Here is a 288,358-nt window from a genome sequence, read left to right as displayed (position 1 = left end):
AGCATACCTTTTTCATGATTTAATGTGTCAGTTTTGCTCTTTTCAGCTGCACAGGCTCATAGTTGTGAAACTGGATAACTGAATATGCAGTAGAAAGCTTTGATTCTGAAAATTGCTCTCATGCTTCATCTTTTGATACCATGACTTTCTTTACTGTTATTTGCTATGGTATCTGGATGCCTTAAGAAATGTGGAGTGTCTCAAACATCAGTAGGTCAAAGTTCCTTCATATTCTTTTCTGTGATAAAAGGAAAAACTGTGTACTATCTATTGATCATGCACACCGAAAATTTACCATGAATTAATTTTATTGAAAGTGGATCTGCTTTGCATTGTGTACTATGCATCTTTGTGAGGCTATTTTGTGAAAGTGTGTGTACCTCTGCAGGAATTAAGATGCCTATTGTAGAAGCATGAGGTGTGGTAGAGTTTCCTAATGAACCCAAGCTATAAGGAATGGGTCTTTCTAGATTGGCAATGGTGAGCATTAACACTGTAGACTTTCAAGACTGATATCCTGGAGTACTAATTGTTATCCAGTGAATGGCAATGAAGGTTAAGTAATGCAAGGTCATTGCTGTGTTCTTTTTCGTTTAGGAAAGCTGATTTTAAAAGGTCATTCTGTCCTGCTTTGTGCGACAAGATGGAGGACTTCATTTTGTAATGGCTGTGACATCTAACTTAGCCAGAATACCGGGAATTGAAAATGTTTTCTCATGAGCTCTTGTAGACTTATAAGCATAACTTTGAACTTGCATTCTGGTGATGTGGTTAAACGAATTGGTACTAGTGGAAAACTTCAGTTTTTAGTGTCTCTTAGTGAAATGTCATTTATGTATACATTTGATATTGGACTAAAGGAAAACCTTTCAAAACTTCTTGCCTCCCTCTCTATGTGTTCTGGTCCAACAGCATTTTGGTCAGGGTAATGTAGGAACTTTTCTCAGATCATGTGCATGGACCACTTTGACAGTTTGAAGGGAAATAAAGGAACGACCTTTCAAGCTATGTCATTAAAACCCACACAGCAGTTCACTGAAAACAAAATATAGAGTGCATACAGCTGCCAGGCTCTACAGAGTTGTTACAAACTTAGAGAAGTTTTTATGATAAAGTCAAATTTCTCTACCAGATATCCTGGCCTTCATTCATGTTGACTCAGAAACACGATAAAATGTAATTAACTTTTATAAAGAAATACCCTATTTTTCTGTAGTCTTATTTTTCTAATAAATTTCAATGAAAAACATTGTTAAAATCAGTTTAAGGTAGCATTTCTTTCCAAACAAAGAAAACTGAGCAAAATTAATAACTTAGAATCTTTATAAATGAGAACTGCTGGCTACCTTGACTTAGTAAATAATTTTTTAAAGATCACATTTGCAGTGCTCATGCAAAAATTTTGAAAAAAAAAATATGAATGGTATTTAGATGCCAATCTTGTTGTAAGACCATATTTTTCAGCTTGGATTGCAATTCCAATTTCTTTATTTAGTGGAACTCAGTTTTCTCTCCTTATAAAAGCCACTGTAAACTGAATTAAATTCCATGCCTTTCAGCCTTTTATAGCTCCTTGATATCATAGAATCATAGAACGGTTTGGGTTGGAAGGGACCTTAAAGAACATCTAGTTTCAACCCCCCTGCCATGGGCAGGGACACCTTCCACTAGACCAGGTTGCTCAAAGCCCCGTCCAACCTGGCCTTGAACACTGCCAGGTGGGGCAGCCACAGCTTCTCTGGGCGACCTGTTCAGTGCCTCACCACCCTCACAGTAAAGAATTTCTTCCTTATATCTAATCTAAATCTCCCCTCTTTCAGTTTAAAACTGTTACTCCTCATCCTACCACTGCATTCCCTGTTAAAAAGTCCCTCCCCACCTTTCCTGTAGCCCCCTTTAGTTTCTGGAAGGTTGCTATAAGGTCTCCCCAGAGTCTTCTCTTTTCCAGGCTGAACAACCCCAACTCTCTCAGCCTGTCCTCATAAGGGAAGAGCCCCAGCCCCCTGATCATCTTCATGGTCTCCTCTGGACCTGCTCAAGCAGCTCCATGTCCTCCTTATTTTGGGGGCCCCAGAGCTAGACACAGGACTCCACGTGGGGTCTCACGACAGCAGAGTAGAGGAGAAGAATCTCCTCCCTCGACCTGCTGGCCGCACTTCTCCTGATGCAGCCCAGGACACAGTTGGTTTTCTGGGCTGCAAGAGCACGTTGCTGGTTCACAGTCAATTTTCCATCCACTACTACCCCCAAGTCCTTCTCCACAGGGCTGCTCTCAACACACTCATTGCTCAGCCTGTATTTGTACTTCGGATTGACTCGACCCATGTGCAGGACCTTGCACTTGGCCTTGTTGAACTTCATGAGGTTTTTCATGAATATGAATTAATTCTCTCCTGCTGTGTAATGAGGATGCATAATCAAAGGCTAGGGAAGCTGCCTGGATTCTTGAAGAACTATTCTTGCCCTAACTTTACCATACTTTGAAATGTTTGCCAGGATGTCCCTTTGCTGTTTTCCCTCTTTGTCTTCCGAAAGAAAAACTGTCAAATATTCCTAAAAAGAAACCCCATGACACCTTTTTCCCTAAAATTCCTTGTTAAATCTGGATCTGGGTGAAGTTGTCTTTCTTTCTGACAGTTTTCCCTTCAGAAGTTCAGTATGGACTAGAAAGGACATGCTATTTGCAGATATGTAGTCTTTACAGAAATGCTAAAAATGTGGCAGAAATTAAGAGTTGCATAAGTGAAAAAACTGTCTCCCTTGGGGCATTCAGGTTCTAGCTAAAAGTCAGTGGGTGCTATACCTACAGAAGAATTAAGGAGAAAAAGAAAATCTTATACTACAGTCATGCTCTGGACTTGAGTTGAAAGGGACCACTCTAAATGAAATTGCAAAGTCAGTCTTCTACAGAGAATTGCCACTGCTTCTTGATATGCCTTTTATACGTAAAATGTCTCATTTTCTGATGTAGACTTGTATATATAAATATATGACTCGGTGGTAGGTAGTGGTGAGTAAAAAGTGGTATCTGGACTTGCACGAAGTTAAGGGCTGGTCTCTGACTTCAAGGAAGCAGCTTGTACTTGGGCTTTTTGTTTAGGAATTTAAGAACAAAAACTCCCTCTTTTTGCCCTACACTTCTTTCAGCTGTCCCTTCCCAAATTTAGATGATTTGACATTCCAAGTTTAGTTCATATCTGAACGACTGAAGCAATATTAGTTTCTTAATTACTTTAAGTAGCAATGCTCAAACATGGCTATTATTATGGAACTAGAAATGTATGTATGTTGAACATTGTTTTTTTCTGACACTTTTTGAGGTACAAAAATTTTGCAGGAACACAGCTAATCTCAAAGGGCCTGGAAAAACCCCAAACACTAGAATTAGGAAAATAATATTCTGAGGATCTCTGTGTTCTCGGCCACTGTTTCTGAAATGGACTCATATCTGAAGCCCAGGCAACTATAGAGCAAGTGTATACTAGAGAAGTGCTACTCAAAGCAGGGTAATAACCTAATGGAGTAACCAATTTGCTAGACAGACACAGAGGCAGATTTTGAGTGGCTTGTTGTCGTCTTCTTTATCCCTACTGTTATGCTAATAATCAGGGTAATATGTTGCATATGTGCTAGATGTGTTCCTGTTTCCTGCTGACTTCAGAAGTCAGCAGGTCTCAAACATTGTGCCAGTGGCTCCCAGGGAGTTGCAACTGGTACAGTTAACCAGCATTTCCCAAGTTTCTTGGTTGCCTGCTGCATTAATTTTCAGCATTCTTCTGACAAGTAGTTTATTTAGTGTGGAGTCGTAGCGTTAAGACAATAAGTCAGCTATAAACTTCAGCTCCCCGAGTGAGGACCAAGAGGAACAAAATATGAGCTAGCTCCTGTGAGAGCACACTTTTTCTAAGGAAGTGTATTTTTGTTGTTTGATTTTGGGGAAGAGGAAGGGGAAGATCCAAGGATCAGACATACCAGAGTTAGTAGTAAAATATAACTTCAATCATGGCTTACAACAATTTAAAGGTATTTCCATTACAATCTCCACCCCTGGACCCTTTGGGGCAGTTTATAGGGTTTAACATTGCAATGAACTCCTCCCTTTACTCCTAGCCTGGCTAGCAACAAGGCATTCCTGCTATAGTAATTCCCATAACATGCAACTCAAATCCTGGGTTACAATTTAATGGTATTTCCATTACAGTCTCCACCCCCGGTCCCTTTGGACTGGACTGGGTTTAACATTACAGTGAACTCCTCCTCTTGCCCCTGCTCTGGTTTGGACTTATCCACAAACTGCAGTCCCTTAAGGTTGAACCTTCTCTGAGTGAAGCCTTATCTATGAGCCACAGTCTCTCCAAGGGTGTACCTGCTGTGCCTTACCCACAGCCACGGTTGCTTTGAGGTGTGCCTGTTCCAGTGTGGCCTTATCCCTGGGTCACAATGCCTTCCGAGATACACTTGCTCCAGCCTGGCCTCACCCACATTCACAGTCCCTTCAGGAGTGAACATGCTCCAACATGGCCTTGCCCATGGCTGCAGTCCCTCCAGGAGTCTACCTGCTCTGTCGTGGGCTTATCCATGGCCACACACTTTGAGATGCTCCAGCATGACCTCATGCACCACAACTGATGCTTCAAGGTGTACCTACTGCAGCATGGATTTATCCCCAGCCACAGATGTTTTGAGGTGTAATTTCTCTAGCATTGACTTACCCTTGGGCCACAGTCCCTTCAGGGGTGTGTCTGCTACAGCAGACATAAACATGGCCACAGACGCTTTGAGATATACCTGCTCTGGCATGGACTTATCCACAGCCAGAGATGCTTTGTGGTGTCCTGTTCCCACATAGACTCATCCACAGGTCACAGTCCCTTTGACTCGAGTTCACACTGGAGTTCCAGCTTGTCCAGTACAGCAGCGGTGCCCTGGACATCTGCCAGGCCAGGTGCATCGCCATTGCTGTTGTCAGAATGTTTCCAGGCACAGCAGAGTAAGACAATAAGCAATACAGCAAGCAGCGAAAGCAAAAATCCCCAATAACAAGTACTAGACTTTAATATACAGTGAGGCAAGCAAGCCCCGTGGCAAGCACAGAAACCTGCCAATTATAGCTAAACAGCAATAACAACTATAAATTCGACCTAGCACATTCCCATCAAATCTGTTGTTATCTCAAACCCTTCAAGACCCACACTGGGCACCAAAAAGACTGTTGTGGTTTAACACCAACTGGCAACTAAGCCCCACACAGCCACCCACTCCCTTCTGGTGGGATGGGGAACAGATAGAAGGGCAAAAGTGAGCAAACTCGTGAGTTGAGATCAAGACAGTTTAATAGGTAAAGCCAAACACATGTACACAAGCAAAGCAAAACAAGGAATTCTTTCACCCCTTCCCATCGGCAGGCAGGTGCTCAGCCATCTCCAGGAAAGCCGGGCTCCATCATGTGTAATGGTGACTTGGGAAGAAAAACACCATCACACTGAATGTGTCCCGTTCCCCGCTTCCTTCTTCTTCCCCCAACTTTATATGCTAAGCATGATGTCATATGGTGTGGGATATCCCTGGGGTCAGTTGGGGTCAGCTGTCCTGTCTGTGTTCCCTCCCAGCTTCTTGTGCACCCCCAGCCCACTCACTGGTGGGATGGGGTGAGAGGCAGAAAAGGCCTTGACTCTATGTAAGCACTGCTCAGCAATAACAAAAAACATCCCTCTGTTATCAACACCGTTTTCAGCACCAATCCAAAACACAGCCTCATAGTAGCTACTGTGAAGAAAATTAACTCTATCACAGCCAAAACCAGCTGCTTAAACACAGAAAGCAAAACCAGCAAGAAAAAGCTGTTTTCTTGTCTCCTCTCTGTTCTCAATGTTATTCATTCCAGTGCATTTTCATCACTGATAAAGGTATGCAAACTTACTGCTGGAGGCAACACTTTTAGCATGAATGCTACACATTGATTTTTCTCCCCTGGCCTGTTTGAAATCAGAATTAGCACATCAGGATATCAATAGAGTGAATGGTGCCACCTGATGCAAGGGCATTTACAAGTTATCCTGTGACCAGTGGGTTGGGAAGGTTTTGGGGGTAGGTACAACTCAATCACAGCTGTTATTTTGAATTGACAGTCTTGTTGGATTGACCGCATGTATGAATAGATGCGCTAGCTAAAGCAGTGTGAAAATCACATCATGACAATATTGGTTGAAACCACTATAAAAATCGAACTCAACTGTTGATGGGAATCTGTTTTTCAGTCATGTGGTTGAGAGGCTATTAGTGTTTTAAAATTTTGTATGCAAGTGTTTGTGGCAGTAATTCTGAGAAGACTGATGCTGGGAACACAAACTTTGGCATGTGACTTATCATCAGTAGTAACAACATTATATTTTCTTGTGTATTGCCAGAGTTCCTATAAATGTTGACTATGTCAGATGCTCAAATCAGATGCTCACAGTTTTGCCTTTCTGTGCGTACATGTGGTATATACATATGCACACCTGCGGTTTGAGTACACATGTATGCATGCATGCGTACTTTACATGTAAATTCCAACTACCCAAGGGAATTAAGTAACCATAAATATGAAGAATTTCCTGGCTATGAACCATTCACCTAACTCCAACGAGCAGAAATCAGAGCTCAGTGAGCAGAGACTGGAGCTGCACAACCATGAATTACAATGAAACTTGCACAGAACCTCTACATATCAGTCTGCAAGAATTTACATAACTTGAGCTTGAGCCAAGGCATGCCAGGTCTCTGATGAACACAGCACAAACCTGAACTTTGGACTGTAAAACTACATTGTTGGTGACTTATTTTATTAAATGTTTCTAGTCTGGATGAGTACAAGGTAAAGTCTGTGCTGCAGTGCACTCTCCTGTGCACCATATCGGAGTGTGCAGCTGAACAGCTCCTCAGTGAGGTCTGTAAACATATTCAGCCCTGGGGCCAAAAATTTGGTGATAATATTTGTATCTGGACAATCTTTTGCCTTTGTTTTTCTCAGGCTTTTGAAAGATCATACTCACTGTCATCTGTACTTACTGAAATTTGTGTCTAAGGTTGAAAAGTATAAGGATGTGCATGAGGTTTAATCATTGAGTTATGCACCTTATTGTTACGGCATGCAGTGAGCATTTACCATCGGATTGGATTAACTAGTAAGAAAAGATAGCCTTCTCAACATCTACTGAGATTTGGTGCAAGGTTTTCTTCTCTTTCAAACTTTATTTCCAAAATAAGCAACTCATCCATATTTTTGTCAGTCTTTTCAGAGGTTTTTTTTTAATGTATGAGAGATTAAATTGGGCAAAGTGGAACTTGTAAAGAAATTTCACACTAGTTACCATCTGTATGCAGCTATAATTACAACTTGATATTTCTCACATGTTGATTTAGAATGCGGCAGACTATGGTCTTCTTTCCAATAATTTATCTTCTTTGATACTAAAATGACTTCTGAAAATGGTCAGGAACTGTTTTTGTAGATATCTTTAGTAGAGGTGTTTTCAGATCTGATTATCTTCAGTGAGTGGAATGTTAAAGCTGAAAGAACCCTTTCAGTCTTAAAAAGGTTGCTCTCTAATAGTTTTATTATTTACAGCTGTACACATGCTGAGTGTAGTTGACTTGTTAGTGTGGTGGAGCTTTGAAAGAGGAGTTGTAAGCTGACACAGAGGTGTGTGATTCTTTCTTGTATTGGAATGACAATAGAGTGTTTTGTTTCCTACGAGGACAAACGGTAGATGAGTATGGTTAACCTGCAGTATATAATCCAGCCACTGCTGCTAACAGAGTCAACAGTGGATGTACAGCTTGCTGAGACCTGAAAGAATAAATATCTGAAAAGGAAATGGTGTTAAACCCTGTTTTCTCTATTTTTATACACTCTAAATGACAATAATAAAAATAAGCCTTTGTATCAATGCTAGCTAGTTACATATAGTTCAAACAGGCAAGCAAAGTTTAATGGGAAATTTGTAGTGGCTTAGGAATATGCTCAGTTGGTACCTTTTTTAACCTGCCTACAATGTAAGAAATCTGTACAGAATCTACTTTAAAAGTCAAAAAAGCATCCCTTAGGAACATGGATAATCATTTCTGAACCCCTTGGGATATTAAAAATCGTTCAGTTTATCTATAGTACGTGGTTCATGATTTTCAGTTACATAAAAAGAAATTAATATATCAGTATACTGTAGAAGATTTTATTAGTTCAGATTCCTGATTTATTTAGGTTTTTTGAGGACATCATATTGCAGGGTGGGGATGCAATTCATACACTGAAACTGGTGAAATTTTAGATTCAGTATAGGTCACTTTTGATTAATCTGTCCATTTGACCCTCTTGTGTAGAATTCTTTTCTTCATCTGTTGTCTGTGACCTGTTCCTGTCACTTAATTTCACTATTCACTTTACCTTGCAGATATCGAGAAGTATTTGCTTCTCCACTCCTGTTTTACATCTTCACTCCTGAGGGCTGCAGTTGTGTTCTGAACTCTCTTTTATGTTAAAATTTGCTTAGTATCATTGGTTTTACACCACTGTAGCTAACTGTTGCAGACATCTCAGTGTGTGGAGTTATTCTAAACAGTCCCTACATATTTTGATCATGTAATAGTAGTCACAAGTCATGTGTTTTAGTTGCACTAGAATGAGATGTAGGTCACTAAATACTTGATCCGAAGCTGAAAGAAGTCAGTGGAAACACTGTTGGCTCTGTAGAAATCTGGAAAAAAGTCCTAGGAATAAATGTTCGGGAACAAACTCTAAACCAAAAAAAAACCCCCCAACCTTTTTCTCAAATTTATGTGACTGATTTTAATTTTGAAAATACAAAAAATAACATGCTTTGGGGTACTCAGTCTGTATTGCAGAGCTCTCAAACAGTGTAAAATGAAATTCGGATAATCTTGATGTTTATTGTAGTTGGTGCTGACCAGGCACAGGATTTCTCTTTGGAAGTGTAATCCTGTTAGCTTCAAGCTATTCTGCTCTAAATTCTTTGATGTCATTAGGATTTTATCGTAGTGATTACCTATGTATTAACAATGACAAATGTCCAAGATTCCAGCTATTTGTGCATCTTTTAAGAATGCAAGAAAATTTTTAGGAACAACTGTTATACATGCCAGGCTTTGACTGGAGAAGTGTTATGAAAGGTAACACACTTTAGTTTGATATTTGTCTGACATCTTGATCTGGGAGATTTTTTTGAATTTAAGCATGAGTAGCCTTTCTTATTTCTCATTGTTGGAGCAATATGTACATTTTGCATGTATTGAATTGTTTACTAAAGTAATTGTTTGGTGGCACATTTGTATTGCAGTGTTAATGCCACATTAGTTTAAAAACATTCATTCAAAATTTAACATATCTGGTATTTCTAAACTTTCAAGTCATTATCTTTTTCTTTATTGCTCCATAAATAAATAACTATGAAAGTTATCTGAGATAGTAAAATTTTGCAATTTTCTGTTTAATGGTTAGATGGACTGAAATTACTTTCTCTTGCAAGATAGTTGAAACTGTATTTTTTTACCCATTTTAGGTGTTGAATAGGAACTACTAAAAACCTAAATGGATTGATAACAGATTAATCAAAATCCTGAGAATACAGTTAGAGGGGAAAAAAGTATTTCTGTCAGTAAGTCTCATGATGGCATTTCTGTGAGAGACTGAAATGTCAAATGATTGTTTCAAAGTTTGCTTGTGTGTGTGCTTTGAGTCACAGGGTGGTGTCAGTAATGCCTTGACCATTCATCAAGGACCAGACGTGGCCTTAGTAATTAATCTAAGGAATATCACCCAAGGAAGTAGGAGCATATCGAAGGATGCACCCCCCACTCCCTTGCAGTTGCGTTGTCAGCCTCCTTAGAGTCTCAAGAGGTGGACTGAGTGAAACCAGGTGTTCCTCATCAAGCACAAGGACTGCTGATCACCGGACACTGTGTAAGCCCGATACTTTGTGGCTCTATTGTATTGCTAATGACTTTGCGCCTTCGCCATTGAACTGATAAGAGGTGAGCGTTTCTGCCCCAGAAGCCCTATGATTGCTCAAGAAGCATAAAGTCAGCAAAAACCTGTGGAAATGGAGGAAAAGACTGAAGGTCTGCAGATATGCTAATTAGCTGATAAAACGAGCTTAAAAGGCGATAGAGAACTTTGCTTGGTGTGCACCCACCACCGAAGAACTGAAGACTGAGGAGCAACGGGACGTCGCTGGATCCATGGTGGTGACTATTCTTGCTACTCTCTCCCATATGCTTGTTTGATTTCCGTCTTTTCCTTCCATTCTGTCCTATTGCTACCCCTCTTCACTTTCAATAACAAGAACTGTTTTGGGTGTACAGCATTTGACCTTGTTTGTGTCTTAATCTCACTCTTGGGATCATATTGAAACCTTCCCCGACACTGGATCAGGACAATTTCACAAATTACAATTAAAGGTACTAACACTCTGAAACGCTCCTAAAGCTCACTAGTGAAAAAAATAATTCCAGCAGTTTCAACATTAAACACCCCTCCCCCCCCCAAAAAAAATAAAAATTCCATAATAACTAAAGCAACCTAAAAGCAATATTTCACTGTGAAGCATTTGGAAGGTCACAAGATTCAACTGAAACAGATCACAGTGGTGGAAGCTCTTGGATGGATTATTCCTGGGCTACAGCATGCTTGAGGAAGATCCTAGCTTCCATTTACCAAGTTTTCTTTTTCTCTGCAAACTTTGCTCAGTAGAATTGCATGGCTTTGCTGAACTTAAAACTTCTCAGTACGGAAAGGAGGGAATTCCTACAACTTTCTTCATGAAACTTTAATAAAATTTCAGGTAGGACTGACCATTCAGCTTGTTTTGTTTTGTTTTCTTTCTCTGCTCCATGGGTCAGACAATTGATCAGCCTAGCCCAGCCTGTGCCAGCGGCAACAGACTGATGCTATTTTGGGAAAGCACACCAGCTGGACTGCTTCTTACTGTCCTCCCCACTACTTTTACTGTACTCCCCACCTCCTCCCAGCTGTAATGATCTTATTGGAGGTGTTGGGGGGTGGGATACAGTGGAGAAGAAACAGTAGAAGTGACAGATGCAGCTGTCTAGTGTTCATTCAAAAATTTTACTCCTTTGTAGTAGAACAAAAATTAGTTTTTTAACACACAGTGGTGCAAAACAGTCTTTCAGTTCACCCTCACAATCTCTATTACCTCTCATTTATACACTTTTTTAGCTGAACATGTTGCTCTGACTTTACGGCAAAAATGCTAGACCTTTTGGTTAATCCTTACACAAAATATTCCTCTAAAACAACTTGGATAAAAGCGATGCAAGAAGAGAAGTGTAATATTCAAACAGCTCAGATCCCTGCCAAAAAAAAAAAAAAAAAAAAAATTCTGTGCCAAACTTTCAAGGTTCCCAAGTTTGTGCCAAGAAAATTCCAGAAAACTAGATTTTCGCCTTTGGCCAAGACCTAAATCCTCCTTGACAGGCTGAGCAGTAGGTTTTCTGAATTGCACTAGGACCCTGTCCAGATTCACTGATAAGGACGAGAAAGCTTCTCTCTAGATAGGCTATGGTGACATAGCTAGAAAAGCTGTCTGCCTCTTGTCAGAAGACTGTCTGATCTGAATGAAGTTCTAGAACAGTCTTTGGCCAAGAGGAGGGCCCTACGGTCGCATTGTTAGAGTGCTGCATTTGCTTTAGTTTCAAAAAAATGTTTGGAGATCACGTCCCTACTGGAAATTAGTGGGTTTCCCAGGACTTCATAGACTTGTGCCCTAACTACTGCCAATAAAAAAAAACAAACCCACCCCAGAAAGCCACCAAACCACAAACCAACCCCAAATGATAAACCACAGTAGAATAATTTTTTTTTTTTTTTGGTAACGTAAATTTAGATGTTATGTGCTATTTCTAATGCTTTGGTAACATTAAATAAACATATCTACATTGAGATATGACTGAAGTGTGTCCAAATGCCCTTACTAAGGTGCTTCGGAAATTAGGAGGTACTACTATCTCTTGGTCAGCAAGCAAGAATAATTTCTTCAGAGACAGTGTGTTTTCAGACAATAGATTTGGATCCTTATGCAGAAATAGGTATTAGCTAAAGCCTAAACTGGATTATAGTTACTTTTGGTGAAGTAATACCAAGTCTTTGCTAGAAGGTTTTTAATGCTTCAGTTACCCTGCTTCAATTAAATTTTTTTTTCTAATGCTGATTATGTACTAAACAAGGATCCAGGATTTGTCCTCTCACTTTCTCAGTGCTAAGTAGAACTCAACTGTATTCCTCTCTCAAGGACTGTGAGGACTTGATGGAAGAATTTGGCAGTAGAATACTGCCTCTCCATTTGATGTTTGTGTTTCTACATTTTTATGAAAGATTATACTATCAAGTATACAAAAAAAATTAAGCCCATATTACAAGTCTTGTCCCCTTGGCCCTAAATATATCCCTTAAGTCCCAGTAACGTGAGTGTGAATGAAGAAAACCATTTATTCTCTCCAATGCTTATCTTGTACATGCTTAGTAATATGATATTTAGTTGAAATCTGAAACTCATAAGCAGTATTCATTCATCTCATTTGATAAGATTTTTAGCAAACTGCCTTCTGGCAGATACTCTGTAGCAGCTTTTTGAAGGAAAAAAATGCATCAGATAGGTTTCAACTTCAGGTCCTGCTCTAGGACTGATGGATAATGTCAAGGGAACTTGGAAGGAGTTACACAGTAATGTTCACGACCATCAGACAGAATACTTTGTCATCAATCTCAGTCAAGTGAGAAAGGGTTGTTATTTTAATGCTATAGAAACATTTTTAATAGGATGGGGTTTTATACATCAAAGTTTTATTTACCAGTAATATAATGATACATATTAGGGAAACAATTTGCTTTAAAATATTCTTAGAAACTCCAGTCTAGAACTTGCTTGCTTAAATGTGTATCTTTTCAATGACTTTGAGCTTGTTCATCCTCCAGGTTTTGTCTTAAGACCAACTGATAACCAGTTTTTTTCTCACACAAAGTTCAGACTGGACTAATTCTGTAGAAACAGAGTCTTGTGTATTTGAACTTTGTTGGCAAATTTTCCGAGAGGTGATACATTATCTGATTTGCAAGCATGGCAAAAATGGTGTGGCAATTTCAAAAACTGTTTATTATACAGAATAAAGAAATAAACAATTTTAGAAGTTAGACCCCTTTTTCATTACTGTTGTCTGTGCTCTTCTTATGTAGACTAGGAATAAATTTTTTTTGAAAATCACTCCAACTAGGTTTTTTTTGTGCACTGCATGGAAATAATAGGAAACATTTGTTGTAGTGGAAATCATCTGCCCGGCTTTCCAAGCAGTGCTATTTATCTGTGTCTTATTACATGTCACCTGCAGAGGTTTGCACACTGAGTGAGATGCTGATTAACTTTATGCTGCCTTACACGTGTCCCGATCCAATGTCGGGGCAGGTTTCGATACGATCCCAAGAGCGAGATTAAGACACAAACGAAGTCAAATGCCGTATACCCAAAACAGGTTTTTTTATTATTAAAGAAGTGAAGAGGGGTAGCGATAGGACAGAATGGAAGGAAAAGGCAGAAATAAAGCAAGGATGCGGGATAGGGCTGCAAGAATAGTCACCACCATGGATCCAGCGACGTCCCGTTGGTCCTCAGTCTTCAGTTCTTCGGTGGTGGGCGCACACGGATCAAGCTTCAATGGTAGATGCACACAGAGAAAATTTTCTGCTGTCTTTTTAAGTTCATCGTATCGGCTGATTAACATATCTGCTCGCCTTTAGGTTTTTTTTCCTCTGGTCCAACAGGTTTTGTTGCATCTGGCTTCAGGGCAGGAACCTTTGCCTCTTGTCAGTTCATTAGCCATGCATGTATGGGGTCTGGCCTACACAGTAGGGCCACAAACGGCTACAGGATGGGGCCAGCTCAGCACACCTCTGCCCCTTTGAGGCTTATCTATGGAGTCTGACAATGCAACTGCAAAGAAGTGGGGGGGTGCATCTTTCCATACACTCCCGCTTCTCTTGGCGACATCCCCCAGACCAATTCACAGGCCACAGCAGCTTCTCTTGGAGGTTTGCACAGACACAAGCAAGCTTTGAGACAGTCATAGGACATTTCAGTCTCTCACAACAAGATAGTTGGATCTGTAGTTACATGTGTGCGCACTGTACCCTCATGGTGTCTGTGATTGAACTTAGCATATATTGTTGAAAGTTTTCTGGAAGACTTTTATTTCTGGATGCTCAAGTAGTCGGAGAAGAAAGATAATTTTCCTCCTAAAGTAGATGTTTATGTTTAGTCAGTGAGCTTTCCTGTGCATTACCTTCCAAACTAAAGGGGAAATAATGTGCCTCTTCCAGCTGCTCTAAACCTGCACCTAATCACATGGAAATTCAAGCTCCAGCACTCTCCATTATACCTGTAACATGGACATACAGGGAACCTTCATATTAACGCTGTAGGCAGCCTGCATAAAGATCAGCTGTGCTGAAGGCCTATGGTATCATAGAATCAACTATGTCTCTAGAATATATTACATTCCCAAAAAGGCAAAGGGAAGACAAATCTTCCCTTTCTGAATGTAAGTGCTGGTTTGCCTCTTTCAGTGCCCTTGCTTTGGAATTTTTCATGGGTGGATTTCTCCTTTGTTTTGTTTTGGTTTGGTTTGGTTTGGTTTTTTTTTTTATTAATGCATTTAAAGCAACATATTTTGTTTTTGCAAATGTTTAATTATATGTAATCTTGCTTCTTGGAAAGTTGACTTGCATGAGTGAATGTGTTGTAATTTCTTGGAATTTGAAGCTACTGCTTCAGTGTTCATCCAAAGCTCTTTTTTTTTGTCTTCTGTGACATGTATTCTGTGATGCCTGACTGGTGAAAAGTTTAATCTTCTTGATGAACTGTTTTTTTAGACAATATGGGGCTTTGTATTATGACTGAGACTGTAGTCAGTGGCTGGAGGTTTGCAAAAAGAGTTTATTTATTTGTCTCTGTTATCTGGAATTTGCCTGTTCTTGCAATCAAACAGATGAGTAAAATAGAGTTGTGTGGAATATAGATGATGAATAGCTATTTTGTTCTGACCAATAATCTAATGGAAGACTGTCATGCATCATTCTGGTAAGCCTCCAGCTGATTTTATTTACAACTGCCTGCAATTCAGACAGAAAATATTGCTCAGTTAGATAAAAAATTAATTTTTAATTAATTTTTCATTGCTGTCTTGCAGAATTGGTATCTTTGTCTGATGGGTATCTGGAAGTGCCCCCTGTTTACACATATGATACCATGAGATCTTGTTACTGAATTCATCACAGTTGCATCCAAAGAAGATGTGGTATATATCCATTCTCCTCTAAGAAGTGATTGTTGACAGCCTACTGTTCTCTGTATTCTTCCTGTGCACTGGACTGAGATTTTTTCATTTCATGCATCATCATTCACAGCTTGCTGGAGTAATTCCATAAAGTCAGTACATATCCTTAATACACACAAACAGAAGAGGGAACAATATATTTTTGTTGTTGTTTTGAAAGCTGGACACATTTGCATAGATTTAATTTTCCTTTTCACCTGGTGAATTCTATGGAGGGGGTAAAAAAACACCCTAACCCCTAGTTATTTTAGAATACTTGTAAGCTTGGAGTCCATTACTAATTTGTTACAGAGTTTGTTTTTCTGTATGCTTTTTGTCGCTTCAGTTAATACAGAAAACAATCCTGATTTAAAAAGAGAGGCATTGCTTAGTCTGGCTGAAATCACCTTGATAGTGCTTCACCTGTTGTTAGAGTTAAGGCATTTAAATAATTACTTGTGACATAAACATATTGGTTTTGATCTAGATGTGCGGATGGACTTACAGGTTCATATTCTGCTACATAGCCTTGTCTATAATGCATGACTAAGGGCGAGAAACCGGTTCATTGCTCTAAGAGTTTTCTAGTGTGGGGATGTCCTCAGCTGGTGAGGAGTGACTATAACTGAGCATCAGGGATGTAGGGTGGGAAACTGCTGTTCTATGGGCTTGACCTTAGTAGGCCTTTTACTACCTGGTATAGTTTAAAACACCAAAATTACCCTAAACTGTATGAGCCAATATCAAGTTGGCTTTTTAAACCTTTGTGGTGGGAAGTATGTTTGTTCCTGTAGTTGAGGTATGCTGCATGCTGCTCATGCTCCAGGCTGTAGCTGAAAACCTTTGGCAGCAAAGTTGAACTGAGGATCTCCCGTTGCTGATTTTCCTTTCTGTCCCTTCCCTGGTCTCTGTCTACTTGTTTGTGTCTTTGTGATACCCCATCAGTTGTGGAGCCATACTGAGAACCTGGCATGAATGAAGAAATAGTATGCTGTGGCAGGGATGGCAAACAGAAAAATTGACTCCTTGAACTGCCTGTATTGCTACATGTTTCTGAAACCTCAGTACCACTGGTTGGAAGATTTGGAAATACAATGACCAGTGTTTTGTCAGGAGTAGAGATGGACATGTTGGTCCTTTTAATTTGTTATAGGTGTACAAGGATATGCATCCACTTCTGTAAAAGATAGCTGAAAACTGTCATGAATTTTATACAGAATAGAAAGTGTCAGGGTTGAACTGGGGCTGAACTGCATGATCTGGAGACTGATAAAATAAACATGTGATTTAGGTGCTGATTAAAAATGAATGTGTTTATGAGGAAAAACAATAGGAAGTTCTAAGGCAGATAGAGTAATGGGGAGTTAACAGCATCAGTGTCATGTTTTAAAACAAGATGGAAAAGAAGGTGGCTGTTTTGGGGCTCATTGCTGACTGTAAGAGGCACAGTATTAAGAAAAATCCTGATGTTTTGAGTTTTCCTTTGACTAGGGAAAAATGACCTGATATATTCTTTATGAATACAACAACTACATCAAAATTACAGCATCCGATTGGTCTTTCTGATTGGTTATCTTAAAAAAAGTTTTGTTTGGATTTTGGTTTTGTTTTCTCATCTGTTTCCAAAAGTTGGATGTTATTTTTTTAGAAACAATATTTCATGCATTCAGCTTTTCAGGTTAACCTGATTCAATGGTTAATATTGCTCACTTAGGATAGGCATGATTACTTGTGGCAACTGAGCTCTGGTTTCTGTAAGTCATATTTTCCTGTAGATTTTTTTGTAGAAAATTACTGCGCTGTGCCTTTGAGGCTGCATCCAAAAAGATAATATATGATCTAAGTAAGCTATGTTATTTCACATTCATATCTCCGTAGATTTCTAGGGAATGATTAATATGTGTTTGCAGTACCTGTAGTATCTCCAGTTTGAGCAAACATTTCCTGCATGTACATCAAGCAAAAGCTCCAAGGATCCATCCCTGGATGGTAGGGTTTGTTAAAGGTCACGTGGCAGCTCATGGTGTTAAGGACTTTTAATAGAAAGAGTTGCTCACCCAAGACTGAATTCTGCATTGGATCATGTGGCAAGTAGTGCTAGAAATGACTGTTTGTGAGTAAACCTCAGACCCTGTGTGCTGTATAGAAAGTGTCCAAGGTGATGTGTGAGTGATGACTGGTTACAGCTGTACCTGTGCAGGTGTGACTTGCATGACATTTGTGTCACATCCCATGGAAAGGGATCATTCTAAGTCAAGGCACGTTCTGTGTGGTTTGAGGTTTTAGAAATAATAGAGAATTTCCACATTTTTAACTGAGTGAGTTTAGTCTCAGCCTTTTTTCTAAGCTCAAGTGTAAAGGGAAATCTAAATATGTATTGTTGTTGCTGTTTCTGACTGTATCTATACTGTGTGTTGACATTCTGAGCTGTCCACAAATATTTTTCTAAGAGAAGAAATTAAATCCTTTTTTTCCAGTTTCAGCAATATTGCTTGACTAATGTGACATGTACAGATTGGAGTCTGCTCACTTCAGCAATACAGCATTGCAAGAAATAGTCATGTACTGTTTCGGATACTTTTTAAGAAGCTCAGTGTTTTGTGATGGAGAATAGTCTGAGAAAATGTTAAAGCAAACCAAGAGTAGGGACCAAAAATATACCAAGAATTGCAGGCATGGCCTTTCCTCAGTACTAACAATTCCTCACTAGCTCCCCAGCTAAAAACTCCCAGTATCTGACAGTGTGTGGCAGGATACTGCCAGTGAAGGGGATGGGCCCAGAGCAAGGTGCTCTATGCTAAGGCAGTGCTGTGGGAAGAGACAGTAGCATGTGGCCATTGAAAGTAACAATATATCTTTAAGAAAGATAGAGCTTGAAGATGCTGGATCTCATAATTTTTCAACATCTGCTAGTTTGCATATGTGGCCAATACTGATGGAGAAGTTTAAACTCAAGCATTAGTCCTTTCTTTCTTTTTTCTCTTTTGTAAGATAATTTGATCTCTGCTGTGGACAGACTTTGAGATGAGAATGTGGGACCTGGTATCTCGCTAGGGAAACCAAGTTGCAGTGCCTATAAGCAACCTCCCAGACTGTCACTTTCCAGCCTTGGGCAAGACCAGGATCCTGATCTCTGAGACATACTTAGTAGATATAATTGAAACCAATTAAAGATTTGCCTGAGAAGTAATGATGACTACGTTTCCTAAAGGTTGCAAATGAATAGAAGTATTGCTTATACTATCTTTATTTTTATTTAAGCCATCATGTTTTAGGTCAGGAGTACCTGCTAGAGACCTGAAACATTGTGAAATGAAATATGCCTTGTCTCTCCTTCCTTAGAAGATGAACTACTTCCATAAAAATCCCAGCTCATGGCTGGAAACAGTATTTGAACTTATCCTATAGCAGAAAGATCTTTTTCTTAGTGATAGTAGAAAGTTTATATTACACTAATAAAATGTGATTTTAAAAACTAGATATTGTATTTCACAAGTTCAAACTCTAACATGCCAAAATTAGTTCTATAACGCCAAATCTTAGGTAGCTAGAACTTTATTTTGTTATCTAAGCTTCAATTCACTTAACAGTCACAACACAATTTGACTTTTAGTTTCCATGAGGAAAAAATAGAGGTGAAATATTTGTGTAACATTTTTAAATATTGAAAAGATCTCATTAGTTCTACTTTCAAGGATGATCAGGTTGTGTTAGTAGGCATAGGATCAGGCTCAAGGAAATGAAACCAAGTACCATAGTTAAATTACGGTGAGAAATTATCCCTCTCAGAATGTTTCTTCTCTTTTTTTGGACATACAGTTTTTTCCAAGTGTGAGCATGAATAAAATATAAAATCATCAGAGGAATGCAACATAGTAAAAATCTGTAACTAAACTCCGAGTACTTTAATCAGTACTGTATAATAGAAATAATTTAATAACAGTTTATGTTCAGTTATAATGAGATATGCACACAAAACAAGGTAGATTAAACCTCAAAATCCAAATTCTGATCTTAATTAACACCAACATAAATCTACAGTAAATTCTCTGAACACAATATTATACCAGGATCACTGAAAATAAATTGGGGTGTCAATGTACCACAAAATACTGTGCTCTTCTCGCTCATTTAACACAGCTCCATTCATATAATAATGTAAAGCTAATTGTCCAACACTAAGTTAACACATTATGTTGGTCTGTAGCTGTTAATTGACAGAACACGGCTTTTGAGTCATTCGGAAGTACACTGTATTTTAAGTTCACAAGGAATTTAGGATGTATTAAATTAAAGATAACATCACACATAAGTCATTAGAGTGACAACTTAATTCCCTATTCTTAAATACCTGGTTTAGCAGTACAGTTCACTGTTGCCAACTACATAAACAGTTCTCATGCATCAAGTGATAACTACAACCCTTCTCCCCCCTGGCTGCAAGGGCAGCTCCTGCAGGAAGTGCTTGGAGGGTGGGTGGCTGGGCAGTTGCCAGCTGAGCCACTCTGGATTAAAATATAGAAACCTATCTCCTCTGTCCTACCTCCCCCACAGGTAACTGGCGCTCCTAGATAAAAATTTGACAAATCATTAGGGTGTCAAAACAAGCAGCATAAATTTAGAATAATTATGTTACATTTGTAAAATTCAGCTGCTACATTTTATGGGTAAGAGCAACTTACAATTTCTTTGCAATGTCTTTGCAGAGTCATAACAGTGCAGCTGTCAAAAGCCTAGTAAGACTATTATTTGGATGAAAATCCCTTGTTGTAAATCTTTTCTCCAGTGTTACCAGAGTTTTTCAACACTCAGTGGTTATAAGGCACCTCATTATCATAACGGCACAATGATACAAATGCTATTGTGTTTAGAATATGTGATAAATATGATTGTTGCATCTTACAAAAAAGAAGATATTTGTGTAATTTTAAAGTATCATTAGGATATCAGACATACCATAATTCTTACTTTTATTATCATAAGCTAATAACAATCTAGAGAGACAGAAATTGCTATGTCAGATATGTCTTAGTATCTGATCCAGTGATGAGAAGACTTTAGGCCCACATGGAATGTCTTGCGTTGAAAGGGTGAACCTCTGTTGCAAAGTCAGGATGACACCAGTTCTGACCAATCCTCTTGTGATTTTATAAAAAGAAAGAAGCTTTACAGAAGCTTTTAAAAAAACTGTTTGGAGGTTTGAAGTTGCCCTAGTTGATTGTTAGGAGAGGATGGCACATTCCAACAGCCATGTCTCTGGGTAACTTAGGGCATTTAAGAGTCTCAATTTTTCTCTCCAGTAATTTTTCAGTGGAAACAAAGTTGAAGTGCAAAGGCATATTGTACATCTCCCCCTCGCTCCTCCTTAAACTTCATGTTCTTTGAATAGAAAACAGAGTCTGAATACAGACCAGACATTTAAAAAGAGATAGGGGAGATAAGGGAAAATCAAGACAAAAATTTCCTAACTTGCTTTCATTAGTTTCCCAGCACATGAATCTACATCTCCCAAGCGACATATTCTGTTAAAAATGTATAATGTACATTGGGAAGGGTGGAGTCTTGGCTATGTGTGTTTATCCATTTTCTTATTACTTTTTGCCTTCCTAATGGATCTCAGCCAGTCTGGCAGTTGCCCATGTGCCTGCCTCAGCTGACACCAGGCTGTGGGTTGTCACCCGCTGACCCCCAGCTGCCAGTCCTTTCTGAGTTCTAGCACTCACAGAGCTGAAGCTACAGCCAGGGAGACCATAGCCACAAGGCCACTGGACACAGGACAACAAACCCTGACCAGCTCTGGCCAACACAAGCTCAGACAGCTCTTGGGGCCCTGATTTCCAGGACAATGCAAACCTATGGCCTTCTACTGGCAATGTAAAAAATCATGCTTACAGGGCTACACCAGTCATACTTCTGTTGGGTTTGAGAGAAATGTTGACATTAGCATTAGCAAGGACACATTGAAAATGACAAGAAATTGTCCTGTCTAGCAGCCTAAGTGTGAGAACCTGTGTGCCAGTGAGAAATCAAAACTATCTCCGTTTCAACCAGCCTTACCTCTGATACAGTATTAAGGGACTAACTATAACATGCTCCATTTGGATGTGTTCCTTTAGGACCACTGAGCTGCAGAGAAAATTCAATATGTTTTGGGGCTAAAGCAGGAGACATTCAATAGGTATTTTTTCACATTTGCTGTGGCAGAGACTCTGTGGAAAAAGGCATAAATGTATTTTGTCTTTCTCCTATCTTTCTATAATTGCCCAAGCAAAACTACAAGAACAAACCAACCTTGTGTGTCAGAATGAATGCATTTCAGTATATGAATACAATTTTACATTGACTTATCATCTGGTTTTTAGGTTCAGCAGCCAAACTGAATTGCCCCCACCCAAGCTATGATAGACAACCAGGAAAATATTTGCTTATCTTTTTAGGAAAACAGAGGAAATGATTCCTGGCGCTCCAATTTCCTATACAGGTGTTCTAATTATTAGACTTAGTACTCCCACCTGAAAAAGATAAATGGGTCTTCCTTCAGTCTTTTAAAAGAGGAGAAGGGAATAGGCACCTGGTTTTAGAGGAAATGTAGGTGTGCAGATCTAAGTTAAGAGAGATACTACCTCATACTTCAGAGGTAGGATACTTGCCATAATTCTGTCCTTATTTGCTGGTTATTGAACAAAATACAATGTTTAAGAAGCTCAGCATCTGCAGTGCAGTCAAAAGTGAATTCTGCCATAGCCTTACATTGCTCTCTGCTGAGAGCCTCAGCACCATGTGTTCAGCGTTCTAGATTTTGTTTACATAGCTAATTTTCATCCCTTGTTTTGCAGGCATTTTTTTATTAGATCTAGTGATTAACATCTCTGTCCCATCCTGAAGTTGAGGGACAAAAAAGAATATGTTTGTACTATAGAGGATATATGCATCAGATGTTGTAAAACATTCAGATAATTTGATAAAACAAATAGTTATGGAGGAAAATGGATATTTTTTGGAAATAATAGTCTGAGACTGATCTTGTGACAGCACAGTTAGAACTAATGATATTGATTTTGAAAAGGTATGTTGGTGTTCAGCATGAAGTCCAGTTAGGACCAAGGAAGGTAAGAAACCTATGCTGGCAAATGTGATGGGTACAGAGAGGCATGGTGTTTTCTGACTGAAATAATCCTGAATGAACTTAATCTTTCAGTGCTAGCAGTATTGGCATTTGGTATGCTACAGCTGTAATAGCATGCGCAGAAAATGTAATGTAAATTCAGCGTGACAGTTCTTAGGGTGGCATTAAATAGAAATTAGCAATTTGTAAATGCTCTTTGCAGCGTTTTATCAAAGGAGTAGAAGATGCACAGGACAATAAGTCAAGTTTCAGGAAATGTGTTCCAATTAGACTTTTGGAAATATGATTGTTTTGGTTCATGTGGGAATTGCAAATAAGAGCTACTGGAGCAAGAGGTTCACTGACAATCTGAAACCAAACTATTGTTTTTCTCCCCAAGTATTCAACACACTAAATTTACTTTTATACTAGTATCATATTGTAACTTTGGAAATTAATTTTTAAAAATGTGCTCTTTTAGCTTTACATAAAACTGTCATTTGTGTTTCATGAAGGATTGTTAAAGATCTGTAGAAACAGAGGTTTTAAGGTGCCAATTAAGAGTATTTTTCTTTTTATTGGAAAGATGGGTTTGGAAAAATTAAAATCTGGTCATATCTCTGAAACCTAAATTGTATAACTTTGCTCTGTTTTACATTAAATTCCTTTATGTTAATTGTAAATTGAACAGAAATCAAAAAGAATATAGTGAGATGCTAATTTTTCAATTTATTCAGTCACTTTTTCTCTTTGTTACTTCTTGTGTGCTTATGTTTGTGTTCCCTCTTGTGGATTTTTTTATTTTACCTTTATTTAAACTCAATCTTTTATAGATGAAGATCAATGATGGTTAACCATATTTGACATCTACCTGTAAACTGAAAGAGGAGAAAAAAAACGGTGTGGTTTTATTTTTTTTGGCAGAGAAATGCCACAGATATAGAAATACTTTTTTTCCTGAAGCTCATTATTATATCTTTGGTGTCATTTCAAATAGATGTTAATTTAGCATATTCTAGCCTTTCATAAAGAGGTGAATTAAACAAAGTACATTTCTGGACACTGTTCTTTAGGAAACACATTTAGGAAACTATTTTGTTTTCAACAGAATTTATTTGCAGCCATTGTAAAAAAAAAAAAAAAGCACCGTTGTAAAAAAACCCAAAATCTTTGGTGCCCTTGGAATTCAAATTCTCCTTTGAGTTTAGTCCACTCTTCAAGTCTAGGTTTGAAGATCTCTCCTCTTTTAAATTCTAAATGCTGATTGTAATCCTGAAATAATGGAAGCAGCAGTGGAAATGGACTTATGTGATGTAAAGTGTAGTCATAACAATATTATAAAAGTTCTACTTCAGAAACTTAGTTGCATTATTCATAGACATATATTGTAGATTTTTCACAGATTTCAGGTATTATTAGGTTCTTAAAATCAAACTAGGGATCAAATGAGCAGATTACAACTAAACCAGTGTCGTGGTTTGAACTCAGCCAGTAGCCAATCACCATGTGGCCAGTCCTTTACTTCTCCCCCCCCCCGCTTCCTGGTGAAATAGGGAAGGGACAAAAAAAAGAGAAATTTGTAGGTTGAATAAAAAAAAATATTTAGCAATCGTAACAAAACAACAGTAACAATAGTAAGTCCAAATGGGTAATACACAATGCAGTTGCTCACCAGCCGGTACCCAGCCCGCCCCCAGCAGCGATCCCGACCGCACCAAAAATCCCACTGCGCTGACTAGGAAAGAGAGAGCACCTGTCTCCTTTATATACTGAGCATGACATCACATGATATGGAATACTCCAGTGACCAATCTGGCCCGGCCCTTTAGCTGTGCTCCCTCTCAGCCCAAGGAAAGTTAACTCTATCCTGGCTGAAACCGGGACACCCAAGTTACATTGTAAAGAAAGAACCAACATTTTTGCCTACGCATTTCAGTAATACCTTAAGTAAAATATGGTCTTCACATTATGCTTGAAAGTCCATATACTGATACATTTTCATTAACTGGAAAACAGAGTTGCATGATGGATAACGTGTGAGCTTTTGGAGGTCTAAAACTGATCCATGAAAGAATGCTAGGGTCCTGAATTCATAAGAGGAAATTTGACAGAAATCTGAACAAGCATTCATTTTATTGATGTCATTACTTCAGACTGTGTCCATATACTCACTTAATTGTGCTTATAAAATCTTGTTTCAGTAATCTGTATAAGATGGACAATCTTCTGGAATATTAAGACTCTATGTTGAGATACCTGAGTAAGTTTTGGGGTTTTTTTACTTGCTTGTTTTTGTTATTTCTTATAATAATTCTTAGTCATCCTGCAGTCTAATTGGCATAAAACATTTATGTATAGTGAAATGTTAGCCTCAATTCTTGACTTGGGAGAAAAAACAGTTGAGTTTCCAGTCAGAACTCCAGTGGGAGCTGGAGATGGTGATATTAAGGTATTTGCTCAGTTTTATCAGTCCTTGTAACTTCTCAATTTCATGAATATAAAAATTAATGCCAAAAAAAAGCTACAGATTTTTCTTCTTTTTAGGAATTGTTAATAAGGCTCATGAACTTCCTTTAGTGTCTGATACATTTGGTATATTATTGCTTATGTTACATGTGAGAAAAGACTGCTTGGGATCTGCATATTTAAATTAGAATTCATGAAGCAAAATTCCAGCTGTTCAACGACCCCAAATAATAACAGACGTGGTAAAGCTTTTAGTGTATGCATGTTTAAAACAAAAAACCCCCCCTTAATTTAAATTTTTGAGGTTTTTTCATTATTTTCAATCACACATTTGGAAGTTATTTTTTTCAGTACAGGAGCTGGTTCTACTGTGTTGAATTGCCATTCTCATTTGAGAGAAGGAAGCCTATCTAGCAAACGGTTTTACATCCCTACTTCAGTAACACAGAAATTCTTTTCTAGATCTACTATGAAAAGAGTTTTTAAAGGTGCTTTGGTATAATCCTGGTAGTCTAAGGATGTAGACATGGCAAGAATTGTTGATTGAGGCAATATCTTTTATTAGCAACTGGTACAGTTGGAAAAATTTAAAGTTTTGGGCATGCAAACCCTTCATGGCCATTCTTCAGAGACATACTGTGTTCCCTGGAGAACAATGAAATTAAAGGACTTGGCAAGATATTTTGAAGGTGTCTGAAAGTTTTCAGTATCACCTCAAAGAGGAGATTTTGTTCTCTTTTGCTTTGCTGCAGAAACGCAAAGATGAAAATAATTCATTTTACCCTTCTGGATCATGTTAGACACTCATGGGCAGAGTGTTTGTTTAAGGAAACCCCTAAGTTGTTGAATTTTTTGCATAGGGTAGCATGCTCAGTACTTTCCAAAAGTCCCTCCTGGAGACATCCTTGTAGCAGTTATTCAAATCGTTTTTCCTGAGGGCAGCTAGGATTTCAGTCTTGTCTCTAGCTGGTCTGTTCTCACTGTGTAGATGACTACCTGGAGAGTTTCTGGACCATCCAGGGAATTAAGTGCACTGGGTGTGCACGCAGTCACAGCTCTAATATACAGTTACACAGCTACAACAAAAGAACAAGAATTTCATCCTCTATCTCACTTACAACTTAAATTCAATAGTTCTTGCCCAAGTGGGAAAATTGTTCTCATGTGTCACAGTTAAAAACAAAGCATAGGTACAAAATCAGTTACTTGCTTAAGTACATGAATATACTTTTGCAGTAAAAGAAGATGGATAAGTGAGAAGAGACTGTTTTCCCATTATTTTAAAGTGAGGTTTTAATCTAAGTTATGAAGGTTTCTTCATATTTAAAGGTTATATCGGCTCATTGTGATTTGCTTTTACTTTAAAAAGATGCATATTGGCAAAGGAATTTGCTAGTCAAGTACTTTCAGTTCTTATCTTCTACCATCTGTGATCAACATGACCTTGGTTCTTACCCTTTCCAAATAAAAGCTACAGTTCTTTTACTGAGATTTCTCTCAGTAAAAACTGTGACCATAAAGTAGTTCAGCATTTTTGCTGAATGATAACCTTGAAAACAATAGAGAGCTGAGTGAAAATCAGTCCTCAAGTGTTATACCTGTGTGTAAGAAGTGAGTATCCAAAGCTGAATTTCTGCTTTCTGTGTTTTGGCTTTAGACTTACAATCACCCTCAAATGAACTACTTCTTGTTTTATAAATAAGAGTAATTACTGTACTATAAGTAAACTTGTGATTTGTCACTATTTACTTAAGCTTTGACATTTTAAATTATATTACATTAAATTAATTACATTAAATTACACATACATTCATTACATTACACTAATGTAACTTTCTGATTTTGGGGATCTCAAGTGGACTGCAAAGACAACTAATTAATTTTCATTATTATTTTTGTATGTTTTTAGATCCCTTTTCTATTTAGAATTTTAAAAATTGAAAAAAATGCTTAAAAATACTTCATAGAGTAGTTGGAAAATCTAAAATCTTACTTGCTCCTCAAGGCCTAGTAGTCCTATCCCACTCTCAGCTCTTGATTACTTGCTGTAGAATTAATTTTTTGTAACAATTTGGGGCACTAGAGTAGATAAAGACAGATTTTTCTAATGCATGATTGCTTATCAATAATTGTTAGGGTTATTACATAGAAGGCTCCAGCCATAATAGATCATATTAAAGAAATTCTCATTGAAGACCATAGAAAAATCCACAAAACTAGCAAATTAAAGTTGATAGTGTTCCTGGTACATGAAATACTTGGTAGATTTTTTATTTTGATCTTAATACTTTTTGCATACAAAGGATGATGGATAGAAGAGTGGTTACTGAACGTTTTGAAATCTTGAGCTTCTGTTGTAGTAGACTGATTCTCTCCATATGTATGTACAGGAACAGAGCTATGGATCTCAGTGGATTTTTATGGTTGCAGCTGAGATTTGTCACTAGTAATAAAGATTAGATGGCTTCTGCCTTTGCATAGCATTAATCTCTCATCACTTAGTAGTATGACATTTTATCTTGTGTCATATTAATTCATGTATTTGATCATGTTTGGGATTTGTGCTGTCTTTTAATTCTGCTTATGCAATGCCTTAAATTCATGTGATTCTTGAAAGGTACAGGTTTTTTTGAAATTAATTTTTGCTGCATCTTAATTCTTTTCTGTAAGTTAGCATGTTCTTTCTGATGTGTTCTGACACATTTTCTTCATGTCTGGTAGTAATAGTTCAGTGTGGTATGAGGAGTAGGGACCTGGAGTCTTTGTGTCTTTTTCCTTAAAATATTCAGGTAAGACAAATACATATTTTTACTGCATGGTTTAATATGTGGTTCTTCTAGGACCTCGCAAGGATCTGGCTGTCATTACAGACAGTGGGGTTTCAAAGCTCTGCTGACTTTACCAGAACTCTCTTTATCTTCTTCCTGCCCCTGACACTGCAAAACAAGAGCTTTCAAAGGATTAGTATAATGAAAAGACAATAGATGATACATATTATCACTGCAGATAACTGCTCTTCCAAACCACCCATATTTTCAATATGATTTTTATAGGAACTTCTGAATTATGCTCAGCCAGGACCAAAAACTACTGGTAACATAACTGCTCTTTAATTATCAGAGTGACTTTAAGAATAAGAGCACATTGGAGACGACACTAGGGGTATTTCATCCTAAATGTCAGTGTCTGTGTTAGAGTGCTTGGTATCTCCTTGCAACATCTCACCTATCACTGTATTTTTGCCTAGCTCTGCTCTGCTTTTAATTCTTAGGTACTAAGAGAAAGATATCATAAAAACCCAACTTAGAGATGGTAATAAAATTACCTTATTCATTGCTTTAGGCAGTTACTGAAATTTCTTGAAAATTCTTCAAAAGTAATTCAATAAGATAAATCCCTTATATCTCTTAATATTAAGTCATTTGCTATAATAACAGGCATCTAGTGGTATAAATGATGGGTACAGCCTCTAATGGCTAGATACAGAAGAAAATGATCCTGTATCTGGATTCAGATGATCTTATTGTAGAGTTTAAGAAAAGTTGCAATCTGCTTTCTGCACTGGGTTTTGTAAAACTGAAGTAAATCTGTTAAGGGCATTGTCTCCTGTATGACCGCTTAATAACTGAATTACTCATTTATGCTGTAATAATACATAGTTTTTGTATCTTCAGACAGTAAAACTGGTTCATCCATGCTAGCAACTACACTTTCTCTACATGTAAGGGAATTAAGAAATGACTTAAATTATACCAAAGGGAGACTAGGTGAAAATTATTTTTGGGTGAAAGCTAGCTTTCGTAATACTTGCTAGAATGCTTACCTAGAATGTCCTAAATTGTTTACACTGGAAGGTCAAACTTTTTCAAAAGAAATTTTATAGCACATTAAATTTTAGAGGAGAGTCTTCAAAGACATGTAGGTTCTTTGTGTTGACCTTTTGGAATTCTGTCTTGGATACTTGAGGACTGCCGTGGTATTGCATAAGAGAAGAGGCTGTCTTAAGATGAACTGGAATGACCTATTTCAGATTTCTAACACAGATCAAGTTTAAAGCATGAGAAATAAATTTGGGAAATAGAATGCATGCCAATGCAGTTTAAGTATCATTTGGTCCCAGCAACAGCACTTTTTATAGATGGGTTACTGCTGTCTGCCTTGACTGATCCTCCTCACTGGCCTTGGCTCAGAGAGAATGTAGCATTTAGAGCCCCTTTTAAAGTGGCAGTGATGCTGTCACATGGTGCTGTCAGTATTGTCAATCCAGACCTCTCTGCGTGGCGTAGATGAGAGATAGTTCATAGTTCGGGAGATTATTTCCAGTTTGACCTAAAACTTTATTTAGAGTAAGATGAAGTGCAGCTGACTGCAAGCTAAACTAGTTAATTTATGGCTCCCAGACAGGTTTTTATTCAACATGTTAATAATTTTTAAGATATAATTTATCTTGATCACTAATGAAAGTTTATTGAAGAAAAACAGCAAACATGCTCTGAAAACAAGTGAAAATCTTTGTCTTAATATAGACCTAGAATTAGCTCTGGTTGATTAATTTTTAATACATTACTATATAAAAATTAACTTGTCTGAAGAGGAGTACGTTTCTTTTTATTTTTCCCGTTTCACAGTCACTGCAGCTCAGCAGCTTCCTCTCTGAGTCAGGTTGCCTCCTCAGCTGTGTCCTTTAAAAAGTACTAGATTCTTCCACTAGGAGAACATGAGTGTCAAGACAACGATGTTGATGTGTTGTGGCAGCATTTCCAGATTGAAATCTTTTGGGGTTTTGTCTGTAATGTTTTGGCATCCACACTTCTGTTTAGAATCTGGTGCCTGATTAAAAAAACAACAGCTAGAAAGATTGAACCCAGGTTTTGAACCAACAAATGTTGCCACACCTACACAGATGCAGCTGGGAATATTTTAAACTCCATTTACTTCATTTTAACTGAGCTATCTGAAAATATACATGAATGTAACTGTGCCTGCTGGTGTGTGCTGTTACCTGCATGAGTCTTCCTGTACTGTTGCATGTGTTTTTTTTAATAGTGGGAGCGGTCCCTAATGTCCTGAGACCTGTAAGTGTGTGCAAAAGCTGCTCAGTGAGAAAACACACCGTAGGCTGCCCTTAGCAGCAGCATGTGGTTATGGATTTGGAATGGCAATAATTGCTAAGTTAAGATACACGTTGATCTAGTGAGTACAGATGCATACAAGAAGTTTAAGTAATAGCTACATAGAGTTCAGCTAATGATAGAGGTATACAGAATTTTTCTTTGATATAAGAGATAGAGCAAATGAATTAGTTTAAAAAGGGTTGTTTCAGTTCTGAAAACTACTCCATGAGAAATGTAAAGCAAAAAACTTTATCAAGTACTGCAAAGCGAGGATGCTATTTTTTTTTTTTTAAATTGTGTTTTATGTAGTCAATTTCCTTCAGGATTTTTGTAAATTTATAAAAAGTCAATACTTTTCTAGTTATTTTTTTCCAGCTTTATAGGGAGAAGAAGAGAGAACTTGAGCCCATTCTGTTCCAAAGTTACATTTATAGGGAAGAAGTAACAAGTCTCCCTGCTGAGCCATGATTTACAAGGTAAATAGCAAATGACAAAGATTAAGTGGTGGTTTTCCCTTGTTTGGTGCTTAAGGAAAGAATTAGGGTTACTTCTTTGTTTAACTTGGGCTAAGTATGCCATTCTTACAGTGTATCATTCTGTGAAAATGGTTCAGTTCTCCAGTATGGTCTTCCTGGGAACTAAGTATGTCAGATATTAGTGTTTTAAGCATGATGCTCTTTTTAGTCAAGGGAAATATCTTTTTCCTTGTCTTTTTTCGACTTCAGACTGCAGCTTTTAAAATTCCTCATCAGAAAGATAACCTTGGAGGAGGGGGGAACCTTTCCAGCCTGTCTGACCATATAAGATGCAAATTAAATGTTACATGCTTGATTGCTGCAATATCAAAAGCAAATATTAACATGAAGATGATAATATTGGATTTTATATGTAAGTGAATTATACAGACACCAGATGCAGCAGAAATCCTGAAGTAAAATTCCTTAGGCACAATAAATTGTCAGGTTTTCTCTGTAAAGAAAGCTACTGACATGGAACTAAGAAAAACAGAATAATTCTGGGCATATTGCATGTGCAGACAAAAAGCCAATATGCTGAGCCAGGGCTGCATATTTTTGTTGTTCTCCTTTGGATAACAGCAACCACTGCTTCACCAGCTTGGAGCAGCGTACAGACAGGATTATTACTTTGGGAACACTTCATATGCCAAGGGAATAAAAATCTACTGTGAATTTTCATCAGCAGCAAGAAATAAATTGAGTAATAAGAGCTTTAAATTTAGGGGGCTGGAGACCAAGCCCACAGATGAGGTGCGGTTAAAAGGGAAAGCATGCACAGGTCTGTGGGTAGTCAGGGCTATGGCATCACTGGAATTACAGAACCAAAATAGCTCGCATAGCTGAGCACTCTCTTGGACAACTTCAGGGCACTTTAAGAAAGTCCAGAAAGACTAGAGAGTGGGTTGTGCTATAATGCATGGAGGTAGCAGGTGATAAACTTGTTGATAGCTTATGAGTCAGGATGAGATTTGTAACAAAATATTTCTTCAAATTATAGCACAATTGGGCATTTTCAGGCAATGGTGTCCTTCATACTGACTTGCTTGTGAACAAAGTGGAGCCTGTTGCCTTACTTGTTGAGACTTACTGACTCTCGTGACTTGCACGTGTATGTTACTATCTAGTGGGAATAGAATCTCCAGGTGCTGTACCATCTGTTTGGGAAATATTGCCCTGTACCTGACTTGTAATTTTGCAAATTCAGAGTGATGCTTAGTATTTGGGGATTATTTAGAGAAGCAGAGATGTTTGTAACTGCTAGTGAATATCTCTTCTCTCTAGGAAGAAGGCTTTTTTATTTTGTTTAAACAAAAAATTGCACTGGAAGGTCAAAGACTTTCAGTTCTCTTTTCCTACTGCAGATAAAGAGGAGCCTGTTTCCAGGAAATTATAATCACGAGGGCTTTAGTAAAATTAGTTTGGACCTAACAGTTTACAAGTAATATTACTGTTTTTGTTAACAAATATATTTTCATGTGCAAACTACTCAATATAATCATTAATATATGTTAGTTGAAAACTCTAAATATTCTGTACTTGGGCTGAACAGTAGAGTTGATGAGAAATAGTAGTATTTTGTTTATGCAGGGTGAATAGGAAATGCTGGTGTAGGGTTTTATCTTGTATCTTCTGTACTTTAGCATTTATTTCCCCTGAAGTCTTTATTTTTATATCTATTAGAGGAGTACATGCAGTCTCTCAACAGAGATTGGAACTTTGTTGTATTGAGTACTGCACATGCATACAGTAATAGATTATTATCCTACTCCCATCTAAATGGGCAAGACAGACAAGTCTGGTATTCAGGTAATAGTTCTATCCCATTTGAGTTAGGGACAATGTTGCTCTTTTCTGCACTTTCATCTATAGAAGTCTTTTACTTAAGGCTTAAGTAGAGTTACACAAGGGGTGAGGTGACATTTTAATGGGACAGCAACAAAATTTGGACCTTAATCAATTTTTTTAAGGATTACAGTGGAGATTTGTGGCCAAGCTCAGCACTGAATCCTAACTGACTCAATTTTTGTCTTGAAATTTGAATTCCAAAGCCATCTTTCCTTTGTACTTGAGTCAGTGGTGCTGCATTGTTCTTGAAGGTAATAAGGTGCCAGCTTACTCTTGTTAGAGTAGCTCTGCACCTACATGTCCTAGGACATTTCTCTCAATGTACTTTTGGTTCTACAGGTAATTAAAAATAGGAGACCCCAGAGATTTAACAAATGAGTGGGGTTTTTTTCTTCACCTGGTCCTTTCTTCAGTCAGCTCTGGAAGTAACTGGAGAAGTTGAAATAAACTGTTTCACTGTGTAAGATACTATGGGTAGTTCTTATAAATATATGTAACTTACCTCATTTTGATGCACTTATGGGTACCCATACAATACAGACTGAGCTATGTGATACAGTGAATTATTTATATGTACTATATATATCTTCCATTTTAATATGCTTTTTCATGCCAAAGCTGATACAAGTCTAAAGGCATAAGGCAGTGTTCTTTAGCTGTTCAGCTACCAATAGATCTCAAAGCAAATTGTGTCAGTTCTAGTAAATTGAGTCAGCAACTAGTAAACTAATTTCAGAAATACTAATACCAGTGAACAGCTTACTTTGATCACATTGCCATCAAGCTCTTTTCCACTTCAAGACTTTTAGAAATGTTTAAAAGGCAGTACAGTACACAAGTGTAAAAACATCTTTATGGAAACTCATTAAAACAGTGCATTTCTGTAGCATTTAGTCATCACTACCATTTGTAAAGTTTAATCTCGCATTGATAAATATGCTGTCCCAAATGGTTTGTCTGAATTCTTTATTTTTTTTTACGATCTGAGAGGAACCATATACTAGGTTAATCTTGAATTTCTTAATTGTGCATATTTCCCTAATGCTAATCAAAGTTTTGTCCAAATTAAACCTGAGTAAACATCTCAAGACATATTTTATACAGAACAGATAAGCCAAGAATCAGGCCACATGATGAACACGTGCTTCACAATGTGTTTAGATCTGGTTAAATGTGATTTTTGGTCTTGGCCTTCTGATGCATTTGCAAATTAAATTGCATTTAGAACACCAGTGGAACTAGAATACAACTGGGCAAACAACAGTTTGTTGTTGCTGACAGTTTTTAAAAGATCTTTTTAATTGGGTCAACAGTCCAATGACAACAGCAGGTCATTAATTGTATAAAATACGTTCTGTTCTTATGGTATTTTTTATTCATTGCCACCAAGAACAGGGATAGTGATTTTTCTCTGTGTTATAGAAACATAATGTATGGTCCTTTCTATAAACAAATGCAATCTCGTGAACACTGAATTGCTTATAAATGCATTTTTTTATAGGAGTGTTAAAGCTCTATCTAAATTTTAAAAACTGATGAGATTGAAGCAAGAAAAAGAACTTGCAAAGTCTCAGTGTGAACACCTAAATGTTTTCTTTCTAAAAGTATAGCCTTTAGTTTGTTAGATTTATACTGCACAAGAGCACTGGAACTATTAATGCCAGATGTGATTGGTTTCCAGCTTTTTTCACCTAGAAGTATGATGACATGTTTTATTTTCTTTAATTATGGCACAATTATTTGCCACTCATAGTATTTCTATTATAAATTGAGTTACCCTTTTGGCCTTTTCTGTTACTAATCTGTCTTTTGCCTCTCGAGGTGTGCTTTCCGAAGTCTGAAATACCTAGAATTTATCTGCACCATTATCTTTGCAAATCTGCAAAGTGAAATATGACATCGAAATACCATCAGCAATATCAGACATTTAGCCAAATGCTTTTAACCAATACAAGCTTATGATAGAATGTTGAGATAAGTGCTATATTTCATGAGACAACACAGATTGAATAGATCAATGTAGTAAGCCATTTACAACATTATGCAGAGATATTTTTAGACACTGTGGCTGTGCTTCATCCAAATGTGTCTATCATCTTCTTCCTCTTCCTATTTGAATCCCCTCACTGGCCTATGCATTGCTGTGGTACCATAAACTTTCAAACTCCCATAGAGCTACAGTTTATATATACACTTTAATGTAATGATTCAGATAAATGTAAATACAAATGCAGCTCTAAACTTTTGACTTGCCAGGCAGGACCACTTGAAGTTTTATCTTTCAAAGTACTTATTTTATGTTCCCATTTCAGGCCAAAGAGTAATGGACTAATTAATAATTCATTAAATACTTGGCACAATAAAGGGATTTTATTCCACGTCAGGTTGTTTTAAATAATATCAAGAATCCTGGTACTGATTTTTGAGACAATGCAAAAGCTACAGTATCAGATCATTTTTACATCTCCTTGGAGGGATTGTGAAAGAGTATACTGCACCAGAAAGGCTTTTAATGAGATGTGTCCCTGAAGGGAACAAGTAGATAAGCAAGATGATTTCACTTTTTGTCACAAAATGCAGTGATTTGAGCACAACATTAAGAAAAAAGACCCATTTGAATCAAATGGGAAGACAGCTGAACATCATTTTGGGTTAAATGGTGTATACATTACCAAAGTTTTATTTTGTCACTACTGTATGAACTGATGCGCAAAGAGCAGAAAATAAAAGGATGTGATCTAATATCCAAGGTGCAGAGCTTTCCTGCAATGGTGTAGGCATCCTACTTATTCATGATTTGTAGTAGTCCTCTGAGAACATTAGCAACAACCTTTCAGAACTACTGATTACAGAGGGAGATGCTGTGCATATTAACAGTTGGTCTTTACCCAAGAGAATCTAAGCAGACTGACAAAAGCAAAAAACAGAGCAAGCCAAGGGAAAAATCAAGGCAACTGGTTTTGAGTAGAATGATAAAGATGCACTTGAACTACACCACGTAGATAATGTTGCAATGGAAGAAGAGAATAAAAAGAGAGTCATTTAAAGCACCTCTCACTTAACAGATTAATAGGCTTGGAAATGGGAAAAGTGAGAAGCTAGTAGGTTATGTTCTGTAGGAATCTGCACAGTAAGAGATCTGAATTTTGTCTCTTCATTTTAAGAAACATGCACAATCTTTGTCCCCTGCTTGCTTTATTCCAGTACAGTCTTTCAGAATGGAGTTACACGGTATTTACACTGCTATAACAGAAATTAGTCAAGACCCTCACCGACCTAAATTGCTTCAATGAAAAGTAAGACTACTTTTCTTATTTGAAAATTAATGCAGAAATTTCTATAGTTTTGATTTTAACACTGTTTTTTTCTAATGAAAAGGTAGCCAGTAAAATGTGTTTTTAAAGGCTCATAAATTTATCATTTTACCTAAAGGAAAAAGATTACATTACAGTGTCTGCACTGATCTGGCATGAAATAAAATCTAGGCTTTCCTAACAAAAACATTTTATCATTATTCTCACAACAAAAATTGCTAAGAACCATTGGTTTTAAAACAGTGTTTGAAAACTATGGCACTACACTGCAGTGCTGGAACTATTTAAATTGGGCATTTGGTTACCCGTACGTTTAGCTTATAAATCTTGTCTGCCGCAAGGAGATTTGGAATATTAATCAGTATGAACAGAGTTATGCAAAAAGAAATCAAAATATATTATGGGGTGAGATTAAATGTAATTGAAGTGATGTTTAAGATGCTTGAGAGAATATAGTTTAATTAGGGATTTGCCCTTGTTTTTTACAGTATTAGCTTTAGTCTCACTTCTTAAGGAACATTTGTGACCTAGCGCGCCACCCCCCCCACCCCCCCCCCCCCTTAGTATTCAAGCGTTTTTAGATCCACATAATTTTGGTGGTGCCAGCTGTGTCTTGCCTTCATTTTTTTGGGTGCTGATCTCCAGGCATCTTGATTATGAAATTTAGCCAGGGTAAGTGACCTGATTTTCCCAGCCCTGGAATGAGACCAGCAGGAGCTGATAATCTTGATAATTCCTTCACAGAGGAATAGACACAGTGTCCTCCTTTGCGTGGGCCGAAGGCAGTGCAGCCTTTGGGAGATATATGGAGGAGGACTGTGTCCTCACAGAGGGTTGCTCTCCATCTGTGGTCCTGTCAACACTCTCCATCTGAGAGGTTTTAAAAGACATAATATGTGGAGATGTAATACATTCAGTACAAACAGCTCTCATTCGGTTTTGCATGTGTGCTTTATATGCCTTTAAGGAGTTGTTCAAGAACCCATTGTCTTTTTCCTTTCTGTGAATAACTCTGAATGTAGTGCGATGCCTCATAAAGACATAGGAAAGATGACCAGTACGATGGGAGTGGTATCTCCAAATCCTTTCAGCTAGATGTTGCATCAGCTCCATGTGAGCAGAGGGGACAATTGTGACATATTTGTTATTTAGAAAAAAACAAAAATCTCCATCAGTAGATCAGAAAATATGCATCATTCCTGTGCAATGGGAGAAGAAAAGATAAATAGAAAGCTGCATATATTTTTCATTCCTATACTTTTCGGTGCTATTCATCTTTGCTTTTAACCTTTTATTTACATACCTGGGAGAATATTATGGCAGTGGTTTTTCATGGTGGTAGAAGTGCTTTCTGTTTATTTCTGCAGATTGCTAGCCTTTCTGAATTGTGGCTGAAAGCATTTCCTTCAGCATAGTTCTGCTTATTACTTTCACATCTTGTCAGTGCTGGCTTAAATAATTATTAACTAGGAGAAAGCAGACAGGGCAGTTGTTTAAATTTTTGAATGATCAGTTCCAGGTCATATTAATTATTCTGAAGAGCATTTAACAGCTTAATAAGACAAGGGTTTAACCATAAATGTCATTTTCATTTGTTTGTGTTATTTGAGACTGTTGTAACTGGCTGCTTAATGGTCTGTGTCATGCAGGTGTATTATTAGCTCTCATTGGCACATTTTACTCAGTTGTCATTAATGGCACAGAATGGCTTTCCCATCATTTTCTCTTGGAATCCCAGACAGAGAGCAAGATCAGTGACAGTTTTATCAGCGAGTTAGATTAAGCTGCTCTTTGCCACTCATGAATCAATGTATTTTCATTGCAGACTGGTCTCTGCTCTACATATGTCAGTGCCACTCCACTGTCTCATCTGCCAAATGAATAACAGAGTTCTCATTAAATTAATGCTGTGATTTTTTTTGCACTGCATTACCTGCAATATGTTCAGTTTGCTCTTTTGATTTTACTGAAAAATGGCTCTCACGTACCAAAGAATAAATAACCACAGTTAAATAAGAACTAAAGAAAATAAAATGGTATTTGAGTTATAAAATCAGTCATGGTTCTTGACTGAAAATTCAGCAGTAATTGGGGAGGTTAGAGGCAGTGGAGCACATTATTTCAGCTTCCAGATCTACAGCATGGTCACTTGTCTTTTTATTTGTGCTAAGTAATACAGTAGGGAGGAGGGAAGAAAGAAACAGCTTTTTAGTCAGTCTCCTCTTGGATAAGTCAGCACCTGACAGGTTTATAGTAAGAAAAATCAAGGTATGTCTTATGTATCTAATAGCTTTAAAGGAATGAATTTTCATTTGCTGACTAAAGAAAGCTGAAGCACTTAAGTATTTAACCCAGAGAGAAACAACAATTCTGCTACAATAACTAGAAAATGAAGATGTGTGCTCTTCTTTCATCTTAGATGTGGAGGAGGGCAAGCAGAAGGAGCAGCAACCAGTTTGCAATACTCCAGTCATGGAAATTGGCCAGAAAAGCAGGAAATCCAACCACACAGCCATTCCTCTAGCATGGTAAGCCCCTTCTGGTTTGAAAGTAGTTCCATGTCAATGTTTGTTGACCATTGGTCAAATGTGAGTTATTGCCAGAGGGTTGTACTAAAGGCTATTGCAAACCAGTGTAAAATAAAGTAAAAAGAATATTAAACTGTCAAAGAAGAGACAGGGAAAAAGAATGAGGATGTTCATGCAGGTTTTGGCAGTCAATCAGCATTACCAGTCAACACAGAAGCTGTTAGAAGGTAAGTAAAGTAAGGTGAGCTTGTAAAAAGCATATGGTATGACATGAGGATGAGAGAGTTAGAAGACTAAGTGTTAGAGATGGCTCTGAAAAGAGCAAAGGCTTTTGAAATCAGGTAATTTCCTGAATCACAAATTAATTTAGATGAAAAAGAGCAAACGGAGCCATAAGAATGCAAACCCAGGTTTCTAGAGTTATTCTGGATTTGGGTTTTGTTTAAATTAGGCACATTACTATGTACCATTGATCACGCTGCCACATCTAAAGACTCATGACCTGAGCATCCCTTCAGGTTTTAACTGTTATGTTGTCTCATTCTGACACCACAGCAAAACAGTTCTGTGTATACAGGGCTGCTGTGGCTGGCATTACTAGACAAGGCATCACTAGTGCTGGAAAACTTTAAAAACTCAAACAAAAAGAAATTAATAGTACAAACATCTCCAGTGTAGAGGATATCTCTTATCTGGGGAAGCTGGTGCCTTGCAACATTTGATGGTGTTAAGGATATATATCATCTAGAATTGCTAAAAGGAGCAGGATACAGGAGCATATGCTCTCTCTGAGTAATTTCAGCATTTCTTATGACTTATTCAGAAGTATTTGTGACTAGTTGTTAGGCTAGATGCTTTGCTATTCTGATCAAGATTGGCATTTCTTTACCTTGTTGTACACATTGGAGTTCATTGAAGAACCTACCATTTCAAAAATAAAATAAAACCAATGACAAATGAAGCAACTCCTAAAGAAAATTTGGAAAGCAGTGATTAGTTTTGGAGAGCTCAAAAGAAATAAAAATTTTAGATATTTTCTCACTTTCAGAAAATGAAGGACCATACTTCAAACGCCTTCCTTCGATTTTAAGGGCTACTAATCTTTTTATGCCAGGATCTCTTAAGGGAAGGAGATGAGACCATTTTCTTACCATTCTTTGTAGCAACTAGCAAATACATACATCTGCTTCCTCTTGAAGATGCTTTACTCTGCAGGAGATGAGACACCTGCTGTGCTTCCCAACATAATATGCATCATTGTCAGCTTCCTGCTTTCTGCGCTGCCCCTTTTGTAGGGACATATAACAGAGTCCCATCTCTTCAGTGCCTTTTTCAGTGTCTTTTTCATTTTCTTTTTTCAGTAGTGCTAGAAAATTGTAAAATACGTTGTTATAAATGAAGGAAAATAATTGGAAATAAGAATTCCTCTTTAAAATATGAGGCAAGATACCAACTGGTTCATGCCCTGGAACAGGTTTCCAAGAGAGAATGTGGAATCTTCATCCTTGCAGATTTAAAAAACTTGCCTGAGCAAGGCCTTGAGCAACCTGATCACACTTTGAAGCTGCTTTGAGCAGGCCTTCAAATGTGCCTTCCAACTTAAACTTTCACACTAATTTGAAGCACAAAATCTGGTTACAAAATTTTAAACGATACTTCCTTTCTGTCTTGCTCATTTGCTGAAGTCTTTGTAGAAGCATCTAAGAAATGGAGTTGTCATGTTTAAGCTGTCATTGCACAGGTCTCAGTTAAACAGATGGATGACAAGTAATATGATCAAAGGAACACTTGTTTTCGTGTCTATTAATGGGATCTATAAAACTGTGGAAGAACTTTATGATAATCCTATAATATACATATAACAATACTCGTTTTTCTGCAAGACATATATTAGCATAATTTACATGTATAAAGAAGCAATATAAACTTATATATTATTTGTTTCTATCATAAAATATTTCTCATTTTTCTTTCCTAAGAGACATCTTGCTGTTCACAATTTGTTGCAGAATGCTCTAAACTGTGAGGGTAGATCTTTCCTTTTTAATTCAAAAAGCAGTACCCTTCCTAGAAAGGAATATAGAAAAGTAATACATTTTTTTTGCCGGGAAGATGGAAATTTGTTCCTCATTTTATTCAATACTAATTGGCTTCCAATTGTAGATAATTATATGAACCATATGAAAAAAATATTTTTAAACATGTTGGCATATCAGATGTTAGCTCTGGAGTTTTGTCTGGCATGTCAAGAACTCTGATATTTGGGTCACTTTTTTAAACATCTTTCTAGAGACTTCATATCATTCATTTTGTAATTCCATAAATGTATTCTGTCACACCAGCCTTCTTGTTGGAAATAATATTCTCTTGGTTAATAGAACAAGAAATTACCCTCGAGATATTTATTTTGCTATAAATTTTCTTGGTCAGTAATAATATGCTGACATTTCTGCTGAGAGAACTTGATGAAATCTTGTGGGTTTGACCTATCCTTGAGAAACACTCCTGGGAAAAGCGCACACCACAGCAGAAAATATTGGAGTTCTGGTGTGATGATGTCATGTTAAATTCATTAGAAATACTCAGAAATTGAAATTTTGTTAGCCTCAGAAAAGGATGAAGTATGAACCTCTGTACTAGAGAGGAAAGAGATGAGTGGAAGGGAAAATGAAAAAGTATTTGTTCTTGCCTGTTTTCTGCTCTTCTTGGGCTTATGCTGTCAGTACAGATAGAGAAGACCAGTGAGCTTTCTTGCTTTCTTTCTTTCTGACCCCCATTTTGGATCAACCTAAATCTTCTTTCAATTCAGTTTCTACCAAGTGTTTTATTATGGTTTAACTTTATGGTATTTGTTGTTAGTTTGTCACTCGATTTTCGATTTTAATAATCCCAGCAATTATAATGAGAGCTACAGAGTTCCTAGAAAAAAGCTTTCTTATTCAAACTGTACCTTAGTTGTCCTTCTGTACCTTAGTGCTGTATTCCCAAAATATCAGGTGTATTTAAGTGAGTAAGGTAGGATCTGTCAGTCTAAGCAAAGACATCTGTACATCAAGATCTTTGGGCTTTAGTCTCTGATGCAGATTTTTAATCTTATCCAAAGTTAGAGGTCTAACATAGGTCAACTGGATAGTTTCTGTCCATGAACTATTAGGGAATGATCAGCACAGATAGGTCTCAGGAGTTAGGTGAGGTAGATCCTTCTCCTGCCCTTTACAGATAGGGAACTAAGGTAATGCTTATATGAAGGAACTTGTAAGGATAAGCAGAAACTTGAACCTGAATTGAGCAAATGTGGTTTTAAAATGTTGTCTTGGGGTCAAAACTAGATCCCAAGATGTAACAAAATGGTTCACAGGTTCAGACTCGGTTATGAGAGTCCTGAGCCCTTGTAGGGCTTAGTTTCTGACCTCCTTATTTGAATAGTCCTGTGATACAAGTTCTGCCTCAGTGTCCCAGCCACCAAACTGTTTTTCATTACAGAATGTTCTAGCGTTAGGACTAGCAATTTCTAAAGTAGTGACTTCATTTCAAGTTATCTTTTTAAAGGGGAAATAACTTTTGAAAGCTGAATGAAAGATGGAGAGCTCTCTCTCAGTGACATGGCTGCATCCGGAGCCTTTGTTGAGACTTGCTAGAGAAAGACTTCAAAGTTGAGAAAGGCAAGACCTCATTGCCTTTCCAGGGCTCTGACATCTGGCAGAAGTATTGCACAGAATATCTCTCAGTTGTAAGTTCTATGTGAGAAAGATTGGTTTTGCTTTATTATTTTTTCTTTTAAGAATTTTTACCACCAACAATAAAGTAATACTGTTTCAGAGTACACTATGGAAAAGCATTAAGGTTTTTAACAGACTGAAAACTGGTCTAATTACCAGTTACTATATTACTTGACATGGTTTGGTTTTTCTCTTCAAAGTTTCCAGGTTTGTTTATTCCTTTTTAATGTAGTTAGTACAGTGCTTGAGGAAGGACAGATACAATGCACCAGTTTATTATTCTTTAGCAAATAGATTAAACTCCTTGGCATGCTGTTATTGAGAAGAAATTCATTAATGAGTATTGCTTACATAAAGTAATTTTTTTTTTCCCTTTAAACTTATGGTTGGAAGTAGATTTACTTTTGCTTGAGGCAGTGTCACTGCATTTTAAATCAAACAATACTACTCATTTTTGAAATGCCATGTTCTGTGATTCAAAAAAATTGTTTTAAGATTATATTTAATTAGGACTGACTGTGAATGAAAGACATATCACTATCCAGGTTTGGGACTTTTTTCTTTGTACAATGAGAAGGAGCACATTTTATCTGGTGGCAGCTGGACTTTGCTTTCAATGTGACTAGTGGGCTCTGATTGGCTTCGCAATAAGCATATTTTTGTTTATATCCTGGATTAGGTAACCAAAATTGTTTAAATACAGTGACATGCTATAAAATATATTATTAGCCAATAAACTGCATGTGTTCACCATGCAAATCCAAAACCTATTGCAAATATAGGTTTGCCGATGCAAGTATTTTGGTTAGTAATATGGTCACTTGGTGGTGAAATTAGTTTTGAATATTTTACTCACAACAGTCAGCCTTTTGGAATTAGACTAGAAGACTCAGTTTGATGGGGAATATCAGTTTTTTTAAAGGTAAGGTGCCAAGAAATGTAAATAAGCTTTCCCATGTTAAATAATTTGTTTTCCTTGGGACCAGTGTGTTTTCCTTCTTTTCCTTTCCCTTTTCCCACATTTTTGGTTTACTTTATTTTTCAATATTACATTACATTTCCTATTAGTCTATTTTAAATGAAAGGGAGAAAAGAGGAAAAGGGAAAAAGAACGGCAGCTCAAACAGTGCTTCCCTGCAGTGGGGTAAAAGAAAAGGAAGAATTAAGACTAAGTCATCCCTCCCAACTGTGTTTATCAGTCTCTGTAAAAATCAGCATGTTGATCTTCAGAAAATCTGTCTAATCTTGACATCTACCTAATGTTGCCCCATTGGAAGAGTCAGAAGTTTCATAAGGATTTAATCAAACTAAGCTAAAAATAAGAAAAGAGAGGTAAGCTGGCTGAACTGTGATTTCTTCTCTGTAGCTACTTGCATTCAGGTAGCATACAAACAAAATACTTCATTATTGTATGTCAGAGGCATAGGCTCAGATATTAGAGCTCTTCTTCCAGTAACCTTGTTATAGAAGCTGTGAACTGAAATGAAAGAAAAGGTTAAACATTTCTTTGTATTTTTTTTTAACTGGGCACAGAGCAAAATCAGAAATTTCCAGTAAAAGTTCAGGATTCCATTAGGGAAAAGATGGTTACAGTTTAATTGTTTTTTATTCTTGATGAAAAACCTAAGACAAGGTTTGAAATGATTAAAAAAAAAAAAAAGCCATTGTTGAGTTTTGAAGCCTGCAATAATGCGTTAGTTGCCCTTTCTGAGACCTGGTCTATTGTGCCTTGGCTATCTCCAAGGAGATGTAGACATGGTTCTGCATTTCTTCTTTTTCCTCTGTAAAGCGATGTATCTAATCGTTCTCAAGTGTAAATGAGTAACAATGGCCTGTCCTTTCCTAAGATTTGGAATACTTAACTTTTTCAAATATAAGACAGAAAAAGTACCTAGTGAGACACCCAAGATTGCTGAAATCTTTTAAGAAATGCAACAATTCTACCATTGTGAGTAGTGCTTTTTGAAAATATAACTATGAAACTGTTTGCTACAATACATTTCATGCTGTATTACCGAGACACCTCCCTTGTCATTCCATTTATTAGTTCAGAAATAACCAGTATCTGAAATTCATTTCATGACTACTATTTGCCACCAAGGTATTTAATTCCCTGTGATCGCTACAATTTGTTTGTATGGTATTTTAATTTATATGTTAGTGAAACTTGCTCTTGACGTTAAAGTACTTGAGATTCTCAGTTCTGTTCAGTGCATGATAGTATTTCTCAGAGTCTCTATTCCAATTAGAAAACCACTCTCAATTCTAGGCAGAGGAACACTAAATGATTAAGGGAGCAAAGCATCTTCTGTAGAAAAAAAAGCATTTTTTGATATTGGAACAAACATTTCTGTTAGTTTTTTGCTGTGACACATGCAGCATAGCGTTTTGGTGCTGAGAGACCTGACTAACTCTGTTGTATGAAAATACTAAAGAATTACAGTCAAAGTCTTTCTTCAAACAATAAACAGGAAACTTTATTGCAATAAAAAAACCCCAAACTCATGCCAAAGCTTTACACATTGACTACTTTCTTCTGCTACTTTCAGGATTCATACCATCTTACCTCCAGGAAAGCTGTAAAGATAGAATACTTGATCTCCTCCCTCAAAAACTGCAGCTTGAGGAGAATGTTTTACTTCAGTGCTGATATGTGTTTTAGAGAGTAAAATAGTTCAGTTCAGATGAATACAAATCCTTAATATCCTGTCAATATCCAGCCTCTAAAAGTGGTCCAGCTGAATTTCAGCCGCTTCTGGGCCTCAGGTGCCACAGTTACCTGAAGACATGTGCCAGTTCTCCTCTTACTGGGGGCACTGCATTGTACACTCAATTCTCAGTATATACTACCTGCCTTTGCTGTGTGTCAGGGCTGAAGAAATAAGGTAATGAAGGTGGCACTTGGATTGAAGGAAGGGCAACAGAGACTTTCAATTTTCAGAAAGAGTAAAAAATACCTCTAAGTGAATTTATGGTATATTATGGCATTTATGGTATATTTCATTGGCATCCTGCTAGAAAGAAAAAGCATTATGAAGTAACATCTCCCTGTATGTCTAAGTACTCCTAATTGGATGTACAGTCTCCTGAACTGTGGGCTGTTCACCACTGCTGTTTTGCTAGCTGGAACCTTGGCCTGATAAGTTAGCTACACAGCTGCATTTCTGTGTAACTCCAAATGTTAGCCCCACGAATATCAATCTGTATGTGAAAATCTGTATTCAGATAATATTTTGTCCAGTGGCAGACTCTTGGAAACTCTAATTTAGTTCTGTGGTTGCAAGAAGACATATTCATGAATGTGATCAAATATGTTGGGAACTGAGAAATCCACTGAGCCAAGTCAGACAGACATAGCTATCTGGCACCATTAATTAGACCAACCTTTCAGCAGTATTTCTGACTGTTATACACAAAGCTTTTGGTTATGCAGCTCCTATTTCCTTTTAAGCTGTCTAGAACATTTCCAAACAATAATAATATCTTTCTTTAAGTTATACTTTTTGGATATGACCAAATCTTTTGTCATTGAGGATAACTAGAATTATGCTTTGGCAGTGAACTTGCTGCTTCTTCATCTACAGAGCAACTTGCTAAGAAGTTTGTTGGGACTAGGAAGTACAGGAAAAAGAGAGAAATACAATTTTACCTTTAGGAAATGTTTCTTCAAAGAGACGTCCTTTCATCTCGTCTCTGTGTTTTTCCTGTCCTTCATGGTGTGATACTTAGTTCCAGGGGGATGTAAGTCTTTTTCAGGTAGGTTTTTCTGAGAACTGAATTTGACACATAGTTCTGTTTAGAGAAGGGGCCATGAGACGGCATTTGACATAGTTATGCATGTTGATATAATTTTAATGAAGAAAGGTAAATACTTATTAGCTAGAGAAACATTTTACTCAAACCCAGAATGCTTATTCTTATCCTTTCGTACATAGCACAGGCATGCTATGATAATGTTGAAGGTTTTAAAGATTTGGAACTGGGTACTGAGATACTGTGATGGCATCCATAACTCCTCAGATTTCTGGCCTACAGATTTCTTTGCTTAGTATTTTTCAGTGCTGAGATTTTTACTTCTGAGGGTTTGAGAAAATTCTTTCATCCTTTTTAATTATGCTGGAAAATAAGGATTTCCTGATTTAATGCAGCTGCTTGTTTCAGGAAGCAAAAAAATTTTAAAATGGAACAAACCTTAAGACTAAAGTCTTACTCTGAATAAAATTAGTGAAGATTTAAGAAATTATTCTTAAAATTACATATGACTAAGCACAAACTAAAAGCTGCAGTTCAGAAACCTGTTGGGCTGATTTTAAGATGATTACAGTCTCTACTGCGGTGCCCCATAAATGACTTTAAAAGTCATTCTTTTTCTAGGTATAGAAATAGCAGTCTTCATCTTCTTTGCCTCAGGAAGTTTTCAGAGATCAGGTCTTTTGTGGGGTCTTTTGTCTGTCAGTGGGATAATGTTATATGTAAACAATCCAGATTGGAAAAGAGGCTGGTGCTCATTGTGTTTCACAAACTAAAGGGTTTGGTTCTTATTTCTTTAGTTGTTAGGTGATGTTATCATATGCTAACATTTTATGTGAATACCCCACCTAATCTAGATAGGATCAAAGAACACAGGGCAGTATGGTTACATGACTGCTCCTTGTCACAACGCATATGCAAACAGTGCTTTCCCACAACCTGCAGCAGTCCAGGACTGTGCAAAACAGTCTCTCCATTTCACAGAGCTGTGAGATGGTACAGTAAGGAAAAGGGGCACAAGTAAGGTATTTCCAGGTGCTCCCAGGAGAAGGCTGTTATTGCAGCTGGCAACAGCCATTTTTCTGTGTCTTTTTTGGTTCCTGGCTTCAATCAAGAGCTCCAGCTGAGTGAGCAGCATGAATGCAACACTGTAGTTGCAGCCATCTTCTAGGTACCCTCCTTCCCCTGCCTAGTCAGCAGGATAGAGTGGGGTTTAGCCATGTAAAATAGCCCAGGGAAGTTAGGTATGAGCAGGGGAGCTATTTAGAGGAAGTGTAGGTGAAAGAAAAGTAATCATGGCCCATATTTGTGATATTACATATTCTTGTGAGAGAAACTGAGTAAGAGAAAGAAATCAGTAAGTGCTACCTTACTAAAGGCACCTCAGCATGCACTGCGTCATTACTGCAGAACTGCCCCTCTATCTGTTACCACCAAAAAGACTTCAAATGCACTCTAGCCCTTTTCTTTCTCTTGTATTTTCTGCTGGAGGAATAATATACCAATCAAGTCTCATTTCCTTAATGGTTGTTGTCATTATATCTAATAACTATCACAAAGAGAAGAAATGATTAGTTTTGCATATTGTAGGCTGTTAACATCCTTTGCTTGTCAAATTCTACAATACTACAGACAGGGCTGTCACTCCGTATTAATTTGCCCCTCAGCAAAACAAAGGTACATTCTGTACTAAGTGTAAAGCTAAAGTGACAGAGTCCTTTATGCAACTAAAATAAATACATCCCTGTCACTTTGAAATCAGCAGTGTTCTCTGGCATTATTTTACAGATACTAGTGGAGATTAAAGGAGGAAATGAGAGAGAGCAAGCTCATTGACTTTCCTTGCATATATATGTATCTATACTGATTTTAACCTTGCCCATAAAAGGTCAAGCATAAAATTATTTCCTCAGAGCAGCTGTCTTCAGAGGTTTGAATTAACATAGATGGAGAGTGCCATAGGAAAAAAAGTTCATTTTACCCTAATTGGATTAAGATAAGTCTCACGCATACTGCAAGGGTGAGGTTTCACTAGAGTACAAACTGCTGGCTTGACAAAAAGGGATTAATTTATGTGCCTCTTGTCAGGTTGTTGACTAATAATGTATTGATCGTATCTGTAAGATATGCAGAGTGTCTGTCAGAAAGGAAGACACTCTGGAATTGAAAATTGCTAGCATATCTGACATGATCAAAGCTAGATTAATACTATTAAGTAGCAATAAGTAGGCTGCAGCATATATCAGATCCAGAGTTTTACGTTACATGTCTCGGCACAGACATCATAGCCAGGCATAATACCTAACCTCAGCAATGACTGACTGATTTGCGTAGTTCCTGAAATTTTTTTCCTGCTTTTCTTTTATGTGTTCCAGCAGACATATTGAACTACCACAGTTTAATCCCAGAGGAGCCTGCAGGTGGTATTGTCCTTGCATTGAGGAGTTATTAAATTCTTAAGGTCACCATAAAAAAGGTTCCATTAAATTGAGTTAATAAAAACATTGGGCAAAGGTTTGCTAAGAGTGCAGGTGTCAAAGCCTTGGGAATTAGACTGTCTCTTATAACATCAAGCTAAAGGAATATTTTAAAACACATCACAATATAAAGATTCTAGAAGTGTTGCTTCTGTGAAGTTTTAGCTTGGGTGGGATAGAGACACTTGCTCTTTGCTGAAGGAAATGTCCTATTTAATATTCATAAATTTTCAGAAGGGATGGGCTCTAGCAGTTTTTACTGATGAAAGCTTTAAACTTTCTACAAAGAAATACTAACTCTTCCTTCTGTTGTTGTCTTCACATATGTATGCATAGAGAGACACAAAGATAAATAGGTGTACATAAAAATGTAGATTAGATATATAGATCCATGGGTGATCTGTTAACCCCTGTTTTGTACTTAACGAGGGCAACTGCACCTGCTGTTTTTCCAGTATTACTAAGATATGCTGGATGTTTTTTATTCAATGAAGCTCCTGAAGAAGAGCAGAATTTAAAATCATTTAAAGCTGATTTCTTTAATGGACTCTGGGATGAGGCCTTTGATGAGAAAAATAATAATAAATTTACTTCTCCTATTTAATATGTTATGACTGATGGCTTTTTTTCTTTAAATGTTAGCATAAGATTCCAGCTCCACTGAGGTAAATAGCAAACCCTCCATTTATTTCAGCACAACCCAGATTTCAGCACAAGGAAATGCATGTAGTTTTGCTGAAATATTTTATCATGGCTTTAAAATTAATAGCTGATGCTATTTTCAACTCCAGAATATTAAGATTTGGTGAATTAAAAACTTTACTGCATTTATTGGGCAGCAAATGAAGTAAAAGGAAATTGCTATATTAGCAGTTAATTTAGAACCAATCTCTCTAAGGGTTTAGTTTTGGAATACAGGGTATGCAATAAATTACATATTTAATTATATAAAACAATACATTTCTTTCATGTGCTGAATATGAGTTGTATAGGATAGTTTTTAGTGATCAGTTACTTCTCTAATAAGCATGATAGATTTCCATTTATTTGCAATGTGACTTTTTTTTTTTAATTGAAACAATTTAACAGCTATGTGGGGGGTGTTTTTTTAAGGTCTATTTTGTAAGCTATATTAATTTGTCTGTTTGCTTGTTAGACTTTGAGATATTTTAAATATCAGGTATAAAATTGATAGAAATTCTGCTCATATAGAAGCATCAAATTTCATGCATTCATATGGAGCTTGTTGCAACCTGCAAATGTCAAGCATAGCGACTCTCTATTGTTTAATGAGTGAATACTGTGAGACTTGATGCACAGCGTGTTAATAATGAAAATGGATATAAATAAAACAGTAATAAAGAAAACACAACCCAGAAACGAGTTACAGGTGGAATTCAACCCAATTAGACAGCCTTGATCTGGCAATCCCCGTGACTGCTAAACTCAGAAGAGTTTCCCTAATTTTTCATATATATTTTTAAAAGGATGATTTTTCATCTGGTGTCTGCTTTTTCATGGAAATGTGCCAATTTAGCCCTTGTCCTTAGGTATAACCTCATATTAACTCAGACTGCTTAAGACTGAAATAACATTTTGACATTCTTTCCATATTTCCAGTCACAAGTGCATATATCTCAGAAGTTTCTACAAGTTAAATTCTCTTACTGTATTCAGAAAGCAAAAGTAGCAATTATTAAAGAGAACATATGGCAGGTGCCTTAAAACTCCAGGGTGACACTAAAGCATATGACTTCAGCTCATTATAAGTATTTTCTAGGTTCTTCTTAATTGCTCTAGTAATTAAAATTCACCAAAAATTGTGAAAATGCCAAACAATTAAATAAGACATTCCTAATGTATGTATTGCAATATTGCATGTAATAAAAGGGATGTAGTTTTAAGATTTTGAATTGACTTAATCATCTATGTGGTTACAGGAATCTATTTATTTAATTTTACTTTTCAGTTTTTTACATTTGTTTTTCAATTAAGAAATTATATGTTTGAGCATTCAGGTAAAATGTAAATAAAACTAATGTAACTAAGGCTGTCATTGGAAGCAAGGGTAACGTGCAATAAATGAGAGATTATGTCTATGGAAGTGATGTGAATAGTTAACAGTAATGAGAATTACATCTGTGGTCAATGAAGAGCCTGAAAAAGTTCTGCTGAGATAGTTTAAAAATAAAAGTCTTAAAAGACTTTGGGAGGTCTTATTCAATCTGATATTTCATCCAAACCACTGATGTTAAATAATAACTTCAGAATCAGAGAGTGAGGAGTATATGTTAGAGGCAGAGTTTGAACAGTTTGGGCTGAAATGTGAAGACTGGGTTTATAATAAACAGAGTTATTTTTGTATATGAAATTGGATTCTTAAATGCAAACCTTTAAATGTTTTAGTGGTATTAGAGGTTAGGTAATACCCTTGAGGAAACAGTTATTTAAAAAATATAATCTGAAATGCATGGCAGCATAGCCATTGCAAATTGCCTTTCAAGAGAAGGTTTAGTTATTATGTGTTTAATCAATCCTAGCTGTAAGGAAATTAAGGGAATAGTGTAAACAGAAGAAAACACAGTTCTTTCTTAAAGGCAAAGAGAGAGAATTACAAATAACTGAGCTTTTAAGAGGTTTACAAAAATTTTCCTTTGCGAGAGTTGAGAGGGAAGGAGGGGGAAGTGATTATCTACAAGCAGTATTTTATTACAGCCAAAAAGACCTCTAGCCCTTCAACTGAACAGAAAAATTAAAAAATTACATTATGAAGCTAAACACTCCATCTAGAATGATTGTACATGTAGCCCAGGTAGTGTTTTCTGGGCACCCAGAAAATGAGGAGACTATAATTAGTAATTAGTTGGGAAAAAATGGTGTATCATCTCTGCTTTGTAAAAATGTGTAACTATGTTTTCCAGGGTACTACTGAGCTACTGCAAGGCTGAGACTGTAATTTCACTTTCTCATTTACTGTGTAATTTGTGAGGTTGTGAATGCATTTTCACCTGCATCTTTACCCAATTCAGGGTTTTTACCCCTCTACAGAGAAAAAAATCCTCTTGGGGAGGAACCTAATGAGTAGGGATGAAAACAGATTTTTAGACACCTCTGTGGAGCAGTGGGTGTTCTCCTGGCTCCTCCTTTACTGTCTTCTGCACTTCTTACTCCTGTAGCATTGCTTCCATCCCTGTATATGTATTATTGTCTCCCTACAGTCATTTAGACTCTGATTTTATGCTTCTTCCTTAAACCTGTAGTAACAGACCTTTAACTGATCTTCCACCACATTCTGTAATAGAGAAGTTTGTAATATCTTCTGTATAACATTAGCCTTCTGTAAGATATGACCTGAGTCACTGTGGAATACACACCATGTCTGTGGAAAATAAAGTGTGGAATTGTATAATTTAGAGTGTGTCTTGCAAAGTGTGTATAGTCAGAGACAAGGGAAGGCTGTGGGAGCAGCCACTGTTGTGATGTTTTCTAAAGTGTGCGTGCTCAATTTTGTAAGCTTATGGCTCCTCCAGCCAATGCCACCATGGAGCAGCTGCACGTTTCAGATCTGTGGATCCATAGGTCAGGGTTGTATTGTTCAGCTGGAGAAAAAGATTAGTACTAAGAATACGGTAAAACCACCAGAACTGCACATAGTTTTTCCTGGTTTGCAGATGATGTTACTGCAGTTCCACCTTTCATAAACTCTTGTAAGGGTTTTTTTTTTTTTTCAGATTTTCCTTTTTTTTTTAGAAATGGTGATTATTCAAAGAAGAATGCTAAGGCGAAAACATGTTAAATCTTCAATTATGCTTACAAACTTCTTTACTAGATCATTCAATCAGACTTACAATAAAACACCTGTTTTCTACTTAGTTTAGCAGCTGGACTAAATCTATCATACATACAGCTGCTTATGAGTATGGAATTGCTATCAAGCAAGTCTAGACTTGTTTGTTCATAGCTGCTGAAGGAAAAAAAAGAAAGAGGAAGAAAGCAGGTTGTCCATATGCAAGGTTTCATCCATCTGCTTAGGTTTTTTATGAGACATAAGAGTCTTAGACGACGTCCCTGTTTCCTTCATTTACATCCTCTCGGCACTTACCTTGCATGGTATGTTCCGCACTCTTGCTACCAATTCAAGGAGGAACCCCTCTACCTGTAGGTGGGATTGCACATATGCCACATGAATGGCATTTCTTAATGAGTTTTTGACAGATTACTATGGATCTGTGAGGGGTACAAGTAGAAACTGAGAAGTCTGAGGGAGATCAGAGGTATTTTGTGCTAGATTTACATGAAAGTGGCACTGAGGAAGTTAGTATAGCTTGTATATGCCAGAAATTGAGAACAAGTCAAGGAAAATGTTAATGGCACAGTAAAAATTGTCCTGTACCGTACTATACTATTTTAGCTCAAAAAAGAATGAACAAAAAAAGAACCTGTGGAATACTTTAATTCCAGTCTCATTTCTGTAAGAGTTTTGCTGGAAGATATTTCAACAAAATGGAGAATTGCACTTGATTAATGTATTTTTGCTTCACACAGAATAGAGTAGTATTCAACAGTATGCCTCAACTCTGGGAGCAAAGTGCAGGATTTTTGCAATGACATCTAGGTTTACATATGAATTTGGGTTTGGCCACCATTGTCCACTACCTCAAATCCACTTCAGCATTAGAAGATTGCATTGAAATATTGTCAGAAAAGTCTGTGGGTCTGATTTTGAGTGGTAGTTGGCACTGTTGTTACCTAAAAAGTATAGGTTGTCTCTTACAGATGTTTGCTTAAGGAATGTCTGAGCTTAAAGTAACTAGGGATTTTCAAAGTTACAAAAAACAGAAATAAGGCTAGAGAAGTAGAGAGATATGATTTCGGGTCTTGGGGAGGCTGTTGGTTTAAGTCCAAGTACACATCTTCACTGAAATTCAGTGGGTACAGGCAGTGGCTTAGCTAAGCACGGTTGCCATGTACACTATGAAGAGATGGGTAACACCTTTGCTCATAACTGAGAGCTGCATTTTCATGTTAAGTAAAAAGTAGAATCACTTGTCAGGTAGTGCATACTTGGTGAAGGAAAGGGTTCTTCACTGCCTAAATTACAAATGAGTAAATTTTAGTTAGTATTTCCTCTTGACTTCACTACTGGGGAAAAAGTGTGAAAGAGTACTAATATTTAAGAAAATGAATAAAAATGACTAAGACAATCAAAACAAAAGTATTGTGTGACAGGTGAGTAGTGAGGAGCAGGAGGTGGTAGAATGATGAATGGGAAGAAAAAATAGCTTAAGATAAGATTATAATGGATTTATAACTAAAACTGGAATGATACAAAAGTGAACGACAATCAAAGGACAGATCTATGTGTTCGGAGTATTCTTTCATTCTTTAGCAGCTGACCTGTGATCTGTTTAAAGTCTCCCATTCTTCAGATGGTGAAGAACCTAGACATGATATCTCCTCCTTGTCAGATATCCCTTCTGAAAAGCAAATTAGGAATTGTTAGGATGGAGCATCTAACAATTATGCAGTTTCATTCAGTGATTTGATTCAATGACTTTCTGTAGCAAATGTTTTTGAAGTATCTGCTGGGTGTCACTGGGTAAGCAGACCATGAATAACTACTGAAAGTGGAGGCAAGTGTTCTGCTTCAAGCATAGCAGTATGCATCTATGTTTTGACAAACAAAAAGTGGTTTCAGAAACAGTTTAATCTACACCTAGTTAGTCATAAACCAACAAAAAAACTCAGGTATTAATACTGCGTACTGTGGGGAAGAGTACTGTGAAATTTGAATACCTGATGATTACATGCAAGCTCAAACTTCCACAGGTATATAATAAGTATTATTGCTTTTCTGCAGGCAACTTTAATTTAGAGCACTATTTCATCTAGAGCAGAAATAGCAGATGAGAAATCTGCCCGTCAGTAGATATTCTGAGGAAAACTCTGTAGCAGTAAACCACTGCGAGAACACCAATATAATGAATATCAATAGAACATAAACAATGAACATTCAGTGTTCAGATGTGCCAACGAAAAGACCCAGAGTAAAAGCAGTACCTAGTTATGTTGCCTCTAGAAGTGTGGCTTAGACCTACAGGGAACGTGGGCGATTCTGCTGTTTTGAGCCATACGCTGGGAGGATGAAACCAGGACTTCAGCTGTTCCGGCTGCCAACCAGTTCCCTGTGTGTGCACTTACCTGGGAGTGAGAAGTGCCACAGCGCAGTACTGGTGGTTCTTGTCTATGAACAGTTTAAAAAAAAAATAAGAAAAAAACCAAAAGAGAAAGGAATTAAGATCCTCCTCAGTTTTCTGTGTAGATGTGTACTGCAAACTGTTGTGTTCATATCCCCTTCAATGCCAATCAGCTACACTTACATGTTGTTTATTTAACTCTTTAACTCTTTTTTTCTTCTCTGTGGCTCCTCTGCTGCATCCCAGTGATAGCTGGGATGGTGGTCATTGCAAGTGGCAAAGTCACAGTTTGCATGGATTAAGTTTTAAATTAAATTCAAGCTAATGGCTATGGTTATAAATAATTTTAAATGGATGGATTAATGTAGAAATTGAAGTTTAGAGAAGAAGGAATTAATTTTGTCAGAAAACAGTGTATTTGTTATAATTTTTCAATCAGAAGACTTTTTTACCACAATTGAGGTGTAGATCTTCATTAAAGGTGCTTATGAATGTGCCAGTCAAACTTGACGCCAGTCAGAAATCAAAGTTCTGATGGTTATAGTTTTTCCTTTAGTTTAAAATAAAGATATGTAAACTACTGCCAGGTAACTCAAACGTTAATCTGAGGGATTATTAATGTCTTCCAAAGCAGCATAAATCTTTATTCCTTCATGCATACCTCACTGCTATCCAAATCCATATACAATAATTTTTCTATTGTTCCTAAGTACTCAAGAAACTCATGTGCATTTTTAACCATGTATTCTGTAATTTTACATTTTTATCACATAAATTGTGTCTTAACACTGTGGTACCTTTCTTAGCTGATAAGCGTAACATTCATGCAAGCTCATTACTTTTTTTCTTTTTGTTTTTCTGCAAGGTACTGCTTTCTATATCACCATTAATCACATATATGTGAAAAATCCATTACTTAAAACATTCATTCCTATTTCACATCTCTGTACATGTTTCAAACAAGAGTGTAAATGAATTTCTGAGCAGTGTTTCTGGGGAATCACTGAATTCCCCAAAGTATTCATAGGTATCAACGTTATGAAAAAAAATATAGATTTTTCTGAGTGGTATTAACTTTTGAGCAGTATATGTCATCATGTGCTTGCCCCACAGACTTCAATCTGGATAATAGCTTTTGCTGACTCTGTTTTATGCAGACTGGAATTAAAACCCTCCATGTGGCATACTGGTTTCCCTTTTTGGGGGGAGCTTGTAGAATGTCATACAACAGAATTTAATTGTAACCCAAAATTTGAGTATGGTATATTACTGATAACAGTTTTGAGCACATTTTCACTTAGAAATTGTGAAGTAGGGTGCATAGTTTCTTACTATCCATCTACTTTTCCTTCCCAAGCATTAAATGAGACATTTCCTTTCTTCTGAATAAAGATGATCTAAAATAGGAGAAATGTATTGATAATAATACACTTAATTTTCCTAAATCATGGACAAACACTTCAGCTGATACAGCAGGACATTTGTTAGAGAAGTAGTCCTGAGTTCTCATTCTCTTGGGTTTTCTCTGGTCTTTATTTGGACCACCTCTGAATTTCCATTTCACTCTTTTTTTTGTTGTTTGTTTTTTTGTTTTTGGTTTTTTTTTTTTGTTAATGTTACCCTCTTACAAATGCAAGTAGCGTTAACTTTCTGTAATTGGTTACATTTGTATGTATATGTTTATGGAGAAAGGACTGGCCAAGGTGAGTTTTTCTCGTAGCCTTTGGGTATGCCATGATAGAACCTTGCTCACTTGATTTATGAGTGACGGCTCTCATTACTTTCTTCATCTTGAATATAACTTCCAAATCTTTGGTAGATGCCTCCTGATTGTGTGTATTGTACCGACGTACCTTTCATGAGCTCAGAGTCTCCAGGCTTTTGGTGGTGTGCTTACTACTTCTCTGAGTAATGGCATAATTTCTTTTTCTCTTGCCAGTTCCTTGCTTTTATTTAATACTAAAGACTTTGTTACCAGAACAAGAGATAAGACTTCTTTAAAAATAGTTTTTAGTAGAACTATATTTGCCAAATATGCAAATGTGAAAGGCAGACCTTGATAGATATCTTTCAAGCAAGGAGTAGGATTAACTAAATAGTGGAAGAAATAAATGAAACATGGAACTGTGAACCTTCTGTAATTGCTGGAAAATTCAGTTATATTTATACTCTTTGCTGTGGTCCACGTTTGGCCCATACGTATTAGGAGGACAATGAGGGGAAAACAAATAAACGCCTCTGAACTATGGTGTCAGACAGGTGGGGGCAGTGGGGAACAGTGAGGTTAAATGTAAAAAGTACTGCAGACTCCCCCTCTGTGTCTTCAAGGTTCTTTCACAGTAAGATTTTCTGTTTATTCTAATGGTTCCCTGAGAGCTTATAGCCTTGAAGAAAGTAGTAAATGCCAAAAGTGTCATCAGCAGCCAGCAAGTCTGTCAGATACACTTTACTCATGTCCTAGCCTGTAAAACGTCTAATCTGACACATCCCTTGGCAGTTCTGGATGTCCAGCCTTTTTCCACCCTGTAATTCTGCTTGCTAGGCTTGCTGTACATGGTATTAACACATGCAGGAAAAATGAAATAGTTATTGGAGTGATAAAAGCAGTTGCCTGTGATAACGTAAGAATGGACTTGATGATCCAGGAGATCCTCTTCGCATCCTGTGTTTTCCTTAGTAGATGGGATTCTGGCTTCAGCTTAATATATTCTGAATAACAATCTAACAGTTTAGAAGGTAACAGACTGGCTCCAACTGACTTGTTAAATTAGAGCCTGTGCAAGTATTAGCCATTTCATATGTCCAAGAGCCAAATCCTTCCTTTCTCTACTACATTACTTCTCCCTGCGTGAGCCCAGTCACTGACCCTGCACCTGCATCTGCCTCTCCTCAGTGTTTTCTTTCTCCTTCCACCCCCTAAGCTTGCTTTATTCCTTGACCTTGACCACACAAACAGCAACTGTTTCTAGAACTTCAGCTCTTTGGTTCTTGCAGTCCTACAAACCACCATCAGAACAGGCTCGGGGGCAGGGCAGGCCTTGAAGCTGGATGCCATTCACCACCTCTCTGACTAGCAAGTCCCTCCCTTCTCAGAGTATTTTCAGAGTGTGAGTGTCTCAAATGCAATAAAATTTCTAGTTCTCCACAGGACAGACCAGACCCATCCTCCCTATGGTTGGGGTCACATCTTGCACATTTGAAATTATTTACCTTTTTTTTCTGCTTTGAAACTCTATGTCTTGGATGTAAGAATTTGTCCTAATCTGTGATGGAGATCTGTAGGGAGTCACAGAACAGGATGGAAACTTTGGTACTGCAATGTGGTTGTAAGTGAGCTTCCTTATTCAGAGAAAATTCATTGAAAGCCACATGCTCAGGCCCCAGTCTGGTTGTCAGCCGTGTTACTCAAAGTGTTTCCTTTGGTCTCTAGACAGAGATGCATAAAAAACACTCACAAAAGAGATGAGAAAGCTGCTGGCCCTATAACTGTTCTTCATCTTCTTTAGAACCACCATTTTTATCTCTCTAACTTTTTTTTGAGCTTTGGCAAATTGTACTCTTGTTCCTTTTGTCTTTGTGCAGTGTCCTCATGTGCTTGCCTTAGGCTCATCTTAGATGCTGCTCCGTATGGCTAACGTGTTCTTAATGTATTTTGCCAAGAGAGGGTTCTCCCTTCTAGGTAACTCTTCAAAATACTCCTATTGCAGAAGGTGTGTAGAAAAGTGCTTCATTGCGCTGGGATGCAATCACTTGGACAACTGCAAGGTATAACCACAGGAGCTATGTGGTGAGTTGACCATGACCAGCAGCTAAGACGTCTCCCAGCTTCTCAGTTACCCCACCTTGCCTTCCCCTGCAGCGTGATGGGGGAAGGAATCAGAAAGGCAAAAAATTTGTAGAGTCAAGATATAGATATGTTATAAGAAAAAAACCCACACCAAAAAAAGTGATGCAAAGGCAATCATTCACCACCTTGCACCAGGAGACTTAGTGACACATCATGTAATACATAAACACCAAAATTACAGAAGTGGCACTCCCAGCTCCGGGTTCACTGATGTCTTTTGCTTGTGCATTGTCCCCGAGTTTATAGAATACCTTTTTCACTTTGGCAGAGTAGGGGGGGAAAAAAAACCCTGGGTTTTTTTTAAAAGCTTTTAATAGTTAATGTTTTATGAAGCTTCCCGTACCGTGCTAATGCTGATATTTCTGTCAGCCACTGTTCACAGAAAATGTATCTTTGCCATTATTCTTATCTATGTAAGTGCTTGGTAATGGGGCGGCTAGTGGTTGAACATTCAGGGAAGCTTGTTTAAATATATATTTTATGATTGGGTCTAGGCTGAGTATGAGCCAATGCTGAATTCAGGTGTAATTCCCCTTATTCCTGAAGTTACCTCTTTGTCTTATTAGACTTTGTATTACAAGACTCCTACAGGGCTTCAGCACTGCTTGCTGCTGTTTGATCCATAGGACTTATGTTCAGTAGGTAACAATTTATTTGCGTCTTAAGTAATATACAAAGATACACTGAAAATGTAAGACATGTTAATCCTTTATCTTGTAATTAACTATTTAAAATAGTCAATTAAATAGCCTTTAAATAAATTTATTCTTAAATCAAGCTTGTATTAGGTAGTTAACTTTGGACATTAATATTTGAATAATTTGGCCTAATGAGTTGCTCACAGTTAAACAGTGTCCACACTAAGATTAAATTTGGGGTCTCTGACTGGATCCTTCTACCCATAAGAAGTTGTTGTGTTGTTTTTCTGTTCTAATTCCAATAAAGCTCTAGTAGACAGGCTTAGTTTCAGCAAGTATTAATGTCTATACACTTTATTTTGCTTTGAGGTCTTTTGCAGAATGGTACAGTTTTCAATTAATATAGATTGCCATGGTAGCTTGGAGATCTTTGGAGAATACTACTTTCCCCCTCAAAAATAATAATAATAAAAATGTTTAGCTCTGTGATTCTTGTGTTGCTTTTGTGGAAATGGTATATCTGATAGCCAATAATATTGGTTTTCTAGGGCAGCTGATTAATTAATGCATTTTTTTATTTCAGATTTAATAATAATTTTTATTTTGCTTCTCAACACCGTTGTAAAATCCCAGAAGACCTTTACTGAAACAGGAATGAAACAAGTTAGCAGCTGTTATTAAGAGAACGTGTCTGTTGCTTTTGCAAAATGCCAGAAGTTGATTGCAGACCAACTGGGGAAGACCTATGAGATCCTTCCAGTGTACACAAAAGGAATGAACCTATAATTAAATTACAGTTAAACACAGATGGTTATTTTACAGCAGGTGCTCAACTTTGAAAGAGTATCTCTGGACTATTTTTGTTCCAACATGGTGTTTGGTCCCTGTTGGATTTCTGGCATCATTTTATGGTTAGATAAAAATATTCTGTTGTAATTTTTTTTTTTTTTTTGCCAGGATACAAAGCTGTCAAGTGCTGCTATGTTTTAAAGGAATGTTAGAAGAGAAACATGAAGCAGAGATTAAACACAGCACAGGGAAAAATAAATATTAGATTATAAAAAGGATATCTGCATACCATTTATGAGATCTAGAGGACTTACATGTACAATTAGATCTAGAGCTCAGAATTTGTAGTTATCCAAGGTGAAATTATCACTGCGCAAATATTCTATGCGTATCTTCTAGTTGAATGTTGAAAAAGATTACACTAGAATACTAAATCATTGCAAGGTATATTTCTGTGATTATTTGTGTATAATAGAAACATTTCAAGGACTATGTAGTCTTCATATGTGACCTGTCAGCAAGATGTGAAAAATGCTTCTTAGAAGTGCCTCAGTTCAAATTAGAATCATTCCCTTAGCTATGTGCTGAGATAAACATAATTTTCATGAAAATCAAATTTGATTTCATATTTGATTTAAAATATGACAAAAATCTACCTCACAGATAATGACACGTTCACAATCAAGGGAAAATATGAAAGCTAGTACTGCAGTAACCTTGCCTTTCCGTGAGTATTCAGATTGTGGATGTAGGTTGATACTGAGTGAAGTTTTAGTGAAATTTGTGAATCTATTATTATTATAAGATTGTATATCCAATTAGACTTTAGAAGTTTGGTTTGTCAAGATATTGCCCGAATACCTCAGGTTAATAGTTCAATTTGGGCATATTGATGAATGTCCAGAGGGCATTTGGCTTACTGTAACCAATCAGGTGAGTCCATATAAATAAACCAGTAATAGAGACTTGGGAGCTACAGAATAGTTTTAAGAGCAGCTTGGGTAAGCTTCTCTTATTGTTCAGCTCATGTTTTTAATGTGCACCTCCACCTTCAAGCACAGAGTTAGTTTCTGCAGCCCTGAGGCTGGACAAATCTCATGAGAAGTCCAAAGAATGAGAGGAATTTTGATGCCTTTACCAGCTCAAGTGCTGCTGAAGAAAAGAAGTTCACCTTTACCTGGACAGTAAAGTGGTTCCTTTCTGTAGCTGATGAGGTTACTATTTCTGGATCTCTAAATATCTCCTTTGTAGGAATAATCTGTCTAAATATCTTATTTCCTAAGCTATAGAAATCCACAGAAAGATATTTTATGGTAATATCCCCTTTGACTTATTTGCTTAACTAAGTAATGAAGATGCTAGAATAAGAAAAAACCAATTTGTTGACAGTGGACAGATCATCACTTATAAATGGCCAACCTGTCTCTTCTTTAAAGAAAAAACCAGGAATTTTTAGTATGATCAATTGTGCAAGATGAGGAAAAGTATTCTACTCTAAATCAATGTAATAATTGTCTGAATGTTCCCCATTCATCTCCTCTGCAATTGTTCTTCCTCTTTACCTTAGTGATATCAGTCTTATCTTTGTCTACTACTCTCCCTATTTGTCCTCTCACCCTTCCTTCAAATGTGATACAGCAGTGCAGACCACTCTGCTCCCTAGTGGTGCAGACATAACCTTTTATTTGTACTGACATATCCATTCATCCCATTCTCTATTTGAAAATTTGTTTATTTTTTGTCTGAGATCCTCATTCTTATTCTTATTCTTGCCGTCTCTTTGTCAACATTGACCTTCCTAATATATCTGAAATGTGTTGACTTCATTCTTGGAATATTCTTCATAGATGTGAATGCTTTGCAACTGTGTTGCCCTCCTTTTTCTGCTGCTGCTTTTGAAATAATATTTGTTGTATCCTAGCATACAGTTGTTGGTCCAAACAAGTCAATACTAGGTGGGTACTGTGCATATATGGTAAGAAGCAGTCATCTTGGAGAGTCTGAAAGTATTTCTAGCTAACAAAGCTCATCCACTGCCGTCTCGCTTTCCTCTCCTTTTTCCTTCTCTCCATCTGCTCTCATTTAGAATGGAGAAGTGGAGAAGTACACAGGCACTTTCTGTCTCATTTCCCCATAATGCCCAACTCTTCTTTCATGGTCTTCCTAGACCCTGATCCATCATGTGGCCTCCTCTGCCCCCACATAACTGTACTGGGCTTTCTGCCCCACAAAAGCTGCAACATTCCTCAGACAACTCCAGTGTTGGACCACCACTCCTGGGGGACACCCTTTAGAGGCCCACCTTAGCACTGGCCCCGGCTTTGCTCACTGTCGTAGCTCAAACCCCAGACTGAATTTTAGACAAGACGCACCTGCTCCTCCCAAGACCAAATATTGCTCAGAGGGGAACAGCCTTGGGCCCATTTGGGCTCCAAACTAACTGCAAGTCTGGGCTTCCAACCCTAACCCTCTACAACTGACTTTTAAAACTCTGAAAATATGGAACTTCTCTACATTCTCTTATATGCATGTGCAGTGTTTAGAAAAATCTTGCTTTGCAAATAGAGCAAATCCTGAAATATTTTTAAAATATTTGTCTTTGTGTTTCTCCCTTTAACCAGTTTCTGCAGTGACCAGTGATGTTATTTTAGTTACAACTTAGATTGTTTTCTCTTATCCCCCACTGTCACAAGATGACATTTCTAATAAAACTTAGTTTGTTTACAATTTAAACTGGTAACTTTTAACGACATTCCTTAGTGAGCTTTAATGCTTAGAAGTAACATCTTAAAATTTTGAAAAATATACAAAACCAGAGAAATATCAACTGCATTTTTGTGGATTATGTGTTAAAGGATGTAATTTTTTTTTAATTCTACATCAACATTTCCTAGTTGCTATTTTTAGCACACATCCTTAATTTTTTTTAATCTGATCTGTAACATTGAGCACTGAGATTGGAAATTTCCTTGTTGAAATATGACAATTTTGCTTGAACTTTAATGACATGAGATTCAGTGATTATTTTTGAGATTTAGGATGAGTTGCAGGATTTATTCTGTCAGAGTTATGTGAAAAGAATACAGTGTTTTGAATTAGTATTATACAGTTTTGTCTAGCTGTGCATTGTTTCTACTTGAGATTCACTTTTATGGATTTTAAATTAAAATTTGCTTAACCTTATTGAGGCAAACATTATAGTTTTATCATAGGTCAATACAATAAAATGGAAAATGTAATGGTAGCATGACAGAAAACATATTTATAGCATAATAAAATACAAAGCTTTTTTTTCTTTTTTAAGATCAATTCACATTCTTTGCTAATATTTAATCAGTCATACTGACATAGTGATTTACTTGGCATTACCTCTGAGGCTCTGATTCTTAAATTATTTGTCTTTGAACTCACCGTGACCTATATTCAGTCTTCTGTGGCTGATGAAAATTACTCCTTTACCTTTCACTGCTGATGACTAAACCACCAAGAAAAGAAATATGCGTTGACACTCTTAATAGGCACATTAAGTTCATCTTAAAGGATTAATATACGAGAACTTTTTCATCTTGTATACATAATGTTGCTGTAGCAAAGAGCAGCAATCCAGGTCGCACAGGTATGTATGACTTCTAAGCCTTGTTGTAAGTGCAGCCTGCCACATGCATTTCAGCCATGGTAGCAAGGAGAATAGAGATGCTGGAGTTTGAGGAGTGATCTCCATCTAACAGTGGTCTCTGTGGGAAGCTGTCAGGAACAAAGAGAGCAAACCAAGTGTGTCACAACAGCAGTATGATAGACACAATCCAATTACTGTAATATTATGCAAGATAAATTGAACTGTTAACACTAATTTGGATTCTTGAACTTTCTAGTCTGTTATTTCCCCTTTGTCAATTTGGTTTTTTCCATTTAGCTAACGGACATTATTTCTATTACACGGGAGGACTTTTTTGCTCTCTCTACTTGCTTTTGCTGCCAACTGCTGCATCTCATAGCTGGGAAAGAACAGGTGTGTGAAAAATACTGGTTTTTGCAAATATTAATTTAATCATACATATTTGTATAATTTTAATTAATTACCATATTTCCTGGAATCTCAGGCAGACGTTTTCCACAGATTTAAAAAAATAAACAAACAGAAGTTAAAGCACATTTTGTATCCTGGAGCTGCTTTCCTCTGTTGCTGTTATTGCCATGATCAATGGCATAGTGGTAGTGATGGAGGTAATGTCTGATGAGCTTTTTGATGTGGTAGTGTGTCTTATGCACAGGTGTAACAGCCTGTAATGAGAAATAAAAACCAAGGAAATATAGACACTCTGTTTATCTTCTTACTATTTACAGTGTAAAACATCGCTCTTGTAGAAATCCTAGTTCTTGAAATGGATCTCCTCTCTCCAAAATCTTGGCTCTGCAAATTGCATGCATATGTGTCTCCAAGTCCGCACAATCAGGTTTAGACATGCTGTGATGCACCTGCATCTGCAAATCTTTGTTTTCCCCACCCAAAGAACAGCGTGAAGTCCTGTGTCCTGTTAGCTACCTACCTTGGGGCACCACACGGTTCAGCAATGACAGCTAGTGCATTAGAGGGCCCTTTCACAAAGGCATCTGCTAAACAGTGTAGAGCAGGGACAAGCCTCCAGCAGCCCAGGGAACTGGTTCTTAGTCACAGGAGGTGGTGGGCACCCACTCCGAGTCCTTGCTTACCTGGCAAGAGCTAGAAAAATCTCTATTTAGTGAGATCATCCTGAATGGAGAGAGACTCTAAACCTCTTCCCTCTGAGAGGAAAAAGCCGGGAGTTTTTTGTGGGGTTTGTTTCTGTCTCCAAGACCCACAGACTGATATGAAGATTTGGCCCAAAGGTAGCAAGAAGTGATCAGGAGACAGAAGAGGAATAACTGAAAATCAGTTAACTCTTTAAAGATAAATAAATTTATTGTGAGAGTTAGAGTTCTCAAGACATTGAAACAAGCTGTCTGAAGGCTCTGTACCTGAGTGAAGGAAGAGTGAGAAAAGGTAGCTGCATGGTAAGTGAATGTACTGCCTGCCTACCTATGAGAAAGCCCATGGTACAGCCTCCTCCTCTAGCCTTTCCTCATTTGTCTTATTTAAAATTATTTTACTGTTGATAACTGCATCTCAGGACTAAGCTGCCTTCTCCTCTAAAATGCTCTATCCTAAATTGTCTGTTGTCCTTTAAGCCTGTCTTCTCTTTTTGTGCATTGTTGCCAAGCCTTCCACTTAGAAATTGGACCTTTCTCAGAGAAATTATTTCCTGAGTAATTTTTTAAAGGAACAGTACACATAGCCTCATGGCTCTCAGCTATAGTTAAACAGAAATAATATATACATTAAAGACCAAGCATGTTTCCTCATTGACAAAAATGTTGTCTTCTGGCTGGCATTTGCAGCTAAAAGTCAGAAACTCTCAGCAGATAGATGTTGTCAAAAGTTTTCTCACATAGTTAGATTCTGTTATATTACTAATGCTTATCTACCAATAAGATGCATTTCATGCTCTTCTTAGAAGTAAAGGTATTATGTTTGTCTCCTTTTCCTCTTTATATATACACAATATGAAACTGTAAAGACACCCTACAAGCTGGGACCTCCAACATTTCAGGATGAACCTCTGGGACTGCTATTCTAGAGTAATTTGTAAAAGGTAAAATGGTTTCAGTGCTTTATCGATGAGATGCTTGACAATCTCTGCCTTTGTATCTGACTCTCATGAAATGAACTCACATTATTATTATATTTTCTCCATTGTTGCCTTTAATTAAATTGTAAAGCTGTCGTCTTTGTGTACTTGGCTCCCAGAGGGGGAATTATAGCTAGACAAACTATTACTGACAATATTGTCAGAAGAGAGATGTGGAGATATTATGTTCATGGTAATAATAGAAAGGAATTCCCAAAGCTGACTTTTAATGTGTATGCCATTCCCATTCAGACTGCAGGGCCCATAGCTCAAGTCTTCTTTTGGGTAAAGAGAATGACAGCATGAGTTAATTTGGCCTGATTTCTTAGCAGCACCAAACCTTCTCTAAATCAGCTACACAGGGGGTCTGCAACATTTAGTCTGAGGCCATGGGGGGCCAATACTGAGTGCTGGGCAGGTACACCTACCACCGCTTCTGGTAACTGCTTGTTACCAGAAACAATGCATGTTTTTCATAAGGGAAGAAAACAAAAGTTATCTTTAAAGAAGTGAGCTTTTGCATAAAAAGCAAAACAAAACTTTAGAAATCTAATTTCTTGGTTGTATCCCTAGATTTGGGAAAATTAGACCTAGCTTTGCTATAGTTTTGCTTGTTTACTGGAGATAGGAGTGGTATTTTGGGAGACATTGGGGAACTGAATAAACACTGCCTGTTTAGGATGCTTGTAAGAAAGTTTTTCAGGGTATAATGAGCGTTCTGAGGAAGCAGCGATTTCCAAATGGATTCTGGAAATATATGGAGTTATTTGTATGCAGCATATTGAAATTTAGTTCATGCAAACAGGACAGGAAAAATATCCTCTCCACATCTATGTATTCCTGTGCTCAAAGTCTTGTTTTGGGCAAAAAGGGGAACGCATCAGGTATATGAAGCCAAGAATTTATTGTTTGTTTAATTAAGAGTATGATCAAAATACCACAAACAGTGATTACTAGTTCAGTTACAATGATACTACTATGCACAGCATTATGTTAATTAGATAATTTAGCTACATTTAAAAGTTAGGAGAAAAAAACACCATGAATTATTGAACCTTTTTGCTTTTTGGTGTTATATTCAACCTGCTGCTGCTCTTCCAGGTCCAGAGGCCATCTCGAGATTGCAGCACGTTGTCAGCAGCCTGCAGAGGCCCTGCTGGGAAGGAGACGTTACTGATGGATGTTTCTTCCTTATCCTCTTTGCTGGGAGAATCATGCTGATGTTTACTCTCCTCTCCAAAGGTTTGGTCATTCCTGTGTTTTTCAGAACACGCTATACCTTGTTCTTCATTGGGCTGCAGCTTCACGATCTACCTGGTTTTGCTACATGTATGACACATTTTGAATACACTTTGGCTGCTACATCTCTAAGGCCTCTGCCTCCACCTAAGCTTCTTAACGCTGCAGCTCTATTTTAGTGCCTGAGATAATTCACTGTATGGAGGATAACTTATTATTCTTATCTGTATCACAATTATTCACAGCGTTGTCTATTACTATAACCAGTCATACAAAGCTAAGTAAAACTAAAATGAATTAGGCAATAGCAACCTTCTCATTAGAAGCTTATTGTAAAGCTCTCTGCGAGCCAAGCCCAGGCAAAGCAAGTCTGGCAGTTCTTGAGGCCTCTGTTAGCTAATCACAAAGCCTGTGGCAATAGCATACTGGACGGGCTACATTATAGATCCAAATGTTGAGAGAGGTTTGAATAATTTTGATTCATCACTGTTAATAGTCCTGGGCCCATAGACAAGGTTCAAGAGCAAGGTAGGATTGTCCTGCCTGGGGAAAGCTGTGAGCTGCACCCTGATCGAATGGGACTTTCCTTCCTACCATGCTGCACACAGCAGTCTGCAGAGATGCGTAGCATCAATCGAGAAACTAGCTAGCTGTTTTAAACATAAATCAAATAAAGAGTGAATATGAGCCAATATATATTTTTTAGTACAATGCTTGATATCCCATCAAATAAGAAATTTGTGAATTATCCACATGTAATTCAGTTAGTGGCTTGTGCAGAGAAAAAATGTACTGTATGAGTTAAAAGCTTATTTTTTCTGGAAAATCTCCAATTGTTTGTTTGAGCATCTAGATGGTATTAATATTTTCATTAATGTGGAAATAGTAATTCCCAGCAAAGTTGGGGATAGTGCTGTAACCATATTTAGAAATTGATTCCAGAAGAATTGTCAGGCAAAATAATAGAAAGCTCAGATTGTGTTATCATGGGTAGGTGCCCTAGTGCTTTTAACCAGCTTATATTTACGTGACTAGTTTGATGAATACAAAGAAAACATATTACTCTTTTTTCTTCTTTTGAGATATATTCTAAAAGACATTCACTACCAGATTATTTGTTTTCAAATTAATGTCTGCAGTTAACTCAAAGTTTGTGGGGTGAGAAAATAAAATTAACTTAATTGAGAATTTTCATATGTAAAGAAAAATAATGCACAGATAAGATCCAGCATGCTGTATTTCCAAATCACTACTTCTAAAGCTAAATGAAGCACCTAAATTAGTGCATGAATGGTTATTTAGAAGCCAGTTTCTAGCTGTATTTCATCACTATATTCTACTGTGTAAGAAGCATAGGTTATGAAAACTGTGATTTTTGTAGAATATAGTACATCAATTTCAATTTGCTTTAATTCAGTATTGTAAATCACTCTTTTGTAGCTTAAGTAACAAACTTAAATTAATATTAGAGACTTTTAAAATACATTTACATCAATAGTGATATTTTAGCAATATTATAACTTGCAGCAGCTTTTAATTACTGTGCTTGGGGATGTGTTTGCTTGAATAAAATAGATCTCTATAATATCCATAGTAAGTTGTTTAATACTTGGACTGTTGGTTGAATCACTGATGAGGGGCATAGCATGTTCTCTAAGGTAATTGGTTGATGAATCTGCAGCCTAAATTTATACAATTTGATTAGTTCCACTGGCAGATAATTGGTAATTAGATGGTACACAAAATGTCATTTTCTTCCATGCTTCATCTTTCAATCTTATTTCCCAAATAGCATTTGCTGGAATATAAAATCGTAGGCTAACATGAAAACAGCTTTATATCCTAGATAATGCCATGGAATAGAGAATTTGGATTGACTGCTACAATTTTTTATACTGATGGTAACAATTAATTTATTCCTTTTAAAGAAAATGTGATTTAGGTTTATTTTTCACCATAACATTTTAAAGACAGATCATCTAAAATGCAAACCTTTTATCTTGCAGGAATAAAGCATGCAATGGAGCTGCCTGTGTTGTTTGTCATGTTCAATTTTGTTTTGTTTTGTTTTTTTTTTATTAAAAACTGTTCTCTTTTTAAGGTTTTTGCAATGGATTATTTTGACATATATGACAATCTTATTGAAAGTTTGAGATATCCATTACTGGTTAGTTATAAGACTAATGACTGTAAAATTTGCTTATTAGCAGAGCAGAGCAGTGGTGCATGTCCCATTATTTCAATAGGATAAGGCAGCAGTTTCATTAATTTGGAGACCAACAGTAACTAGACAGTCCAAAAGTTGTCTTTAGACTGTTTAGCTTCTTGATTTCTTACCGAATGCTATCCTAAGCTGTGGCTTCCATTCAAGGATAAAAACCAAGGAAATGAAACATTGCTTAGTAAGGGAAGATGTAAAACCCTACATTCTGATCCTGGCTTCAGAAATGAGTTAGCAAGCAATTCACTCCTGGGGAAAAAAAAAAAAAAAAGGCAGAATTTCAAAATAAATAGGAAATAATCTGATAGAGAAAAGAGTACAGTGAAAGAGTGTGAAAAAAGTTATGTGATTTGGGCTGTACTCAAATTTAAAAGGCAGCAAGGCCCAAGTACAGGGGAAGTTATACTAAGTTCTTGAAATCCCTGGTGTTTCTTTGGCAATGTATACTTGACTAGGTTTATTTAAACTCTTTGCCTCCACTTCACTCATAATTAAATAGCAACAAAGGGAAACAAAGGGTTTGAATCTGCAAGTTCTTGCACTACACATATTCACCTGTGTGCTAACACTTCATAAATCATTACCCCATGAGGATGTTAGTACTCTGAACCCATTTGGAGCAGACATAAATTACTTTGCAAAGTTAAAGTCAGTGGAGAAGCAGGCTATATTAAGCTTATATAATTTTTCTGGTTCAATTACTGTTTGTAGAGTTCAAACTCAGAAGAGCAGAGGAAAAGCTCCTGTAAGAATCTGCACATCTTTATATTGATTGTGTATAAACCTATTTATGAAGGATAATTATTGCCATGAAGATCACAGGGCATCCTGGTCCTCTGTGTCTTTTGCTGGGACAGATCGGAAGTAGCTCTGAGTCACTCTAAGTAGAAGGAATGAAAACCTGGCTGAAGTGAGAAGCAAATCTGCAGCCTAACCTAAAGCAAGGCATAAATGTGTGCAAAAAGAAGCCAAAAGTGTGTGATGTTATCTCCAAAATGAGTGTGTGATTCAAAGCGCTTGCAGTATACATGACATTTAGATTTAAATCTTCCTTGTAGTTTAACGCATAACCTCAATGGATTTTCAATAGTGCTAGTTCCTGTGCACGCTTAGCCAGTGAGGCTTTGCCACCTCAGGGTACCTCCTCTCCTGTCACACACTTCCTCTGCATCCTTTCTGGCACACATCACACCTCTTGTTGAGTCTATTTAGTTCACTAATCTGACACGTGGGTTTCTGCTTGCTCACTGACTCAAGGTTAAATCAGTGTTGGAGTCAGCACTTTGCACAAAGAGAAACTGTTTTGCACAGAATGAAGATGGGGGCCCCAACAGGGGATGGTTCCCACAGAGAAGCAAAGAGAAAGGGGAGACAAAGAGCAGACTCTATTGGGCCTTTTGTTGGAAGGGAGAAGGACAGAGCAGAGAAGTGCTGCTTGATGCTGAGTAATGTCTGAATAAAGTGGAAGCTGACTCCATTGATACTTCTGCAAAGCAAGACCTGGCAAATTTGCATATATACCTGTTGGTATATATGCTGCTCTCAGTCTGGAAGCAGTTGCTGTGTTGCAGCCCCAAGACCCACTGGAGGCACTTACTACTTGGTTTTCTGTTATACACCATCTCCAGCCTGTTTGTGCAGTACAGAGCTTTAGCATCAAGAAACTTAGGAGGAGCACATTGGTGGAATTTGTGCCATCTTTGTGCATAGGGATACAAAGGCCAGGCCATATCAAGTCTGAATGAATACTCTGAAAATCTGTAGAAAGTTTGGATGATCCCAACCTTTTAATAGTGGTTGGGGTTTTTTGTAGAATTCTAATAAAAATGGCCCCAGTTCTGGTGGAAACATTCACCAGCCACGTGAAGTCTAGCAGCCTGCTGAGGCTTCTCAGTCTGTTTCACATACAGCTTGATGCTGAAATGAACATCATCTAAATATCAGCTAAATGGCTTACCTAGCCAATGACTTGCTAAAATTTAAAGCCAAGTACATTTCAGTTTGGGTTATCTTCATACTCAAAGTTGGAAGGTTTCTTAAGTCGTCATAGTGAATAATGACAAGATGATGTAGTTTGTTCAGTGGACATTTAAATGCACTTTTTTACATGTGTTTTAACATTGTGGGTACTAGTACATTGTGTTCATGGTTGGTAGATGATTTTACAAGATGCTCAGTAGTACACACCCACGTATTTGAAAGGAAGATCCAAGCCTTAAACCACTTTTGGCTTGCTAAAATCATCAGAAACTATTGATACAGTGCTTTTTTCTTCTTAGGGTTTTAAGGAAAGAATGAGTATTGCTTGATTGTACTGCTATGCATTAGACTCTCAAAATATGCTCAGTATTAAATAAATTCTTCAACATATTAGTATTTTATTGATTAAAGTCAAAGTTCTGTCCTGCACAGTGTAAAGGACATGGTGTTAAAACATCTGTCAGTCTTTGAATAAAAAATGGATAATATCCAGCAACAAATCTAGTGCACATTTAAATGCCAGGATTTTATTTCATTTAAATAAAAAAAAATGAAATTCACTTCTGCTGCCATTATGGGAATCTTCTAAGAGACTAAATTGATGTGAATCACTAACCTAATTACTGTAATGTCAGAGCTCTGTTTAAATGCACAGGAACTTTTTTTTTCCATGTCTAGCTAGTTCTCTAATAATTACTGAGGTTTGGTGATGCTTCTTGTGTAAGCACTGACCATAAGTTATACTTAGACTAAGTATCTTTGGAAGATAGAGGCAGGGCATCTGACACTCTTCACTTACTGATTCTGCTGTCATTAGCGTGTGTAAAGTCAGTGGCAAGGTGAGAAGAGAGTCAGGGCGAAATCCTTCCCCTCGCTGGGAGGCTGCCAGGGAAGGCAGCCGGCTCTTCACCCGCACCGCAGCCTCTTAGCACGGGTGACATCTGCCGGCACCTGCGAGCAGCCACTAACACGACAGAGCTCCGTGTTTTTTTAATAGTCGAGCTAGTCTTGATCGACAGCTGCCAGATCAAGTGGGAGATAAATTAAAAGAGTCACTGAACAAAGCGGCATGATAGATGCTTGTTAAGTCTTCAGTCATTATCAGACTTCTGTATCCATGTAGATGGGTCTCATGGCAAGTGGGCTCTATAGCAAATTAATATCAATATACCCACGTCTGACCTGTGCACATCAGCCCATCTTCTTTTAATCTCTTCTTTTGAGTACTCAAAATTAGTCATTACTGTGCCTGGCTTATTTTATTAGTCTAAGTTAAGGCATGCATTTTAGTTTAAAAAATTATCTTTATACAAATCTTACCATCACGATGCTACTACATGTTATCCATGGGCTGAAATACACTATCTGTGGAGTTAAAGATACTCTGATTTTATGAGGTGGGATTTTAACTTGAAGGAAAACATAACATTAGTGGTGTTCTTCGAAGAAATAACTTTTCATACAGTTCAAGAGCATTATAAATCTCTTGTATGCATCAGTACTGTCAAGATTATGCATTCAATCTTCAGGTTGACATTGTCTTGCTTTTGGGACTTAAATATTGTGTTACACCGATCACGTTTGTCTCTCTTCATATACAGAAGTTTTTATTAACCTTTGAGTGCTTGACTCTCTACTAATTGTTCATTAAAAGCAGTTTTATATGTTAAGCTATTTAAGGTGGACTGGTTTATATCACCAGCCCTAGTCATGTTTTACAGCAGTAATGTGGAATTTGATTCTTAATAATGTATTTGACCTTTTTCTTTAACTGTAGCTTGCTTTTTCCTTTTATTTCCCTATAGTAATTTTAGGTTCTCATTTGTAGAACCTTCCAACACATAAATTTTAAGTTTGTTGTTCGTTTAAACCAAACAGAATTTTTTGCTACCTAGGAGACTGCACTACTTTGGTTTTCATGTTTTTAAACAATTTTGCCTTTATATACGTTTTAATTTCCTGCTGTTTGTTGTTGGTAGAAGTCTTCTTTAATTATCCTTTTACTGGAAGTTGAATGGAAATTAAGATGGAATTATGGAATTATTTTGTGCTTTGCTCAATTAGTTAAAAGGTTTAGATATGTTCATAGAATTAAGTTTAGTGAAATTTAACAAATTGATGACAAGACTGATTTGTTATGCAGGAGTTATATTGCACAGTTAAAATGCTGAGCTACTCAGATCAGAGTTCCAGAACTAGTCAGAACTAGTATATTTCATCCTCTGAACCTCTTTTTTTAAATTGGATTATTAGAAATGAGAAAAATAAGGTTTGTTCTTTACCTCCTTCTTTTTTTTTTCTTTTTTTTCCCTTGAATAAACTAAGTACTAATTGTACCAGCTAAACCTTCTATACCTCCAGGAGGGAGAGTGTTTTTAATCAAAATTTTCAGGTGTGAAGGTGTTTGCAAGTTTCCAGTTCTCACAACTGTTGCTGAATTTAGGTGGTTTTGAATGCTGGAACATGATTGTAAAAGTACATAAGGTTTCTAGTGTTATATGAATACATTTCAATATAAATACATTCTGTAGAAAAAACCTGAGAATTCTCTATATGCTCAAAAAACAGACATTTATGCTTAGATGCAAAAAGAAACCTAGATGGTGGTGCTTGTAAAAAGTCACGGGTTTATATTATTCTTACAGTTTGAGGAAGCCTGTTTTTTGTTTGTTTGTTTTTATGCATGCTTCATGTTGGCAGAACTATATTGCAACAAGAGTGTGGAAGGAGGTGTTCAGAATAAGTGCAGGGGTTTGGCAGCAAACTAGCTTATCTATACTGACCAAACCAGGCTGGAGAATGAAAGTGTCATACAGGAACAGGTCTTCTGACAAGTGTAGTCCCTGTCCCCTGCTTTCCACTTCTCTGTCCTGCCTCCTGTTAACAAACCTAGTACTAATGTTGCACATCTTTATAAAATGCAGTGGAGTTTTCATAATAGAAAAGCAGAGTCAATATGGATAGATTGAAGGCGGTTGTTCACTTTGCAGTAGAATGATGTTTTTTCTCCTTTTTAGAACTATATGGAGTTATATAAAAATGCAAACACAATGTGCTTATGTATGTTATTCTAACTATACTTTGGGGTACGTTGTTTATAGCAAGTTCATGTTTAGAAAGACTCAGCTTATGTTTGCAAAACAGATGTTATTACATAATATTTCTACACTAGAAGATGGTGTTGGTTGAAAAGGCTAAAGGTTGCAAATTCTTAAATGTAGCTACTCATAAGCTTCTAATTTGCTTCTCTTAATTTTTAACATTACTGTAAGTTACTTGAGGAAGGGTATGGTTTGTTTGGGTGAGTTTAAGTCTTGATAGTTAAAAGACATTATAGCTTTAGAAGGAAGGTTTTGAATATATGTTGGAATCAGGATAATGAGTTTGTATACTTATTTATCCAGTTCTTTTATCACCAAGCAATTTTCAGTGGCACAGCCCAGACTCTGGAAAGTAGCTTTTAAAATAGCTGCATTGCTCATCTTATTCACTGCAATTAACATCTCTCATTCCCAAGATTGCACAAGGCAATTAATTAAATAATTATGGCAGGAGTTATGTAACTTAGAAGTTATAACTTAACGACTAGATAAACAGACGTGACAAGAGTTCGCTATTTTAACAGAAGTTTACAGAAACTTATTAAATGGCTTGTGTTGACTCAGGAGATTTCAGTTTGATGTTAAAATGTACATCAAATTTTAATTTTTTAGGATAGGGGTGTGTGTCTCTAATACAAAGAGTACATTATTACCTTTCCTTCCTGTCAGTCATGCACCTGGATTCTTTCATTTTGTCTTGCTTGTGGTCCTAATAAAGGAGGAGGAGCAAGGGTTGCCATTTCTTTCTTCAACCAGTCCTGCAAGTTGACCAAGCTCATTTACTGTGGTCACACTTTTCATATACAAATGATTCATAGTAAAAGTATCTTTGCAAATGCATAATAGCCAGAAAGACATTCATTGCTCTCCGTGGATTCATGGGTTAATATATATGCTTTGCAACAGAAACAGTAGGCAGCCCATTTTTTAGAATATCATCCCATTCTTCATCTACTTCAGTCTGATTATAAAGGTTAGAAACATCTTTCCTTCTGAATTTGTGTAAGATGACCAGTGTGATTGTCATGTTCGCCAGATAGGTTTATTGTCAAGCTCTTCTCCCTTGGTCATCATAATAGTCATCTTTAACTTCATAAACTGTTTCCTGAGCAATAGGTTTCTTGTAATCTATATAAAGATACATTTTTTCCCCTCCACTGCAATTTTTGCTACCTAATAAATGCATGTCTTCAGGTTGCCTTTGCTAGATCTCTTGGCTTAATCACTCCCAGGGTAAAATCCCGAATGAAACCATGCATTATGAATGCACTATGGAAATAAGCTGTATTTTGAAAAACAGCCCTTTCTTGTTGCCTTAATGTGTCTTAAAATGAACCATAGCTAAGCAGGTTACTTAACAAACCACTATCTTCACAAGCCCAGATCCCTTTTTTGTTACAATTGGGCCACTCAAGCATAAAGGGTTTGATTATGCAGAATAGATATTGTCTTTATGCTCATTGCCATAAATAGAAAAGAGAGGAGAAGCAGTGATGTCTATGACTTTTGCTATTCTTCATGTAGAAAACTATATTTTTGATGAGCCATATCCTTTCACAGAAGCAATGCTCTAACACAATAACATGTTTCAAATGACAGTCAGTGTGGTATAGACCAAATGGATCAACTGCAAATCACAGCTTATATTTTCTAGGTTAGGGAGGGGAGCAAATGGTGGGGGTGGAAGGAGGCAGTACAAAATTCCAGTATGACATCTCAAACCAGGCAAACATTTCAAAACTGAAGCCTGTTTATGCTCTATGACTTACTGTGGGAATCATGGCTGGCTTGATTTCATTCCCCCTCAGGGCCATAGAGAAAGAGTTTACCTCAGTTAGTGTCCTAAACTCTGGTGATGTTCTGTGGGAGGAAGGAGAGGATGAAGAAGGGAGTAAATTGTTTTTGACTGTCTAACAACTGGTAGATTCTATCCTGGAGGAAGTTGCAGTTTTATAAAAAATGAACTTCGAGTACCTCTGAAATATAGGCTAAGTACAGCAGCCAGTAGATTATTACAAAGGTTGTAGACAACATATTCACGTTCTGATTTAAAGTCATGTTAAGGAAACTCTGTTAGCCAGAATATTGAGAGAAAATGTATTTGAAAAGACTCTTTTCTTATTACTAAACTTTTGTACTAGGTAATTAGAGATTATCTCATTTAAATTTTTCATTTTTGCATCTTACCCCTTTGATCCTTTTTCCTTTAAATTATCCTTTTAATTTTTGTGCATGCAAAACTTTACGTGCCCTTAAGCCAAACTGTAATGATTTTTGTTGGAGACGAATCCTGGATCCCCTAGATTTTGGGAAAGTCATGAATTACAACTTGGTTTTGCTCAGCCTGGCATATCACAAGTCACACGGAAGCACATGACTTGCTGTTTCAATCCATGCTGCATGTTCACAGTGCCTGATGCTCTGATGGCAATAGCACACCACTTGGTATCTACCACTGTGGGATCTGGTGTGGCAGCTGCAGCTGGATGCATGTCTGTGGTATATGGTACTCTCCAGAGAATGTGGTCATAAGTATTATAATGGGGTGGTTTACTCTAAATGCATCATATGGTTTGCAGTTACCCTTACTGTTCACTGCCATTACCATAAGCATTTCGAAGCAGTTGAATTTCTGGCAGTGCACAGATGTTACTCAGTAGCAGCATCTTGCTTGTATGATGAGGAGGGTTTTTTGTGTTCTCTTTGAATATATAATTACAATTACATGTGATACAGACATCATATTAATTTAGATATCCTAGTGATTGGTTTGTTATTTCAGGTAAGCAGTTTTCTCATTTACAAAGTCAGGAAAGGACATGGTGTGTCTTTTATGTAAAATGAGTGCAACTGTTGTGACGTCAACTGTGTTTCATCTAATATATTTCATTATTTGGGAGTTTAGAATATCATATCCATATAATATCTGGTAGGTCCACTGGCCTTTGCCCAAATGAATCTCCACTGAGTGGAGGGTATGCTGGTGTCCCAGATCAGTAGGGACGCTGTACTTGCCATTCATGTTCTTTATATTGTTTCCATTGAGTCAATTCAGTATATTGCACTGGGATAAGAAAAATGTTTTTTCCTAAATGTTGCTGCATTCCCCCCTCCAAAAAAAAAAGTTGGTTTGGGGTTTTTTATGACCCCAGGACTTTTTTAAAGTATGAGATTTGTTAGTCTTTGTCTTGACACAAAAGTTATTTTAAACAAACTGAGCTGAGCCTACATACCTTCTCTTCAAGTCAAAATTAGGTAGGGAGTCTTTCCTCGGGGCTCTCAGTGTTTATGCCTCTGACTCTTTGAGTATTTAATGTTCAGGACTCTCCTAGAAAAACTGTGTTTCAGTGCTGAGTGTCATCAAAAGCAAAACTGCAAAAATGTAGTCTGTGTTATGGTGGTTAGAGACTGTCAGAAAATCCTAAATCATTTGTTCCAAAACTACAAACTTGTATTTATTAAGCCGAAGGAAATTAGCTCTTGGTAGGATTTCTCTCTCAAGCTGTTTGAAAAGTCCAGTTTCAGAAAGTCGCTTAGAAATTATCTAACCTGATCTAGACAGTGAAGCTTTTAAGTTATTTTATAATAAATATGAAGTACGGTAGAGGTTTTCTTTCCCTATGTTTCCTTTCCCTCTGCTTAGTGCAGAAAAATGAGTGTAAATCTCAGGTGTGGTCACAGCCCTGGAGTCATATGAAGATTGTAACAGGGAAATCTGAGCCCCACAACTAGTTTATCCTTTGTTATGGATCTGTCCTAACTTCCTTATGAGCTTGCTCATATTTCACTTTCTTCTAACAGGAAGTGTACACCAGGTAAAGTTCACCTTGAGTTACATATACCTGCTATATGAGACTCTCTCTCCCTTCTTTTTGAAGGGAAATTGAGACGTCTTTCAAACAAAACTATATCCACGCATTACAACTCTAGCTGAAGGTGTAATTTGTACCATCCTATTTTAAATTAGGCTTCAGTTTAAAATGAAAGCGTCTTGCTTGCTCTCAAGTGCAGAATGTTTAGGTGAGCAAGATTCCTTTCAGCCTGCATAGAGGGGTGAGCAGATGCAGGGCAGATACCTTTTATGTAGAGGTGTTACTGCACTGTCTCCCTGTGAAAGCATTATTTTAGGCAGTAGCTTTAAAATTTTAGCGGTGGGTGTTGACGGCATTTCTTGCATTTTTAAAAAAGACTGCCAGCCAGCTAATGACATGACAAAGAAACAGCAGCTGCTTAAGGCGTCCTGCTGTTTCAGCAGTTCAGGCTGCTGGGACTGATTTTCTAGGACAGTTTTCAGAGGGACACCCCAGGACATTGTAACAGCTTCTCTTCTTATTAGTTTAGTGCTTTAGAAAGTGAGAAAATGATAGGGTTTCTTTACCCACCCCAAAGTAAGCCTCATATAAACAGGCTCACAGACAAGTCTCCCTACCTGCTGTCTTTGGTACAACACTGTTACTGGCACTTCTGACAGTGACTCTTGCCTTTATGCAGACTGCTGGTAGACCTGTGGCATGGTGGGCAGTGGGGACAGTCGGGACACAAATGTGAAACTGGAATTCTGCAAAACAAGAAAAAACTTTGTTCTGTTAAAGTAGGAAATGTTCTTCTGTCACTGTACATGTTTCAGTCCTCCCATTAGTTATGACTGGAGTGGCAAAGGACAGAAAGACACACTGTATAGTAAAGACCAGTCCTATGGAGAAAGGTGATCAATTAGATGACCCAATTTTACATTGCTAATATCAGTTTTATCAAAATGCAATTCACTGCATTTCTTTCTTACAGAGTAAACAATCAGATCTCAGTGGAGAAAATGGTGCAGCTGGCCCCTGCATGCATACTCATAAAAGAGCCTGGCTCAAGACTGAGAGTATACCAGCTCTAACCCATATAAATTTTGTCTTTCTAAAACCCTTTGGGACTTACATTGTCAGATTTTTTTAAAGTTGTCTTGCTACATAGAGGTGGAGTAAAAATGAAGAAGAAAAGATTTTTCTGGGAGTGTAATTTATTTCCTTTTTTCTTTCCATCTTTCCATTTTTGTGACTGGAATATATTGGTTCCAAATGATATGGCAAATGGTTCAATGTGAGATCTAATTGGAATGTAAGGCAGAATAAATACTTAAAGGTGTGTGCTTTTATTGCTTTAGAGAGGGGGTTTACAGAAAGAGATGGTAACTAGTCAAATTCATGGAAGAAAAATACACTAAGGGGCACAAAGACACAACTTTCTGAGAACTATATTGCTAAAGGATAAGAGAATTTGGACTAAATATCACTACATACTTGCCTTTTCCATAATCAACTTTTGGCCACTATCAGAGAAAGGATACAGGCTATATGGAGCTTTGTTCTAACCCAGCACAGCTGGTTTTATGTTCTTACTTGATTTCATTTTATCACATATGTTGTCAGTAAGATTGTGGACTTTTTCAGAATATATCTCTAAAGAGGTCCTTACAGGAAGATTTTCTTGTTTAAGAATTATTATCATATACAGATAGTCCTTTATTCATTTCCAGGTCTTCAAGAATGGTGGCAACTTATTAAGAATTTTAATCAGAGTAGCATATCGATGACTTTTAAAAAATTCCTGAATAATTTTAATGTATCTTAATAATAGATAGTACTAGTTAATTGCATAGAAGAGGAATCAGATCATGGTACATAAAGGAGCTAGTCTGCTGGATAATTCCATAATCTGTGGTTATAGTTGGGATTTGGGATTAATCATGTGTCTAAGGCAGTTTACATTGTAAAAATTTGAGGGAGAAGTATGGTGCATGATAGAAGAGACTTATTCTGGGATGGATGAACAGAGCCTGAGCTACATCTTACATAGCACAATGTAATGGTATTTGCAAACACAGTACTCTGTTATTTGCCATACCTTCAGATTTCTTCTCACATAATAGTTGCACCAATAAGAAAACACTAAAACACTATCATACAAATTTAGAGCTTAGTATGAACTTGTCTTATAATTTTTTACCCCCCGAAAGTAAGGTGTTCTTACTGAAAAGGTGTGGTATCTTCTTTTCTGACCTCACTGAATTTGATCAGAACTTTTCCTTCCAAGTATAGTCTGTCTTTGAGGAGAAAAAAAAAAAAAAAAAATATAAAGAACTGGCATCACACAGATATTTTAAGTGTTTTTATTTACAGCTTTGAAGGCATAGAGAATTGCTTGCTAAATTTCTAGACAGTACCAAGCTAGGAGGGGATCCAAGCACTTTGTGGAACAGAATTGCAATTCAAAGCATTCTTGACAAAGTGAAAAAAAGGTCTGATATGAAAAGCTATAGTTGATTAAGGAGAATTCAAAGTATTACTCTTAGGGGAGAAAATTCATGTATAAAAGTTAGCGAATGACCCATTAGATAGCAGTATTGCTATCGTAAACCTTGTGCTTTATAAGTCCCGCTTTGTGAATCATAAACCAAACATGAATCGATAATCTTCTGCCATTGCGGAAACAGGTAGGCCTCATTCTGGGATGTGAAAGCAAGAGTGTGTTCAGAAATAGGAGGTAATCCTTCTGCTCCACTCAGTGTTAATAAAGCCTCTGTTGAAGTCCTTCTGCCCCTTTTTGACATGAACTTCAAGAAATGTAGGTACGAACTGGGGAAAATCCAGTGACGCAGAGAAGGAAGGATCCAAAGTCTAGAAAATGTAACTTCTGGAAAAGAAATGGAAGGTTATTGTGGGTGTTAAGAATAGAGAAGAGAGGACATGAGACATGGCAGGTCTTCAAATGCTTTAAAGAAAACTCATGAGAAAAGCAAGAATCTTCTCCCCACTCCCCACCAAGGACTGTTGCAGAAAGTGAGATTTATATAAAGCCTTAATAAAAACTTCCCAAAGGACAGTGGGAGATACACTCTCGTATAGGTTTTATGGAATTCAATGAAATCTCCATCACTAAGGGCTTTTATGAACAAGATATACAATCATCTGCCAAAAATGGGTTAGATATTTTTAATCCTTTGTTGTGGTAGGAGTCTGAGTAGAGGACTGCTTGAAGTCTCTTCCAACTATTTTTTTCTATTATTTTCTGCAAGTATTACCTATACAATAAAAAACCACTTAGGACTAAGCATTTTTCTCTCTGAAAAGGTATAGATTTTCTTTTTATAAACTTTTTGGCAATGATAAAAAAAAAGCATGGATTCCACTATCAAATTTGACGTCCAGTTTGCAAAAATACATGCACCTTGCTGAAGGACAATGCAATTTAGGCTTCTACTATAAACATGCTCTTGTGAATTTTCCCCTTAGTGATATATATGTATTAAAAACTATGCAAAGTAAATATGTTTAATCAGTATTCATAGAATCTTTCCCCAAGGGAAAAGGTACTGATAGGTGCTACCATGCTATGAGTGCTATCCTTGACTTGAGAAGAGGAGCAATAAACAGGTTGAAACGTTTTGTAATGCAGAGTGGAAGAAATACCTTAGCATTTGAACTGATTTAAATATGCTTGAAACTAGCAATTTTGATGCTTAAAAAAAATGCTTCTGTAAATTCGCAGCTACTATTAAGACAGCAAATTCTTGAGCATCTGTGTGAGCAGCAGGGTTTACATCTTCCCATATAAGGAGTTGGGGGGGCAAAAAACAGTGCCCAGAGGCTGAAATTCAGTGCTAGTATAGACCTAGCCAACACTGCAATGCATACTTTACAAGAACTAGAGGCAGGATTAAAATGTCAATTAAAACTGTTAACATTCTTGTCATGGAATGAGTGTGTGGCAGGTCACTTTGTCTGACATTCTTGCAAATGATATGCACTGGGCATAAATACAAGATGTTACAGTCATACTTTTCCACTGCAAACCATTTAAAAGTTTGATGAAAGGAGAAGAAAAGCCAAGTAGACAATATTACCAAATATTCTATGCATCTGCTACAGCTGTTTACTAGGGTCCAAAGGAAGCTATTCAGTTGGAAAATATGCCCTCCAAATTACCAAATACGAGCTTTTCTGTTCAATCATTGTTTTAATGTTTATCACAAAGACTGTGGAAAAACATGGTCTCTCTTTTTGATGTCCTGCTGTCATTTTTGTGCTTTTTCATTGGCATAGATTGGAATATATTTTCAGACTAGCCTGCATGTATGTCTACATGCATATACAGAGGTATAAGAGCCTGTTGGGCACAATGCTTGCTACAGAGCATTTGCCTGAATCTTCAGTGGTTCCAGCATTTTGTTCATTGAGCTGTTTCCAGTGTTGGCAGAAGTTATTCTTGAGGGAAAAATCTAAGCATCAACAAAATGTGTTTCTGGTTAGATAATAAAACCTTGGTGGAGTTGATCAGTTGGCAGTCCTCCAAATCAGAATCTGACATGCACCTGCTTCATTTATTTGTTTTATACAGCTTCTCATTTAACATACTGTAATGTTCAGGGAAAGCAATCAGGTTCTACTAATCAAATTGCTAACGCTTTCTTTATTTAGTTCAAGAAACTGCAGACAGTAATGCCAGGCTGCAGTTACAATACGGGGATTTTCTCCAGAGGATTGGAATATAATTAGAAATATGCCAATTTTTTTCAATAGAAGTTTTCTAAAACAGAAGCCTGTAGGCACTGATGTTTTTTGTGGCTAAAATTGGTCTGTAGGGATGGATGAATATTAAAATACAGCAGAGCTGAAATATTAAAAGACAAATGGACCTACTACAACTTCAGTTTGATCCTTCATGTTTTCACATGGATAAACATTAAAAATATTAAAAACCCACCCCCCAAAATATACACAAAAGTCAGGCTTAAAAACTAAACATGTTGTTTAGACTAGCTTAAAAGACATATTCTCTTCATCTGACATTTCTCCTGAAATCTTATATTGTATAATCTTGTTCTGCCTAGAGGCAAACTTGCATGTTTTTTGGAATCTAGAAGTCCTTATAGTCATTCTATTTGAATCCATTATTGTGTGTGTTGTTATTTGGAGTTGCTTGAATAACAGAATGTTACTAAAGAAAAAATACATGAGCTAAGAAATAATAAATTTCTGATTGTACTGTGTAAGATATATTATTAAAGAAAATAATCAAGCAACAGAGCTTCATAGGATGGCTAATGAATTCATGTAGCATTTATGTTCACTCTTTTGACTCTTCCCAGACTTCTCCAATGAATCTGTCTAGTAATGGCAATGGAAATCATGGCTGAATTCCACTTACTAACAGGGGTTTCAGGTAATAGCTATTATGTATGTAGGCAAGTATGCATAATATATGTGGAAGTACTTATCTGTCTATCATATTCCTAATTGTTATGATAATCTGGGTATATTGTTAAAGATATCCTTTGCTTAAATCTGTGGGTCTTATAAATTTGATTTAATTATCTCTGAAAGTAGCTGAAAAAGTATTCTGTCCTGCTTCAAATTCCAATTGATTTTCCTCTCTAATTAACCTTTGTTCCCTGCTTCATAGTCATACTTTTTAATTGTTTAATTGCTTGTAAGGCAGTGACATTTTTGACTTAGCATTCAACTGTGTCCCAAAATATGTTGTTGAGTTTGGAGCTCAGGGTGGGAATTTGGAAGTGCTTTTCCATGCAGCACTGTTTGAACTGCAGCTGCCTGCCTGCTGACAGGTACGGAAGTCACTGTCAACAAGATTTAAAGCTGCTGTCATGTTTACACAGCCACATAGAAAAGGTTGAGAGAGGATTGTGATTTTGTTGAAATTAAGTACCAACAGTTACTGGACCATAGCATTGTGTATTGGTTATGATTAATGTTTGACATCTGCATCTTTTTGAGATATTTTAACCACTTCCATTGTCAGATAAAAAGTGCACTGCAATATGTTTCTAATCATGAGGTTTTTTTTCAGTGTACTGACATTTCTAGCATTGAGACTGAGCTATTAAAGTCATGAAAGTACTTAGTTCTGAAACCTTGTAAGGATTTTCAAATATGTCTGGGCAGCTGGGAATTACATACTTCAGTCTTTAAAATCCCACTAGACTAAACAAATTTTTAAACTATTAAATACTTTCCCTTGGCTCTCTCTGTGGTTTCTATTTTGATCCTCTGGTAACTGGTGATAAGTACTACCAATTTGGATGTGTTAGAGGAATTTTTTGCCTCTACATAAGAAAATTGCTACCAAAATTGAGAAATGTTTCAAAAACTCAAAGGTTTTCTTGTGGCTATTTTTACTTCTGACAGTTACTGAGATATTCAGAACAAAGATTTGAAAATTTGAATACAATTTTTGACAAAGTTTACATAGATTTTATTAAAAGTTCAAGAATGAAAAAGACGCCACCAGTCTGATTCTGCAGGAAATTTTTATCTTTAGTTCTATTTTTAAAATATGTTGATGTTTTCTGAAATTTGGTGAGATTTCTTTCAAAACCTAGCCCTACATTTGCCATTAATTTTTTTGACAATTAATTTTATCTTGGTGCACGTGTCCAATATGGCCAACTCACCCATGAAAAGTTTAACAGAAGTTTTCATTCAATGAAGTTTAATGACAAATATTAAAACTATTGGGAATGTTCCTTCAAAAAAACATTCCCAAGACACCTCAAAAAAAGAGCATCAGTGCCGAAGAGCACTGGTTCAAAGCTATGGCTGTGTACCTGGACTCCTTCAGGGCCCAGGATAGCACCTTCAGTAATGCAAAGTGTGAGTCAGAGCAGCATGTCCCAAGGTAGCCCAGAAATGCTCTTCTGTGCTCCATTGCACTGTGTAGACATAGCTATTGCTAAAGAAACCAATTTACCCAATACTTTTTTATTTCTCTTTTAAACGAACAAATGTTACAGTAATGTTTTTATGGAGCGGGTTTGATGGATGCTGTGGATGCTGTCCCCATGGTAATTAGTTGGAGAATACGATTAGGTGTGTACATGTAGCTGGATCAAAATGATTAACTGAAAGTTCTGGCAGTCTTTACCCAAAAAAGAATTTATCAAATCAGGATTTCTGGAATATGCTATATTGTGTTGCTAAGGCACTGGTTTGTCAGGGAAACAAAAAACCACCAACCCAACCCTACCACAACTCTTAAGTGCATCTTTCTGATTGAGACTAGCAATATTGATCTGCGCTGAGTAGGCTAATTATATGAGCATCAGACTGACAATGTTTCCTTTCTTGAAACCTTGACAGGTACTAAGAGAAAGAAAGGACCATACAAAGATAACGAAAAGGTAAGCCATACAGAATACAATTTTTAACATCCTGTAAACTGCTTAAGTTATAGAAACACTCAAATTTCTTATACAGGATGTGTATAAGAAAATGCAATTACCACTGCCTAATGAAAGAAGTAATTGCTCTCTACTATTGGTAAAATCATCTTTTTAGGACTACCTGAAGACTGTGAATAGTTAGTATTCTATCATATAGAACCACAGGTTCACAGTTCAAACAACTCAGGCTGATCTTAAACTACATGGAATGACTAATTTACCACCACTAATTTCATCATTTTAATGCCTGGTAGCAAGTAGCAGACGTTCCTTAAAGTAGTTGCCAAAAAGCTTCCTTTGATACTATTTAAATCCTCCTCCTTCAGCTAAGCTATTAATAGCAACTAGGAAATTAGGACTTCATTTAGAAAATTAGGACCTCAACCCTTCATTTTATATCTGTGAGAAGTAGATAAATCTTACACTCTACTTTAGAGATTTCCTATGGAAACAAACACTGGACCTCCATGAGATAATGATCATGTTCTTTTGCCAAGATTTTTCAAATATCTAAAAGTAGGATGGAATTTGGGTAGGAAGCCAAGTAAATATACTCTAGAAGGTTCAGAGCATAATCTATTCAGATGGTGTTTGTTATATTGTTAGGTTTGAAAGTATTAACAGAAACAATTGTTGGTTTTGGTTTTCTCAGATTCTTCAAGAAAATATGTGGGGCCATCAGAAAGGAAGCAGAGGCTTGATAGTCACCATCATTCTGGTTTTTGCACTGAAAGTTTGAGACTTGGTTGTAGCCATTTGTATCTTACTAGATCCTCCGTTATATCCCCTTGTCTCAGGAAGAGTACATGTTTGACTTTCTCCACAGGAGTTTGCTAAACTGCATGTGTATTGCATGGAATATTTTAAAATCTGTCCCTTTCAAACAACAATTAATGTCTTGGATCAGAGGAGGAGAAACTGTCCAGTGTGGCAGTGACCATCACTCACAGTATAACGGTGCTGGTACCTTGCTCTCATGGTAAAAACAGAATAGAAAGAAGATATTTTTCATGTAATTTTGTAACTTTCCCATTTTGTGGTGAATTTGTATTTCTTTGAGTCACTGGGGAAAATATGCCTCGAAACCTGTGCGTCAGTCCTGTGGAGGTAGTTATGTGTAGCAGAGCCACAGTCCTGTGTGCTTAATTGGCTCTGTGACACCTTCTGCTTTTGTTCTTGTGTTCTAAATGGTGCTGGCATCAGCTTTTTGTTGTTGTTTCGTAATGCTAATTGTGTTTGATGATTGCTGCCACATTCACTAAAGGGGGATTGAACATACTTCACTACAATAGCAAGAATGCAGACCCATTTTGCTTTGTCAAAAATGTGTAAACGTCTTATGCCTCTTTGAAATAAAACACAGCTGTTTATATTACCAGGATTGCATTTTTTGACTTTGATGCCCAATCCTGCCTTGAGTTACAATCCTGTGTAGGTGGACGTTGCCCCTACTGACTGCCATTTCAAAATATGACCGGACATTGTAAGCTGTATACTGCAAGTCACGGCCCCTCACAGCTCTGTGTGCCTCAGGCTGCACACTTTAAACATCTTGCTTTGTTTCCCTGTGTTTTCAGCATGCATTGAGGTGACTCTAAATCAAAATGCATATATCTAGATCCCTCTGATATTTAGACTAGTTTGAAATCCAGGTGCAAATTTTGAAATTACTGATTGAAACTGAGATTTTGATCCTGAATATCTATTGATCCAAAATGTGTATTTTAATATATATTTGATGTATCCAAATATACCAAATTTGGATATAATATGAACTTGCGTCTCTGCCAGGACTGTCCATTTCCTTTCTTGTGGGTTTTCTCCTATGGTAAAAACCTCAGACCAAATTAATAGTAAGCCAGAAAATGCTCTCTGTATTTCTCTTCCATTGTTCTCATTTTAATGAAACATCTTGATGCTTGCAGTTTTCTGCTGGATTTTTGAAGAGCTCCCATAAATATTCTATTTTAGTCACCTAGTAAATCTGAAATTTACCTCTGTGCCTTACTATGTGTCATAATCAGTTACGAGGTTAATCAGCTGTAATGACATCACTGTCAATGAGTAATACTTTAAGGTTATATATCTGGAGTTGATGACCTTGCAGTCAAGGCATACACAGGAGACGCATTCAGGCAGGGGGAAAATATGTGTCCTTTTCTGTTTTTGTGATTTTGCTGCTGCTTTGTCTACTTTGCATTAATATTGATTTATATTTCACTCCCCTGTATGTGATATGATACTGATGCTGGAAGACTACACATGGCTTTTACTCTAAGTCATAAAGGATTCTCTTTTAAATTATTAGAAAAATATAAATTATTTGCAATAATTATTTCCACAATGAAGTAATTATAAACCATCCTTCATTTATGTGTCAATAATAATGATACACATTCATTACAATAGTATTAACAATGCTTTGCTTACAGGTTGTTATTTTTTACAGGGTTTTTTTTCTGCAATATGATTTGGGTATGCATGATATGTTGAGAGAGATGTAATCTGAAGGTATGTTGTTGCTTATTAATGTTATGCAAAACATTAAAAACAAAATTAATAATCTGTTTCAGCATTGTTCATAACCTCATGACAAAGACAAAACAGTCTTAGCATGCAAAAGAGTTAGAAGGGCTAGAGGATGTACAAACAGGTAAAATGTGAAAACTGATAAAATAGTTGTGAACCAGCTGTGTGTCTTGGGATACAGACATCAGGGAGCAATGTTAAGCACTTCATCATTCCTGCCCTCCGGTGTCTGATGTTTCTGATTTCTTCTTTATCGATTTCAACTAAAGAATATATAGAAGAGTATAGAGGTGACCCATTTTGTTGACAGATACACGTGTTAGTCTTGTACTCCCAGCAAATAGTTTAGATGTCAGGAATAACGGCTCATAGGTAAGAGATAAACACAATTTCCTGTGATTTTTAAACCTAGTAAATCAGCAGGCAGAAGTTAAATACACGGTCTGCTCTCATACTTGCATTTGTTTGTCTTTTATTCAACAGACAGAAAATTTAACAGGGCACTGGGAATTGTAAAAAAGCAAAAAAAACCCACAAAAAACCCAACCAAGCGACTAACCAACCAACCAAAAAACCCACTAAAAAACCCCTAAATTACTAAAACTATTGAACTTTCATTGCTTTGAGAACATATTCACACAATACCAGTGACAAACTACCCCTCTCAACCTTGTGTGATTTTATAAGCCTGAGCATTTCATAAGTTTGATGTAACTGATGTTCTGCACAATATATGATTATTTTATAAAAATGAAAATTGGGCATAAAATGTTACTGTTTAGATGTGCTGGTACACTTCATCTACTTTTCCTTGGGTCAGATGCTTCCAGGGCTGTGGTGAATTTCAGCCAAGGGCACTAGTAAAGGATTTTCGGCCGCATTACATATGCAGTCAGTATCACATCTTTCCACACTGTGGTTATAAAATGTCATTGGCAGTTATTTGGAGTCTATGTGTAATATTGTCCATCAGGGAAATAATTCTTACATTTGTCTCACATGGTGAAAAAGAATGCCATACAGTGAAGTAAAAATACAGCATCTGAAACAGTGAAGAACTCTTGCACGGTGGTATTAGTATCATTCATTTCAATGCATAAAACAGTCATGCCTTACTTTCACATGGCTTCCATTGTTTATTTACAAAAAATGCTCTTTTCAGGTTAAGTTACAGTTCTGGAAATGCATGAAATCCCCTTTCCTTTATGCTCAGCTAGTCAGTTTTCCAAACTATTTACTAAGGAGGTGTGAACTGTGGAAGATAAAGGAATTCCCAGATTTTTAAGGAAAAAAATCTTGTGTGTTTTTTGTTTTTTTTTTTTAACGCTTGAGTGTGTCCTAGATATTCAGGGTATTTCAGTGTGACCTAGTTCCAGGGCACAAAAACTGTCTTGTTGTATTTTATTCTATGTTAGAAGTGATTGTGAATGAGATCCAAATGATTTACAGCTGGGACTTAGATTTATGCAACAGTGTTGAGATTATGTTTCTGGGATGGGAGATTGTACCTGGTACTTAATAAACTGTACTGAATGCTTTCCACACATCATTCCACAGCCTGACCAGTTGCCATTCCGATCCTTGAAGATCAGACGCTGTTGATACAGGAACATATGCATGAGTTGTGGAAAGTTTAGCTGTTGGCATTTTAAAAAAAGCTGTACATACAGTGCAGTTCCTAAATAATATGAATGAACTGGATTTTCGTATATCTACATACCTTTCAGTGCATGTTCATGTCTTATGCTTTCAGATGGTTAACTGGACTGTTTGTGTGCGTCTACCATGGAATATTCTGTGCAGGTTTATGGCTTGGGTTTTTCCTGTAATCCAAGTGGAAGCATTTGTTATTCCTGAGAGGAAAGGCTTTTCCCTGTGGAAGACAAAAAACCTTTTGGTAAGTCTAGCAGTTTCTAATCTGCCAGAAAGTTGTGATGGGATGCCAGTTGCCCCAGGAAACTTCTCAGTACCTTTATTTGTTGTAGAATTGGAAACAGAATGCAAGTACAGGTTAAAGTTAAGGCCAAAACCTTTATCAGCTCATCAGCATCTCTTCAGCTGAAGACCTAATAAGCAAATGGCTATGAAATTTAGTCTTCTGCTCCCCAAAACTTTTTCTTTTTTAGTTCCCTTAACAGAATACTTACCAAAACATTTGGTGTAATTTTTCCCTGATATAAATTGTTTATAACACAGAAAATAGGTTTTCTATTGATGTAGCATTGTTTGTTTTCATTTAAGTGTATACTGTCCTTTGATTTTGCCTATGTCAATGTAAACTGTAATCTAGAAATTTATTCATGATCTGTAAGACCCTGTATATTCCAGTCTTTACAAAGTTTTCTTGCTAATTTCTGTTGAGACTGGAATGAAAAATTATTACATGCAGAGATCTAAATCTAGAATTATAATTATCTATCTGGTAATTAAAGGGGAAAAAACCATTAGAAGATATTGTAATTTTTTCTGTGATTACAAGCACAATGTCAGCCTGGATATTCTAAGTCAAAGTTATGGAATTACAAAAAAAAAAAAAAAAGTAAAATTAAAAGGTGAAAAAGATTGGAAATACAGCTAGCCAAATAAGTTTAATGGAACCCTCTTCCCTTGTGATTCTTTGACTGAGATAGTTGTGACTTTTTTCTTGTGAGTTAAAGTTTTTTAGAAATAGGGATTTGGGGATATTTATTTCTTTTACATAAAGACTAAGACTAAAAATTTTTATGTTATACTTTGCAAAATAAAAACAAGAAAAGCTTAGATTTGTTACATATAAATAAATCCTTTAATAATCTTTATTTAACATGTGTAACATTTAATTACCAGTACATTCTAAAAAAAAAGGCTGGAAGCCCACATTAAAATATTGAATAAAGATGTAGGTTAAAACTGTGTCTGTTTTTATAAGTCTTTAAATGACACTGCAGGAAACCAAACACCTTCTGCTACTATTGAGCTGCAGTATGTGGGTACAGGTTAATATCACAATATTTTAAAAGACATTAGTCTTTAGTTAACCTTAGTGAACCAGTTAATTAGTGAACTATAGTGGTGTGTACACACAGAAACAAACCAATTAAAACTCCTGGAAAATCTACATGGACCTAAAGGAAAAATCTTATAGGATCTGAAAAAAAACTGTTTCTTTAAGCTTTCTTAAGCAGGGGTAAAAGGTCATTTATACCACTCAGTCTCACATATGCTTAGCAAAAGATTACATTTTGTCCTTAGCTTCTCAATTTCTGGTGGCAAATTCTCATTTATGAACCTAACTATGGTGTAGTTCATAAGCTAATAACCACAGGAAAACTGAAGAAATATTAGTTATTTGTGGACTGTGGCTGATCTAAAAGCCCCGATGATTAAGAATAAGAATGGTGTTTCAGAACCTTTATATCACACTCTTACCATCAAACCTTAGTGGGTTTTTTTTCTCCATGTATGATTGTTTCTCTTGAACCAGAACACCAGAACCTTTCATTAAGGATTTCAATTGCTACCAGGTTTCTGTCTTTACAAAGAAACCAGAGATGCATTAGTTTGCATATGTACACTCAATCTGGTCTTCAGACTGTGCACAGCAAAGTTGGATTAAATGATAAACAATTAGAGCAGGCTTAAAATCATATAGTGTCATTTGAATAATTATTATTATTTGTATTATTGTAGCTCAATTAGATCCTAGAGCACAAACATAAATACATCATTAAAGTGTGATAGATTATTCATAGTAACACTTGCAATGAGAACATTAAAAAGTGACTGGCAGGTTCATGTGATAACAGGTTTAGGGACTAAGTCTTTCTTAAAAACCATTAGCTCCCCAGAAAAGGGATTTAAATTGAGAGACAAGTGAGTTTATGTGTTTAATTGGGCTTTCAAATAATACATCTTCACCTTAGAAACCTTGAGGTGTATGACAAAACTCTCATTTACTTTACTGAAGCTGAGAATTAGCTCTTTGTTCTTAATACCTTGTGTGTCCGTGCCTGACTTATTTTTCATTTTTCTGGGTTTGTTTGTTGATTTTTCACATGCAGTAATTGACTCTGGACACTGATTTTGTATTTTCTTTCTCTTTTCTCACAGGTGCCTTTTCACCCTCATCTTTCTTCCTCATATATGATATAGCTGCTCTGAATATATTTCTTTAGCCTTCCAGTATAAGCATAGAAGGTCCATTTGTAGGGTATGGCACCTAGTTCAATTATAAGAGAATAAAAATTGTAGGAATGAAATGTATGAAAGAACATATATCCCTTCATACTTCATGGAGTGTTCACCGGTTTCTCATAAAGGGTGAAGTCTATTAGGTTTTGAAGAGTTAAGGACAGAATTTTGCTGAAAACTTTTGCTTTTTCCTATTGGCTGCAGATCAACTGTTATGCCCAAAATCAGGTGAATAATGTTAAATATTTTACAACTCCAATAACATGAAGAAATAGTAGATAACTTTTTTTTCAACACATACTTTTCTGCAGGTGCCTTTCTTATTGAAACAGTATTTCATATGCAAGATCCAAATCACCTTGACAAAATCACAGTGCAGCTCAAAACTTTCCATAAGATATAGTTGCTTGATCAAGACATTTGTTGTTTGTTTTTTTCCCATAGTTAAATGTTTGAAGACGTTTCAAGTACCTGTTAGAGAACCAGATGAAAAACACAGAACTGACAATAAGTGAATTATTGAAAGTCTTGCTGTTTAATGGATAATGCTAGCATTTTTCTCCTGGTGTGGTCTGTAGCAGTGGAACTCCAAAAATGTCTTCAAACTCAACTTTGGTATGGATGACAATAAAGACCAAAAATTATTAGTGAATTCTGTGGAATTTTGTATCCCAGACTGTATGACTATGTCTGCATTAGTGACTAACATGACCTCCACAGAGGATATCTGTGTGAACTCCTCTGTTGGCCCATAGAGCTGATAGATGGGGCAGAGAACCTGACATCCACACTGTGTCATTTTGGAGAGTTTTGCTTTGGACTTGCTTAGTCTGTTATCATGAGCTGAATGCCAGTTAGCAGTTGGAGCCCTTTTATCACTTTAGTTTGATCCTCTTCGCAATGTAAAACAAGAGGCAATTTAGAGATGCACTTCAAAAATGCACTCCTGACCCCAATGAAATCCCTAATGTAGGGAACACCCTTATCTAGCAGTTAAAGAAAAGGAATCAGGAAAACAACCTCTCTGGATCTCACTGATGAACACTCAGAAATACCTAAAATCCTGTGGTCTTCGAAGACATAGTTGGGAAAATTATCTGTTGAGAGGGGGACAAGAGAATCATTTTATGTTAGTCTTTACAGGAGAAAATATATAAAATTTCCAAACCAGTAAAAAGGAAATGGAACATAGAGTCAGGGGCTGTTTTGGATGTGGAGAATTAATTTACTTCTTCCAAGGAAATGAAGCTCAATTGTAGTTGCCTTATTCATGGGACATGGGCACTTACCCTGCTAAGTACAGGTTAAGAATAAAAATCCACTAACCAAAAACTTAGCTGGAAAGGAGCTCACATGATGGTGGAAAGGAGGTCCTGTGCTGCTGCAAGATTACTCTTTGTATATTTGTATATTGGAGAAAATACATTGACAGTGTTGGCATGAATAGAATGCCATGGCTCCAAATTTCAGCCCTTTCTTGTCCTGGAGTTAAATTTCGTTGTAGACTGTATTGCATCTAATGATAAGTTGATGGAAGCTGTAAAAATAACTACTGTGAGCTAAGTATCTAAGTCATAGTACTTTCAGGAACTCACCATGGACCAGTCCAATTACATGCTATACTTTCAGCAGCTCTGCAAATAAGCTAAAAATTTAAGACCTTAGAGAATAAAGTAGATTACTTTCTTGTGATCATTTGCATTAAAGAGTTAGTTTCTAAATATCTCTGATCAGGCTGTTTCTCCTAATTGGTACATGTAAAGCATAACATGCCACTTACCCAGCAGGGTCATAGTGGTAATATCCTTGCAATGGCTGGTGAAAATTCCACACAGTGAATACAGTATTCTGATTCTTTTCATGCTTTTTTTGCTCTTTTACGTTTTTTCTTCAGTGGTTATTTCTGGAATGAACATGATTACTGTTCTTTGAGTGCTGCAGCATTCTGCTAGAAAATATACATGTGTTCCCCCAATGAATGATAGTAATACATCTTTGTGTTCAGATACTTTTTCCTGTATTTTACATATATTTGTAATTTTATCTTTGAAGTCTGAGGAATGTTCCTCATTATATTTTGGGTGCCACTGTAGATCAAAGTAATTTCTATATGAACAAGCTTTGAATTTGGCAGTGAGTGAGTGACTGACAATGAACAGAAGAATGTCTTAATTTTTCTTGTGAGAGTTGTGAATAATTTAATCCGGAAGTATTGAAGGGCTTTTTCCTCTCTTTTTTCTTTCCATGCACTACTCTATACCCATCTACTAGATTTTAGCATGTACTTAGGTATTATGGCTTGGAAGTATGAATAAGAATTTTGGAAGTGAGTGCTCTCCGTTGCCATCATTGTTTCCCCTTACAGACACTTTAAGAGCTCCTATGCAGTGATTTAATTGTGCAGCTGATGTTCCTCCTCATGTATCATATTTTACATTTATCCTATTTTTTTTTTTACCCCAATTTATGCAAGCCTTCAGTTTGCAAAGTTGGAATTCTACCACATACTTGCAGTCCTTCCCAACCTCATGCCATCTCAGGTCTGGCAAGTACACACTTAGCTGTTATTAGGATTATTAATGAAAACTTTGGTTTCTGCCAGGTAAGCCTCCTTTGCTTTTGGTAACAAACTATGGAAAAGTAGTTTTAGGCTATGGTTATTCATCCAGTTTTTGCACCTATTTTTTTTCTGGTTTACCTGGCCAGTATGCTTGTCAAGTGCTGATGAGAATGTCAGGTAAGATTCTGTCAAAACTTTCCTAAAATCAGGATTTAAGAGGGTTTATTTCCTGTCTCTTAAACACAGAAGATCCACTAGCCTGTTGGAAAAGGAAAATAAATTGGTTTGACTTTTTTGATGTTGACATATCTATACTGTCTGCATTTTTTCTGTACTACCTTCTAGATGGTGGATAATTTATTGCAGAAATTTTGGGGGAACTGAAGTTAACTGTCTGGCCTATAATTTTTCCTTTACTTCTTCTCTTTCTTGCGTCTTATTTTTTTTAACACAGGCACTCTGTTCTTCCATTTTCCATCTTCTGGCAACATTGCAAGTCCTCAGAAATAACTTTAAAGAACTCAGAAATCACTTTGGCCAATTCTTTAAGTACCCTAGAATAAAACTGAGAATATTCCAATAATCTGGAAACAAGCTGCTTTTCAGACAGCTTCCTACACTGTTTACTTTTAAGGATGCACACCATACTTCAAATTTCATTTCAGCTAACTTTTTAGTACTTAACATTCAAAAAAGCCACAGTTTTTCATATTGTGAAAGTCTGAGGCATTCCTTAGTGGATTTAATTTTACAGCTACATTTGTATGAACATTATAATGACCCATTAGAAGGAAGCAATAAGAAGGAAGACATAAACAAGTTTTCACTCAAGAACTTAGGAGAAAATGAGACTAATAAGTCAGCATTGCATTTTATATGGCTGCAGGAATTTATTTAAAATAGGCAAATTTATACTCTACTTCTAGCTTCTTTACTGATTATTGGTTTTATTTAGTATTTAAACAGTATCTCGCTATTTATAAGGTTTATCTGACCATTAATGCATACCTCTTGACATCTCCAGGACACTTTAATGGAAAGCATCATTGATGCAACTGTTTCCTCAAGGTGTAAAATCTAGAGAAGGGATAAAATGATTAGTCACAGTGACAGAGTGAACATTTGGGAATCACTTTTCTGTGCATATCATTAAAAAATCAATAAGATGAATATATAGAGGCCAGTAGTATTTACTGTAGAAGAACAAGGGAAAATAGAACAGCCATACTTTGCATTACTTAGATTTTGCTCTGTGTTCTAGTCCTCTTGTGTGATGAAACTTTAAAGGGCTGTAATAAAGGTCACCTTTGCTGTTCGGTGTTTGTTCTCCTCATAGTCCTAGTGCACATCCATGCCTCATGCAGAATGACAGTCAGATGACTTAGTTTTAAAATCACAAATTTACCTTCATAGATTGTATTCAGAAAATGAAATTATTCTTTAGCAGCCTGACTTTTGCATCTCAAAAATGTGTTTATTGTACTTTATTTTGGATGACTCTAAGAACATAATTTTCCTGTTCAGTGTTGATGTGTGACTCAACACATACATAAATCTGAAAAAAATATAACAACAAATCTATTAACTTTTCATCCTGCGTTGTATATCGGAGATTTTGATTTGGTAGTTCCTCCCCAAAGGAGAGGCTAGATAATGTGATACATCTGTGGCTAGTGTTATGCCTAAGTAAAACAAGCATATTACAGAGATGGGGAGATTAAATATACCTACTCATACCCAGGTATTTCTATGTTTTGACCAGTGCTTCCAATGCTTGGCTGTATGCTTACAGGAAAAACCCAAGACCTGTATGTGTGACACAGACACGTTCTCTACAGCCATGCAAACCTGCACATACATTTGCCTGTAATTTGATCTGATATATAGTTTTAGTAGTCTTTGATGGAAGATCCCTTTAAGGATACTAATACTGACTAGTCCTGTAAACCAATTGTGCTAACATTTTAGGCTAATGTGTTATTAATAATATCTATAGCTATTGCTTTCTTTGAGGAAACTTCTTGGTTTCACACCAGAATACAGGCACTGATATTGACACTGTCATAGGTAATGAAAGAGCATAGCATGTTAATGTGAGAAAACAGCTAATGTATATGATAAGAATAGAATGTGGTAGAAGAGTCAGTAAAAATGGTTTTTAAATCTAGCTTAAATGGTGAAGGTTGTTTCTGACCAGGAGTAATCAAGTGTCTTCACAATATGGCTGTTTTAAAATTTTTCTAGATTTTGGTGCTGTTTGACAAGATCTTTTATCTCTGTGGAAGAATAAGGTGGATATATACTATGATGCAATGTGCAGAGATCTACTGATACTTTCACTATGACTTCAAAGCCATGTCCATAACTGCCCACTACAGATGCTGTAGGAATAGGCCTACAAGTTCATTAGTAAATCTTATTCTTCTGTCAGATGTAGCATGTACATGAATTGCTTACACTGTAAATCCCATTTTTATTTATCTTCACAATGTTAATGTAATGGGTTTGGATCGTTGGGTTTTTTTCCCCTCCTGCAGTATTTTTGCTACAGCAATATGGGAAGAAAGCTGTTCCAGGTTCTTCTGTCCCAACTGAGGACATGAACTACTAATGGATTCCAAAGGCATCGCTTCTCATGAACTGTTCTGCACTGTTGTGAGTACTGATCTATACTGATAACTTCTGTTTGTGTGTACATTAAGAATTGAAGGATGAAGTTAAAAAGAGGCTGACCAGGAACAGGAAGAGCTTAGTGTCGATTACTGAAGCTCAGCTCACTGTTAACTTCTTTAGCTGTAGCAGCTTTCATTGTGTCTGTACTCCTATTTGCTGTAGAGTGATATTCACAGGAGAGATTCACAGACTCCTTTGGCAGGTATGAGCATTAACTGTGGTGGTATGTGATATTGCTGAAAATGGCAGCTTTTAGCTCTGTGACAGATCCTGCAGCGTTTTTGAAGTGTCTTGCAAACCACTGTCTGGGTCAGGACGCTCTCCTGTCCTGCAGTCACTGTGCCATCAAGATTGTGCTTTAGTTTCCAGTCCTCTCAAAAACTCAGAGGCCTGAATCTAGGTAACAGGAAGGTGCCTACATTAGATTTGCAGTTCTCAACACTAAATGGTCTCCTGAAATAGGTGTCTGTCAGGCGTGGAGCAGTGGGCACTTTTTTTTTCCTCTCCGTTTTCTTTAAAAAATGCTGACGTACCTTTGTGCATCTGGGCCAGCAACAGAACAGCAGTCCTGTACAGATAAGAAAACATTTACTGTCCAAGTATATGGAAATAAATATCTACATGATCTTTAAGAAATACACTTCTAGTCATTAAGCCATCAGTGGTTAATGGGAACCAATAGGGAATGCTTTACTTTTAACTTTACAAACTTACAGAGCCAACAGACCTCCTTGAAGTCGCAAAAAATGTCTTGTAAAAGTGACACAGGCTCAGACCAAATTCTGAAACCTTCATAAATGAAATGTAAAACTTTAAAAGTCTAGATTTCTTTTTAGTTTCTAATGAGAGCTCATCTCATTAAAAATTAACACCTTTTTATTATACCTAATTTACTTATAAATCTTATTGCCACCCATTATCAACTTTCACGGACATCTCAATCAACCTTATGATTAAATCTATTTTATTCAGGCTATTCTTTTCCCACTGATTTTAATTCTACCTTAATGACTTTTTTTTTTTTCTTTGGAAATTCATTCAACTTTGGATACTTTCTCACTGTTTCCTGTGTCATTATTTTCATACCTTTAAACTTGACTATTGTACTTTCCAGCTGGGTCTTTTTATTACAGGTATGCTGTGTTGAGAAAATGTCTCCTAACTGTATAAACTCTTTAGCATCTGTGAATGTTCTTTTGTAAAAAGTTTTTTCTGACCTCTCACAAGAGTTTAAATACAAGTAATGAGAGCTGCATTTTACATTTCACTTCCATGGTTTTTGCTAAGCAAGGGGGGCTTTAACTGTGACTGAGTAACCACTGAATGTCAGCCCTGTCATGTGACAGGGTATTAAACTTGGTAATCCTGACCACGTACAATGACCAGAAGCAAGCAAAAGACTCTATCTATTCCCTAGTGTTCTGGTGTGCCATAAAATTTTTGGAAGTGCATGTTAGAAGATCTCCTATAGAATCTGAAAATGAAGTAATTATTTTACCTGATTGTCTCCTGCTCTCTGACACATCATGTGCACTAAGAGCTGATAATAGACTATATAAAAAAATAAGAAGACAGAGATTTTTAACAAATGTTAGGCCATCTTGCAAATAGAATTCATTCTTATTCAATTCATCATTATTCAATGGGTTCATGCAGCATACTATGTCTCTGTGCTTCCTAGGACAAGTTGTTGCTCATGGTCAGCCAAATGAATTGGTAGGGGCTTCCCCTTGTCCTGTTTACATATTCCACTCTACTTTGTCATGTTCTTGAAAGTGTGAATTTCAGCTTATTTAAATTGAGTTAAGCATTATTTCTTCCAAAAGAAAAGATTGTGCCAATTATTTCTCTTTGTTGCAGTGATATAAAACAGAGTATCTCAGTATATCTCAGTGCATTTCTTCTTATTGCACGGGGTTTCAATATGGAATTTGCCCCACTGAGTGTACTTGCAGGAATATGGAGCACTTCTGCTATTGGCAAGACAAAATCCCAGTAAAGACAAATATCTCGGGTGTTTTCATAGATGTGTGTTCTAAGAAACATCAGTTGTTCCACTAAGAGCTACAACAAAAATAAAGCATAAAGAGGATGGTGTTTTGAGGGGGTTAAGGAAACAATACCAAAATGTGTTGCTCTTAGTTTATTTCCACAAATGCATACTTAATGATATTTTTGTCTTATTTTGCCATAAGTTGGTTTAGTCTTAGGAGCACTTTAGGTAAGTGTTTAAGAATAGGTAGACATTTAGCATATACTTTTGTTTAAACATCCTCCAGAACACCTGAAATTTGACATACAGCCTTTTTTTTAATCCAGTAATGGCTTGGTTTAGCATCTGTATCTTCCAAACTCCTGTCAGTCATGACAAATAGTACAGTTACTTGTTAGTTTAATTTTGTACTGGTTTTGTCTGTACAATAGAAAACTAGCTATATTTTAAAGGGAAATACTATATTATGCCGTCATTCATTCACACTGCTCCCATGGCATGATATTGTTCCTTTATGCTCTGTTGTTAGTCTGCCAACTTGGATGAGATAATAATCAGATAATAATCATAATACAAGTTTTCTGTAAAAAGCCTACAAAACTTGAAGTCTCCGTTGTATGTTATTTGGATAAATAGTTTTAATATTTCTGTCTCTCTCAGCTTGCATGAGCAATATCACATTACTTGAAATTGTGTTTTCCTGCAATGATTCCCATAGGTAAGGATGCTCCGCACTTCAAAATTATTTTGTCCCATTTGGCACAGGTAGATTTTGCTGCAGAAGCTTGTCAAACACATGAAATAATGGAAAATGTTGTTTGGTTTTGTATCCAAAATGTTCCTCAATTCTGTCTCTCTAGATCCTGCCTTACTGCTTCTGACCTTTTCAGACAGAGGATGGCTGAGTCCTGAGTTTATGGATTCCCTATGAGCCTATGTTTGAATAAAAGTGAGATGAGTAGATGTCTTAGTACCTAGTGACATGATAGGATATGTTTCTATTACCATTTCACTTGGAAGTGAAGTAAAATTAAAATGTTTTGAATTTAACAAACATCCCTGCTTAAAATACTTATCATTTGCTGACCCTTGGGTCATCACCATCTAGACTGCTTCAGGCTGCTGCTGCCATTTAATTTATAGACCTTTTTGAGAGTTGCCTCTCTTTTTTTCTAATAACAGAAATTTGTTATTCTTTGGGAGGAACTGAAATTGTTAGTTTTCTCCCCTCTTCTTTTAACTATAAGGTTTATACTTCATCATTCAATTTCTTTTTGAATAAGTCTTCATTCAAATGAGACTTTAGAAAACGTTTTGGTAGCTTTCTTGAGCAGTATTTTTCACCAATATGAATAAAATAAACTAAAGTAGAACTCCCACTATTTTGTTTTCTAGGGAGTAGTCTTTTCTGCTGCACATTTTGAGGGTTATGTAGAAAAACTGATCAGGACAACTCCAGAATGCTGCACATTCAGGAGAATTATGAACTGACTTACACCCATGATAGCTCCCTGTAGTCAAAAGCACTTGAATATTAGAGGTCTCTACCTGAGAGCCCTGGTTGCCAGCCAAACAAAAAAAAAACTTTTAGGTCACTGTGTTGGCATACATTGATTGACTGGATAGAACATCACTAGTTTGCCTTCAAATGCTATGCAAGCTTACTAATAACAAACTGAAGCATTTTAGAAATGGTTTCTAATCTTCTAACAAAACCTACACTGCAAGATTTGCAAATCATATTCCACTGAGACTGCATATTAAAATATATTTAAAATACTGTTCAAATAGAGAGTTTTGAAGCAAAATGAGGTGTCATAATTTAAGCATATTATCCTGAGGCAATTATATGATTTCTAATTTGATAATGGCATACTGTATATACAGTATATCTAGCAGTTACATAAAAAAAAGCTTAGTTGTGTTCATAATAAAGCAGTGACATTGACATTAAATAAGTTCACCGTGATGTTCTAATCATATAATTGGCATTTATTCAGAAACATAATTCTCTGAGATGTCTTGATTGTATTCATTATCACCAGTTAGAGACTTCTTAATGTTTTTATCAGCCTGATTCAAAATGCTAAATTGGAGTACAGATGTTAGAATTTGCTCCTAAATCAGTCTGCAGTTTAATATTTTTGTATTTTAAACATTTCTGAACCTAATTCCTGTCTTGAACCTTGTTCTGAAAACCTGTTGCCATCTGAAGTTATCTGTGTGTCAGCAAAACTAGACGAGCTTATTCATACAATTAAAATAAACCAATCTGAAGCTAGTTTGTTTATAGTACCGTCATTCTCAAATCATTTCAGGTTGGTATGACTATGAATTACTTTACTGCCATGCATACCCTGAGACAGCACCCATCTCTTGATTTACCACTTCAGGAATTGGCTAATGACTCCTCAGGCCTTTAAAAAAACCTTGCTGGAAGAATTTTAAATTAAATATTAGTAGGTAACAGAAAATTAGCAGTAAATGCCTCCTGGTGGCCATACAAATGACAGTGAAAATTAACACTTTACTGCAGACTAAGAAAAGCTGCCTGATATATTTGCTGTTAGTTCTCCCAGTCAGAGCATCTCTACTAGCTAAATATGCATTTACCCTTTGAACTTTGAAGTAAATAATCATTTACCCTTTGAGACATTCTTGACAGACACTAACTACTTTATAACACTGCAGAATTATATTTATCAAGAAGTTATAAATGATTAGATGTGCTTCTTATTGTTGGAAAAGGAAAGGCGATGGTGTAGTTTCTCTCTGGTGTTGGTAAAGTTTTGAAATATTCTGGAGTTATTTTGGACAAAAGGAACAATACAATCATAAAAAACCTACTGAGTGACTTGAGATAAGCCATGAGTTGATCCTGGTGAACCCAATATTAATCATATTAACATTAGCAGAAAGTTATAGGAATCCTTTATTCATTAATGGTATGTTCCCAGTATTGAAGTCAGTAGAAGAAAGTGAAAGGGAAGATAACCTAGATGCACAAACCTGAAAGAATGTCAGGCTGGCCCACACTGGGGCTACTGCTATTACCAAGAATCTGAGACAGGGGAATTCTCTTGTTCCACTTTTGCCTTGCTTAGACTCAGCCTGCATTTTACGTACTAGGAGGCATGGGGAAAAAGCCACATGTCCGCTGGTCATTGCAACTAGTGGTGAGGAGCACTGCAAAAGCAGCAAAACCTGGGATGAGTGCACTAGGGGAGAGAGAAAATAAACCCAAAGCAAAGGTACCTATTCCCTAGGATCCATTATCCTTAGATAATGTGCATGTTTTATGCCTATATTATGTGAGACAAAGGCTCTCTGCTTTTTTGGGTTTGTGTAATGCTTGTCATAACATGTTCACATTCTGGGTTAGTCCTTGGACGAGACCATAAAAAATTATATCATCAAAGAATAGCTGTGGAAGTGCATGCCAGTAGGGTTTATTTTCAGGCGTGAAACACAAATTTCTATACCTTAGAAAATAAATAAATTTCTTCTGTGAATATTAGATACTAATATTGCTAAATAATAACAAAAAATCAAAATACCTATAAGGTATCTTTAAGGTTCAGTGCTTGAGTAGAAGACATCTCCAGCATTATTGATCTCATTCCTCTGCTGACTTTTTTCTTCCCTGCTTATACAAGAAAAATCTAGGAATGAAATTCCCATGGTGGCAACTTCATTTAGTTTGTTCTGATGCATGTATTTATCCCCAATTGAACACAAGTATAATTAAGGAGAAAAGGTTGTTACTTTGCTTGTGTTCATTCTGAAGAGGCTGCTTTTGCTGCATCCTGCTGCATGTTTGCACGAGTCTTTCTTTGGCAGCTATTAGTCTTCCTGTTACTAACTTCTGTCAGTAACTTTCTGTTACTCTGTATTCAGTATGTTGGTGATAAAGCATATTATAACCCACTGAGGTTCAGAGGAAATGTAAAACAGAGATTGCAAATCATGTCATTTAAGAAGAACTTTTCCTAAGTGTACTACAGGTTGGGTGGCAGTTCTGTGTCTTCTTAAGATGTCAAAACTGGAGCCGTTGTCTGTAACAGTTCAGTATCCCAAACTATTGTTGTGGTGACATTTGTTAGTGAGACAATGATATTTTTTCTAAGGAAACTGGTTAGGTAAGTCTATTGCATCAACCATATTAAAGTATTTTGAAAATGTATTCCTTGGGGAGTCCTAGATTCCTTGTTTATGGAGACTTAAAAATCATTCTGTGTGCCAGTGATATATGCCTTTCACCATTTCTGTAAAGAGCACCTGAACTTGGTCAGGTTTTGAATGTTTAAAAATATCTGAGTACTCACAAGACTAGGAAGGATAATCAGATTTAAAAATTGAGTACTGCGAATATTCTTTGCACTGTTGCAATGTTCCAACACTGAGCAGGACTTTCCTTGCTATTAGACCTCTTACTTGTTGAGAACTGTCTGGAGTCTGAGCTCCCAATCTGTGAACACAGGGATTTATTTTCCTCAGTATCACATGATGATGATGCCAGCTTCCAGATAACAGGAAGAAACTGTACTGATACACTTGCTGAGGAGAGAGGGCATGATGTCTGGGAGATGGAGAGCTGTGGGAGAGACTGGGATTACATTTGCCAGAGGGCTGATTGCGTTATTGTGGTGGAGAGACAGAACAGCGCTGGGGATGGGGAGCTGAGGGGAAGAAAAAAGGGAAGACTGTGAGTCAGCAGTTAAAGGAAGACTGAGACTGGGTGTTATAATGGACAGGTTAGATCTGCTCTTGTTTCTCAGAACTAATTCATAATGTGTCTATGCAAGGAAGCTGACCAAGGCTTCATTCCCAGCCTTAATGTGCCTAGTTTCTGATGGTTTAACACTGTAAGCTTAATAATAATCTTATAATTACAAATCAATATAATGAGGGTCAATACATATATATGGACACTAAATATAAATTTCTAGAAGTAATATTGTGAAACAAATGAATTGATATACACTAATGCTGTTCTCTTGAAAGATAATTTATGTATCTAGTGATTCTCTTATATAGTCCCTGTCTGGAGATTAAACCCAAGGGTTTAAGGTATTAATTAATTTTAAATATTTGACTCCATCTATTTATTTAGAGGGTAACCTGGTACCTGTGTCCTATTCATGCCAGAGCTTAGGTATTATTCTTGATTAAAATCTGTCATTTAGAAAACATTCCTGCGCATAGAGTGGCTGTGTCAGGGCTGTGGGTGTTTTGAGACTTGGTGCATCCGGAGCAGATATGTCTCAATATACACCATGTCATTCACCCTTTTTTTCAGGAGTGTTTCTGAGAAAAACAACAAAGTTTTGACTGCTGTCATTTGACTAATGGAGCTACAGTACCAGCATAAGGTCTTTTTTCAACCTTGCTTGTAGAGGTATTTGTGGTGAAGTCACTGGGTGAAATCATGACTGTATTGAGGTCAATAACAGAATTTTAGCATTCACTTCAGCAGGAACTGGAATTCACTCAGTAGATAAACTGCCAGGGCCAGGACCTGTGAGTTTTTCCTGCAGAGGACAGAAATAGGCAAGTGGTTTTTGTCTGTTGGGAGGAGCTGGGAATGAGATAAACATTCAGAGGCTATGCCCAGTCATCTGTTACCATCCACCATGAGCCTGCACACTGTTTTGTTTTGAAGCACATTTTGAATCCATGGTTTTATTATCTTAGGAGATAATTTGAATATAGATATTTTGAAGCTAGATTCTTGTGTAATAAACTTGTCATTACCAGTTTCCCATATTCTGGTTTTTGTGCTTCAGATTCATATTTGTAAAATAGATGTACTACTGGTCATCTGTCAGAGGTGTTATAGCCTTAAGCTAACTGAGAAAAAATGCAGTACATAAAAGAAATCAGGAGATAACACACAAGTGATAAAATTCTCTCAGGCTTGTCTCTAGTGAAGAACTGGTGGAGAAGCTAGTGAAGAATCTAGTGAAGATTGTGGACTTAAATGCAACTAACTTGCATTTGTTTGTGAATTTAAATAATGGAAATTTAATGTATCCAAAAAGGGAGTTTCCAAATTGCTTTGCTACTTTTTTTGCCTTAGAATGAGATTAAGATTGCTTTATGAGATTAAGGTAAAATTACTTTAGATTACATACCCAAATAAACAAACTGAATAACCTGGTACACATGGGAACCTAATGGATACCATTTTTGTTCTGCCAGTGTCAGAAATAAAGTCTTTATAAAAGTGTTTGAAAAGAAATATCATATTAAAGCTTTGATAATTCTGTCCAAAACACATGGAACCATTTCATAAAGCACAGGAACGAAATTCCCAATTTGTGCAGGTTGGGAGCAAAAATATTACTGATTTCATCTACATATGTGAGTGATTTGGACCAGTATCTGTACAGTGAAACCAGTGGCCGTACCATATAAGTTTCAGGGGAGATTACTTCAGACTCCACCTAGTGCTGTCCTGTAACCTGAATGTCAGTGTTTGGAGAGAATTAATTGTTCCCTGGACCACATCTGGTTAAACTACAAGTGAAAGGAGAATCTACTACCTTTCTGTTTCCTCTAAGACCACTCTGTGATGCAAATGCAACTGCATGCTGTCAGGATAAGTGAGTCATCCTTTCCAAAAGTACAGTCTTAGTCTGGATTAAATGCTAACATAATCTTGTCTGCTATTAAGTAGTCTATCCATGTAAGGATTATCCACCTTATTGTCATTGCCAATAGTTTTAGGGTGCTTTTTCCTGTCTATGTTTTTCAAGGAAGAAGGAAATATGAGACTATAAAAGATTAAAAGAGCAGCTGATATTTTTCCTTTCAGGAAGAATGTTGCTATTTTCTGCACATTAAGCGTTTCTTTTGTTGTTTGGGGGGGGCGGGAGGGGGAAGATTTAGTTCCTCAAATTGTTTTAATGGAAACATCTTGAGATGTAAAATATTTAGGTTGAGTCCTCACTTTTTTTTTTTTTTTATGGAAGAGAGGGTTTTCTAGACAGATGACTAGTCACTGAACTGTAGCTATTGATGATATACAAAACATCAGAAGCAAACATTTTTTGATCTTTCTTTCAGTTCTCTTGTTTCAAATTCTCATGGATACAGATTTTCAAGACTTTGAACATTGATTCACATCTGATTGCTAGAGTAAAGTTTCTAAAAATCAAAGACAGAAAGACCACAATGGTTTTCAGTGAAATCCTAGCACTTATTGAAAAGTCTGACTTTACAGTCTGTTAATGCATGGCAGGGGGAGAGGGGGTTATAGTTTGGATTTTACATTATGTGGGAACATTCTGCTTCAGATTTAAAGAAGAAACAAATTATATGACTTCCTAAAAAAATATGGTAGAATATAAAGACCATTCAGTAAAAAGGAATACAAATATCCAAAATAAGCATAAGAATTCACCTTTTTATTTTTGGAATTGTGATTATATGCTCACTGGGGGCTTATTCATTAAAATAGTAATAGCCATTATTTACTCTCTTTCCACAGTGAGAGCAAAATGACCGTACAAAAAGGAACTGCCAAAGTGATAATCCAGCTGTTTCTTGCTGCTTTTACTTTGAGCATTGCAAAATTTGTAGGTACATTAAGCAGTAGGAAAATATTTATAAAGATAGGATTGCATCTTGGGGATAGATGTAAGCATGGGTAAAACCATAAATGAGTAACTTTGTAAGGCCAGGGAAAATGAGAGTCGTAATAAAGCAGAGTGTCTTTGGGAAGGTCTTAGCATAGTTCAAAAAATATTGGGGTTTTTTTTGCCATTGATTGTGCTTTCTTTTGTCCTGTCAGAGCAGAGCCCTGGGAACTGTCTGGGCTTGTGTTGGCCTGAGTTTATGGGGCCTGTTTTCCCATGTCCAGCAGCCTCATGCCCGTGGTCTCTCCAGCTGTAGCTTCAGCTCTGCATGTGCCAGAGCTGGAAAAGGACTGGCAGACCCAGGGGGTCAGTGCATCACAGCCTATGACCTGCAAACACAAGTGAATTGCTAACCAGCTGTGAGAGAATTAAAACCAATGGTCAGATTTAAAAACTAGAATGAAAGGCATTGAGCAGCTAATTCAGAAGATCGGTAGTAGGAAGGACATTGGATTAAATGGAGGGGAAGCAACATTTACTACATTACTTGTTCCCCCAGAGAAACAGCTTTTGACTAAACTTGTTTTAGAAATTTGCGGAACTGTCTTCTAGTCAAGAAATTGAAGTCCTTCCTAGGATAGTGGAGGAGTTAGGAAACAATGTGAGACCTGAAGATTAAGAAAGTCAAAGGGAATAAACTGAATTTCCTGGATATGAAACATGACTATGCCCAAGCAGACGCAGGGTTGTAGCTAAGGATTAGTGAATACAGGGATAAAGGTATGAAGAGCGAAAAGAGGGGAGGAAAATGTAGCAGAGCCATAGTCCATGGAAAGCTGCATAGTTCCAAGTAGCCTTCATTTTCACAGATAAGAAATGTAGCCTATTAATATAAAAAAAATTTATGGGGAAGGAGCCTCCGCAGAATCTGCATTTCTGGAAATCAGTTTCTTTCAGAAAAAATAACAATTGTGTTGTTTGAGTCTATCCCACATGGATGCCTGTAGGAGCACTTCTGATTCTTGAGGTAATATTTCCATTCACAAGCAGAAGAGGCTGGGCAACGTATAGAGTGTACTATGGTTTCTGGGCTTTTTCAAAACCAGCTTCACAGTTAATCTGTGTACCCTGTGTGCTGTATGTAAAAAGTTGATCTTTTAAAATTTAAGCTGTTATTTTTCTAACTATCTGACAACCCACATAAATTCACAACTGCTTTTATGGTGCTTTTCCATTATTTTTTGTTGCTTGCTAATTACTTTTCTTGCCCAATTTCATTTGCAGTTTGAATAAATAAACTGTTTGGTTCTGCCTTCAGGTTGTTGTAGGAATAGTCAATATGCAGCTATAATAAAATCATAAATTTCTTTGAACAGGCAATTTCGAACATATCCTTCCATAGGGTTTTAAAGTTCTATTATTGTAGAAGCAACTTGCTTAGGAGCTGCAAAGTTTCAATGCTAATTTCTGAAGTTTGAAAGAAATTAAAACCATGCATAGCTCTATACACTGTACAGGTAGATTAAATATTTGTGTGGCAAATTAGGTGAAAATGACTCTGTTATGTATTGGAATGTAGAACACTGAACAATTTTATCCCCTTTTTATCTAAATTTAGGAAAGTTTTAGGCCTTGATCAATATGCTGGGAGGAATCAGACTACATGTTTACTGCATAATAGACAAGATTTCATCATTTTTACCCTGGGTAAAATTTTATAAGCTAAATACATCCTTTTCCAAGGTGATACTTTTTTAAGTGCTACTCTAGCTGATCATATAAAATGTCATTATTCCTTTCCCCCCTTCAAACCACCTGAGATTATCTTTGTTACTTGGATGGAATTTGTCTCCAGGCATGCTTAAAAATCTGTAGAAAATAGGAGAATCACTAACTTCCAATAAAATATCTCAGAAATTGCACATTAACATTAAGGACAGGTGAATTCCTTAGAATTAGGACTCATTTTCCCACTTCTGTCAGTGTGGCAACAAGTTAGGTCCTGCTGGGTATGGGGACAGTGAAGGGAGCACAGTGGTGGCACACAAACTTCACTTAGTTATTCTGTTAAAAATGCATAAAATGACTTTGTTTCCTACACAGGTTCAGTTACATGGCAGTTACACTGCTCTCCTGAGATGCCTTTTTCATTTGTAGTTAGATATTTATTATTATTTCTACACTTTTTGGTGACTGTTAACCCAAGTGTTTTAGACTTGATGGGCTTTGCTCCTGCAGCCCAGTGAACTCGTGACTAGCCTTGGAGCATGTATATCCCATTTTCTCAAATACTTTGTTCCCTCTCCGTATCCCTCAAAGCTGTGTAATTAGATCATAGAAAAGAAAATGACAGCTCCAATAGCTTTGCGTGTGTAAGCTTGAAAATAATAAGGCATTAATTTCATTTTGTCTAGCATTTATATCAACACAAACACATTTGCATTTGTAACACAAAGCAGTGGGCATAGATTAGCCATGATTTGGTATATCAAAGCACCAAGAGGCATCGTTACCAGCACTATAAATGCTAAAAATTACTTAAGTATATCTAAATAGTCACAGAGATAATTGCTTTTTAGCTGTCACACAGCTATTTAATATTCTTTAGAGGTCAGTTTCCTAAGCCATATGTATTACTACATTGTGCAAAGGCAGTTTGTAGGAGCTGTGAGTAACAGAAATGTATGAAAGACCTTATAACATATAATTGCTAATAGGCCACTAGTGGCTACTGCCTCAAGAATAAAAATTAGGATGTCTCAGGAAGCGTAATACACATCTGGTTGATGTTCTGTGGATGTAACATGACCTTGATCTCTGGACTGGAAAAAGATCATGGTGGCAAAGAAATTAATTCAGCTTGGTTAGCCTATGTTAGTGGCAATGGATGAGGTAATTTGTCAGGCCACAGCTGAGTTCACTGACTAATATTTCCTTTCTTCCTCCTCTTTCTTCAAAATAACAGAGGGCTAGTAGGATCTTTAGCTGTTGCATCTAGAGGAGATTTATAATCATTGTTGTGTGCTGCTTGTGTAATGTATAAACTTTGGGAATAGTCCAGGTACATACTTTCAATACCTGCCATAAGTAAAATATTTTGGTAAACACTGAATTAATGTATGTTTAATCAGCTTGGGAGGGGTTTTTGAGGTCATGGTGACATCTAGACTTTTTGTATTCAGCCAGAAAATTCCATTTTGTCTCTGTTTTAAGGCAAACACTTAAATGTGTGTTTCTGTTACTTCCGTAGATGTGCCAAATAACCAGCTTCCTACAATATGATGGGCCAAAACTCTTAAAGGTTGAAAGCTTGAATTTGTTGAGATCCCAATGAATGGTGCTGCAGTCTGCAATGTCATATGAGTCCTAGACCTGAGAATACTGTTTTCTATGCTGCTAGCTCATGAATGATGAAAAGATGTAAAATGTGTGTCAGCCTTTTAAACCTGTGTACGGTTAGAGGGAAGCAGGAAGATGAATGGCCTACAGCATGCTTGTAAATTTTGTACATAAATGACTTCTCTGCTGCTATTACATTCCACATCTGGAGGCTGCAAATCCTTGTGGTTGTCCATGCAATCGCAAAATATGGTATGTATCCCAGCTGATGTGTGTCAATGTGTATCATGCCTAGTTTTCCATGAAGGGACTACCTAGGCATCGGAGGATTCAGCTAGATTTCTGCCTTCATTTTCTCTATTATAACGTGCAATAGTTTCTGACTGCAAAAGTTGCAGTAATGCACTTAAGCATCGTGATATACAGGATATTCCAGGTCCCCAAATAGCATTTTTCTTCTCTTCTTTCCAGATAGCAATTTTAAAATAAAACACCAAGGGCAAACTGAAATAACAGGGAAAAAAGTGGTCACACTTTGTTTCCATGCAAAGGTGAATTGTGCAGCTGGTCCACCCATGTATTAGGAAGTATCCAAAGTGCAGACAAAGGATGCAAAATAGAAAGAATGTGCCAGAAGGGCCAGATTTCTGGAATACAATGACTTTTATAATGGGGAGGTCACTCAGGTGCCTAGGGGCTCTAGCAAGCAAGCTCTGGTAGATCTGGTTGGGGCAGAAAAAGAAATTACAGCCCTCACCAGACTGTTCTTTTCCCCCTCTTGCATCTCATATGTATTTAGAGGTATAACTGAAAAATAGTCTGAAGCCATTTTTGGCTGGATGCAGAATTGTTTTCTTATAGGTTGTGACATGGAGAATGGTCTCCACTCAGTAAAATGTTCAAACACAAGGCTAGACACGCAGAAGTAACTTTTACTAGGTCTCCAAGTTCTCAGTGAGATCTAAGTAGCATCTTAGATTTATGGTTATTATTATGTTTATTACGTTTACAGTACTTCCAATAGCAGTTATAAAACCCTGTATAGGCTAAGCAGCAGAATACAGCTCATTTGATTGTCTGTAAGCCTTGGGATGGTACGAGCCTGATACCGTACAAAGGCAAGAAACAGAAAACCTCTCTCAGCCCTCGTGGGAGGGAGACAGATAGCAAGGGGTGAGGTCAAGAGGTTGTCTGAGTTTCACACTTTGCGCATATAACTCAAATACAGCTTGTGTGACTCTTAGTTACTAACACTGCGTATTGGCACAGCCACACTAAACTGGCATGAATTTACTAAGAGTTATGATGGAATAATATTATACTACTGGATACTGAGTTTAATCTTGCTAACTAGCATCAGTTAGGATTTAATAATAATCAGGATTTGGTCAATTCTTCCATTAATAAGTAATGTCAGTTAAAATATTTCTCTGTATTACTTTATGTTATGTGAAATATGACACTCCATTTTATATTAGAGATACTGTTTTCCGTTAATAAATACTTATTAATAGATGTGAAATATCTAGTTTTCTAAATGCAATAATGTTTATTAAATGTAGAGTAAGCACTATAATCAAACACTGTAACCAGTCTAGACCATTAGAATGTAATTATATCATAATGAAGACAGTAATTTATATTCCAGCGTTTACTGTAAATTCTTTAGTGAAACTGACCCTTATAATATAAAATGACTTAATTGTGTGAATAGAGTTACGTCTCTGCTTCAGTTTGTACAGAACTGAAGAACAGTACATTTCTGGAAAAAGATAGGAAAAGAAATTGTCATCAATTCTAGAAAACATATTGACATTGTATGGTTAATGCAAATAATTTCCCATAAGAATCTCTCTTCATAGGTTCATCCATCCTTGAGAAACCCTGAGTAGCTCTTTTAATGTATTAAATTGTTTTAAACCTCCGCAATAAGAGCCATGAAAACAGTACCCTTTATTTAAAAGAAATACTTATTTCACCCCATATGAGGATACTTAATCAGTTGGTCTATTAATCACAGAATCGTAGAATGGTTTTTGTTGGAAGGACCTTAAAGACCATCTAGTTCCAACCCCCCTGCCACAGGCAGGGACACCTTCCACTAGACCAGGTTGCTCAAAGCCCCGTCCAACCTGGCCTTGAACACTGCCAGGGAGGGGGCAGCCACAGCTTCTCTGGGCAACCTGTGCCAGTGTCTCACCACCCTCACAGGAAAGAATTTCTTCCTTAGACTTAATCTAAATCTCCCCTCTTTCAGTTTAAAGCCATTACCCCTCATCCTATCCCTACACTCCCTGATAAAGAGCCCCTCCCCTTCTCTCCTGTAGCCCCCTTTAAGTACTGGAAGGCTGCTATAAGGTCTCCCCGGAGCCTTCTCTTCTCCAGGATGAGCAACCCCAACTCTCTCAGCCTGTGAGATTATTTATTAATTTATTAATTACTTATTAATTTATTTATTAATTATTTGTTAATTAAAGTCAGTCTGCTTTATGAATATTGTAGCTTGTTTTTAACAGTGCCTTTAAACCATGCTCTTATCTTTGCCTATATGATCAGTCCCATTATATTGATTATGACTGAAAGTCAAACACTGGAACTGACAGTTTATTTTATCAATAGTCCTAGATTTAGTTTTCTCTAAACTTGAAGGTTTTCTTCATGTCATGCTTTTCTGTAGTGATTAACACATGAGTTGATTCACCTTCCCACAGGAACATTTTCATTCCTGATAGAATTTGACATTTAAAGTGTAAATCATCCAGCAACAGCATAGGACAAAAACTCTATGAGACAGATTCTTTTAAAAAAATATTAAAAGAAGATGTCACTGAAAGTATAAAATGGTAAAATCGCTCCTGCTTGTGAACTGTGACTAACCCAAGTGGAGTCAGTTTTTCCAGTAGTTGGACTTGAAAATTATTTTGTAATTTAACACTCTCAGGTGTCACTGTTAGATAAAGAATCCTATTCAGCATGCTATAGCGTGTCCCTGGACAGTGTGAAAACCTGAGCCTGATGTAATTCTGATAGGTTAAAGTTCCAGTGCAGAAGCCTGATTCTAATATTTTTTTCCCCTTTGGCTACAAGGCTTAGTAATTATTTCAAGATTTTACGTCTTCTACCTTAGAGGCATATACATTTAAAAATACTGAAGTCAGGTATAAACTCGTTCATAGGTAAAAGTTTAAACCCTCTTGGTTCTGACAGAAGTCATGTTCTCCAAAGCATCATAGCTGGCAATATAAAAAATTAGGATATGTTTTAGAGATTTCTGAAATTACTGTCTTCTTCTAAAGTGAAGAAAAGCCACCTGAGTATATCCATCTACTTTCTGGGAAAGACCTTTTATACCTTGTGAGACTGACAGAAGAACCTGGAAAATGTCGATGTGTATAAGCTGCCTTCGCACTATGCTGGCAGGAGTTGGCGTGTGTCCTAGGAGGGTATAAAAAAGATTATCATGATTAAGAATCAGTGCATTTGCACCTTCCCATTTTGCTGAGGTAACTCCAACAGCACCTGTTCACTCTCACTGTTGAGTGGGGGAAGGTGTAAAAGAAACAAATAAGAAAAATGCTGAAATCAAAACAGCACAGCAATTTCCACAATTGCAACTTACTTTCTGTCTAAGAGCTGATGGTTAATATGATGAAGCCTCCCAGCTGTCCCCTCTGTGGGCAGAGAGATGCTGGTACTTAAGAGAGGAGCCATGCTCACAAAGCTCAACATCAGCGCTTTCTCTTCTGAGGGGCTTAAGTACCAATGCCACAACTGCATATGGTCAAGGGCCAGCAAAACAGTCTCACATTTTGTTCAAAGTGGCTAAATCCACCATAAAAATGAGAGATGGCAAAATATGGAATAAAGATAAGCCTTCCATAAAACAAGACAGCTATAATAGCTTACTGTGTCTATAAGTTTTTTTCTTTTCTTCTGCTTTCCTTTCTCTTCCTCTTTTATGTCTTTTAGTCAATCTTTTGTCCTAGCTGTGTTTCCCTCCAGGCTGTTCCTTTCTGTAATTTTCAATCTTCTTTAATTGTTTCCAGTTTTTCCCCTCTAAAACACTCTCTCAGTCTTTAAGACATTTTAGTATTCCTAATCCAGCTTTTCTTTATCAATTCATCTGTTTAGTTTTTTGTAGGGATGCTCTTTACTTTGGTATTCAAGTGACATTCCAGTGCCATTTTATGCCAGGATTGAGCATAAAATCCCCCCCGAAAGAAGTTTTAAAATTATTGCTAACTTTATTGTAACTACTATTTAGGCAAATATAAAAAAAGAATACTGCTGTGACCATAATGGTTATTTCAGGAAATCTAAATTAGTCTTGGATTTATACTTATATTAAGTATATATATATAACTATATATATATATACTTAGCCTTTTGTATTTAGCAAGTAGACCAACTTCTGTCTTTCTGTAGGATTCTATGGAATTAAACTCCTTCCCCCTACATCAGGGACTTCTCTGTATGGCAGATCAAGAGGTAATTCTGTCCTCTAATTCCATATTCAGTATATATTTGTACATTCTCTTCCGCCTGCTTTTATTTTCCCTGTCCTCTGCATTTTATGGGTATGGACCCTGGAACTTAACTGTTCACAGTGCTGATACATCACTGGGTAGCAAAGTGAAAATAAAAAGCAATTCTAGATTTATACCATCAACCTAAAAGTGGGGTCAGTCATCTGTGATTTTCTAGATGAAAAAAAATCTAGGAAACTGTAGTAAATGGTAAAAATTGAAGTTTTCTTTAATTGTTTATGTTGATAAACATTGCTGACTAAATTATAGGAAAAAGTATTCCTGAAATGTAAAAAAACTGCTAGTTCATATACAAAGCTCTCATTTGCCTAGGCTATGAAAAAAGTAAACCAAACCCCTGCAAACAATATAGATAATTATACTGCAACTGGAAGCCAACCAGGGCACATACCAGGTGGTGGTAGGAGATGTAGAAATATATTATAAATCACTGTCCCTGCATGGATTTGTGAGCTAAAAGCTGGCATAAAAGCTGGTGAGAAGAGAAGATGATGGCTGGGATAGAAAGACACCTTAGTGGTGGAAACTGGATATGTTCAGTTCTTGGCCATCCAGCAGCAGCAGTCATGCTTCTCTCCATGGGGAATCATATTCATGTTTGCATTACTGAAGAGGTGAGAGAGACATGAAAGAGGATAAAGTGGACAGAGACTCCTCTTTTGTAAAGCTACAAGCTATTAGGTATGAGAGAATTTTGAAGATATTTCTCACAGAAATATCACAGATCATGCATCTTTAGTATCACTGCACTGAGAGTTGCTCTAGAAACAATGCAAGGAGATCAGCTTAGAGAGGCCTTGTAACAAGGGCCAGAAACATTTATTTCATGTAGTGGAAAACAAAGATTGAGGGGGATGTAAACTGTGTTATCTAGTCCAATAAGGAAGCAAGATGATGATCTTTAGAATAGTGCCTAGAGCAGATTTTAAAGGATGAGGTTTCAGACATCATGACCACAGACAAGGAGATAACAATGATTCCAGTTGGAGAGGAGAAGGGGTGGACGTGTTAGTTAATAGTCTGGGGAGGGTGGAAAGGTTAATTCCAGAGGGCTTTGGAGGAAGAAGCCTCATGACTTCTATTCAGTCTATGTAGATGAGAGAAAAGCAACAAAAGGTTAAAGTTGAAGTTAAAATTAGAAGTAAAAGCAGCAGAAAGAACTGGTGGTGATGTTGAGCACAATAATTCATGGGGGAAGCTGAAAGGACATAGAGTAGTATTTGACAGAAAAAAAAATCAGTGAACATAAGGCGAGAGTATTCTAAATGCCAGGCAACAGCTATATTTATGTATATCACTGTAATTGAACCATACTCTGATGACACAGTAGCGTTCAAATAAAATTAGCCAGCAGTTGTAGCGATAGACCAGTCTAGACTAGAACTTGCAATATTGATATGTTCCTTGGCATAATATTTATTCAGAAAACATAGAGGTAATATAGATATATAGACATAAATATTTCATTTCATGCTATACCAATTTTTTAAGTAAAAATATGTATTTATACTTCTAAAGTATCTTTCTGCTGTGGTCAAATTTAATTTCTTTCTTCTCTCCTTCATCTATAACGTGTGTAAGTAATATTAAGAATGTCTGTGCATGATAAAGTTTTCACTGTGGAATGTTAATGGCTCTATGTACCTAAGCTCAGAAATGGCATACAGATTTTCCTCATTTTACCTTTTTTTCCTCTTTGCTGCTTGTCAGCTGTTTTCCAGATTGATTTCACTGTGAACAGATAGAAGTTCTAATCTAATATTAAACCACTGCTCCAGGGCTAATTACTACAAAACAGAGTCACAGGCCCAGCTCCTGACAGTGTAAGCTTATCCTTTTGTTTGTATTCACTGGCTCCCAGTCATTCATTGGGCCTCCAGTTCAACTGTAAAAGTATCAAATCATAAAATTTTATGAAATACATTTAAAAATAAACATAGTTGAACATGCCACACATTATTTTTTAGCATAAAACCAAACAGAATTTACTCTGCCATAACAGAAGCACCGTGGTGCCACATTACAAGAGGATTGTGTTCCTTGGGCGAAACTGTTATGAAATGAAGGCCTAGAGCGTGGTGTCTATCATGATGCAGTCCTTCACTAAACACACTGAGATTTGTGTTCTAAATAACAAAACATCATTGAAGCAAAAAGGTATAAAGAACTGACAAAAGCCTACCCACTTTCCCAGTAGGGACAGGGGTTTTGCGTTCCAGTTTCATGCAGCCAGTTTGTATGTCATTTACCTGCTCTGTTCTGAAGACTGTTCACAGGAACAAAGGTATTTCTCCTTCACTTGAGTGTCACTGCTGTTCAGGAGGACACGTAAAACTTGTAAATCTATAAGTCCCATTAATGCAAAAGGGGACTTGCCAGCTGTCTAAAACAGTATATAGGTATATAGTGCTTTCATGAATTGTTGGACTGAAGCATAAATGAGCAGGAAATCAAACTTAAAATTTTTTCCTGAAAGTCTACAATGTGAACGCAGAAGAGGGATGAGGAAGAGCCTGTGCACAATGAAATTTGCTTTTATTTTGAGTTAAAATTCCACAAAGCTTCCACTTTTATTATAAAAAGCCCCTGGTGCTTTGTTGTAAAGAACCTCTTAGCAGGGAAAAGATTAGTATTGTTGGTAACCTACTCTTTCACTGTTGCTTTATGTTCCTTTCACTCTTCTTTCTCTTTCCATCACTTTTATGGGCCCAGGTGTCTTCTTTCCTAGCATAGCTCAGCTTTACCATTGTGTGTGTCATGATGCTCAAAAAAGTAAATAATGCTGTTTTGTACGTAACATATGTAGCCTATGACATTTATGATGAGACAAGTTCTTCACCAATTTTGTTTCAGGTTCGTGTCCCTGATGTGATGAAAGGGAGACAATCCTTCAAGAAAGAAGTGAATGATGAGAAAATAGAAAGAAGGGAAAAATCGGTAAAGGATCAGTAACAGGAGTTTTATACATTTCATAGGATCATAGAATGGTTTGGGTTGGAAGGGACCTTAAAGATCATCTAGCTCCAACCCCCCTGCCATGGGCAGGGACACCTTCCACTAGACCAGGTTGCTCAAAGCCCTGTCCAACCTGGCCTTGAACGCTCCCAGGGAGGGAACATCCACAACCTCTCCAGGCAACCTGTGCCAGTGTCTCACCACCCTCACAGTAAAGAATTTCTTCCTTATATCTAACCTAAATCTAGCCTCTTTCAGTTTAAAGCTATTATCCCTCATCCTATCTCTACACTCCCTGATAAAGAGCCCCTCCCCATCTCTCCTGTAGCCCCCTTTAAGTACTGAAGGGCTGCTATAAGGTTTCCCTGGAGCCTTCTCTTCTCCAGGCTGAACAGCCCCAACTCTCTCAGCCTGTCCTCACAGGGGAGGTGCTCCAGCCCCCTGATCATCTTTGTGGCCTCCTCTGGACCTGCTCGAGCAGCTCCATGTCCTCCTTATGTTGTGGGCTCCAGAGCTGGACACAGGACTCCAGGTGGGGTCTCATGAGAGTGGAGCAGAGCGGGACAATCCCCTCCCTCGACCTGCTGGCCACACTTCTCTTGATGCAGCCTAGGACATGGTTGGATTTCTGGGCTGTGAGCGCACGTTGCTGGCTCATAGTCAGTTTTTCATCCACTACTCCCCCCAAGTCCTTCTCCACAAGGCTGCTCTCAATCCACTTATCACCCAGCCTGTATTTGTTCTTGGGATTGCCTTGACCCATGTGCAGTTGTAGAAAAAAAAAAAATAATTGCCCAGCAGCAAGCAAGCAGAAGGAGTCTTCTATGGGGATGTTGCATAGCAGAATCCATAATATTTTACCTCATCGAGGATTATTTCTTAATTTAGAGTCAGAACTTGCATTTTTTACTTGAGTAGAAGAAGAGAGTAGAGGCAAACCATTACTCACAGCCCCCAGACATGATGCCATCCCACCATTTATGTATGAGGTTAAAGTAAGTAGTCTGGTAGCAAGGCCCCATAATTCTTTTGATTAACAGTCTGGTAGCAAGGCCCCATAATGAGGCTCCTTGACTGCTGACAGTCTGCCAAATGATGTAGTTTACTACATGCATATTGCCTATTCGGAGACCTGGCATGGTTTCATCTGCTGCCTTCCATAAATCTCTTCTGCCAACAGAATGGACCCAGTCACTGGTAGAGCAAATTTCTTTCAGTCCAAAGGCTCTAATTTGCTTCAGGAATTTGTATCTTTGTCTTCTGTCAAAATATACATTGGAAATGTTCTGTGACCCTTTTATCTCCATTTCCAAGCTGTTTGGACTTCTTAGCAGTTCATGTAAATGAGTAGAAATCCAACAAGTCACATCATCTCCAGCAGTGTTAGGGTTATTTGAGTGAGTTTTGGTTTTGCTGAGCAGCAAGAAGACAAAGTTTATGATTACTTCTTGAAGAGATTTTCTCTCTAGAAATGAATGAACAGTTATAGACAAGTATTAAGAAAGATTATGCTGACATTTACTGTTTGATATGAAAATTCTGCTTCTTCTGCCATAGGCACTACGTTTTTCAGAATTACAGAAAGCTGGGCTGGCTGAACTCTGTACCTGGAGCTGTGTTCCAAAATGTTACATGGCCAAGAGTCGCACTGTCCCCTGACTTTCCATGTCTATACTCTCTATATCTTTGCAAACAAGGACTATGTCATTACCAGTGTCTTCTAACTTCTTGGGTATAACCTGCCTCTGCATGTGCAAACTGCACCTATCTGTGGAATATAGAAACCCTGTACACACACGTCTTCTGACTTAGTCTCTCGCACATCTGGTTTTTGTATCAGCAGCATGAAGGCTCAGAGCCAGGACCTTCCAGTAGCAGGGAGCGTGGTACATCAAAGCTTGAAAAAAATGCAGCTTGTCTCTTGTTTTTTGATCCTGTGTGTCAGATACTGGGGACTGACATGGTCTGTGCTCCATAATCTGGGAAGATGAGACCAGGGTTTACACAGGTCCTTCTACAAAATCAGTGTTCCAGAAAGTAGTCTGAAAATATGACTATATGCATCCCTGTCACTCATGACTAGATGCATCTGTAAATATGCCACTCCTTTTTTTTCTGAATCGGGGTCTGCTTGGGTGGTTCTCATGTGGAGTTAACATATAAAGCCTATTGAAGAACAAGAATGGAAATCATTTAAGTGATTTATTTAGGGCTGGTGTCAGTCAGGCACTGACTGTTTATGGCGATACCTACAGCAATTGTTTTTTGCAGACTTAGCCTCCTGTAGCTGAGATTTTTTAATATCTCTAAATCTGCTGTAATCTTTAGTATTAAACAATACAGTTTCTCTTAATGCATTGGCATTTATGCTCATACTTTGGAAAGCAAATATTTGTCTTTCTGAGAACATGTCAAAAAGCCAGCATGTGGAATGATGACAAAGTGCAACCTGGTCCAGTAGACAAAAGCTGAAGGAAAGACTATAAGCCCAGATCAAACATTCAGTCAAACTGCCCCTGATAGACCTATTTTTCTCGCAGTCTCTGGCCAAAGGAGTTCCTAAGCTCCTAGAGCCTGGTGTTCAGGAGAACCTGGTGAGTTTTTCTTCAAATAATGCTATTAAAAAAAACCCCACCAAAACCAACAAAGACATGCTTGGTGGCTCCAGAATATTGTGCACCAATGAGTTTCTTTATTTACTCATGCATTCTGTGTGATAAGTACTTTGGATAGATTTATGTTTGTTGCCTAACAATATAATTTTATGCTCTCTATTATTTTGCTGTAAAAATAATGTAAGACAGTTATATATCATTGTTCTGTTCTATTTATTTAATAGCTTTCTATCATATTTAACTTGGGACATTTCTTTTCCAAACTAAAGCATCCTGTTCTGTTTAATTTCTCCCTCCACAGAAGGTGATCCATTACCTCTAATCATCGTCAGTCTTCATGGTATCTTTTGAATTCTGCTGTATCTTTTTTTGAGGTGAAGCGAACAAGCATGCATGCAGTATTCAAGGTACAGGTAAACCAAGGGATTATGCACTGACCCTAGTGTCAGTTTCTGGCTAGCTCTTTATTTCTTTTTAAACAATTCTTAATCACCATCTTCCCTTTTTTGAGCTAACCTTTTCATTGACTGACCACAATAACATTAAGATTTCTTTTGTGAGTGCTGGCTAATTTAGAAGCCATCAGTGTATCCATGTGATTAAAATTGGGTTTCCTCTATGTACATTACTTTGAATTTATCAGTACTGAATTTTATCTGCCATTTTATCTTTCAGTCACTCTGTATCACAAGATTCTTCTGAGCTCTTTGCAGGTATTGTCTTTAGTGCCTTTGAATAATTTATCCCATCAGCAAACTTTGTTCTGTCATTACTTAGGCCTTTTCTGGATCATTAATAAATATGTTGAGGGACACCAGTTCTCTTACAGATACTTGTAGATCTTCATTGCCAGCCCCCTCCCACCCATTATGAAAAGACACCTTTTGTTACCAGTTAGATATTATTCTGGGGATTTTTCCTTTTACCATAGGAGAATTTACTTGCACTTAAGTCTTTAGTGGTCAAAATTGTAAGCAGCATTTTCAAAATTCCTGTAGACTAAATCAACAAGTTTGTCCTTCATGTGCTTGTGGATTCGCTGAAGAAAATTCTAACTGGTTTGTGAGATACAATTTTTCAGTACAAAAAATATCCTGTCTCTTCTGCATTGTATCATATGTATCAAGGTACCTTCTAACTCAACATATTACTAAAATTTCTGCCTGGCATCACACTAAGGGTGCTGGCACTGATTCTACTGAGGGCACAGCTGAGCCATAAATGCATATTTAGGACCCTGTTCTCAGTTTGTTCTACACTGCCTAGATGTATGTTGGTGTTCATGTGTTCAGCACCTGGAATTTAGTATGTGATAAATTTAATTATTTGACCATACACTGTGGAGAATTGTTCATCAGTTATAAAAGATAACATGTATTTAAGATGAAACCTGACAATAGTTACTTTAGAAAAGTATATCTGCCTTTATAATATCTAATTGAGATTAGCAAATTGGAGATTAGAGATTATTTTATGGATGATAAAGATAAACCAAAAAATACAAAAGTCGGAAAATGAAAATTACTCTCCACTTTCCAGCATTTTTTGATATTTGATGAGAATGTACTATCTAAATGTAGCACATCTAGTCTAGTTCTTTTGACCCAACCTAGCTGAAGAAGCAGGGAACTCAAACTACCCCTAATTTTTCCTGAGTTGTCTTCAGGCATGCTATAGTCCCAAAAGGTTGCATTAACCAAGAAACTAATGACAGCACTGAACTCGGGAAACATACTAATTCATTCTTGTTTCAAAGGCTACATCTAATACTGTTTAAGATTTTTTGTAATTATTTTATCTAAAATTACTTCATATCTTTGTGGTAACTGTTACTTTGGGGTGAATCTCATTCTATAGACATAAGAGGATACAGTTTAACGGAATGCATAGAAGTGATTGAAATCAGATGTTTTATTCAGAATAAACACACTCATGTACACCCAGATAGAGAATATGTTTATGCTAGCAAAAATATATTGAACTACAAATGTTTCCAAAGCAGAAATAAAGGTGAAGTGATAAAATGCAATGTGACTGTAATTTGGTGATATGTAACACTAATATCACTGTAAAATCTAAGACGTAAAACTATCAAATAGTCTCTAGACTTTATCTAAAAAACAGGAAGTTGAGTATATTGTCTTATTTATTTTCATTTTCTAACCTGTCAGGATAGCATGATGGCCTTTCAAAGATGTAGTTCTTGAATGAGAGTCAATATAAACCAAACTGTGTGGGATTATATATCTTTAGCTAAATGGATGCAATATGATACAGATCATTAGCTCTAAACACCTAATCCATTAATCTTTACAACATACATATTGAGGTGGCTGGATGAGAAATGTTATTGAGGGTACAGACCATTTTTAACAGTGATAGAAGAGTAAAATAAGTTAAAAAATGAAGTTCCTGTGAATTCTGTGTGAATTATTTTTTAGTTTAAATAACATTTCCTACGTATACTTCTTCCCACAAATTATTAGTATATGTCACCCTGAAATATGAAATGGGGGTACATTTACTTTGAAGTGCTGGAAAAACATGGAGTGGTGTGTTATTTTCCTTGTGTGTTATACATTATATTGTTCTTTTTATCTTCCCACAAAGAGGACTCATGTAATACAAGGAAACAGTTCGCTGGCATATTACTAACTTCACCTAATCATGGTAAGTTACAGTATGTCATTGCTGTTACCCACAATTCATATTAAGATAAATTTTGTAACCTTCCAAGGCAAGGTAAGCCCTTATTTATAGGCTTCTAAAGCCATATTTCAATTTCACAGATAAAAATTTATTTGGTAACAGAAAACATCCCAGCACTTTAAAATATAGATTTGCAACTGCAGCGTACTGTTAAAATTTAGTACAGCTTTTACATATAAGTACTTCACAGTTGTAGATTATGCTTTCTATTATAAAATACATTTACAGATTACCCTGTGGACTTCACACTCAGTATACCAATTTATTCAGACTTCTTGTCTGGACTGTAAAAGCATTTGTTCCTCTCTAGCTAAGGTTAAATAAATGCAGTGTTAAATACATGAAAGGGAAACTTCTGCTATTAAGGTCAATGAAATAATAGAAAATATTAGACTAAATGAAAACAAGAAGGAGAGAAGATGTAAGATGTGTTCATTTTAATAATGAAAAAAACACTGTAAAATGAAGTCACAAAAAGAGATCATGGTCAAAATATGATTCATGGAGGAAAAAATACTGGCTGCTATGTCAGTTTATTGGAAAACTAACAACTGTATTTGAAATCAATGTTATTATTGTATCTTTTGGTTGAGGTCACATTGTAAGGATCATTTTCAGCAATGGAACTGACAGTTTCTCAGCAGTACTGGAGAGAACAGTGATTGATCCAAAATATATACAATTACTGGCTTTCCAATTGTTCCCAATAAAATACTACCCATACCCATGTGGAGATTTCCTTTGAAACCTTTGAATACTAACAGCTATTGCCTACAGTTATTTTTGGGTACTTCATCATGCAAACATTGGTATAACCATTTCAAATGTCAATGATATTTAAGCTATATGTTTACCTGCTAATGATAGTTGAGTGTTAAGATTTCATAATAAATTTAAGTTTTTACTGTAATTCCATTATATTTGTCCTTATAAACTTAAACGTTTTTGTCAAGGCAAAGATTGAAAATCTAGCTCCTCTTGGTATGGAAATTAGGTAGCCTGGAAAATCTGTCTCCATTTGCCCCACACCATTCACAGCTGCCAAATCTTGACCTTTCAGTATCAGATTTAGCTGTTTGGCTTTTGTTCCCCTCTTCTTCCCTTGGCATGACACCAGCATTTTATTTTATTTATTTATCAAGAAGAATTTCAGCTCCTTTTGCTTTTATTTCTGCTAAAGACTCACAGAGCCGTATTTTCTGCATTTATTCCTTCTATACTTTCCCGCAGGTAACATTGAACTACCTGAATGTTAGAAGGTTTGGTTAATAGACCTAACAGACTTGGCCCGTCTCCTGTCTAAGTATTGTCAACAGTAGTTAAAGGGTGGGAAGAAGGTCAGAAGTAAGAGATGGAAGATGAGTGTGAGGAAAAGAAGAGGGGAGAAGGAAGTTTTATTTTTAATCCATATAATTTCAGTGAGGCACAGTGTCTCACAAATAGCCAGATCAGTTTATCCAGAGGCACTGAATATTGGCACAATGGTGGGAGCAAATATTCCCAATATGCAATACATTTTGAAACTATAGGCCATGTATCACCCAATGCATCTTGAATCTCTATCTCATAATTTTATATGGGACAAGGATTCATGAAATACGTAGTTGCATATAAAGATGGCACAATGCATAACACTAAGTGAAGTTAGAATCTTTTGTAGACAGATACCTGTCTAAACCCTGTTATTTCTCTTCAAACTGCATGTAACTGCAGTTTATCTTTTACATTATTCTTCATAAAGCATGCTGTAAAAGAAAAAGCAATACATATGTCTTAAACTTCAATGGAATTGTTCAAACATAGACAAAACAGCATAAGTAGACTTTCTGGGTTTTGTCCGGGTGCTTTGATACCTCTTTTGTCAAACATTTGGTGCCCATATTAGACAACGCTAAGTCTTATCAGAGTAGCCTTTGCATAATCACTGTATGGCTGCTTTTAAGCATATATTCCTGAACCAGACAAGCACTGAGTACATCTCATTTGTACAAAACCTCTAAAAATTCCTTGCAATTTAAATCCAGGAGAGCAATAATTAAAATAACTGCATGAAAGTTTTTTCAGTGTTGGTTTCTATTTTATTGTATTACCTTTTGTCTCTCATGTTTACAGGCTGTATATTTGCAAAACGAGATCCCTCTTTAATATAGTCTTTGCTTTTCAAAGAACCTATTGGTTTTCCCTTGTGCAAGGGTTTAATAATAACAATAAGAGTGATGGTTAGGATTACAAAAATGTCTTTTCTTCCCTCAAACCATTTCTTCCCAATGGCAGATAGCAGGAAATAATCATTGCACCTAATGGCAAAGAACAGGTAAATCTTCAAACCTTGTGGTTCTATTGTACTCCCTCATATCATCCCCTACTAATATTTAATCCTTTCAAAAATCTTTTGACTGGCTTTTTTTTCTCCTCTGAGCTTCATTTTCCTAACTCTTTTCATGCCTTTTGATACAGTTAAGAAGCTTAAACAGACTTAGGAGCAAAATGCCTGTCTTTTTTTTTTTTTTTTTTTTTTTTAAAAACACAGGAAGTCTTCAGGGTGTCTCTTAAGAAAGCTATTTTCTGAAATTACAGTGATTGTGTCAGCAGTCTGTACAGCCACGTGGCACGGAATTCTTAATGCAAAGTCCATTTTATCTGAAGGAGTCATTGACTTGACTTCATTGGGATTGGGACCAGGCCCATTCCATCCATCACTCCCCACATTTCAACATTTCTTAATTAAATGGAAAAGAAGTGGACCAAGTACCATTGCCATGAAATACTGACTTTCTAGCAAAGATACATAAAAAGCACATCTGTTCAATCCATTACATCTGAGGCTCCCAACAGTGGTATTTGTACCGTACTAGCACATCAAAATGATCTTTCTCAGAGAGTGACCACGAGGCTATTGAGCTGGTCTAGGTGTGTGTGACACACAGGAGAGCTTCTCCCAAGGGAGCCACTGGCTTCCTCTTCATCAGATGAAGAAAATTGTCTGGGCAACAGCTACAAGAAAGAAGAGTTTAAAAAGCTTAATTCCCTTGATTTTGTCTTCAGGCTACAGATTGTTCCATTGCCCAGATTGGGCAATGAATGCTGCCTTCCTCAATGCCTGTAGTTGGCACAGAGCTCTGCTGGGAGGAGCTGCAGCAGGATCTTTTAGGAGTCTCTGATTAACAGCTTCTAAAAAGTGCTGTTCCCCCATGTGTGCTGCATGTTTTTTGTTGAGTTATCCCATGCCCCACACACTTCTGTGACACAAGGAAGCAAGGCAATAATAATAACAACACTAGAAAAAGTTTCAATCTTATAACACAGAATGGTGAAAGAATGACTGTTGAGAGGCAACAGCTATGTCATTTCAAGATTTCCGTTTGCAGTTCAGTCTGAGTTTCTGTCTGACCTTGACCAAACCCAGTTCCTTTGCTTTGTGGCTTCAGAGAAGAATAGAAAATCCCAGAGGTAATCTGCAGATAAAATCTACTAATGAGTATGAGACATTCTTACTATGCAAATAAAAGCCCTAAAAGTGTTAAGATATAAAATATGCTTCCAATAAATACTAATGGAAATGATATTTTTTTTTATTTTTATTACGGTTTACCTGTAATCAGACTCCAAAATGTAGAGAAGGTAGATGCCTGCCTACTCACAAAATGTTTGTTCTTGTTGCGGTTTCATATGTTTCACAGAAGGTCTGAGATAAGGTTTATGTGTAAGTGGTTCTGTAGGATAGTAATGCTTACCAAATTGTCTTGTATTAACAGGTTAATCCTGATAATGCAACTGCAAGCCTATTGCATGGAATTTCTAAATGGTACAGGGGGTCTAGCTACCTGAAATTAGGTGATTTAAACCATAATTGGGCTCCCTATCAAAAATGTTTGGATTTTCAGTATGTTTAGCACCCACAGATCCTACTAAATTAAACTTCATTAACTTCTCTAAAGACACAGTGAGAACACCAACACCAATAACAGAACTAGGGCATTTCTGCCAGCCAATATAGTGTTCACACTATTGATCTCTATTATAGTGAAGGCTATATAAGCAGAAGTTCAGCATACACTGAAGATCTTAAACATAAATAATGGAGAGAAAATGAAATTTGGGGTTGACTGAAGTCAGTGGCTATATTGATCATAATTCAGTTAGGGCTTAATTTAACCCTTTGGGCTCGATTCCCATGTGCATTAAGCATTTACATGTCCTTGGTAGCAAACAATGATTACAAAGTATGAAAACGCTCTTCAAGTTACTAGAATGATGTGAAGTAACCTTAGAAGATAACCAGGTCCCTGTAAGGAAGTTTGGATACGATAAAGCAAAGATAGTGTTCCCTGTGGAAAGTTACTGGTTAAAGTAGTTATATGCCTACTACAGGAGAGTATTCCTGCACCAGAAGCAAAGATGTAGTAGCAGTAAAATGAAAGAGTGGGGGATACTGAATAATAATGTAGAGTAGTAACTGGAAAAGAAATCTGCAATATCCCACAGGAGGATAGTAATCAAAGACAGTTTAAAAAAAATGAACTTGAAGTATCTTTATTTTCACAGCATGCAAAAAGTGAGAAATTAATTTAGGATGACCTGAACACATTTTGCAAAAGGCAACACTAGCAGAGTAGAATACTGATGATTCACAAATGTTATTCATATTTATAATATTCAAGCTGATGAGAAGTTGTCTATGGTATACACACACTATTGGAATATCATTAGTGTTAAAGGGTACAACATTCTAAGATTAAATTTATAGAATGTTCAGACTTTGTGATTTTGTTTTAATATTGCTAATCATAGATCTTTTGAACAAATGTGATTAGTTAGACTGTATGTTACATATTTAAATCACCACTACTCCTCTATTTCACAGTAACTAAGAGCTCTGAGGAATAATAAAATGTGAGTAATGACCCTTTTCATTTCAACAGTGTAAGCAAGAGGTAGAAATGCTCACTGTTTATGAGAAAATTGTGATTGGTGGAATGAATAAATTGTAATTGTTCTGCATTAAGTAAACAAAGGAAAATATCATATATTAATGCACTGTTTTATTACTTATATCAGTCAGATACTCTAATCAACTGCAACAGGAACTGAATGGATTGGCTGCACCCAAAGGTGCTGTTTATTAATTTATCTTAACAAATTATGATGGTGTGTCAAGGTAAACTATGTCGCTTAATATGTTGCATGTCTGTATTGAAATACCAGCAGTGAAAGAGATTTTTTCACTTGCCTTTTTCAAAGTCAGAAGTGTTAAGCTAGTCATGTGTTGTTGCGTTTTATGTTTCCCTCCCTTTTCCCCATGATCCATAGGATAACTGGGTAGGCAGACAAAAATAGCTGCTCACGCACATGTTCTCCCAGACGCTCTCCCTATTTCCATATTCCTTTGCTTCTGCACTAGGATAGTTAAATTCTGTGGAGATTATTTATTGTTTGTTTTATATAGCATTAGTACTTGGAATCCACACCAGAGATTGCTTTTCAAGTGGAGATTACATTACATGTGTATGTGTCTAGATTAGCATTTAAATATGTATTATATATACACATGTGTATTTACACATGCACACATAAATTCATAAGCTAAGAAACTGTTCTTAAAGCTACGGGACAGCCATCTATAAGGGTAGAAAGAAAGGATTAATATCTTTTCATCCATGAGGACCAAAACATGAAACCTTAAATGATTTGCCTAGTGCCTGAAAGTAATTTAGTGTCACAGACAGAAATGTAGCCTAGATCTTGTTCACTCCAGGTCTCAACTGTTTCAGCCTTTTTTTCCTTCCAGTAATATTTCTGATTTGTTTCTCCAGCCTCGTGTACCAGTGGTATCTTAACTTTTAGAAAAAGTCCTTTTGAAGTCAAATATCCAAAATCAGAGTTGATAGAGGAAAGAACAGTTTTACTGGCTTTGACTTGTATTGAACTGATACCAGTTCCCTGATTAAAAGTTACATGACTGAACGACCACTTTGGTGTCTATTTTTTTCACATTTTTCAAGTGTAAACTTTGAATCACTGCATTTGTATTAAATGGGAATTAAATTTGATCCTGAATAGATGAGATCTTTCTGACAAAAATAAGGTGGAAAAATGTGCACGTGTGTAATGTAAATATCATTGCCTTGAATTTTCCTAACAAAATCTAATTTAGTGCCAGATACAAAAATTAGTTTGTAATATTGTCCTTATAGCAAGTCAGAAAAATTGTTGTATTAGCTGTCTTGCTGTTCACAGAGATTGTTACAGGACATTTCTGCAATGCATACAATTTAAAAAGTAGGTGGGAAAAGACACGTCTTATTGATGTTATTATAAGGCGTTAAATGTTCGTTGTAACAGCAGTTAAGGATTTAAAATTAAACAGAATACTCAACAATATATACAAACAATATGCACAATCTGCTAATTAGGAAAAGAAAATGCTGGGAGATTGCATCTGTGAGCCTAGTGGTAGGATCTGCAGAATGTTCACATTGCCACGAAAATTCTGCCACAGACCCTGAATTCTGCCTTGCCTAGCAGTCAGGGCAACTGCTTTTCCCCAAACATATCTGCAGATCTTGTCAAGACCCGTTTCACAGGGTCACTGCCATCACAGCCTGGACCTCCCTGTTTGCCTAAACTGAGCTACTTCTTTCTGCTGTATCCGTGGTAGAAAACAGTGGTAAGCAGTGGTATCCCTGGGCAAGTGATGCTTGGTCAGACATCTTTTCAGATGAATCTTTTCAACTTCAGCTGAAAATAAATAATATGAATGGAAAATAAACAAATATATAAAACAAAGTGACTTGTCTATTGCCGAGTTATATGAGTATCAGTATGCCACTAAACAAAGTGATTAAGGAAAACTAATCCAGAGAATTGCAAGGAAAAGTATGTTCCCAAAACACTTGGCTACTTTTTAAAATTTTGTGCTTCATATGCAAACTGCTACATGCATATTAGTAGAAAATATCATTGATATACCTCACAGCAAAATCCTAAAACTAGCATAAACCAACTCATTTTAGTTATTTCACATTTTGTTCTTGATTTATGTATTCCCTTATTAGAATTTCTATGTTGTCAGTAAAATAGAACACAAATGCTTCAACATAAAATGGAACACATGTTTAGTTACCATAGCCTTGTTTTGCAGAGTGATTCTGGTATTTTTTTAAACCCACAACAGCATGGGGAAAACTGTTAGCTCAAAAGTGTTTCATCTGGGTAATCCACTGCTGGGTAATTCTGATAATAAGCTTCAAGAACTTTGTCAGAAAGGCATCTTTTGTGAAATATATCTAAGAAATCTTAGGAGAGTCTAATCAGAACATGTTAATACTTTATATAAGCTGGTAAAAACTTCCTTGTCTTGACTGTGGAAGTGCCACAAGTAGCAGAAAGAAATGTGGCTATATTTTTTTCTTTCAACAAATAGGTGTATAATTTACAATGGTTGGAAAATTGCCCTGCTTAGAATTACACTTCTCAGAAAAAGAAGAGTTTCAACTTTCACTGAATTGTGGAGTGTATAGAAAATCGTGATGATGGCATTTTGACTACACAGAGAGGAAAGCAGTGGAGAAGAATAATGCAATTGTTTGAAAAGCCTAATAGGTTTGGATTATTGCTTCTCCCTGTTTAATATTTCAGATACATTATTCTTTCAGTTGGTGGACATAATAACAGAATTTCCCTAAAGAATGAATAGGAACTCCATATATCAGGCCAAAGATTCTCAGAGAAATTACTTTTGGTTTAGATGTCTAAGCAAACTGTAGCTGTAGGATTGGGCTTAAAAGCAGGTGATTGCAACAACTAGGCAAATCAGCAGTGCTGAGAGTGACTCAAATGTGCCTGTTTAGTGTGCTCTGAAGTCCACTTCTTTATTGACTCATTTAAAGGGATAGCAGCTCCAAATAGCACTGCATGGCCAAAGCCACCCAGTTTGAAAGTTCCCCTTCTTTTCTTTACATTTTAGGATTAGGGATATGAACACGATCTGTCTGAGGTGAGCTAATCCGGTGTGATGAGAGAGAACATTCTTTAATTGTGATTTAATTAATTGCATTTATGCTTTTAGATGTGGAAATTATTGATGCTTAAAATGAAATCTGAGAATTAATAGGACCTGAAGTATTTTGCTGTATCTATTATTTCTGACAATTCATCACTTTTCCAACTGTGACGACTCAAGTTTACTGCCGTGAATCCTCATCTATCTAACTAGATCATAAATCTTTCAGGGGATATAAACTTGAGCTATGGATCTTGGTCAACATGAAAATATATTTTATTTCTGTGGATCTTTTATATTCATAGATGAATTTACAAAAATTTAGTTGAGGCTCTTGCATCTACAAAATAGAGGATGATCTTTGTTGGGGTTTTTATAGTGCTAACTGTGACATTGGTAGCTTGTGCTATAGACCATTCTTTCCCTGTGATACTTTGACTATACAACTGTTATTAATGTGGGGTAGGTTTAAACTGGATGTCATACTAAATTAAGGTTTAAGATTGAATTAAACCTTAAATTAAATTTTTCTTTTACCAGAGAATGGTCAATATCTGAATGTGAGTAGAAATTAGCTTCAATTTATAATCTAAGTTGTCTGATATTTAAGTGTAATCAAGGCTTCAAGTGATTTGCCAAATTGGCATGAATAACATCTGTTATTTATAATAAAACATACACATATAATAAAACATACACATTTAGAACTTTTTTGTATTGTTTCAATCTTCAGCTACTTTTGCTTCAGATCCAATGCTAGGCCAAAATACTTCGCACAATTTTTCCAAGAAAACTTGATTACAGTTCTCAAGTATTTCAGGAAAGATTGGGATAAATAAAACAAAAACAAAAACAAAACAAAAAAAAGAAAAAAAAAAGAGGTAAACAAAACTACCTACAGCTACTAGTGTTTGTTCCTTTTACTGGCATGTTTTGAAATACATGCATGTTTATTTTTTATATGCTCACATACATACACATGCAGAGAGGTTTTCAGCTTTTACAACATTAAGATTGTTAATATAGCAGGTGTTCAGAATTGTAATAAAAAATGGGTAACTGAGTTGGGAATTAGGGAAAAGAGAAAGAAAATTTTGAGAATGAGGTGAATTGTTCAGTGTCAGCATCTGATGTGAGTGTTATGTTTTACTGTCATGAGACAAGATAACTGTATTATGAGTAGAAGACTGATTTTGTATTTCAATTGAGCTTTCAATATATGAATTCTGTGGACATGTGTTTGAGTTTAATAACCTTCAAATACATGTTCAGATTGAATGACCAAGTCAATTATTTCCTCAAAAGTACTTATTAGGATTGTGATGGAGGCATAAAAATAGCAAAGGAAACATACTCATGAATATGCCACTTGTTTTCAAATTAATTTCTCTCAACCTTGGCAGCATGCTTTTTGTGAAATAATTATTCATATATCTGAGGCGTTCTTGTACTACTACAGCAAATGAACGTTGCAGCACTCTATGTATTTGCTGAATAAATGAGCTTACAATTACAATGCCATCTGAGTCATTGCTGTGTTCTCAAATGTGGTGAATGTATCTTAATTGGGTAGTGAACAAAGGAACCTTCCTGTAATTGTGGTGTTCAGTGCCTTGGTATGTTGTGTTTTCTCCCAGACAGTATTTACCAGAAATAGCTAGGTAATTCTGGTATATATTAATTGTGGGTGAGAAAATGGTAGAGGGGTGGCAGAAGTAGCTTTTATATATTGCTGGACAACCACTGTCATAGGACTAAGGGTTCTTTGTGGAACACCTTACAAAAGCAAATAGCATATTTATCTTTTTTTTTTTTCAAAAGTATTGAGCAGCCATGGTTCCTTTTGTACTGAACTTTGAATTGCACTACTGCTTAAATGGTTTACTTTGTCATCACTCACCTTTTTAATGAGCAACAAGGTAAGGCACTTTGTGGAAAGAAGAAAATGACATGTTCCTTATTAGTGCATGGTCCTTTGTCAGTTACATGAAAGCAAACTATGCTATGTTCAGAAGCACCATTTCTTGTACTGGGTAATTTAGCAAAATTTGTCATTGAGAAAGGCATATTTTGATCATAATGTGTTTCCTTAATGCACTTAATCTGCGTGTCATGAGAACACTTGGCCTTCGCCCCTTCCTTCTACTCTATTAATCTTCTAGTCTTTTTATCTCAGCCCTCACACTGAATAATGCCATAAACTATAAAACCAAAGGATGACACCAAAGAGAAACAAAGAACTATTATTGAGTAAGATAAATGTAGTGCCACTCCTGCTAATTCTAATTTACTTAGAATTTAGTGAGGATTCTTCTGTCACATCATCCATCACAGACAGTCGTTAGGGTAGGAGAGAAGTAAGCAATTAAAAACATGTTCTTCATTTCAGGTATTTTGTGATTTCTTATTCAGTTCAGTTCCATTGACTGTTTCGCTCTTCCTGCCAAGTATAAAACCATTTGTCAATTTTTGAGGTTAAAACTGGTGTCCCTGAAAGGACTTGCGTTGACAACCACTGAGGATGGAGGATAAACATATCTTACTTCTAGAACAGGTGCTGCATTAACAATGACAGTTGAAGCTTCCCCAGGCTGCCCCCTTATCATGTGTTTCCACCTTGACCAGTGGTGTAAACTCTTACTGATGAAATCTAATATTTTGACATTCGGGTCAGTGGACTTTCACATGGCACAGCCCACCTGTAGCATTCCCTGCCTGAAGAAGCTATCAAGTCAAGTGCTGTGCAGGATCTCTAACAGGACTGAAGTATTTTATATGCAGTAAGGACAGTCAGAGCTATGCAAGCTAAGATAATAAGTGTAATCAAATTTCATACTCCAAGGAATACACTGATTGCCTCAAGGATGATGAAAAATTTAACTCTATATCTTCACCGTTCATGCTGCTTCATGCAAGCAGAGCAGATGTAACAGGGCAGAAAGTCCTCTAAGGCATCAGTTGTTGTCCAATTTTTCTGGCAGGGTACCAAATTGTAGACCAGTAGTTCAACAAACTAGAACCTCTAGAAGAGAGAAAATCTTTGATACTATTAAAAAAATGACCATTTGGGGTATGAGAGATATTTTCTAAACTGGAGCAGCTTATGTTAGAAAATGCTTTACTTAGACTTGTGTCTTTGATTTGTCTCACATCGCAATCCTAAATACTGCAATTCCAGTCTTCTAGTTAATATTTTTGCATGTAAATGTGTGTGTAAAGCTGTTGGCATCAACCAAGTATTCCCTGAGTCAAATCCTGGCTTATGCAAACCCTTCATCACACCAGTTAAATCAGGGAGCTAAAGCACTTTACACCAGCTTAACATCTTGCTCTTAATTATCGAATTTCTTTGTTTCTTGATTTGTGTGATAGAAAAACTCTGCAGGTACTTTTGAGCAGGCTGTCGACTCACCCCACATTTTTCTGTTCCTGTAAAGGTGGTGAGGAAGCCTGCTTACCTTACCCCAGCAAGGCTGTTTCATCCCTCTTGGCGTATAAAGTCAATTTGGAAGGTGCAGTGTGTGTAACTGATGTATTTGGCATGCCTTTCGATCAAGATGAGGGTTTAGTTTAGGGGTACCCAATTTCTGACATTTCTTTTAGCCCTAAATAAAGTTGTAAGATAACAGCAAGCTCCTTTGTTAAGAGTATAGGGGGCATTTAATGCAGGATTTTGTGCTTTGAAATGCTATTGTTGAAATCAACTTCCTCCTTTGTAACAGATGTAACCCTGGCTGGTGAAATAAGTGCATTTTGTGAGGGTGCTGAGGGCCCCAGCAGATGTTAATGACCCTGATCAGCCCCACCTGGGCCCTAATTAAACTCAGGCCAGGGGCCTCTACTCCTTTGCAGCAGAGCTGGGGGCAGTTTCTCTAGACCTCCTGGATTTTCCTCTGGATTTCTAAGGTTGTCTTTGGTCCTGATCTGGATCTATGACCCCTGAACCTTGAGGGAGCTTGTCACCATCAATGACCCCTGCAGGTATGGGGGTTGGTGAGGTCCCTGTCCTGCCAGTGTCACCCAGGGTCCCTGCTTGCTCTCCCTTGTGCTGCAGCCCTACTCACAGACCTCTCTTTCATGGTGATCTGAAGATGGTGGAATGAACCCCTTGTACAAGCAGGTATGTGCCTGGTTTCATAATCCAGTTTTCAAAGTCTGGGGTTTGTAATGTTCATTTCTGCCTGATTTATCTTATCAAAAGGTAACCTGAGGCCTCTTGAAGTGATGAGGGAGCAATAATCTCCCTGGGGGAGGATGGGGGTTGAGATCTGTGTTTGTCTAGTTTGGTTTTGTGGGTCTCTGCTGTTCTAAATTGATGTCCTGAAGCATGAAATTTTCTGAAGGACTTTGTGGTTCCTTACTAGTTTGCTTTTTTTCCTAAAAATAACCAGCCTAGATATTTTTTTCATTTGTCTATAAAAGTATGGGTGTTTAGGTGATATGGTCTAGAGAAGAGGTGAAATGGGAGCTAAGATGTCTGGCCTTCCTTACATGTTACTAGATTGAGGATAACTTGTTTAAGTCAGTGATGTTGTACCAGTATAAAAATAGTTTTTAATCAAGAAACTGATAACTGTCTGTTACATTTTTGCACCTGTGTACTCTTGTATTATCTTTGATTAGTCTTCTTTTAAAGTTTGGTCTTTGCTTTGTTAATTCTAAAAGAATATGCATTGTACTAGCGAGAGCATTTGTGGAGGTGTAGATAAAGTCCTTGAAAAGGAAGGTGGTGAAAGGTTAGACTGGGAGATGATATTCAGAGCTCAGAGAAAACTGGGGCAGTCTGTGGGCAGAAGAGGGAGGAGGGAAGCGGTTGATGCTGTGAGGATGGTCATTACTGCCTGATGGCTGCCAGCAGAGGTGAGGATGGAAGAAGTGCTGTAACTGTATACTTGGTGTGAATGCCACAGCAGCTTAAGTCAAGGAAGGTGTCCTGGTAATGGAAATAAATTGTGTGCTGTGGATTTACAGAGGAAAACACAGTGATGGAAGGACAGAGAATAAGATGTTAACTGCACTGGACTGGGAACTGTAACTTGGATATTGAGCTGAAGTGAAAAAGGCAGAAGTAAAATTAGCTGACTTAAGAAGGGGGACATGTACTGCTGAAAGTAAAAAACAGGGAGACTGCCTGTCTATAGAATATAGTAGCTGAAAGGAAATGCAGCTTTCCTGGCTGTGGACCTGTAGCTACCCATCTGAATATCTGAAGAGCTATACATCATGGGTAAAAGTCAGCTCTTCCCTGGTCTTTGCTAGGAGAGATATATCCTGCAGGTATGAAAGTACTAGCTAAAAGATAAATAAGACTGAACCAATTTTAAGGATTAATATTCATAATGCTGTTGTGTACTGCAAGGGTAGCTTTGCTGCTGGTTTTATCATAGTACAAAATGACAGCATGCTGAACCCTTGCTCCCAGTGCTTTTTCTCAGGGCTCCCTGTGTCTCTCATGAGTCAGCTGGTAGGTCTGGGATGCTAGCTTCCGCAATTACATTTGTTGTTTAGATTATCCAGGTGTGACTGGGGGAACAGAAAGAGTTTGCTGGTGCAGCTTCTTTCAGAGTGGTTGCAGCTTGTGCTGGCTGGGCTGCCTTAGATGTGCTGTTAAAATCAGCATCTTATTCTCTGTACTGCACAGCTTCTGTACAGAAAATCAAATCACCTGGGCAGTTGCTGCTGATTTAATAGTATAATTGAGTAGTCTAAGCAGCATTTTAGCAGCTGCTCCAAGAGGCTTTAACCTCAGTGTATACACATTTCCTAGGATTTTGTTTTACAAAGAGAGGGATTATTGTCATATTCATTGTAATCACTCTAAGTACTGTAGGCCGGATTCCTGACTGCCTTCTACCTTCTGCAGTCATTTACAACTGTCTAAAAGAACTATAAAATGTGATGACACTAGAATGGCTGCAATCTTATTACGTTTGCGGAGAGGTAAATGATTGTACATTTTATATGGCAATGGAGAACCAGGCCATGTGCAGAATGAGTAGAAAGTCAGTACAAGTATTAAGTCATTGAGGTGTGAGTGCATGGGTAGAAAAAGGCAGTGGAAGGAAAAAAAGTCAGTGGATACTTTATACTGTAATTCTAAATGAGGTTTCTATTCAAATCTATCTTCATGTCTGCTGTGGTGCTTGGGAGTTGTATTGGTCCTCGAGGCAATCCTTACTCTAGAAAGTGGTCTGAGCTACTTTTTTTTTTTTTGTTTTGCCAGACTGTATTCAGCAGACATCTTCAGCTGTCTGCAGTCTGCCATGCAGGGAGTGGGACAGGTGTTTGGGAACTGGCTGTAGACAGTAATGATTTTAGGTAAACGTAAAGAAGACTCTGAAGCTGGGGTTTGCAACTAAAATGCATCTGAAGCATGCTTAAAAAAAGAAGTGAACATTAGACAGACTTCTGGCAGCATCAAAGATTGGATTAAGCTTGCAGAACCCCAAAATTTGAGCTAGTTATGGCGATACTGCTTCAAGGGCAAAGTTTGAATGGCAGAATTTCTCTGTCCTGAGAGCCAGCTCTCTCCAGACAGAGCAATGTACAAAGAGCACAGACACCTGGAGGTTCAGGCTGTCAGCTGAACCTGAGCTGACAAGACACCCCTTGGCTTGTGATTAAGACAAATCTCCCTTGCCCATGTATATCTGGTTCAACCTCAATGTTCTAGTTGTATTTTCACTCAAGCTGTAAGTAGCTAGATATCCTTACAAGTGCCAGGGAAAAAAAAAGGTTGAGTCATCTCTTAGGGACATCTTATATGTCACTGTCTGTGACTCCACTAGCCCAAAATGTCTCAGTCATAAAATGCCAAACCTTAAATATGACAAATAGTCTCAAATTACATTAACATTTATTAAGGGGAAGGTGGAGAATGCATTTCAGAGATGTAGTAGGAGTTTTAGTTAATTTCCATATGAAAAAATCACTCCATTATTATTATTGTTGATGCCATATTTCCAAGGTTATGCTGTTGTCAAGGCAAAAGGTTCCATATTGCATTTCCAACCAAGCCTGACTGATTAAGGGTGTTGGGAGGAATATGTTTTCCTTCCAGAATCTTAATTAGGTTGACTTTAACTCACGACAGGAGATTCTGCCAGCTGTCAGCTACTGCTTGGATCTCTTACTAATTAAAACTCTGAGGAAGCCTATTAAAGGTGTTCAAAAAGCCAAATCTCCCTTTAAAACATCTCTGGCACTGCAACAAAGAGTGTAAGACAGTGATATTGCAGCATAGATAGCTTGTCTTTTGCTTTCCATCTTGGCAATATGCCAGTTATGCTACCTGGCTATATAGGCTCTTCATTCAAAGCCCTTACCTGTCATCTTCCTGTGAATGGACAAAAAGGAATTCAAGGTGAAATTTTGCTGGTATTCAGTTTCAATATACCTGATATTCAGATTTTCTAAAGCAATGAGTATGGCTCATGCTGAAATACTTCTCTTGAGGTTTAATTTCTGAGGCAGCAACATCCTGTAGTTTGTAAATATTTTGAGCATTGAAACAGGTGATGATATAACTTATAATTAACAGCATTGTTGTGCCATGCTTCATGTTGTTAATTAGATGCTGCAACTGGGGTATATCTGTACTTCAAAGCTTTTCCGGTGTATTTGTTTTGGAGTTAGGTTTAAAAAAAAATCGTCCTTGCATACCTAGGCAATTTTCTAGACCAGCAAAAATTCTAAACAAGGTACAGATATATTGCCAAAAAATTCTTTTTGGCAGTATATTTCTCCACCGAGGATCTGGCAAACTAACTCTAGCATTTGTAGGCTGCCTGCAAAGGCAAAAATTTGCTATTATAGCTGTATGCTATCTTCTCAGGTACAGACAGATAAAAATCTAAGAAGATTTTGCAGAAAGGAAGGAGTTACTGGAACTGAAGAGATTTCAGATGGCAGGGACATTGGATGGGTAGGAGACAGTGTTTAGTTTTCCAGGAGGTCACTGAGTTTAGAACTTCACTCAAATTGTTGTTATTCAGTTCAGACATGGGTTTCTAAGCACGTTGCTGGCTTCTTGGTAAGGAAGTTGGGGGCTATGAGATAGCCTCTAGGTGAAGTTATTCTCAGATGTCTGCTAAGAAAATTAAGTAACCATAATAAGTTCTCCCCCCATGTTCTGGAAGGTGGTATGTGGCAAGACTTCTGATTTGTGGAAGAAAAAGCTTAGAGCTGCTGCCAAGATTTAAGGTAACCTGGGATTACTGAGAAGTGAGATGTAGGATTTGTCCAGAAGTGAAGTTACAGTCCCTCTGACTTCACATAGGACCTTTCTCTGCTCCATATTCTTTCTCCTATTGAAACAGCAATATCTAATTTACTTGTTTTAAGGGGGGGGAGGGGAAGTGCTCTAACAAGGTTATTTGAGCACTCCCAAAGGGATAAACTAGTGTCATGCCTTTCTAGGTAATACTCCCAGTTTATGCAATTCTGTTCTTTGATTTAATAATAGAAACAAGTTTAAGAATGAGATTACAGGTTTTTCTTTTTTTTTTTTTCCTTCCCTTAAGTAATACTGTATTGGAACAAAACCTGCTTGGTATGTGTTTATATTTACACAACAATATTTTTATTTTGTACCTCTCCCTTTCCTCCTCAAAAGGAAAGATCATAGCTTCTGTCTTTGTCATTATAATGAATTATCTAGTTTTCTCATGAATGAAGAAGCACATTTATTTTATAGATGATTCATCTAACTACATTTGGGTTTTTTGTGTTAAAGTTGATTTGAAAACCATATCTTTAATAAAAATGCATTACTGGTAAAAGCTTCACTTGAAAAGCACTAAATACTCATCCATATATTAATTGACTTGTCACCTGAGATACTAATCTAACACTGTAATATAGCTCTGTTAGTGTCTTAACTTAGTGGTGTAGAGTTATTTTTAGGTATTATGTGGGAATCTGGTAACATTTCATTGTGTAAGAAGCAAAATAGGTCATAAAATTATCAGTGCATCCATACAAAGCTCACATGGCAAGTACTCACGTGTGGAGAACTGAGTGGAAAAGTTGGTAGCTCTAGAAATGTGTGCTTACTTTGCATCATTTGAATCTAATTAAAACCTTGTGGTTAGAACCTCAAGATGACCATTGCGTTATCATGATTGAGCATTGCATCTTTCCATATCTGCCAGGGAAAAGTTTGCAATCATGTTTATGTAGATGTCTACATGCACACATGTAAAATTTGTGTTTTTAAATGGGTTGGTGTGAAATCTGAAGTTGTTAACAGATTTCCTCCCTATGTCCAGCTAGAGCTATGTGCCACTTCAGTCCCTTTTGGCAGCATGTTTCCCAGTTTTCACATCAACATAGGTACTGATTTATCTCACTGAAAGATAAGTTGCAGCAAGGATGCTTTACCGTTTGACCTGTGATAGTAATACAAGGTGTTATAAAAAAACCACCACGAGTTGTAAAATTCACCAAGGTGCTCTGATAAGATATAAACTATTTTTTTCCAAGTAATGTGAAGACAAACAACATCAAACTACAGAAGGTATTGATCTCTTTTATAGGTAAACTGTTTTAAGTGATTTAAGCTCTAGACTTTAATCACTGTGTTTTACATAAGTTTGATCTGAGGTGTTACCACTTTGAAGTAACAGCAGCCTCAGAATGTTAACAGGGTGTCAGCTCAAAGCTCTATTCTAAACTTCGTGATCGGTATTTTAAATTGGAAATTTGCTGTTCATCAGAAGGATATCTCTGCTTTCTCTGCCTCTGTGAAAGCCCTGGTGACTTGGGTTACTAAGTGCCCCTGGGAATGGGCCAGGAGCATGTGGGTCAGCAGCTACAGCAGACTCCCTGTCCCAAGCCTGACCCTCCTGGGCATCTGGCCTCCTGTTTGCTCCTGGCCTGTTTCATGGCACTGTCATCTTGGCCCCCCATTGTCTCTGTGATGCCCTCCCTTTGCCCACTGACAACTGAGGATACCTGCTGATCTTCTTGTCAAGGACTTTCTTCCCAGTACTCCTGTGAGGTAAGAAAATTTTTGAGGCATATGTTGGCAGGATGTGGGGTTTACTTACTTGTTCCAGGTATCACAGGCAATAATAAAAAATGCCTGAAGCTCTTGTTTCTGAGATCTGAATGCATGCTCATACACAAGACCACCTTTCCTCTATGGCCTGAAAACTTACTGCTCTTATCTTGAGAGTAATACTTCAAAACTCAAGGTAGTACTAATAAACAGCCTTTTCTAGCTTCCAACATCAGGTAAATAAAAGAAATCAACAGCAAGAAAACCCTTGTGAGAGTAATACCTGGCTCATGAACAAACAACGTCATCCTTACGTTGAATTACATCCACTTGGACTTACAATTCCTTTTTCTGTTTTATGGTCTCTTATGTGAAATGATTATCCCTCCTATTTTAGTGTTTGGCAGGTGAGCATTTATAGATTCTGTGCAAGAATGATTTTCTGGCCACTAAATTCATTTGCTTTATTGTGCGTGTAAGGCACACTAATATGCCAACGAAGAGGACCATTTGGACAAAAATTAATTTGTTAAACATTTTTAATACTTCAAATATAAAAATGTTAAGTGTATAATTCATCTTGATTCATCTGTTCAGGTACAACTCAGCCCTTCAGGTAATTCACCTTGTTGAATCAGAAAAATAAACCCAGTAGTAGTCATCTTGCTTTCTTGAAAACAGTGCACTTACAGGCGATATAGGAGTAATGAAAATCAGAAAGTACCATACAGTGTTTGTATATTGGATAGTCTCGTATTTTAATAACATGTGCCATAAGAACGTGGCATATCAGTTTTATAGGAATGCCTGTGGAGAGTTTACCATTTAGACATTTTCAGTAACATTTTAGCAAAACTATGGAAAAAAAAATGAAGGCCTTTTGTTCTCTTCATAATGCCTTCCTTGACTTTGTCCTGCTCTTGATTCTGCAGTTTAAATTAGTGTACAGATGCCTTAACTTTAAGGGATGCAAAGGGTAAATAGTTTGATTTTTCATTTCTCTTCACTAGCCAGTGTGTCCCACAGCAGGACAGAATGACTCTTCTCTGAAACTTGCAGCATTTTTGGAATATTCTAGAGCTAAAACCGGTTGCCATAAGCATCTCCAAGAACTGGGCTACTAGGCTACATAAACAAGTTTGTGGAGCCCAAGGATGTGCCTTTTTTGTTTTATATTAGGAAAAAAGTTTCTCTGTTCAAGGAGACATTTCAGGAAAAGTCTGTACAGACTACAACAGGAAAACAAATTGCACAAATTGTGTATACAGTATTCGAAGGCATGCTTCTAATTAACCTCTGCAGTTAATATGTTATTCCATTAGTGTAATTATTGATGTTATTGAAGAGATAACAAAGTCCTTTGAGAAGCTGTAATAAACACTGTTCTTCTGTTGAATTATTGCCTAGATGTATCATCGTGCTGCTTTCATTTTTTGAAGAACTGTGCTATAGAAAGGAAGAAAAGAAGGTTAATATACACTAAAATCTTCAAGTCTAAATTTATTTTACTTTTATGTGTGACTACAAAAAACTTTTTGGCTATTTCTTGTAGTATTTGCTTGTATTTAGTATAACTGATTTTTTTTCTTCAAGAGCTTCAGTTTCTGGAAAAATCAAACTAGAGAATGAGCTTCTTTCTTGGCAGCTAACAGGCAAAATGGGAAATGTCAGTATTACTGACTATAAATGGGTTGATGAAGAGTAGGTTGCTGCTTTAACCTTGTTGCCTAGAGAAGCAAGGTACCTATTTGTTACCATTGGTTCTCATTGTAAAGGCATATTTAAGCTGCAAAGTGTAAGAAAGACAAAGTAGGTATTTATGGTCTGTTTAGCTGGTACGCAAGTCTTCAGATGGTACTTCTAATGCTGCTTCCATTTTTGTAAGCCTCCCATGCTAATGTACGTAGGGATCTGCTGATTTTAAATGATGGGGTTCACTATATAAATGTTAAAATCTTGCACGTTTTCCCTATTTCAGTTCTTGCCCCCCATACCTTTGGTGAAGGCCCTGTTAAGCTCTTGCATTAAGCTAGAAAACTAATTGCTTTTTTGCTTAAAATTATTTTCACCCTCTTATTCTATTAAAGGGTAAAAAATACTTGTAAGAAAATCATCAATTCTGATAAAATTGTATGCAGTTGCCAAGTTCACTATTGTGTTTTATTTTGGGGTGAACACAGAAAATCAGGCATGAATAAGACAGAGGTTTCTCTGTCATTTGTACTTTCAGAAGCGATGTGATTCATTTGACAACAGGTGTATCTAGTTTTGCAGATATCTGGAGTTACATTGAAGTGTTATGGGACACATACAGACCTGTTTTGTTTTCTGCCATATCCTTTCTTACTGATCCCCCTGTTAGCTTTTTAGGTCTCTTGTACCTGTGCAGTTAGACAACATCCCTGCTAGCGATTTTAGCCTCTCTGCAGAGATTTCTGCCTATACTTGCCAACTCTTTTCTATCCCCTGCTCTCTCTGCTTTTGCTAAGAGCAGGATGTATTGAACGTGATATTAAGTGCAGAATCACTTTCAAAATTGGGAGTCAGTGCAATAACCCCGGGTATGTTGTCTGGTGGAGGGATCATGCCTAGAATTCCTTGTTTTAGAAACTTAAGCCACTTTTGCCCAAGGAAGAAGTTACTGGGTTCCTGGTTTAAAGGCTTGTAAATTCTTCTGTGCATTGACAAAGGGAAGGGAAAAGAGAACCTCAGCGCAACAACGTGTGTAAGGTATTGCTAGTAGTGTCATAAAACTGATACAGTTTGAGAGGTCAGAAATCCAGAAGGATATATGTCATAGCATCATTATAAGTTCATTGACAATTTTTTCCTGCTCAGATTTAGTCTAGAGGAATGGTAAGAAACTAAGTTTAAAAGCCTATTCTTCCTCCAAACCAAGTCAAACCTAAACTTCAAAAAAATCATTCAAGGGAAAACATTTCAAATAGTCATGCTGATATTAAGTTGCATCTCATGTTGGAATCCTCTATGCCATTAAAAGGGTGAACAGTGAAAAGACAGGGTGTGATTCCATGTTGACACAGGATCACCTGTTACTACTTATTTAACCCAAAGTGAGTATGTGTACATGACGATACTTCTGTTAAAGTAGCCAGAGCTAGGCCGGTTGATGCTTTTTAAACAGGTTTGTGCTGACAGAGAAGTTGATACTTAGCACTTGATAAGTTTGAGTGGCATAGATGATACAGGACTGATTTTAAAATTTTGAGACAAAAGTTCCTATCAGAAATGGGAACTCTTCCAGCAGTATTTTTACTTGTATTTATCATTATTTAACATGAATGTTGTACTCTGGCATGTATTGGTAGTTCTGGGGCTAATATACGTGCTAAAGAAAAAAGTGGTACAGAGAACTCAGCAGCACAAAACCCATTATTTTCAAGGGAAAAGATCAATGCATTGCTCTTCTTTTAAAGAGAAAGCTACAAAAATATTGAGCATTCCTGTATTTATATAGGCATAATTTATCAGTGTTTATACATGAAATCCCAGGTATTAGTCACAATGTTATTCAGCAGCTGCAATCTGAAGGGTCTTAATAGCAACATGTGTGATCAAATGTGTGTAGAAGAGCCCTAAGGCTATTCACTGCTCCAGTCACACCTCCATCTGCTATCCTGTTGTTGCTTCACACCCCATTGCATTTGTGTATTCTGCACCACATCTCCTACTGGAGGGGTGTCTGAGGGATATGTGTGTTATTTCTTCAAAAAGAAGAATCCTAGTCAAGATCCTTGATTGCTGCCACAATAGAAATAAAATTAAAATAATGATAAATTAATTTCTGGCCTAAAATGTTATAGTAAGTAATGCATGGTTAGAAGGTTTTCCGATAGCAGTCTGGTAAAGCTGATTTCTCTCTTGATTTGGAACTAGAAAAATAAATGATTTTATATGTGAACCATTTTGAAGTAAAAACATGGTGGTTTAAACTGTTTTATTTATTCTCTATGTAACTGGTACATATTTAATATCGCAGATATGGTTTTGAGGGGACAAATGATAGCATAAATGAAACGTACGTAAATAATATGGCCAACAGCGCATATTCTTATTTTGAGCATAATGCAATGTACTCTTCAGATGTGCCTAAGAGATGAGAGGGACGAATACTTTTTTGTATTACGAATGCTATAAGGTAAGATGTTACTTAACGCAATATGAGCTCAGTATTGCATTAGAGCCTCTCAATGGGAAATCAAAATCACATCCTATTACTGTGAAATGTGATCTTCTGTTACTTTCTTTTAGCTGGTTAAACCTTCTCTTTAGCAGGATCTGCTGCACTGATGTAAACCTCATGTTTCCCCCTGGAATTCCTGAACATTATGTAGCATTAAGGTCTAATAGCATACACTGCTACTTTGCTCTTGCTGAGCACAAGACAATGTTTTTATTATGTTAACATCTATTTCACTTGCAGAGGCTTTTTTACAGTAAAAAGTTCACTTGGTGCAAGTGAGCAGTGATGATATTCGCAATGTAACACACATTACTGGTTCCTGTGATTGGACGTAGGTCACATTCACCTCTGGTGCAACTCTGCAGCTATATCTGGGATGAATTTGGACCTTAATGAGCATGTGGAAAGATATTGCTAGCATTCACAAAAGGCATTTAGGACTCAGAAATATTCCATGTTAGTCTAAGCTGCTAAAAAATAATGGGGGCTGCGGGGGTGGGGGAGTGGGGGTGTACAAATTGTTGTTCAGCAAAATGTAGCTTGGTTTATTTTTACCGAACTTTTCTTTACCCACCAAGAGTTAACATGAAACACTAATGATTTGTAAATTGCTGACTAAAGTCAAAGTTTCTAAAATGTTTACAGTAAACTCTAGATGCTGCTGCAAAAGTTAATACTGCATAGATTTTTCCTTTAAAGAATCCTTTCTTGATAACTTTCATTTTTATTTAGGTAATGATGAAGGTGGAAAAATCACACTTTCTCTACCAAACTCCTTTGCTGTTTATGCTAGCATTTTTCACTCTGTGTTCTGAATAAAGGCAAACACAGTTTGGCTATTCTAAGATTCTTGTGCTTACTTGTGTCACCGGTGAAATACACACAGAATGAGAAATATGCTTAGATAATTCAACAGAGCCACCAGGTTTGCTAGTGTTTTAAAAGCACATTACAACATTTTACTCCGGGGTAAATGACTGTGCTGAGATCTGATGAAAATGTGAGTTCACGACGCTTTGTATTTTAAACCAGCAACTTGCATGTTTATTTTCTGGTGAATGAATTTAAGACCATTTTCTATTACCCTATTTTTCTGTGGATTAAAAGTGTACACCTGAATAGGTAGCCCAGCTCAGCTGATGTCTTGTGTTCTATAAAGCTGTGGGTAAAGCAATAGTGTATTTGAGCCTGTCAGAGGCAGGTTAATTTAAATTAGGTCTATATAATATATACATTGGCTAAAATTCTTTTTGTGCAGAGACTGAATACTTAAGTTTTGCATAAGTAGCAGCTGAACAAGCCTTATGTTGACCCTTTGCACAGGGATGAACTTTGCCTAAGGAAAAAAGGATGGTAAAATGTCACAAGTGTCACATATTCTGCCTACATTAACTTCACACAGAATGTAGAATCAGAATGTGTTCAATCTGTTCTCTGAGGAGGAGGAAAGGAAAAGGTGCTGAAAGAGTGAAATGAGATTATAAAACAGATATCAGTGCTAAAATGGGAATGTGACCCTTACTCACTTTGCTAAAATGTATGTAAACGTTAAGCAGTGAACAGGTTTAAAGTGTCCATTTATGTCATGTGCAAGCACAATATTTGATAATTAAAGTGCAATGAAAGCAAAAAAATGGGTGGTTGACATTGGACAGACTTGATAAAGCCCATTGCTCATTCTCAGTGACATGAGTGAGACATGTAGTCACTTAAGCCAGACGGTAAATAGACCTTATGAGTATCATCTATACATGACGCTTGTTATTGCCTTGAATGTCTGTAGTGGTTTTGGTACTTACAATTTTGTTTGTCTTAACTTTCCCTCTTTTCCCCACAACTTCTATCTTGTCCCTACTATCCATATAAAACACATCAATATCCATATTTAGAAATAATAATACCAAAGTCACTCTTGATTATTTTCTATGTATTACCATAAATTGTTTTAATTGTATTGTCATGAAAAGAAGATTCATTCAATACCCAACTTGTCATAAAAGCTATAAAAACTCATCCTTTCAGTTATTTTTAAAGCAAGCACCAGAAAGAACTACGGTTGATACCAAAGGTTGCTTCACATTAAAAATATTCCAATGAGCTTAAAAATTCAAGCATTTATCTATTATGGACTTATGGCTGATGAAATGTAGGATAGAAGTCCACATATAAATTTTCATGAGCCGCTTGCAGTGTTCCTCTGGTGGTGTTAGGATGTTCAAGATGCACAAATTATTAGACAGATACCAAGAGAATGGAACAAATAGGGAGACAGCCATGCTCATTAATACACTTCTAATGTATAGTACTATTGAAATAAACCTCTGCAGATCAATACTATTACTGTCCAGTAGAGACATCTTTGTGAAACAATTAAGCAATGTCACTGGCATAAATAATAATAAAGATATTGTGAACAGATAGATCAAGCAAGCAGAAGTTGCTGTCAGGTGCTACTAGGCTGCAGCAGCATGAAAATTCTGTTTTCTCTTAAGAAATCTAGCCTAACAGCATCCTATAACATCCTGGAATTTTTTTTTTAACTTGCCTTCTTTCCCCAAATGTGCAATACAAATGAAATGTTTTTACAGCTATGGCTAAATGCAGCGGGAGCTTTCAGGAAGGGGAAGACAGCAAATCAAAAACATGATTTAATAATGTATTTTAAAAAAAGGGCCAGATCTTACACTTGTTTCATGTTGCACTTGTGCTAAGCTCCATCCCAGTTATGCATTGCAGGTGCAGATCCCAGGCTTATCCATTGCCATACATACAGGCAGCATCATCAGAGCTCAAACTCCTAAATTTTGGGTAGAAATATCATAAGCTTCTATCACTTACGCTTAAAAGTGATTATTTACCAGTAGCAATCCCAATGGTACCATGACTTACTTTTCCAAGCCTTTGGGGGAAGAATAGATAGTAATGAACACTGTTTTTGTATAAAATAAAATTCCATCAGAGGGATGAGTTTCTCTAGTTAATGGCTGTATTAATTTTTCAAAATGTTCATGTTCGTAACTGTGTAAGCTATGCCTTCCTCTCTTGTAGGTATAATTCAGAAAATGATTAACTAAGCCAGCTGGGATCTTGAGTTGTTAAGCTTCAAGAATTGTGGGAGTATTAACATTTTTCCTTGTACAAATATAAATTAGATTTTGAATGCATTTGTCTCCAGAATAGTTAGGTTTTTGCTATCAAAACTTCAGTGCAGTCAGGAATGTCCAATAACTGAGGGCTAGGTTCCTTCAAAATAAAGGTAAAGATGGAAATTCTAGGTAGGTTTTTCCCTTTTCTATTTTATCGGTGGTTAGGAGGTAAAAAGAATTTAGTACCTTTCATTTTATGCATTTGGGCACTTGAACTAATTTTTGGTGCTGATGTTTGAGCTACCACTCAGTTTATACTTTATATTCTCGGATAAAATATTTAAAACAAATTTTCCTCATGTCAGGTGAGAATATCTTGGTTACACAACTAGTTCACTGCTAGGAAAGGTGTGGGGTTTTTTATCTCAAGGTAGGTATCACACATTAGTTATTCTGAGTTAAAGCTCAGACAGGATATGCCATGTTACTTGCACTGCAGCATAAATAGATAAGGTCATCTACAGGTGTGGAGCAGAGTAAGACAAGGTCTATAACAAGTTTCATTGACCGAGAGGGCAGTGAGACATGAGCAGTGAAGACTACGGCAAAATGCAGGGAGCAAGAGGAGGATAAACAAAGCAAGGGAGTTAGTACTAATACACTTCTGGGGGTCAGGTGACAGTGAGAATGAAAGTGATTATTTCAATGCATATTAATTAGCTATGCATGGCAGGGAGAGGGGAAGATCAGTAAGCAGTCCACCTCTTTCAAAAGATACATTGCCATATGGGGCATCAGAATAAGGGAAATGCTGTCTTAAGAACAACATGAACAACACTTGCTTCTAAGAAAGTTCCTAAGACTCCTGACAGCAGAGTAAAGCTTGAAAGTAGGACCTGAATATATTCAAAAAGTAGAGTCTTATCAGCTGACATGATAGGAATTGAAGGTATCTTTTAGAATAAGAATCTTCATGAACTTTAAATTGATTACAAGACTGTAGGGACTGTGGATAGTGATTCATGATTTTGATATACCTGCAGTTGATGGTTGCATTCTGGCACAAAAGAAGATGCTAATTATTTTTATTAAAATTTCTGCTGGTAGTTCAATTTGGAGATGTTCAGCTGAGACTATATGCTTGAGCATATTGTCTTTTTGGTCTTGGTATCTGCAAGCAAATAGAAACAGAGTAAAAGAGCCATGTGAGAGTGTTGCACTATGCGACAGCATCACGCTTTTAAAACTTAGCCCCTTCAGCTCTTCTTGTGTCCCTGCTGTGTATTACTGTCACGGATCTTACATTATCTTCAGAGAAAACCAACCATACGATAACCTCAGCAGCAGTCTTTACAAATTCTTCTCCCATTTGGTAGAAATTTTCAAACAAAGCTCACAGCTTCACCTAATTCTCCCTTTCAGAATGCCACTTTTAAAAAAAATGTTATGCTTGCTTCCTAATTTTTCCCACAGTCAGCATTTGCAAATAGTGTTACTCATTTTTTCTTTAGTGATGAGAGCCAACAAAGGGTTGGAGGATTCATTAGAAGAACAGGCTTTTGCAGCCCTAAGAACAGAAGCTGTCCTGGCGCTAGTTCAAGGCTTAGACAGTACAGGCCCCAAGGTCTAGGAACAATAAATCTTAAAATGTTAGCTTTTCTTTAAAGGAAATAAATCCCTTCTTGTTATTCCTTGTTGTTGATGAAACCTTTATGAATATCACTTAACCATGCAGTGATGAAATCTCTTTGGGTTTTTAAGGCAACATGACCATAAAAGAGATGCTGAGGTGTCTGAATTGCTTCGTGCACCTGTAATTGCAGGCCACGCAGCCTTTGGCATTGGTTGACATAGCTGATGTATTTTATGCTCAGCTGAATTTTTATTTCAGTGAGAAACCGGATGTGTATCAGTCTCTGCTCCAATTAAATCAGCTGCTCTAAGAGCTATGTGTGAGGAAGGTATGATTTGATGTACTTACTGCTTCCCTTTGCTTTAATCCTGTCTCAGTTTGATTTCTGACATGAGGTGCAAGCCATGGTGCAGACTAAAATTGCACCTTGTGAAAAGTATAGACAACAGCACTGTCCTGTTATCTTACAAAGTTTCATATTCTGCTAGGCTATCTTCCATCTTCCAATAAGCAGGGTATGTGAACTTGGAAATGGGGTGAGCGAGACAGCGTTCTAACACAATTGTCCTTTTCCTGGTATTAAAGCTGAGTTTTAGTACCTTTTCTTGACAGTGTGTCTACAACATTGTATCTATTTGACATGATCAGGTAGAAGCTGCTTTACTTTCAAGCCTGTTCTTCTGTCCAAGACATTGTGACATTCATATGTAGCTCTTCCATTTTACTTACTGCATGCTCAATACAGGTGAATTATTGGATTTACCAGTCTCAGTGATGTTTGCTTTTTCTCTATCCTAAAAATAGACTACAGACCAAAAGGAATGTAGTCGGTTCTGCCAGAGCTTCAGGGCAGCTTCTGTGGTGTTTAATAGTAGAAAATGAAAATGCCTTACCTAACTTGGATGGTTGCATACTATGGGGATTAGAGATAAATCAGTATCTGAAGAAACTTATTCATTCTTCCTATTGGAGATAATGATTTTGAGACCAGAAGTGCCTTTCTTTGACAACAGAGAAATTCTCGGCTGGGCCAGGTTAGATATCTTGCTTTTACTGGCTAAAGTTAAATGAGCTGTGTCTCACCCTTGATGCCCAACTTATTGCAGCTCTGGGTAGACACTTTCTCTTAAATACCAAATGTGGAAATGAAGACTCAGGCTTCCGTGAGGTACTTGTGAAAGCATTTTCTCTGTTAATATTAAACACAGATCATCCTAAATTAACCTTCTGAACCTGCTCCCTTGGAGCGCTTCAGATTCTAGTTTTTTTCTTCCTACAGCATGCCTTCTCTCACAGGACATACATTATGTAAGTTTTTGTTGTATATTATACTGGCTTTAGAAAGCAACAGGATTTACACAGATGCTGCTTACTGCCTGGTAGAGCACACACCCATACACGCACACATATATATATGAAAACTAGTATTCAAAGTTTCTGTGCTGAGGTGCACATGACTAAAATTCTTGGCAAAATTGCTACACAGAATTAGGTAAAACACAGTTGGTTTTCTTCTTTAACAAACCTTTTTCTGTGTTGCATATCTTACTTAACTGGTAAGGATTTCACCAGGATGTCTGCTTTATTGGGACATCTCCCAGGAAACCAATTTAGTCTGATGATAGTGAATGACAATGACTGCTGTTTAATTGGGACATTATTAGCCAAAATTCAGCTTGTATGAAAAGTAGTTGGCTGGTGTGGTGAGGTTAAGTAATGTTTAACCAGGTGTTAAATAGGCCTACAGGCCTAAGCTCTCCTCTCTGAAGAGGAAGTAACTGGATTTATTTAATATATTAAATTTGAAGTGGATATTATTTCTACTTGTTATGCTGTTAATACAGGACAGCATAATGCACATGTTTATTTTTTTAAAAGCAGATTTTAAGTGGGCCAGCTGTACCTCTACAGGACAACCTGCAGCCTGAAAATGGTCTGCACTGCACAGTGGCTTTGAATTGTCATTGCTTTTTGACTTTCCCTCAGTGGCACTTGGCATCGTGTTAGGGAAGACAAATTTTAACACGTTTTTGGCACCCTAGGAAAGATGCAGCTGAGAACTGCTAGCAAGCAGTGTTATCCTACCATGGCTGAATAGAGACCCAGGCTGGTTTTGTACTTGAAGGAGGAATACACAGATTAAAAGAGAGTGAGTTGCAGACTGCAATTGGTTGATTCAGCTAGCAGAACTGTCTTAAACAGGTGTCCAGGAGGTTGCTAGCAGCATGACAGGAACCAAGGCACAGCCCCTGAGATGGTACAGACTTAGTTTGGGATGTAGTAGTAATTAATAAATGCAGAAGATCTAAATGAGGTCTCCTGTTTTCTGGTTGAATATATTCCACATTAGTTTAACTGTAAAATAGATGGGAGTCCTCTACCTTACCTCTAGTTGCTGTATCACATAAGAGACTGGGCCTGTACTTGGAGATCACTGATGCCTACCTCTGTTAATGTCAGCTTAACCATTCTTTGTTCTAGCTCTCCAACCATACTTTTCTAACACCACAGTTCTCACCTTTTCACTTTCTTTTCCACTTGAATTCATATGGTATCCCACAATGGAGCAATAAAGGCACATTCCTTTTGCTCCATTCATATTTTGGCCCTGATGTCTTTAATTCTTAAATTCAATTTCTGAAGCAGTTTGTATTTAATCATTAGCATTGGATCATACTAACGTTTCTGCCCCATTAAATCAAGCACTTCTGTTAAGAAAATAGTGTCATTGGTTAGTGGAGCATTTGTTTCATCCCTTCTTCCTCTGCTGTGTCTGGGGATTTGGGGACCCTTTCCCAGTGCTATGTTGCTGTGGTTTAGGTGTGCAGTCCACTTGAACCCCTTGAGTCTTTCCCCTGGGTAACCCCTGGGTAAGGGTACCTGGCCCCCTCCCAGCCCTTCCTGCTACAGGAGGGCTCCACAAGGCAAGAAACAGCCCTTCAAATTGGGAAAACACATTGGGGAGCTGCTCACCACGGCAGTCGCCCAATAGGACATGTCTGAGATGCATTATTACCAGAGAGGGAGGTGTCCCATGTGCCCACATGTTCTGTAGAGACCTCTAAAGTAGGCATCTGTTTCAGGATTATCCACAACTGCGAAGAACTAGACTGTAATACAGTAGGTCTTTTCCAGTCCTATGTTTCTATGAAAATTTGGCTGAATTAAACAGTAGCTAAGAGAATGTGGGGATCCCATGGTCTGAACTCATCTTGTTTCCCCTCTGGAGGAACTTTGGTGCAGTTTTTCCCAATCAGCAAGTCATCTGCTTTTGCAGGAAATGGCAAGTCTGTTACTCCTGACACTTTCAGAAACTGAATCTTGGAGATAGGCTGATTACAATTAACTTCATGCATGCAGTTTTAAAAAGATATGATAGGGCAAAATTCGACTAGCACTTAGAGATAGAGATATGGTGTAGTTGGGAACTGTCAGTGCTAGGTTAACGGTTGGACTAGATGATCTTCAAGGTCCTTTCCAACCTAGATGATTCTGTGATTCTGTAACAGTGAAAGATATTCCGATATCCAGTTCTGGTTTTCAAGAAAAATTTCTGCTTGTGCAGCTTAGTTTCAAGGTCTGTCTCCTTAAAAAACTGTGAAAAGGTGGCATAGAATTTTTTTATAGCAAAACCACTAACTAAAAATTTCAAGCTAAGAATGTTTTTATGGTGTTTGTTTAAAAAAAAACCAAAACACAACACATATACAAAAGCTAATTTTTAAGGTCCAGAGGTACAAAAACTAAATCTGTGTGAAATTTAACACTGACTGCTTCATCTGACTTTTTGTTAGAATAAAGCCTTGCTTTCAGTTCTTCTAGAAAGAAACCCTAATTACAGGGCTCCTACAAGGTGTTTTGGTTAATACAGAGCTGAGTTTACAAGCTTTAATGCTTTCTGATTTGTACTGTTTTCTAATGGGAAGCCTAATTTGGTCCTGTTTTGCTCAATCACATTGATCTATCAGAACAGTAATTTCCTATTTAATTGAATAGATAAGTATAACAAGATACTTTTTTTAGCTATTTACTTTCTGGAATAATGGCATTACCATTGGAATAAAGTAATACTCAAGAAGTGTAAATGAATAAGGATCTGGCCCTAAAGTACTTATTATAACACAAGATTGTATCTGAGTAAGAAGGGCATAAATGTAAAGCTCTATCTACAATGACTAGGTAAAGAGTACTTAAATGTAAAAGCGAGTCTCAAGATCACTTCATCATTCTTGTTGTAGGACCTTACTATTTGAGTTGTGTGTGTTTGTATACAAAAATGGCTATCCAAGTCCTAAAGTTTTGATTGTGCCTCTACTTTTGCAATACTTCCATTTTTATGAATGAATTAAAGATTTATCAGACTAGCAGCAGACTGAAAGATTTAGCTGTTCAGGGCCTTCCCCTGTATTGCTTATGTGGATGTGTCTCAGTGCAAAGGTGGATGAAAATACCATAAAGGAAGAACTAGATGAGCTTGAGGACTGTAATAATGGGATAAAAATTGTAATTCAGTTGTATAAAATGCAAATTCATGTATTTTGAAAGTAACAATAGAGATTTCTGCTCTAAGTGAAGCTCATCAGCTGGAAGTGGCTGAGGGAGGGGAGGACTTTGTGTACTCTTTCATGGAATGACTATCAGGCACTAATGAGACAGAGCCATAAGAGAGAGAAATGTGATCCTTCAGGATGCATCAAAAGATGTTTTCTTCCCAACTGAGAAAAGGAAATATTAATGCTATTGTGGAAAGCAATGTAGTGACATTTCTCAGAAAACCCTACTGCAACTGAACATGAAGGTCTAGTAGTGTGAATGGGGGGCTTGTCATGGAAAAGAGGCTAAAAATGTGCAGCTGTTAGGCCTCTGATGCACTTGTAGATAGTGGGTGCTCTTTCACCTTTTGTTTTGCTTTTCTGGGAAGGGCTATGTAAATTCAGAACAAATGGGTGTTCTGGTAAAGAGTAGCTGTTTAGCTGAGAAATAACTTAAGAGGTTGTTCAGCAGCTTTCCAGTAAGTGCAGTGGGGGTCTACAGACTCTAATTGGTTTGAAAAATAGAGCTGTATCAGTTTGTGAGTGTAATATGGTGAGGTGGTCATGAAGACAAAATGTTACTAGAGCCATGGGATGCTTCAGGAGGAATGAGTATTTGGCAAGTCCTATTGCCCTCAAGGGTGGCAAATCCACCCTTGAGAGGTGAAAAGAGACCTGACTGTCCACACACCCTTGTTTTCATCCAGCTGGTCCTCTCAACACAGCAGAGGTGTCCTGAGAGCCACCAGTCACTGAAAACTGCAATCCCACTCCTGTCTCCCAGCAGTTTCCTTTGTGCTTGTGTAGTCCCACAATAAGCCCCATTTAAGGTGCTAAACTGAAAGACAGTAAAGCCTTAAAAAAGTATGTTTGGGGGAGAGTATTTTCTGCATGGATGATTCACATCTGTGAATGCTCTCATAATTGAGAAAAATGTTGATGTGCAGAGGGTGCATGTTAGAGTATGTGAAGAGGGAGACAGGCCAGAGCCATTAGGCCACCTTCTTTGTTTTCAGTTTAAAAGATGTTCTTAATTCCATTAGTACAAGCTTCCTAGGAAAGTGAGCTTCCTAGTGAGCTGAAGTACCTCTACCTCTTCCCACCCCTCTTTCCCCATTCACACATTTTTCTTCTAATAGTTGCAACTGCATCTTAAAATTCAAGGATAGAGCTTACTCAAAGCTGTTAACACTGGCCCAGGAGAGGGACGTGGTTTAACACACGCTCCTGCCATTAGTGTTTCTTGGTGGCTACTACATTCACAGTAGGTGGTCATGGTGAATCTGACTCTGCAGTATTCTTTGTAAAGATTAATTTTTAACCAGTTCTGATTCTTTTTATACTATTGTAGAGTGATGTTTTCGATATCTTAACCATTACACTAAATTTAGGTTGTTTATCTGTGACTGTGATCACACAAGTGAGGTATTAGATTAGATTTTTATGGATTCTAATACACAGCTTTTACTGGTTGAGCAGGAGTGACAGTAATATAACTTGCAAGAGCACCAATAAATAAATCTTTCAAAACATCCCCATGTATTAGGAAATGTGTGCCAGGTTCTAAGCAAGAGAGAGAATAAATACAAGGTGTGGAGTTGACCATAAAAGGTACTGAATTCTTTCTGAGAGACAATCATTTAGCAATTCTCAGGAGAATATTGGCAACTGATAGGAGTGCAGTTAGAGACAAAGAGAGACAGAAGCATCATTTGGTGGGCAATAATAATGGTGTGTTTATTCATAATTACAGGAAGATCTAGAAATGGGCTAAATAAGAAAACACATGAACAAGCAGGCTTAATGGAAGGAACTAATCCAGCTCCTATTTATTGAGCTATGAGCGTGACAGATTAAGTGCTTGGAAAAGCTCAAATTAGTTTGGCTTCAGGGTAGTGTTAGGCAGTGTTTCAGGTTTAACTTTAAAAAACCCCAAAACTATTCTCAAATACTTCTTATCTTATCTCTTTAAAGATCTTTTTTATCCCAAGTATTTTTAGGTGTATAATAAACGTGTAGTATATCTATAAAATCATGTATATGTATACAGTTATATATAGAACATGTATATGTATTAATTATGTAATAACAAGAGAACTGCATACTTATAGGCGTTGTTGTACATGCTAGTGTCTGCTTCATACCAGAGGGCATTTACAACAATCTCCTTAGAGCTATCCCCCTGCCTAAGACCGACCTTACTCAGGTAACACACACATACTACTTCCTTGCCATGCCTCCATATTTTCATTTTTGTGGGACCCCATAGTAATGTGTCTGTAGCTAGTACAGGCCCCACTGATGTCTCCTCCCCAACTTTCAGCTTCTAGCAAGGCCTCCTATTGTAAACCTGAAACTTTAATAATGAAAGATGTTGAGAAGCATGGATGTGGATCTGCAGACAGCTCCTGCTGGAGGAGGAGGCTGGTGCCACTGCAAGCAGTGCTATGGCCAAGGGCTTCCATTTCCTGTGCTCTTGCCTCTGTTCCCTGGACAGCAGTGACTCAGAAGGATGAAATGGTGGAGGCTTGCAATATCAAAGTACACGCCTGCATTGCTTCAAATGGAGCCCTTTAGGAGAAAAGTTAAACTGGGACACACAACTAGCTGGAGATATGTACATGTGGCCTGTACAGGTGGAGCGCACCTGGAATTTTCCAAATTGTTCCAGTAAAACTGATATATAATGTTCTTCTGGTTATAGCAAAGAGTAAGAGGAAAATCCATAAAACTATGCGCCTGTATGCACTTGTTAGTTCTTACTGAATGATAAAGTTCAGTAACTTAGTGATACTTGTATTGTGCAGTACAGGAGTTGGCACAGTGGTAAGTACTCTATTAAGTCAAATATAATGAGAAGCCTAAGACAGATAATTAATGCCACATCATTTTGGTAAGTTCTTATTTCCTTTTAGTAACAGAAATGCTGGGTGTGGGTGGTTTTTTTTATAGGTGGGAACGTGGTCAGCTTTATTTACAATACAGTTAACAGTATGGCATACTACTGTAACATAACACTTTATAGACATTGTAAATAACATGGTTACAGGAACACTTAAAGTAGTAAAGTCAAGCACTCAAAAGTTAGGAATTACAAGAATTAAGGCTTGCATATTAAGAATAAGCAACAAGTTGCAGACTCATTTGTTGTTGTACTATGGTGTGGTCTCTAACCTCAGTGTTGCCATTAATCTGTGATGTCTCTGCCTTATTCAGTGTGCTACTGGGAAATGCTCACAAGAGTGAGCAGTCTTCAATATTTTACCTCACCCTAACTGTACATAGTATGGCCCCAGCCAGCTCTACTGACCAACAGTCATGTGAAGGCTTCAGAAATCTTTTTGTCTTTATGCATCCTCTGGGAAATGAATGAATGGCATTATCCCCATGTTACAGCCAGAAGGGAGAAACAGAAGAAGTATCTGCTGAACACCGGTACCCAACATGTCTTTATTTTTCAGACAAATAAGAACACTCTTAGAACCATGGAGATGCTTTTATCTATGACTACATTCACATACTTAAATATCAAGTCATCCCTCCAATACCCTGGCTCCTTCATACCAAGTATTTCAAGCACAACATCGTATAAGGCAGAAGTTCTGGGAAATGCATCTTGCATCATGTGACACTTTTTCTCCTTGCCCTTGGCAGCCTCAGTTTTGTGAAAACTATGCTACCTTATCTTTCAGAGGGTTTTGTTGCAAGCTGATTAACTCAGTATAGCAGTCATCTTTTCCTAGAAGATAAGTCGCTATTTAAATGAGTTACATCTGCTTGTCAACTACCTCATATGTCCTAAAATGGATATTACTTGGTTTGAAGTAAAAAAAGTTATAATGTCTGGTGTTGCTCTCTAAAATGCAAATATGGGCAGCTCAAGAGGGAGGCAAAGTGGAAGATGTAGCTGCCTGCCCTAAGAGAGAAATTAGGAGAGAGCAAAAGAAATTTCTCAAACGTATCCATCATTTAGTAGCAATAAGTGTTACCTGAAAACATTGGAAGTTGCTAAGGGAGAGTAATTTGGCTGAATATATTGATTAGGGAGCTTGGAAAGTAGTAGTGGAAAGAGGCAAAAGAAAAACCTTGAATTACCTTTAAAAAGAATAAACTGACTAAGGCTTTGACTTGAAAGTGAAGAATTGAAAGTGAGTTACTGATCTAACATGGGCTTGGTGTCTCTCTTATAACGGAAATAATATTACAAAGACACTGCAAATTCTGATAACCGTCATGTTTCTATCTCCTGCAAAAGAGTACATTTTGTGTAATGCAATCATCTGTTTGAGAGCTCACTGAGGCACCCTACCTCTTTATTTTGTTTTCTGAACTCTAATTTTGTGGTGAAAGAATAAGACTGATTCTTCTACAAGTCTTTCTCATTAGAGATTGCTCAGATGTTCCCTTGTGCAAACGGTGCCAAACTGGAGGTGTTTCTGGTGAAGGAGGTGTAAAGTTTTGATGAGTAGCTTTTGTGTGAGCCTGCCTGCCTGGCTTTCTCTTTGTGAAGACTTTGCATAACTTAAGGTTACTTCTAACATACGTTTTCCATCTGTCACTGTGACAAATGTATTCTAATAGTTCTTGATTTCCCTGTTTTGTGGAGAACTATCATTCTCTACTTATTTGAGGGAGGAGCTTCACTCTTGAAGAGATAATACTTTTTTGAACGAGGCTTTTCTTATTATGGCTCAGTTAATTGACTTTTCTCGTATTGCTTGCAGTTCAGCTGATTGCAGTATTTTGCAATTACAAACTGCTTTATATGGTTTCTTCCAGATCGTATATTGAAAAATGTTTTATTACAATTTATACAAAAACAGATTATGAATTCAAAGGCAGGTGCACAGTTTATGTAAAGCAATTACGTACTTTCTTTGAAATGGAGCACCTGAACACTGCAAAATGAATGAGGTTGACAGTTTGTGTTAGACTGAGTTTGAAGGAGTTCACAGTGTTTTGGAGTGAAGTTTAAAGTTCAAGACAAACTGAAGCTTATTATGTGTTTAATTATGGGAATAATAATGGAATTACATATATAAAGCTAAGATTTCTGATCTTAGCAACTGCAGTAAATAAAGGTATATTTTCCTGTACTATGAACCTTACATCTATGAATCTCAACCCACTTGCAGAGGAGACCGAATTAAAATATACTGCTCTCCAGCTGTATGAAAAGCCTGTGTGCACTCAGCATGTGCTAGTGTGAATCTCTGCCTTCTAGGAAATAGCTTAACTATGGCCACAAAATATCAGGGTGTTTTTCCAAGGAAAACAAAGTGTGTAATAAAGTTGATAGTGCTGGCAAATAGATTTGCTCGTGATGCTCACTGTTGTCCAGGTGTGGTGCCCCTGTTGCAAAAAGGGGTAGTAATAATGTCAGTAAACATCTAATGGCATAGAAATGCAGGAGGAACAAGCCCTGCGGTTTCCACTGGTGAAGAAATTTTGAAAGATCCCGAGTTTTGGCTTGCCTGTGTTATAATTGTGCTTTCTGGTTTTGCCCCCACCTCCCAATCTCTTCACTCTCAAGAATAAAAATCTAGGGAATTACTTTCCCATCGGGACAACGTGATAAGATACTGCCATCTACAGGTGACACATCTCCTCCTGCATTTGTACCGTGCCCAGAAATCTCTTTGGAATTGTTGCTGTGTAGAAACTCTTTCTTTTGAACTCTCAAAGTATGCTTGTTAGAGAGTCCATGGGGAATGCACGTAGCTGCAGAGTATGTTGCAGAATATCTGTTGCATTTGCATGGTGTCTGGGTGCAGGTATTTTGGAAGATACTGAGAATTTAAGCTTATGTCTGAAAACATTTATGCATGTGAAAATCTTTGTGCCCTGAGAAGAAAGCTGGTCACAAGCAGAAAAGCTAAGCATGTATTCAGTGTCTATTCATCGAGGTCTGAGGTTGTTATGGACTTCCCTGATCTACTACTCCCCAACCCCTGTTAAGATCATATGACAAAAAAGCAGAATTCTGATGCATTATTTGACTATTAAGCTTTGAATATGACCATCATTTTTTAATAATAGCCTAAAGTTAACCGTCATATTGAATGCTAAGATTTTTATCAATTCATTGGATGAACAAAAAATCAGGGTGCTAGAAGAGCAGTACTGCTTAATTTAGCATTAGCCTAAAGATTTTGAAACCATCTTAATATTACCATTTCTATGGCTTTTCAAATGTCCTCAGTTTTAAGGTACTTGTTCGCTCAAAGGATTTGAGGGAAGATTTGAAGCCATTAACTCTATATCAGACTCTGTTTCAAGCTTAATTGATTGTTAAGGGATATTACAGAATAGTCATGCTCTAGGAAGTAATGTGCTAGAAATAATCCTCTGAAGAATTGTATGGTTTGATGTACGCTGCTGAAGCAGGAAATGGTGACCTTTTATTAAACAGATGAAAAACCTGAAAAATAAGTTTAACTTGTATAGATTTATTTTGGAAGCAGGATCAAGTATCAACACAAACTGGTTTTGGACTTGTATCTCAAGTGCAGAACAACTTCTTGATTAACTATTGTTGATATTGTTACGATAAATTGCAAGGAGATCTGTACACAGTGATGAGATATTGAGGGTATTGTGTCCCGGTTCAAGAAAGCATTTAAATTCTTACCATCAGGTAGGTCCTTAGGTCTGACTTGAACTTTTCTGAATTGTGGCATGCATGGAAAATACTTTTTACTGCATATGTAAAGCTACTGGAGTAGTATGCAGATCACCATAAACATATGACAGTTAACGTCTTATTGAAGTATACCATCATGCCTTCCATGAACACTGCATTTCACAGAAATGCCACTATTAAAAAACAATAATACAATAAGCAGGTTTTAGCTCTGATTTTCACATATCTGCAAAGCTGTTCTGCCTTGTGCATTTGAATATGGCTTTTCAGGGAAGATAGCTAAAATCTGCAGGTAAAAATGTTTTAAGACACAAGGAATCATGGTGTGTCTTTGCATATTGGACACTTCTAGAATTTTCTTACCTTGTAATCCATCTTGAAAAGACTTGCTTGGTTTTAGTGGTATCAAACACCTGTTTCTAGCCTTAATTGCTCATGATATTTTTAAAAACACTAACTACTCAGAGGCGACCTCCACCTCCTGAAAAAGGCTATTTTAGTGAAATTGTACAATTGAGAAGAAGGATGGAGGGGACATTTTTCAGTTGTTTAAAAATAAATTGTATGTTTGTTGGGAGCTGATTGGGGACTGTGAGTATGTTGGAGAAAGTAACAGCAAAATTAGAATGCTAATCAGGGAACTGATACTCTGTCTATCCAGTCTTCCCTATGGCTCTTTACTCAGTTTTCTCCCCTAAGTACCCTTGTAGCTGTGGAAGCTTTTTCCTTCTCTTTGATAATGTTCATCTTTTTCTTCCCCTTTTCCACTATGCTTAGCCACCTCTTTTCTTTCTGTCATCCTTTCTTTTTCTCTTTCTCTGTTTTTCTTCATTATAGTGATCAGTCTTTCCCTGCCTTTTCATTCTGAATAGCTCAGGACTTCTCAGAAAAACTAACTTGATACCAGGGATTTTCTTGACCAGACACCTATACTAGAAATGTTGTCTTTTTGCCTCATTAGATTTTTATATTGTTTCATCACCACTTAGTTGAATCTTGGACCTTGCTAGATACAGGCTGTGGGAAGAAGCCCATTGTTCATGATTTCAGCATTCTTCATGTCCAGTGGAAATACAGAATCCTTCTAGGGAAACTCCAGTTTACATTCAGCCAATTACTTTCATTTTCTGGAATTTTTATGACTCTTCAGATCTATTACACGAACTGAACTAATTTGGCTGAGACAAGTCCACAACATTCAGTTCAATGCTCCTCATCAGAGTTTGAAACTGGCAAAATCCTGAGCTCTTGAACTTTGCTGAAGCACACTTGTCTCCAGGCAGCGAGAGACACATGGCGAACGAGGTGAACTGAAGGTGAACCCAAGGCAAGGGGAAGCAGGGAAGGGTGAGGCCCAAGAGAGGGGCAGAACTGTGTATGGTGGAAGGGGGGACCAGAAGGAGAAGAAAGATTACCTCATGTGTTGGCAAGTAGAGAACAGAGAGACAGTCTGGAAAGGTGGAGGATGAAGCTGAAGAAATGAGGACTTGGGAAGAGGTACAAGGAGGGGGTAGGAATGTCTAAGGAAGGAGGAGATATCTCCTGGGAGGAGGTCCCAGTAAAATGGATTACCAAGTGCTGATCCAGCATGCTCTTAACTTCAAACATATGAAGTCAATGCATTTAGAGTAAGTGCATTTTAAGTACCTTATTGAATCAGGCAAAGTGTGCAACTCCATGTTTAATTTTAGCCCTTACTTATATTTAGCTCTTCAGTGGGACTTCTGTCAGCTATATGTTTTAAAAAGTTTGCAAAATAATGCATGTGTTTTTGTATGAGAAAAATTCACCCAAAGTAACTTTATTGGCGCAGCACAAGCAAATAGCATACTTGTTTATAAAATTTTGCATTTATCTTTTGGCTATTTGACTTAGCTTATTCACTCATTTGTTACTCTTTGTCCGGAATACCTGCTCTGTTTTGCATTGTGCTGTGATAATATATGGTCTGATCCAAAGCCTACTGAAGCTAGTGAAAAGACTCATTTCTTCATAGCTTTTAGACCAGACCTGTAATATACACAGAGGCCCAGACGAAGAAAGATATCTTTTGAATATCTGCAGCAAGACAGGCACATTATGCAGCTTTAATGTTGTAAAACCCCAAGAACTTTTTTTGCCTTTTTTGTAAATTAGAGCTATTTTTATTGCACCTATAGGTTTGTAAAAGTGCAATTATTCCTTCCACTCTTAAAGGAGAGGTTAGCACTCTCTGAAGTTAACAAGATCACTATGCTAATTAGTCCTTCTGTTATTTCCATTTATAAAGGTCTACATCTTTTTATTGCTATCACTACTGTTGCCTCTAGGGTCATTTTCAGGAACATATTCTGATTCAGGCTACAGATGTGTTATTGAAATGCATATGAAATGGGCCTGCTCTGACAATAGGTATCATGCCAGGATGACAGAACTGGATCTGGTTAAGTTTGCTCCCCAAACTTATGACACTTCCTCAATCACATTTCCAGATCATTACTCTCTATCAAATGTGATAGGAGACTTTCCAAGACAGAAATTTGAGCTAAATGGCCAAACTCAGGAACTTTCAAGAATTTACATCCTTTAGGCTTACTTGCACAATCCTACCCTTAGTTGGTGGGATGAGTGGCAGTGGACACAGAGCTGGGAGTTGGAAATTGTCAGTACAGTTCAGGGAATTCAGTAAGCCCAACACAAACAAACTGTGAGGCTTGCAACTGCGCTTCTGCATCGGTATGCAGCTGCAGAAATCAGTAGGCTAGTTTCCAGAGATGCTGAGTGCAGTACACTTTCCACTTTCATTAGGGAAGAAAAAGTTTCTTGTGAACAAAATACTCAAGATTTGGAGCAGGGCTCTGGATGAGGTAAAACCAAAGATGCAGTAGGAAAATATAGTGAGCTGTACTGGACCCTTCCAGTGCCACTGTGAGGAGTAGCTCTGTCTAGCTCAACACCGAACCTGAATTATGCTTAATATTTTTAATAGTGAGGACAAGTTTTTCTAATGTGTTTTGACATGGGACACCTCAACCCAGTGGGGAGTATAAAGGCTAAAAAAACACCCAAAAACTTAATCTTTATGTGATTTAGTGAAAAAATAAGAACTTGCACTGGTCTTTGGGATGGGAACAAATTTTTCGGGCCAGTTTCTAAGGGTTATCTGTGATCTGAGGTCAGTAGAGAAACTTTGCTGTGATTAAAAGGTGGTTTGGAAAAAAAAAAAGTTGTTGAGTATCAAATTCTTGAGTCCTGCATGCTGGTTAACCCTATAAACTTTGAATTACTTGGGCATATAGGCCTCAAAAATTGATGCTAGGTCTATTTCCCTTCAGCCTATTTTTTATACAGCTTCAGCAAATGTAAAGCAGCTTTCTCCAAGAGCCTAGTATTACTCATTTTTCTTTCCCGGTGATAATTACTAGAGTTGCTAAGAGTTAGCAAGACCTGTGTGCTCTGCTGTGTTTCTATTAGTAAGATGAGAAACGGATACTACAGCAGGAACTCCAGTTGCTTAACTATGGCAACTTCCGACTTGAAGCATCAACTCCCCACCCCAGTTTGAGCTGTTTCAGCCATTTCAGTTTATACTCCAAAAGTCTTACCTTCACCTCTGTATGCCAAGGGCTGTAGGTGACTGCTGCAGGAATTTGGAGGTGTTTCAGCTATTCTTAATTACTTCACTTATTTCCAGTTCTTGCAGAAGAATTTTCTAAGTGTATCAGACAAATGCAGAGTATTTCAGTGTCTTGAGTGCTGCACTGGAAGGGCTAGGTTCATGCTTGATCCCTGACACAGGTCAGATTCTGTAGGTATTTTTCTGTATTTTGCATGTTTGAGATATGGTATGGTTTCTCTTTATCATATTCAGGAAATGCATCTCTCAAGTCGATTACTGTCACTTTTTCTTTCATTCCTGGCTTCTCTGTTTTTCTCTTCTATTGTAAACATTACAGTATATCCTGTCAAAATAGCAATTTATTTTGAGACAGACTCTGTTCTCACAAAAATTTCCATCTGAGAGGGTTGGTGGCTGCTATGTGCTGACTGTTTAGTATTACCAAGTAACAGAGCTAACCTTTATTGTAGTCGGGATACCTATATTTGTAAACCATCCTCAACAGGTAGCCCTGATATACTTTCTTTAATAGGATTTCATCATGTTTTTATGAGCAGCTGAAATAAATTGCTTTAAAAAAAAATGCCGTATTGCATTAAATGGGGTTATGTGCAGTTATCATCTGTCATGTGAAATAATTCACAGTCTCACAAAATGCAAGCTGGGAAGCTACCCCTAGGCATTTTAAGATTTTTTTTTTTTTTTTTTTTCCTTTTTCTTCCTAGCCTTGGAAATACTGGAAATAGCAATTTAAACAGAATCCATAGCCATGTACAATGGTAGTCTGGTACTTTTTTTTTTCTTTAAGTCTGATCTTGCTATCTTTAATATCAGAAAAATATGTTAACTTAGAAGAAGTTTAGTGAATTCTTTTCAAGCTGTTTTTTATGAGGATACCTTAACATTTCTTGGCTTATAACAGATACAAGTGTGGTATAAAATATATTTTGACTAAAGTTTAACAGTATCCTTTAGCAAATATCAGGACTGAATAGCTGAATTAATGTTATTGATAAAACTATTTTATGGGCACACAAAATTAGCATAATAGGTCTCAATTTATTGTGGACTGTTAGGTATTCTCTTATAAGTGTCTCATTGAATTGTCAATACTGTGTTCAACAGAAGATTAAATGTAAATGTTTTATATCTTAGAAAACTTAAAGTAGGCAAGAATGCATGCAACTGAAACTCTGTGCATTCTTGACCTCTGAAACCACAGAAAATATTCCAGAATGAAGGGCACAGAGTCCTTTTTTTCTTTCCATCATCCCCAAAACCGGGACATTTTGAACCTAGTGACCTGGCACCTGGTTTTGAAGGAAGAGCAGTCAGGTTTAAATTTTTATTCTAACAAGGTAAGGTATTGCTGGCTTTGCAGGCTGTCATCTTGTAATATTTGAAAAATAATTTATTTGTAAATAAAATAGCTGACTTAAGAGCACTTTTTTTCTTAAGTATAAGCCTGGAGTGCATGCAACATGACTGTATGTATTGTCTGTTTATTGGTCTCTGACAAAAAGGCTAGGTCAGAAATGTCATTATTTATATACAAAGATACTTCTGTGTAGAAATATGTTGGTCTAGAAGAGTTTGTCCCTAGTACCAGCTGCTTATGCTAGAGGTACCATCACCTTGTGTCTCCCTCCACAGAGCTCTGTGGAGGCCAGAGGCATGGTAGGCTTTTGGTAGACCCCAGCACTGCTGGCAGTACCACTGCCATCATCCCATAGCCTGGGCCATGCACCCCAGTCTGTGGCATCCCAGCTTGTAAACAGTAAAATGAATATGGTTCATTTTCAACTGTGTGAAACTAGTTTCCCTAAATTATTTTGCAAGTACTTAATATGCTTCAAGAAATCCAACTGAGTTTGTGGACTACTCACAGACCATAAAACAGAGTATATTGCAATGAATATTCTGATTAGTTCTATGCAGAAGTTTTTGAAAACAATAGTTCAAAACGTTGCTAAAATGGGCCCTGGCTAAGCTGAGCATGTGCTGCTTGTATATTCTGTAAAACATGGGTTTGCTGTTTCTTTAGTTGTTACTACATATGAATCATCATGAGAAGAGGCAGGAAACTCAGACAGATGAAAGTAAGGGTGCATACAAAGGTATAGTTTGGTAGATGCAGATGTAGTCTTGTCTCAGCATTACCTAGATGGCTATTTTCTAACTTGTTTCTCTGTATACATAGTACCTGTCTATCTTAAATTTAAAGAATATATACAGACACTATAGTTCTAAAACTGTACATACTCATGTGTATGAATATATGTATATAAAAGTGATAAGAAAGCTGTTTTCAAATTTCCATAGGAGCTTAGTTAATCCATTAATTCCAATAAGAGTGCCCAAAAGGTTAAAAAATGTAAGAAAACTATACACCTGAATTAAAAGGTATAGAAAGATAACTACACTATTTTTGCACCTGATTGACCCATTGTGGAATATCAAAAAAGTGCTTGGAGAAACAAGACCAAATAACTTAATGAAAATGGAACCATGAAATGTGATTTCAAATAAATCTTTCAAATGAGGATAAACTACTCTGAATACATGTGGCTTAATAGAATATAATTGTTTTAATCGGTGTTTGACATATGCTGTCATTAACTATACAGATCATTTCTACCTTGTTTAAAAGGATATTAATCCCACAACTACGCAGCTGTATGTGGAAACTGTGTGGTATCCAAAGGGTAGTGTCAGTTTTCTTTTTCCCCAAAGCCTTATTATGGAGAGCAAATACTCAGATAGTTACTGGTTTAAGAAGTTGCTTTGATTTTTATGTGTAGGAGTTTAAACTGGTGTATAACAGTACTTCAGCAGCGCTCACATTTGCAAAAACAGACTGTCCTTCAGACATCTGAGGCCCATCTCAGAAGCATTTTGCTTTGCTGTTTCACCAGCAGAAATTACTGAAGGACACAAATCTATCTACTTTTCCTTGTACACAGAAAAAGCCTCCCAGGCAGAGGTTTCAGTTCAGCACATTCATTACCTTTTAATTGCTTCTAAATTGCATTGTGACCTGCTGCATCAATACCCGAATCTAACGGAAACTAGCACAATCTGAGCATATGTGTTGTTAAAAGCTTAACTGGCAGTTGTTTTGCTACTGGACTGCATAAAGGACACTGCATGAAGGACAATGTCATTTTAGGATGTTTTTCAACAACTTATCATTAATGTTGTTTGGAAGCTACTTTAAATATCAGCTTGTTTATGTACCAGAAGCATTTCTTTTGGGCAACGAGCAGCATAGAACCTTGTTATATCACTATCAAATGCAAATATATATTTTAAGTTTTACTTCTCACTGACTAAATGTAAAAGTTTCAATGTCAGCTGTGGCATGTAAGAGCTTCCACGGAAAATGTACTTGCATGCAAAGTCACAACTGAATAAAGCATTTTATTTAGGATTCTAAGCCATGGTATAAAAATCACCCTTGGAGAAAAGATAAGCTTGAATACGTTTTAGGCTGAGCCACAGCAGGCTCGATGCCATAAAAGGTAAGCTATCGTACCAACCACTGTGGAAGCTAAGGTATAAAAATCATTGCTCCCCTGGAAGACTTATTCAAAGCTTTTTTGCAATCACTTATAGAATGTAACCACACCATCCTACCTACTAATAATTTCAGCCAGCTACTATGTGTGTGTTATTCCTTTGTTTTACTCCTCCCCAACACCAAAAAAAAAAGTACAATTACCATGAGCCTAAGTGTGATGTTCACTCTGTATTGCAAGTGCACGTTTTTGTTCACCCTTTACATTTAGTAATGCATGTGTATGGGGTAAGTGCAGGTGCTGCTCCTTTACGATTTTTTTGGAGGATGCTCTTTGTATCTCTTTTGTTGGAAGGGTGTTTGGTTAACAGTGAAGAACAGCACTATTTTTACATGGCAACTTCCTTTGAAATTGCCCTACTTTAAGGATTGTATCTGTTATAATAGCTTAACACCAATGACTTATCCATTACAAAGACTGCTGTGGCTTCATTTCGTAAGACATTTTTCGCTTCAGAGCCAGGCATCATTTGGACTGCTCCCCAGGCTGCATCAGTCTCTGCAATGTGGAACAGTAGAGGGGGACTCAAAGGAAAAGTGGTTTGACTCCATTCCTAGCTGGTTTGTCTTTGGCTAACATACACTAATATATACAAACGTTTAGATCATTATTGTGCTGTTTTCAAGTTTTGAGGCCAATGTTTATTGAACTCTTTCATCAGAATAGACTTTTCCCAAGCAGGCTGGGAATATTAGAAATCCTAAATGTCCTTGAACTGCAATAGCATCACACAACTGCTCCCAGGTTACTAGAGGTCATTTCTTCTACTGTGGTACGAGAGAGACCCCTGGAGGCAATGAAGTGCTGGAAGTGGCACATGGAGTAAACTGGCAATGCTGACAATGAGCAGAAATAGCAACAGGCTTCTGTGCAGTGTTTCTTGGTGGATGGAACTGCCAGAGACCATGGAGGGGCACATCATTACGTGTTCAGTGTAGAACAGATGGATACCACATACAGATAGAGGTCAAGTCCTCAGGTTATATTCCAGTTTAGCAGCACTACTGTTCGGGTTGTATTCCTGAATTCATGTACTCATTTGAATGTAGATGCCTGTTAGGATACTGAGAGATAAGCATGAAGGGTATTGCAGCTGCGAATGATTTTTACTTTCCTTTGGACTACATCTACCTCAGCTATAAATGTCTGCAAAGCTTTCAGGAAATGTTGCAGACTGAAATGAAATGTTTGGCTGGTAATCATATAGCAGACTATTACTACCTTTTGTCTACTTAAAAGCATTAATGAAATTATTAAGCTAATTTCCATTACATATAAAGAAAAAGGCTGACTGAAAATCTATAGCCACAGTTATGTAAGTAATCAGACTACATGGTTATACTCTTCAAAAAGCATAACATCTATCAAATATATGAAGCATTGCTTCAAAGGTACTTTCAAATTTATCATAAGGATGAGTAAATAGATTATTCACAAGCAGTAGCCTGGTTAAAGCAAAGTGTTAGAAATATTATCTATATCTATATTTATCACTTGCTTCTCTTTAGAAAGCATTTTGCTTTTTGCTGCATTTAAAAAAAAGAAGGCACATTTCCTCTCTGTGCCCCAGAAAGCTCTCCTAGTACAAAAGATATCTTAGACTAATGCATTTCAATAGAGTTCAATGGAGTATTTCAATGAAAGGTCTATCCCTATTTTTCTCCCCATACAGTAGCTTTCATATGTTGACAGATGTGATCTACTGCAATGCTCCAAAACTGTCTGATTGAAATCAAAGATAAGTTTTTTTTCCTCTCCTTGAGCTGAGCAAAAGTTGACTGACCCTGCTAAATAAAAAGCTAAATTCAGAAGCATTTTTTTAAAAAAACAAATACCAATATCTTAATTTCAAAAGCTGGATGAGTCACTCCAGGCTCAGGCTTTCACAGGGATTAGTCATTGCACTGTGGGTCTCCACTGTTCTCAATCAGCACCATATGATATTTGAAGCAAGGACTCAGTTGAGCTTAGTGTTGTACTCTGGCTCTGCCTGCAGGAAACCAGCTGGAGGCAAATGAGCTTGGACTTGAAGTGGCATCTCTCTAACTGCCCTTCATGAGCAGAAGGAATATCTGATTGTCTCTACTTGTTCACTTATGCACACTCTTGGACATATTGATTTTTCCAGTGAAGCATGGGTCACTAAAGGCAAAGCTTACAAAGCAGAGTTTAGGCACAACACTTGTGCCTAAACACCGGATAACTATTGGATGTGATAAGCACAACATAGTTTATCATTCACAACTGTGATATCAAATTACTTGAGGAAAAAAGCGTTCAGACCTTCTGCTGTCCAAACATTAGTCATATGGAACACAGACCATTTTCTTTAAGCCTCCAAGCACTGTTTTTGTTATAGTTCCATTCTATCTTCCATATAAAAAAAACTTCTCGATCACCATGCTTGGTGACCTAAGGCTTTCCAGCTTTTCATGACTGTCACCACATGAACTGAACAAGCAGCTCAGTATATATTACGCATAGGTTATCATTGCAGCTCATGTGCTAGCCCCTCTGTATCACTCTTGAAGTGTAAAAATGTGTAAACTTGTCCAGCAGACAGTGATACTGAAGGTATTTCCTTGCTGGTGTGCATCTGACTTGTAGCTAATCCAGGTCTCTGTTGTCCCACTTCTTGGCAAAGGGGCAGAAAAGAGTGAAGCTGCCTTGCAGCAAGAGGATGTGAAGTGGTGTTGGGTCCCCCTGACAAGGAGGCAAGGACAGATGTCTAAGCTCTTTGATAACAGCTTTAAGTTGCACCAAGACCAGTGTAATAGAGCTGCCTTGCTGACACTTCAAGTTTCTTCAGACTGAGGCTCAGAGGTGTTCTCACTTAATGTGAGTTAGGCTTGTTTTTTACTTTCTGACAATTAGAGAGGTGACATCCTTTTTTCCAAGGGCACACAAGAAGATAAAAGGATCCTGGGAAGAGAACCCAGGTGTCCTGGCCCTCTCTCCTGTACATTACTCTCAAAACATCTTTTCCTTCTTTGCCCCTACACATTTATCTCTCTGATGTCTTTTTTGCTGTACTGTGCAAAATGCCAAGCTTTGAAAACAGTATTGTAGGTAATGAATGGTATCAATTTTCTTGCAAGTACTCTGTATACATAGTATAACCATATTAACACCGATGAACTAGCTTTTATGATTGCTGAATAAATCCTGAAGACTAGGTCCTAAGCAAAGTTAATATCTGCCATGTAGATATTAACCAAGGGAATAAACTACTCTTCTTTCAAATAGTTTTGGTCTTTGTAGGACTGTGAATGTTTAATTTACCCCATAATCTGTTATCAGAAAATATTCACAGAAAAGCTCAAGATATTAAAACAAACTGAAACATCCTATATTTTTTTCTAGATTAAGATACTGAAATTTTGGTGTATATTTAAAATATGAAATGGAAATGAGACAATATGTAGACAAGTATTGCATAATGAAATAAGCACACACCAATAAAATCAAGTAACTTCGCTATGGAATCCTTCCATCCTCAAATTTACACGAAATAATTCTGTTTATAACTTCAGCTGAAATGCTACGTAGTGAAAATCTCATACAGTTTGAGAACTAAGTTCTGTGGTGTCAGTGGTGTTTAGTGGGAAAAGTATAAGAAATTACCCCACATATGAAGTAAATGGGGGGGGGGGGGGGAGGGAAATGCCAAAACAGCAGGAAGAAAATTCTGAATTATGGCCATCACTGAATCAATTTTACTTCATAAGGTTCATGTGTTACAGTAGATAATAAATACTGCACAGTGTTCTGAGCCTACCTAAAAGTGCTCTATAAAACCATCTCCGCTAACCTTCTGTCCTAGCAGTGGCAAAGTGAGACTGAATATATGTGGGTAGCTGAAGTAAGCTCCTCTAATTCTGGGAATAGCAGGGGTCAAGATGGATCCCTCATTCTCATTAGAGTAGCCTCTTGGTTTTATGCTCAGCTGCCTGTGTTCTCAGGAGTCCATGAGGAAAGGGAGGTTTTCTAGGGCATAATGAAGTATAATTACACCTGTAAAAGAAATGGGAGTAGCAGATGCAACAGTATTATGTTACTTGAGGACCATCTCATCCTGGGGAAATTCTTGGGAGATTACCAGATTTAGGTGGAATTGGAAGATGAGATTCATCATTCAGTGTAAACTTTGAGAGTTAACCAGTAAAAAAATGTTTACCCTATAAAATCTCACAACCCCACACAACCATGTAAGAAACTAAAAGGAAAGCTGGGAAGCTCAAGTGACTTGTCACTGTGGAGGAGCATTTTAGTCTGTTCTAATCTAATACCTGAATGAGGATATAAAAGTAAACATGTACATTTACACATTTAGGGGTGAACCAGGGGATTTTCAATAATAAATATTCCTTGGTCTGTAGCTATTGATAAGGGATTCACAGAAATGAATGGGATTTCCCAAAGTACTCTATATATTGTTGTCTATCAAGTTACTCAGTCTGTTTGGAGTTGTCTCCCATCTCTCACCATATTTACTTGCTCTTTTTTCTAAGTCTGCATTGGTCCTAACCCCTCTTTGGAACAATTACTCATGTTTCCTTTATTCTAGAAACAGTAAGAAAACCAATGCAGCTGGGAGGGCACAGCTAACACCATAATAGTTGGATATAGATGTATACATCTAGCAGCTTGAGTCTAAGTACAGTCAGCTTTGCATGCCCTCCTATACAGCATGCATCCTAATGCATCATAACACACGTTTGCTAATTGGTTTCATAGCTTATTCACTTGCTGCCTATACCAATCATTTTTCTTACTGTGCTCCAGGCTGTATTCCCTGATTTCACATGTCTTGCTGTGTAACCTTGGAAGAGGCATGAACATTGTAAATTTTGAAATTAGATTTGAAATTAGCTTTCTTTGTGGGCTTTTTCCCCTCACTATAATTTTGCAAGAGAATCACCTTTAGGCTTTTACTAAAAGAGTTTGGCTTCTGAAGTATTGGCTAATAATTTGTACATTCTAATGTTATTTCTTTATGGTTGCCACAAAATTGTTTGTAAGTATAAGAAAAATTTGCTTGTGATCTCTTTAAAGTTGAAAGGATGAAAAACAGTTTGACTGGCACACCAGCACAGTTTGGTTACCTCATCTATTAAAATCCCAATGTTCCACCTGAATACATATTTCCAGGAAAGTAAGAGGTGGTTGAAGAGTTAGAAACGTCTCTATGGGTTGCAGGGAAGTGCAGCTGGAGGAGAGTCCTGGACACTAGTATCTATTCTGTAGTCTCTCATCTGTTGATTTTTTGGATGATTAAAATTATTTAGTCTGAGAGCTGTCTAGATTCTTTCTGTGGGCAATTGACATCCAACATGTTATCAGCTAAGACAAGTGAAATTATCTATTGCTTGGGGATGCGCTTTCTTCTCTTTACACAATACTGTGAGACCCTAAATAGTGAGCATGTACTGCATGCTTATGCTTAAGTAACTACAGGTAGGTGAGGGTGAGACCCATTCCTGGAAAATGCATTTGAGAGAAACACTGATAGAATAAGAATATGCTAACAGGTTACTTTATTTTCATTTTTCCTTCAATATAAAGCTCTTAAGAAAAGTAGCTAAGAAAAATCCTGTCTGGGAGATTAGTGAAAACAAATCCCTGAAACAAGTAGTGAAATAATTAATGAAAATTAATCGTCAAGTAGAATAGGTGGAGATTTCATTGCTTGGTTGCTCACAGTGAGGTTGGACAAAACATTCACTGTCTTTAGTGAATTTGAAAGACTTGCACTGGTAACTGGGCTGGAGCTTCAAATCCTTATCAGCCAATCTGAATGTGCTTCTTTTGCCTAAATCAGTGTCTCAAAAAAAAAAATCAAAGAATAGTCCTGTGTGTACAGAGAAATGAAGGGCAGAGAATATATTAGTTAGTCCTCATATTGTGTTATTAATATTGTAGGTATTAAATTTTTACATAGACAAGTTAGTGCTTTATATTTTAGGCAGTTAAGCTTTTTAATTTTAGAATTGGTAGGGAGTTTTATTGTGTAATAAAATTTTGTCTAGCTCCGTATTTGCTGAGAGTTAGGATCCAAATAGGAAAAGGTCATCAAAACTTAAGTAATTCAAGCCTATCATTTTGTGCTTATAACCCCATAACATCTCAGAAAAGAAACTCATTATTGATTGTGCCTAAGGCTTAGGATAAAGTATGTCTCTATATAGTTAATTGTACCCCGCGGTACTGCATCATTTCTGCTGTGGCAAGCTCAATTTAGTTTTGTGAAAGTATTACCCAGTAAGATTTGCAGATGGGTCTAATAGACACCCATTAATTAGGTGACCACAGGAAATGTGGAGCTGTCCATTTGGGAAATGGGACTTCATAATGAATAATGTTTCGATGTGCCAGTATTAATGGCATCTCGGCATTTGTTGGTATGTACCAGGGAAAGTAAATCAAAGAACTATTTAAATAGTTTCAGCTGAACTTGGGTTTTGCATTGCAAATAGGTTATAAGTGACTAGTTCAGGATAAGATCCTAATCTGTTTCAAGTTAAGCTCACAGGAAGTTTGACACTGAACCTTACTTATTGCCTAGCCATGTACCAGTTGTAGAATGAAGAATAAAAACAGTGTTTGAAAATAGCGAAGACCTGTCAGCCTGTATCTTTCTCATTGCAACCATAAACTTGTTTACATAGTAGTACCCAGTTGTCTGGGTGAGCTCAGCCCATATGCTCTTGTGAAGAGTCAGGAAGCACAGCATTTTGTAGGAGCATCTAAGTACCCAGTCTGACAGCACTTAACTTATCATGGGAATTGCTGCCTTTAAGAACCATTTTAGCAACAAATCTATGTTTCTACTGTTCTTCCTGCAAAGTGGCTTGAAAACAAATGTGGTGTATCACACACCGGAGCTGTGTTAAAGTAGTGTCCTGACTTCTGAAGTATATGGCCTCCAAGGAGATGCCAAAAATCTTATTCTTTAGAGTAAGTCCCCTAAAACCATAGTGTACCAATTGATTGCACTTTCCTTGTATTGCATGGCACTCTTACAAAGTGTCACTAATGTGACACTGCTCTTCTAGACATGTCACTCTCCTCCTAGCTGCTACTTGCCTGTGAGTTCTCTTTTTCAGCAGGTCAGACATCAGTCAGGATTTACAGTCTAATAGTATAAAACCTGTAACATCAATTTCTATAGTTGTATTTTTCTTGATGTATGCTTTGCTGTGGCACTGTGGAAACAGAGTGGAAAACAGCTCAAACCTAAGAGGCTCATGCCCACTAGGACAGTGTTTCTGCAGTAGTTATTGACCTTCTCTGATTAAAGCTTCTTTTCAGAAATGACTGTGGAAAGACAAGGACTACCTTGAGCAAAGGACTTCATTTTTATGAAGATTATTTTTTAAGCATAATTAGAATTAGTAAAATTGAAACACAGTAAATGTCTGTAATAAGCATCCAAATTGATATTTGAAATAAGCAATCTGTTGTACCTTTGTTTTCATAGCAAAGAAAATTGATAAACTGGAGGTGTTTAACATTTCAGATTACTACTTTAGATTTTATTTATACTTCTCAGGGTTTTCAAGTGTTCTGTGGAACTGCAGATTACTTTGTCTCTTGTTTTGCTCAAAATAATTTATATAACAAAAAGTATTGCCAAGAAAATGGTTGCAAATGTAGTGAATGCTCTTTGATATTACATCTAGTCTTCTTCAGCATATTAAATCAGTTTTTGGACTCTTGGACTAATTAGTGCCGTATCAAGTTATTTGGAAAAAAAAGTAAACTGGGTGGAATTTGCAGAACTGTATTTTTGCTCAGTGGACGGTTTCCATGGAAAGCCCACGCTACAGCAGAAGATTCTTTTGGGGGGAGGGGGCAGCATTTGAAGAAAAATAACACTGCATGAAAACAAATTCTCAGATTTATAGATTAAAAGAAAAAGCTAAAGGTCTACTTTGCTGCAAGCATCAGTTAAAAGCTCTGAGTTCTAATTCATCTAGCATGCTCAGGTGGAAAACCACTACTTTGACCAGAGTTAAATATTATCTTTGTCCAGAGCTACACCTACAGATTGTATATCATTTCACTGAACTGATTTATGGTCCATGTTGTATTCTTTTTCAGGATGATTAAGCAATGAGACAAGAACATGAAATAATGAAGAAATTAAATTGGCAAGGATTCTATAGCTACAAATCTTATGACTCAATTGTTTAATGGAATTGTGATGAGGTTTATATATTCTTAACCAGAGGAAACTGTAAGGTGGAATGGTAATGTGGCACTTCAGCTGTCTGAGTGAGTTGTATGTTCAGTCCATGTGTACAAAATTTTAGATTAGCTTATTGATTGAGTTGAAATACCTACCATACAGAACACTAATTTTGTCCAAGAAAAAATTAAAAGAAACTCTAATGAGTCTTGCACAGTTCTGTACTTATTGAGGCAGTGCATTCATTTTTTAAGTGTGCTTAGTTTAATGAGGCTGCTGCTGCACGTTTAATGTTTACCATCTTTCACTTTATAAGCTCAGTATTAGTTCTTCACTAATTCTGCATTTAAAGAAATGTATCTACACTTGCAGACTACATAGATAACTTCGTTAAAAATTTGTTTTCCAGTGAAGCAAGAAGCAAGATAAGTTTTTGCAGATCAGAGAAAAAAAATGGTTTATAACCTGTTTGTAGCAACTTTCAATTTGGATTTTATAGAATTTTATTGTTTGCTATTTTGAGTATAGTTGAAAAACATTTTCCTATATTGTCTAAGATGACAGAGAAATGTAAGCATTGCCTAAGTAGTCCCTAAAACAAATTATAAAATATGGTGGTTTGTGGAATATAATGAGAGGGCAAGCACAGGTTCACTTTGGTTTTCCATCATCTAGTGACCAAGAGTGTCTGAAGATGATGATGCTGCCTCATGAGTTAGGTGACATGTGCCTGAAACCAATTAAATGTTTCAGTCAACAAATTAGGGTGTTCCCAAAGACTCTTGCACAACCAGCAACTGTTATGCTTTCAGACGCCAAGAGTGTGTTCTGCTTCCTGTGGTACCTTGAGAGCAGTCATCAGTTCTTTGTTCTACCTGTTATGATGTTTTATCTGTGCAGAAAGTATGAGTCCATCTGTCTGCTCCACATGCTGTGGAGTGTAGAACAAAGCAGTTTATCTGTCCCATGCACCATCAATGCAACAATTGCAAGAAGCACTGTAGGAAAATGTAGTAATGAAGACAACGGAAGACTCTCATAACTGTACACTTACAAATGGAATCTTTAATTTCAGTGACTTTTTACTGAAGCTAAGTGGATTGGAGCACAACAGGCTGATTATGTAAAAGCAGAGACTTCAAAGCAAATCACAAACACAAACTGATTTTTTTAATGCAGTTAAAACTGCTTGCACAAGATCCCCCTTTTAGGGGAAAGGAGTCATCAAAACACATTTAAAATTAAACTTACTGGAGTATGGGCATCTTTCTTTGAAATGGGAATGCAAATGGATTTTTAGAGAAAATTAAATTAGATACCTATTGATCACTCGGTATCCCCATGGAAGAATTGCAGAAATTCCCGTTGATTTCTGGTGGTTGTTTCGTTACACCCACACATCTACCTGGGACCTTCACCATTTCTCTCTAATGCATAAAATCCAATGGGGAATGCATCTTCTTAGGAAAAAGTCTGATGTCCTTCCTTACTTAGGTGACATCTCAATCAATGTAAATTGTAAATAAGAACATGGCTACAGGACCCCTGCTGTTCCATGATACTCAGCTATAAGTGAAAATTTTTGTTAAAAAGTTAGTAACAAGGAATCTGATTAAGAAATCAACAGGTTCTTTTTACTTAGCAGAAACATGAAATACTTAATAAAATACTTAAAATGCATCATTAACACTAACAAGCTTATGGCACCTTCAGCAAACACATGTGACTAAAGTGTGGCTGGTTGTGATTATGCCTCAGGGGACAGAAAGGAGGTTTTTTAAAACTTCTGTGAGAAAACAAAATAATCAGGGTGGGGAAAAAACATTGTGCCAGCACACTCACTGGTGGTGGCACACTCTATGCTAGCCTCTTTTTTTCTTTGTTGTTGCACTTTGTGAAATACAGGAGTAAGAATTAAAAATATATTAACAGACCCAACATACAGCTGTGTCAGGGAATATTTACAGTTGCAGATCTTTTAATGAAGCTGTTAAGTAAAATACATTAAATGGGTGAATAAAGATGCTTGCTGTTGAAAAAGAAGATCAAATGAGAGATAAGCCACTATATTTTTTTTTTAGAAAAATTGGTTTTGTCAACATAACTTCATAGAATAAATATGTATTGTGCTCAGTGACGCTTCTGAATTCTGGAAACTTATGCATTTGTTCCTACACTGCTTTCCCATCTCTCCATTGTACCTCAACTGCTTTGCATATTGAAGTGGGACTTACAGTTGGCTGATGCATTTGAATATATTATTTGAATATATATATTTTGACACCTGGCAAAACTGGTGCTGTGCAGATGAAGTGCACAGCATCAGCAACTGTGACGAACATGCCTGTTTTTACTATTACTACTAGCTTTGTTTCTGAAAGATTAAAATTTCAGATGGTGTGCAGATATTTAAATTGTCACACTGCATTTCCATAGTAACATGGGACTACTAGCTGACATACTATTGAACCTGAATTTTCCATCTGATGCCATATCTTGCTTACTATTACTTTCCTTGGTATGTCATCCAGTTATTTTAGACCATGCTGTTTAACCAGTCCTCCTCTAGCTAGAACAACCACCTGGAGTTCCTCTGTCATCCTCTTTCTGGTATCTTTCCATGCTTTCTACTTCAGTGTGGAGTTTCAGCTGCACAAACAGCTATGGTAAGAAACAACAGGGTGACTGTCAGAGAAGGCAGATTATAGTTTACTTCATGTGTGCTCTGTTTCTTTTGTCAGAACAGAGGTAACAAGAACACCTGCAGGTGAGGGGGTGGCAGAGATCTTAATGAAATGGTAGTTTGTGCATTCTTGTCTTGAAGCCACTTCCCTGCGCATTAAAGTCTAAATTGCATGGCAGTTCACCAAGGTCAGTAATACAGGAGTCTTCACCTAATCTGGCATTTGATATCGTGAAGAAACCAAGAGAGAAGGAATTATAGGGGAAGAACCTCTCTGAAACAAGTACCCTCCATGTACTTGTTTTGGTGCCCTTTTGTGATATGCTGCGTAATGGTACCATGTGGTAGTCAGTATTTTATTCACACATTTAACACAGTTGTGAGTAATATGTGCCAACAAACAGAATTTCTTTCTCAAGTCATGACTCTGCACCAAATTCTAGTTGCTGTTCTTTAATTACATTGACAGTTCAGTTCATGATTGTACCTTTCTGGCTGATCTTGATTTTTAGTTTTTCACAGTATTTTTCCTTCTAGTAGTTTCTGGCTGGTGTTGATTCCCTGATGATCCTTGATCGGACCTCAGTGTCCAGTGAAGCTTCTGAAATTCTCAAATGTTGATTCCTCCCCATCAGCTTCATCTTGGGTGTCTCTATTTTCTCATGAGCATGCATGCTTACTTGCTGTGCTCTGACTCTGATTCTGCCTTTTGGCTCCTCAGTGTAGTCACTGATAACAACCTAGAAGCATCTCTGCTCATATCATTCTCAACATAAATTGCTATTTCTTTTTCATAAATATCACTGTTATATTAGAGACCAAAGATTAATGTTCAGACTGGGATGATGGGATTCTGGAAGTCGTTAAGAGACTCCTCTCACAAATGTCTGAGGTCACCATCTTGAAACATTTCTCTTGCATTCATGCCTGCATTGCACATCTACAGATCTGTGAAGTAGAAAAGAAACTTAAACTTATGCATCAACAAGTTTATCCATGTCTCATCACGCGGGACATGTCTCCAGTAGTATCAAATAATACCTTTTGTGGTGACTGCCTTCCAGAAGTCCTCTTCAGTCTTGGTGTATTGGACACTTAAATGTCACTCACTGTAGCTTATAGCAAATATTTGTGCACCTCAGAATGAGTTCAGCCTCGCAACTGAGGGTTAGATTACGAGCTTGTTCTCAGTTTCAAGTTTCATTGAATTGGTGGTGTGGCAAACAGTGGTCAGATACAGGTTTTGCCGTAATGGGTAAAGCACTTGCTTAAAACCACAGAAAAATTTTGACTACACTTGGCAAAAACCTAGAGATATAACACGGTTGGTCTCCTTGTATCATATTTTAACTCAGGGCACTTGTAGTTTAAATATAATGCTTTCTGGCTTATAGATTCCATGAGGTATCCACAGATAGTACAGCGCATGTAACCTGAATGACAGACCACTTTTGTTGCTGACAGAATTTATGCTATGTATAGTGTACAGAGAAAAACATTAATTGAATAGATATGATCTAATAACATTCAGTAAGGTTTAGATTAAACCCAAGAGGCTTTTTGTGTACTAGGCATAATATAAATACAGCGGAAATAATTTAAGTATAGAAAAACCATGGGAAAACAATTATTTTTATAACTCTGCTTAGTCCTGTAAGAAAAAAGAAATAATGCAGTTTCCATCTGAGGGGTTTTTTTGTTTAGTCAACAGTTTGATATGTATCTAATTGAACAGAAGGTATATATTTTTTTGGTTTCTGTCATTCTAAAAATTGTATTTAATTTCTTTCTATCCAATTAAAATTCAAATATGAAACTGCCCTAGAAAGTAGATGCATGTCCAAAGCAGTACATGATGGTACTAAGTTTAGGGTATCAGATTTATAGGTTGATATCTTCAAGTTAGGGCATAACGTGCTTTTTGAAATCTTTCAGCTGTCCAAAAGATCTGTTTTCTAACTTGCCACAGTATGTATGAATTCATCAAGCTGGGAGATGTCAAATTTTCAATATACGGTTCTTTGAACTTCCTGACACTATAATCATAATATATACACAAAAGACAAGTGCTCTTTCCCTGTAATGTACTACTAAAAGCCAGAGAGAAAATAGTGTATTCTATAGAAAAACATTCATTCTAGCTGGGCGGGTTCTCTAAGGTTCCCAGAAAGCAGTCAAGCCTCAGAAATGGTTCCTTACACAAATTGATCTCTGAGCAGGTATCTGCTCTTAAATATTTCTCCACCAACCCTCAGATGTGCAGCAGTATTAGTAATTTAGTTGTGAATACTTATACAAGTATGGCGTAGTTAATTCAGATTCTACTGCTGTGTTCAGATAAAGATGCTTAGTTCTTTTATCAAAGCGCTAGTCTTATCATAATGGCAGTTTCACAGGAAAGAATGTAATTAAGGAAAGCATAAATCTATTTGAACCACTGACACACAGTCACATTCATAGAGATTATTACAAGAGGCATAATAACTATGTTATTACCAGTGTGAGTAGAGCTTTTGTGGCAGATAGGATCCTATAGTAATCCTTCCTTAATTTTTTATATGAATCCAAATTATTTTCAGCAAGTGTTGTGGTAAGTTGAAGTAGGAAGCAATTAAACAACTTCTTTTCTCTTTCAGCTTACACTGCAATATTTTATTTCTCAGGTGGTACTTCACTGTAGAGAAATATGATTGACTCATTGCCTCACTAATTGTCTGCCTCTTATGTTTTGTACTAGAATTAGCTGAACTCTGTTTTCAATATTCTCTATTCTCTTGGTAATGGGATGGTAGAAGACCTGAGGGGGGGGGGGAATTAAAGGTTTAAAAAAACAAAACAAAACAGACCAGAAAAAAACCCTAGGGGTTCTAACAGCAGTAGTCTCTGTAGATTTCTTTGTGAATATTTTTTTGGAAGTACTGTATTAATAGTAATAAAAAGTCTTCTGATTCTGCCACTAAGAATAACGCCTTGGAATACAACTTTGTATAAGAGTCAGTAAATTACACTGAACTTCTATTGCTCCTTCTGTTAATGGGTCTGGTTGCAGTTCTGCGACATGGTCTCATGAGCTGTGACCTTGCTGCTGCACAACATGTTTCCCTGCTGAAGAAATGAAATAACCTGACTGGTTTCATTTTAGCTGGACTTGCTAAAGTACTGTTGTTCTTGAGGATCATAAAGACATGCAGGTTTTCAGTTAATAAGCAATAAATTCCAGAGTGGAAGACCTGCTGGAGGTGCTTTGGTTCTGTGTAAGTGCTGAATTCCAGAAAGATGCAAGAAAACTTTAGTAGAGGCATCTCGAACTAGTATGTGATTTGGCTTTAAACAACAAAATCATCAAGTTTTCCAATCCCTAAATAATATTCCTTTCAAAATCAGGACTTTACTAAATTCACAGAAGTAAATTTAAGAGCTAAACTGTAATTTCATCTGAGCAGCCCACAGCCAGAAAAAGATTTTTTTTTTTAAGAAGTGATTTGTATGAGAAGCCTGTTAAAGGGGAGCCTAAGCAGTTTATCTGATTGTGACTAATGCAGAATAAACAAGCGAAGGTGGTGTTGAATGCGCCACTGTGCCTGAATATGAGGAGGAAAAGAACCTTACACTGATTCATGTGCAACTAATTCTGTATGCATGCTTTGTTATTCACAGCTGGCTGAAAAATATAAGGAATTTGAAATAAACTTGATGCAACTTTCATGCTGCTAGCATATGATACCTTTTTAGACAGCAGGTAGGGGATAGCTGGAATGTACTTTTCAGTTTCTGAACATTATGATTACTACAGGCAGTCAGGAGCTAGCTTCTTATTCCTGTAAACACCTGTGCACAGATGAAGGGCCAGTACTTACTTTATAGCCAAGCCAGTGCATGTCTGGATTAGGACTGATTCCAGAGCAGGAGCACGGAGCTGGAGATGGATCATATGCTAGGGAAATGCTGCAAAAAGTGGTTGAAGGTGTGATTGTTAAAGTCAGGTGTTGATGGGTAAAAGTCTGCTGTTGGGGAAGGTGAAAGGGTGTGTGCTTAGAGAATATAGTTGGGAGGGGTGGAGAAGCATACCTGACTTATATGTGCACAGGGCTGTACACATACAGACCTGGTGCAGGGCTGGTATCTATAGCTGCTACCAGCAGTATATGTACTGTGTACCACCATTTCTTTCCCTACATCAGCCATGGCTGGCCATTGCCAGTACATGAGAAAAGCAGGTTTGGGAATCCCTGAGACAATCAATATCCAACCATGGTGATTTCCACTAGGAAAAAAAAAAAAAAGGCACTGTCAGGTTTTTCTTTTTTTTTCTTTATAAAATGCATACAAGTTATCCTGCTCCACTGAATACAGTAGACGTTTTCCTTGGTGCAGTTTCTAGGCATCCCAGTGCTGCCTCAGGTTTATGCTTCTTTTTAACGTCTTCTCCCGTGTTCAGAGCTTTCTCCTTGAGTTCCTGTATTTTTCCTGATGATTTCAGTTCAAACTGAAACCCATGTGCCCACTTTTGTGTGTGGAATTTAGTCACTTGGGAAGTACTGCTTTTCTCTCTGTTAGTTCTTGCTGTTATTGCTACGTAGCTCAATATCTTCAATGGTAGCATCTATTATTTTATTTATTTCATTTTATGAAGAAGCTTAATTGTTTTGTTTCAGGCTTTTTATTTAGCTTGAATGATGAGCATAGTAACTACGCCACAATTTCAAGGTCTGTGATTGCCTATAGATCAAAGACAGTTATGATGCCAGACACTAACACTTTCCAGGAGAAGGGGTGGTTTAGCTAGCTGTATATTAATGCCGCTTAGCAGGTGGATGTGAAGCAAACCAGCATGATGAGATAGCGCCCAGCAAACCCCCGCAATGTTCCACAAACCATGGTGTTTGAGAGCTATTCAGCTGCATTACCTGGGCTGACTTTCAGTGGGTAATAAAGCCCAAAGCAATCGCTCTCTTTGTGTGTTCATATTTCATATTGCTTTTACAGATATACAAGGATGGCTATTGTGGCCTTTCATGTAACTTGTCAAAATCACAGTGCAAACAACTTTCTTGATTTGTTATGACTGGAAATAGATTATATTGCTTTTTCTGAAGAGTATTCTCCATAAAAAGATATTTCTTATGTATCAATGATTTCTATGATTGTTTCCATAATACTTCATATCTGTGAACACTGTTCTAGGTAACTTAATTTGGACAAAGATAACAAGGAATTGGCCTACTAGGAAAAGAAAAAAACACACTACTTTGCTACTCATGAGTTTTTGCTGGGGTTAAAAAGATCAAAGAAGGCTGTGCCAGAATTAAAGCATGGCTGTGTAGCTGTAACTTCAGTGAAGCTATCTAGGATTTGTTTAGAAAACAAACAAACAAAACCAAAACAAACCCAAGCAAACAGAAAAAAAGCCCTGCCATTGGAAAGTACCCCGAGCAAGAGTGTTAGGAAACAGCAGATGAGGTATAGCCTTAGAGTGTAAACTCCTATATCATTTTTGAGATTTCAGTAAGCCCATTTGTGAAAAATGGTAATTTTTTCTCTAGAATGAAATTGATTTTGAATCTGGGGAGAACTGTTTGGACATGGTAGTCATTTAAAATGGATGATAATGCCAGGAAAAAGGGGAAAAAAAAGCTTACAAATAGTTCAAATGAAAATGAGGAGTTGGTCAAATGCATCAGAAAGCCCCATTCACTTTTTTTAATAGATACTGTCAGGTACCCGAGAAATATTTACCCTTTTTTCTTTTTCTTTTAACTGGAAATATTAGAAGAGTTTAAATTGGATAAATAGAACCTGTGAGGACTTAAACGGAACAGAATGAGGAATATACAAAACATATATAGGAAATAATCACTAAAACTATAAAACACCAAAGTAGTATCCCAATTATCTGGATAGAAGCAAATAATCTGGACAATGTAACCTGAAATAATAGATAAATAATACCAATTCTAATGATAAAGGAATAAAAACTATATCCTAATACAAATTCCAAGGGGTATCTTTGGCATTGAGTGTTCCCTAAAGTTACAGTGATATCAACCCTTTTAATTACTGTTGTAAGTAGTTTGGGGAAAGATATGCAGATAGTAATAAACCAGAATCACCATTAACAGTCATTAGTGGGAAAGCTATAGGACGAAAAACAATGCCTAGAATTTCAGCTGAGAAGTGGGTTACTTAATCATTCAATGCAATATCTTCTTATTCTGACTGGATGTGTCCTTCTTCTACACCCCATCCCCTTCCCTCCCCCTGAAAAATATATGTGGCCAAATTTAGTTGAAGAATGAGAAGCCTGCTGTCATTTGATAACAGTAAGTGCAGTTTTTTGTTTTAATCAAAGGTTTTTGCAAATATTTTAAATGGGACTCCAATAAAGAAAAAGAGCATAATGACAGACTCCTTCCTGTTGTGAAAAGGTACATTTTATGTTCCTGATATAAACCTGCTAACTTGTAACTAACACAGACATTTTAGAAATTGGGAGAGAACCAATCTAAACTGCTCATATATGAAGTTTATTCACAAGGACGTTGTCTTATATATAGATAATGTGGTGTATATATACGTATTTACCTCTGTGTAATGATGTAGCTCAGGGACTGAAATTCCATCACTCATATCAGAAATGATACTACAAAGTTTTTTCTCTAGTCAGTGCAGTGTAAAATGGCTTAGCTGATTCAAAACAAATCATTAAATCCTTTCTGGTTTGCATGACATGGTTATTTTTATTCTCTTCCTTCCTTTCTGCCATCTGTCTTATAAACCTATTGATTTTCCCTGTATTCTCTGTTTTTGCTGTTGATGCAGTATATCAGTTTCCTTTTTATTACACTTTTTTTTCCCCCCTGATCTTTGGAGGACATTTATGTAAACTGAAACAAAGATTAGTTATAATGATGATGTAAGCAGGGGGATAAAACTGCATTGATCCAACATTGACTACAGTCAGGAGGAATAAATCACACCCTAGAAAAAAGGGATGGGGTCAATAGTTTTGAGCCTCTTGCTTATTTCATATAATTTTGATACATTAAAGATTGGTTATTTTTTGTCTCTATATTACCATTTTATTTACTAAAGATTATCTTGAGAGGATTAAAAGAATCTTGTCAAAGGCCTGTTAAATATTTTTAGAGTGATATATCGCATGTTCTAGTATGCACACTCAGGTAGTTAACAGCCTTCTGGATAGGCTGTGCAGCTCTATCAAACCACTTAGAGAAATGATGGATCAGTCTCTGCATAACTAAAATAGCCTTATTATATAGGCACAGAATTAAAGCAACTAGTTTTGTGAGACTTGTTTACAGATTCCTTTTAAAGTTACCTAGAAAGCCCTGTTCATTGAAAAACAAGGCAAGTAGGGGTTGATCCTAAAAGTCAAGGTTCAAATTAGAATGGATGCAATAAATTGTGTCTCTGAACAGAAAAGCTGTTTTCAGTATATTAATCCTTATGAAGACTACACAGGAATTAAACCTAGCAGTGTAACTCTAGAAAATCAGACTGTAGATATGATTTCTGGCACTTCTTGAAAGTACTGTTGTTTAGGTCAGAGATACCTTTCTGTGGTGTTTTGTCAGATTTTTTTTTTTCCCATGCAAATATTACATAAGGGGAGTGTTCTGATATAATTGCTCTTAGTTCCTTAATCCGGGTAAAAGCCCGGAACATAACTCTGAAGGAGTGCCAATAAATTACATTCATAAGTACAGATCATCCTCTTCTGTGTTTTCACATCACACTTTTCTTATCACTTAATAAATTGGTTTCTTATTGAACACAGAAATTACTGACCTCTACTCTTTCTAGTATTTCGATGGAACTCACAGAACTGATTATTTCTAACAAAGGATATTTTCTGATATATCCAGGCTCACTGATTCATTCTACTGTGCTATAGTTTGTGGCAAACTATCTTCTAAGGCATGATGTTGTGGAGGTCAGTGCTCCAGTGGTGGATCCAATCCTGTGTCACAGCAAGGCAAAAAAGAATACAGGGGTTCCAAAAAAAAAAAAAAAAAAAAAGTGACATTGTTATGGGATGCGTAGCTACTAATCCTGTTCCCTAGATGTAACCTCCAACTTGATAGTGCCTAAATTGCTTGGTGGAGGCCAGAAAGTTACTTTAGGCTAGTATTATGTTCTACATCTTATAATCATTCTCTTAGTATCTGCTACTAGGTCCTTTCTGACACAGTGCTGAAATATAGCTATCTGGTGCTGTATGGCCATTTGTTGCTCTGTATTTTGGTTCAAGACCTAGGATTGACCAATTTTTAAGTTCATGTAACTACATCTGGGAAGGAAAATCTTTGGCTATCACCAGAACTAATAAACCTCTTGCAGAACTTCTTAAAGTTCTCAGTATTCTTTCTCAGAAATGCGGATTTGTTAAAATCAAGTCTTTGTTGCAGGAATTATATATTAGTTTTGATAGAGATAGAGTTCTAAATCCTCAGTCTCCACAGAATAGCTGATGGATACAAATGAACCTGCATCTTACGTGCCCACAGAGAGTGCCTCAGGGGCTTTCCTTCTTTCATGCATCAGCTCTATTTGAAATGGTTCTGAGTTCATCTTGATGAGATATGAGAAAACTTTGTGAGATTGGAAGAGTTTCATACCCAGATTTTTCTTTCGTGATTATATACTTTCTATTTTGTTAACACCTTACTGAACAGTTTTCCTTCACTGACTATAAGGAAGGCAAAGCTTTCATTTTACCTTCCTCATGTAATTTGATTGGAATCGCCAAACAGGAATGTAACTGTTCATCTTGAGAGTGAACATATATTCATAGACTGTGATGAAGGGACGCGTCTGAAAAACATGAATTAGTTCTTCTCAAAATGGATCATTTGGACAAATTGCATATGTCTGCAGAAAAATTTAATAGCACCATTGTGCTTAAACCCTATATTTTTGGAGGACCGAACAGCCTAATCTAAACCAAAGTTTTGTACGTTCTTGAATTGTGAAATTGAATAATTTGCTTTCATAAGACATTTCTTAGCAGGGTGTTTAATTAGATGACTGGAATTACCATTCAGACTCAGATTTTCCAGAGGAACCTAAGAAAGTTTAAACAGATGGTTAGAAAATATTTTAGATTTGCAGGGTTGATAGCCTGCCCCTAGGCTGAGATCCTGTGCTCTGCATTGCCCTTCGCTGCAGGGACATGTTAGGTCTCCAGAGCATACCTGAGGGTGTTGCATGTAGTTCTATGTTAAGATGTTGCATTGTAATTTAAAAAAACAAAGCAAAAATCCAACATCAAAAATACCTCACCACCTTTTCATGGCAAACCCTTACTTTTTTCTTCATTAATGAAAGAACTAATGAAATTTTTCTTTCTTTCACTTAATTTTAGGCTAGCTTTGTTTTCTTCTTTCTAGAAATTTTTATTCTGAACAGACACAACTAACATAGAGGGCTGTTTCAGAGAGATATTTTTGCAACAGCAGTTCTCTTGGAAAGGGTGTTAATTTGCAAGTAGCTCTTGGAGGAAACTTTTTTTTTAAGCTTGGGAAATCAGCAGCTTTTGAAAAATGGCTGTTTGGAGTCTTCTGTAGTCTAATCTTGTTTCTTCCTCTGTTGTAATAACAATCTTATTTTTAGAGAGATAGCAAAATCCTCCTCCAGCCAGTTGGCACAAGCACAAATCATTCTATGGAAAGCTTGGGCACCTTATGGTTCTTCTCTTATAGGTGCTTTTCTTTCTCATTGAGAGTGAGGGAATATCAACTTTGGTGGTCTTATCTGACTTGTCCTTGATAATGGATCCTCCTTGAGAAAGGAAGACTTTGTTCTGCATCTAAGGAAAAATATTAAGACAGCTTTCTTATAACAATGCTGTAGTTTCTGTTACCTTAACCTCTGGAAGGGAGAAAATATCAACTGCTGCTGCCTTCCAGTGCAGGAGTGTAAGGAGGGGTTGTGGAGTGGTTTTTCGACCCACCAGCTGTCACCCTCTGCTCTGGTGGTGTCTGTAAATGAGAGGGAAGTATTGGGAATGGGCGAGGGAGCTCTGTGGTTTGTCTTCTGGGGGCACCTGGGGAGTGAAACCCTGAATGTTTACATACATAAGCAATGGTGGTGGTAAGAACACAAAACTCAAGGAACTTATGAGGAGGGAAAACAAAAAAGTATAAAAGGATACACTTACAGAATAGAAGAGACACTAAAAAAGAATTAAGAACTTAGCAGAAGGAAACAATTGTGAAAATTCAGAGGGAGTATAATAGCTTGTGGAAGAAAAAGTTTAGGTTCATTTTGTTCTTGTATTTTTCCCTTAGGAAAGGACATTAAGTGAAAAACAATGAAGAGGGTAGGCAAGAAGAAACGTAAAAGAAGGATAGGAATCTTAGATTAAATGCATAATGATAGAATTCATGTGGAAAACATTAAAACAGGTGACCATATGAAATATTTCCTTTTTCAATTTAAAAGGGATATGCATAGGGATAAAAATTCACCTAGTGTACAAAAAGCAGTAAGGACAGCCTTGGGTGCTCTGTCTATTTCTCTTTCCAGATTTTAGTTCATTTTTTCACTACTATATTTCTATACACCCTGCCTTAAGTTTTATGAAATGCAGAAAAACTGTTTTATGAAATGCAGAAAATAGTAAAATGCACCTAATTATACAACTTCAAACCTGTCTCTGCGTTTCATATTTGGGACATCAGCAAGATCCACACCAGTTCTTAGGAAATTGATTTAATTTCGTTAACACACAGACTAGCTACTTGTATCGAAATTTATTTTATGGCATTTCATTCAATGAAGTTATAACATATTCTGCCTTTACAACATATCATATATCTCCTTGTTTATATAGTGTCTTCAATAATGGTTTGTATTTTGAACACATATTGTGAAATCACATGCTATATTCGGTGGATGAAAATTCATTGGAAAGTTGGCTTTGTATATCTCTAGTCAACGTGGATTTAATGTAGACTATTATCTACAGCTCTGGTAATTACCTGAGACCTCAGGTACAGTACATTCCTGCCAAAAGGTCAAGATAGTGAATTACTAGCCTGGTAGCGTTCTCCTTATGACTTGCAGTATTTAATTTTTTCATTATTTTCTTTTAAAAAAAAAAAAAGAGACACAAACTATTTGTGGAAGGCAGTAGCATAGTAGTTAAGGCAAAGCTGCCTGCTGTAGCATGATGAGAATACTACCTAAAATTTAACAATGTGGTTATGTGTAAAAATGAAATACATCCAATTTCTTTTTCAAGTGAAGATGTGAATGAGCTTGACTTTGCTTTGTATACTTAGCTTTAAATATGCATTTTTGTTTGTTTTTGTAATTTACCATGGGAAACTGATGTTTGCAGCTATGAATTTTTCATAATAATCCATGTAAACTTCTTCAAATTATTTGACATCAGTAAGCAGAAGATATTAGAGAGGCTATATTTGAAAGTCTTGTTGACAATAATAGGGCTTTTAAAAATATAGGAAACCAGATCAGTTCAGTCATTTAAGTAATTTTTTTTTTCTAGAATACTATTTAACAAAATATAAAATCTTTCTCTGTAAAGATTACTGCAATGGCTATGGAGACCTAAATCCCCCTAGCTCTAATTCAAATAACTAATCATATTCCATAACCAGTTAAAAGCCAAGAATTTGTTACAGGGAGAAGCAGGAGATAAAAATTGCTAGTAAATAACATTACAAACAGCTTTGCATGATCACACTTCAGTGGTTTTGATTTGGTAAACAGCACGATGATAGTGAATTGAACTACTTAGTCATTAAATAAAGAAATGTGACCTATACAAGGTAATTCTAATTAAAATCCAGTGTCTATGCACTGAAATTTATTGCACCCTTTGCAAGCTTTTTCTTTCAAAACTAATTAGTGATACAAAGTGAATGTGTTTTGATTTGGGGGACCTCATATTAATAAACATCTGGAACCTAATGCCTGTTCCATCCTCATGTCTTGCCTAATTTATCCTAAAAAAAATATATGTGCTTTGTGGCCTGCTGTCATCCTTTCACCATGACTTTACCTTCCCTTTCATTTTACATGCCTTATTTTGCTACCCTCAAAACATTCTCTTCAAGTATGTTTTGGGTTTTTTTTCTGGGTTGGGGGGAGTTGTGTGTTTGTGGGTTGGGTTGGTTTGTGGTTTTGTTGTAATGTGGATAAGTTAGTAAAATATTTCTTGGCTTACCATAAACCATTTGAGATCACAGGCTAATGGAGTAATAACAGCTGATCTTGTTCATCATGTGTTTTCATTGGAGTTTGCAAACTGGATTAAAAAAAGACATTTTAGCATCAGGTAATCTTACAGAATGTTATTGCAGTAATGGTGTGTTTTCAGAAATCTTGATAGGCTAATGTTTGACAACGCTGTCTAACCAGGGACATGACAATATTTAAATGCTTTAAGGGGAAAGTTTAACAGTAAAATAAAAAATACTCTATCTGGTGTGGTGTGCATGGCCAATGACTGCATTTGTAAATGCATGTGCCAGTTACAAGATTTAAGAATAAAACAGCATATTTTAGGATTTAGTTTAGAGAAAGGAGAAACAGGTTCCCTGAAAAGAAATCTCTGATATCTGTTGTTTGTTTTGCTTTTATGAAACCAAAGGAATTGTGAATGTGACAACCAACCATTAAGATTTGATTCTTTAAAGTAACTTCTAAAAATTACTAACAAAGTACTGGCTTATTTAATTGGTTTTACTTGGTGTACATGTATAACATTTTCCTCATTAAAGCTTCCTTTTTTATATACTGATGTTACAGCCACCACCAGAGGCAGACTTGCAGTTCTTGTTTGAATCCTTAAGGATGCTAGAAATGAGGCTTTCTTCCTTCGTGTACATCCTGGCTGATATCCCTCCAGACTAGAAACTTTCAGCTCTTGTCTGTGTGGATTTAGCATACTTTCTTTGATGACTTGTTCAGATCCAGGAAAACAAAATTGAGATAGAATGTGTTAGGAGCTTAGTTTGGGAGCTTAGAGCAGTATTTTGAGATTCAAAATGTAGGCACCAAATAGACAAATAAGATAATAAAGTTGGGTATTGACTATGTGGAAGTCAGTGAGATACTTTTAGTATTTTCTGGAATAATCAGAGAAAAAGAAAAGCCTCTATTTTTTTTTTTTGCAGACTTAACAGATGAAGCAGTATCTGGGGAAAATTAAAAAAAAAAAAAAGTGGTTACAAAAAAAAAAAACCTGAAGAGGATTTCTAGTTCTCAATCTCTTCATGTAATTTACTATAGATCACTTGGGGTTTATAATCCTTGAGCATTTTCTTCACTACTCAAGAAAAATGTATGCACATAGTATGGCACTATAGTATCTGAAGATCAGCGTTTGTCTCTTTATTTTAACTTTTAGTATTTTTCATTCCTTCTTCCCCCAAGATTGATTCCTTTGATTTGTTAAAGCATTCTCTGCTCAAGATTTAGGAGGGCATTTAACAATGCCATCAGCCTTTTACTAGGATAATGGCAGAGATGAAAATGCCCTTAGCAATCATAGGTGTGGTGATACAGTCTGACAAAAATAACTTTGTCGCAGTTTGTGTACTTAATATCAACCTGACTTAGGACAATGTAAACTTGCTTGAAACAGATTTTTTTTTTAATATGATATTCTTATAGATCTCTATAAACAGATGTAGACATAGAATAGGTCTTCCTGTGTCCAGAAGGTAAAAATTTATCTATTTCTTTGAGCCAATAATTGGTGGTTGTTTTAGTTTTATAGAATAATAATTAAAATAAGACAATATTTCTTCACGCAGATGAGATATTTAAGCCCAGGTTCACTTCTGTCTAAGCATAATGGAAAGCAAGTTTTTCAAGTGCTGGACATATACCTGCTGTCACTAAAACTAGGAAATCATTTGAACAGAAAATGCTAGTATATATAATGCCGCCCCCCCCCCCCCCCCCCCAAAAAAAAAAAAAAATCTTTTGATATGTAGATCCACACTTTCAGATGCATGTAGTGGTCACATTTCATTGTACCTGGATATACATTACAGTAGTGACATGGTTTTGTTCTAAGCATTGCAATCTCCAAGGTGTTTCTGTGACTAAGGTGGTTCGCTTCATATGTTTTTGGGGCAAATGAATTCTGGATTTCTCTTTCTTTGTAACAGCTGGGGTAAAAATCTGCTTTTATATTTCCGTTATTGGTTTTGGTCCCTTAAAAGAATGAAAATTGGTATTTTCTGTAAATCCAACTCTGTTGGGTTTCACTACCAGCAAACATGAGTACTAGTGGCAAGCAGTAAGATTTGGCTTAGAATTGAATTTCCAGTGCTTATTTCTCTGGTTCTTCTGTAATGAAGTCTTAAAGTATGAAATTATAAGAAAATATCAAACTATTTCTGGTGCAGTTGTATTTACTAAAACAGAATTCCGTTTTACTGACTTCCCCCATCCGATTTTTAACATATTAGATCAACATCATATTTGTTTTTCTGTCAAACAATACTGGAATATAATTACAATTTAAAATGTAGTCCATGTTTGCATGCTGTTTTTTCTTTTTTAAAGTGAAAATACATTAAAATGAAAGATTTGCTGCTTTTTAGGATTTTGTTGACATACAGCAAGACTCCTGCCTAATCATGAGGAGATGCTGTTTATTCAGACTGTTGGATATAAATCCATGTAGATTGCTTATAAGAATATCAGCATAATTGTTTAATATTTCCAGCACAAGTTAATTTCTGATCCAAGAGAAATGATCCTCAAAAAACAGAACTCGTAGTGTGCTGAAATGGGAATAGCTGAGAAGGGTGCACAAGTTCTACATTATTTCAGTGTAGTTCAGCTAATTTTTGATTCCTATTGAGTTAGTGGATTTTTTCAAATTCATGATTTCTGGTATTTTTCAGAGGTATTTTAAATTTCTGAAAACTATTAGATTTTTGTGTCAGCTTGATATTTTTAAGAATCTTGGTATAATACTGGAAGGATGTCCTGGTTACTTGATCAAATTTTGCTGTTGTAGATAACCATGTCATGTTATCCATTTTATAAACCAAAACATATGCAGTTGTCTTCAGTTTTGGAGCCAAACTTTGGTTAGCTTTAATTACTTACCATTCTTCCTGTAAAGTGGCCTCACTCCATTTTTTCTCTCCTCAGTTTTCAGGACAAAAAAGACTTTTTACATCACATCAAGCAATGATCTACAAATAAATGTATTTATCTTTAAGGCAACTTCTCTCTAAACTCCAAAGTTCTTCCAAACTCTCTTTCTCTCCCTCTCCCCCTTGTCCCCTGCCCCTTACTTACTTTATTTTTCGCTCTGGTCACGGGGTCTAATCTTTGTAATGAAATACCATCCTAAGTGGATGGGAGTCTTGTCTTTTGCTGAAATAGCCTAGAATGTCAAACCTAGTCATTAATGCAGAGCTTTGGAGGAAATGAGGATGAAAGGAATGGATTATTATAAGATTGTAAAAAGCTATCTAAATCACTTTGAAACCTCAATGAATAAAGCAACATATGAAAGTTAACTGAGAACTCTAAATATACTGAATATCATAAAACACCTTAAAGATTTTGTCTACCACAATTCAAATTTGTCTCTAATGTTTCCTGTTAAGGGAGAAATGACAGGGGATGTTGCCTTGTTGTGAGAAGCATGAGGAATACAGAAGTGTCATTCATGTTCCTTTAACTTTTACCATACCTCTGAAAGGAAGAAGTATAAAATATCAGCTATCAAATGAATCTTGAACTTTGCTAGCAAGGTAGATTTGATGCTTTCTATCAACAGAAGTCTTGTTTGCCTGGAAAATATCTTGCCTCCAATTTCTTGTCAAACGTGTTGGTTTCTTGCTGTCAAGAAGTGCTGTTCCATTTCTGGTATTTCAGCATCAATCTTTTGCTATTACAAAGCTGGTGCCGTTGGCTGTCAGGCCTGCACAGTCTCAATTGGCAGACTTATCTGTCTTCAGCAGGATTATACAGAAATATGTCTCATTCACATGATGCTCCAGCCTTAGGCTGCACCAGCCCCGGGAAATGAATACATTAGCTTCAAAGAAACTGTCTGCAACCTCTTCTGACAGCATACTCTACAAAGTACTGTCCAATCTATTCCTCAAGCTCTTTTCTCTGTGTCTTTAATATTTACTCTTTGTATTGTATAAATACATTACCACTTGTCTCTGGCAGTTAAGTTTTGTAATAGAAAGTGTTAGATCATTCTTTTTCAAATTTACCTTATTTATGTGCTAATATATTTTAAGATATAATGAAAAAACAGCAGCTGGTCCAGTACAAAATGGTCCTATACTTGGAAGCAGGAGATGTCATGCTGTTCATGCATAAGACAGTGCTTATTAAAGACCTTCCCAAAACTGCCACTGTATGCCACTATTCACTGATAGGAACAGTTTTCTTCAAAACAGTTAATATGCTTCATGGCATTATTTGGTGGACAAAATAAGAAATAATGTGACTATCATGTGTGAAGCTCTTGTCATCAGTTTATTTAGGCACCACTTCTATTATTGCAATATTATTTTAGAGCAAAACGTAACTTCAAAACATAATCTTCGTTAGTCTGTGTACATGCAGTCATGCTTGTGTATTTATGTATGCATGCACACACTTACAACTGCACGTATATAACCTTGAATGAACATTTTATTTTCTAGGAAATAACATCTCACAGAGCAGTCCTAGTTTGCATGTAAAATATTAGGCTATAAATTGTGTTTATTCTCTTTAGATTAAGGTATGTCATTCTTCAAATAGCCTGGTGTTATGTATTATAGAATTTAGTGCCTGTGTAAGCTACTTGTTATCAGTGATTGCATTGCTTAAAATCTACATTTTCTTAATAGTAACATAGCCTGCCTTGTATTTTATGTCATTTCAAATTATATGTACCTCAACAACAGCATATCCCAGCTGAGCCATGATAACTAAATAAAACTGCAAAACTTGAAGTCAATAATATTACAGAAACCTTGATATTTAGGTACCATATGAGGTTACTTACTGTTCTGATGCACAGGAGAAAGAGAAATGACATCTGCGCTTCACTGAGAGGGTTACTGGTTTTATTGCTCTGACTACACAGGGCAGGCAGGGGTACAGGGAATATGACTTTGAATGCATCATGAGAACATGATGCCTTGAAATTCCTAATTCTAGCTGCAACTGTGTTCACAGTGTAAAAACCATTGTACAGGCAAACGTGAATGGCTGCAATGTGCCTGTCCATTTCTACTGTGAATACTTTAGCTGAGGGAAAAAAAGGAAGAAAAAAAATGTATCCTTCTAAGGGGAATAGACTTGAATTGCAATCCAGCCCAGATATAAACCTATAAGCCTCCCTACAAAAGTTTTGAACATAAAATACAGTGATGTTTAAGAGTATAGAGTCATATACCCCTATGAATACACATACAACTTTTTTTTCTCCAATGTACTTGGAACACGTCACCAGCAAGTAAAGGTGTTTCTGTTATGATACACATGGAGAGATATCAATACAATTGACTGCCACAATATTTTTGAAGCTGTTCCTTTGCTAGCATACCGTATAGTGGGGCTATCTGAAATTGCATTGGACTTTCTCTTGTCTCCACCAACAACCCAAAGGTGCAAAAAGGAGCCAAAGTGTCTTTTTCAGCTTCAAGCCTGTACAGCATATAGTTTTGTGGACAAGAAGGAATGATCCTTCTTTCTTGGCTTCTTGTTGCTATTGCAAAAAATTTCTTTTAAAAATAAAGAGACTCTAAATATTTGGCTTCCCTGAAATAGTGGTTCTTTTCCATGAAATTTCATATTCAGAGCAGACATGAAGCTACAAGAGAATATAACTTTTTGCAAATATGACACTTGAGTACTGAGATAATTTTTCTATAATGCGGGTTTCTTACAAGCATACTTTTACAGCTAAAACCTTACAAATCCAATCTTAAGTGAGTATTATAGAGCATGTACAAAAAGTAATTATTTTGGAAAACTTTAACTCTTGGAGGACAATACACAGAGAATGTGTTCAGGATGTGTTGAGCTGATTCTTCACAGTAATTCTGATGGAAGTTTGTGGGGGTTTTGGTTTGTCTTTTTTTTTTTTGGAACACTTACACTTTTGCATTAGCAGTAAGCAAGTTTTGTCAGGAATGCATCTGCAACACTTTCTATACAAAAAATATCTATATTTTGTTGGGATAAGCTTTGTGATTCACCCCTGCTTTGATCAGGCTTTGCACCTAAAGATCTCTGTGGCTGATATGCAGCAGCTCAGAACTCAGTATGACTTTCTGAACAACTGCAAGACTTAGCTGGTTTCAGTCATGCTGGGCTTGATTTGAAAGCAGGAAACTTGTTGCTTTTCTGCTGTCACTACTAAATGGCAAGTCAAAAGGAGGATGTAGCTGCCAGATTTTAATGCAGAAAGAATACAGAAATTGGACTGGGGTTGAGAGTGGCTAAGTTAAAATCTGTGGTGTCAGAAAGGTAGTGAACCTAGTTGTTGGATAGGGAGGAGAGGCTAGAAACCTGCCAAGATGAAAGGAACAAAAGATACACATGATAGTGGGGAAAAAAAAAAAAAGTCAAATTTAGCATTTAGGGTACTAATTCAGAACCACTGCAGGTCGATGTTTTAGCAGCAGTAGCAGAGATAGTGTTTTGGCCTAAAGCAGTTTATGAGCCCTAGCTATAGTGTTGGAAGACTTATATATATGGAGGATTTGCCGCAGTGACAGGGAGCTTAGATACTCTGTCTATGATGCATTTTATATGAAGGTATGGGTATCCTTGGGTTTTTCTGCTGTGTTTCACAGTATATGTATGAACTGGATCCTTATTTATTCTACAGTATGCCGTTAATCAAGGGGCATGGTTTTAAGGCAAGTTCTGTCATACACAGTAATTAAGCCAGTTTTTCTACTGATAGCTGTCCTTTATTCTTCAACTTCTGTGAATAATCTTGTTTTCTCCATTGCTAGTCTGGAGCTTTCTGTGTGCTGGATGGCTTGCCATTTCTAGAGTGTAGATTAGTCAGTTGGTATCTGCAAACAAGAGATGAGCCTACCTGCTTTCCCATCTGTGGGAACACTAATTAGAGTTTTCTATTTAGCCACCTCTTTTTTTTTCTGAAACTTGTAGGAACTAAATTATCTCTGAGAATTTTGGTGTCCCCTACCCCATATCAGTTTAATTTTATCCAAATCCAACAGCAGAGTTTCTCAGTTATTAAGGTAAAAACACTGACACAGACAGTGCAGTCACATAAGTTTCATTGCCCTAGGAACTGAAGCTAATAAGATTATTTTATGGCAACACTTCACTGATACAGCTACAGTAGTCCTAAACCATAGGTTTTGGTGATGTACAAATTTTTCCTTCTGTCAAGTATGCATTGTCATAATACAATGGTACAAAAATCAGATTCTTCCCATAATCAACAGCAGTGATACAATTGCATACATTGGCAAGAAGATGGGTAGGATGGAGTACAGATGCTGCCCAAGTATTCATTCTCCCTGACTCCACTGGGTTATTTTTAAAATATCCTTTGAGTTAATGTTATATAAACAAGATAGTTTTGAATGGCTTCTTCTTTTACTTAATCTTCATGAAGGCTGTCAGCAAGGAGATTTACCTAAATGTCTGATCTGTGCTGTTCTGAAAAGAAGCTGTTACAACGTTAACTAGACCTTCATTTGTCCTTTGTCATATGTTAACATCGGTAATGTTCTGATTTTGTGACTACAATATAGTTCTCTAGGGAGTAATTTGTCCCAGCTAGACCATCTGAAAACAGGTACTTCATGTTCATTCTCCTTCAGTAATTCAGCTATTCCTTCAGTAATTAATGCTATTTTAATTAAAATTTTATATGTACCTCTTTCCATGTACCTAGGCATAACCTAAAGGTATCCCAAAATTTTTATGTCCCATCTTTCTTATTGCAACTTTGTCCACAAATGTTCCTGATTGTTACAATAGTAAAATAATGAAACTAGAGCTGTACAACTGAAGGGCTTATTCCTGTTTTTTGCACAGGTTAGTGTATGTGCCTAGGATCACTCAGGATCAGGCTACACACTTATCTCTCCAAATAAATATCTAAACTGCAGTTAATATCAAATTCTGTACATCTGCTAGTCTGGGTTTTGTTGTGTTGTTCTCTTAATAAAAAATAATAAAAAAAAAAATAATGCCAGCACTTGCTAGTATAAAAGTTTGTACAAACACCCAGGAAAACCTTGCAGCAAGACGTATGCAGTGCAATAAAATAAACCATTTTCTCAGCATGAAGTTGAAGCCACTCTTTCAGGTTGCAGTTAAACAAGCACTTAAATGTGTGCTTAAGCATTTGAATGAGGTGTATAGTTATGGCTAGGCCTTTGCTTTGCATGTCTAAATGTATAAAAAAAGTTTGATTTTGTTTCTGCTTATAGTACTTACATAAGTGTGTTATTTATGAAAACGTCAACATTCTGCTATGGGAAATTCATTTAATTTGAAACATCTATAAATTACCATCAGGGTAAAAGTTTTTGAATGTCTCCCTTACACAAACACATGGACTCATTTTTTTTTTTATGAGGTTACAGATAGGCATGTCTTCTCAATAGCAGTGCTACTTCTTGTGCAAGGAGGTTGTTGAGCATGTTTTCTTTATTCCGGTTAAGAAACTAAACTTAATAACACACAAGAAAGAAAACATATGATACCTTGTGCTGGTTTTGTCCAGGATAGAGTTCATTTTCTTTGTAGTAACTAGTATGGGGCTATGTTTTAGATTGGTGCTGAGAACAGTGTTGATAACACAGAGATGTTTTCCTTACTGCTGAGCAGTGCTTACACAGAGTCAAGGCCTTTTCTGCCTCTCACCCCACCCCACCAGCGAGTGGGCTGGGGGTGCACAAGAAGTCAGGAGGGGACACAGCCAGGACAGCTGACCCCAACTGACCCCAGGGATATCCCACACCATAGGGCATCATGCTCAGCGTGTAAAGCTGGAGGAGGAGGAGGAATGGGGGGGACTTTTAGAGTGATGTTTTTTGTCTTCCCAAGTTACCGTTATGCATGATGGAGCCTGGCTCTCCTGGGATGGCTGAGCACCTGCCTGCTGATGGAAAGTGGTGAATGAATTCCTCATTTTGCTTTGTTTGCACATGCAGCTTTTGCTTTACCTATTAAACTGTCTTGATCTCAACCCATGAGTTTTCTCACTTTTACCCTTCTGATTCTCTCCTCCATCCCATCAGAGAGGCATGAGCAAGTGGCTGTGTGGGGCTTACTTGCTGGCTGGGGTTAAACCATGACACAGCTATTACAAAATGTTGTCTACTGCTGTTATTTGAGGCTGATACTAGAAGTACTTGGATCATTGCTACATCATTAAAATTCAGAAAGTGATTCTTCTCTACAAGCCGTTTTTGTGCTTTAGAGGGAAACAACAAATTTTTGCATTAGGGCAAAACTTTTAAGAGCTGTTTGTTGTTTATTTCTGTTGCTGTGTTCTGGGTTTTTTTAACCTTCCCTCCACCCTAAAAATTTCTCTGTCTAACCTTGAATCTGAAATTCAAGGTAGGTTCTTCCTGGCACATATTTCATCAACAATGAATTTTCTATAATCAGAGCTTGGAAGTAAAAGCATGAAGACACACAGCAGTTTTAAATACAGTGTCTTTGGGGAAAACAAAAAATAACTGATGGTTTAAGGTCTGAACCAGCTGCTTTCTGGAGTCCAGGGATCTATAGGATTTGCTGATGCTTCTGTACTTTGACGGTTTTGTCATTTAATTCCCTGTTCAAGACTGTAAATACTTGTGACTGATAGAGACACTATTCTCTCTGTCTCCACTTTGCTCCTAAAGGAAGAATGATTCAATCTTGGGATATGTCCTTTGCCCTTCCCTTCCCTCTGGCTTGGCAGCTGTGACAAGTTTTCTCACCCCTTTTAACTCTCTAATACTCAAATTTGTGCTCAGAAAATAGACACTTTACAGAAGAGCAGCAACAAAAGGCACAGGGCTGGATGATTTCAACAAGGGGGAGCTGAGGGGGAGACTGAGCTGCCTGCCCTTGCCTCTAAAGCACCACATTATCAGGCTTCTTCTCTAACAGTCGCTGCTTTGGCTAAAGTTCACCCACGCACAGCTTGTCTGGATATGTCCTCACTTCGTTTCTTCCCCAAAATCAGGAACATCTCTGGCTGCCTTGAGACGTTATTGCCTCTGAGCAGCAGAGCTGGCGCAGGCTATAAGCAGGGCAAACATCTTGCTGGCAGCCTGTGGGAGCGATGAGCTGCCTGCTTTGCACAGGTCTCACAAGATGACCATCATGTAAGTTTGTCCAGCCCAAGTCCCTGTTCCTTGCCAAAGCATGCTGGGCAATAGCGTGTGTAGGGAAGCCTCTCGCAGCACTGCCATTCCCTCAGCCAGCCTCAGCAGCAATCCCAGCCTGGTCCATTTCATGCTTCCACCTAGAAGAGCAAGTCCTGCTCTTGGTCCTTTCCTTCTCAGTCCTCATTCTAGTGAATGTGCTGTCACAAAGAGTGAGTGTGGGCTCCTTTGCAAGGAGAGAGAAGTGGCTCACCATTTGTAGCTTACACCTAGAGATCAAAAGGAGGATGATCATACTAGATCAGCAAAAGATTGTTTTAGCCCAGAATAAGGATGTTGGGACCATCCTTTAGCTCAGGGATGGGGGACAGTTAAGGGAGGATGTCCATGCTTGAACAGTGTGGAAAAGAGAAGGTCCTGAGGAAAGAGCACCAGCTGGAGAGAAATGCCTGTAGCAGCGGCTACTCTTAAACTCTACTGCCTTCTTTTGACTTTGGTCCCACCCAGAGTCCTTGAAACAACACCATCTTCCTCAAATTCCTTTAACTTATTTCTTTGTTTAAGAATTTATGGTAACATGTAGCTTTATCTCATCACCCTTGAAAAAATCCCTTATTTACAGGTCAGAAAGCCTTGAGATGGCTTTGCTGATTAGTGTTGTGGTACCCTACAAATACACCATGCCCAGATGGCAGTCAGTGCTGACAATGTCAGCCTTCATATTTCAGTCATGTGAAATGAAGAGCTATTTTACTGTACTGGCAAGAAGGAGAAAGCTTGCATTACCCTACCTATAGCAGCTTTAAGAATTACAGTTCAGAAATAACATTTCTTGTTTGAGCCTGCCTGAACAGTGCAAGCCAGGTGAGGATTAGGACTGTCAGAATATAGGCATCTACTCTTAGTCAGTCTTCTTGGTAAGAAACAAGTACAGAGCGCAAAGCTGGGAGGAGGACCTGGCTGTCCTCCCTTGCCAGGTTGTCCAGTGTCCCTGCCTTGCCTCCACAGGATGCTTTGGAAGCATGCACAGATATGAATGCAGCTTGCAATGACTGACAGTCCAGTTGCTCCCTGTCTTGGACTTAGTTCCCCATCAATTTCTTTTGAATCCAGTTTGTCTCCTGCTTCTGACTTGGTTTGATGCTACTGTTTCTCCAGATGCAAGGTCACTTGTTCAGTCAAAGCTATGCTGTATTTTTTCATATTCTCTCTCTTTCTCAGCCAAGAGAAGAAACATTTGGTGTCCAAATGGAAGTCTGCAGGGGGAGCTGACATTGAGACTGATTGTTCTTATAACAGCATAATAGATCTTATACTACTGAAGTATGTGAACTATAAGCAATGAACAGGCAGTGTCCCACTATGGCTATTGAGGGCAGTGCAAGCTTGTATTCCTGTACAAGAAATTAAAAGGTCAAGATAATCTGAAATGATCTCTTTCAGAATTTCCCTTCCTGCAAAATTTCAGAATTGCCTTCCAGCCCACTCTGTTTATCACTGCAAATGCCTTGTCTCATACTTGTGACTGATGTTTCATGTTTAGTATGAACAACCAAATAGCCCTGTAGCCAGCTGTGTGCTGCTGCCAGTGCAGGACAGAAAAGATTCCTTCTCAATCTCATCAGAAATCCTATCTTGAAACATCCCTCATTTTATTATTGCAAATACCACAGTCCCAAGTGTGATTGGGATGACACATTGTTTAGAAAACAATTACAGATTTTGAAACCCCCCTCAAGATTCTCCTCAGATGAAGCAAGTCCTGCACTTCCCATCAGTCTGCCTCTTTATACAGATTTCAACCTTCAGCAGTTTTTACTTAACTGTCTCTTCACTTTAGCCAGAGAACAGCACTTCTCCAAGTGCTTAAACAGCAGCTGTTTGGCTCTTTCTGTGAGTTTAGGTTAACACTGAAACACTCATTCATACAGTGGTAAAGCAGTCTGCATGTAACTAAGAACGAAGCGATGTGGGGGGAGAGATACTGTTTTAATGGTCTTCTTGTTGACATCTAATTCCCTGGATACCCTTTGAAATAGTTACTTTTCTATAAAAGCGACACTGTTGTTGCCATTAACAGACTACTTGATGTGTCTTGCTCCGAGGGAATTTTTAGTAGCCATACATTATGTACACATGTGCATGCCTGTGCATAGAAATACAGTCACTGAATTTATGGCACGAGCTATTACTGCTTTTCTTTTTAAGCACTCACAAACGAGGCTATGAAAAATTAAAGGCAGCTACTGTGAAGCTGTTGATCCACTAATGTAGAATTACTCAATCTATGTCTAACCAGCTTGATCCATCCTATCAATACCAAGATGAAAGGATAGTTTCTGCTCTTCTAGTAACTGGCCTTGCAAATGCCTTTTTAAAATTCTGTCATGCTGAATTACATGGCTCTTATCATTTGCAGATCTTTTTTGAAAGCAGCCCCAGGTTACATGCATATTGGATTACCGTGCATCAAAGAGATTAAAATAGGTGTGTTACAAAGATAAGGGCTTTTTCTTATTCTACTTGCAAAAAATCGCATTAAAAAGACCCTTCAGAGAAAACAAAAAAGGGCTCAGAGGAGTCAAACTGGAAGAAGCAGCTCACAGAAAATTGCAGAATGGCTGACAGATTCCCGAAAATATACACTGGTGCTTTGTTTCTTGCGTTAATGTGTGTTTTATATCCTCGTGAAGAAGCATAAAGTTGGGCATTAACATATGAGAATAGAAACTACTTACACATTATTGGCTCATTTTATGGTCTTGTGAAATTATAAAGAAAATCGCAGTTACTTTCAGATGCTAATTTTCTCAGGTACTCCTCACTGACAGACCTGATGTGAATTTATGGGTCACAAAATATCTTTGAATGCACAACATGTGAATTGATTCAGCAATTTTAGAGGAAGAGTTGAGGTGGGGCATCTATATTTAGAATTTCTTTTATCTTGAGGTCTGGAAATTTGAGGGTTGCATTTGATCCCGTAACCTATTAGCATTAAAAAGCCCACAACATGAAATTGTGAAGAAATTATATATTGCTGTTCGTAAAAGCAGTTCAAAGACCTACCTGTGCGCAAAAGAATCAAAACGAATTACGAGATCATTGAAACTGCGGTTAAAATACGAAAGAAGAGTAAGTTTGTGGCAGGAGGGGGCGGGTGGAATGCTTTCAAGAATGACATATACATAGATGTCTGCCTCTCTTGTTGACTGAGAGACAATTCAGTCTCTGAGAAAGGCTCTTGCCCTTTACATCAGTAATCCAGTTCTTGAAAACTGACAGATTATCTGATGTTCATTCAAGGAGCATTGGAGGTGCAATGTTTGATGGAAAGGTCTAGGGTACTGGGTAACTCAACTTGGAACATAAACAAAAGCATGAAACAGTGTGAACTGTATCCAGTATAACCCAAAATATGTTATCTGTGATTCAGGATGTTCTCTAGACAATCTAAAAAGGACTGGGTTTGGAGGCTTTATTATTTATACAATCTGATTTGACTGAGCTTTATTTGATTAGTAGTTATTTTTAAAGTACATGTACCTCCAGATCTAAATATCTTTATTTAGAGCATTATAAGGAATGAAATGTGCTTGTCTATCTTACCAGTGTGATAATCTACTGGGACTAAAGAAACAGTATTAGAAAGAAATAGAATGTAAATAAGATGCTAGAAGAAGGGGGCGGGAGTTCACTTGGAGAGGATTGCATATATTATTCACCACATCTTGGCAAAGAAGGAATATTCAGATTTAATACTAAAACTGAAACAGAGGGAGAAAAACATGAACTCTGGTGGTCTGATCTCCCTAGCCTGTCCCAGGGTGCATGGGGTGGGAGAGAAGGCGCTGTCCTTGTCCCTCCTGGTAAGGGCCACAGGAGGAGGAGCTCCCAAGCCAGTTCCTCTTGGTAAAGCACATCTGGGGGAGAGAGAAAAGTGTTCTCCATCTGTTTGTGCATCAGCACAATAAGCTGTTTGCTGTGAGGGAAAAGGTGGTTTGGCACACAGTGTCTGGAATTGTTACAGGGCTCTGCTCTGTAACGCTGCTGGCTTTGTAAATGTATTGCCCAATCCTTCCCAGCCCTGCTGTCCTTTCTGCTTACAGTAGCATGGTTTGCAACTCAGGTGTAGCTGTGTTTTGTACTATGCTCCTTCTTGTATGTATTTGAGTACCTCCTCAAGATTATAGGCTTATCCTTGTAATTAAAATGTCATTCAGACTGCATTTCAAAACCAAGCACCTTGTTGCTCTAGAGTGATTAATCTCTAAGAATGCCCAGTACCAATCACTAAATCCTATGACCTGGGAGCACTGACTGAAGATTAACATATTGACCAGTCAGCTTTCCTAAAGTACCATAGAATCTTAACATTGGTCTGTGCCTCCCACATGTATGACCCTGGATCATAATACAGCAAAGGGAAAACAACATCTGACTTTTTCTTAAGCCTGCCATCATCTTATAAGCCTACAGATAGTAACTCTGGACACATCTTACAGGGACTGTATTCATGCCAGCTGGCTTCTCTAAAATGGTTTCTGACAAATTTACGCCTTCCTAGGGAAATGGCCTGCCTACAGGTACAATTGGTGCTGGACTTTGTGCCATTCTGCAGCTTTAGCATGGGGCCAAGACTGGGATTTACAGAGGAAGAACTTAATTTTCTGCCTGTTTATCAGGCAGTATTTGAATATGCTATATGAATTACTTTGTAGGCACAAGCTAGTAGTTGAAACTCTAACACAGAAAATACTTCTAGATCTCTGCATATAAGATTTTCTTGTAAACTCATCACTTGCAGTGTTCCAAAGATCATTATTTTAAAAGTATCTAGCAGTAGCAACCTGCTTACTAGACCTGGTAATTTAACCTTTGCAACAACATTTGGCAGTAATTCTATTTTTATAAAAAAAACCCCATAAAATTAATTTAAACAGGAGACTGAAAAAGTCTCAAATTCACAAGGCTGCATCAAAAATGTCAACTAATGCATAGTAATCAATGGTTTTGTTTTACACATTGATGTTTCTCAGCAAAAACAAATCTCAGCCAGCATAGGTGGTTCTTCATGTAAGAAAGTCCATGAAAATGTGAATGTGCTGATTCCAGGCTAAAAAATATTGGTAAATTTCATATGAATACAATACAGTAATGAATTTTTTGAAGGCTCCCTTCCCATTACCCTGGAATTAGTTACAGCACTAAGGTTTTATTTCAAGGGAAAAAAAGTAAGTTTGATATCTTGCTTTACTTATTTTTCAGATAATTTATTAGTATTGAGGTGGGCAAGCTGACTAGTTACTGCTGGCTCTATTACATTATCTCTGAGCTTACAAAAGGCTTTATGTTCATTTCTTTTAAGTGGTCTCTTAGAAATTTTGTGTCTATGCTTTGGACTCTAGACAAAGTGAGAAATACATTTAAATAAATTTTAAATACATTATTACTTTTGAATAAGAAACTTCCTGCTGGATTCTTGGGAGCTTTTGGGTGTTGACTGAGGTGGCAAGGGACTTTAGAAAATAGTGGACCTCACCTGGAGCTTTATTAAGATTTGCCACCCACCAAACTAAGGTACCTCTTCCTTACAGATAAGGCTTCTTGTTTTCTTGTTTTGCATATCTTTAATTATGAGATTTTACTCCCCTTCCATCACTTCCTTGAAAGCTCATGACACTTAAGCCTTTCAATCCTCTGCTTTGTGCTGCTGAGTCCTAGCCCAAATAATCTGTGTCCAGGTGATTAAGATGTCTTCATTCAAGAATTTTCATTTCATGTGAGGTATAAGGATCAGATGAATTAATAGAAGCTGATGATCTTTTTTTCTTTATGCTAATAATTTTCAAAATAAATGGCAAAGGAAGAGAATCACAAGAGTATATTGCAGCAGTTTAGTATCCTTAGTGTAGTGTCTCAATAACCAATCTTAGGGCTCTTTCATTTCATATTTAATTAAGCTTTATAATTCTAATAGTAATTTCTTTGAAATAAATACATTGGTGCATTCAAATATTGGACATCAGCATTTGGAGTGGAATTCCAGCCTCTTTGAAGATATCACAAAAATCGTATGGCAGCACAAGAACTAAATTCACATTTCAAGAAGTAATTTCACACATTGCTGTCTCATTCTTCACAGCTACCAGCACCTAGCTGAACAAAAGGTGCCTGGCTGACTGTTCAAATGTCTGAGTTTTGTTAGCTTTCCTCATATACGTGCCACTTATCTCCAATTCTCTGGATATTAATGCTCGTATTGTGGGGGAATGATTCCTGAATGATGAGTTTTGAAAATCTTACATGGCTAAGAGCCCCTGGAGAGACAAAAGGACATGAGTGATGGTTCCTCTGCAGTGTGCAGAAATGGGTCTCCTGGTGGAGTGCCAGTCCATCATGGGAAGGGCAGGACCAAGATGATCACTGCTGAGTGCAGGGACTAGCTTCAATCCTTGCTTTGCTCCTTCCCACAGTCAGGGAATGGGATTATGAGTAGCTCTCCAGGAGGTTCAGTCCTGTTGTCAGTCAGACAACGAATCCCCTGCATTATGAATGTGACTGGCTGACTGAGAAGCCATGTGCAGCTCAAGAGCCAGAGTTTGGCCATCCTAGCTGTAGCTTCTCATCTACATCATTCTATTGCACACAGTCATGCAGTCACAGATCTTATGTTTTGTTCACAGCACTGGTTCAATGTGTGATCTTAAGGAAGTCGCATCACTTATGATTAAGTTGTCCTACTGATCAAATGTTTATGACTGCATCTGTGTTAATAATAAGTAATGTGTGGGAAATATAATTATTGCCGTAGAACAACTCATGGCAAATGTTATTCTTCATGTTTATTATAGCATCTAAATTTTACTCAAAAAGTTTCCAAACAATAATTTTGGAACCCTGACTTCTTGGAAGCAAAATATTCCATCTTTTTTCAGTTCATCCAGGTATTTTTCCTGTAGTCTAGTTCATGGGAGTATTCCTGGGTTTTCAGTAGCTTTCTATCAAGAAAGCATCATTTTCATCGTAGATTTTTTTCAACAAAGTTTTTAAACTCAAAATGCAACTAGAATGCTAGTTCTGTTACTTAGTTTAGCTGTTCTTGGAAATGCTGTTATGATGGGTAGGTAAATGACTTAAATGGTTCCAAAATCTGCAGTAAAAACCAAGCATGTGTCAATTTTAGCCCTACCATTAGACTCTCTTGTCTCTCTTCCTACTCTTACAAGAATTCTGAAAACATTGGGAAGTACTTGCTGTAATTGTATTTTTGATATATTGCTGGATTTTATTTTTTTTTACCAGGCACATGTAAATGAATGTCATTATTGTTTTTCATTAAGAGCAGAATAATTCTAAAAAGAAAAGCAGGTGCTGCAGTTATTCTTAATGCCTAAAGAGTTACAGATTTGGCAGCAAAGTGGGGGACCTTTGGTTCAATACTGAGCATGCCTGACAGTAAAGCTGTGCTTTGATAAATGATTAAGTATGCTGAAATGTACATTGCTTAAAGCATCTGTGGTTGAGTAGCATTTTTTTAGGGCAGTATATCAAGGGGTTTAAAGTTAAAAGGAGTTTTTTTCATATGATAATAAATTTTGGAAATAAGCTTTAATTCCTGTTGCATGCAGGAAAACAAAAATACTGTGATTTTTCCTCTTCACTCTTCTCAGATAACTTCTGTCTTTGTCTTTATACAACTGAGTTACACATTCTTCTGAATAAATTCCAAATGGCTGGTTAGCAGGAAAATAAAAGTAAGCCTGACCTCTTTATAGCATTAAATTAAGGACAAATTACTAGGATTTTTTTGTGAATACTATTTGTAGTAGACTTTAGTAAAACTAATCACACAGTGGAAGTGTGAAAACTTTGATTAAGAATTAATCTTTTGCAGTTCAGATGGCATTAAGTTATAACCTGTTACTGGGGAAATGGTTCAATCTGATTTCCAGAATGGCGATGGTTTTCCTCTCAACCAAGAGAAAAATCTCAGTAGCTAATTAACTTAAGGTTTTAAGCTTCTCTGTCTGGAAGAGCAAGGCTAAAAGGTATTTTGAAGTGAAAGAGCAGAGCAAAAATCAGTTTATTTAAGTTTAGATTTTTCTGTAAAAAAAAAAATGAATTTTCAAAAAGCCTACTGCAACAATAGAAATGGAATGTCTAAACAGGTGCAAGTAGGTACAAGAGTTTTGATTAGCAAACATACATCATCTTTCTTTCAAATTTCAGATCAGTGCTAAAATTACTGAACTAGAAATCCAACTGTATTTTATATTTTGTTAAACATAAATCTAGAATTTTGACGATGACTAAACAGATGCTGTAAACTGGAATGTTAGCTATGATATTGCTTAGTAGAAGGAGGGATGAAGGACTTCAGTTCTGTGTAGTATTCAGTAATGACTAACATTTAGGTTCTTTGGTGTGTTAAAACCATTCTATATTTGCTGCAGCACACAGATGTTCTGTTAGAAAATGTGTTTGGTTTCTCAGTCCTTCTTAAGATTTTATGATTGGTCTTGAAATGCCACCAAATTTTTAAGGCATAAAATTATTGTGAAATCACTCACTTTCCTTGAAAGGTAATAAATTTTAAGCTTCAGTAATGCTGAAATTTTGCCAATCATGTAAGATTTGATCCTGATATCCATTGAGGACAATGAGTGTGTTTGTGATGGCTTCAGTGGGCATCAGATCAGCCCGTACTTTTCAGCCTTCACTTATGTGATTAGTGTAGTATTTAAAAACATTTTTAAATATTGATCAAGTTCTTAATTGAGATAAATAATGGATCAGAAGCCATTTTCTTTTATTTTTTAAAAGGAAAGGGAAAAAATTGTTAGAGGTATTAGAAGCAAATTTAGAGTCCAGTAAGTAGTAGCTACCGTAGTGTTACCTGGAATGGTATGGAGAACAGGAGAAAGAAAGCAGACAGGCAAAGTCAAACAGGTTTAAATTGACTTGGGGAACTGCTAATAGCTGTTCTGGTTGTTCCAAAAGACAAAGATGGAGATAAGTCAAAGAGGAAATAAATATGCCTCTATAGCTCACGAGTAGCTTTTTGTCAGGAAATAACATGAGAGTGTTAACTAGAATAGTTAAAGGTTCTTGTGTTGTTAAAACCAATTTCCAAGAAAGTCAGGCAGTCATCAGAATGAAAGGAAGTGAGGATTTCAAATTTCCATTCCATCTCAAATTCCCATGCTTCTTTTCTTTTGAGAGAAAGAGTGCTAATATCCTAGTGAAAAATCTATATATGCATTTTGAATTTTTAGAATGAGGTAAGTCATTATCTACCATTGATGAATGAAGATCACGATTAACAGAGACAAAAATAGTGTTTTCCACAGAATAGTCTCCCAGCTATTACCCCACAGGTATCTGTGGAATATTGCAGAGAATTGAGACATTGAGAGGACATTTAAAAAGGTAACTTGCTGTATTCCTTTCTTTTTGCCACTTAAAGTTAGGGTGGGACAGCTCCAAACGTGATGTTCAGAAGAATACCGGTGCCTACACAATGAATTAGTAAACTATTCAAAACGCTATCTGTTCTCTATATCAGCAGAGTTTGATGTTTCTAAGGCAGGAGGAATGTTGACTGCTTCAACCTATGCAAACAGGGGAGACTGTTTTAGCCTGATGTCATCAGTAATTCCTTATCCATCAGGGACAGTGCCTATTTGTTCACACATAACTACTGAAACCATTTAATATTTGGCCTAATGAACTTTAAAAGCTTCTGAAAATACGGACACAGTAAGCAAGACTATATGTCCCTGGATTGTCACTAATATGTGTACAGTTCATAGTCTTTAAAATAAAATTCTCACAACGTTTTCTTTGATGCAAGGGAGGTAATATTATTTCTATAAAGTAGAATGTATTCTGCTGAACTTTTAAAATCAGAGTAGATACGATGGGTCAAAACAAAGTTTTATCCAGAAATGTATCTAATGTTAGGAAAGGTGAAGGCTGGAATTTGGAGTAGGCTACAACACGTGTAGGTTGATGATTTGGTTTGAATGTAGGAGAGTTGGGTTCAAATGCATAAATTAAGCAAATCTGGCTATAGGAAGCTTCAAATAATCTAGTTTGCATTTCATTTATAACAAGGGAAAGAAATGTGAACATTTTCTTCACCCACCCCACCCCCCCATGCAGGAGAATTCAAGTTTTCTTCTTCGGTTAGCTCAGCTTCACATACAGGAAACAAGGTCTTCACAATTCCCTAACAGACTTTCTGTGCATATCAGACACTAGCATTAAACTCTTACAGTAATGTATTAACCACTGATTCACCTTTTCATTCCATTTGAACTGCTGATGTTAGGGGTTAGGGGTTAGGGGTAGGTTTAGGGTTATAGTTAGGTTTTAAGGGTTAGGTCTAAGGTTAGTGTTAGGGATTAAGGTTAGGGGGGGTTGGGGTTAGGAGTTAGCATTTAGGGGTTAGGAGTTAGCATTTAGGGGTTAGGAGTTAGCATTTAGGGGTTAGGAGTTAGCATTTAGGGGTTAGGAGTTAGCATTTAGGGGTTAGGAGTTAGCATTTAGGGGTTAGGAGTTAGCATTTAGGGGTTAGGAGTTAGCATTTAGGGGTTAGGAGTTAGCATTTAGGGGTTAGGGTAAGGGTTACAGTTAGGGCATAGGGTTAGGTTTTAAGGGTTTGGTCTAGGGTTAGGGGTTAGGTTTTAAGGGTTTGGTCTAGGGTTAGGGGTTAGGTTTTAAGGGTTTGGTCTAGGGTTAGGGGTTAGGTTTTAAGGGTTTGGTCTAGGGTTAGGGGTTAGGTTTTAAGGGTTTGGTCTAGGGTTAGGGTTGGGGTTAGTTTTGGGGGGGTTAGGGTTAGGTTTAGGAGTTAAGGTTAGCGTTTAGGGTTAGGGTTATGGTTAGGGGCATAGGGTTAGGGTTATGGTTAGGGGCATAGGGTTAGGGTTATGGTTAGGGGCATAGGGTTAGGGTTATGGTTAGGGGCATAGGGTTAGGGTTATGGTTAGGGGCATAGGGTTAGGTTTAGTGTTATGGTTAGGTTTTAAGGGTTAGGTCTAGGTTTAGGGCTAGGGTTTAGGATTGGGGGGGTTACCATTAGGGTTAGGGGCATAGGGTTAGGGGCATAGGGTTAGGGGCATAGGGTTAGGGGCATAGGGTTAGGGGCATAGGGTTAGGGGCATAGGGTTAGGGGCATAGGGTTAGGGGCATAGGGTTAGGGGCATAGGGTTAGGGGCATAGGGTTAGGTTTACGGTTATGGTTAGGGGTTAAGGTTCAGGATTATGGTTAGGAGTTAGGTTTAGCACTTAGGGTTAGGGTTTAGCGTTAGCATTTAGGGTTAGGTTTTAAGGGTTAGGTTTACGGTTATGGTTAGGTGTTAAGGTTTAGGAGTTAGGGTTAAGGTTTAGGAGTTAGGGTTAAGGTTTAGGAGTTAGGGTTAAGGTTTAGGAGTTAGGGTTAAGGTTTAGGAGTTAGGGTTAAGGTTTAGGAGTTAGGGTTAAGGTTTAGGAGTTAGGGTTAAGGTTTAGGAGTTAGGGTTAAGGTTTAGGAGTTAGGGTTAAGGTTTAGGAGTTAGGGTTAAGGTTTAGGAGTTAGGGTTAAGGTTTAGGAGTTAGGGTTAAGGTTTAGGAGTTAGGGTTAAGGTTTAGGAGTTAGGGTTAGGAGTTAGTTTTAGCACTTAGGATTAGGGTTACGTTAGCATTTAGGGTTAGGTTTTAAGGGTCAGGTTTAGGGTTATGGTTAGGTTTTAAGGGTCAGGTTTAGGTTTGGGAGTTAGGGTTAGCATTTAAGGTTAAGGTTTAGGGTTAGGGTTACGTTTAGGGGCATATGGTTAGGTTTAGTTTATGTTTAGATTTGAAGTGTTAGGTCTGGGGTTAGGTTTAGGGGTTAGGGTTGGGGGGGTTAGGAGTTAGGTTTAGGAGTTAGGGTTAGCATTTATGGTTAGGGTTTAGGGTTAGGGTTACGGTTAGGGGCATAGGGTTAGGTTTAGCGTGATGGTTAGGTTTTAAGTGTTAGGTCTATGGTTAGGGTTAGGGGTTATGTTTAGGAAGTGTTAGGGTTAGCGTTTCGGGTTGGGAGTTAGGGTTAGTGTTACGGTTAGGGGCATAGGGTTGGGTTTAGTGTTATGGTTTGTTTTTAAGTGTTAGATCTAGAGTCAGGGTTAGGGGTTAGGGTTAAAGGAGTGTTAGGGTTAGAAGTTATGTTTAACGTTTAGGGTTAGGGTTTAGCGTTAGGGTTACGGTTAGGGGCATAGGGTTAGGTTTTGGGTTATGGTTAGTTTTTAAGGGTTAGGTGTAGTGTTAGGGTTAGGGGTTAGAGTTGGGGGGGTTAGGGTTAGGAGTTAGGATTAGGGTTAGGAGTTAGGGTTAGGAGTTTTTGTTAGCGGTTAGGGTTTAGGGTTAGGGTTACGGTTAGAGGCATAGGCTTAGGTTTATTGTTATGCTTAGATTTTAAGTGTTAGTTCTAGGGTTAGAACAATTAAATTGATACTTCTTTGAAGTTACTTTACTTTGGAGGGAGATAGTAGCACCTGCAGAAGAAAAAGACTTGACAAGAGGCAGATTATTACTGTCACTGTAAAATAAGAGAAAAGGAACAAAGCAGAGAGAGACTCATAAATGTCAAATCATAATGGTGTCACCAGGAATAGACATTTTTCTGTGACAATGTATACCTAGGTCTTGACTCTATCATGAACATGACATAGAAAACTCCTTCAACGTCAGAAAATATACTATCCAAAAGAAAAATTATTTCCCCCTAAATGTTGTTAACAAGCACTCCATGAAAATATAGCATATGAAGAAGATTAATGTAAGGGTTAAAAACCTGGATGCCCAAGTCACCTCCTGTGAACCCAGTGGCACTTTTCTTTTTAAGCTGCACTTTTTCAATCACACTTAAGTGATGACATTATCCTCACACCGTGTTATGAAGAGTAAAAAAAAAAAAATTTTTCTGAATGCTGTTTATGAAAGAGCAGTACAGGGCAGCTGGAGTCATATTTTCAAGGCTTTTTAACTTTGCCTGAACAATAAGCCATTCATTGATGTAAACCTTCTCTTTTTCTCTGACTGATTCTTTTTGCTTTCTTTTTTCACTTTCACGTTAAATGTTGCAACTGATACCTGATACACTGGAGTCATGAAATAATAGAGAGAATTCATGGACTTTATCTACAGAGATGCTGAGGTTTCACTAAGGCTTGATGAACTGAGGGAGAGAGAAATGAGAGATATTAGGTCAGGTGGTCCAGAACAGTCTCTATAACATATCTTTGAGCAAATTGTCTCAATCCTAATGTTGGTTAGAAAAGCTACGCAAATACTGTTCTGACGAATGGTGCTTGGTACAGGACCTTATATTCCCTGTTTCAGAATGCCAGTATCTATTCTGGTCAGTCTCAATATAGTCCTAAGCAAAGTCCCATGTTAGCAACACGTATGAAAACCCATTCTTACACTGAAGCAATGACTCTTTTTGCCTCAGAGGTGCTTTTTACTTCTGGTGTGCTTCGGATGTGATACAAACATTTTCTGATGATTTAGATTGTGTCCATACGTGGTCCTTAGTGAAGAATTAATCCATTTTTTAATTGGATGGAATATTCATTGAAAACAAATGAATACTCCATCCAATACTCCCTTTCCTCCCTGCCGTGTGCTGCTGAAGGCTGTTCGAGTGTGGGAATGTCAGTGACCCAGAGAACTGGACATAACTTTCCTTTCAGCACCTGAATTGGGGTGATACCCTCTCTCTAGGGAGTCAAGTGTGATATTTAAAAAAAAAAAAAAAAAAACAAAACAAAACAGGGGTGTTAAGACATGGTCTTGATGTTGCAATTATATATAATTCAGTCTAACCAAATGAGTATGCAGGGCATTTTCACAGATTTTGAAAGAAAACAATAGTGTACAAATTAAATGTATTAATAACATGACTCATTAAGCCTGGAATGCAACAAAAGAGCTATAATTTACAAAGTGCAAACATATGCACTTAAGTAAAAATGAGAAATTCAGCAATAAGCCAGGAATACTTCAGCTGAGGAGGCCAGAGGAGCTGAAGAGCCTTGGAGCATTAATTAATTTGAGATTGGCTAGGGGCCAGCTGTAAGATGCAGTTGTGAAAAACATAGATGTATCAGCTGAACTTCTTTCAGCTGAGGTAAAGACAAGTCTCATCTAGAACACTCTACACTGATGTAGTTAAGCATTTTTGAAAGGTGTTGGAACAGGAGAAGCAGAAAAGCTTTGACATGGATGCAAATAAGGGTCTGGAGAGCCCTTGCTGGACTCCAGAAAGGGAGGGAAGAAAAAAGATCTTTACTGGGTTACAAATCTGCCCTTGAAGATTTTCTCAAGCAACAGCACAGTACCTTGTGACAAGAAGAGTCTTGCTGGCATTGTGGTGTGGAGTTTTGCTTCTGAGAAGTTCCTCTACTGTTTGGTCTAGGTTAAGGGACTATCTTTTCTCACCCTATGAATTCTGTCAGCAGGGAGAGGAGAGAAATGTCAGCCTCCATGTTAGTATGTGTGCAATATCTACCGTGCAATATCTGCCTTGCAATATCTAAGATCCTTTTGGGGATATTCTAACAAAACAAGAGCTGGGTGTAGATCACTGTCCAGTGATCAAATCAGAATGAAAACAGGGAGAAGAAATTGCTTCAGGAAAACAAACAAACAAAAAAACCCAGAACAACAAACACACAGCAAAGCCCAAAACAGTGTTGATGCACTGATCTGATCAGTTGTCGTGGTTTAAGCTCAGAGGGCAACTGAGCACCATGCAGCTTCTCCCTTACTCCATTCTCCTTAGGGATGGGGAGGAGAAAATAAAACAAAAGGCTTAGGGATAGAGACAAAGACATGGAGGGATGATTTACCAATTATGATCACAGGCAAAAGACAGACTCATCAGGAGAATTAAAAAAGGACATTAATTGAACTTGAACACCATCACCACTTAATTTACCAGTCAAACAGAGTAGAACAGTGAGAAATACAACCACATCTTATAAAATATCTTACCTACTCCTCCCTTCTTCTTGGGCTCAACTTTGTTCCTGATTTTCCTACCTACTCCCACCAAGAGGGGCAGGGGATGGATGTTGTGGTCAGTTCATCACACATTGTCTCTGCCGCTCCTTCCTCCTCAGGGGAAGGACTCCTCACACTCTTCTCCTGCTCCAGGGTGGGGTTCCTCTCATGAGAGACAGTCCTTCATGAACTTCCTCTGACATGAGCCCTTCTTATGGGCTGCAGTTCTTCATGAACTGCTCCAACATGGGTCCCTGCCATGGGCTGCAGTCCTCCCAGCAATAGACCGCTCCGGTGTGGGCTTCCTTCAGAATGTCAGTCTTCTTCAGGTGCAGCCACCTGCTCTGGAGTGGGGTCCTCCACAGGCTGCACGTCGGCATCTGATCCACTGGTGACCTCCATGGGCTGTTGATGGACAGCCTGTCCTCTCACCATGGGCTGTAGTGTGGGGGTCTCTGCTCTGGCACACCTCCTCCCCCTCCTTTCTTCAACTGACCTCTGTGTTTGCATAAACATCTCTCCCACAGCTCCTGTTCCTTCCAGGTTCCCTTTCTGAAATATGTTATTGCAGAGGCACAGCCACCATCGCTAATTGGTCTGGCCTTGGTGCAAAGGTGGGTCTGACTTGGAGCCAGGGGAGCTTCGAGAAGCTTCTCACAGGGACCACCTGTGTAGCCCCTCCCCTGCTACCATGAACCCACAACACGCAAACCCAACACATCAGTATACATTTATACAAATATAACAATATTTAAAATTATGCGTATAATCACATGGTATGAATAAATGCTGTCTGAAAATCTGAATTTCCAGAGCCCATAAACTAATATGTATATGAGTGGGATTATATAAAATGTAGGAGTTTGCACTGAATGGTACTGAAAAGTCCTTTGGATCACATGGACATACTGGGATTTAAAAGTTTGTATCATGCATACAAACAATGTTTGCTATTTTCTGTAATGGAAAATTTAACTTAATCCTTCCCATAAGCAGCACATGAAACACCCTGCAACAGGTAAACTTCAATTTTATAACAATATTCCCATAAACTATGTATGTAAAATGGTAATTTCATGCAGCCTCAAACTCCTAGATTAAATCAGGTTTGGTAATTAACTATTGGTTTTGTTGGACTATCATTGGATATATTTGTCAGAATGAGTCAAAAAGCTAGAAATGTCCTGTTGCATGGTTGTGTTCATTAAGATACCTGAACTGTTGATGCTGTTAGTGCATCAGTAGAACAAAATAGATTATTGATTTGCTCAGCTATTAAAATGCATGGATTATGCACTACAGTAGGGATAAAGATTTGCAAAGTATAGATCCAAAAAATATCTATTGCCTTCAGAATCAAATACAGATAATCATGTGTAGAAGTACTCTTGAGTGGAACAAAGAATTTCAAAGGTGATGAAAGCAGAGTTTTCTATAAAGTAATTGGGACAGGGACCTTTTCCCCCCATCCTTTCCTTCCATTCTTTGAACAGCTAAATTCTGAAATTTAATTTTTAGAGCAGTAGAAATCTATCATAAATGTCAAACTGTATAGGACATTTAATCAGATAACTTTTGCAATCTTATTACAAGTGTATTACAAGCACCTGTGTCAGGTGCTGTATTTCCTCTTTGAGTGAGAATTAGAAAATGTCCATGTGGGATGACATACACAAGGAAAGTTTCAGAGCTTAAAAGCCCCAACAATCTTATAGCACTATTTGCAACATTCAAGTGTCTTGTGCTTCAACACTTAAGTTAATTATGGAAAACGGTGATGTCACCAAGAACCTTTTTGTTTTAACTTATCACCAGAAGCTGAAATTCCCTCTGAAGGTGATGAGAGTAGCAAATGATGTAAAATATCTATCTGAAAAGTTTTGAGCAGGTGTAACTTGCTGTTTTTTCTTGGTAGCCTGTTGAGCCTTTTCAGGTAAGGAATGTTAGAGTTAGGGATATTAGAGAGAATTACACATTCCCATTTTCAGGGGAGAAGAATGAATTTCATTAGTTTGGAAGTCTTATTTTAATGCAGTTGTGGAGGCACTCTGCACTAGAGACAGAGGGTGGTATTTCTCCCACCTACCCAGGGGCGAGTGCAGCTGGGTGACTGCAGGTTCAAGCACTGCACCCCAAAATCTGGAAAATGATTGCTGATAGCAACAGAAGTTTGATGTTGATTTAAAACATTTCTGTTTTGTTTCATTCTGGGGTATCAAAGAAGCTCGCTCTATGTATTTGTCTTTCCAGAAACTTTATTCATATAGCATGTTTGTTGGCCTGTTTTAGTGTGTACACAGAGCACTGGGAAAGATAGATGTTAAGGATGGAGGCATTGCAAATGCTTTCAGCAAGCTGCCCTGAGTTTTTTCATCAAACCTAAGTAAACAGTTATGTATTGCCAACCCCCCCATGACTATTTGCTTGCAGTCTGAATAAGACTTAAAGTATGCTGTTGGCATGCAGAAAGAAATGATGGTATTACAGTGGATAGTTCCTACCCCCTTATTTTCAGATAAGGGGGAGTTTCCACTTGTTCAAGAGATTTGACATATTTTGAGGGCTTATTTTTGAAATGTGTATATACAATAACCACTGGGTAACCTATGTCATGATTCAGTGTTTCTGTTTATAATAGCTTTTGTTATAAGTAAACATTTTCTTCTGTATGAGAAGAGCCTGTGTCTCTCTCCCTGCTGGACAGGTTAGCTCAGATTTCACATAGGTAAGGTGCTGTGCCTATCTCATTGCTGTGAAGCAGATGTCTCTAAGTCATTCTGTATGAGTATCCCTCAAAGGGGAAGCCTAAAAGTGTATGTTCTTTGTTTTCCTTTAAATTAAATTTTACCTACCTGTCTGTCAAGTATCTGATTTTATTCATTTTTTCATTTTGTGTAGTGTAAAACAGTGACTCTTATCTATAAACACCTGTGCTCTGGAGATTCAGGTTGTTTTGATGTCTATCCATCTCTGTTTTTTAAAGAGTTTTTGTTTTATTTACAGACATGCATTTGGAGGCATTTTCAAAGTGGCATATAATAGATGAAATTACAAACATTTTATAGATTGATATGTTAAGACACAATATCATAGAATCATAGAATGGTTTGGGTTGGAAGGAACCATAAAGATTATCTAGTTCCAATCCCCCTGCCATGAGCAGGGACACCTTCCACTAGACCAGGTTGCTCAAACCTGGCCTTGAACACTTCCAGGGAGGGGGCAGCCATGGCTTCTCTGGGCAACCTGTGCCAGTGTCTCACCACCCTCACAGGAAAGAATTTCTTCCTTATATCTAATCTAAATCTACCCTCTTTCAGTGTAAAACCATTACCCCTCATCCTATCCCTTCACTCCCTGATAGAGTCCCTCCCCATCTTTCCTGTAGCCCCCTTTAAGTACCGGAAGGCTGCTATAAGGTCTCCCCAGAGCCTTCTCTTCTCCAGGCTGAACAACCCCAACTCTCTCAGCCTATTCTCATAAGGGAGGTGCTTCAGCCCCCTGATCATTTTCATTGCCTCCTCTGGAGCCACTCTAGCAGGTCTATGTCCTCCTTATGTTGTGGGCCCCAGAGCTGGACACAGGACTCCAGGCAGGATCTCACAAGAGTAGAGGGGGAGAATCCCCTCCCTTGACCTCCTGGTCATACTTCTTGATGCAGCCCAGGATACAGTTGGCTTTCTCGGCTGCAAAGCACACGTTGCTGGCTCATAGTCAGTTTTCCATCCACTACTTCTCCCAAGTCCTTCTCTGCAAGGCTGCTCTCAATCCACTCATCACCCATCCTGTATTTGTGCTTGGGATTGCCCCAACCCATGTGCAGGACCTTGCACTTGGCCTTGTTGAACTTCATGAGGTTTACATGGGCCCACCTCTCCAGCCTGTCAAGGTCCCTCTGAATGACATCCCTTCCCTCCAGCGTGTCCACCACACCACACAGCTTGGTGTCATTAGTGAACTTGCTGAGGGTGCACTCAATCCCACTGTCCACGTTGCCAACAAAGATGTTAAACATCACTGGTCCCAGCACTGACCCCTGAGGAACACCACTCATCACTGCTCTCCACTTGGATATCGAGCTGTTGACTGCAACTCTTTGAGTGTGACCATCCAGCCAATTCCTTATCCAGCAAGTGATCCATCCATCAAACCCATGTCTCTCCAATTTAGAGACAAGGATGTCATGCAGGACGGTGTCAAATGTTTTGCACAAGTCCAGGTAGATGATGTCAGTTGCTCTTCCCTTATCCACCAGCGCTGTAACCCTGTTATAGAAGGCCACCAAACTGGTCAGGCACAACTTGCCCTTAGTGAAGCCATGTTGGCTGTCACCAATCACCTCCGTACTTTCCATGTGCCCTAGTATAGTATCCAGGAAATCTGCTCCATTATCTTACCAGGCACAGAGGTAAGACTGACATGTGTTGTGTGTGTAAATCTAAGCTTGCTGCTTATTTTCGTAATCAGTCTTGACTTCTGACCCTCATTTTTTCTGAGTAATGTTTTAAGAAGGGACATCAATTTTTTCAAGTTGTATGTTTTCTGAAAATAATTGTATGTTAAAATTGCTAAATATAAAGCAAATATTTATATAACTGATTGTAAAACGTTCAGTAATGCTGAGTATTGCAATGTTGTCTTGTTTGCATACACCTTGTTTTTATTACCTCAATATCTTTCTATTATTGGCATTATTTATCTACACTGTTTATTTTTATACTATTTATTTGTAGTTAAATTAGAATATCTTCATTGAAGGTCAAATTATTCTGAGATTACAGTCTCTGTCAATGGTGACTTTATTTCTTCTTTTGTCTTTTCCTAGATCTTTTTGAACGGTACATTTGAAATTACTCTCTCTAGTTTTGGCACAATAAATCATGAGAGTTCAAATTACCTGAGGTCAAAAACCTTTTTCCAGAAGGACTTGCATGCTAAATGTATTAAGAAACATGTTGTAACTCTTAAAAGGCAAAGTGATGAATAAGTTATCAAAGGAACTTTTAACAAGAGTGGAAGTAATATATATCCCAGAGGAAGCTATTATGAGCCCATTAATATCACAAGCCAAAGTTTTACTTACTGAATATAATCTAAATTGCATTGAACTCACCAGCTATCAAGGGAAATACTTAGTTGCTGCGGTCTTGTTGTTGATTCATTCCTTTGATTTCTCCAAATGTATTTCTTCCTCCCTTCTTTGTTTACAAGAACAGTTCAAATTCAATTACATAAGCCACAGTGATTTGGAAAGTCATTGTTCATAACAGGGTGCTGTTCCTTAATGCCTATGAATAATAGACAAAATTTCCTTGATCACACATGATGCCTCCAAACCTTAAGGTACTGGGACTCGAGCTGTACAGTGCTCTGCATGCAGTGCCCTTTTAGCCCCTCTGAGCAGTTGAGTTTTGGATGCACCCTTCACGAAAGGCTGGGAACAGTGTGGCCAGCACAGTGCTGAAGCAGGTTCTTGGCTTTGCTGGAACTGTTACTTCTCAAGTTGAAGGTGTGCTTGGGTAATCTGGTACCTCTTGGCCAAAGGCATCTCATGACTTACTTCACCTATATATAAGAAACAGGGGGATTGATTTCTCTGTTGTGCAAACCATCCATAAATCATGAATACTAAGGTGCTGTGGGTGCTAAAGTGAGCATCCATGCGCAGGGAGAAGATGAAGACTGTTTCATGTGTACAGTGGGCTGATGTACCTCTGTGTGTCTGCATGCATCTAAAACAGTACCTCATGATGGAGAACTTGTCTGTGTGTGTGTGTTTTGGGACGAGGACAGCCACACCTGCAGGTGATGGGGGCTTGAGGCTCCTGGAATTGGTGGTGTCAGCTCTTTCCTGACCATGACCAGGTCAGTGGCTGTGGTCAGCCAAGAGCATTGTCCTCTGCACAGGCTGCCAGCTCGAGGACCTGTATGTGCAGCATCCCCAAAGCCTCTCACTGTGGTCTTCACCTGCTTTGCAAGCCAGGGCCGCCCGGGGGAGCGTGGCTGGTGTGCTGGGCATCACAGCTTGCCGAAGCCCTTGTCCCAGCTGCGCTGCCCATCTGTCACCCAGCGGTCAGTAACGGAGCCTCACCTCTGGTCCTGCGCTGACACCTCATCTGTCAGCCCCTGGGCCATCTCCTAGCTGGTGATGACTATTGTCTGACATCCTACTCCTGCAGCTAGATGATGTCATGACTGAGTATGACTCCATTTATCCTCAGGGGATAATGGCAAACAGCTGTTTCTTTGTGAGCCCTCTTGTGTGAGCACACATACTGGGGCTTGCCCAGCCCTGCTCCAGGAGGTTTTACGGCACGTGGTAGAGAGGTTAGCTCATCCTCATGAACTAAATAAATGGATCCTCAGTAGTTAACTATAGTAAAATATCTATTCTACCAACATTGATTTAACCTGGAAACAGTTAACTTCATTTGTTCTCACAAAACCTCAAAAAGGCATATTGTTTAAAGACAGGATTTTGCACTTTTGCTGTTTGGGAGAGTGAGACCTAGTTCTGGTACCTTTAAGGAAAATGTCTAGCTCAAAGAGAAAAAAGGTTTCTGTTTGGATAGAATTGTCTCCAGAAGGCAGTAGAACAGGGTTAGGGCTGCACAACTGCACTTTCCACCCCAGGTCGTTAAAATTTCTGGCATTTTGTACAGCTTTGTTTTTAAACCAGGTTTCTTGTGGTGTTCTCACACAGGAAAATTTTTAAAAAGAATATTAGCTAACTTGAGAATGTTAAAATTCCTCATGGCACATAAACATATTAATATATATTTCTTGTGTGTGTGCATTTACTATTGCTAAGTGGTGAGAGGATCTCCATTGCGAAGCATACCAGCTACTGAAAATGGCCAGATTTGGCCTCCCTGCTGCTGTGAGCTGAGCCGAAGAAGGGGCTGACTGAGGGAATGTCACCTACTTCAGCAGTCCCCATTTGATCACTACCATTTATCCTTCGCTCAGACTTTCTTTAAAATAGGATGAGCATGGACTAAATACAAAGCGAAGAAACTTGATCCTTCGTGCTTTACTCAGGCAAACTCCCAGCACCTAGGACGTATCTTGAGGCAGTAGAGAATAATCCCTAAATTTTGTCTTCCCTTAGCGGGGTGGCAAGTTTATGCCATTTCTGGTCAGTGAGGGAAACCTTTGCAGTTACATTTTTTTTTTTTATCATATAGGGGCAAAATATAGGCCATATATTTTACATTACTAGTTCCTTATGAACCAACCCTGTCTAAAATATTTATTAGTGTCTCAATTACATTTTGGTAGGACATTAACCCCACTTTCCCTTTCATGCTCACCAAATTAAAACATTATCCAAAGATACATAAGAAAAAAATCAATTAAGTAGGTTGAACTCTCAGACAATCCCACCCCCGCAATGATGAGAACAAAGCTGAGCATTGAGATGGTTTTGTAACAATTAGCTTCAGTTGGACAAAGGCTTTTGAAGGATTCTACTTCTTTATTTATCCTTTCTGTTCTACATTTTTAGATTGGTGCATTCAACAATCGATCGTACAGTACATACCAAATAGCCAAGCAGCCCTAGTAAGTACTTATTATGTATGCCCTTCACATTTTTTGGCAGCTTCAATTCTATGACTCATTTTATCATGAGCTTCCACTTTGATGGCCTTTAAACTATCTATCCATAGCTGTTAAAATGAGTGCAAAGTTTGAAATCTTTTCTTGGCACAACTTAATTCTATAACCCAATTAAATCAGATGGTGTGAGCTGTTTCTTGAGCATTCTTGCTTGTATCACTTACCGCTCTATCTTCAGCTTTTCAAATGTTAAAGTTTGAGGAAGCCTAAAGTTTCTCTCTCCTTTGTTATCATGCAATGCAGCTAAAGTCTCTTTGTCATGAAAATGTATTTGATAAGCACTTAATGGTTAAAAGATTTAAAATAGAATTTTTCATTTGTCCATGACAAACCAGAAATGTACTTTTGGAATACTCATTAGATTCTTATGAACATGTCTAGATCAGATTAACATACCCTGATGGGTCAGATATGGGCTCTAAAATGTCCATTTATACTTGCTGTTGCTTTTCCTCTCCAGAAAGAACCCTTTACATGCACTCTGTATATCCTTTTCAATTGTAATGTGTCTGTAGAACGAGAAAGTGTTCTGCATGACTCTCTCTGTATTGTTGCAGTAGAAGATGGCATATATCTCTTTAGCTTACATTAAAATGGTCATGCTAAATAGAATGACCATCTGTCTATGCTTTAAGTACACCCTAATCCCATCTCACTTGATTCCTATGTAGGAATCTGCCACTGCCCGCTGTTGGAAGCAGAACAGCAGGTCTGCCCACGTGTGGTAGTTCTGCATTTCAGTTTCAGATATTGAGCCGTATGATCCCAAGGAGACAGTCTGTAGTTATTTAGCTTATTTGTTACATCTAGGCAAATGTGAGAGCAGGTTAACTTTTGTCATTCACTTCAGAGTAGGGAGCACCATTTGTGCCTGCCTGGTATTCTGCTGCTCTGTCTCCTGCCTGCTTAAAGTACCTCCAAACTGACTGGTGTTTTGGAAAGTTCTTGACAGTTGTCATGAAGATAGTGACAGATGTCTCTGAGGACGTATAATGCTAGATTTTTCTCTGGTGTGTTATACGTGACAACTAAAATTTATGACGATGACGATTCTATTTTAAAGAATTCACATGTGATGTTATATGATGACATTGTTCTCACGCTTAACTGAAGTGGGAGGGAATTTTGTCAGCAACAACAGAGAGCTAAAAACATTCTTTAACTATGCTAGAAAACCTGCAGTAGCAGCAGATCACCCCTACTGTAGATGTAACCAATTATAATTTGGTAGTATAGTAATCCACACTGGTGGCTATGTGAAGTTGATTTTATAACTTGCAGCCCTTTTGTGACACAAATTTGGGTTTAGGTGTTTGATCTAGACAGCAGAGAAATAACTTTGACATCATTTTGAGAACTTTAATATGTTTGGATAACCTCATGCAATGCATATTTCAATACTAAGATGAGAATGTTGCATGTATTTGTGATGGTTCTGAGCAGATATCAACTAATTTTTATAGTATATCAACCCAAAATTGGCATTAACTCTTTTTTTTCCTCCAAGTAAGAGATGAGCAGTGACAGCAGGTTGACTTATACCAGCTGAAAAAAGGGGTTAGTGAGAGTGCCAAAGTGTAATTATTGATAATCCCAGGTTCTCATACATTTAATTGGAGCACGGCTTTTTCTTGTTCAGACTTTATTGCTGTGGAAAATAATTTAGGGAATACTTGTCTTCCTTGATTGTATTTGGGTATTATGTCAGATAGATTATAAAAATTTAAACTCTTCTTCAGGAATTATGATGTATTTCTCTGTTCAACCAGCAGCACAGGAACTGAGGAGTTTTTAATTGACAATATTGGACAGAATCACACTGCTAAACAGAGATTTGAGGGATGTCACCCTTCACTAGTATTTTCTATTAGTTCAGTTTTAAATGCGTAACACTTATTTGAAGAGTTACTAATGAAATACAAGTGCAGAAGCCAGATTGTGACTTTACTCTCCTGCTGAGTTCATGGAATTCAGAGGAATCAGGATGGGTTTGTATTGCTATGTTTCCAGTTTTGAATTTCTATCAGATAAGCTATTTATAATTCAAACCACTTTCTGTAGCAAAACAAAACTTTTCTAAAATAAAAACTGCTTTATACTAAAAGTGTGGGGGTTTTTTGTAGAATCAAGTTAAAATTATTTATTGTCAGGACTCTTTTTTTAAGGGATGACTAAGAACAGAACATTTGGGATAACAGAGGATGTACCTGTACCAGTAGTTTTAAATGTAAAGTATATTTTATAATTAGAAACAGAGAAGTCTGGAGGAGGTAAAATACTGGTGATTTAGAAACAATCACCTAATCATGATTTGAAAGCTGTGCCCACTTAGGATTTTCAAATAAAAAGGGTTTGTAGAGTTTTATTTTCTTATTAATGCATAGGGAATTTATGTGTTTTCTGCCAGTTAGCATTAACAGGGGATACCCAAATAAATCTCTTATTGCATTGAAGGGATCTTATGGAGTGTAAACTACCAGTGGCATTTTTATACAAGTGGAAATGCAAAAATCTGTCTTTACAGACCTGAACATTTAAAGTGAGAATACCACATTAGGTGTTTATGGTGCATAGCCAATAACTCAAGGTACAGTTTTCTCATGATCCAAAAAAAAGTGGTGACATGTAGCAAAAATTCTAAGTGTAAGTAAATATAATATTAAATATGTAAGAAATCAACAGTAGTAATTTATGAACTTATCTAGATGTAAATTAGTACATTATGTACTTACTAAATTTTAAGGACAAGTACATAAATTCTCTGAGTAAATGAAATGAAGCAATTTTATTGTCTCCTTAAGGCTGATACAAGCCATTGGAAACAGCGAAATCTTGCCCTTGGTCATACTTTGTGCAAATAAATGTATAAAATATCATATCCTAAATATGTATGAGTAATATAGCACAGTGCTTGATAGGATGATAAACATAAAGATGTCAAAGAACAGCTAAGTATAACTGAAAAAAGTAACCTTATTACAAGAAAGTGTTAATGGCAAAAATACAATTTGGGTGGTCTTTGGGTTTTTAAAGACAGGAGTTTCTAATGTTCCACTTAATGTTTGTGCAAAAGGGACTTGGCAAGTGTGGTAAGTGCCTATACCTAATGCAAACTCTTCTCTACTTCCCTGACAAACCTCTTGGTGCATGGTGCCTTAGATGACATAACCTTTGCCATTCTGAGGACCCTCCTGTTTCCTGTTATGTAGCAAGTCTTCCACTCCCAGCGCTGTAACTTTGAAATAAGCTGTTGTAGCAGTGTTGTTTTTCCAGGGCCTCTGTGGCAGGATTTTTCCCTTGTTTTACGCTGCTGTTGTTTTGCTGTTATTCTCATGGCCTTGCACCTGCAAACCCTAATACTGCTTTTATGGCAGATTCTCATGGGAAGCAATTGCTACTCCTGTGAGAATCCTTCCTTCTTTCCCTGCCTTTTCTTACTCATTAAGAGCTTTTTTTTTTTTTAGAACAGAGGAGGACCAAAACTTAGTGCAGAATACAGAAAATAATAGGTATTTGAATATCTGTTCAGTATTACCTATGCACAAAAGCTGAGTAACCAGTAAGCATGCAATGCTTGTGTCAACATGCACATTAAGGATGCTTCAGTCCCACTACAGACATCATAAATAGCAACTACCAACAGGGATTTTGAGAGGATCCTGATTAAAAGTGTATAGGGCTGGGGGAAATCATGGCCATGTTCATCGTTGCCACTCTCTGCTCTGGAGAGAGCAGCCGGAGGAAGATATTGTCCGGGCAGTTCATCACTGCTCTTCCCTGCTCACCGCTGGGCAGAGTTTTCCTTATCTTCCCCCTGCCACCCCCTTCTCACCTCCATTTGTACCCTAAGGTAACACTGAAGTCTTTGAACTTTGAATGTACGCCATGTGCCTATTTCAACATCTTTTGTGCAACATTGTTTTCCGTGTATACATGAGAACAAAGATGTACGTGCCAGCTTTAAGAAATAGAGAACTATTATTTATGCAACAGTTATCTGGAGGCTCAGACTAAGTTCAGGACCTACTGTCTTGGGCATGTCTGGGCACATAATGGGTGTGTTTACATGATGTGGTGCAGCATTATGGACAGATACCTGAGAAGTACTTTTACTACAGGCTTGCTCAGGTATTTGAGTTTCATAGCCTTGACGCTGTTGAGAACACAGCCTGGGAAAAGCTCTGCACTTAATAGCTGTGTGCCTTCTGCTACCCAGATTTACCTGAGTTTCCCCACTTTGAACTGAATGGTGGACATTAACAGTAGTGATCATGAGTTCCTCTTCTTAGGGTCTTGTAGTTTAAATAGAAAAGATGGTAAATATTCCATATAAAACATTATTTCAAAGCAATAAATGGTGAAGCAAGAACCCAGCTTTCTCAAATCCCATACCAGTGTTCAGCCTACTGGTCTATACTGCTGCAGCTTACTTTTGCTCAAATATGTTACATTCAGCCACAGATTTACATATTATTCAGTTCTGTGCTTGGCAGCTTTTCATCCTGTTGCATAGAAACCTGTTCATAAAGAAGCTATGATGTTACTATATAAACATTAGCACAGTTAATCTGTTAAACGTTTGGTTGGAGTTAAATTACTAGTTCAGATAAAATGAATGTGTTTTTTCCTGGCTTAATTAAAAGCACACAATACAGAACCACTAGTTACCATAAAATTAAATTCCTCTCAGTTTGATATCTCTGTTTTGGGGACTTCTTATCCTAATTTCAGATTTCTATATGCCTTCAAAATATCTTTAGAACTAAATACAGAACAGGGTCATGATCAGGCTTGGCTAGTCTTTAACAACATTTTCAAAAAGGTTTTTCAGAAGGCTAGAATGGTCAGATGGCTTGATAATTCTGCTCGCTCTTAAAAAATCTGATACAATCTAATCTTTTGATGTCCCTTAACTCCAAAGAAAATGGAATCTTTCCGGAGGGAGGTCCAAAGAAATTCCAGAAAGAATTTGGAAAAGCTTTGAAAATGATAACCAGCTGGTTGTGAAGCAGCAGGCTGCTACTACAGAAAGTGCTGCAAAGCTAATAATAGCCTGGAAATAATGGCTAGCTAGCTTATGCTTTCAGAATATCTGGCTGAGTATATCCCCTTCATCCAATAGCTAAGTATTTCAGCCCAGAGACCATCTGTGTAAATCATCCTTTTCAAGAATGTGAAGGCATAGAGGCATACCATGTAAAGTGTGCTCTTCACAGTAAATAATCCTGTCATATTTTTAGTTGAGTGACTTCTGACACACAACATAGAAGACCATATTATTCTTGTTTAAAAAAGAATGCTGTATATACACACAGAAAATTACTTCTCTCCTTTCTCTAAAAGATGGAAAGCTATATAGCTTTTAAAATGACAGTTTGACTGAGTATGCTTATAAAATTATACACTTTACTTTGAATGTCTACTCTGGTGGTACTTGGCCTCAGACAGGACACAGACATATGGGAAGACTTATTTAAGACCTCAAAGCTTTACATCAATGCTGAATAATTCAACCTTTGCTGCATTACCCATGTGAAATAGGTTACTGCTAAATGTTATTCCACAGACTGGCTCTTCCAGCCTCAGAGAGACTTGAGGGTATGTGTACACTGTGTAACATTAACACTGTGAAGACAGAGAGATCTCTCTTGAATTAGGTCAGAAGCCTGTATGATACAGACAGTATTAGGTCTTAGCTATCCAATAAGGAATATTGATAAATATTCCAGAAAGGTGGAACTGCTTCCATTTTTAATTAGTCCTACTTACAGGTAGGTATTTTGATAAATTGAAGCCATGAGGAGAAAAAGTTTCCTAATGTGACTGCTCAACACTGAGAAAAGGTGAGCAGACTAGCATGGATTGTATAATGCTTTGAAATAAGCAACTGAATAATAAGTAGATAAGGAACTAAAGAAAGAGAAGAAAAAATGAGAATGAGCAACTGAATAATAAGTGAGTAAGGAATAGAAGAGACCTAAAGGGGGAAAAAAAAAAAGTGAACACAAGCAAAAAGAGAGGAGTGTTTGAACTAGAGAACATAGGAGGAGTAGTGAGAACTGATTTCTCACAGTTAAGAGTCCACCAGACTGGGGTGGGGAAAAAAAAAAGAAAAAAGAGAGTTCTGCCATAACTTCTAACCAAGGTACCCAGAATTTGAAGTCTAAACCTAAACACTACAATCAGTGGTCTGATCTCATACAGGCTTTACTGGTCTAAGTTGATGCAGCACTGCAGACACCCACCCATAGGTGGGATAGGATAGTCACACTGGTTTTTGCAATGCTTAAATTCTCTGCTTTATTCATTCAATTGTAAACAACAGGTCCTCTGTTGCAGTATAGTAGCAGTCATTATAAAAATTCTGTAATCTGTCCCACTGACTTTTATATGTAATTAAAATCCTGGGTTTAGAAATATTAAAGGTTTGCCATATTTATTTGTTCATAGTTTACTGTTTTCCCCTGTAACTGAGTTTACATTTTTTATTTTCTGTTAATCAGAGAAAAGAAGGTGGCAAATCTATAACCTTTTATGTGATACAAAGAGACAGTGAATGTTTGAGGTGGGGCAAACAGAATGCTTGTATCAATACATTGCTTGTAATTCTGAACTCTGGAATTCCCACTTCTGGATTTTGCTATCCTTTCCAAACAGCTTCCAGGTTTGCCTTGCATCAGGAAATGTTATGTCATAACCAATACGCTTTCACTCTTTAAACAAGTGACAAGTTTTGAGGTCTTCAGCCTATTATTTGACGTTTCTAATGCTTTAAATCTGATCAGTGAAAATCATCTTGCCTGTGCCTAAAAGACAGAGATCTCCTGGACTTCTATGAGAAGTCCAAAGGAAGAATGAGAAGCCTTCTATGAGAAGCCAAAACTGGCTGCTCATGGCCTGGGTGATTGAATGGTCTGCTGGGTCAAGCACTGGCTGGATGGACGGTCCCAGAGAGTGGTGGTCAATGGAGTTAAATCCAGCTGGTGGCAGGTCACAAGTGGTGTTCCTCAGGGCTCGGTGTTGGGACCATTTCTGTTTAACATCTTTATTGATGATCTTGATAAGGACATGGAGTGTATCATCAGTAAGGTCACAGATGACACCAAGTTAAGCAGGAGTGTCGATCTGCATGAGGATAGGGAGGCTCTACAGAGAGACTTGGATAGATTGGATCGGTGGGCCAACGTTAACGGGATGAGCTTCAACAAGGCCAAGTGCCAGGTCCTGCACTTGGGCCACAACAACCCCATGCATGGCTACAGGCTTGGGGAGGTGTGGCTGGAGAGCTGTCTGGAAGAGAAGGATCTGGGGGTTCTCATTGACAAGCAGCTGAACATGAGCCAGCAGTGTGCCCAGGTGGCCAAGAAAGCCAATGGCCTCCTGGCTTGTATTAGAAATAGTGTGACCAGCAGAAGTAGGGAGGTGATAGTCCCCCTGTGCTCTGCACTGGTGAGGCCACACCTGGAGTATTGTGTCCAGTTTTGGGCACCTCAATAGGAGAGAGATATCGAGGTGCTGGAGCGAGTGCAGAGGAGGGCAACAAAGCTGGTGAAGGGCCTGGAGAACAAATCCTGTGAGGATCAATTGAAGGAGCTGGGAGTGTTCAGTTTGAGGAAGAGAAGGCTAAGGAGAGACCTCATCACTCTCTACAGCTACCTGAAAGGACATTGTAGAGAGGTTGGTGCTGATCTCTTCTTACAGGTAATTAGTGACAGAACAAGAGGGAATGGCTTTAAACTGCAACAGGGGAGGTTTAGACTGGACATTAGGAAAAAATTTTTCACAGAAAGAGTGGTCAGACAGTGGAATAGGCTGTCCAGGGAGGTGGTAGAGTCACCATCCCTGGATGTGTTCAAGGGTTGTTTAGATGAGATGTTGGGGGATATGGTGTAGGGGAAAACTTTGTAGAGTAGGGCTGATGGTTGGACTGGATGATCCCAAGGGTCTTTTTCAACCTGAATGATTCTGTGATTCTGGGAACAGAAATGTGTTTCAAATGTGTTGTGGTCAGACTCCACGGGAGCTCAGGACAACGTCCACTGTTCGCAAGTCATGTGGCATCTTAGCTCTTGCATGTGGTATAAAATCAGCTGTTTATCATCTTGGTGTTAGGTTCATACCTGATATGTGTGTGTATATATAGAGACAGATATATATATATATACACACACACACAGCCCTATAACTAGTAGTTCTGGGTGATTTTGGCAAACAGAGATCCGTATGTTTCAAAGGAAATAAAAGTATGTAATGCAGTGGTCAAGCTGACCACTTCAAACATGAACACAAAGATTGCTTAGTTAACTTTAAAAGGCCTACAACTTCCAAATGCTTTTATCCTTTCTTTTGAAAGGCAAAATAGACTTCATTTTACAATACGATCTCTGTAAATATAAGGCAGATTTTTTTTAGAGATATTAGACACCCACAACACCCATCACTATTGATTTAGAATAGTTAAAAATAACCAGTATAAAGATCACTAATCTTGCTTTACAGAATAGCAAAAGAAAGTGCTTTTATTAAGAAAGGGCATATTGTATAAAGTTGTCAATCTTACTAGGGGAATTAAAACACAGAGTGAAATATATTTAGTCTCTGTATAAATGCTCCAGCAGGAAGAAGAAAGAATTGTTTTAAGAAATTTGTCTCACATTTCTGACTGAAGAAAAAATATTTGTTGAGGTTTCACCAAATTGAACTTAGGTTTGCCACATGTATATTCTCTATATTTACAAATATGCCAGCAGAAATAAAACAGACATAAGTGGCAGGAAGCCAGAGAGGAATGAAGCTGCAAAAAGTTCTATATAGAAGCACTAGGATTAAGCAGCTGTAATGATAGCACTATTTGCCTTGTTCCACTAGGATCCTTAATCAATTTCCCTTTATCCTTCATTGTTATTGCACGCACGCATACAAGTGCAACAGTTAAGTAGTGCAAAGGCAGCACAGAACCCATCTCCTACCAGTCTAATCTTTAATTGTGAGTAATGAAGAATATAAAATAATGTACATGTAAAAGTAGGAAACATCTTTATATATTTCAATTCCCATGGATAGCAAAATCAAAGTTGTATGTATGTGCTTTACAGCATATCTTCAATATCTTTCTTTGAGAAGCAGCCTCTCTGTAGCAAAGTTTTTTACCAGCTTGGAATCTGCTCTGGCAACAAAAGCTTGAAAGAAACACATCTGGACTTCAGTAAAACTTTTGATATGCTATCACCTGGGAAATCATGTAGATAGAATAAAATGAAGACCAGGAGGAGAAATGTAATGTGACTGAAGAGCTGCTTGGAGAGCGGATGATGAGGTATATGGAGGGGAATTTACTGAACTGGAGGAGTTTTTTAAAGATCTGTGTTGGACCGGCCCAAAGAAGCAATAAAATAGCATGGTGATGAAATTTCTTGGAAATAAAAGCAAGCTGGAAGAATTATTAGGATATTACACATGAAAAATTGAATTATTTTGGTTAGTGAAATTATAGAAAGAAAAGTAAGTTTAATAACACTTGTTGTTAATGCACATTCAGGGTTTAATCATGAGGTCTTCAACTGGCAGTTCTACAAAGTGGAGGTTCTCATCTTTTGATGATGAGTGGGTTATCTGAATGTATATTTATGCATCCCAGATGACTGGGAGCCACAAGTGTGCCAAGACTATGAACAAACCCACTGTGACCTTATTGTGTGTTAGATGATCTGTGTTGAGTAGGTGTATTGTAGGAGTCTGGGCCGCGCTGGGAGAAAGTTAGTGCAGACAGAAGAATGCAAGGACTAAGACAAGGCCAGCAAAATAAGGCTGGCAAAAACACACAAGATAGCAGATAAGTGAGAAACACCTGTGGTCAGCAAAAGCACACAAGTCTGAGCAAAACAGGGTATGAGATAAGGGAGTTTTGGCAGGTTTTGGGCTTTACGTGCTAATTGCAATTAACCAATGCAAATGCTTGTAGAGGCGCGTGAACAGTGCGTGCAGATAATCTGTAGCCTATTAGAAGATAGATGAGTGCGTGTACGGAACTTAGTAGAATATAAATGTAACCAGAAAAGGAATAATAAAAAAAGATGGACGACCTGATCATCACATTGGTGTTGCATCATTTCTGTTCCCGCACAGAGAAATAAGGACCCCGGCTAATGGTGACCCCGACAGTGTATGGAACTGAAACTATCAGTGTTCAAAGCACTGTTAAGTTCTTACCTGTGCATAATTCTGGAAAACTGAATTCAAACTAGAGTGGGCAGGAGTTGTGTATCTAAGAGTGATTGCAGAAATACTAGCAGCTAACATGGAATGGTAGCTCCATACAGAGCTGATGCCCACAGAGCACAACAGAGCTGTGCAGTCTCACCAGCTCAGTCCTGGAAGCTGTACAGTGCCCTAGCACAGCAGTGTGCTCATCCTAACTAGCCTGGGCTCTCTGCAGGTGTATTAACTTGCAGAAATTCAAAAGAACTCTTGAAGTTAAGGGTCAATGTTGGTACACAAACAAATAAGTATTAAACTGGAGATAAATAATTTTAGGCTGTAAATTAGAAAACTGTTTCTAGCCATGAGAAATGACACCTGAACTTCTGAGGAACAATCTCAGCACTGGGAACTGAGAAAGAACACTGTATGCGGTTTAAAGATGGATTTGGTATATTTAAGGAAAAGACTACATTTAATATTTATCAGCAGTGTATGGGATTGAATCAGAGGCTGCAGGTCCTTTCCCATTGACCATGTGGTGAAGCTTATTTGTTAATTCCTAGGTACTGATGTTTAACTTCCACTTTCTTTCATTCAACCTGACAGAGTTGTTAATAATTTTTGATTAAACTAGTATCAAATTCTCTTTCTTTCTATGCACACTATAGCATCCACACAATGGGACTGTTGACACAGGTTGCCTAAGTAGATACAGCATAATACTTCTGCCTTCTTGCACATCTCCCTGGTATTTGCTTTCAATGTAATGATAAAACAAAGCCTGGTCTGTTTTACTGCCTTTCTCTGGGCAACAAGAAATGCTTTTTTTTCTACTGATGAAAAAGATTTACACTTAATGTATATTTTTATATGTAAAACTGAGACTGTGCTGTGTGGAAGGTCTGAGACTCCAGTGTTTCTAGCTATTAGTTCTCGTGTCATATTTGACAGTATGCAATAATCTAATCCAGTTGTAAGATATGCTTCTGACCAGCTTAAACAGACGTAAATGGAACACTTTAGCTTACTCTTTAAATTGTAGTGGAAAGTCAAGATGTTGTTAAGTAGCATGTTAACTAGCTGGATTTGCTTCAAAAATTAGCTTCAGATAGATTCTTGTGATGAGGTTTACTGTTCTGGTGTGGATGTGACCCAAGTATTTCCCACTTTTTGATTTACTCTAGAAGTGGTTCTCTCACCCCCAAACCCAATCCATTCCCTGTACTCTATGGATCAGTTTTTGCAATTCTAGTGTCTGTACAGAGGGATCAGTAAGTCAAAGTGTCCTGTCAGACACCATCTCTGCTCTGCTACTCGTCAAAGACATTCAGCTCAGGTCGCTGCTTTATCTAAAGAGGGTTAATAATAAAAAGATCTATTTTATGTTGTATTAATATTAATGAATGGCTTGGTGTTGCATTAAGCAGTGACTCCTTGGGCAACACATCTTTGTTGCAGTTGCTTTCTGTTGTAGTTTTGGTTAACGTTGCTTATCTGCTGGAGCAGTGCTCTTTCACCTTTCAGGATTGAATCTGTTGTGCCTATTAAACATCCCTTGATACAGTTTTGTGTGTCATAAAGGCCCTTGAAACTGAATTTGATGTACTTGAGAATAACCTCGATTCTTTCAACCCCCTTGTGTGCAATTTGAGGAAACAATGGTATCTGTTAAAAATTTAGGGGAGGAAAGCAGTGGATTTACAATCCCTGGGAGAAGGTTGTAAACTCTTACTGGGGTGCTTATAAAAGGACATTATCACATTTGAAAAGCAGAGGCAGTGGAAAACAACCTTCAGAGCTGTAACCTTCAGGGCTGCTTTTTCTCCTTGAGAAAACCAGTTTTCTGTGACCCATTTTTTTTTTTAATGCAAGAAACTGTTTTTTCTTTCTTGTTTCACTTTTTTTAAATTATCATTCCAGATATTGTGGTGGTGCAGTACAGCAGACACTAATAGCTTTGCAAATAGTAATCCTAACCCTGCACTGATTGGCATCCAGTGATGATCAAGTTTCTGATAGAGATATAGAGAGAACTAAAAAGACTTTTAACAGTATATGAATGCTTTATGGTTTTAGGCTAGGATAGTTCAATGCGTGTGAGCCTCAGCTAAGTGTGGCATGGCTGAAAGACAACATAATTGCATTACATAGCCTGCTTTAAGAGAAATTAGTAGTCAATCTCAAGTTAGTTTTTGCTGGTCTCGCTTCCACGTTACAAGAAGTGAAATCATCATACTTCCCACCTTTTTTGGTGATAGAAGAAAAACTAAACAGGAATGAGACATGAAGACTGAGCCATCCAGTGATGTGTCTTGCTCAAGCTCTGAGTGCTGGTAATGAGGCCCAAATCAAGTAGGAGAGAGGGGTAGTATCTATACTTTATAGAGGGAACTGCTAATAATAGTAATATTCATACAGAATTGATTCACATGAAGGAAAGAAACACCAGAGCCTTCTGTCTACCTACCTGTTTCTGAATATTAGTGACTATTACTCTCCCTTTTATCTGGGCACCTTTAGCACTCAGTTTTAAGCGTTCATCTCATCACTGTTATGAAGTGTTTTATGCTTTGTTCCCAAAAGATATCAGAAAAATATCTGACAGATTATCATTGAAGATAATGCTGAGGATAGTCAGGTGTAATTGCAATTCCTCCTTGCTGCAATATTAAGAAAGAGAGGAAAATAGTTGTAGCTTCAAAACTGTTAGCAACTTGTATAGCTGCTTATGGTTCCAGCTTAGAAATCAAAAAGCATCCTGTGAAAAAAGGAAAAATAAATAATCCCTTAACTATTCTCTAATATAGTGGTAAATAACCTGAATGTGTGTAGAATTATTAACTGAACAATAAAGAATACAAACATTTGCCAGTAAAAAGTTAAGCTTCATTTTGTTTAACACTATACAGACAAATAATAGCAGATAGCTCACTATCTGCATGATATGGCATCATTAAATTGTTTGACTATATCAGTTAGCATGATAGCATAAAGGATTCTCATTAATACCTGTCTATCATATTTAGGTAGAATCCTGAGATTTGAAAATTTTATGCGTGAGCCAGGAAAGTATTGTACTAAGACCAGTAATTAAATTGTCTCTTCAGTTCTAATGGTCTAATATTGAAATTCCAGCTGTGTGAAAGGCTTGTATGACTTTGTATCTCTGGCTTGAAAGAGCTGAAAATTTTTTATGTTCAAAAAACGATAGGCTTTCCCTGGGGAAGCTATTAGGTACCTTTCTTCTGTATGGTTTTCCCCTAGTGTTTCAGTTCTTTATAATCTTCAATTCTGTAAAAGTTAATATTGTCTATTAGTTTAATTTGTGCCAGATAAATGGTGATTCTTTTATAAAGTAAAGCCATCCAAATGTAACTGAAGGTATTATATCTTGGAAATACTTGAAGTTAACAATCCCCTCTTTACCTGAAATGAAAAGTCCTTTATTGACACTCACCAGTCTAAGTTTGTCAGTCAATTTTTTTATTCTTTTGTCAGTCAATTCTTTTATATTACAGATACAGTGTACTTATGAGGAAAAAAAATAGTAAATATTTGAACATCAGTAAATGTCTTGTGATTAATATTGTGATAAACAGAGAGGATTTACTGTGCTAGAATTATGAATTAGCAATTCTTTTTCAAGGGAAGTAACCCCTTTTTTTACTTTGAATTTTTTACATAAGGATTTTTCTATTATTTGTTGTATACCTCCACTAACTTTTTAATTCTATATCATCCCTGATCATGTCTCTGCATTTCCTTTTACTCACAAATGAAGATCTTGTCCTACGTTTATGAAAATAACACAATTGTCAAATGTCCCATAGAAATGTATTTAAGCTACTTTAGCGAATTCTTTTTCTTTCCATTTGAAAACTGACAATTTTAGGGGGGCTTTACGAATAAGTTTTGACAGAACTCTTGGACATATATTGACACTTCTAAATGATCAGCCTTTCAAAAATGGATTAACTGCTATTGTTATATGGTATTGTTTTGATGTGTGCAGGAGTGTTTCTGACAGAAGTATGACTTGATCCCATCAGTCTAAATTTTTTCAGATACTTACAGGTACTATACTGACAAATACAAACACATTTAGTGCAGAAAGATCCATCTTGAGATTTGGAAGATGCAAATTTATGCAGCTACTGTTGCATTGTCAAACGTGTGGCACTTTCTGAAGAATAACATAGAGGTGTAACTCAGGTCAGACTCCTACTTTTTACCAAGTAAAAGTATCTACCTGCATGAAAAGCTCTCCATAAACATCTGATTTGATTTTGACAATGAACTCAACTGAGAACCTCCAAATTGCAGATGATCAACTTCTGCAGTAAAAGGTTTTGAGGTACAAAGTTCTTGTTCAGATAGAAGAAATAGTCCACTTCTAGGAAGCCATAGGCAATATTTAGGGCAGGTCAAAAGGTGTGGAAAGATAATATAATTTCTCTACTGGTGCTATAGCAGTATAACTTAGGTCACTTTAGTTGTTGCTATAAGGCTAGGACTGACCTTGCCTTTTGCTGTTTGCACACAAAACATGCTCAGGAGAAAATGTATCCTATAATTTCTTCATCTGTGGCATCTTCTGTAGCAAGGAGTCTGTAATATTTTTCATAATACAATTTTTATCAACCCAGAGCTTTTCAAACTATAGGACATGGTAGACTGAGACCTTTAGCTTTTATGTTTAGGAAGGCTACTTAAAATAAAAATAGCTTCTGTAATCCTCATGATCTGATCTAGTAGAAGCTGTATCTTAGTTTTTGGAAAAATGCTACTGATTTTCAGATCAGTTTTACCAGATACAAGATACACATGGACCTGAACACCTGGCCTGCGGTGATAGTCAGGATCTGAATGGACTTCAGCTTAGCTATAAAGTGAACTGAATGAAAGTCCTGGATCTGAGCTTATTATAATTTTTTGATACTTGAAATTAAAAAGGTTTATATTGTGCCTTTAACTTATGACTTCTGATCTTTTGTTTCTGCATTGTTCTTTTAATTAAAGATCTGAACCTTTCACAGAACTGGTATGTATCCCTACGTGTGTGACTTCCTGTAATAAGACAGATCTGGAAATGTGTATCATGATTTATTCCCCTAAACAGCAGTGTTTCCCACATTTAAATGAGATGTGAATACAGCTATATTTGAACAGCTGAAACAAACACTAGTAGATATTTCATAGTGGAAAATTATCAAAATGCCCCCATGTGTTTTAATTTATAGCTTTTTTATATCAAAAGCTGAACTAATTGTAACCTATGCTACTTTTGTTTGCATTCCATATGTATGTGAAAAGTATTGGTACCATAATTGTCTCAGGAGAAAAATGGCTTGACTGGAATAATGGCTCTTTATTAACATTCTGGAGAAAAGATATGGTTTTCCTTAGCTGCTCTTTTTATATTATGGTTTTACACCTGTTTGAAGGTACAATCAGGAAGGACGTTTAGCAGCTGTGACCAATACAAACACACTGGGTTTGGATACCACAGTGTCCCTATGCTGATAGGCCTGATATTCTGGTTCAGACTGAACTTTAGTCTTCGCAGCTGTCCAGAGTCATTGTCTTTTCTAACCTCCTTGTCTTTAATCTCTTCTGAAGTGTCAACTGTTCTGACTTGTGGTTGGTTATTCTAAATGCTTTTTCTTCTTTTATTCAATTATTTTCATCACCACTGTATTATGTCCCTCCAGGGAACACCTGATGCTTTGGGCACAGTGCTTTGCATGTGAATTAAACTATTCTGTTCTGTATGAATTTTTGTAATGTGTTTATTACCTCAGGATCTGAGCACCTCCCAGTAGTACATTAAGTAACCAAATCTGTCACAGGTTATTTGCTTCCTTATCCTCTCCCTAGACTTACAGTGGAATATTTTCCTTTGGTATGGTTTTCTGTTGTTATTTTTTAAATGTGAGACCTATTTATTTGTGCTACAGAGAGAGAGATGAAAGAATTGTGGTTTGCACTTGTAGCAGAAGTGTTGAGTTCTTGGTTCCCAGGGATATTCAGCCCAAAGTCAATTCCCAAATAAATAGGAGCTGCCTAGCTTTCACTGAGGCAGAGCTGTGATGCTTTTAATAAAAAACCAATAATGACTACTACTGCTGATATAGAAATATATTTTTGGCTACTCATGGAGTGCTTTTAATCATGAAATTCACAATATTTTACTGATGAACCTTAAGGAAAATAAAAATTCTAACTTGCTATCTAGCAATATGTCTAAAAATGTTTCCTGGAATGTCGAATCTAATTTCTGTTATATGTAATGTAGACAACAATATTGCTCAGAAAGAGATATAAGTTTTGTTTCTTAATATATATTTCCTCTTGACTTGTCTAATAAGTTTAGTAGTGGTTATCTTTTGTAAGTGCAGTTATATATGCAGGCTATGCATTATTTTCTTTTGTATTATCTTCAGATGTACTATACTAGCTTCATGACTGTCATATTTATGTGCAGTGGTACTGTCAAATGTGACACCCTTGAAATGTGAAATACCTATAATGAAAACACAGATGAATACTAGGAACTAAAAAAAGTTATTTTCTTTTTCATGAACATGTTGCATTATTTGTTTTACAGATTTTTAATGTAAAATATTATGGGGGAGCTAATCCATTCATAGATGTCAGAGAACTGAGTTAGAACTGGGTTTGCATTTATTATCTGATAAGGACTGTTGATGGTATCGTCTCTCTCCATCCCCTGAATAGTGAACACCAAGGCTCTTCGTACTCAGAAAGGCTTATTACTGTTAGATTGGCTTCTAAACCAAGCTAATACAGGTCACAAAGTGTAGTAAATTGGCAGCTGCTCTAACTGATGAAAAATATAATTGCAGTGTGAGGGAGAAGAAGTTCTAAACTAATTTTTCCTTAGCAGAAAATAGGTATTATCAAATACAGAGAAAGCTATGTTAAAGTAACCTTGAATTTTTGCCTTGAAGCCAAAAACAGCTGGAATTTTCAGTCATGGTAATGGCTACATCTGAGCAGTTGCATAATGAAACTCCAACATCTAAAAACTTTCTTGCATATCCCCCACCCAATTTAAGGGTGTTATCTTTCTGGGAAGGAAGCCTATATAGCTAGGGCTTTCTTTTGCACCCTTCAGAGCAGTGTCCTTGAGACCTTTTTAATGCTTTGATGTGGGCCAGACTGGTAAGGCTGTGTATCTGAAATTGGTACATACCTTTCAGAACTCAAAATCAGGTCATTGTCATTTCAGAAGAGCTAACGTTGAGATTATGAGTATAGTCAGGAAATTTAAAAAAAAAATCAGGTTATTTTCAATATTTTTCTCAAATTTTCATAGGTAGTCAAGAGACTATGTCAACTGCTAATTGGACAAAATATACAAGTTATAGTAGGAAATATAAGGAGATAGTGAATCCATACTGCTTTACATTATGAAGATCAGAGGCTGTTGGGACAGTAAATGTGAATGTGGTCAGAAAGGGTTAAATATATCACCAACAGGTAGAAGACCTAATATAATCTGAGGAGCAAAATTCCTTGGTTTTTTTCATCTCTGATGTTCAGTGACCCAATAAGAATTGTAAATGGGTAGACAACTGCTGGCAGCAAAATTTTATTGCGTATTCTCTGCCAATCCTAGCAATAATGCCTTTTAAAATGCCTGCAGATTGTTTTATCACAAACTTCAGTATAATTTTCTTTCTACAAGACATACCATTTTGCTCCAGCAGAATGAATACTTTCAAAAACTGAGGTAAATATCTGATGCAGCTTAAGGATACACCCTGAAGCAGAACATAATATTTGCATAAGAAATGACTGACTTATCACATAAATTTTCCTGTGTAATTTGCTAGCTTGCCCCAAGGGGCATGTAAACCTGAAAGAGAGAGAAGTCAAATGTAAAAGAGGTATTTCTGCTTCAAAAGAGCAGTCTTATCTGAGGGGTTAGTATGTTGTATCCTGATAGGAAGGGGTTTGTCTCTCTGGCATACATGGAAAATTTTGTAGGCAACTTGTGCAGCTACTTAGTTTGATGTATTGAAGATGTATTCCCTGTATGTTATGCAGCAAAAGTATGGTATCTTTATATGTCCTTATGCTTCCTAGAAACTGAATTGCAACATCAAGGATATTAAAGATGACAAAAGTATTTCTATATAGCTGAATTGCTAGGAACTGGTAATGGTTTATTTAAAACCTGTTTTTAAAAGGAAGAACTACTGATATACATGAGATAATGTCATGGTTTAACCCCAGCCAGCAACTAAGCTGCTCACTTACTCCCCCCTGGTGGGATGGAGGAGAGAATAAGAAGGGCAAAGATGAGAAAACTCATGGATTGAGATCAAGACAGTTTAATAGGTAAAGCAAAACCCACATAGACAAGCAAAGCAAAACAAGGAATTAATTCACCACTTCCCATCAGCAGGCAGGTGCTCAGCCATCTTCAGGAAAGCCGGGCTTCATCACGCATAACAGTGACTTAGGAAGACAAACATCATCACTCTGTCTGTCCTCCCACCTCCTCCTCCTTCCCCTAGCTTTATACGCTGAGCATGACGCCGTATGGTGTGGCATATCCCTGGAGTCAGTTGGGGTCAGCTGTCCCGGCTGTGCCCCCTCCCAACTCCTTGTGCACCCCCAACCCACTCACTGGCGGGATGGGGTGAGAGGCAGAAAAGGCCTTGAGCTGTGTAAGCACTGCTCAGCAGTAAGGAAAACACCCCTGAATTATTATCAACACTGTTTTCAGCACCAGTCCAAAACACAGCCCCATAGTAGCTACTATGAAGAGAATTAACTCTATCCTAGCCAAAACCAGCACAGGTAAGAATGCAATTTAACTACATACAGTCATCCAAATCATTCAAGGTGCATACAGTGAAAGATTGAAGAAAAAATTGTGACTAGATGATGTTGAGCATGCACATAGATTACTTGGAGCTGAAAATACAACTCTAAATTAATAGCAGAAATGAAAGAAAAGTGTAAAAGGGATGGGCTAGTAGTGCATGATACCGAACATCACTGCTTTAAATAATTATTTTTATAAATGCTGCTGGTTGGTGGCCAGGAAAATTGGAAAGTATCTTTCCACTCAGTATATTTTATTAATCACACGGGTTTTTAGAAAGGAGCATAGTTGTATGCCATTGATGAATTGTGAACATGATGCCTCTCCTGCTTCTGACAGTCGGGGGTTTTTTGTGCGTGTAAGCCAATGTCCATTTAAAATCAGTAGAAAAGGACATTAAGTTCAATGGGCAACAGATCAGATTCTTACTCGTTGATCATCAGAGATGCTTTTATCATTGATTCTCATTTGCTTCTCTCAGTCAATAAACTACACACAGCACTATCTGAAATATCCCTCTTTGAGGTCAGGTGTCTTCCATACATCATCAAGTTCATTATATGAATGACTCAGAGGTGTTTTCTGGAGAAAGGCAGTGAACAGCTGGGATGTGATTTAAGGAACCTTAGCCTTACTAAGAACAAATAAGAGTTTCTTTAGGAATTAATTTTTAAATTGATACTTATTAATATCAGTGAACCAAAACCAGGCTGTATCACTGATCCATTTCCCTGTGCAGTGTGCATATTTTTCCCATTTATCCAAACCACTGAAAGACAGAAAGATGCTGTTTCTGTAGGATTGCTTGTAGTCATACATTGGAGAAAACTTATGCAACTGTCAGTGTCTGTCTTGTGGCTATAATTTATTTGTAAGATGCAAACTGTGTTTTTTACTTATTTGGCATTTGTGCAGAACTCAATGTGCGATTGTTTAGACTCCGTCACTCAACATGCTCCCAGTGACGACCTCAGTGGAGTCAATGGGTTTACCTCAACAACACAGAAAGGAAAATGTAGCTCTTGAAGTATCTTCAAAATGGTATTGTCTTTGTAACTTATTAAAGTCTGGTTTTGTACAGTTGTGCTCAAACCACAGTGCTCAATAAAGAGAGGTTCTGTTGAATAACTGGAAAGAATCTTTCCGGCCAGGCTTTTGAGAACCATGCCATGTTGGTCTCTGCTGGAAGCTGTATTTTGCATATCTTACAAAAGAAGCATTTTCTGTCAATGCCAGAACTGTTGTAGTCAGTCATCACTCATGGAAATGTAAAATCTTTGTAATGCCAAGTGGTAGGACAATGATACCAGACTCTCTGCCATGCATGAAACATGCATATCCTAAACACATGGAAATGTCTGTGACTGCAGATGGCCACCTCCAGCTCCTTTTAAAGTAAACATTTGATCATTTGCACATCAAAATGTGTTTTGCTAGACTGTAATGCTGTAAGATGATACAGTATAATATTTTTTCTGCCATTAGGTTGGCCATGAAATCTTAGTTCTACCAATGTATTATGAGGCAAAATGACCCACCAAAGGACTAAGAACAGACTCCACCTTATTAAATGAGTGATAAAATTGAATAATATCATTACTAAAATAAGTGTGAAGGAATCAGGTGAAGGTTAAGAAATACTACACTAATTTAGCAGTCACAATTACATGTCACAAATTCAGCTTTTGGAAATGTTTAAATGAAATAACAGTGCAGTATTACAGATGGCAGTTAACATGTCAGTGTTGTTCTTGTGATTAAGAGGAATACTTGCAAAATCTGAAGCAGTAGTAGTATTCATATTAAGGTTGAGAATATAGTTTGAATGTAGCTGAAACCAACTCAGCCTGAAACAGAAGCTTTGTTGTTCCAGGCAGAATATACAAGGAGAGATTACAAAGTCATAATTGCAAAGATCACACTGATGCCACTGCAATATATACTTTATAGTATCAAAGCAGAACTCACATCTGACTGCCATGCCAAAGGTTTCCTTGCTTTACTTTGTTTCAGAAGCTTTCTTTTTCCTTTGCTTCATGAGGTGGTGGCATTGCTCATCTGGGAGATAGATCTTACAGCTTTGTAGAGTACAGTGTTTTCATGCATTAGGACAATCCTCTATTTGCCTGTTGTGAACAGACTTGTGTGCTTTACAATGTTCAGGCTATGTGAAGAAACCAGATCATGAAAAAAATCTCTGGCTTTCTGAATGTCTGCCTGCATATTTCTCTCCCAGTAGTTTTTCCTTGGGAATTCAATCTGTACTGACAATCGGTAACACAAAGCCAGATTTTGAAAAGTATTCTGTTGGCTAACATGCAGGTGGATAGCCAGAGGGGCTTCTGAGTATGCCTGGGCACAAACTCCTGTGGAAGTTCTGTCAGAACTAAGCTTTCTATTGGGATCTATCAAGAATTCCTTCAAAATAAGAAATAAAGCCAGAGAGGGGCCTTAAATAATGTCACAAAGAAAAAATATCAGCTGGTTTTCTCAGAGTACAGTGCCGTGAGCCAAGCCATCATTGGCACATCTATAGGCTGTCTCCATCAGCTGCTTTATCCTGGAAGAATGCTTTAATATTGACTGTTCATCTTTTCAACATCTGCTTCTTTCAGTCTTGTCTCATCAGCTCTTTTTTACTCTCATCATTTCTCCATGAAAGGATTATTGTAGGTGAAAATCTTTTAAACACGTCCCATTCAGATTCGGTTGAAACTCACCATTTCAGAAGCCTTTAAACCTTTATTTAAAGCCTTTAAATTGTTATCAGCGCTATACTGATCACTGCTAGAGACCAGGTGTATGATAAAAACTATGTGCTAGGGAAAAAATTCATAATGCCACAGTGAAGCTAGCAGGGATTCTGCAGATCATAAACCTGTTTCCTTCTGTAAGTGTAGCAATTGAACTACCAAACCCTTCCATTCAAGGTGGCTGAAATTGGAGGATTTTTTTTTTCTCTCTCTCAGAATTATGTTGAGCACTTGCACTGACTTTACCTGAAGCTATGGTACTTGGCAACCTTGGAAATGCAGTCCCTGCAATTCACTGTAAAGAGCCCTTCAGGGAGAATAATTTTGAGTTCATATGTGTTACCCGGGCTGATAAAGACTTGTTCACCTTGATGAAGTACCCTGAAAAGAGGTGAGTGTTTTCTCACAGACACTCAACATTCAAATGTTCATCTAAAATTACTTGAAGTTTTCAGGTGTGGAAATTGGCCTGAGGATGTTACAAGGTCACTTTGTGTGTCTGTGATCTTCTGTGGATACAAGAAGTTCCTCCTAGGGATATTTCAATATTTCTATAGCAAATACAGAAGCACGGATAGTAAGTAAACTAAAGCAGTAACTATCTTTCATCCTTTGTATTTCAACATCCGATGCATATGAGTTTGGCAGAGATTTTCAAACTTCAGCTAGTATGATGTCCAGATTATGTCTCTGCTGTGTCCCCTTAATAAAATAAAATAAAAAAAAAAACCCACAACACAAAAAACCAAAAAAACCCCAAAACAAACCCCATCCAACAAACCACTTTTGGACATTATTATATTGGTTTTCTACCTTTAGGAATTAAATGTTTTATGGCAAACAGTTCCTGTGAGTATTTGATATGTGTTATATGACACCAGAATGTGTTCTGATTGTAACTCTTCACCTAAATGAAATGGTATATATTTAATTCTGCCTTGTTTTGTCTCCTAGCTGGGTCTACTCTGATTTTGCTAGTTGGGCTGAAAAAGCAAGGAAATTAGTGGGCCCTTTTTTCCATCAGGGAGAAGTGGTAGGAAAAAAAGGACTCATTTTTTTCTTTTAAATGTATATTTTCTACTACATAGTCCTCAAAGTCTATGTTGTTGAAAACACTGGTCAAAGTAGATCAGTGAAACTCTCCAGGAAGGCTTAATGTTTTTGTATAAAGCTAAATTTTATCTACTTTCTTCTACTGAGAGAAGTGTTCTTCCTAAGGTGTGTGGTTTCTTCTGTGCTAGAGCTGCATAAAGGAGTGTGAGTAGTGTATTCTTATCTATCCATGCACCATCATGCTTCTTGCTTCCTGAATTTATTCATCTGTGTTCTCTTCTGGTTTACAACCTGGTTCCAAATTTTTGTGATACTTTGAGGAAATCCATAAATAAGCTTTTTTCAGTCCTATTAATAATCTTTGCAGACTATTCAAATGTCTTATGCACACTCCTGCACATCTTTTTAATAAATATTTTTCTTCATTAAAATATTTGTATTTTTTGCCAGTCAGGGAAAAATATCTATCCCAAGTTCTTTTCTTTCAGTGGTTGTTTTCTTTTGGAAACATGTATTTATTTGAATGTAGTTGCATTATTTCAGTATGTATCGATATTCTCCACAGATTATTAAGAGTGAATCCTTTCCTAGGTAGATACACACTAATTCACTGATACTCATTAGTGCAGAAGTATGTTTCTTTCTGCTAAAAATTGAGCCAGAAAAACTTTCTTGCTTAGTATCACTGGAATATTGAGTTGATTAATCAAAATATGCTTAACAGAACATCTGCCCTTAACAACTGGGCTGCAAAGGGATGCCATCTTCATGCAGAGAGTACAGCTGGGTATGCCCACTCCATCTACTCTGTCAGCCAATAACATTTTTTCTAATCTAACCATTTTTCTTGGATTATGTGTAATTACATTATGGTCACTATTCTGACTGCACAGGTTAAGAGGTCCTTGTTATACCTGAAATCTCTTACAAACCATCTGCTTTTCTCCTACTAATCTGCACTTTCTGCACGGGTGAAGCCACTTGTAAACCGGTGTATTATCCTGACAGTACATGCTTTTCTGACTGAAATCTCTTAGAAACCTGCAGAATTATAGAAAACTAACAGTGGAAGAAAACTCTAGAGTGAGTCTCCCTTTTACATATTCTAAACTGATTTTTGCCTATTTCACAGTAGCTGGCTGGTATTGGTTCATGATTGTCCTGTGATCCACTGCAGACAATCCAGGTAATTGTTACTGTCCACCTTAGTATTTAGGAAGGTCCACTGTAGCTAAGGGTGGCAGGAAGAGTTCCTGTAGCTGTATGTAATATAATAAGAGAACAGGAATACCTGGATCATGTGTGGAGCTGTCTGGAGTATAGAGTAGTCAGCTCAATCCTCCTATATTTCTAAGTTCAGTCGTCTCATGTGGGAAAACAGGAAAAACTCATATCCACTATCTAATTATCAGCAAATGACACTGCAATCTGTGTAAAGGCAAACCCTTCCAACAAGCTTCAAAAAGACTTTTACCTCACCTTTACCATTAATTTTGTTTATGTCATTCAAGCTTACCTATTTCTATTATTCTTTTGGTATTCACATGCTGTGGTAATGATAACAATGTGGAAGTGGTATATGATGAACCATTTTCTACCAGAAATTACATCCTGTCCATGGCTGGCAAAACAGTATATTGATTCTTATGTGGGCATCAGAGATATCTAATTATATGAACAAGAAAACCTTTATGAAGAGTTGTCATAGATATTTGCTTATGATATAAGGATAAAAAAATAAAGCTTCCTAATAATCATGCTAGCCTAACATGAGAAAAATATTTTTCTTCCCATTTACTGTGTATCTAAGCATCTGATTCTCAAACCATTTAAGAAGTAATGGAGTCATGACACATACCTGGTATTCTCAGCGTAAGTAAAATACATCCATTGCCTGAAGCTGATGTGAAGTGGATCTGAAGTTATGCCAACTGGGAGATACAGCTATAAAATTGCACCTTTCAGATAGACAAAAGAAAAATACTCTAAAGAACTCAGAACTATGTTCTCCAAAAACCTCATTTTTTTCAGTACTTCAGTGCACAACAGTAAACAAATAAATATACCAAGTAAGACCAGAAGAAGCTGGTCTTTACAACAAAGAAAACTAACCACAGTGCAAAAGAGATTTGGATTGACAAGTTGAATGTTGTCATGTGATAGATGGATTTAGCACTGATGCACAGAACACAGATTCCAGTAATAGAATGAAATGAACGCGTTTTTACCCAACTTGCATCACTTTTTGCCTCTTTCCTTTTGACCTAATACTGAGGTGGAGAGCTCAATTAAAATGGTTTATTAAAAGTGAGTCCAAGCACAGGGACAGAAAGATTAGGAAACAGCAGGCAAGCAAGGAAGAGCATAAAAACCAGAGAGACACTCAAGTTTTTGAGAAGAAAGTACTGTGGCTACCACCCCGAATTCTCCTGCAGTAGCTTTCCACTGAATAAATAAAGGGAGATATATTATATTATAAGATATTATAAAAGGCTACACAGGTCAAAACATGAGTTTACTCTTAACTGGAAGATGGATAGCAAATACTTTATCATCTTCTGCAAAGATTTAATTGCTTAGACTTTTTCTGGTTTAAAATCTATATTAAAGGGTAGGAAGACAAAGAAAAAAGGATTATGTAAAATGAAAAATTCATGTATATGGATAAAAAAGGGGACTTTCTTAATTTTGGAAGTGGAATGGGATCATTAAACAAAGCAAATTTATAAATTCAGCTATGAATTTATTATTGATTTGTAGTGTGAAACCAAGCTAGATTTCAAAACAAAAATTAAGCCATGTCCATCAGTGGAAGAAGTGTTAATAAAATAAAGGCTTCACATTTAAAAAATATGAGAGTTTTTAATTCTTACTCATGTGCTCTAAAATCCCTAGTACATTAAGAGTTTTGCAATAGTCATAGGAAATGGTGGTCTTGCCCTCTACAGGCACATAAGGTAGAATAATAATCACAAAATTACAGTTTTGTTTTCTTTTCCCCTCCAGGGCTTATCCAGACACATTAGACAAAAATCCTGTCTAAATAGGACCAAGATTCTACTGGATTTTAGTTTTTGGTTGGGTTTGGGTTTTGGGGTATTTTAGCTAATGAATGCAATTAGTATGACTCTAGTATCTACATCAAATATAGTAAGACAATGTAATACACAAATAACAAGTTTGTTTGCATTAATTTTGTTTGTTGTTACTATCTTTCAATTTTTTTGTCAAAAAGTCTGAAAACACATGCTCTGTGGCCTTTCACCTTTATCACTGACGCATTGGTCTCCTGCTAACCTGAACAGAGATTGTAAGGGATAGATTAGTCTTTGTAGAAAACCCCAGAGGAAATCTAAGTTATCTGGGTCAACTGTTAGCAGGAACCTCTGCAGTTACAATTAAAAAATCTCCAGACAAATATATAGATGCTTGATGATCTTTCTGAAGACAGTGAGTGGAAGTGATTCTTGCTGATTTTCAAAGGAATCTAGGGTTGTTTTTTTTGTCCATATCTGACTTGTAATCTTGTTTCCATTTCTAGGTATTTGTATCAGTATTTGTATACTCTGATCATTTTTTGTCACTTGGATAAAATGAATTTGTCTGCCAAAGTTGCTAATTTAGTTTCATTCTTAACTATACCTTATTCTCTTTGAAATTAGTGAAAGCTTCCCATTAGCGGCTTTGTAGGATATTCACTGATGATATACCCTTATCTGGTATGGTAAAGCAGTATGTAATGAAAATGCCTCATCTGTCCTTTGAACTAAATTTAGCTCTGTGAACATCTCAGTTGCAATGTAGGAACTTCTGGGAACATGGACATGATCAGCATGCATCCCCAGGGCTATAGCCTTGTGTGAGGACACTGTTGAATAACACAGGTTATTCAACAACAATTCCCACCCCTACCAGGGTATTTTCTTCCCAAGCTTGCATGAGCAGGGGCAAGGAGTGTTGTGGGTCACAAGGTAAATAGTGCTTTGACTCAGCTCTCTGCTGCCGAAGAAATGTGAGGTTGTTGGAGAAAGCGTCCTCGCTATTTCATCTCCACTTGAGCAGGATTAGGTTTGACCTGAATCAGTTTCTCAGATGCAGATGATGAGGCTGCTTATAACATGACACTTGAAACATACTGCTCCATTACATAAGGAATGCAGATGCATAAAATAAGTGTGACAGTAAAGCCTTTATGCTTTTTACCACCCTAGAATACAAGAGGATCTAAACCTTGCCAATATCTTAACATTTGTACAGGTATAGACTCCATAAATTAACTTCTGGTGAATTATAATGATATTTTGTTGCTTTTCTTCTAAATATCATATACAGTTATGGCACATTAATTCTGGATTAGACTGATAGTCACTGTTTGCTGTGCTGACTTTCCTTAAAATATTATTTTCTGGTATCTTCAGGAAGAGTAACATCACATTATTATGATGATCCAGAGGGACAGGTGTCAGGCCATACCTATTAGTACACTGTATAAACACTGTCATTTATTCATTCAAATATAGTTATTACAGGACTTCTCTACAGCAGAATTTCATTTTTACTTTAAATAGCTTCACAAACTTTGACAGTAATTTCTTTTTCACATAAGACAAGATGTGCAGAGGCGCACCTTTGCTCACGTCTAGTGTTACTTACTAAGTGCAAGAGCATACAATTTTCTTGTCAATGCGACTACTAGAAATGGTTAGTGGGGTTGTGAATGAAATCACACAGAAGGTTAGCATTCCACAATTTCACTAGAAATCTCACTAGTTATTTCCTCCTGTTGTGTTTTTAGATATGTTATTTTAAAAGGAATAAGTGAAAAACATTGCTACCTAACAAAAGCTGAAACATAAGTGTAACTTACAATACACTGAAACATAAGTAACTTATAATAACCTATGCTTGTTGTAATCTGTGACTAATGACATCGATTTACATGACACATGGTTCTGTTTTACAACACACTCTGATTTCATATACTTTGTTTTAAGCTTAGACTGAAACCCAAAATCTGATTAATATAACTTACTGGATTTATAAAATTGGTGGAGAAGTGACAACAGCCACAAAGTCTACATAATTGCTGTGTGAAATTCTGAGATTAAAACAAACTGGTTCAAATGTGCACAAACTAATTCAAAGAAATCCTGCAGCACTGGACAAATTTCAGTCTGAAACAGCCAAAACAAAAATCCTTGTATTGGCATGTCAGAAATGTGATTTACTATAGTTTTTAAATTTATGATCAGGCTATTGAGAGTGGGGAGAGAGAGAAGTCTTTTTAGTGTTTTCATAGGGGACCCTTGAGTAACACACGACACTGAATATAGTAAACTTTCTTTTAACCACTTGCAGCTCTGAAGACTTTGAAAAGTCACCAAATTTTTCCATGTAACTCACAATGAAGATCAGAATCAGCATTCAATCTTCGTGACAACAGACCTGATATTTGCAATAGAAAAGCAAAATTCAGTTATGAGTTTATTACACTAAGGACTAATTTAGAGCTATCCTTTTTTCTTAACTGGGGTGATTTTATATTGATTAATATTTCAGAAATTTCGATATTTTCTAAAAAGAATACATAGTAAAGTGTATTCAATTACATATTTAAAAATGTCACTGGGCTTGGCAGCTGAAATTAAAGACATGGTGCAATTTACATCTCATAAAAAAAAAAAAAAGCAGTTGTTCATAAATATGCATGATTCCTGTAGTTTTATCTCCAGCCTTCAGGTGTATCAGTAAAACATCTGAACTCTGTAGAATAGGCATCTCAAACATTTGTTTCTTTATTTGCTACAGATTTTAATACTTGTGATGACCATATTACACCAGAGTGGCTGAAAAGCTGGCTTGGTGCTGCGGGCATTTCTGGCTTGTCTGCCTAATCAATTTTGCTGCCCTGCTTTGGCCTGGAAAGAGCAAACAGTGACTGTATATAGTATAATGTCACAAATTCCTGGAGCTAGCAACGCATGTTATATGCTACTGGAAAGTGTGAAATCCACAGTTTCCAATGCTAATAGAAATTTGTTTATTTTTAATTTCCTGGTTCATGAAGTGCAACCCCCATTCTTGTGTGATTCAAACTGTACTTCTGCCTGCTTGCTGTGGCCTGCAGTTGTCCAGATTTCTAACCGTCTGGTCTTGTATCAAATGAAAATTTAAGGGGAAATATTTCAAAAGTACCAGCTTTTTGTAGCTAGATGACTCTGCTATTCCTATCTTTGAATTTTTCTTTTCCTTGTATTTATAACTTGCTAGCTAGAAAAATAAAGAGGATGCCGTATTATTAAAAACAATAAATAGATTGATTCCCTATAAGAGTCTTCTATTCTTAGTTGATGTCCAGGTTAAGACTCATCTTGTATTCATACAGAATACCATCCAATCATTTTTTTTGTTCAGTTAATCTGCCTTTCCATTAGCTCCTGAGAGTAAAACAGTAACACACTAATATTCTTTTGGCTTCGTGGCCAAATATGGATATTTCTTCAGGCTCATTCTTTACTATTCATCTAATAGCTGCTTTAAGGTTTATGAGAAAAAGTAAAACCTACCATAGGGATAATCTCAAAGATGGCAAGCAGCTTTTGCCAAATGGTTCACAGCAGCCCTGCAATTATTGCTTTATTTCTCAGAAAGGAAACACTCTTCTCAAGCTTTTGCTGTAAAAATTGTGAATCTCTAAAAAAATTACTTCTATTTTAAAGATCTGATTTAACATGAAAATTATATGCATTGTAAATGTTTTCTTGGCAATTTACTTGTCATAAATGTCTATTGTACTGAAAAACTCTACAGGGAATTGGATGTATTTACTCTGCATCTACTTAGGAATTTGTAAAAAGACAAAATGACAACAAAAATAGAAATATTATGACTAGCTGCAAACTCCCAGATTGGTTTCAGCTCAAATGTAGCTTTCCGAGGTCTGAGTTTAAACCAGGCTTCTTAGCAAGGATTAGGTGCATGCTATTGTACTTTAATAATGAGAGCACCAAACCAATTAGAAATATTGCGCATTATTGACAAAAGACATCCAGAGCTGATGCACATAAAATAATGCAACAAATAACATATAAGGCTCAAAACACTGCTGTGTTTATGCCAACATTATTCTGAGTGCAAATCTCAGCTTTGTTGCTGAAAAAGTCGTACAAAAAGAGTTGCTGTGGCCCAAGCTCTGCTCTAATTCAAAGCCTGCAGCCAGAGAAGGTCCTTGGAAAGGCCTTCTCAGATTTTGCAGGGAAATGTGTCCAAAAAGCAGTACCTTCAGTGGAAAATCTGAAAGAACTTGATTTTTAGATATTTGCTGAAGTGAGCCTGAATCCAGCCCTCAGCCGCTCTCATCAGTCAGTATTTGCAGTCGCTCAGGGGAAACGCAGCAGGCTTTGAAGTGGAAGAGAGTCCTTCCAAGCACTAACAGGACTGAGATATGAATATTTTAATTCATATTGGTGAAAACTCTTTCAATGGATGTCTTTTGCAGCAGTCCGTATTTCAAAGACTCTTGATTTTTTGTTTTTAAATGATTAGCTGGTTGATTTTATTGAAATGCTGTTGCTCATAACAGACTGTGCCGCGTGCAGTCAAATACAGTGTGTGGGGGAGGTGGTTGTGTGTGCACTCACAAGAGTGCACTGATTTCCACAGTGCTTCCACTTCCTAATGATAAAAATTGGCTTTTTATTCTCTCTATAATCTTTGGACCATTCATCGACTTGGGAGAAAGCAAAGGCACACAAATGGAGTTCGGAAGTGATATTACTATTACTTGATTAGAATTGCTTGGGAATTTTTCAGAAAAAAAAATGCTAGAAACTGTCAGTTCACTAAAACTAATTGTTTTTCTTCAGAAATGTCTCCTTGGAAGACTATTTTAAGAAATTATACCTAATTTGTAAAAATATATAATTCTGATATTTCCTGTATGGAAGGTACTAAGAGGTTTAAGTTTAAAATCAAACTTTCAGTTAGGAAGTATTTTTGAGGTTTTTGTCTGTCTAGGCTTTTTAGAACTGGGGTTTTCCTCTGTCAAGATGAAAATAACTTGGGGTGGAAAACCTTTACCTGTTAAACCTTATTTACTCTGTATTGTTGGACAGAAGAAGAATCTAATTAGAGACTAATCATGCGAGATGTTCCTTCCCCAAGAACTTTATGCCACCCAAACAGTGGAAGGAAGCTGTTATCATTAAAACTCTAACAATGAAAGGATTATGATATGGCCAGAGTTATTCAAGAGATCCCTGACAGTGCCGAAAAATACCCCCAGGTATTGCTGGTATGTCAGACCTGTCACGTCATCTCTGGCATGTAGTTGTTGTGCTCGGCAGGTGACTCTGGTTTGTGCTTTAATATGCACAGTGATGCTGGTGAACTTCTGGAATAATTTGGTCTAGCACCTGGTTAGATCATCGAGTCAGGAGAGAGCAGCTCTTCTCGCCTGGGTGCTGGGGCTGGGGTTCACGTCGGGCTTGGGCTGCGTAAGGGCACTGGACGGGTGGCTGCCGAGCTCGGGCTGTGCCAGCCACACAGGGGCCCACAGGTTGGCAGGGGAGGGCAGGCTCAAGCTATGCCAGGGAGCTCTGCTCGGGCTGCCTGCCCAACAGTGGACCCGTCACTGACGGGGAGCCTCCCAGCAACTTACCCCCCAACTGAAAAGGACTAGCTGAACACCTTCCTGGCACAGGGTCATGCTCTGCCATGGACCTGAATTTTGCTTCCCAAAGGTGACAATAAAATATGAATTATTTTATCTTCAGCCTTGGGGCGGCAGCACTTGCTGGGAAGAGCTGAGCCAGCCGCTGGATGGATCCGAGCTGTGCAGCTTCCCTGAACTTCAGTATGACTGCTCGTGGGTTTATCATGTTTACGCTGGGGCGTGGTCTGAGTGAAGGCAGTAAAATCAACAGACTTGCACCTGTCCACAGTGATATGGGATCATACCTGGGGGTTTTTATGTTACAGTAGGAGAGATTGCCTAACTGCATGAGGAATTCTGTTATTAACAGATCTACCGTAAAAATCTTCAGCTAACTTGATGATACAGGACAACTTCACCAAAGACTTCAGGAACCACTGTTTTCCTGTTGAAATTAGTTCTGGTGGCACAGGATTGGTCTCTAATTAATTTTACCGCTTGCCAGCTGAAGCCACTGCTCAGCCACTTTCCTGCTGAGCTCTAATGTTGTACTAAGAGCCCTGCAACAGGGCCCTGTTAGATAGCACCAGAGCAACTTTTTTAGCCCCTGTATATTTGGCAACCATGAAACAACTGAGCTGGCACTGGGCCTGTTCTGTAGTCATCTCTGCTGAAATGGGCTTGAGTAAAACAATACATAGATCTAATAAACCACGTAAACATAGCTCCCGCAAAGGCTCTTTCCAGTAAAGAGATGTGCAGTGCCATGTGGTGGGCTCATGCCTAAGCCTCACAGAGGAGGCCCAAATTAAATCATATCTCCAGAAGTTGTTGTTCCCTAGATACCAATATGAAAATAATCCATTTCTAAAGATAAATTTTCCCCACACCTCAAAAGTAGAGTACATCAAATGTTGCAAGAAAGAAAAAAATAGTAGCTGTAGGGATGGTTTCAAAAATTTCAGTGTGTGTAGAGGAAACCCAGGGCTGTTAGCATATTTTTTACCCTTTTGACAGCAAGTAAATGTTCTGTGGCAGACAAATCTGCAGGAAATAAAATTTTATGATGTGCTGTAGCCATACTGGTTATATATCTATACACTACTGGCAGACTATCAAAAGACGCACATTTTCAGCATTTCTGAATGTGACTTGAAAGCAGCTTGACTTCTGTAATCATAAACACTGACAGTGTACTCTGCATACGTGGAACAGATGATGTCTCTTTTCATATTAGCATGGTGGTGTTGTACAACCAGTCCAGTGGAATCAAAATGAACCAAGAGAGAAAGGGAATTTTCTATCTTGCCTAAATATTGATTACAAACCAGTTGGCCTATAAAAGAAAACAGTCAAGCATAGCACTGTAACTCCTTCTGGTTTCTAATCTGGTTTCCAGGTTACCATTTAAAATAGCAACAACCATTGCTGGCAATTACTTCTTTTCCATTCTATGCATTTTAGCAATCTGGAACCGAATTCTCTTTTCATTTATCCTAGGATAATCCCTAATGGGGAGGGGGGGGGGGGTACTTACTGAACATGAAAGCAATCATAGGTAATTGCAGACATATAAATATCTTTCTTCGTGTACATATTTATATTTACAAGAACTCTGACCAATCTATACTGTACAGGTAAACCAGATTTTGTTTTCTTGCGCTCTCTAGGCCGGTACTGTAACACAGAAATACATAAACCAGATGTAAGCATGTCTTTCAAAAACACCTCCCCTTTTCAGCTGCTGTTCCTACCTACTAGAAATTATGTACGTGGTTTCTAGCTCAGTTGAAAATCAGGGGTAATTCATGATGTCATTACCTTTCTTTATGGAAAAGTAGTACATCCAGGTAGAAATTACCGTTCAAGAACGAGTGCATGATGAAAAACAAAACCAGACATATCAACTTAAAGAAATCCAGTTGTATTTTTGAGCTCTTTTGTTTTAAAATATAGTACATTGTTGATGTATGCATAATTACCACACATAAGAACGTAATTGCAAGCAGGTAAAAGTAAACGTAAACAATTTGTCTCTACTGTTGTTGTCAAGACTTCAATCAAATCTCCTTGTCCTGGCTACTATTGCTTGGTTTGATGAAAAGTTTTTCTGTCAGCATCATACACAAAATTTTCTTTGTTGTGTAACAACACTGTGGGTCATTGATAAGAGGGGGAAGCAAGACAAAGCTGGAAAAATTAATTTTTGTACTGAAAACATGCTTACTACTATAGAAAGCTCAGGTACAGGAAAATGACATTGCCAGGGAAAAGCCACAAACTACAGCAATATGGGGTAAATAAAAGTAAAATGAACAACTGCGCACAACTTAATGGAAATGACTGCTCAGTTAAAAGATTTCAGAGTAGTCCTTGGTTCTGGTATTTTAGTTGCAGGCATTTGTACTTTTACATTTTAGTCTATGCTCTTTAGTCTGCTCTTAATGTAAAAATATGTTAGGTAATCTTTTCTAATGCTTGCAAATCAAGCAAAGTTTCAAAGATGAAAGTACAGCTCTTTCTGGGTTGCTTTTGTCTAAATGTTCTCAGCTATAATATACTGCCCATGAATCAAAGAGAATAATTTCACTAAAAGTAGGGAAAAGACTTGGGGAAATATATGTCTGTTACTTAAGAGGCAGCAAATAATGGATGATTTGAAAAATATTTAATGTTTAATGCTCGTTTGCTGCTGACTTACAGAATGCTTTAATGTAACTAGATGTTTAATAGTATTAAAACTAACAAAAAAGGATTAGGAGGATATTCCAACAGTAAGGAAAGAATACATCGCAAGATAATTTTAGGGAAATCAGAGGTATTAAGGTCAACAAAAGAAAACTTGCTGCAGACCTCTCAAGGAACTAGCAGAGGCAGTCTTGAGGGACAGAAGAGACAAAGTAGAGAAAATCAGGTCTCACATCTATATTTAAAATGTAAGAACTAATGTTCTGTAGTGCATAACTCTCATCATCTGACTTGCATATCCAAACTAGAGGCCAAATGTAGGATTCTGTCACTGTCTCTGTGACACATGGCATGGGTAGGGTGTACAGGCTCCTGTAGCTATGGGAATGAAGCCTACCTCAGTGAAAAGCTTAATGTCCATAGTGGGTACCTAGGGAAGGTCTTGTTGGAATCATTACTGGAAAATTTCTCTGCCACCAATATCGAAAACAGCTCAGCGAAATAAATACAATGTTCTTCAGAGAGAAAAATATAGAGTGTACCAAAACATTCAGTGTACCAATTTTCAGCATGCTTTCTGCATAATTAGCATGCTATTAGAGAAAATAACTAGAAGGCACCTTTAGAAATCTTTTTTGGCTCAGGGTTCTTCAGTATACAAAGCTGATAGTACCATGCCAGATTTTAAACAGCAACTGCTATTTATGTTGGTACTAAAAAACCTCCTGAAGTGAACTTTTCTTTAAACCGCTCAGTTTTAAACCTCAGCTACACATAGTCACTGTGATTTACCTGTGGATGCCTAGCATTAGCTTAGTCAGGAATGCTGTGTTTAGCCTTTGTTCAAAGTCAAGTAAAAATGTACCATGAAAAACTCTGTGCAGTTGAATGCATTAACATTCCATAGGTGAAGTCAGAATATACCTGTACACTGACCTCTATTTTGAATCAATTTTATAGCCTTAAATGATTAGGGATTGAAATAAATGATTGAATATGCCCTGTGAGAAAGTGTGATGAATGAAAAGATGACAGATACTTTGTTTTGTGCTGAGACCTGGAGCAGATTTATCTTGTTTTAAAAAAATTACTAGAGTGATGATGAGGTAATAACCTGAATTTTCATTTTCAATTAACAGAGAGATTTGCTAAGACAGAGTTTTCCTGGAATGTTTAAAATCTTTTCTAGCATAGCACTGTATTTTGAGTCTCCTGTCCACTCCTCCTTTTATCTGGATAAGGTTGCACACGTACACTGGAGCTGCTCACTGTTAGCAAAAAACTTACGACACATGTTCCCTGCTGGAAAGGGACTGCATTGATTTTCCTATGGCCAGCTCTTAAACTGTAAAATCATTCCACTCACTTGACCTGTGATTTGAAAAGAAAACCTGAGAATGGATCCAAAATCCTTAGGAGTGCTATTAGATAATGCATATGAGGCAGAAAAGACAGTAACATCCACTCAAATCTAGCAGTGGTTTTAAGCATGTATTTCTTGTGAGGCCCAGCATACTGTATAATTAATTCATACAGTGATTTATCTCCTAACTCTGTGGGAAATAATGACTTTTAACTGAAAATAGAAAGATCACCTTTTTAAACTTGCTGAGCAGAACCTGAGGAGACCAGCATCTCCTGCCTCCTTTTGGACTAGAAAGTATTTCCACCCTTTGCTTGTAACAGTCCTTATTTGTCCGGACATTCATATGATTAAGTGCACTGCTGAAGAAGCATGGGCCTTATGTTGTACTTGTGCAGGGGAACTTTAAAGAGTCCAACCTTTTTATGTTGCCTGTTTGCTGTGGGAATAGTGTTAGGCAGCTTTCCTACCCCAGGCAAACTGACCCAGTGATTCCAAAGTTTGTGCATGTTTACTTCCCAGGCAGATAGAAAGACAATTTCAAACAAAATAAGTAGGCAAAAGCTTCCATTTTGAAAAGACTTATTAAGATAAACTTTTACTTAACCACAGAAAAATCTTTCTTATTGCTTTTTGAAAAATTAGCATGCCATTAAAGAGAACAACCAGAAGTCACCTTTATAAACCTTGGATTGCTTTGGGTATGGCCCTTTCTATGATTTTACCTGCTAGGGATTCAGACCAGTGTATTTCATTAATGAAAGACTGTTCCCACGGAGAATGGATATCCTTGAATTTAGCACTATGCCAGCAAAAATGTGGTGCTTCCACAGGTCTTCATCACCGGTATGCTGCTGATCCAGCCCCTGAACTGCACACCCTGCTGTGTTGTGCTTCCTACCTGACAGCAGAGGAGCTCGGACAACTGCAGACTTTGTATTTTTGTCAAAAATATAATATGCACTAGACATATTTTGAAGGTATGCATACCATAGCTTAGTCAAATAGGGACACCAGTGAAAGAAAATATACATGTCTGATATGTCCAAGCTGTATTCTTGAATGCAACATTAAAACTCCCATCCATAATTGTTCTTAAAAATCACACAGCTGAAGCTCATAGTCTGTCTCTTTCTTACTAAAGTAGATATTTTGTGCAAAGCACAAATTAATTCACTCATTAGTAATTTTCAAAAGCCTTTGTCTTTTTCTGTAAAAGCAAATGCTGTAATTTATCCACTTAGACTGCTATGATACTTACAGTCTTTCCCATATGCTGATAGCTGCTCATTTATCTTGTACTAGTGATAGTCTTTTTAGCTGACCTGTGGTGTGACTTCAGCTGAATAGAATGCAAAACAGGAGCTGATAAAGAGCATTTTTACATCTGAAGGTCATAAATATTGAACAGATTCCCTGTCATGCTTGTAAAGAAGAGCATCACGCCTCTTTTGGTTTTGCAGTCAGTCTTTGAAAAGCAAAGGCCTAGCAGGAGTACTGGGGTATATATAGAATACTTCACACTTCTAAAGGAGTACAAACCCACTTCTAGAAATTTAATAATAAATACAAACAGTCTGAGTTTCAAAATGCTACATTAATGCAGCACTAGCACTGTAATATTAGGCACTCGAAAATCAGAATATTTTAGAAGGCAGGGCTGTTCTAAGTTTAATGTGGCTAAGCTGTATATCCCACATTAGATATAGCATATTTTAATAGTAAGAATGTATTAAAACTTACATTTTAAAAACCACTTCCTTTTTCAATATGTGAAGCTTATGTTAATGAAGAGTTAGAGACAAAGTCAAATTTGAAGGTGATTTGTTCAGTGGTTAGGAATTTTCAAACTCCGTAGTTTCACATCTACTTTCTTTATCCGTCAGATTTTTCATTTAAATAAATATTAAGTGTGCTGGCTGAAATAACTAGTGCTTTCCTCAGAGTTAATCAGTGTGCTGTTTAAATAACATCAGAAACCCTGAAATTTAGTTTTTTATTTTTCCAAATAAGAATTTTTTTCTATATTCTTACATTTTTTTAGAAACAAACATACTCAGAGATTTTTGAGAGTATCAGCCATCTTTGAGATGCTTATCCATAGCCTTCCTAGTCAAAGTGTACACTGGGAAATAGAAATGGTTGAGGGATATTTCACACTTTTTGTTTGGCACCGACACTGAAAATTCTAGGTCAAATTGATTTTATGAGAAGAATAAGAGTGGATGTTGTTTTGATGTCATCCTTTGTTTCATGGGTGCTTCACTATCATCAGTTTGTAATCTGTTATCTGGAGTGATTAAAATGTGTGAGGTATCTTCTCTCTGTTTAGGTATACATAAAACAGCATCAGTGTGCATTTCAGTTTAATTCTAGAACCTCATTTTGAAGAGGTATGCATCAGACATTTCATGATCTTTCCATAGTCCTTAAAGAAACAATATGCTATGGTGGTTAACCTTGACACCCGACTTTAGGAAACTCATGTCAGCTGGAGTCTTCACACTGATTCAATGTGGGCTTGCACTCTGGCTCCAGTTGGGGGAAGCCAGCTGAGAAAAAATGTAGAAGTCTGAGAGACCTGACTGAGCAGACACTCGTCCCCATGTATCCACTGTGCCACCATCAGGCCCAGCCCTCTGGAGACCTCCCTTGAGCCCACAGAGTACAGAGACTGCAGTGGGGAATGGGACGCTCCTGCCCCACGTCTCTCCCTCAGGCTTTATGATTTGTGATCTTCCGTAAATCACTTAAACCTTTATTTTCATCTGTAAATATTGTATCTCTTTGGAAGGCTGAGTTCAACCTGATTTTAAAGATGCAATCTGTCTTAACTACTGTTTATCACATTACCTGCATAAGGACAGCACATTTAGATTTCGCTCTTTTAGAAGTGCGTACTTTATTGGTATAGATGGAAAAGTGGAAATTGGGGACGATTGAATTCCTGTCTGCTTCATCTACTAAAGGGCCTTTTTTTCTTAATTAAAACAGGGATCTCATTATCAGAGACCTTAGTGTATCAGTTTTTTAAATGGTCCTTAAAGCAAAATAAACTGCCATGTAACATGCCGATGTCCAAACACAGTTGATAAAAGCAGTCTATAGTCTGACACAGGTTAAGTTTTTAAATAGTTATAAAATATCCTTGACATTTTAAAAAATTTCTGCATGTTAGAAATGGTAACATTCTTCCCCATTAGCATGACTTTTTCATCGATGGCAGTGACTGAAGGCAGAGAACGTATTCCGGATAGAAAATAATCCCATGCATATTCTGAATTTAAATAAGATACCGGAGTCTTAGTTGTACAGATGTCTTTTCCCACTCTGCACAGATGAAACAGTCATGAAAGTTTGCTTGCTATGCTTGTCAGAGCTGTAGCATACTGTCTGCATCAATATAGTTTGTATTCTTCAATTTCAGGTATCCGCTTTGCAGTTTGTGTTGCAATTGAGTAGCCATATAAGTTTAACAGTAACCAAAAAATATCTCATATCTTTGCAATGGTATGTAATGTCTTGGCATCAGCCTGTTTATCAGCGAGTTCTCTCTCCTACTGAGGATGTCAGTTGTTCCTCTCCCAGAATCACCAACCATCCAGGCAAAACTGGACTTTATCATTGTTGAAGTTTCCAGAAGAAATAAGTGATGAAAACAAAATTGAACTGTAAAAGTGTTTCTTTTTTCCTTTTTAGGAGCAACTTCTGCAAGATAAACCTGTTATAAATCAAGACATATTTTGCTAATCAGTGAGCAACATACTTGGATTTCATTTTCTGCACCAGCCTATTCTCAGTTAAATTATTTTTTCCTTCCTTGCACATCTTGTCAAAGGTCATTTAAGCCTCAGGAAGCTAAAGGGCCACTGTCACTGAGGGCCATTCATCCTTTATTCACTGAACAACATAATACCAACCAAAGCCATGAGCAGCTGTGTGCTCCTGAGACAAATGGGAGTGTTTGAGGCTCCTGAGACAGAAGGGAAATTGGAGCCCTGATGATATGCTTCGTCTTGAGGAGTCATGATGACTTGGTGAGAACCGTAGTGACAAGGTTTTAGGAAAGCTGCTCCTCAGCTGGCAAGATCCACAGGCCTTGTTGGGAGTCTAGAGCAATTTTCCAGCAACAGGGTTTAAAACTTGCACCGTGGAAAGAATGGTTATGTTCACAGAGCCACAGGAGATTTCTTGTCAGAAACTCCTGAACTGACCTCTGCACAGCAGCTTCCCAGCTTGTGTTCTGTGCCCAAGACTGACCCCTTGAAGGCATCATCTGCTACCGGCTTCAGCAGGTGGAGGAAGATGGTCTTCACACATTGTGTGTCTGAGTGCCAGCCATGAAAGGGCAAGCACAGAACAAGCCATGAGGGCTAGCCTGAAAAGTTTGTTCAGCCCTTGCTGAAAGGACAATGCTGTGCCTTTATTAAGGGGGTTAAGAGGGAGGTGAAACTTAATCTTTTGGTAAAGTCAAATGGCTGAACAGTATTAGCTGAAACTTGCTAAAAACCATTTGCCCCTGGGCTGACACGAAGTAGGAAAATATCACCAGAAAAGAAGAATGTTTCAAAAAGTTATCTGTTTGAAAGAAACAGAAGGTTAGAATGACACTCCTGACATAACCTTAACGGGTAGTACTATCTGGAGCTTATTATAATAATATGTCTTATCCAACCCAAATTCAACAACAAATAGTTCTGTTCTCTGTTCCTGTGCGTTTTCCTGCTGGTTATAGGTAAGATTGAGCATATTTCATTCAGAGAAAGTTAGTATCTAGATACCAGTTATTCATCCACTCATAGGTACAAAAGAAATAGCAAAAGGTATTCACTTCAACATAATGACTTCATTAAGCAAACGAACACAAATAGCTCAATATTGTAGGAACAAAGAGTTTTCATAAGTTGAAGAACAGAATAAGGGTGACTGCTCCACTTTCATGGAACAAAGCTGGTGACTCTGATAAGCAGCATCACAAAACCAAGCAGGGTATAATTAAAATCCATCTTGAATTTGTGTAATTGTGAAGACAGTGTAAATTGTTGGCATTATTTTGTTCATATCCATCAAAATAAACTGACTCCTAATTCATAGTTTATAAGCATAGCCACTCCAGTGAGTTACTGCAGGCTACTGTGACGACCTTTGCAACCACCAGAGAATGCTAAGCAGAAACAGCAGTGATCCTTCTGGACACAAATATTTTTTCCCCATATCACTTTATAAATTTTTTTTTTTTTTTTTAAATCTTTGGACTATTAAATCCTTTGCCCTCTGCCACACAGGATGTTAGCTGGTCATCTCCACATTGTTGTAAAGATGAAAAGACTGGAAATAACACCTAGACATCTTCACTGCTTCATGCTGACAGGGCAGAGGCAGCCTGTATCGATCGTCACGTCTAACTAGTAATAAGAATGTAAACTCAGCCTTGTGCTGCTTTCCATCAAAGCAGTGCAAGTCAAGCTTTCCTTTTGCACAGGCCTGCATTCATTTCTCCAGTTGTCAATATGTCCTGATAGAGCTTTTAGACACTTATCAATATTTAACTGCACTCCTATTGACTCAGCAATTACACAGTAATTGATTTAAGATTGATTATCATCATGTTAACATTTTAATGGTCAAAGACTAATATAACTAACTGAATGTGAAATTATGTTAGGTTTTTATTACCTTTGTGCATGCACATTACTGTTCCTTGTTTTACTTTAAGTTTTACTTAATGTTGTATGGTTCACCAAAAATAGTTGAACTTATTGTTTATGGCCTTTTTCTTTACCAGAATTAAGCCCTATTTTTATATAACAACATGTTTATTATAATCAAAACGTTCAAATGGACCCCTGCAGAATATCTCTTTCCTGGTTAAAACATACAAAAAGGATAGGTACTGGCAAATAATGAATTAATCCACTGTGCCAAACATAAGAGGCAGTTAGCTAAATGATAAGACAACAAAGTTATTTTATCAACTGCAGTGTTTTATCTAAGAGCTAGATTTGATGAATGATGCTTTTCATGAATCAGTTTTATTGATTTCTTGCATGGAGAGGTCTGAGGTGTAGTCAGAGTTACGACAGGTTTGAGGTCTGCCAGCTGTGGTGGATATAAATATTGTTCAAGAAAAATATCCAATAAATAAATCCAAGAATGTAGAAAGATGGGATCTTTTTTCCAGTACGACAGTCCTATTGGTTTTGTTAACTCTTCAGTGCTCTCGGTGTGTGAGATGGAGTAAGAGATTGTGTGCAATCCTTTGTGTACAAGAGCAGTGGAACAGGAGGGCAGGACCACCTGCAGCCAGGACCGGTTCAGGATTTTACATGTTAGACAGGAGATTACATCACAAATAAAGGGCTACTTTTTTGGAATAGCTAATTAAATAAATAGAAGTCCAACAGAAATCTGAGAAGAGAAAGGAGTGGATTACAGGTGTTTTGAAACTGTCACCGTTTACCATTTCCTACCCAGTCTTTTCTGAGACCATCAAAGATTAATTTAAGAAAATCTAACACTAGTTTTTTTAGCTCTCTTTTGCCATGACTTACCTTACTGGGGCACTTTCTAAGAACCCACTTCTGAAATTTTTCTCAAGATACAGAGGCCAGTTGCTCTCACAAATAGACCTTGGTAGACTGAGTGTTAGATCTGGGCCTTAATCAAAGGAAAAAAAGAGTAAAGGAATCTTCAAAGGACTCCTTACTATGCAAATGAAGAGTTGGTGAGCTATTTCATTGCAGAGCCAAGTCTTTTTCACTGGTAATAACTGAAAAATGATACCTTCAGCAATAAAGTGCAAAGGTTTTAAAAGTTTTTGGAAGTTTGTGAATCCTGCTTTAAAAAGCTATTGAAGAACTGCCACTTACTGGGCTGCTACGGAAAAGATGGCAAATCTTACTCTTCAGCACTGTCATTATAGGATTTTGTCAGATCTGTGGCTATTTATGGTGTGTATATTTGTGTCATCTTTTCCTGTTCTTTATTAATCATGCAAGTTGGGTTTTGCAAGTTTCAGGCATGAACAGTCCTGCAGACATCTTTAGCACAAGTCAAAATTTTATGCCAATGTTCTTGTTGAATGGAAAACATTTCTTTTTTTTAAATCAAAGAGGAATTATCCTGGGAGCAAGTTTCCTGGAATATCGTCACCTCAAAAACCACAGTAACTTTTTGGCTCAGTTGCTCTGGATTTGAGCAATAACTGACTTTCTGTGAGGTAGCCTTCAAACTACATTTACCTTCACCTGATCTGTGCTTGAAGCTTGGTAGCTTTTTGGATTGTTCCTGTAATTGTAGTTTACCCTAATGAGTCTCTTTACTTGTGCTGTAGGAGCACACCTTGTTAGAAGGAATGGAAACTCTTCTAATGAAGAGGAGTTTTACTCATGGTTGTTTTTTTTTTTTTTTCTTCTTATTAGCTATTCCCTCCTTCTTCACAAAGCTGAAGTACAATCTGAGATAGTATTAAGGGTGGTATGGGCAAAATACAATAGAAGGAAGTTCTTTATTTAATATTAATACAGATTTTTAAGTTGGCATGAGTGAGAAAGATAAATCATCAGAGCCTTCACTAAATACTGGTTGCTTCTTTTCCGTACAAAGATTCCTTGAGATACGCAGTTTCAATGTACCTACCTGCCAATGTGATTTCACCACAGCAGCTTGGACTAAACATGGTAATTAAAACTTGCAGTAATAGTGATACAGTAAATCTGACTTCAGGACTCCTACTGCCTGCTACAGCTTCCCACACAAAAATTTCATGTTAACTTCTCATCAGTCAATGTAGTGCCCGTTGTAGCTGGTGTAAGACATGAAGTTGTCATAAAATACAAATTTTGGTTAATTTAATAAGAAGGGGATCTGATCCAAATCAAATCTGGTGATCTTTGTGATCTTGTCTACCTTTGTATTAAGGACTGTAGTACTGCACCTTAACTTGAGCCAAATGACAAAATGTCATTATTATCAAATAATCTGAGAGGTTTCATGAGTGCAGGAAACCTTGAAAAGCAACAGGAAGCTTTCTCGAAGAATCTAGGAGAATTATTGCTGAAGATTTGATAAATTTATATTTTACAAAGATATTGGTTGAATCACTCTAGAAAGAGCCTCAAACTAAGGCTGTGTTTTGTCAAAAAAAACATTAAAATATATATCAAATTAAATTTGTAAGAGTAGAAAAATTGTTTTAAACATACAAGTGACTCAAATATTCTTGTTATTACTAATATAATAATTCAGATCAATAGTTTTCTTGTGTTAAGGTTTCCTGTGCATTTAGTGAATTTGGATGGGAATTACACTTTTGGGTAGTTGTTAGCACAAAACTGATAGAGGTTGCACCATCGCTTATTCTTGGTTCGATTTTTTTTTCCAGTTTTTAAAGGAAGCGTGCAGTAGGCACAGAACAGAACTATGTATATCAGGCAAAAAAGTTAATTCCTACTCAGACTACTGATGATGAAATGAATAAAACATTTTAAAATTACAAACCAGTCCATGTGTCTACAGTTCATTTCAGCACTTCATATTTTATTTAAAATTCTTATCCATAGGTAGAAAATACTGAGTTTCATATTAAATATTTCATTTTAATTAAAACTCAATAGCAGGGGAAAAAACCAAACAACCTCCCCCCACCCAAAACCCCTGACACCACAGAATTGAACAAAATTCTTAGAGCCTCCTTTTCTTGCTGTCCTCCTTGAAACTCTGAGAAGTTGAATTTTTAGAGCCATTTTTATGTCAGTTTTATTTGAAAGTAGCAGAGGCTGCAGCTGCCTCTTATTCCTCAAAGTTATGTCCAAGATAGCTTAAAACACATCTCTGACATGACGTGACCCTGAGAAAAAATGGTGCTTAAGTTCTGGATCCTTGAGTGCTGTATGCAACCATAGGCTCTTTTCTTCTCCCCTAACAGGCACAGCAGACCTCAAGGGAGGCGTTTTATTTATTTATTTGTTTCTTTGTTTGCTTGTTTGTTTCTACTGAGCTTTGAGTGTAATTTAGATATGGATATGCTCTTCCTGGTTGCTGGTCAGAGCTAAAATGAAGCATGCTGAGCTACCACAGTTCTCCTGCTCTTCAAATTCTGTCCTGTGGCACCTCTCTCTGACATTTGCAAAGCCACTGCTGCTGTCCAGCCTTTGATCTACCTCTTCTTCTCATGCTGCTTCTTCCTATCTTTGTGTAAAAACTAGGTGGAGTCTTAAATGAACTCTGTGATGATTAACTGCTGCCAGAAATGGTGATAATACTTTCCTTTCACAGAGGATTTTAATGAGAGTTAGTGTTTGAACAACTCTGACAGCTGTGATACATGAGATGTCTCTTTACTGTTGCTATGGTCCAGCACATTATATTTTTCTTTAAATGATCAGTGTTCTGTTTCTATTTAGCTTCCTTAGAACAACTTTTTAAATTAAAAAGTTCCTTTAAATACAAATTTAACACTGCAACAAGGTTATCTGTTCAAGCTGGTCAAAAGAATCTCCAACCTGCAGCTAAAAGAACGCATACGCCAAACTGAATCTTACATATGACACACTCATTATAATATGGCTCTGCAGAGCCATCAATATTCAAAAAGCTAGAGAGAGAAGGCAGTAAGGGCAGTACTGAAAAGAACTTTTACAATGACTCTTCTACTCTGGTTTCATCTCTCTTAGGCCCATATTAAAAAGAAAAAACACCTTAGATTGTAATTTATTATATGTCAACATTCCTCAGCTCCAAAAGTATCCCCTTCCCAATTCCTTGATTTCAGTGTAACAGAAGATCCAGAAACAGCTGTTCTGCATGACAAATTACTCTGTTACAGCCTCTCTTGTAATTAGGATGGAAGGTAGATATGTTAGGTCCACATTTAGGAAAAAAGTGACAAAAGATTAATTGCAGTCTATTAAAATTCTAAATTCATCATCACTGGAAATTTTCTTCACTTTATGCCAGAGTGGAAAAAGTCCAACACTTTTGTGAAATGAATCCAGTATGTGCTGAGCTGCCATGCCGACCTCATTCAAACTTGAAGGCCCAAATGTATTATAAAGCATAATTGCTCTAGAGCTAAAATCTTAAGCAAGGCTTTGAGGGCCATGTCTGTGAAACACAAATTGAAATTGCCATGGTTCATGTATAAATAGAGAACCTAATCAAGTAGAACCCATAAAAGCAAGGCCTTCTTAAATTGCCCCAGGTATCAAAACATAAAAAGTATTATTAGAGTGTCCATATTTCATAATGTTTTTGAACACTGCTCCTTTTAAAATGGATTTAAAGACCTACAATGCAGTGAAGATTTCCATATGTTTTAAATTATGCATTTTTAATTTCTTTTATATTGGCTAGTAACTGCCATAGTAGAATATGTGGGGTTTTCTTTTTTTTTTTTTAATAACTATGTATGCAAACATGCAGCATTTGCATGGATTATTATGAGTCTATGTATCCTTTTTTTTTTTGTTAGGGCTATTAATCTAAGTTCATTTGTATCATAGAATACATAAGATTTTTAATAATATGTTGTCAGTCACTGAAGTGTCATAGAAGGGGAGATGGTCATTCTTTATTACTCTTTTTTCAGGATAGCAGTGTAACTTCTGAGAATACCATTCAAGGCCATTTATATCAGTACATCATTTTTTTTATTGAAGGTAATCATAGAAGTCTTCTTTCAAAAAGTAACCTGATGAAGACAAGTGGGGTCAAAGCTGACAAAGGCAAATGATTCTGCACTACTGGGAAACCCATTTGGTAATGAAACATTCAGTTTAAACTAGAATTTCTGTTCTGAATTTTGGGAAACTTTTATTTGCTTATGTCCTGGTTTAACCAGGATAGGGTTAAGTTTCCCCAGCAGTGGGGGGGGAGCTCTAGCCGGGTTATTCAGATACCATGGGGATGTCACATCCTGGCAGGTCACATTTTTCCTAGCATGGGAGCGCCGTGCACTCGTGGTTTTGTACATCGTGCTTCTCACTGCTGTATTTGGTAGCTATTTTGCTCTGTTCATTGCTATCACTATTACTGTTATTGTTATTGTTGTTGTTTGTTGTGTTGCTATTGCATTGTTGTATTAAACCTTTCCTTATTTCAGTCTTGGGGCTTTGTATTTCACTCCCTTTGTGGGGGAGGGGTAGCGGCCGCGTGGTCTCAGACCCCGGCAGGGGCTAAACCAACACAGCTTACTACAAGTGAACAGAGGTTAAGCGCAAAACAAACCTCTTCTGCCCTTCTTGTCTGACTGGGCCATATAAAAAAAAAAAAAAAAAAAAGTGACAGAAAATCCCTGGCACATTAGCACTTCATTACTTTTCTATAATATCCACAGCTTAATTTATCCTGAAATGATTATAGCTTGATGATCAGCTAATTAGAAACACTCATCATAATTTTCATTGGCTGTTTGCAAAGTATTACATCTGGGTAATTTAATGCAAGTTACTTCATGAACGCTTGCTTAAAATAAAACACACGCACACAATGGAAGCAGAAAAGACTTCTCATTTCATGATAGCATTAGTAACAACATTTTGTAACTGGCTATGAAACTGCTTATAGGAACAAACTAAAATCACAGGAAATACATAATGGAGATCCCTAATCTGCAAAAACATGTTATGTTTGTTTCTGTGCAAATTGTTATCTCTCTCAATAGCTTTTGGGCCATATTTTTCCCTGCTGAGATGGGTGACTGTTGAAATATTTCCTTTTATTTCATATGCATAAAATTACGGGAGTAATTTTCTGCAAACTTAAGTTTACTGTTAAGTGTTCACCATATGTGACTCATGACCTAATGGGCCTTATATGTGCTTAAGAAATTAGGGGAAAGTATTAAATGTCCTGAAATCACTAGAATGGATTTGTTATTTGTTTCAGTGAAGATGCTGTCCAGTCACCTAATAATTATGACAAATATTTTAGCCATGAAATGACTAAAAAGTAGATGACCCTTTGCCCTTGCTCAGGGAGTGACTCACATCCATGTTAATAGCACAGAAACAGTTTGATATTTAGTTTTCATAGCTGGCCACATTCATTAGGGCATAACATTTCTTTCCCTCTAATGCCATTCCTTCTATCTCAATTCTGGATCAGATTTTGTTTCTCCAACTATCTTCTCTGATATCTTGAACCCCTTATCCACCACACTCTAGTTGATAATCCACACTGTCCCCATTCTACATTTAGAAGAAAAACAATGAGTTGCTAAATGTTCCCTTAAAATTATAGACATTCATTGTTCACTTTCCCCTTCAATCTGCCCCTGTCAGCTCTTGTGCTCCCATCACAAGGTTGCAGTTGCCCAAGGGATGGCCTCTGGACATAAGGCTTCTTGTTAAACTGGTGGTGACTGGAGATGGGCAGAAGGGGGACAAAACCGGAGGGTGACAATGTCATAAGGAAGTAAGGGAAAATTGAGGAAAGGAAAAGAGGAATGAAAGAGGAGAGAGAAAGTTAGTGGGCAGAAGGTGATAGAGAGGGTCAAAATGGTGAGAGAGATGATAATGAGAGAACTGGGGAAAAAAGACAAGCCAGACAACCATGAAAAATGGCCTATGCATAAGGCAAAAGGCATGGACACACGGAAAATTAATGGTATTAATCCTCTAAGATGCCATAATGTTACAAAGAGTCAACAGGACAACTGTTTAAATGGACATAGTTTGAAGACAGGGCTATAGCACACTTCCTACCAGGGCTTTTATTACAGCATTGCGCAGGTTGATTTTATGCATTTAGCAAACTAATTTCCCAATTTCCTTTTAAGATTGTTCATGTAGGGGTCTTGCACCTCAATAGGTTAATCTGTATTCCTCATACAATCTTATTTCTGTTAGCAATGGAGTTGTTCTAATATTGCTTTAGAGTGGTATTAGATCTTCGTTTTCTTTCCGGTATGCTCCTGTAAACCTGGAAGAACATCACTGAAGTCATTGCAGTTCCATGGTGAGAGATAAATCCAACCCTGTCTATGGTTCTGGAAAATATGTTTTGTAGTATGGCAACGGCTCTGAGCATTTATAATAAATAAAGCATCATTACAGCAATTATCAAAACTTAGAAGCTACTGAATTTTCTGATTTGGAAGGGAACCTCACTTGTGATTTGATGTATTAATCTAAGGGAAATGAAAGAGAATGTTAGATTATTTAACTCCCTGTCTTTAGATAGAATTTATTTCAGGCAAAATTGTAAAATTCCTAAAGGAAAGCAGAAAGTCTCTTGGGGTGGATAGGGCAAGCTGCAGTGTGAGATATTTGCTGCCCTGGAGCTGCACTAAGAGGATGAAATGAGGCAAAAGAAAACTGTCTATTCTTTTGATCTGCACATTATTTTCAGTTTATACGGCAGACACAGTCCACTCCAGGATTCAGTAACAAGGGCTCAGTGGAAAAGCAGGTGAGGATCCTCATAAAGTATTGTAGGACTTAGTCCTGTTGCTGTTATATTGTGTTTCATATGAAGAGGATTTTATCCAGGACATACATGTACAGAACATACATTTTAATGTATCATAATTACATGGAATGGTTATAGCAATTAGACAGATAACATACAAAAAACAGGAGAGATTATATGAATAATAGTTCTTTTTCTAAGATCTTACAAAATCAAAGTATGTGTTCTATTGACAAGCCAAAAATTTTACACAAATTTAAATTTAATCATAGTTATTTATACAGGCATTGCCACATGATCCACATTGAAAATATAAGAAACTAATATTTTCTATGTATAGAATGAAAAAGTATGTTGAGAATCAACTTTAAAATGAATAATATTCACTATTTATTAGCAGTATTTATACAAATATGCCTGTAAATAAAAGAGGAACTCTGCAACAGGGACTTTTTTTTGTGCTATAGAGCCCAAAATAAGCTGCAGGCACTACAAAATTAAACAAAATAAAACAAAAAAATTCACTAAGTGTAAAATAATGTGACTCAAACAAGATATAAGGGCATACTGAATATGCATCTTTTCCACACTGTGTTCATTGTTATGTAAATTTGATTTTTATATATGTATAAAAAAAGGTTCATGAAATTTTGGGTTTGCAAAATGAGAATTTGATCTTTAATCAATCCAGAAGATAAAGAAGCGGCTGTATGGGAAACCAAGTTGATAAACACAGATTTAAAGGACTTGTGAAAATTCTAAATGGAAACATCTTTAGATACTTAAAGTTTTACTGCTCTGTCAATGTCATTCATAATTTTGGCTGTCTTGTCTCTTCCAGAATAGACATAAAAACAGATAATAAAACCATAAAAACAGACAATAAAGATACTGTCAAAAGATTGTGTTAATCATGGATTTGGACCTAATGCTAAACTGAGAATAGGAAGGTTTGTTAGGAATAGATTATAATCTCACAATTTTCCCTCTCACAGCAGCCAAAGGATTTGCTACTGGGAAGGATATTCAACAGACCAGTCTGCCTTGGAGAGGCCATAACCAAACCAGGCAAGAGATGTGTTGATTTACTGCAGTCTTCTGGCTACTCTGGAGTAGCAGGTATAGATTTATTTTATATGACTGAGATAGCAGTGAAAAAAACAGATACTGTTTTCCTTCAAAGGCTAGCAAAAAAACAAAATATCTTTCCAAGCAAATTTGAAAGGCTAGTTCTGTCATCACTGCTCACTGACCCTTCCATTCAATGCTCTCTGTATTTGCACTCGATTCTTGCATTGTCTAAACACATCCCAGTGAAGCGAGACAGGCTCAAGAGAACTAAAAGTAATGCATCATTTGCTCTAGTTGAACAGCAGTTTTTAGCGTGAGAAAGTGTTGACCAGAATAGTTTAAAATGGCCACACGGTTCTTTGCATTTACATAGCAAAAAATATGGAAGATGATAATTGACGGAAAATAACTTATTTTTCTTGGACCCATATAAATTTAGTCTTGGAAAAGACACTTGATTCAAAACCTATTTAGTCTTTGAGTGTTTTTCTGTGAAAATCAAATAGACAAACTGCCTTCCTAAAATCATGCCTTATTGTATATGTTTTAATGTTTATATGGGAACTGACTTGACAGCTAAAAGAACTCGGTGTCCAGGTATTTGTCCAGTGTTTGCATTGCTTCCCTAATGTTTATGATAAATAGTACCTTTCTTAATGCAGTGCTTATTTCCTTCAAGTATTTGTAGACTGCTGTCATGTACCCACGTGGTTTCTGCTTAGTTAGTCTCCTGTGATATATATTCTTCTCCTAAACATTCCTCAAAAGTCAAATACACCAGTTCCTTCTTCTGCTGTGTTTGGCAGTGTTTTCTAGTGCCTGGTAGTGAATGTAATATTCTCTCAGACCACGTAGAAATTATATAAATGCGTTAAAAGCATTAAGATATTACTGTGAATACTGCACAAAATTAGATATCCTTTTGGCTAGTTCCTCAAAAGTTTTAAGCTTAGTGCAGTAGTGCCTGGTGATTAGGTACCTTGTAGCTCAATCAGAGCCAGAGGCAGAGAGAGGTGCCCTCAGAAAGATAGACAGGAGCTGAAGGAGGGACACCTCCACCCAGCATGCCAAGAAAGGACTAGCTAACATAGGAAAATAGAGAAGACTAAGACGGGCATGATTTTGTCTCTACTCACCAAAGAGAATTAGCTCTTCAGGCCTGCAATAGACAATTATGAACCTTTTTGTGGAACTACTCAGTAAATTAAGCTGTGATATTCTCAAATTAGGCTGATGACAATAGTTCTGTTCCTTTCCTTTAGCCCTTAATCCTAGTGGCTAGAACATTCAGCAGGCCTTCCTCCAACAGACTGGATTTCATATTTCCCATTATAGTCCCTTGAACAAAATGTATAGATAGTAACTCTGTTCCTAAATCCTTAGGGAATCTAACACTTGGAGTCAAGTGCAATTAGAGCATGAGTATATAAATCTTGTAAGAATAGACTTTAATTCTCTAGAAGGAAAAATAGACATTCTTTAATTACTTTTGCTTGCTTTTCTTCACTTTAAATTTGCTACAAATGGTGAATTGCAGATACGATAATGTTATCCTCCTTAGAAAATTATTGTTATAATCATAGAAACAGGGATATGGTTGTTCTTTTGAAATTCTCTCCTTCGGATAGAGAAAAAAGTTGGGCTGACTCAGAAGTTGTCAGGTTTAGTGTGTTTCATTTTTATCTCAGAGGGGAATTCTTGTTAAATTGTAGGATCAGATACAAAAACTGGAAACGTGACTACAATTTGAGAGCTAAAAGTAGAAGCTAAAAGTCTGAAGACAGAAAGACAGACAGAGAGGCCTTAAAATGAGGCAAAATAATTGCTAAAAATTGATAGATATTCTAAACAGTATGTCAAAAAATATCTCATTCAAGTGTTCATGGGTGTATCTGTGTTTGTAGGTTGTTTATACAATTATTATTCTTATTAGTAAAACATGTCATAATGACTGAATTAATAGGTGGAGGATTAATGTTAGGTATATTGAATATGGTGTACAAACATGCCTTCCTATCTGAGACATGAAGTACAAGCTTTCCAGAACAGCAAAAGTCCTTTATAAATGTCTCTTCAGGATCTGACTGGTGGCTCATTGGATTGGGTTTTGATGAATCAAGTGAATAACAGCAAAAGGAAAACAAGTTGCAACAGAAAAGTTAGCTAAACAACTAGAAGAAAACAAAAAGTAGCGCAGTGTGGTGGGGTGACCATGATGAGTAATGGTATCGTTACTATTATGAAAGCAAAATAAAGCAGAATTACACTAAGCACATTGTCAGAAGCTATTGTGAGATAATAACTTACCAGCACACTACAGCTTTGACAGTAAACATTGACTTGCCTATTGGGTTGTCCCAGAGCCCAGGTGTCCTGTTCGCAGCAAGTGTCCAATGGAAGCCATGGAAGCTCTAACTGCACTATGGTGCCTGCCTCTGTTTTTCCATAATTCCAAATTACTTTTTCCAGAAATTTGTTTTTGAGAAAAATGGAAAATGGCAGAAATGTTCAGATGTGGAGCTGCACTTGGAGAATTGTTAGTTCCCAGTTTGCTGCTTCAAAATGCTTTTTGTCATGTTAAACTAGGACATAGATTTTAAGAAAGAGGTAAAGTCTGTACCTTTATGTAGAATATTAAAATAATTGCTTTCTATAGTTGCTTCCATTTTAAGTCAATTCATTGTCTAAAAAGCTACGATACGATTCAATGTATTTTTTTTCAGATACAATATTTTATAACACAAAAATTCCCTTTTGCAGGTCAGTGAAGAATGCACTGAGTAAGAATCTGCCAATTCCCTTTCATGTTTGATCTTTGCTTCCTTGATCATTTCCGTAATCTCTATCACTTTAGCTGTCTATGCCTCCACTTGTGGCATTAACCTTGATGTTTTGTAATAGATGTCTCTCATGGCCTTTGCTCTTTCCTGTTCTCTCCCTTAATTTCCTTGGTTATCCACACTAGTGGTTTTCTTCTTTTATAGCCTATTTATTTCCCAGTGATATGTTCTTTCCTTGGACTCCCATTTAATTAAAGCTGTACTGTCAACTTGAAAATCACATTTCCATCTGAAAATGTTGTGTCTTCTCTTGTTATAAGAAGCCCTTGAGATGACTCTAGCTAAAAGGCAGAGCAGACTGGGGGAGGGGGGTTGCCTTCCCTTTTTTAATTTCGCTTAACTTGTGTAACATTCCAGCATTATTTGAGTGCCTGGTATTTCTGGGACCTGAGAGGATTCTGCCACTGGCTGTTTGCGTAAGGAGGAGAGAAATGACCCCTCCATCCTCCCTTCATTTCCCCTGTGGCCTTTCAGGAACATATGATTCGAGATCTAGTCAGTACTGAATGAATTAAGCTGTATTACAAGGCTGCTTTAAAGGAAAATGAAACTCAAGACCTCTTGTTCCCCCAGTTGTTAGGAAAGGGCCAGGATGCGTGTGGGCAATTCTGAGATGTTTTCATTAAAGTTTTTCATGATTTCTGAAAACATATCTGCTTCTGTTTGTTCTCTATTTTTCCCTGCTCTGTAATTCTGTACTAATCACAGACCAAATGCATCCCTCAGATAAACCAAGTGTTGAATAAAGAACAGTTCTTTTTGTTTCTAAGTATTCTTCATTAAGAAAGAAATTACTCCTGATGCACTGAAGCTCTATATTCTGGGGTAGTATTTACTTTTTAAATTTCTAATTTTGAAATCTCATCCAAGACAGTTTTATAATAGTATTGTCATCTCTTACTCACTTCAGCAGATGCATATATACTCATATCATACAAAAGATATTATGTGTTTGACAGTTCAAACCCATTTGAAAATAGACACTGAAGATACTAACAAAAGCCTCTGTCTTATTATAAGTATGGAGATATTTATGTGTTGCTGTAAGACAGAGAGATAAAATACAGAACAGATTTAGGAAATGTGGAGATGATTTATATCTAGTAGTTAGTTATGGCCTGCATAAATTAGGAGTCTGGAAAGATGGACCACAGTAACACCACAATTGATAAGAGCACATAATTGATCCATCCAAGTTCACAAGACTCTTTTTTTTTTTTTTTTAACAATACTTTACAGTATTGATGATGGTGAATACAGATTGATTGAGTTGTTGTAACACTTAAGATCACTTTGCAAGGGTAAGATAGAGAAGGAATACAGAGTACAGGGTCATCTCTTTGTATGAAAGGAAAAATAAAATTTCCTTTCAGTTTTTTTTTTTTTTTTTAAAGTTTTGTACCCCTCATGAGTGTCTTGCTAACCGGCTCAGTCATGTCTTTTCCTCTCTCTTTTACTCAAAGCTAATGAATTTCAAAGATTTTTACACAACAGGGGAAAAGGGTTTCTGAGAACCTAGTACACTAGACAACCTTTACTGCATAGATATCTTACCCACCAGGTTATCATATGAAAGGGAAATTTCTCCAAGCTAGTATTATGAATTAACTTGCCTACATTTTTCAGTGGGTATTTAGTCATTTGGAGACATGTTTATCAATATGTTCTGCTTAACTGCAACAACAGATTTTGGCAAAAGATCTTTTATCAAAGTAACTTGCAAGCTTGTCCCTAATATAGAAGGTTTTATTCCTTATGGTAAAAGAATCATCTCAGTTCTTTCTAAGTACATTAAATTCTGTATTGAAAAATATTACAGTAAATAGGAATCTACTAAGTTATGGAAAGCAATGGCTTCCTCAGTGTGTGGGTGAATTCCTTAATAAAGGTACTTGGTCAGGGTTAGATGTTTGTTTACCAGAGAGGGTTATCAGTGCTTTGCCTCATGCATTGTCACACCCCTCAGCATTAGATCAAGATGTTATTGCCTGGCAGTATTTCTGTTTGTAGTCCGGAAGTGCTGTGTCAAACACTAAAAAAAAATAGTGTAAGCTTCTTTCATGTTTGGTTTAAACACATTTTCATATTTCCTATAAACCTGACACTTAGAATTCAATTAGTATTTTCATAAAAAATTATTCCTGAAATCTAGCATCTACATCAAATTCATAGTTTGTTAAAATTTTTATCCTGCACTTAACTAATGGAAGAAAGAACAGCACTTGTTGGACTCAGACAATTGTGAACACAGGCAGCCCATGTGTAAGAGAAAAGAAATTACTTGCCTATAACCAAGGCTTTTAACAGTGGACTCTGCTCATTCACAGTCACCAGCAGCAGTTCCCTTTTGCTTTGAGTTTTATTATCAGTTCTGCTGTTAGGGAAACTGTGCCAGTGCCATGAGCAGAAAACCCCCGAGCCCCCCAGGAGGCACTTCTAGGAAATAGCTCTGCTGTAGCATCCCCTGTGACAATATGCCCTGAAGGATGCTCATTTCAGGTGAGTAACTTTCTTACATGCAAAATATACTTTCAGTGACAAATCTGTGATCATTTCCACTGAGAACTACTTATTACAGTTTTATTTTGTAAATTTAGTAATGTGTAATACCAAAGATACCTCTTACATGGAGTAATCCCTCTAAAGTCTTCCACAATGTAACATATCTAGCAATAAATGTTTATGAGACAGAACTCTAACTGAACAAAAGTTTTACTGACTGCAATGAAAAGGGAATATGGGCACTAGGTGGAGTTTTCTTCCATAAGATGAATACTAGATACCCTCATGACTAGGAAAAGGAGGCAAATTTTAGTTCTTTGTAGAAGAATTTATATAAACATCATATTTTAACACTTTTTTTTCACATTAATATCTGAGCTGTTCCTCTCTGATTAAAACGAAAGATAGTCAGTTAGCTTAGATTATCTATTGGGAGAAACAGAGTAGGGTGTTTTTAAGCCCTAGAAGGGGCAATGGTAGCTGAAGAGCTTATTTAAGAAAACATCAAATTTAGGAAGTATGTCTTTCTCCATTCTAAAAGTCCCTAAAATTTTATTTTAAAGTTTGAAAGAAAAGGATTTTATTTGTGAGGAACTTTCAGAACATTCTGCTGTCCTCCACAGTTCTGACAGTACTTGACTTTCTGCAGCTTCTTGGAAAGGATTTACAGAGCAAATGTTTCATTACCTGTTTCAAAATCTCTGGGACAGATCTTTGGTACCAGTATCTCCTGACACTAATGGACAATGATATTTTGAGGATGTGAAGGATTCTTATTATTTAAGTTTGCAGTGAAACACCATCAAACACTGGTGTTAAAATTCTGATTTTCTCTGCAGTGCTGGTGAGATATACGTATAAGAACTCAGACATATTGTAGCTGTGACTTGAAACAACTGGGGCAAATAAGGAATAAGTTATTGGTCCTTTTAATGGAAAGACTATCTGAGCAAAGAGCATACCATTCTCTTAATAAAACTCATAGTCAAAGTGTCTTGCTGGATATTAATCTGCTTCTGGATGCCCAGACAGCAGCCAAAAGCACTTTTTCCATCTTCAGTTGCCAAAGAGCTATGGTTATCTGCGACTTTTTGTTCCCAGGTTAAATTACACTAAGCATCTTGTGAGGTTCATTTTCAATTTTCAGTTCAGCAGCATTGTAGGCACAGAGCATATTATCATGTGTTAGATAGATTTTATGTACTGTTTCCGTATTCAATGCAGATTCCTGGTTTCAGTTTCTTCTTTGGATCTTTCAAATCTGCCTCTCTTGTCATGCTCTGCCCTCGTAACTGAGATGAGCTGAGGCATTTGAGATAACCCTCTGCAGGTATTTTGTCAGTTGGAAGCAAGACATTGCATTGGCAGGGTATAATTCAGCATTTTCTTTCACTCTTGATCCTTGAAGATTATTGACATACAGAATACATAGCTCACCCTATTAAGTATATTTTTTAGTTACTTTCGTGGTGCACTTGAAGACATAGTGAGGTATGAAGGCAGCACTATGATTTTACCTGCAGTCAAACTAAGTGAAATTTATTACAGGGAAACTTCACAATTAAAGATTTAGTACACTAATATGATTTGCATTTTTGATTAATCTGATTCTCCTTTCAAACACCACAGAAATAAAAAGTAACTTCAGCGAACTCATTGGATCTTCACAATTGCAAACAAGGACATTTTCTGACTACGTACCTTAGCATTTTTAACACTAACTGCTGGAAAAAAGACGCATATGCACATACTCAATAGTATGCACTCAGTCTTTTAATTTCTCATGGCAATGTAGGAAGAAATAATGTACTAGTTATTTCTAGAATGCCTGGTACCTTAATGTGTAAGATATAACAAAGTAAAATGAGTTCTTCTTCTTTCATTTCACAAGAAAATTAATTTTGACTATTGCTTTATATGAATTTGCATGATGATAACTTAAGTTAAATAGACTTCTCAGCTTTTCTACCCAAAGTTATGACAGGGACAGTTCCTTGTAAATCTCATTATCATAATAAAATCCTATTACAGTATGCTGGGGAAAAAAAAAAAAAAAAACACACAACCATTTACATGCAAGTCTGCCTTAGTGATTGGCATCTTTATGATACCTAGGTGTTCTTCATGCTTTTTTATGAGAATTGAATTAAATTACCTGGAAGTTCAGAGTAACTGTTTAGGCTTTACTAGTCCTTGAAAAGTGGTAAGATGGAAAAGATGATGCAATACTTGTTAGTGAAACTATTCAGAAATTGAATTACAGATGCTTTCAGGGCCACATCCCATCCTTACATAATATACAGAAGTAAGTTATCTCCCTGACCCTCAAACCTCCTGAACAGCTACTTTGTTGTTTAATAAAAACAACTAGATCATCTACTTTGACAAGCCAAAACTGGGAGTCAATTTCTAAAGCCCAAATCCATCAAGTTATTAAATGACACTTGCTCAGTATTGCAGGCTCTCACTTCCTTCTGCAGCTGAAGGCGCTCCCTACCTACCGCACTGGATGATGCTTGCAGCGTGTATGCAGCGAGTGTGGTGACTTCATGCTTTTGTTCTGTTTAGAAGTGGTTAACTGTCTCTGAAATCTTCCAAATGCAAAATTCACTTTGAAATGGGTTATTTCTCTCCAAGTTTTCTTGTTAGCCTTTCCATACTCCCTGACTTTGAGGAGAGTTTAGTAAATGTTCTGGAAGAGCCAGATAACATGGATGCTGCAGCCTGCATTTGAACTCCGTTACTAGGATGCACAGGTTGTCTACACTACAAGCTCAAACTGATACAGCTGTGCTGCCAGTGCGCATAGTGGATGTGAAATGTGCTGATAAAAACATTTTTCTGTTGATGTAGATAAACTATTTCATTGAAAGGCATAAAGTAAATGGGAAAAAAACATTCCTTTGTCAGGATACTTTCCTATCAAAACTCAGATACTTATAAGTGGTCTCCTCTCTGTCTGTCCGCGACTTCACAGAGTTGGACCCATTAACTTACTAGTTCATTCAACAAACTGTTTAGCTGAAGTTCTAGGTATTTTGTGTTACTGAAAGTGAGATTAAGAAAATGGGATGATATTGAAGAGCAACATTATTAATTCATGCAAAGAAGATGTCAAAACAGGTAATACAGTGGTTACAACAAGGTTTTTAACGGATTCCCTTAATAATTTAAATATAGAAGAATCCTGATGTATCAATGGAAACTAAGATGGGAAAGTGAAGAATAACTCTTCTGAGCTAACATATTATATTATACTATGTTATATTAATCTGAAGTGTCATTTTTTCTCATATCTGATGTAGATGGAAATTTGCAGCACAATTATACATTAATATAGGCTATTACAATCAGTTCAAAAAATTTTGGAGAGTACAGTTTGCTTCCTACAGGAGAATATTTATACTATAAATAAAGTTTTGTAGACAAAAATAAAATTCATAAATGCAAAATCTGCTAGATAAATTATAAACGTGTCAACTGGATTACAGCAAAATAATGTTTCATTAAACTGTAGTGGACTACACTCCTCATCTTTGAACTTATTCCAACTTCATTGATAGGGACCTCACTATTAAAATTCCATCACGACTGGTTCAGATAACTACTTTATCTTGTAAAAATGCTAAAAAAATAAAACTGTATCAGGAAATTTAAACAGTGCTAGTGATGCATAAGTTACTTGGGTCCTTCATCTTAAAAGCTTCCAAGATACAAGTAATCCTTTAATCTTCTGTGTGAGTCTCAAGGCTCTCGTTTTTAATGCTGTACTACATTTTCACCTGTTTTTTCTTCTCTGAATCTCTTTGCTAAATCTATTCTGTGTTTATAAGGTGGTAGAGATGTCCCTTCAACCTTACTGACAGCAAAGGCTTTGGTGAAGTATTTTTTTATATATAAAGAAGATGATTTCCCAGGGTATGCAAGGGTTCATTACTAATGGTGAGAAAAAGATTTTGAACCATATATTGGTTGAATGACGGGACAGATCAGTGAAAGAAAACATAGGATGTTACAGAAAATGGGACAGGATGGCAAATGGAATATGTTGCCTGAAGGTAAATCTTTTATATCTAGGGGTTGTTTTCTCATTCAAAAATCTGAATTTAATAAAATTCAATTAAATGTATTTATTAGCTTCTGGCAAATTATGGGGTTTTATTTATATTTTCTTTTTTCTTCCACAGTAACAACACTACTTATCTTGCACCACAGAATAGCAGCTAGTGATGAACAATTCCACATGCATCACTGTATTTGGCCAAGGAGCAACTGATGAATCTTTATTGTGTTCAACAAGCTCTGCAATTTCTAGCCCAGTGCTGGCGAGATTGAGATGTTACAGCATCATAAACTACCCTAATGTTGATAACATATAGGTGACAATAAGGGTAGGTATTATGTCACCTTGGCAAAATTACAATTTGGAATATAACTTTAATTTTGAATAATTGCATCATAAACTGTATTTGGGGCTCAATTCTGTACTACCTCCTGAATTCCATACGGATGTGCAGAGCAGGTGTACAAATGCTATGAAATAAGGCTAGTACATAGCACCTAACAGAAGAAATGTTAAATATAATTCATAGACTATGTTCACACAATTACTTCAATCACTGCCTTTGTTTGTGCTTGAGTCCTGACTCAGGGACCCTCCAAACCCATTAAATTTCTGACTCCTTTTCCTAGTACCTGCCATGATTGTGCTTGGAAGCTCTCCTGGGAGGAAAAGCCAGTGAAAGATGAGCCTTTCTTGCTGACCATGAGCTCCTTGTCTGGATCCCAAACACTGCTGTCTGGACAAAAGTGAGCTGTGCTAAAATCATGCAGATGGATAGCAATATTATTTTTCACTTGCACTGACTTTGTACTGGAACAGATTAGTAGCACCTTCATGGTCAATTATTGTAGAAAAGTAGTTCCAGAAGTTCTTCCTAGCTGAGACAAAATAATCTGGTTTATAATTTTATAATAAATTATCCAGTGGCTGGGACATCTAATTCTGTTCTAAAATTTTGACAATTGCAGCTGTGCAAGAACTGTCTGAAGTAGAGCTATTGCTTAACCTGTGCGGACATACATTTAGAAGGCCTCAGGAATAATTTTGGAAAAAACATGATATAGCGACATTTCCCCTTAGATCCCCCAAGAGCTCTTTAGGATCAGTATACTTATAAACAAAACTCAGAAAACTTATTATCAATGTCCATGAGTGCAGGTAGACTTCAAAATGGATAGCGAGATAATTTTGCTTCCTAAAAAAGTAACTAGCTTTGGTCTTATCATAGCCGGATTTCTACTGTTTTCTGTAACCTGTCACTTTGGAAATACCTTCCTTTAGTGTGACAGTTCCACAGACTATTTTGGATGATGATGTCCAAATGCCACAACCTGGAATTAGGCTGCGGTTGATTCTGCCTTCCAACATAATGTAGCCAATCCAAACTGACTCAGCCCTGGGAAAGTTCCTACTTCTATTCTGATTCACCTGCATCAGATGTTTTGAATTCTGTGATTCACTTTTTCCTTGTTTTTGATGCAAGACCTAGTTCTGAGTTGTTCTCTGTGCAGGATCCAACAGAGAAAGAATAATGGTAATTTGTACAGTGTCTTTCCATCTTCTTATTCCAGCATGGCCCAATATCTCTCTTGGTGACCTAGAAGAGCATATTTCAAGAACAAAGTTGGGAAAATTAGGAAATACTTTGTTCTTTAGTGAATTCTGATCTCCAAATAATTATAATTTAAGTTGAAGTCACATTTAACATGAGGCAATTATACATGCATCCTTTACTGCTTCACATTTTGAAGTTTTCCAAGAACTCTTTCTACGAACTTTCTTCCAACTCTAATAAAAGAAATATTTTTTTTCTATCTTGGTTTTGAAACTACAAAGTTTTCTTATGAGTTAGTTTATATATCCTTTTCCTTTGAAAATTATTTTAAATATATTCTGTCAGAGAAATCATAAAATATCCTGGCGATTTCTTTCACACTGTATTCTTTCTTGCTATAATGCTAATTAAATGTCTGGTGAAAACAATGGACAAGCAATGTTGGGCAAATTCCACTTAGCCTGAGACTATTTGTCTTATCTCCAAACTGACTCCAAAATCCATGATTTTAAAGTGCCATAGCAGTAAAACTGCTAAATAAGTAGAAAGCTTAAACTAGATAGTAATATCTCTTATTACCATGTAATGTGAAGAGGAAATGATAGCAGAAATAATATAGCTAAGTATGAATTGTACAAATTAGGATGCTTTTCTTAATTTAAAAAGTTTCAAAAAATAGAAAGGGTTTGGTACAGATTCATTCATTACAAGAACTTCATAAAGATACGTCAAGTGGATATTATTGAAATAATATGCATATAAGATCTGACTTTACTCCAAGTAATTATATCTGAAAAGTCATGTACAACTTTTTATTTGCAGATAATTGAAAAATCACACTTGGTATGTGGGATTGAAATATTGTCTCGTTATCTTCTGTGAGCAAGCTCAGCATAGCTTTCCCATGCCTTTCAATGTGGTTTTCATTATATTTCCCTAGCAATCTCTTGACCCTTTCTTGTTTTCTAAAGTATCAGTTATTCTGAAATTTTAAAACTCACATATGTAAGATTTATTCAGCCACATGTATTTTTAAAAAGCTAGTTTATATCTTCATTAGAATTATCTAGAAAAATTCTATCAGCATTGAAAATACAGGGAATAAGACTGTCTTGTGGGTAAGCCACTAACTGGATGGAACTTTCTAGATCTGACTGCAGTTTCTACTGCCAACACCAGTGATCCTGTGTCATCCTGAACATAGGCTTACATTTTTGTTTAGGAAATTAGATGTATGAATAACTCAGAGAGGTCTGGGTCTCAAAACCTACATTCCTCGTTTCCCTTATCTGTAAACTGGTGCTGTTGCCCATCTTGTTTTTTACATAAAGATGAAAAACCAAAGTTTATCAGACCTCTAAGGTAGTTAGATACCAGGTGTATGGGATAATGCCTGTTCTCCTGAAACTTTTGTTATTGATTGTTTAATTCTAACGTGGGCTGGACTGAAGTACTGTCCTTTAAACCAAAGTCAGAATGATGAAATCATACACATACGCACAAAGATGGTTGTGCAGTAATTATCTGTGGTTTTATCTGGCTTCATAAAAATATGAAAGGCAATATAATATATTCTCAAATAGTCTTTAGTTTTGACTAAAGATTATTTTACTCTTTTAACTATTTGGTGGTTATCTTCCCTTTTGTTCCTCCCTCTCTCTCTGTAAATCCATGTGCAACAGTATTTTAATTATACTGTTGATTTTCCAGCACAGACACAAAATTCTATTTTCCAGAACTATATCAAAATCATCATAAAGATGGAAAAAAATGTTTTTTACACATACATAAAATAAAACATATGTTCTTCCTTTTCCCCTATGCAAAGAATAAAATCAAAAAGGGTTTCCTAAATTGACACATGTAAAGAATGCATGTTTTAAAGGGAAAGAAATAAAACTCAGACTTTTCAGTTTACTGTAGCTTTGAGATAATTAGTCTAATTCAGATGAGCTCAAATCACCAATAAATCAGAGTGTCACTGGCTATTTTTGGGGAATAAGGGATTAGGACCCCCTCCTAATCAGTAAAAAAAAAAACACATCATTTTTTGTGCCTCCAAGTCATCTTTACAAAGGAATACATTTTTTTGTCATGCACATCTATTTCATCTTGTTACTGCTAGAAGTTTAATATCTAGGTAAATTAGCAGCAATGCTCCCCAGTGCATGAGGATCTTTTTTTAATGCTTTCCATGCACTCAACTAGAGATAGTGGTTATTACAGGAAGTCTCTCTTTATATATGCATTTGCTAAGAGAGTTTAAGTGATGAACAAAAAAGAAGTAGTAGAGTTAATACAATTATGGTTTTTATTACTTGGGGTTAGCCAGTTGGAAAACGGGCTGTCTTGCCTTAAACTGTTTTGCTGTGTATCAGCACAATGTTCTCAAATATCTCTGTGGAATATAGCTTTTATTTAATAGAAAATGCATCAGATTGCTGATATCTGAGTGCGAGGTGATATGTTGTTTAGCGATTAGTCTTCTGAGGTGCTAAGCAGTTTCAAAGTTCACTACAGAAAAAGACAGGATCTGGGCCAAAAAAGGAAGTGTTGGATGTTGGAGCTGCCTGCTGTGAGATCCTGGTATCTTTGGAAGATGGGGAGTATTGGAGGGTAGGAGAACTTTGGAGAGATTTTTCTCAGTAACATTGCCTTTGAGACATTGGACTAACCAAGTACTAATACCTCTGCAGGATAGCTAAAGTGATTTTATGATTAGCAGAGGGCATTTTGGGAGGTGGTTCAATATATACTAATGCCCAGTGTCTCGGTTTCTGGCACTGGCTGAAAAAAACAGCAACCCCTGCAAAGCAGTTGAGATTAATGTTATGGTAGTGGTGGAGATTATATTTGATGAGGAACACAACGATGGATGCAACCATCAATCTCAGAGTCTTTTCTCAATGAGTACAAGTCTCATAGCAGAGAAAAAAGGTTGTAAATTCACTGGCTTGTGTCACACAGGGGCATAGGAGATGTGATCTGCCTCCTCTCTCAAACTCTATGACAAAGTATAGCTTTAACTGCTCTGAAACTCAGGGACTGTTTTTCATACTAAACTGCAAAGGCATACACTGATGTAAATCCATTTGGCTTGACTCCATCCTCATATTGACCTGAATGAAAGTACACTGCAGTCAAGTGACTTACCTCAGGATAAAAAAGTAGAGTTAGATCATAATCAGGTCCCTGGCTTGCTATTACTGTTCTTTTTTCTCCCTTTTGATTTTGGGTGCTTAAAAAGAGGAAATTAGACTGCTTTCCCACTGTGTTACGTTTTATATAGTCAAATGGACTTGTCCAGAAGTAACGCACAAACTTCCAACAGACAATCACTTTTTACTTGGAAAATATCTTGGTTTGGGCATCT

Source organism: Strix uralensis, chromosome 8, assembly GCF_047716275.1.
Source record: "Strix uralensis isolate ZFMK-TIS-50842 chromosome 8, bStrUra1, whole genome shotgun sequence".
Classification (NCBI taxonomy): Eukaryota; Metazoa; Chordata; class Aves; order Strigiformes; family Strigidae; genus Strix; species Strix uralensis.
This window is presented reverse-complemented; position numbering follows the sequence as displayed.